The 288,358-nt window shown below is 40.1% G+C and overlaps 13 protein-coding genes across 25 annotated transcripts in view; 5 read left to right on the top strand and 8 right to left on the bottom strand.

Annotated features, from left to right (window-relative positions):
- Positions 1-1,379, top strand: part of ist1 (IST1 factor associated with ESCRT-III) — a 6,348-nt gene extending 4,969 nt beyond the window's left edge. For both annotated transcript variants that reach the window (XM_026320308.1, XM_026320307.1), the window contains exon 10: positions 1-1,379. This exon is cut by the window's left edge and continues 815 nt beyond it. The gene's annotated coding sequence lies outside the window, so the exon portion shown is untranslated.
- Positions 1,380-8,215: 6,836 nt separating this feature from the next.
- pkd1l3 (polycystic kidney disease 1-like 3) lies at positions 8,216-9,515 on the bottom strand. Its single transcript, XM_026320604.1, has 4 exons — positions 9,418-9,515; positions 9,092-9,322; positions 8,871-8,972; positions 8,216-8,428 (listed from the first exon to the last, which is right to left on the bottom strand). The coding sequence occupies exons 1-4, from the start codon at positions 9,475-9,477 to the stop codon at positions 8,216-8,218; spliced, it is 606 nt and encodes a 201-aa protein (XP_026176389.1). The 5' UTR covers positions 9,478-9,515.
- An 8,894-nt stretch (positions 9,516-18,409) lies between these two features.
- On the top strand, positions 18,410-26,178 carry dhodh (dihydroorotate dehydrogenase). Of its 2 annotated transcripts, none has more exons than XM_026320620.1 (9): positions 18,410-18,538; positions 19,495-19,707; positions 20,189-20,388; positions 21,314-21,396; positions 21,820-22,007; positions 23,646-23,759; positions 24,673-24,826; positions 24,920-25,079; positions 25,542-26,177. In XM_026320620.1, exons 1-9 carry the CDS (start codon positions 18,521-18,523, stop codon positions 25,600-25,602), a joined length of 1,191 nt encoding a protein of 396 aa, XP_026176405.1. In that variant the 5' UTR covers positions 18,410-18,520; the 3' UTR covers positions 25,603-26,177. The 2 variants fall into 2 exon arrangements, with proteins under 2 accessions (XP_026176405.1, XP_026176406.1); XM_026320621.1 differs by having other exon boundaries at positions 18,433-18,538; positions 19,498-19,707; positions 25,542-26,178.
- A 13,098-nt stretch (positions 26,179-39,276) lies between these two features.
- LOC113138045 (trace amine-associated receptor 13c) lies at positions 39,277-45,441 on the bottom strand. Its single transcript, XM_026320170.1, has 3 exons — positions 45,017-45,441; positions 40,895-41,239; positions 39,277-40,644 (listed from the first exon to the last, which is right to left on the bottom strand). Exons 2-3 carry the CDS (start codon positions 41,163-41,165, stop codon positions 39,752-39,754), a joined length of 1,164 nt encoding a protein of 387 aa, XP_026175955.1. The 5' UTR covers positions 41,166-41,239; positions 45,017-45,441; the 3' UTR covers positions 39,277-39,751.
- A 2,502-nt stretch (positions 45,442-47,943) lies between these two features.
- hp (haptoglobin) lies at positions 47,944-52,203 on the top strand. Its single transcript, XM_026319594.1, has 4 exons — positions 47,944-48,014; positions 48,328-48,404; positions 50,603-50,886; positions 51,061-52,203. The coding sequence occupies exons 1-4, from the start codon at positions 47,992-47,994 to the stop codon at positions 51,622-51,624; spliced, it is 948 nt and encodes a 315-aa protein (XP_026175379.1). The 5' UTR covers positions 47,944-47,991; the 3' UTR covers positions 51,625-52,203.
- Positions 52,204-61,298: 9,095 nt separating this feature from the next.
- On the bottom strand, positions 61,299-62,557 carry LOC113138286 (sulfotransferase 2B1-like). The gene is made up of 4 exons (XM_026320605.1): positions 62,413-62,557; positions 62,247-62,338; positions 61,722-61,902; positions 61,299-61,387 (listed from the first exon to the last, which is right to left on the bottom strand). Exons 1-4 carry the CDS (start codon positions 62,477-62,479, stop codon positions 61,299-61,301), a joined length of 429 nt encoding a protein of 142 aa, XP_026176390.1. The 5' UTR covers positions 62,480-62,557.
- Positions 62,558-70,123: 7,566 nt separating this feature from the next.
- sult5a1 (sulfotransferase family 5A, member 1) lies at positions 70,124-74,301 on the bottom strand. Its single transcript, XM_026320143.2, has 6 exons — positions 74,062-74,301; positions 73,654-73,865; positions 72,795-72,921; positions 72,629-72,720; positions 72,104-72,284; positions 70,124-71,711 (listed from the first exon to the last, which is right to left on the bottom strand). Exons 1-6 carry the CDS (start codon positions 74,198-74,200, stop codon positions 71,578-71,580), a joined length of 885 nt encoding a protein of 294 aa, XP_026175928.1. The 5' UTR covers positions 74,201-74,301; the 3' UTR covers positions 70,124-71,577.
- Positions 74,302-75,801: 1,500 nt separating this feature from the next.
- On the top strand, positions 75,802-82,000 carry dpep1 (dipeptidase 1). Its single transcript, XM_026320355.2, has 10 exons — positions 75,802-76,126; positions 76,273-76,399; positions 76,706-76,838; positions 76,940-77,090; positions 78,645-78,714; positions 79,063-79,239; positions 79,897-79,981; positions 80,078-80,153; positions 80,585-80,720; positions 80,893-82,000. The coding sequence occupies exons 1-10, from the start codon at positions 75,999-76,001 to the stop codon at positions 81,070-81,072; spliced, it is 1,263 nt and encodes a 420-aa protein (XP_026176140.1). The 5' UTR covers positions 75,802-75,998; the 3' UTR covers positions 81,073-82,000.
- slc22a31 (solute carrier family 22 member 31) lies at positions 81,966-91,980 on the bottom strand. Its single transcript, XM_026320353.2, has 9 exons — positions 91,389-91,980; positions 88,742-88,845; positions 87,877-88,031; positions 86,270-86,438; positions 85,872-86,017; positions 84,617-84,725; positions 84,213-84,427; positions 83,864-83,975; positions 81,966-83,350 (listed from the first exon to the last, which is right to left on the bottom strand). Exons 1-9 carry the CDS (start codon positions 91,941-91,943, stop codon positions 82,897-82,899), a joined length of 2,019 nt encoding a protein of 672 aa, XP_026176138.1. The 5' UTR covers positions 91,944-91,980; the 3' UTR covers positions 81,966-82,896.
- Positions 91,981-93,368: 1,388 nt separating this feature from the next.
- ankrd11 (ankyrin repeat domain 11) lies at positions 93,369-187,214 on the bottom strand. Of its 2 annotated transcripts, none has more exons than XM_026320287.2 (14): positions 186,801-187,214; positions 165,186-165,265; positions 117,762-117,907; positions 114,550-114,682; positions 108,145-108,318; positions 106,610-106,810; positions 106,360-106,502; positions 106,077-106,224; positions 101,522-105,968; positions 98,781-101,439; positions 98,499-98,597; positions 98,002-98,145; positions 97,795-97,887; positions 93,369-97,685 (listed from the first exon to the last, which is right to left on the bottom strand). In XM_026320287.2, exons 3-14 carry the CDS (start codon positions 117,846-117,848, stop codon positions 97,500-97,502), a joined length of 8,514 nt encoding a protein of 2,837 aa, XP_026176072.1. In that variant the 5' UTR covers positions 117,849-117,907; positions 165,186-165,265; positions 186,801-187,214; the 3' UTR covers positions 93,369-97,499. The 2 variants fall into 2 exon arrangements, with proteins under 2 accessions (XP_026176072.1, XP_026176073.1); XM_026320288.2 differs by having other exon boundaries at positions 98,781-101,436.
- Positions 187,215-189,006: 1,792 nt separating this feature from the next.
- Positions 189,007-196,118, top strand: spg7 (SPG7 matrix AAA peptidase subunit, paraplegin). The gene is made up of 17 exons (XM_026319993.2): positions 189,007-189,529; positions 190,053-190,155; positions 190,271-190,360; positions 190,483-190,724; positions 190,834-190,973; positions 191,336-191,438; positions 191,541-191,666; positions 191,854-192,016; positions 192,182-192,355; positions 192,446-192,570; positions 192,764-192,866; positions 193,594-193,704; positions 193,785-193,900; positions 194,528-194,684; positions 194,989-195,152; positions 195,358-195,435; positions 195,561-196,118. The coding sequence occupies exons 1-17, from the start codon at positions 189,332-189,334 to the stop codon at positions 195,762-195,764; spliced, it is 2,397 nt and encodes a 798-aa protein (XP_026175778.1). The 5' UTR covers positions 189,007-189,331; the 3' UTR covers positions 195,765-196,118.
- Positions 196,119-196,223: 105 nt separating this feature from the next.
- Positions 196,224-225,183, bottom strand: cdh15 (cadherin 15, type 1, M-cadherin (myotubule)). 3 transcript variants are annotated; one of them, XM_026319991.1, is made up of 15 exons: positions 225,070-225,183; positions 224,494-224,606; positions 204,475-204,642; positions 203,267-203,422; positions 202,615-202,759; positions 201,758-201,939; positions 201,532-201,660; positions 201,194-201,376; positions 199,780-200,024; positions 199,557-199,693; positions 199,120-199,350; positions 198,785-199,024; positions 198,379-198,527; positions 197,932-198,123; positions 196,224-197,621 (listed from the first exon to the last, which is right to left on the bottom strand). In XM_026319991.1, the coding sequence occupies exons 3-15, from the start codon at positions 204,640-204,642 to the stop codon at positions 197,421-197,423; spliced, it is 2,358 nt and encodes a 785-aa protein (XP_026175776.1). In that variant the 5' UTR covers positions 224,494-224,606; positions 225,070-225,183; the 3' UTR covers positions 196,224-197,420. The 3 variants fall into 3 exon arrangements, with proteins under 3 accessions (XP_026175776.1, XP_026175777.1, XP_026175775.1); XM_026319992.1 differs by lacking the exons at positions 224,494-224,606; positions 225,070-225,183 and adding an exon at positions 224,444-224,466; XM_026319990.2 differs by lacking the exons at positions 224,494-224,606; positions 225,070-225,183 and adding an exon at positions 210,774-211,010.
- Positions 225,184-226,757: 1,574 nt separating this feature from the next.
- acsf3 (acyl-CoA synthetase family member 3) lies at positions 226,758-256,479 on the bottom strand. 8 transcript variants are annotated; one of them, XM_026320358.1, is made up of 10 exons: positions 256,313-256,396; positions 253,869-254,668; positions 250,938-251,093; positions 247,727-247,881; positions 246,798-246,943; positions 243,235-243,332; positions 242,684-242,810; positions 230,516-230,650; positions 230,079-230,190; positions 226,760-227,525 (listed from the first exon to the last, which is right to left on the bottom strand). In XM_026320358.1, the coding sequence occupies exons 2-10, from the start codon at positions 254,586-254,588 to the stop codon at positions 227,411-227,413; spliced, it is 1,764 nt and encodes a 587-aa protein (XP_026176143.1). In that variant the 5' UTR covers positions 254,589-254,668; positions 256,313-256,396; the 3' UTR covers positions 226,760-227,410. The 8 variants fall into 8 exon arrangements, with proteins under 8 accessions (XP_026176149.1, XP_026176143.1, XP_026176142.1 ...); XM_026320357.1 differs by lacking the exon at positions 256,313-256,396 and adding an exon at positions 255,033-255,839; XM_026320356.2 differs by lacking the exon at positions 256,313-256,396 and adding an exon at positions 256,403-256,474 and having other exon boundaries at positions 226,761-227,525.
- Positions 256,480-288,358: the final 31,879 nt, after the last annotated feature.

Genomic DNA, 288,358 nt, shown 5'->3' with positions numbered 1-288,358 from the left:
TATTTCAGGTGTTTTGGGTAGTCATACATATTTTTTTTTTTTCACTGTGGACAGGACTTTTTGAAAAGCACCAAATTGGGTTCTTAGATGTCAAGCTTTATACTAAACAAAGAGAGTATTAGCACTCCAGGAAAAGCTCATGGTGACACATTCACTCAAACCTGTTTTGTTCATCTCTTACAGGGATGGGTGGGCACAGATGTGAAGTGATATAACACTGTATGGAAATCTGTATTATAATACATTTACAGTGCTATAGAGACTTATTTACAAGAATGATTTAACTGTACAGCAAAAAGAGTTAGAAGTTGGGAGCTTTTCAGTAATTGACAACTCTGTTTTTATGTAAAGTATGTCCAAATGAAGGTTGTTTTTTTTTTGTTTTTTGTTTTTTTTTTTGTTTTTGTCCTTTTCAATGTCAGTTTACCCAAATCCCTGCACTTTTTTAGTATTTAATTTACAAGCAAAATGTGTGCAGGCAGAAGCAGTCACACAACTACCTAATTTGATTGAGATGCAAATATCAGCCCTAGAGAGAATAGGTTGGTGTTGTCCTCTGTTACTGTGTTCATGCGTTTTATACTGTACGTGCACTGCTGCATTTGCCTTAGTTAACCATCTCTTCATCAGCGGCCTTGCCAGTCTGTACTAGGATTATGAATTTGTTATCCATCATGACTGGAGACATCTTTACTGTGTTGAGTCTGAGATGATTACATTACAATCTGCTATATTTGCTTTACCTGTAAACAGTTCTTTAAAACCTGTTGTGCTGAAGTTTAATTACTAGAAGACAAAAGTGTATTTTGTGGATATTGAGGTAAATCTATTTTCCATGTTGACATGGGAGTGGGAGTGTTTTGTTGTCGCGCAGACGTCATGGATTGCTGCAACCAAGCCACACCCAGCTCTGCTTGCATGACAAATGGACAGTGGCTTTCAATAAAATGAGTCAGCAATCTCTGGAAAGCATATTTAAAAAGCTTTCCAGCTCAGTTTGTTAATAGATTTTACATGTATTGAGAAAAAGTAGAGAGGTTATTAACACTACACTACTGTGATCTGCTCACTGTCTTTTCTATGTTGGACTGTTCTTTCATGCTAAACCTTGGGATGAAAAGTTGTCTCATTGCAAAAAAGATAGGATTTTTTTCCAATGTGTACTAAAATAACAATTTAATAAAAGATTATTTGGAACTGGAGATTATTAGGATTTTTATACAATTTGCTGTTGTTCACAATACTTTCTTTGCTTTATTCTGTAATAAATGGTAGCCAGCAGGGGTCCTCAGAGTGAAGGTAAGGAATTATTCCTAGAGAGAAATGTGCTTGAGCAGCTGAGACCTATGCACAGCATTATTTATAAATGTTGTACATTACATGAGGTTGAGGTTTTGTTTTTCTTACTTCAGATTAGAAATCTTCTCTCTTCGCTATCTTGAAATCCCTGCATCATGTTGAGGCAAATTTTCACCTGCTTGAAGATCAATTCTCTGATAGTGGACAAAGGAGGACAGCTAGGAAGGGTTTCAAGCGAGCAAACTGGTTGTATTTAGGTCATGTTTGTAGAGATCATCAGAAATCCATCAAGTATGGATGGATTATAGAACAGTGGGCCCCTGGGCACAGACATGCCATAGCCTCCTACCCCTTCCTGTTGTAACTTTTTATAGTAGATTTTTAGTCTTTTGATTGATTTTCTAGTGGAAATGTCAAAGCCCCTTCATGGTTCTCTGGGCCAGGGGCCCTCCCAACTCATCGGGCCCCTGGGCCTGTGGTTGGTAGGCCCATTCAGTGGCCTATTTAGTAATCCATCCATGGGAACAGATGCAGTTCAGTTCAGTGTATAGGGCTCATTGTGTAATGAAAATGAGGCATTTGAAAATGAAAATCTTAAATAACATCCACTAGATTAAAGTTCAGTAGATAAAATTGAGATTTGAAAAACCTGTGGGTATTTTTCTCTATAGCATTCAGGAACAAGGTGTGCATGTAATATGAAATGTTAAGTATTTGGATTGACAGTATTGTTATAGGCTCTGTTATAGTATGTCTCAAATCTGTTCTTGGCCATCATACCTGAATTTATGACCATAATAGACTCTGGTGTATGTTTTATTTTCAACAAAAAAAGGATGTTTTTACAGCTTTTCTTCACATTACATCAGTCTGTTTTACCCAGACTCTTAGACATCACAGAGCAATCGACAAACCTTTACTCAGGAATCTGTTGATTACTGGGACCTGAATGAGTGTGAAGCTACTCTCCTGTGGTGGCACTGTGAGGTGTGAGCTCTCTGTGACAGTAACTGTAAGTTTCTTTTTCACGTTTTCAACGCTTATTGCACTGAAATGACACATTCTGCAAAAGAAATAATCACATGCAGCATCACCTCAAATACTGCTTTTTCTGTACTGATTATAAATTTTAAAACACAATTTGTGTTATATATTACCTTAGCTCCCAAATTGCACTTAATACACATATTGTGCAGCTGCTGATGCAAAAGGCAGGTTTATCTGAAATAAAATAACATGTTTGTTGCCTCCGAAAAAAGAATAGTGTTTTTGAATATCCTCATATTTCCACCTTATAGTTCATGGAAGAGAAGCATGTAATGCATTTAGATTTTTATGATATAATGATAGTTACTAGACCATCATTGTGAATCAGAATAGGCCTTATATTTGAATTCATGTGATATTATATCAGAGGCTTCCAGCTACCGTACCCTTCAGTGCAGGTGTCACAGTGAAACAGTTCAAAATTCTGTTGGCAGCTGTCTGCACCTTCTTCCTTGAGATAAAGCCTATTTACTGATAAATCAGTATATGATGGAAATTTTAACATTTAGCTGCGACAAAATACACAAGACAGAGTCTGTGTTCAGCTCATATTGGTTTATTGAAGTCCACACATACATACAGTACCAATAAATGAAAATAAAATGAATACATAAATTCACGATTAAATAAAAGCATAAAAGGCCAAAGATAGGACATCAAAGGACATTCACAAACCAGAAGAACAGAGTTGAATGTAGATAGATTTGTTACATAAATCATTGAGAGGAAGGACAGACTGAATCCCCTAACAGTAAGCATGCATGATGAAAACTCACGACATGCACCTTCAGCATCTATCTCAGTGACAGAGGTAAAAATAAAAAAGTTATCAATTCATAATTAGTTTTCATATGTGAAACTGTAAAAATGCACCATCCAATGCTACAAAAAGTAAAGTTCATGTACAATCAGTGGTTGACCATGGAGAAGGACACACTTGTGTTCTCTGTATCATATAGAGAAATAATTTAAAAATGAAGTGCTTCACTAATATACATATTCTTTGCAGATTGTACAAACTTTCTATAAAGTGTACTATAGACATTGAGTAAGTCTATGAGGAATGAGGACAGAAAATAACTCAGAGCTAATGACAGATTTTATCTTGAAACTGTATCTAGATTCTGTCACTTTTGTATATGGAGATAAAATTAACAATGTAGTCATAGATGAACAAAATCTGTTTAAAGCAACCAGAGATGTTCTTTACATACATATACATCATTCCAGATAGTAAATGATTTGAAACAGCAACACTTTGACATGAAAGAGCAACATTTATCCACTATTTTAGAAAACATTCTGAGGAACTGGAAATTCTGTACATAAAACAGCAGAATGTGCTATGTAATTTTACATTCACAAAGTAAAACCTCCGATAAGTGCAAAAGAGTGTCGAAGAAGTGAGGGGGTGCGGGTTGCAGCTGTACCCATCGCAGAAGATCACTTAAAGGCAGCTTCTTCAGAGTGTGTACCTGCCAGAGTACTGTCTACACTTGTTTTGTTGCTCTGTTAAATGGAGAAAACACTGCAGTTAGACTAACTGAAGAAAGGATGCACTGATAAACTAAAAGGGGCCCTACAGTAGTTTAGAGCTGTGAAAGCAAAGAGTTAGACTGTTTGATATGCATCATTACACAAGAGCTCTCTGCAGTCAACTAAAAACAAAATGGAATAGATACATGCTGCTTTATCAAATATGAATAAGTAATTGGACTAAAGAATTCTGCAATCCAGTACATTCGCTTTGTTCAAAGCTATTCGGTTCTTTACTTAGGTGTTTGTGTTATTACTTTCAGTTCTGTAAGATATTATCATAGGTGAGTATGAATATGTTTTTTGAAGTGAAAAGCTTAAAAAAGATAAGATACACTTTATCTATGTCTGTATGCATGTATTATTATTATTACACCTATTATTATTATTATTCAGGATGTATTACATCAGCTCATATTTTGCCACAGCAGAAACAAAATGAAGTGCACCACTGAAGAAAAGACCTGCAGATTATTTACATCTATAATGCAGGAGACAGACTTTCCTTTGGATGCAGTGCTTACAATAACTGACCAAGAGCCTGTGTGCCTCCAGCTGGGTCTGGAAACATGTTGTTGTTGCTGTTGAAGCTTTTCTTACCTAAAAGCACTTGCTCAACCTCTTCTGTCTCCTCCACAGCTACAGGTTTCAGCAACAGGGCAAAAACCACGGCAACGCCTATGACCTGTGAACAAAATTAAGACACAGACAAATGTTTACATGGCTTGTACTCAAAAATCTTTTAAACATATTGTATTACTCTACAGGAAGAAAATGATCTTAAACATAATCATATTTAAACGCATTATAACAAATGTTTTTACACTAAGTGCTAGATTGACTGACTTTTTATAAGGGATGATTTGACACATCTTTACCCACCTTGAGAGGCTGCAGTATAAAGATGCTCTGGAAGAGGGAGAGGCCCAGGGACATGACCCATTTGATGGACTTCTCTTTCCCATACTGAAAGCCATACAACAGGGTGAAGAAAGTGGACACTCCACTGATGGACAGCAACAGGAACCACCCCAGGAATACACACCACCAGGGCAGCGAGCAACCTGCTGACTTCTTCTTCTTCTTCTTCTTCACAGGAGGTGGGCTGAATCAAGGAGAGAGAATAAATGAGAAGAAATGGAGACACATGAGATGTTCCAATTACATACAACCAGAGTTTGATTTGTGTTTTCATGTTTGCTGGCATGCTGACCAGTTGGCCAAGTGACAGCTGAAGACCATCTCAGCCTTGCGAACCAGCAAGTTGGTGATGTCGAGGGCCTGCTGGTAATCTTGTGGACTCGGAAAGTTTTTTTCATCCAATTTCTCCAGGCACATCAGAAGGTGACAGAGACCAGCTAGGAGGAATCTGCTGCTGTATACCCAGTGGTTGTCACTCTCAGTCTCTCCTGTGTGAAGATTACATACAGGCCAGCATGTAACAACATTTCTCTGCATAGCATGGCTGCTCCAGGGCTTGAGGTTTCTGTTTTGGACTGGAAAGGTGTATTTATTTTTTGCCCCTACTACACAAAACAGAGTGCTGCTTCTTACATTGGTCAGAGAGAGGGAAATGATCATATTCTATGTTTTTCTGTCAACATCACATTAATAAGCTATTATGTTGCACTGATGTGTTCCTTCATTACATGCCCACATTTTCTGTAATGGATTTTAAGTCAACCCCATATACATACTGTATATTTTGCTGTGAATAGAGCACCAAATCTGCAGTCTCTCAAAAAATGCACTTTTTTTTTTAAACTATAGTGCTTTTTTTGTTAGGTATAATACTCCACTGGTTATTTGTCTTGTTTTAAACTTTTACCATGATTGACAGGACAGAAAACCTTATTTTCTTTAACTTGTGCAACTAATAGAAGATAATCATTGTTGATATTTAAAAATAATCTAAATACATAAAAAACTACCTTGCATAAGTTGGACAAATTCATGCACCCTCTCCAAGGCAGGGTAGAGGTCATAGACAGACTCCAGCCTTTGCACTTCTAACATCTTGTTCCTCTGGCTTTTGCTCAACAGAGAAATGACCTCCTCTGTGTCCTGTAGCGGGATGCACAACAAAGACCAAATGCTACATGTGCAGTATACTAATTGATCAAAACATTAAAAGTAGCAGTACCAGTTTTACAATAAAATGTTAGTTGAAGTCAAAGGCATATGGGACACCTAGAGTAACTACGTATAAATTATCTAGGTAATACAAAAATCAAGTCACACATTCTGCAAAACACACCCTGAGAATAGTTGGTATGCTAATAGCGGGGGTTTTCTCCTGTGAGTTGTCTTTTTGGGATTTTTTAATGATGCGAGGTCGTATGCTTCGAAAGATGGTGATGATAAGAATATTGATTGGGAACATGAGGAGACCACTCTCCACCCCGACCATGAAATCCTGCCAGGTCATCTGCAGTGAACCTGGATGGATACAAAGAGACACAGTGCTGTTGAACTGGAGCAACTGAAAACGGGCCTAGTCAGTACTACTGAGCTATAACTATGGTCTGATAAGAAACAGTTACAAGCCATTGAATGGTAAGTACCAGTCAGGTGGAAAACAAGTGATTGGCACCTATTGTACAGTTTCAACCCACTCCACCTATTTTAAGTATATATATATATATATATTTCTATATTTTTGACATTCTGACACTTAAACAATGTGTAGGCAATAACTGTTATAGCTACAGTTTGGGTGTCTTTGTGTATGAGATTTTACATTTTACAAAGTGTTGCCATGTCATTAAGTATGACATATTTTGTTATTTTATTTTAGTATGTAGCATAAGTGTAAAGTGTAAAATTTCAAGTACACACAGATACACAAGGAAAACACCAATTGAACTGAAGGAGCTGTTGTGAACAATCTGCAATTTCCTAAATGTGACATAGTGAGTTTGTGAGACAAAACCGAGCCATATGTGGTGCTTTTCATCCACCAGCATCCACACAATTGTGAATAATTCTCTAAGCTGACACCTTAGAGTTAGAAGTTTCATACACCCACACATATACTGTACATGCACACGCACGCTGTAGGAAAAGCATTTGTGATGCTACTCGTATAGTTGTTCCAACACCTGTGTCCTCTGGAAAGGAACAAACAAGGTCACTAAGCAAAGGTGTTTCTATTTGCTCATCCCACACATGTTCTATTCATTTATAGCTGTGAGGCGATACTAATGCCTCCATAGTTCAAAACGTTTCAGTTGCATGTGTGGAAGCAGAAGTTCTGGAAATAACTAAATTGTTACACCCACTTTTCTACTTTTGACCCTTCTCAAGTTTTCCCTAACCTTTTGACCTTTATGCCCCACATTTTGGATAACATGACATAAAGCAAATCTCTCGTTATACACTATCACGCTTCAGATATAATAATAACTAACTTTGTTTCAAAACTGTGGGATTGTTGTTCAAATGACCTCATTTATATTTATATTATATTATTAATCAATAGCACTGATGACATTAACAGAAGGAGTAGTTACAACTAATGAAAGACTCCAAAGTTTACCAAATGAAAAAACTACTGCTGAGTCCTTATCTATGGGAATGTTCCAGAAGGCGATGTTGATGGCCATAGTGCAGAGGAGCAGGCTCATGCAGCAGGAGACCCTTTGGGCTCGTGTGAATGGACTTCGTGAGGGAGGATCCAGTACAGACACCCAGATGTGTTCATCCCTAAAGCCAGTTGATGTTCTGCTCTGGAAAATATTTCTGACAGACAAAAAGAGAAAGAGATAATGCAAATGACATGACCTTCTTGGAGTTGGTTTACCTCAGTACAATAAAGCGGCTCAATTCTGACCTGAAGCTGGCAATCTCATTGTTCTTTGCAGCATTGAAAGTCTTCTTGGTCAGACCATCTTCACGGTCAGCACTGAGCCAGCAGTCACAAAAGAAGTGCCACACCTGTCGTGTTTGGAGGTCTTGTATGGTCACCTTGTTTAAATACCTTCATAAAACAACACATATCAATTGTTACATGGATAATTTCACATGGTATCTTATATACGCTACAAAATTTGCCAACTGGGAGCAGCTCATGGCAGCAATAAGAGAGACTTTTATGCAAATATGAGGAATGTTGTGTATGTGAATTGTCGTTTATGATTCACAGAGGTTTCTTATCTGCTGGCAAAAAAAAAGTTATTAGAATATAAGCAAAATGAAACAACAATACAACCAAGCTGCAATTAAAATTTATTTATACTGGTTCGTAAACAACCTACGCTGTCTTCAGAGATCTGCCACAGACTTTGGGAAAATAGCAGTTCTGTATTTGGCATGCTACGTAATATATTAATTGCTATTGAAGTCTGCTTAGTCTCAGCCTCCAGTACCATGATGGATGACCTCCAGAGTTGTCGTGCTGTAGCCTGAGATTTTTCACTTCACCGAGTGGGAAAGGTGTGGCCAACAGGAACATATCGACAGCTCCTCTCTCAAACACAGGCTTGTCAGGATCTGTGAGGTTGTGTGTGTCGCTCTCTCCCTCTGAGCCAGTGAGCTTCAGTGTGACCTACAACAGAGCACAATGCATTGATGCAAAAGTGCTGGGTTCACGTCAGTAGTCTAGAATGTGTCTATGCATAAAGGACCAAACTAGTGTTTGTCCATAGTTCGGCGTATTTACCACAAATTGTATGTACCTAAGATAACTATCTTGAGACTAGATGTTATAGTTAATTCAGTAAATAGAGCTGATAATGCAGGGATTAAGACTATTCTGTAGTGGAGTTGCCCTCAATATTTTCATCAACATTGAAAATTTGTGAACATATTGCCCAGTGCTTTCTTGGTTAAATTCCCTGAGATAATGTAGCATGTGAATGTTCACTTATATTCATGGTGCAACATCAGCTGAATCTAGTGACTCTCTGAAAGGCAGGAAATCATGCAATAATCTGAGAATAAATTGTTTGCTGTGAAGAGGTTTACTCTAAAATAAATAGGACTGTTACATTTGCAGAAGTCCCAGCGTTTTTGCGGTGCCCTGTCTGGACACTGATCAGGTAGTTGTACTGAGCACCTGGGTGGTTGTCCTCCAGCAGAGTCATTTTCCTCTGCAAATTCAACATTGAATTCGGTGTATAAATATGAATGTGCTGGAATAAGTATGAAAACTTCAGTCTCAAAATAAACCAAAGAAAATGTAAGACATTATGACTTAATGGACACAGACCTTAGAGCGTGACCTGCGGTCAGCATAGCAGGCCCACATCAGGGTGATCAGATAGAGGGCAAAGAAAGCACACAACAGTGCCAGCACCACATAGTTCTGAGTCACAGTGGCAAATAACTCTGCTGTGTGAGATAAGTCCACGTAGTTTGGCATCACAAAGAAGGAGCTCCCAAACAGAGTGAGGTGGTTACACAGACACTGTGTACGCTCTGGAGTGCTTTTCTCTCCCACCTGAGACAAAGACAGCACATCACCGGCTGATACGCAGCGACCGGGCGACTACTACATTACTGTGAATGCAAAGCCAAGGCAATGTGGAAATTTACCTGGCAGCCCTCTGTGCTCCAGAACTCCCTCTCTATGTCCCAGTACATGCACTTGCTCATAAAAGAAGTGATCTTCAATGTCAGGCCTTGCACCCAAGTGGAATTGTAGAGTCTGGCGTCAACATACCAATCTCCTGGAGTCTGCTGTAGCATGTTTGGGGTTATTATCCAGCGATAGTTTCCTGCAGCAAAAAGCAACTAACGTGACATTTTGATCGAAGAAACAAATGAATTTTACATACATACATGTTTTACATACAACTCTAAATATTGTAATTTGTGTTTTTGTATATCATTGTATTCTGTGTATTTGATATATTAACACATGAGAGAACTGACCACATGACCACCAAAGTGTAAACAAAACTGAGACTGTCTTTTACTGTTTTGTGTTATTATTAGTGGCTACCTGAGTCAGTAGCAGCTAAACACTGCTGCTTATGGTGACAGGTACCTTTTGGGCTCAAGATGGTGGTGATGTTGGTATTTGAAGAATTGGGAGGTGATCCTGGAGACAAGGCAAGTAGCAGTGAGACTTTGGCACTGGGCTCCACGCTGAAGAAGATGGTCATATTAGTGTCTGAAATGTTAAGTTTGGTCAACGCTTTCGTGTTTTTCTCCAACACAACGGTAGTATTCATCGGTACTGAAGCATTTGGACGGGATAGAAAAATCTGCAGAAACCAGAGCAACAGTAAGTTATTATTAGTTTTAAAATCAAACATAAGGGCATAAATTGTATGTTACATCACACCAAAGCTCTTTAATTGCACAATGGAGAAGAGCTATTTTGCTCCTATCCAGGTGTTTGGACTGTATGTAATCCACACTCCTCTGTTCTCGAACAAATTTCACATCTGCTTTGCCTTGCCACCTACATTAAAAAAATCTGCACTATAGTTGTGATGGCACAAAACCCAGCGTTTATGTTGGCTTTACCTCTATCATCTCTGTCAGGTTTTTCAGCCTAATGTCTGAGGCTCGATTACTGAGTAAAATGCTGCAAACATTTCCTGAGATGTCTTGATATGGGTGGGGATTCACTGAAAATGTGGCTATCTGAAAAGAATAAAAGCTCTTTTATAAAGGACAGAAGACAACAAAGACACAAACATGGAAACACACTGTGATAATACACACAGACCTGAGTAAAGATTGGACTCAATTTTCCCAGCTGAGACTGTAGTGCTGAATTTGAGGGGAGTTTGGCAAAATTACCATCAGTCTCTGAACCCAGCACTGCATTTCCGATGGAATTCAAATTGAAACTGAGCGGCGGGAAACAAAATTTGAAGTGTATCAGTTTTTAATAGTTTAAGAACAAGTTACAGCAACAGCGGGATATATATGAGGTGCAGAAAGAAAACACCAACTTGTTCTGATATAGCGCCCCTGTTCGATACTTGATGACAACCTCCTGTGTGATTGTTGAACCCAACATCAAAGAGATCGTCCGAAAAATCTCAAATACCTGCTCAAACAAAGGCTGGAGGGGAGGGGGGAAATGCAACATCATGTCTTTAAGAGCTATAATACATTTATAGTATAATATAATGTGTAAAATTACTCCTGCACGCTCTTCTGAACTTACTGTAGGGTTTGGGTTAGTGCTGATGTCACATTTTTTCATTGAGAGTAGGAGGATACCCATGCTACAGTTGATGATGTGACTGATAGTAGCATTGTTTTGTGAAGCAAACTGTGTAGTCATGGCTTTAGTGCCTTCCAACAAGTACTTAACAAATTTGTCCTGTGAAAAAGAGAAATAGAAGGCATTTAAAGTGCCACAGCTTGTTCTCAGCATAAAAGAGGTGAAGATTGTGCTAACAATGCTGTATATGTTACAGAGGTTTGCCAGAATGAAGGCACCCACCCTGCTGTCATTTGTGGGCTCGCCTACTGTCGTTTCCATCCTCTCTAGTTCTGTATCCGCCTCCTGTCACAGAAAAACGAGACTTGTAAACTACCCTTAACGGTACTGTTCAGTATTTCATGATTCATTGGTCAAACAGGAGGTATATAATGCTAACAAGGCATCTCTCACCTGGAGAAGTATGGTAATGTTTTTAATAGATGCAGCCATGCCGGCTAAACTTCTTTTGAGACCTGAAATAAAAGTGTGTGTATGTGAATAAGAAGGAAATACACAAATTCAGGTGATTTCAGCTTGAGATGATAAAGTACAGTGTTTCAATCTAACTTACGGGATCTGGTTACTTGACTGGGCACTATTGTATCCTGCAAAGAGAACATGAACAAAACCAACATATGAAAATTCGGTCTCAATGTTTGTATTGTTAGATACTGACTGTGAAATGTTTCTTTTACCTTAGTGTTTGACACCGTCTGCAAATCTTTAAAACAAGAATCACACTGTTATCAAATAGCACGTTGAATATTACGTAAAATTTAATGTAATAAACTGTAATACTTCACTGCTGTTAAGAATGCAACAGTAGAAAGGATGACATGAAGGAAGGGATACACGGGAAGGGAGGATGGTGTTAGAGCGGTGATCAGGTAGCTGTGGTTACTCACTGTAGGTGCAGAGGAAGCCTCGTCTCTGGCTGCAGTCAGATGTCACGACGAGCTGAACAGGATTCAGCTTCATGTATGTGCAGTTGTCTTTTGAAATGACACCATCTTCTGTTTTGGAAAGACATGCACATAAACAGACGAAGCAATAAAATAAGCTTACGATTATGGATATTTCTATGATCAACAATTCTTTGAAACTAAACCCACGTGACAACAATAACCATTCAAGCTGCTTAATCTGCAAATTATTTTTCCCACTAATTAGTGAACAAAATGTCAAAACATGATTGAAAATACCCATCACAAATTCCCGGAGTCCTGTGTAATATCTCCAAATTCTTTGTTTTCAAAAACAAAACATATTTATTACAAATAAAGCAAATTCTCATATTTCAGAAGCTTAAAGCGAAGAATTTCTGCCTTTTTCATTTAAATATTGAATAACCTTTAGTCAAGGCCTCTGATAATTATTAAATCACACAACATGAAAAGAGAAAACTATTTTCATCACTGTCGACTATGCTGCCTGTGGCTATGGCAAGAAGTGGCAAATATCATAAGCCAAAAACTATTAAAGGCAAAATCCAACAATCTAGTGTATTTTACTCACTTATGTAGGGTTCCTCTCTGACCCCCTCTCCCAGCCACCATGAGAAACTGCTGTTGTTACACTCTCTTGTGATATTCTTCAGGAAATTTTTGATTGTGCTGTTCATCACCTTAAGGAGCTCCCCTCCTCGAACTTCACAGCTGCTCCTGGCCTGGGACCAGGTTTCTGATTCCCTAACAAAGTCAAAACAGACATTTCTGAAAACAAACTCACACACACTGTTGTTGCCTTGACAGGCCTCAGACGTTTCAGGTAAAGACAGAAATCCAACTGAAATCCATAAAAATATAGAAATTCTGAGTAACATGTCCATAGTTGCTATAATGGACAGAGTCAGAGCATTTAGTGCTGCAAGGACTATCCCTGGGACAGAAACTGAGCAAGGTGACTCCTGTCTGTCACATGAAAATTAGCTAGCTTTTTCCAGAAAAACTCTGCATATGGTCTCAGTACATTAGGTAAATCACTGAAGACACTCAAACTAGATGCAAAGTGAAGGATTCACTTGGTATTACCAAAGGTCACACAAGATCTGATCTCATCTGCTTCACTTTTTAATTGCTGTTACAATAAAAAAAAACATACAGTACATTATTGTTGAATATGCATTATAATGATCATTTCTTAAATTATAGCTTATTCTCAAATGACACCCCCCTAAATATTGACTGTCTTCGCACCTCTATAACAACTAGACGATGCAATTTCTGAAGAAATTGCGTTGGGATTGCCGATCGCCGCGAAAAGCTCGAGGCAGACCGCGTTGCCGAAGCACGTTTTGAATCGACCGATTGCGATAATCGAGAAATACCGACTGCAGTGAGGGTGCTTTCATTTTGAGAAAATGCTATAAACAGGCTTTTATTTTGAAAGGACAAAGAGCTGCAGGAGTCTCATGGGAACTCACAACAGAATCTGGACTTTATTTTGAATATTCCTCATACTTTACAAAAATGTGATATCTTCCAATAAATAACTGTAGACTTTTATTGTGAAAGTCTGACCATGTCAAAAACCATGGCTGACAAAGAAAATGGCTTCACTTGGTACCTGAAGCTGTATGCCAATAGGTAACGTCCATTTTAATATTGAGTTGCTGTTTCAGGGCTTTTTTATTGAGAAAATGCTATTTCGGGGCTTTTATTTTGAAAGGACAAAGTGCTGCAGGAGACTCTTGGGACCTTGTACAAGAATCTGGACTTTATTTTGAATATTCCTTACAATTTACAAAATTGTAATATCTTACTATAAATAACTGTAGACTTTTATTGTGAAAGTCTCACCATGTCAGAAACCATGGCTGACATGGAAAATGGCCTCACTTGGTACTGAAGCTGTATGCCAATAGGTAACGTGCATTTTAATACTGAGTTGCTGTTTCAGGGCTTTTCTATTGAGAAAATGCTATTTCGGGGCTTTTATTTTGAAAGGACAAGGTGCTGCAGGAGACTCTTGGGACCTTGTACAAGAATCTGGACTTTATTTTGAATATTCCTTACTATTTACAAAAATGTAATAACTTACTATAAATAACTGTAGACTTTTATTGTGAAAGTCTCACCATGTCAGAAGCCATGGCTGACATGGAAAATGGCCTCACTTGGTACCTGAAGCTGTATGCCAATAGGTAACGTCCATTTTAATATTGAGTTGCTGTTTCAGGGCTATTCTATTGAGAAAATGCTATTTCTGGGCTTTTATTTTGAAAGGACAAGGTGTTGCAGGAGACTCTTAGGACCTTGTACATGAATCTGGACTTTATTTTGAATATTCCTTAAAATTTACAAAAATGTAATATCTTCCTATAAATTAATGTAGACTTTTATTGTGAAAGTCTCACCATGTCAGAAACCATGGCTGACATGGAAAATGGCCTCACTTGGTACCTGAAGCTGTATGCCAATAGGTAACGTCCATTTTAATATTGAGTTGCTGTTTCAGGGCTATTCTGTTGAGAAAATGCTATTTCGGGGCTTTTATTTTGAAAGGACAAGGTGCTGGAGGAGACTCTTGGGACCTTGTACAAGAACCTAAAGTTTATTTTGAATATTCCTTACAATTTACAAAAATGTAATATCTACGTATTAATGACTAGACATGTATTGTAGACTTGAGCTGTTGCTATGGTGACCTAAACGCAGAGTGGGGGTGGGGGGTGGGTACTGGGTGGTCGCAAAGTGTAACAGCAGTGGACATTTGGCAGCCCGTCATTCTTAATTACCAACCACAGACATCTTGCTATGCTTCAATTGCTTTGTGTTGAGCTGTTGCTATGGTGACCTATGCCCAGAGTGGGGGTGAGGGTGAGGGTGAGGGTGGGGGGGGGGGGGGGGGGGGGGGTACTCAGTGGTCACCAAGTGTAACAGCAGTGGACATTTGGCAGCCTGTCATTCTTAATTACTAACCACAGACAGATGCTATGCTGCTAATACATTGTATGTATTTGCTATGGTCACCTATGCCCAGAGTGGGGGGGGGTGGGGTGGTATTGAGTTATACTATAATATTCAAGATATTCCAAAAAATGAAGGATTGGTGGCGAGTTAGAAACACCCTTCATTTATGTTTCTCTCCAAAAATTGTAGAGATCTTTAGAATGGGAGTGAATGAGAGATTGAGCAGTCACTCTCTGTCTGTTAGGCCACCTTGTGGAAAAACCATAGGTCCTATGAAAATGAGAACAGCATTGCCTGAAAGAAGACAAAAATCTCTACTACTTTTGAGAAAATGGTGTATGAAGAGTCAAAATTGTGGCCGTGACGGCGAGTTAGAGAGAAAAATTTTCCCTAAACTTAACAGCTTCTCCCACTCTAGCGATGACATCACGCACTCTAGCCCTCTCCCATACACACCAATGTAAAATTCAGAAATTTCCTAAAAAAAACATAAAACTTAAACTGCGATTGAAGAAAAACCGTAATAGATATCAAAAAGCTGTATACAAGACTTATAGATTAATGCCTTCTGACCCGTTTAAAGGTCGAATGGTGTTTCTAGCTGAAAGTATGCTGACACAGTTGAGGCTCAAAGAGGACAAAGTTGAAAGGGGATTTTAACGTCCCCTCCATTCATTCCTATGGGAAAAAATTCCGACAAAACCTGGAATATTTCGGAAATTATGAAAGATATCGCTGAGAAAAGTAGAAGCACCCATCTCCTCATCGAGCTGCACGCGACGGTGTTTGAATGACGTTTCTACGTCGAACGGTGTAGGACTAGATAGCGACCGAAAAACGGCGGAATAATAATAATAACTAGAAAATGCATTTCCTGCGGAAGATGCGTGTGAATGCTGAAAGCTGAATGAAGCTGCCCAACGATGCTGAAAATGGCTGAAACGCATTGCTGAACAAGCTGAAGGCTGAAATGCAATGTTGAAGAATCGTGGAAGCTGAAATGTAAAAGTGGAGTTCGAAGCTTAACCCGTTTAGCTAAAAAAAACTTTTGAACATTGCTGAAAATGGCTGAAATGTATTGCTGAATAAGCTGAAGGCTGAAATGCAATGCTGAATAAGCTGAAGGCTGAAATGCAATGCTGAAGAATCCTGGAAGCTGAAATGTGAAACCGGAGTTGGAAGCTTAACTTAACTAAAAAACTATTCAACATTGCTGAAAAGGCTGGAAAGAAAATCATATGATGTAGAAATTGCTAAAGAAAGAAGTTAAACTAACATGAAAGAAGACAAAGTGTAGTGAACGATGGAAGAACTAAAGGATTTGAATATATGAGTTAAAAAAGGGAAGAATGAAACAGCAAAAAAGTGAACTTGTAGAAAGACTGTATAGACAGAAACAATGTATAGTTTAAAAACTAATAAATATTGCTGAAAAAATGAAGAAGGTAAAGTCTGTGTAAGCGAAGCACAAATATTTGAAGGACGGTTTTCTTAGAGAATATGAAGCGGCGAAGGCCTGAAAAAACATACACACATACATCACATGTTGAGTAAAATACAGAAAATTGCCAAAAGAAAACTGGAGGGTCCTGGAAGTGTGCACTGGGGGGGGGGGGGGGGCAGGGGAGAGGGGCAGGCATCCAGGGGGAATGGTTCAGTTAACACTAGTTAACAGTGTGAGCATCCCTAGTTTGTGTGAAGATAACATACCAGAAGGGATTGGAATTATCATTTGTCATTAACAGATAAAAGAAAATTGAGTTTTATGTTTACATTAAAGATAGATTTTTTTTTTTTTCAAAGAAAACAACTAGGTTCAGGTGAGAAAGTGAGGTCAAAATGACACATGACAAATGATAATTCCAATCCCTTCTGGTATGTTATCTTCACACAAACCAAAATAATAAGGTGCATATAGTCTAAATTTGTCCCTGCAGCAATCGCCAGCTCTCTCGCTCTCGGGCAGGAAGCAAGTGCTGCAAGCTAGCGCTGGCAATACGGGATGAGATTAAATGAAATATAACGTTTCTTAATCGCCTAATGAAAATTCACAATACGCCAGTCAATGTGCTCCGATGTTCACGTCAAGTATCTGTGAACACACACACACACACACACACACGTAACGACCTGCCAATGAAGCAATAAAAAGGGCTGTTCCTTGCTAGCAGATCGTGAACTATAACTTAACTGAAAACTGAGCAAAGCTCCTCACTGAACGTTACCATGATTGTTACACACATTTTGGTTAGTATTAAGGAATATACGTAATTTCATAGCCATGTGTATTCCAACTAAAATCAATACGAGTAATGTACGTCCATAGGTACGAAGCACACACAGCCACTTTGTTTTGAGCTGTTACTATGGTGACCTAAGCCCAGAGTGGGAGGGGGACTGACGCAGCAGTTAACACGCTGAGTGAAGCAGAAGCTAACAAAACTTCACCTCACACAACGGAGGACTACAGAAGAACTATAAGACCTATCGTAATAATTCTTTCACTAACAGAACCAGGAGGCTTCAACGAAGAGACTCATCCGCTTTTTGTGAAGATATTCCAAAAAATGAAGGATTCGTAGCGAGTTAGAAACAGCCTTCATTTGTGTTTTCCCCCAAAACTCTAGACATGATTTACAATGGGAGTGAATGAGACATTGAGCCGTCACTCTCTGCCTGTTTGGCCACGTTGCGGAAAAACCGTAGGTCCTATGAAAATAAGAAAAGCATTGCCTGAAAGAGGACAAAAATCTCTACTACTTTTGAGAAAATGGTGTATGAAGATTCAAAATTGTGGCCGTGACGGCGAGTTAGAGAGAAGAATTTTCAATAAACTTAACAGCTTCTCCCGCTCTAGCCGTGACGTCACGCGCTCTAGCTCTCTCCCATACACACCAATGTAAAATTCAGAAATTTCCTAAAAAAACCATAAAACTTAAACTGCCATTAAAGAAAAACCATAACAGATATCAAAAAGCTGAATACAAGACTAATAGATTAATGCCTCCTGACCCGTTTAAAAGTCGAATGGTGTTTCTAGCTTAAAGTATGCTGAAGTAGTTAAAGCTGAAAGAGGACAAAGTTGAAGGGGATTTGAACATTCTCTCCATTCATTTCTATGGGCCAAAAAAATTGAAAAAAGCTGAATATCTTAAAAAAATATGAAAGATATCAAAAAGCTGAATACAAGCACCCATGTCGTTAAAAAGCTGAACGTTTTGATACCTGAACGGTCTTTCTAGCACAAAGTATGCGGAAGGAGTTAGCGACCGAAAAACATACGGAATAATAATAAAGATTAGGATAACAATAGTTAAAATAGTTAAAAAATAATAAAGAGAAAAAACGAAGAACATATCTTGGGATTGCTGCTTTGCACAGCAATCCCAACAATTATACTAATCTGTTTGAAAGGCCAACATCTCCACCTCCATTCAGTCGCAGGGTGGAAATATCGCGAGAGTAAGGGGCGGAAGTCGAGACAACGTGTGTTTGTGTGGTATGTTAGTGCACACATTCAACGTTAACTCCCCTTTGATGCAATGACAGAGCTGCGTCCATGGCGGGACGTCTGAAGGTAATTTCAGAGCCAGTCTTCTATCTTTTGTGTTGCAGCTTCAGGTCACTTCTCGCGTCGCTTCGGAAATCGACGCTGGTTCTGTTCCGCAGGTTCTTGCCTGCAGTGATGTTGCAGCAGGAAACTGTGACTTTGCTAACCACTGTCTTTGCATATTAATATTTCTCACCAGAGAAACACACGCAGACGCAAATGCTGTCTGAAAATAACTTTTTTGTTCTTTTGCCTCGCTTTGTGATCTTTTTGGGTCAATTCATGGTTGTTAGTCCAGGAGACTCACCTGTAAAATGACCTGATCAGTAAGTTAAACGCTTCACACCAAGGTGCTCGCTGAGACAGTAAAGAAGATGAACAGTGAAACTCGGCTCACATATGAAAACAAACATATCTGTCTGCTAATCAGTTGAATTCATGTTGCTTTATAAACTGCACCAGGTTGTAACAGTCAGTTAATGGAGCAGAGAATTTGTGTAGCAGTTAAAGAGCCAGATGTTGTGTTTTCAGCTGGTTCCTCTGCTGTCTGTTAATGCTGAATGTGTCCTAGAGTGAACTTCATATACATTGTAAAGGTATACTTTGATAACATCAGCATCTCATTAACCTGAAACAGGCACAGTCAGACTTGCTTTTTCCACAGCAGATATTTTACCTTGTCATAACAGGAAAAGCAACAGGTTTGATTAATATCTGCAATATGTGATGTGTCAGTTTCAGGGTCCTATTAACATTTCTGGTATTCAAGCATGCATAATGTGATGTGTGATGGTCGTGCAGTTTGTTTTTCCCTGTGCACTGCAACACATCCTTTCTGGATATTAACCTGATTACACAAACTGTGTACTGTGATCAGGTTATGGGGGAAACTGGATAAGTGCAAACAATATGAATGCTTTTATTTAACTATTACCATAGTAATCAATGATTTTATGTATTTCATTTTCATGTTCTGTCAACAGCAGCAGTTGAAAGATGCAGTGAAGGTCATCGGCTCAGGTGGTCTTCTGTTTGCTTCCTACCTCACTGTGGCTGGAGATGAGCGTTTCTATGCCAACCAACTCATGCCCTTGCTGCAAAGGCTTGTGGGAGCAGAGACGGCACATGTGTTGGCAGTGAAGATTATAGGTCTGGGTCTGGTTCCCCTGAACCGCTATCAGGACCCTGCATCGTTGGTAAGTTTGCCTTATGCTCACTGGTGTGGTTGTTTTACACAGCATGGAACAGGTGGTCAAAGGGTCACTTAAATACATTGGGCTAAAAAATACATGGTATTTGGTTTTTAGGGGTTTAGTGTTTAATTGGTGTAGTGTTTTAGGGTTTTAGAGGCCTGTAAATAACTGCCAACAATTTGTTTTAGTGCTGGTAAAGGCCTGAAGATAGAGGACACCTGAACAAACACGTGAGGTCTTTTCCAATATGAGTCCACCCTTTTTTTGTCAAGCTATCTAACCCTGAATTCTGGAAGAGTAAGACAGAATTCTGTAAGACTTCTCTCCGTGCGCACGTGATTAAACCTGAGATGATTCATCACACTTGTGTTTGTTCTTGAGAATAACCTAAGTGAAATTTCTACAACACTGGACTGGGAGCTTTTTCAGTGATCCTAGACACTGTGGCATTGTAAGCTTTGATTGCTGTTATATGTCTCCATAGGCAGTGAATGTCCTGGGATTAAAGTTCAAAAACCCTGTTGGAATTGCAGCTGGCTTCGATAAACATGTGGAGGCTGTAGACGGCTTGTACAAAATGGGTTTTGGCTTTGTTGAAGTGGGCACAATCACTCCCACGCCTCAGGAGGGGAACCCTAAACCACGTGTGTTTCGGCTCACTGCAGATCATGCAATTATTAACAGGTACATTTTGGTAAATTGTCATTTTCTTAGGTACGCTTACATAGAGTTGCAAAAGAAGTCATGGAACTATTTGCAATGACCTGGTAGTGTGCATAAATTGGTGATGAGATGTGATCTGGTCTTCACCAAAGTCACAAATATCCACAAACACAATATTTCCAAGCTGATAAAACAGAAACAGTCAAGATATTTCATGTCTTTATTTAACACACCCATTAAACATATAAAGTAATGGTGAAAAAAGTAATGGCAACCATGTTTCAATAACTGGTAGCAAGAGCCTCAAGCAAGCAGTATTTGTAGCTGTGAATAAAACCTGCACGGCATTCTACAGCATTTGTATTGGGTTTAATTCTGGCCTCTGACTGGGCCACTCTAAAAGGCAGATTTTGTGTCTCTGAATTCTGTATCAGAATGATTGTGAATTTTAGGGTCATTGCCTTGTTGCATTACATAAAAATGTAAAGAAAACAGCATTAAAACAAAAGAAATAAGAAATTGCATGGTGTCTCGAAAAAAGTCTTTTTTCTGTTTAGGAGGGTTTCAGAAAAACAGTTTGTATGTTTTAATGAGAAATCATTCATTATAGTGTTATGAAATCATTTTCTTATGAGGATTCAGCTTTACAAACATGTACTAATGGATGAAGATTAGGCATGTGAAGAAATGAATGTCAGCTTTGTTTGCTGATGTGTCTGATGGATTGAAACCTTTCTGCATTAGGCTCCTGATAGATAGATACATACAAGCTTACAACTCTCTGTTGCTATTGTGGGGGAGCTCTCAGTAACATTTGCAGTGTAGTATTTTGTTTTTTAACTCTTTTAAGCATGTTGTTTATGATACGCAGAGAATTATTTTTTCCTGATTAGTAAAAGTATAAATAAAATGCATTGTTTGTGTGTGTGTGCATGTGTGTGTACAGATATGGATTCAACAGCTGTGGTTTGGCAGAAGCAAAGCAGAGGCTGAAGGCCCGGGAAGAAACACAGCAACAGCAAAGCAAAGGTTAGCAGGCACTCCTTAAGTTTAACTAATCCAGCTTAAAATTCCCAGTGCACTGTGTTCATTTTTCAGCCTTACTTAAAAAAATATCTAAGTATCTTTCATTTCTTAACTACAAGAAGTAGTACATTTCTCCTGTTTTGTCTTTTGTGCATTATTTATGTGATAGGGAAGCCAAGTGGTAAATAGGTTATGTGGTTAAATGCATGGTTCAGTTGAGTTCTGCTTTGTGCTATTTTAGTGATCTTGACCTCTCCTTGTCTCATGTTGTATTGTGCTCGATCCATACCAGCTCATAGCCCATTTAGCGCATCAGCAGCCTTTGCCCCCACTGAGTCATGTGTGTGATGCAGCTGGTGTTTGTGTTTGACTGAACTTTCCAGTTTGTGTGTGTGTCTGTATGCATGCACGTGTCTGTGTTTATAGCTGGCCTTCCCCTGGGCATCAACCTGGGGAAGAACAAGCTGTCCCAGGATGCAAGGGCAGATTACTTGGAGGGGGTGAGAGTGCTGGGCCCACTGGCAGACTACCTGGTGGTCAATGTCAGCAGTCCTAATACTCCAGGTCTCCGGGATCTGCAGGGGAAGGCTGAACTCCGCCAACTTCTACATACGGTAGGGCTGTCTGCATGTTTCCAACAGCGACACGGAAATAAGCACAATTAAAATCCACCTGGCTTTATTGCTAAGCCTGTCCACCCAAAAAAGTAGTCAAACATGCATATTAATTATAAAGGAGTGGATGTCATTGTCGCATATGGAAAATCTTAAGTTCATAAACTTTCTTTGTAAAATATCAGAAAACGGTGAAAAATGTGTATTCAAGTTGCAGAAAAGTTGTCATTGTTGCTTGAAAGATCACCTACATGACACTGTAACAGAAAAAAATATTTTTTAAATAACTCCCACACCTGAACCCTGAACATTCTGATGTGCTCATTCATTAACCCTGTCCTTTCTCAGGTTTCCATTTGTTTTATTTACTTCTCACTGAGAAGCTGTGCTGTAGCTGCAGAGGTTGTAGAAGTAGAAACATTACACTTAAAGTAATTTAAATTCTACTTCAGCATTCACTGAATATTGTTTCCAAAGTCTTTACTTCATATAAATATTTAAACCAGGGATCTGGGTTTTTGCAGTTGTTTGACTTTGGAGCAGTTAAGCTGGTCCTCTCTCTTTGTTTACAACAATGTCTTTTTTTCCCAGCTTTATTGACGTGTAACACATAATACATAACATTTGTTTAAAACATTGTTGAATTGTATATTGCAGTCTTTTTTTCTTTGTCAGTGTCTGTGGGGCCAGAGAGGCCAAAAAGAATGCGAATGACAGATTCATAAATGGATTTGTTTGTTCTTGAAGCTTAAAGTAAATTGAAGCTATATCAAAAACATAACTGGATGCCTGAACCCATCCCTACTAGAGAGACAGGAGTCATTGTCACTGCTTTCCATGTCAACCACTGAAAAAATGTTTTGGGTCATATGAAACATGAGCTGTTAAGTGCCATGGATGGTTTTATATTTTTTTTCAATTCTGATGGCTGCCATCACTGAAAATGGATGAAACACATTGCTGTGGAAAGTCAGGGGCAAAGAGTGAGAGACACTTGCCTGTGAGAGGGATGGGAGTGTCTGTGGTCTTGGGTAACTGCAGAGGCACACAGATATGTTCAGAGAGCTGGCAGTTAAGCTGTGTGCAGTTAGTTGGTATTTGCTCAGGAATAAAGCTGCAGTCGCTCACAGCCCACCAGTGAGGAAAAACAGCAGCGACCTAAAATATGAGTGAGGACAGTGTTAATGAATTAATTACATGAATGAATGGGGACAAGTCAAGTCTTACACCCATTCAGCACAGTAGAGTCTCTGAGTTGGCTCTATACTGCTAAGTGAAGTGAAAACTGGGCATATGTTTTTGTCTAAATTAGCCACTAAAACTATTTAAAAGCATCCAGTAAAGGATTTGGATTAGATAACTGCATTCAGATTTGCTCAAATGCAATCAAACCTTAGTCTTAGATCCATGCCAGGATTTGAAAGCATTTTTGAGCCTGACCACAATGTTCAGTTAAGCTCAGCAGCTCTTTTGTGTTTTTGTTGTTGAGTCTTATCATCCATCAATGTGGAAACAGATTTTTTTTAACCATAAGGCTTTAGATTTTGCAGCACAGTACATGGTCTTTGTGTCTAGTTTCCAGTAGTGGTGGCTCCCTCTGCTCCCTGATGTACTCACATTCTCATCTAATCTGCTCAGGTGTTGAAGGAGCGCAATTCCCTGCAGGGAGAACGCAGACCTCCAGTCCTGGTGAAGATTGCTTCTGACCTCACTGCTCAGGACAAACAAGACATTGCTGATGTTATCACAGAGGTTGGAACTTACTTGTTGTCAAATTCCTTGTGCTTTTAATTTGATTTCCATGGTTGTTTTTTAATTAATCTTGTTGCCATGTTTTATTTCTGCTGTCTTTTATGCCAAATAGATGGGTATGTCCTGGTTTAAATCAAGATAACATTTTGCATGCGAGATGTTGAATTATTTCCTAGAAGGATAAATGTTTTTTTTTATTTTTTTTATTTCCCTCTAATCTGGCTAAAAAAAACACCAGGAAATATTATTTTTAATCTTGAAATATAGTTGTCATAGGTACAGTCTTGAACCTGTAGTCTTTTAATTGCTATTCTTTTACCTCTTCTCAGGAATACAGGAAAAAAAATATACAAAGCAGAAAGTTCAGGTCTGTGTCTCAAGTGATAGCACTCAAGGCACCAATGTCACATGCTCATATGCAAACAGTGCACGCCATTTGCAAGGCTGCAACCACCTTCTTGTTGAAATGACAGTTCTGGTCAGATAAATGCGCCTGTACAGCACTATTCAACTTTAAGATCACTACAAAAATTCCCCCTCTTAGAACTTTGTACAATATCTTTACAAGGTTCATCAAACTCCTCCTTGCTTCAGCAGGTTTGTACTTAAATTTAGCATAGAAGTTTTTAAATAAATAAAATAATCACATATTTTTTTTTTAGTGATATGACATGGAAAATTAGTGTTTTGGATTTGGCTTCATATTTGTCCTCCTTTGTGTTCTCATAACAACATCACTTCTTAAAGACAGTGTTTTTGTGCTCACTGGAGCGAGGAGAGGAGAAACCTTAATAGAAGAGATGTTAAGGAGGGAAAAGAAATATGTATGCTGTTAAACTAATTTGATTTTACTGTGTGTGTGTGTGACTTTGTGTCCTCACTCACCTCTGTTTGTGTGTCCTGTGTTTGCAAGCTGGGGGTGGATGGCTTAATGGTGTCTAACACTACGATATCCAGGCCAGAGAGCCTTAAGGATCCACATAAGTGTGAGGCTGGTGGGCTAAGTGGCCAGCCTCTCAAAGAACTCTCTACCAGTACAGTCAGAGAGATGTACAGCCTCACCAAAGGTACTTAACTCTTCTTCACGACTGACTGTTCATCCCTGACGACATCCGTGTCAGGACAGTGCATGTACTTACTTCATGTTAACTTCACTGTAGGTAAAGTGCCAATAATTGGAATTGGTGGAGTGGCCAGTGGGCAGGATGCTATGGATAAGATCCGTGCTGGTGCTTCATTGGTTCAGCTGTACACTGCACTGACCTACCAGGGTCCACCAATAGTGACAAAGATAAAACGAGAGCTGGAACAACTTCTTAAGTGAGTATGAAAATTTGGATCTTATTTGAAATAACATTTAATTGGCCAGTTTAATTGCTGAATTGAAAATCTTACAACCCAACTGCATTTTTAAAACATCTAACTGGGCTAGAAACACCAGCAGTCAGACAATTATTTAGAAGACAAATGAAGATGACTGGTAAAATTCTTACTAAAACTATAATCCTACCTTGTGTACAAAGCAGTTTCTAGTTCTCTTGTTGTTGTGTTTAACATCTTTATGGTAATATTGAAATGTACCCAGATCTCAGCAATTACTTTGATACATTATTCTTTAAACTGGTTAAAAAGATGGAAAGAAATATGTAAATAAGATTAAAATGCAACTTATCATGGTAAAAAGTTGTCACTTTTCATTTTTCTGGGCCAATTCAAGCAGTAATATATCTTCTTATTCTCAACCCTGATATTTCTGATATATTCCCTTGTCTATTTTCACAGGGAGCAAGGTTTCAGCAACATATCTGAGGCAGTTGGAGCAGATCACAAGGTCGACTCCTAAGTGGCTGAAACAGTACATGCCAACGCAGATGCTCAGGGCTTTGGTTGCCAACTCCTTCACTCTGGCAACATGGTTTTTATCTTTAAATTAAGGAAATGTTGAGTATTTATGATAGTGAGGTCTGAAACTTTGTTACAGTGTCAGATTAGTTCAGTGCATATTAACACCAAGATACTTTTTAGAAACTTGGTCCCTTGAAGTTTAAACCCTAAAGTACATTTTTACAAATGTCCCCGAACTATTTTCTCATGTTAAAACAAATAATCTGACATAATTTTCTATGGAAAAATTAGCAAAACAGTTTGGGATGAATTTTATGCACATTACATATGCATACATAGATATTGCCATTGCATTATTCGCTGCCCATCTAAAATTAGATCTTACTTTTAAATGAATGAACACTGAAGATCTTACTGCACAAAAGATTCTGCACAGAAATAAACATGAAATCTACTGTGCTTACTCATCGCCGAAGAATAATTTTTTTCTGTCTTATCCACTTTCTAATTCCTGAAAGATGTTGTGTAGATGATCCTGTGAGATAATGTTGTCAGGTTCTACATAATGTGTTTCATGTCTAAGAAAAAGAAAATAAAAGCAATAATGGAAAAAAACATGTCTTTGGAGACATTACATTCACACTGCTTATTTGTATGATCCGTATGGCTCTAATAATGTGCCTATTTTGAATCTGAATGTACATGTACAATGTACAGTTTCTTCATTTAAGCAGACTCAGCTTTGTGTGTGTAGAGAACAGCATGTATTCAGGAGAATGCTTCACACTGATTGGTAAATATAAAGGTACAAAATAAAAATGAGGTTATATAGTGCGAGGAGCTATATTTTTTATTTTTAGCAGTTCAATTTTCTACAGTCATCCTGAAGAGAACAGGAGCTAGTCATCTGTTCCTTTCCAATCATCTGTAGCAGCAACAAACACGGTGGAGAGATTTTTTTTAGATGTGAAAGAACTAAGATTTTCTGTGTTTCCTGGAGAAAAATCCTGAAGTCCTCTCCCTGTCAGCTGAAGCCCACTCACCTCTGTTCATATTAGCTGCAGGCATTGTGATGTCATGGCCCCTCCACTTGTTCAGCCTGCTGCTTGTGTTTTTAATACAGAGTTTTTTCTTCACTCATTGACACATTGAGATGCCTTTCTAGCCTATCACAACACCTCCTGCTTAATCCCAGAATAGATGGCAGTTATTAGAGAGTTTCAGTGAAGGCAGCAGCATGGTGAGGAGCAGCTGTGAGCTGCCAAGCATCTCCTTCTCCTGAGGCCAAGTCCGCACTGGCCTTTATCCCATGTGTGGTGGAGAGGCGAGGCCTGACTTGCAAACAAGTAAAACTTTAAAACTGGAGGCCACTTAAATCTTCAGTTTCCTCATATAGTAATGAGGACAGCTGCAAGGCAGCACATATCTGTCCTTCAGAAGGTATTTGTGCCATTCTTTGATTGAATTTGAAAGATGAGGAAAGTCAGGGCTGGTTCGAATGTCATCTTCAGTGACAAGTATTCAGATGTTTACAATTTCTTCTAGTGTTTTCACATTTATTATTCACAAGAACCATGATGAAAGCTTTGCAGTTCAGGCATAGTTTTCTATCATATGCAGTGGTGTGATTAACCAATGTACTAATAAACTGTTACCTTTCTAGAGGAGATGGTTTGGTAAAACACTTGAAGCCAATGAAAAGCAGGGGATTAATCCTTGACTGAGTGCAGGAGGAGAAAAACAAAGGAAAAAAAACAGCAGTGAATGAATATAATGCTTCCGCCTTTGTAAGCCCTGTATGCAAAGCCAACCAACATAATGCTGATGCAAAAGAACGGATAAGGAAAAGGAGACGTACTGCGATGATATGGCTCACATTACTTTTTTTTTTTTTTTTTGCTGTGGTTTAAATCTACTTTTATCATTTATGTCCAATTAGTTTTCAAAACTTATTTTAGTTCATAAAAACTGATATGTGGTAATAAAATTGTAATAATACACATAGCGAGTTCCATCCATTACCTATACCTGCTTATTCCTAATTAGGGTGCTAGGGATCTATCCCAGCTCTCTTTGGATGAAAGGCAGGGGTACACCCTGGACAGGTCACCAGTCCATCACAGGGCCACATAGAGACAGACAACCTTACACACTCACACTCACTCCTATGGGCAATTTAGAGTCACCAATCAACCTGACATACATGTTTTTGGACTGTGGGAGGAAACCAGAATACCTGGAAAAACCTACGCAAGCACAGGGAGAACATACAAACTCCACACAGAAAAGCAGTTGGTGGGTGAGATATAATTTTTCATATGCCAATGTAATAAAACACATTTTGCAAATATGTGTACACATGTGATTTAGAGATAGTTTCATTGCTTTTCTCATGATTTCTTTGCCATGAAAAGAACTTTTCTCAAGCTTTTCTACATTTTACTGTTGTATTGGTGATACATTTTTATTGTAGGCTGGTCTGAAAGATTATTCATTTATAACCTTTTTATCTTATTAGATTTAAATACTGAAAAGTAAATTTTTTTACATAACTCTACAGATATATTGAAATGGAAATTTTATCATGTCTTTATTTATATAAGAAAGCAAATGCAAAACTCAGGTCATTGTAGAGCTATGGCAGTGTATACAACACTTTCACTGTTGGGAGATCAGCAGACCTAATCATTTGCATATGAATAAATATGAGATTACCTGATCCTTTTATACTTATAAAGATGAAAACCCTACACAAAAACACTTAAAATAGTCTGACATTTCTTAAGAGGCATTTCATGAGGCAGGGACTGTGGAGCTTGATAAAAGCTAAGAACAACTCATTCCCATTTAACATAATTTCTCCTGTGAAGCTTATTGATGGCAGCATTATTTTATGGGGGAGACTTGTCTAACCCAATGTCACAGTAAGAACCCAGCAGAAGCAAGTGCTAAGGCTTTGACTTAAATCTTACTGAAAACCAGTTACCAGCTGTTACCTTTCTAGAGCAGATGGCTTGGTAAAACACTTACAACCAATAAAAAAGCAGGGGATTAATCCTTGACTGAGTGCAGGAGGAGGAAGACAAAGGAAAAAACAGCAGTGAATGAATATAATGATTCTGCCTTTGTAATCCCTGTATGCAAAGCCAACCAACACAACACTGACACAACTAAGTGTCTTATCAGAAAGTGAAGGTCAGAACAGACTGACCTTAGGAAGAGACAAGAGGTAACAGGCCCTACTCAACAGTGTTTTTGACTTACATTAAAGTAAAGTGGGTTAACAAACTTGAGGGTAACATTTTAATTTCTCTAACAACAGTTAAATGATATTGCAAAGGAGAAGTCAAGTTTGGCATTACCAAAGAATGTTTTGTTTTTTAATCTCAGTGGTTAAAACTATTTATTGTTCTCAACAACTGCTGAGAAATGTTTTGATTCTGACTGCTAAATACAGTTATTTCCCGATTATTTTGACGTAATATTTTAAATGTGCATTAACTAATTTCTTTTCAGCCGCTAGAGGGTGTATTGAGATTTACACCATGAGCCGCTCCTAACCACGCTTTGCATTTTCCACCTTTCTGTTAAAGTGAGCCACTCCTTCCAGCACCAACCCTAATTCTTAAGAGGGTAAATTTGTACTGATGTGATATGTCGATGCTTTCACACCTGACTTGGTTTGGTGTAAGGAAAGGGCAGCTAATTGTTGGTCCAGTTGCAAGGTCCTGGATGACCTGTTAGTGATTCTGTCTGTAGACCAGATCTTTATTGGTCTGGCTACTTCAGGCAACAATCACACACTCAACATTTTCAGGTTTTTACAGCTACGTACACTTTGCCCACTGAAGTTCAAAGTTTTCTGTTTGTATAGATCGATACTGTTTGTATGTAAGCATCCTTATTTCATAACTCAATGTGTTTGTGTCTGTCAGTACATGTGCTGCTTCTGACCATCTGTTTGTGTTTATGCATTCCAGGGTGATCAACCATGAAACTGAGGCTGGCTGTGGAAGCTCTTACTGCCTCAGTCTAATCCATCGGTAACATTGATCTCATTTGTGGCATCTTGCAGATGTGTGCCAAACTGAAAAACTTTTTTAGCGTAGTAATTTAATTGCATATTACATAACTACATATTGTGGTAAAATTTGGTTGGGTGTAGAAAATCTTCTCAGATTCATAGGTTCAAGAAGCCACAACCACATTGTCCACATTTTTAATCTCAGGCAAAACCATTTTAACAATCCTCACACAAATTTCATCAAATTTATTTTAATTATCCTCAAAATGTTTATTTATTGTTTTGGGGTTTTGTTTTTATATTTCATACCTTTTTTATGTGCTTTTCATATAATTGGTTGCCCAATTCTTAGAGGAAACATCCTGAGTGCTTTCTAGTTTATTTGTAAGTTGGTTATGCTCAAAAAGCTAACAAAACATAGGCTCTAATAGTGTTAAGACTTGGAAAAACACAGCATATTGACTTAACGGCTATGTGTGTTTCTCATTCAGGCTCTGGTGACAGTGTTTGTGATGTACTCTAAGGATGGAAGGATAAACATCATGTATGATGACTGGATTCAGTGGGTGTAGATGTGTATTTTTGCTGCCAGTATGCCTGACATAGGTTTTTACATTATTAAATAGCCAGTAATGGAAACATAGACAATGGCTACTTGATTTCAGGATGTTAAACTTCTCAAGTGTACAACCAACATTCCATAACAAATGGAATGTTGGTTTCATATGGTTGTGTCACATGTCAGAAAGTGCCCTGGCACCTGTTGTGATAGGCAGCATGTCACTCTCTCTGCCTGTGACCCCCCCACTGGTATGTCCTTTTCAATATTCCAACTTGGGTTCATACATCTCAGTTTTTATATACAGCCCATTGTAACAAATACACTTTGAAATACCTTTGGCATCTCATACAGACACACACCGTGCTAAAACATGTTAACACAAATTTAACTTTGTAGATTCTGTGCCTAAGCCTAACCATGTAGTTTTTGTTCCTTTAGCATTTCATACTGATGCCAAAGGATACTTCATTTGAGAATGTATTGCTATAACATATACCATCAGCATATTGCAGATACACTCATACTCTGTATATTGGCTGGTAATTTCATATGTCTCTTCAAACAAACTACTTGAGTCACCTTGCTGTAAAAGCCCCAAAGGTACTCGCTTTGCCTTCTTAAGACCAGTAATGTATCAAATTAGCCCTTTAAACTTTATTTCTTATGCACAAGAAAAGTAAAATGTCTGTCTTCCTTCACCTTATTATAGCCTGTAATCAAACATAACTTATGGATGCCTCTGTGATGCCCTTCCTTCTCTTGAGAATTAAATATCTCTGTTTGTTCTGCACATCAGGTATTGTAAAAGCCTTATGGTTAGTGAAACATGATGTTTGCATTTGTGTTTAGATGGAATCTAGTTGTTGTAATCTTCCTTTCCATCATGACAATCATTTTAGGCATCGTAAAAACAGCATACACAAACCCAGTTAATCCCAGCAACCTGAGAGTCAGACTAGCACACTGTAAATACACACACTTTTACAAATATTTTCATGCTTTGAGTAGCTGTGAGTGACAATTCTGTATATGTTTTCTTTGCACATTGCAAAATGTGTTTCTCTCTTCTGTGCTGAAGAGTGGAAAAAACAGTGAGAAGGTGAGCCCTGTGATACTTTACATCACAGGCAAGCAGATGTGTTTTTAACAGCTACTCAAATATGTGCATTGACGCCATTAAGAATTTCAAATACCCTGAGATTATGTGTACTGAACACTGTGACCATATATCAATGTAAAGCTTCATCAGCTCCTGCGGGCGACAGGCACTCATGGATGGAACAGCTGATACCACTTCTGCAAAGGATGAATTTACATAAAACCATGCAAGACTCCTCCTCATTAGTGGCACTCAATTAGTGGCACTCAATTAGTGGCACTCAATCTTCCACAACACCACTGACGAAATGAATTTTAAAATTGCATAATGATACAGTATAATTTAGGTACATCATCGTTGACTAATAGTGTTACTGTATTTGAAGGCAGGGCCTCAACAGATCATGTCAAAATCTGAAAAAAGACTGAAACATGTCAGTAAAAAGTAAGGCAGGTGTCGACCCCATGTGATTATGTAACTCCAAGTGCTACAGGTGCTGTCTGAGGTGTTTGTCTGTTGTAAGGAAGAGGAATGACAGCTGAGAACCTGTCAGGTCAGGCCAACCAAATAGGCATAAATGCTCTTTGTAAATCCAGATGGTGATATAATGTTATTTGAATGTTTCTGTGAAGTAATTCTGGCAAGAAATTAAGATGGTAGAAGTGAATAGATAATATAGGTGGAACAACTTTCTATATGTTTTTAATAACATGATTTTTAAGTTATTTTTTAATAATGCGGGAATAATGTCTAATGTTTAAATAAAATTATATCATTACTATTATTGCATTAATACTACAGCGATTTGCAGTTACTGCACTGAATGATGTGCCTGCAATATTATCTGAAATATTCACAATCATTTTGAAAAGAATCCTTAAGGATTTATGGTGTTTATATAAACATTAGTTCACATTTCCATACTTCCTACATCAGCATTGCATCTGCTTCAAATATTCGACTCTGAGTCCGTTTACTATACAAGGACACAATGTTTATGCATCCTCACATTGTTGGAAATCATTTGACAGCACGCTGTCATGTGGTGTACTGATCCTCTTACAGATGAAGTTTTTCACTGGATTGACCAAACCTTATTAGCAAATATACTGAAACTGAACACCCTCTTTGTCTTTCATACATCACTGCAAAAGCTGAGTGTCAGGAAGATTACCAGGTTCCCCTGCTTGGGGACTACAGTGCAGACATGTTGCAAGCACTGGAAAAAATGTTTTTTTATTCCATATTAAAGGTTTTCTTTTTTAATTTAGAGAGGTTTTAAGGATTTTTACTATGCATGGAACAGGAAACATTCCTATATGCCAATTTAAGGTCCAGTGTTGTGTGATTTGTTAGAAAACACTATATCTGACTGGTTGCATATGGAAAAAATGAAAATAGACACTGCAATCATTTAACTGTAGAGAAAGCCTCAGTGTATTTTGAGATGTAAACTAGCTTCAGTGCTGTATGTCTGTAGTGTGAGTGCAGAACACAGCCCTGCAGATGGCTGTTATAAAAGCTCCAGAAACCTCTGGCTATAGGAAGTCACAGGTGTGATTGAGGCAGACAGAGCCCTAAACGACATATCACGCTGCCAAAACTGATTAGCACTGATGGGAGAGTGTGTATACATACAAAACACAAAAGGCAGGCAATCAATCCATCAATATAAATATTGTTAGAGGATCTATTTTCCATAAATATTCTACATTTTAATATAGCTTATTTTTTGGACCTTTTATTTCACAGTACAAAAAAATAATATTTCTCAAAGTGACTTTTAAACTGTAACAGTGATTACATTTACATGACAGTAAACTATTTATTAAACATTTGTGTAATGTTTAAAAATGATAGTATGAGTGAGTGAAATAAAGTGTTGCCATCAATGTGTGTATCTGAATAATTAATAATAATTTAATCTTAATTAAAGATTAAATGACAAGAAACAACTGTAAGAAACTAAAACACTATGAAGTCCAGTAGGAAAGGTTGATGTATATGTGACACACTGCTCAAATTCACAGAAATATTATACCCCAAAAGCATCACAGGAAGTACAGTTTTTGTGCAAATTTGCAAAGCTCCCACTTCACATGTTGCCAACATATTATGACTTCACTGCTTTTACTCTTATTCGCTCTTACATTGAGGTTGTATATAATTTCAGATTCTTGTAAAGTAAGTGAACGCCCATCCTCAAACTTCAAAAGGGGACTTTAGCTGTCATTAGCACAAGAGAAATAACCATCATTCAGCCCTGAGAACATTTGCATGACAGGCCTATTAATTTTGCTTTACCATTCACTGAATACCTACACTCAGGGGACAGGTAGACTTAGCAAAAACTCATATGGCTATAACAATGAATTCTCCTTCATTATGGTCATGACATAATAAAAAAGTTGCTGAATGAATTCTGTCAAAGATATAAAAAACATTTGAAGGATTATTGAGACTTTACACTAAATCTGAATCTTAAAGATAGCTGCTCAGTATTTTTATGGCAGTGTTTGCATCCACCATCATCCATCATCTATGCCCACTTATTCCTATTTTGGTTCACAGGGATCTGCTGGAACCTATCCCAGCTCTCTTTGGGTGAAAGGCAGGGGTACACCCTGGACAGGTCACCAGTCCATCACAGGGCCACATAGAGACAAACAACCTCACACACTCACACTCACTCCTATGGGCAATTTAGAGTCACCAATCAACCTGACATCCATGTTTTTGGACTGTGGGAGGAAACCAGAGTACCTGGAGAAAACCTACGCAAGAGCAGGGAGAACATACAAACTCCACACAGAAAGGTCACTGCTGGGTTTCAAACCCACCAACCTTCTAGCAGTGAGGCAACAGATCTAACTACTCATCAACTGTACTGCCCATTTATTAGTTTTAACTTGACAGACTGACAACACATCTTAAAACTTTAAAAACATTCCTATTCCATTTCTTTCACTGGAACACTGATTATTCCCAGAGCAATATCTGTTGGTATAATACCAACTTCTTCCAACACATTAAAATCCAGTGATAAATATTGCAAAGCCTCCTCTCTGCTGCTACTCTGCTGAGGACCACTCGACTTAAGTGCAATAGTGAGTTTATTGTGGAGATGTTTGATGGACTATGCAGGTGTGTGTATTTATAGGTGCCAACATCAGTGGGGACTCTTGGTGAACCTGACAACAGACCAACAGTCTGTACTTGACTGAGTCTCAGTGTGCTGGGCAGGTGGATTCACTAGGGCCACACTGTGATTATGGCTGAATAATCTAGCTGACACGTCTGTGAGGTGTAGGACTAAACAACACGGACAGATGGGGATGGAGTGCTCTTTTCTGTGCTCTGTGCTCCTGCTCTTTTCTGGAAAGTTGAAACATCTTATGAAGGTAGTGAGAGATGCCCTCCATAGGCAGTCAATTTCAAACTTCAGTCGCATTTTCCAGTTATCACTACACTTCATGGACAGCACTTCAGCAATAAAATGAGCCAGAAATTTAAAGATGGCAATGACAACTCTTTTTTTTAACAGATTAAACAAATTTGATATGACATATTCATTTCTGAACTTTAGAGATGCTGGTAGGTTCATTTCTTTTTTTTTAAATTCTTATTTATTTATTTATGGACAGTGCCATACTTGCTATCCTAAGCCAAATCACTGACTGCTGAATGTATTGTTGTTTTGTAAGTGAATGAGTGAATTTTTCACAGTATCCCCAGACATTTAAATGATTCTGACTAACAAATAACCATCTACCCTGTTTTCCGTGTGCTGGCTAAATAGTCTTTAGTGGCTGTGTATAGCTCAGGTATAGACCAGGTTTGTTTCTACCAAGTGATACTCTGTTCAGTGATTCCACATTAATACAATAATAATCCCTTGTTTTCTTACACAGAAATGATCATACGGATGACAGAGATTGCAAACTTTCTCACAGTATTCAAACATTGCTTTAAATTCATTCATTTTCTAGTCGAGTCGAGTAGGGATGGCATGACGAAGATGAAAAGATGCTGCATTCCCAGATGTTCAGTGTCATTTTATTTAGATTTTTTTTTTGACTCTTGCAAACCCAGAGTGGACCTGACTTGTAGGGAAAATACAGCACTGTTTCCAAACAGACCACCCTGCCACCCCTCTTAGCCATCTCTGCCTTTGCCCTTTCCTCTGCTGAGCCAAAAACAGGCAGCAGCCACAGGTGGTTTCTGTGCTTTATTGGGTCTGACACACATCTCTTGCCTTAAGAGCTTAGAGAGACAATTAAAAATTCATTAGGGCAATGAAATGAGAGAGGATAGAAAAAGCAGGCCAGACAACAATTCATAACCTTGCTGAGCCTCCAAAGTACTCTGACCTATCATCTACGATGATTCTTGCCAACGGCATTACTGTGCTTTTGTGTCTCTGTGGTTGTTTTGTAGTGTAACTATAGACATACAGAATGTCCAATATAGAAAGCAAGGCAGCCCTGCTTTTATCCTTAAAATCACACTATTCTCTATACAAAAAGACTAAGGTTGAATGATGTGGTTCAAACACACTATCCCCAGGCATTTCAATGATCCTGACTAACAGAAAACCATCTACCCTGTTTTGTGTGTAGTGGCAAATTAGTCTTTAGTGTCTGTCTATAGCTCAGGTATAAGGGACTGAGTTTGTGTTTTCACAGCTGGATTCATCCTACTCTGCAAAACACCTTTGATCAGATTCCCACAGATGTTTTCAGTCATGCTCTTATAGGTTACAACCCAGTGTTCTCCACACAACAGGGCTTTGGCACTGAGAATGAAAAGTGTCTATAAAGTGGTTGTGTGAGTGGCTAATTGGTTTTCTGCTTTATACCTATGAAATAAAAAATACTATTATCACTTTTTCCCTGGGCCCCTGTGATAGAATGGTGACCTGTGCGGGGTGTAGCACTCCTCTTGCCCAGTATCAGCTGTGATTGGCTTCAACAGGGGAAAACAAAGAGTGAAGAAGAGAGAAAGCTTGCTTATAGCTTGTGAGGTAGTGTACTTTCATAAAAACCTTTCATGACAATGTTGATTTAAAACATAAATTAGCTAGCATTATGTAGTTGATCTGTTAATGCATATTTTCTTTTGCAAAATAATATTATATAAACATTTTATAGAATATATGGTTAACGCAAGGCCTAATATATATATATATATAATATTATAATATAATATATAGTATATTTTAACGCCAGCCTTTGTTTAAGCTAATTTAGCTTAAAGAAACACAGATCCAAGGGTCAGTGTAACAGGATATATCTTGCATATATCTATGACTCTGTAAACTACCACAGCAGTTACATATTAAAACCTTTTGGCAAGTGAACAATGCTGTGTGTCTTATTGCAAAGAGGAGGCAGCGCTGTCAGCCAATATGACTCATAGGACTGTTACATTATCAGTATAATTTCAGGCCGTTGAGAAATATGCAGAAATAAGTGGTAGATAAATCCATACAAAGATCCATGATTTATTCTCTATCTTTCATTGTCTCTCCTCTGCTCTCAGTCTTATTCAGCGGCTCTCTCACATCAGCAGACAATTGTCCGATCATTTATTTCATGGTGGGAATAGAGGTGGAGGACACTTACCACATCACAGCTGACAGTGGCTGTCAGCCTCTCACCCCTTCCCATCTTGCTTTTTAATGTTTTCTTGAGTAATTGTAAAATACAAGCTCTTTCCTTATTGCTGCAAATACACACTCCTCAATTTACAGTTTGGGTCACTAGGTTTCATAATCAACTCAGCTGTCTTCATGCTTAAACTGTACTATTTTAGATGAGACCTTTCTTACTTAAACAATATCAGGAAATCCCCTCATGCTGGATGTCCAGGTATCCTGTGGTTGTTACTGTAGCTTGTTCTCCAGATTACATAACGTGACAAATTTGATCCTGGTCATATTAAGATGATAATATTACTTAATAGAGAAATGCTCAAGTAGTTTTACATCCAAATGTTGATGGAGTTAAAAATTTTACATCTTACAAATTTTTACATTTTACCAAAAATTGAGTTTTAGAACCAATTACTTCCAGGATTTATTGCCTAGCAACTGCTCCTGGTTGTGAAGTGTAAAGTAATTTCTGCACTTCAGATTTTGTACAGATAAAAAAAAAAAAACAAGTTTCAGAGGTGAATTTTCATAGCTTTGCACAGAGCCTGGTTAACTGTTTCCCACCCATTTACCAGTCTTTACTGGCTGGTCTGGGCGAAAGAGCAGGATCACACCCGCCCAACCACCCTCACATACTCATTGACACAACATCACTGTCTCCCCTCTGTCCACCATCAAAAAGCTGTTCATTAATACGTTTAACTGGTAAAGAGACAAATTAATGTTTATAATGATTGTGCTCAAACAGAGGAACCCGATGTCCCCTTCCCAAGGTCATCATCATGTACTTAGAGTTCAACAGATGAGAAGAGTCAGATAAGAATTTGAACCTTAGGTTTTGAAACCCACTGGTAATGCCATAGCACAGAATAGACTCTATGGTAGCTCTGTAAAGCATTAACAGAGTACTCCTACCGACACTAAAAAGTCTCCAAAAAAAAAAAAATAAAGTCGCTGGTCTACCACATCTGGTCTAGGACCTATAACCATTTCTTCTGTTTTTTGTACATTGATACATGAATGATGTTCCTCACCCAAGGCTGCAAACGTTTCCACCTCAACCTTGTAACTGCTGATGCTGGAATATAGTTGAATTGTGTCATTTGTACCACATTTTGTTAAGCAAGCAAATTGATATTGAATTAGGGATCGTTCCATCTCCCACTGCAATCCACTTGTCATAATTCTCTCCAAATGTTTCAATAGGTTGGAAGTTAGAGCCACTGGTAAATAATTGTTATTAAACTGAGGGCAGGACTTTTTAGGAACTGGAATTATAATGGACTTTTTCCAAAGTTTTGGTACTGTAAGTGTGTTTATAGGAAGCTGAAAAAGTCGATGCCAGGCTGGTGTAAGCTCCTCTGCTAATGATCTTGTGAGACTTTGTTGATATTGATATTTATATAATGAGTTAAAAAATTCCTTCAATGGGCACTTCATCGTAAAATGAGCAAAAGCTTTTTGACTTTAACTTACATGACAATTAAACCATAGGAAAGTTTGATTTAGATCCACACAATAAATCTGGAAACAATTCAGAGCAACTAATAGTAAGGAAAACATCTTTATTATACTTCTTACTTTTATATTTTGTGGTGATATAGCTGCTGAATTGTTTCTATATTAAAAGGTTTGTCAGTTATGACATAATACTTAAAATACAACAGTTTATCAATAATGAAAATATAAAAACATTTTTAACATACATTTTAACGTACAGACACACACACATATATATACACACACCACACACACACACACACACACATAATTATGTGTGCATATATATATATATATATATATATACATATATATATATATATATGCCCATATAGATAGATATTATATAAGCATGTATTATGTATGTATTATGTTGACACAATTGTCACAATACAAAAATAAACAACATGTACAGCTGACACACCAACAAGATCATTTTAATTCATCAATACATTATACCCTGAAATAATAATCTAGCACAGCATAGTGGTCTTTCATTGTCATGCTTTTACATCTTTACATCAGATCTCTGTGGTTAGCATCTCATTTTTTTAGTCCATGCCAATTTGATAAATACACTCATTATTTTATTCACATTGGTTTAGACAATATAAATATAAAAATAAAACATGCAGAATGATCTCATGCACAATGCAAATGGCTCTTGTAGAAACTGATAAAGTGCATTTCTGATGCTTTGAAATTATCATCATAGACTGAACTTAAATGATCAAAAACAAATACGTAACACGTCAGAATCAGTGGTATAATTCAGTGATGTTTCCTTAACCAAAACATTTGTCATCTGCATTATTCCAAAGACAAGGCAAAAACACAAACAAGATCCTTTTTAAAATTAATGATTACAAACCTAGCAGTGATGTGTGGTTATTGTGGTTGTCAGTGCAACTGAAGATTATAGGTTTTGGTTACTGAAGTTCCTGAAAGACCTTTAAAAATCATTAAAGCTTCAGAAAAGGAGGTTTAATAGTAGAGACAAGCAGACCAGAGTGCAGGTTGTGGCAGTGGAGTGACTAGAAAGATTGGCAGTTTAAGATAATAGGTCTTTCCATACAGACCTACAGTATGTGTGTTTGATCCAATCCTAAAAGTGGTTCTATTATGCACAGCATAGAAAAGGTATTTTCCCCCAAATGTGGATGGAGTTGGAAACTTCCATTAGATCAATTTATCATTACACCATTTTTACCAAAACTGTAACAATTTGTCTTGGTCAGGATCAGTAACTTCTCTTGCAGCTCTTATTCCTGGAGCACAGCCACAAAACATAAGCTTGTTACTGAATGAATTAATGTATCCCACAGGTCTTCTCACCATGGGGAGGGTGGGGGAACTGGTCTCGCTGAAAGAGGAGGGTCACACCTTTCCTGAAGCGGTGGTCCCTTACACTGTAGATAATAACATTACAGCAACTGTTTGCTGTCAGGATCCAGAAGGCAAAAAAGGAAAAATTACACCAGGAATACCCCACCACATTCCCAAGCACAAAGACTGCAATAGGTGAGAAGGATGCTGTGAAGGCAAATGTAAGTATGCCAATTGTCTTGGCAGCTTTAATGTCTGAAAAAGATGGCCTGTGAAGGCACCCTCCTGCTCCATCACTCAGACTCCCTTCTGATAGCAGTTTGCGTTTTCGGGAGTACCGTCGGATGCTAGTGAAGGAAACAATGTTAATCGCTAATGTACCTCCAAGCAGTGTGAAGTCAAATGCTGGGAACAACAGCAAAATGTTGGCATCAGGTGGCAGTTGTCTCCCAAACAGCAATGGGGTGTAGTTACACATCCGACTGCATTCATTATACTCCAAAGTGAAGCTACTGCTGAAAATGAGGGGTGCGAGAGCCAGCAGGAAGCTTGCAGACCAAGAGAGCAGGATGAGGAGAAGAGTTCGTCTCCGGGTCACCAAAGCATCCTTGTGGAGTGGCCACAGGATGGCCACGCTTCGCTCCAAGGTCATGAGGAAGATGGTGTTGATGGAGACAAAAGTGCATCCAGCGAACACAGGGCCAATCAGCATGCAGGGTTGCCAAGGACTCACTAGGGGAGAGGAGGAGGCCGGGGAAGTAGAACTACCCCGGAACCAAATGGGTGGAGCGCTGTTAACCATCAGAGAGATTTCAGTGTAGACTGAGAAAGGGACAACAAGGACACCGACCATCATGTCTGCTATGGCCAGAGACACTGTCAGAGAGAGACAACAACAAGAAAATAGCTAAAGGGATGTATTCTTGTTTTCTTGTCAACACACTTCTAGTTCTTTTTAATAAAAATGGCACCACAGAAAAAGAAATGATTATAATAGCAATCTTTCAAAGCAGTAAACAACTACCACCATGGAAAACAGGAACATATCAACACCGATTCACACTTGGAAGGGTGAATTTTAATGATTTTCTCAAATGAAAACAAAATGAGTCTTCACAACATTCACCTTTCAAGTATCCCTGTGGTGTTCTTGACTGCCTTGTTTGCACAAAGACAGTAAGTGTGACAACATTTCCAACCACGATGGCAAATGCCAGGCTGACCATAAATGCCACTGCCAAGGTACGATTGAGAAACCCACAGCAACAGAGGGTACAGAGAGGAGCCAGTGATTGTCCTGACCCAGCTCCTGCAGTCAGGTTAAATGGACCATCTGTGGTTGCCAGTAGAACTGCTGTACTCCAAGGAACACTGATGTTGGGAAGCAGAGCAGTCATGGCTCTGGTTTAACCTTGTTAGGAATCAGTTGATTGGCTGCTCAGGAAACCATATCCTGGCCAGAGAAACTATCCTGTTGAAAAATGTGAATGCACATAGTTAAATCATACGTACAATCTAGAGAAATGTAGCAAACAGCACAGCATGCCATTCATTTTCTAATAGGTTCAGTCACAGTATTCTGGCACATTACCTCTCATAAAACACAAGTCAGTCTGTATCATCATACTAACTGTGTGAAGCACAAACAAAAATATATAGCCAGTCTCATGACCCAGTGATCTTTACACTGCATTGCCCATTTCAGTAAATATAGAGTATACAGTATACTGACTATACAGTAAATGTAATACTAGAGTCCTAAAGTTATAACTTTCACATGGACAAACTTGACATATAAAACCAAATCCATTATCACCAGATTTTAATTTTTCAGAAACAGAATGTCATTGCAATGTACATCATCAAACTTTACCTTTACACTATTTTAAGGTGTAAGGTGTAAGTAACTGTTTTTGAAGGTTAAACCTATAATAACAGATTTTTGGGGCATCCAAGATAAAGACTGGTCAACAGGAGAATGCCGCATGACTCAAGAGTATTGTTGCTATGGTTACACATATGGGAATTATTTAATAAACATTTAAATTTTTTGGTATGCTGTAAATAAGTGTAATCTTAGGGTTCACAGAATCATCCTCTATCATTCTGCTTGGTAGAAATCAAATTGTGAGAAAATCCATCTGCCTTTGTGCTTCCAGCTACATGTGGGTATTCACTTCATAACTGTGACAGTAACAGCCTGCTCAAATGCAGCTACAATGATGAAACTGTATGACTCAAGCTGATCAAGGCCAAGATTAACAATATGGTATTGTGAGTGTTAACACTATCAAAAAATATTATGAACACCAGAAATTCTGAGCGATCATGGGAGGGGAAGATGAGACATTTTGATGCCATAGTTTGTCCTTTCACCTTGCTTTTGTTTGTTTCAGAGTGGATTATATTATCTATGAATCATTCACCAGATAGAAAATAGAGTTAATTAAAATGTACAGTATAAATGGTGATTTCAAAAGATATCCTGAAAATAATGAAACAAATGTCTAATTGTGCGTGTTTAACACCACTCGGTGGTACCTGCTTTAAACAAATCTTTTCAAACTAATCCGTTATTATTCATCGTGGACAGAAATAATGTAATTCTCCCAAAGTGTAAGTCACACTGAATTTTAAAATATGTCCATAATAGGTTCAGAGTGAACTGAACTATAACTCTAAGGTGCATGAATTTTGATGCAAACTGCAGAAATCAGGTGCTGAAGCTTTCAACCATTGTTGCTTCATGTGATGCAACCAAAAACATTATGCACCCTCCGGGGGAAGCATGTCTCCCAATTTAAAAATATAGTCATTGTTTTATTTTCACTATATGAAAGCTTGAAGGTGCTTTTAATAAGATTTTCCACACTATCGGACAAATCAAGTTAAAATTAAAGAGACAGTGTTGCCAATTTGACCTGTTAGTCAGCTAACACTAGAGGCTGACTTTGTTTAGTTTGTCATAACCTGTCACCTCTAGTTCTCGATGAGGAGAGGAGAGGCAAAGAGTGATAATGAGCAGTTTAGGGTGTTAGCCTACTGTCGTGTTAGTGGCTATAGACGACAGGGATGAAAGTCGGAGGATCTTCGTCTTGTAATCACAGATGTTTGCGCCACATTAAGATTTACAAAAAACAAAAACTCACTGTGGTTCGGGAGGAGGAGTCAGTTATTAAAATGTGCAGTCTTGGAAGTATGAATATTTCTACATAATTTGTGCAAAGCATAGATGGCAAGCAGTGTAGGGAGGAACACAATACAAAAGTAACGCAAACATATTACTAATACATTTTTTGTATCTGTTACAATCTCAGTAATTTTAACCCAAAAGTAAGTAGTGACTTTACCGACACCACGAGACAGTCCAGCAGCCGTGAAGAAAATTACAATAGTATGTCTATTAGCTTTTCAATGGCTGAGATGAACTATAAATTTGAGATGTTTCTTGGAATCCATCTAATACTGTAGTTGTCAAGATATTTCACTGTAAACCACAAATGTGTCTATTGTCTGTGTTAGAATAAAACTCAGGATCCCCAAAATTATTGTGGTTGACACTGTAGATATCTGTACCAAATAGAACCATCCATCCTGCTGTTAAGCTAATCCAGTCTGAAATGGTGGATTGCAGTTTTTAGCCAGGAGCATATTTGATCACATGCGCACAAATCAACTTTATAGTCAACCCGGTCCTTTAATGATGCCGACAGTTTGTCACTCTCTAGCAACTGTTGTGCTGCAATGGCTGCGTTGTGGTTTATGTTGTTGTCCATGCATGAAGTGGCTTTTCTTTGACAGGGCTGTGTCCCTGAGTGACAGGTCAGCCATGTGTAGGAAGAGACTGTCAGGGCTCGGTCAGGGTCTCAGGCCGATGCACAGAAGGGTCATGTGCAGTAATGACAGGCAGGCTGGCTCAGAGCCACCTGAGGCCGACTGGCACAACACATGAGCGGAAAGACAACTGTCTCTTTGCATCTTGGCCTGTCATTCTGTCTGTGTTTGTATCCTTTATGTTTAACAAATAAATGCACTAGCAAAACATTCATGCACACAAACACTTAACCAATGTTACTTTTGTTATTTTTATCTTTCCCCGTGTTAGTGTGTCGCTTAACACCAGGGGAATAGTTTTGCTTTTGTTTATATTTAAGGGGCTTTTTTTTTCTAGCTATGCTTCTGCATCCAAACAATAACTCTCTAGCTTTTAAATTGATTGTACTTTTACTGACTAATTAATATCAATTTATTAGTAATACCTTTTAGTACAAATCTTTTACCCAACAACTTTAGATGTAGATTTTAAAAAAAAAAGATCTAACAAACATTTTAATGGGTAAGTATTTTATTGATACCATGAATGTAATAAATAATTCCACAGTAACTGCAGGCTGTGATGAAAACAGATCAATGAACTGGTCCCTGAAAATGTATTAGGTAGGCAAGTATCTATGTTTCTTCATTTGTGTGCTATGTGCATGTGGTCTCTTCATCTCATCAGTGGTGTCAGGCTAAATTACACACCCACTTCACTCGGTCAGCAGCTACAACCAGAAACCAATCAGGAATCCTGTTATCAGTTTCACTCTCACATTTGTAAATACTTTTTAATGGATTTCTGGCTTTGAAATTAGAATTTGAAAGATTGTTTAGAGGTTGAATTTTCTTTTAATAGATATTTTGTCATATTTTGTCATGGAGCCATTGTATTCAAGCTGTTCTTTAAAAACGTGGGTCAGTTACACAAACAAAAGACTAAAATCTTAAATAGTCTGATATTAATGACGTTGGTGCTGTTGCTTTACGAAAATTCTTGATAAGGTTAATTTCTTAAAAACGATGATTAAAACAATGATTGTCTGTGTGTCACATATGAGCTATCTAGTGTTCGTGTGCATAGAGAGGAAACATGAAAAAAAAATTACTAAATTCTAAATAATGTTTTCTCATTATCATTTGAAATATGGTGATGACATACGGTGCTGTATTTAGTCAGGTTTTCTCAGGACTACTGGAAAAAATAGTCAACATAAAGCAGTAATATTGAAACCATTCACTCTGATAATTAACATTATTTCTCCCTGTTTGGGATGTTACATATTGCAAATTAATATGTGAGCACAGTCACACATCCATTTGATCAAACTGAAGTTCAGATAAATGTAGAAATGTCTGCTTGTGTGGTATGTTTAGACCACACTTACACTCAGAAACACAGAGATAAATAAATCAGGTGGGCTGATCTTACCATCATTTCCACTGTTATGGGTCATCGAGCAGTTGTGCAGACAAAGGCTGTTAACAGAGAAGCACTCCAGGATTAGTAAAATCCAGTTAGAAAATCCTCCAGTGAAGAAGAAAGTGGATCTGTAGTCCTCTCATCATTCATTCTCCTGAGAACCACACATTAAGCGCAAAGCCCCTCACACACTCCAGCTCTCTGTCCCTGTGATTCAGCCTCTCACCGCTCCCTCCTCCTCCTCCTCCTCACTCTCTTTTCATGGAACGCTCAACCTCCAGTCCCCACTTCACTGCTCACCCTCCGCTTGCCTTCCTTCGCTGTCTACATAGATTGCAGTCCTTATCACATGCACACGTGCCTCCCCTAGAGCTTCAAGGTAAAGTCCACAGCGGAGTTGTCATTCTTTACTGCACATTCAAATTCTGATGTGCCTTCCTCATTTCCCCTCCCCTTTGGTCCTCACCACTCCAAGCATCTCTCATGCTTTGTATCTTACAGGTTAAATCTTACTCATGTATCTTACTGGTGAAATCTTGCTTTCAGTCCATGCTTCATTGTTTTAATTTAAATACACGTGGGATGTTTGACTTCAAGCTTATTTCAACATTTGAATCTTTTCTTTGCTGTGACCTATTGTCCTTATACCTCTCTTGCCCAAACTGCTGAGAGTGTGCTCATTTCTATGCCATGTATGATGTAAAAGAGATGCAAAAATGAATAGAGGAGATGGAAATAGAGTCAGAGTGAGATGCTAAACTGTACTAATGAGATGTCACCCTAATGCAGTTGAAGAGGGCATAAAATGGTTGCACTCTTGTGTGGGCCTTTGTTGAGCTTTGCGATGGACTGCCTCAGCCTGTGTGATGGCTTTGATTGAGGTCTGGCAATCAAAGCCATCACACATGGCTTTGTTCTCTTTGTTGCCTCAAAGGAAAAGGAGCAGAGACAACAATGCTCAAGTCAGACCCCTGCCCTCACATATGATTGGAAATACTGGACATGTTGCATGGCACACATTGGTAATCAGACAGGCTGAAGTCACTCAACAACAGTGAAACTAAAATGAAAATTGAAGCTGACATTGTGATATTTGTATAAATTCGATGAATGCTAATCATAAAATCAGAGAAATGTACCTGCTGCCAATAAGTAACTATAGGACATATTCTTTGTATAGTAAGATTCACATTCCTTGTCTGATTCTGCTTCTCTTTTTGGGATTTTACAGGCTTTCAGGTCAAACCAACTGAATAAAATATAAAATCATTTGAGTGGTAGAAAACTATGTGATTTAAGTAAATAGATACTTTTCTTCTACTCAGTCCACATATGCAAAATACAGAACACAGTGTATTCAAATGAACAATGCTGCAGACATACATAGTTACATCATTAGTGATGGTAAATTTGCTGCTAGATGTAAAAATTTACAGTGACAGTGATTTCCCCCAGCTTTAGTAAATATCCTAATGAAAGACTGTTTCTCCTTGCTCAGTGGCATCACACCTAGTGTACTGTGATGTGGAAAGTGCAGCAGTCAGGTACCACTACAAAACTGAAAAGCACTTTACAATGAGTAGTGAGTGATTTCACACACAGCAATAGATTTCGGCTTGTTCAGTTAATAATTTTGAGGGCTTTCATATCCAATTATAGGTTAAAACAAATTACCCTGAGGGAATCATTTTTAAGGCTCTCAGGAACACATTTTAGGTCCTCTTTCAAAAATAAATTAACTAAAGCCAAGATATTAATCTGAAATCTATCCAGTCATGCGAGTTACACACAGGACCATGTTTTGGTGTAAGTATGGAAGAGAAATGAAAGGTTTCTGTGTTAATATTTACATTCTGTTTGTATGTTACAATATAAATACAGACTTGTCACACATTTGTACACACTACATCTGAGAATTTATATGTTTATGTAAATCTTTGTTAAATTGCATTTGTCATGCTGAGGTTGATCATTTGAGTCACTGGGAACTGTTAAAATCAGTTTATGTGCAAATGCAAAATCAAATAATCATCAAATAATTTTATGAGTTTTAAGGACTTACTCTAAACACCATAACTTGTAAATATTACTTTATCTTACTGATTGTCCATGAGTATTTTATAATATTGCAAAATATTGTAAGATTCTAAATTAACCAAGGTAAGAACTCTGAAATTAAATATATCATCTCAATCACAAATGTCCATGACCTTTTGTAAATACTCGCCCCTACACACACACACACACACACACGCACACACACACACACACACGCCTCCCAAGCCAGTCTTACCTCTGTTAGTGGCGGCACAGATAATACTAGTATTCTTTGTACCCTGCTGGACAGGCTAATGCAGTAATATGTGGTAATATGTACCCTAATGTCTGTGACTAAAAAAATAAATAGCACAGTGTGTTGCAAAGAATCAGGATTAGTTAACATTATTTACTTTTAGTTAACTATGATGCAAAGAGCTTGTGAAATAGTTGTACTTTGAAAAGCCTCCAATACTTTTACAACCAACACAGGAGCTACAGCTGAACCAAACTGGTTAAAAAAATCAGAATCACACAGTACTCAACTCAAATTAATCAAAACATGAACAAGATTTTTTTCACCACATAATCAAAAGATCAAACTGAAATTACAATGATCATCAAATTGAAAATTGCATGAAATCTGAAAAGTATCTGACTGTGGTATTTTTGACATTATTGCTGCATTCTCCTACTTTTAATCACAGATAAATGTTCTTCCCTCAATTCAGACTGTGGTGAATCAACTTAATGATGGAAAGTGAGATTTCACAACTGCTGACTTCACATTCCAGTAACACACGCAGTTTTTGTGCAGAGCAAAAATTCCCAGGGCAGAGGTTCTCTCTCTCTCTCTCTCTCTCTATCTCTCAGCAGATATAAAGACCTCTGAGTCCAAAATAAACAACACACTCAAGGGAGAGTGATTGTAACCGACCTTGCAGAAGATGAATATTATCACCAAAATGTGGTAAGCTCAAATATTCTTTTGCTCATTATTTTAGTGAAGTTAATGAACACACCTGACTATAAATTACTATACAAAAAAATTCTTAGTTGCATTTCAGCATTACTTAAAACAGACATCTACCTTGATAAAATATTCTAATGATTATGGCATCATTATGTCTTCTGAGCTGTTGTAAATCAAATGCTTAAATATATCACCAATCATAAAAGTCTCAATACTTAAATTAGTTAAACTGTATTGTCTCCACTGTTTTGGGGGGAACAAGCCATTTCATTTGTTTGCCTTGTGGCTCTGATGGGGGGTTTTTTTGCAGGTTTTCTCTCACTGTGATCCTCCTGGCTGCGTGGGTTTGTCTGACAAATGCGTCTCACACCGAAGAAAGTGTGTCAGGTAACATATACAAACACTAGCATACTCACACTGCTAAACATGGTCTCTTAATTTGAAAACATGTTCTGATTTTTACATCAGTATAGCATTGTGTTCCTTCCCCTGGTACCTTAAAAGCATCCTTTAACAAATTATTGTGACATTTACAAAAGACTCTATAACATATTTAAGCTGGGAGCTCCAAATATAACCCCATATTTGTCCATGGTGGAGATCTAAATTTCAGCCTTTTACTGTCGGACATGAACAAGTGGAGCCAAGTGAAGACAGGCTAGAAACACCCCCTTGACATCTGCCATTCAGATAAATAACTCCTTCATAAAATAACATAATCGTTCCTGCAGTATCTGAGGGCCCAGCTATTACTGCTCATTTTAGATATTGTTGTTCATTTGGCTGTAGTTTCTGACAGGGAAATGTCCTGTCTCCGTGCTTTTCAAACAACAATAAAAATCAAGTAATCAGAGTCCAGTGAGAGATCTAACTAAAGTGACATGGAATCATTTTGTAAAGGAAATTGCTGATACTGTACGAGGAAGACATTTATTTTCAGTAAAAAGACAAACATAATAAAATGAGAAAGACATTAAATGTAACCAAACCATCCATCCATTATCTATACCTGCTTAGGGTCACAGGGATCTGCTGGAGCCTATCCCAGCTCTCTTTGGGTGAAAGGCAGGGGTACACCCTGGACAGGTCACCAGTCCATCACAGGGCCACACAGAGACAAACAACCTCACACACTCACACTCACTCCTATGGGCAATTTAGAGTCACCAATCAACCTGACATACATGTTTTTGGACTGTGGGAGGAAACTGGAGTACCTGGAGAAAACCCACGCAAGAGCAGGGAGAACATACAAACTACACATAGAAAGGTCCCTGACGGGTTGTGAACCCAGGCCCTTCTTGCTGTGAGGCAACAGTGCTAAGCACTTAACCACCGTGCTGCCAAACCAATGACTCCATTTTCTCTTCACAGTCTGTGACTTTTCAGTCAGTTGTTCATTAAATTAAGCTTGTAAACCATTGGTGTTCTATACATTATTGAACTAGATTATTGAAGCCATTTTTGGTAAATAAACAAGGATGAAGAATTACTATACAATAAATGATTAGTTTTTACAGTGCAAAAAATAAGATGGTATCATCAGCATTAAAATAGATTTTGAATCTCTGGAAAAGAATAATTCTTCATGTATAGAGTAAATAGATGGGGCGCAAATGTTGATCCTTGTGTTAATCTTGGTTTAATTTAAATTTCTTAGCACTGAATGAGAATAAAACAGAATATATAATCTTTGCTCCTTCTCTTAACTCAGCTGCCATGCTAGGGGACTTAACTGTGTCTTTGAAACTTTCTGTAAAAAACCTGGGAGAGATTCACGACTCAAATCTCAGGATGAGCAAACTATGGACTATGGACTATGGAATGTGCTATATGTTGGAATTAACTTGATACTGCAGCATGATTTTTGAACTGGTATGCACTTCTATCAACATATCCCTCCAGGTTTATGTTCTCTTCATTGCCTTTCTGTTAACTTCACATTTGAGTTCAAAATTTGAACCTTTGTTTTAAGGCTTTGCATAGATTGTCACCTTCTATTTGTCAGGTTTATTAGTCAGGCGTCAACATGTGAGGTCCTTACACACCTCGGCACATCTCACCCTAGAGGTTACTTTATGTCTCATATGGGGAGGCCATGCCTTTGAAGTCGTAGCACCCAAGCTATGGAGATTCACTCAATCTCAATTTTTCACTTTTCAGATCCAAGCTGAAAAACTTTTTAAACAAACATGGATTTGGTGAGCTCACTAGTGATAATGGGACATTAAATAGTAACCCTATGAAATATGATTATATATTGATTTCTCACATTTTTTATTCTTTATCCAACTAAAGTGAATAGCATTTTTTATCTTATTACAATGCAAGTAAATGTTCAGTTCTCAAAGTTGATGGAAGCAGGAAAAACACACAAACGCAAATTGTGATGGTTAGATGACTGACTCAGAGCCTCTCCCAAACTGCAGAGGTTAGTATCAACCAAAAGTTGTCTAACAGGTGGTGGTCTAACTAAGGCTGTTGCGAGTTGAATTTGTCTAAAGAATTATCTCTAACTATCTCTAACACGAGTGGCAGGTAGTCATAACGATATGGCTCATAATACGTCTACATTTATTTCTCAGCTTCCAAGTTAACACCACCACGTTCCAGGCGAATGGTTGGGGGAACACTGGCCCCTCATGTCCCCTGGCAGGCCATGGTTTACATCTCTGACAGTGTACTGGATGGAGGCTATGCCGGGGGTGCTCTCATCTCTGACCGTTGGGTTTTGACAGCTGGCAGAAATCTCTTTGTCTTGAAGAGTCGACAGCACATTCAGGGAACAGATCCCATCATCCCTAAAGTGTACCTGGGAATCTCAAAACGGGCAGAAGCTAAAGCCTCCAAAGAGGTTGCAGTACAGAAGGTGAGCAAAAATATGCTAAAGCTAAGGTTATAGACAAGTTTGATCATGGTGGTGCCATCAGCAGAGATGTGTCACTTAATATAATTACATGAAAAATATATATCTTTGAATGTAACATTAAGGAGGATGTTTTTACTCACACATACTTACACTTATGCACACTTCCTCCTTCAGGTTGTTCTCCATCCAGGCTTTCAGAACCGAACTGACTGGGACAACGATCTGGCTCTGATCCAGCTGAGGGAGCCTGTGGTTATGAGTGATAGGCTGAGCCCCATCCCACTGCCTGAAAGGGGCCAGGACCTGGGCAACATCATGGGCAGATCAGGGGTCATCACCGGCTGGGGCTGGGGGATCAACCTTACCCCAGCTCAATCACTCAAATACCTTGTACTGCCCCTGGCCAATCACAATGTCTGTAAGACAGAATATAAACATATCGTATTTACACCAGATGTGGATGACAACATGTTCTGCACCGGAAAGTCTAGGTATGACGAAAATGTTTGTTTTGGTGATGCGGGAAGCGCACTTGCTGTCATCGATGCTGGAACTAGAGACATTTATGCTGCTGGGATTCTTTCTTATGACAAATCCTGCAGCAGGTACGAGCACGGAGTCTATATGAAGATTTCCTCATATTTACCCTGGATCCACAGTGTCATGAGAGGAGATACAGAGAATTCGGCTGCTCTTCGGTCTGGTGCTATGTCTTCAATGTATCAATTGCTACCATAGTATTGCTGTTGTTTTGATTTTATAGAGACAACCATGATAGTACATTGACTCCATGAATGCTATTAATTGTTTGCACTGCATTGCTGTGGCCTGTTACTTAAATGTTTTAATTGACAAAAAGGGAAAGAAAAGTACATTTACTGGATGAATTCTACTGAATTAATTCTGAATTTGCATTTATTATTGTTTCCCTTATTTGAATACAGACAATTTGTCATCAGTTACTTCAGCAAATGACCAAAAACAACATAGCCTATATTGGCTGAATGAACTGCAACTCTGCAACTGTTTATCCTGAATAAAGGAAAAGTTTTGTGACCTTGCTTTAGCTCCACTAGTCCAGTTCTACATTTTATACAACATTTTCTGTCAATCAGTCAAACAGATTAAAAAAAACAGAGAACAGATTTAAAAATGTGCTTTGTTGTTTAATTTGGAGGACGCTTCACTGTTACACAGCTCAGTTGGAAAAAAAGGACTTCAGAGATTCAAAGGTTAAGACAACATTTGATCATGTGCAGTGATCAGTATGAAAGCAAAAACTTATGATGGCATTAAAGCAAATGACACAACTATGAATTTGTGGTTTTCAAGTGTCGAGGTTTCTTTTTATAGCAGCAGCACTTCTAAGGTACTTTGGTCTGGCAGGTGTGCCCACTCTGATGCTCCAAATCATGAACTATCTAAGCAGCCGATGCTTTTCACGACAACAGAACAGCAGGCTGATGACAGCTCCCTGTCTAGCCGATATAATATGAAATGGAAGGATAAGAGAGGAGCAAAAAATCAAAATGCAAAGTGCGAGACAGCTGGATGTTTTGTTCGGGGTAAACACAAGCTTAAGTTGATGAGATGGAAATAAGTAAGTCTGATTCATTTGATTAGTGTCATCTTACTTACAGTATGTGACTTAAACAAATAAGCCAGTTGCAATAAAGCAACCTCTTCTTAAACAGTTTACTCCTCCACTACTAAATCTTTCCAAGGAGAGTTTTACATGACCAACATCCATCCATCATCTATACCTGCTTATTCCTTAACCAGGGTCACAGGGATCTGCTGGAGCCTATCCCAGCTCTCTTTGGGTGAAAAGAGACCTGGTGACCAGTCCATCACAGGGCCACAGAGACACACAAAGACAAACAACCACACACACTCACTCCTATGGGCAATTTAGAGTTACCAATCAACCCACCCAAGCACATGCAAACTCCACACACAAAGGCCCGGGTTGCGAACCCAGGACCTTCTTGCTGTGAGTAAACGGTGCTAACCACTCAGCCGTGCTGCCTGTAATCAACATATGCAATAAATTATTGTAAAGTTATATAACTTTACTCCAAAGCCCTTTACAGTGATGGCATCTTCAACTAGTAATGAAATTAACAAGTTAAACATTTACTTATTTTAAAGCACATGAAAAAACCTGTCGTTTAACTTTTATACTCCAAGTCCTTGATACAGTCAGTTTAAAACGTTATGTGCACTGTGAGTAAACTTAGATTTATATGTTTTTATTATTACATCATTTTTATTTCTCTTGATTTTTTAAAACTTGGTTAAACTTGTACTTATTATCAACCTGTCAGCCATGTGGAAAGTGAATTACACTAACCTCTGCAAAAAGGGCTACACACATACAGTTTGAATGTTTTCTTGATTGATGTCTGGACAGTCAAGTCAGTTTTAATTATACAGCCAAAAGCCATAAGGCACAAATTGGCCTTTACAATCTATGCAACATAAAGAGCCCACTATCCTTAGACACTTGATTCAAATAGGAAAAACCACCAGCAGATTCTGCAACAGAGGTTGTAATGGTTTGACACCTCGCAACAGGACGTATGTGTTCTTATTGCTCTTTTTGTCTGTACTCTGGCTTGGGTCTCACAAACAGACTTTCCTGCAGTGTTCACCAGAGGTCAGTAAACCCCAAACATGCCTCAGGCCTGTAGGTTAAAGCATGCGACTGAGAGAGTTTGGGGATAGGAGGCAATTCAGATTCTTACTTTTGTGTCTCAGTTAACATTCAGGGATCTTTTCTTGGCAGCAGAAAGAGATTTTGAAGCAAACTCTCTCTTTAGGTCGCTTAGTGAAGTGCATCCAGAATCATTTAAAGTTTTGGCCTTTTTTATTTTAGATAAAATAAAAATGGAGCTGTTGTAGGAAGTAAGAAGTCATTTTAACAGGTCTGCAGCAGTGTGCGGGAGGTTCTCCGCTATGACTTCTAAAATATTAATGTCCCTGTCAAGGCATATTACTCTGTACAAGTATATGCTCTGGCTCCATTACTCCAGTGGAGTTGGTCTCAGCACCAACAGTCACTTTCTGCAGTTTAGAGCAGAATTAGGTTGGATGGATGATGACTACTGTGTTAACATGCTGTTTGTGAACTCAGGTGCATTACTGTATATAGTGTGCATATAGTATGCACCTCTACTGGTTCCAAAATGTGGATTTATGCTGCTTTTTTAGCCACAAAGTGAAAGAAAACAAGAAGTAAAACTAATTACAATAAAGTTTCAGCTAAAGTTCATTTATATTACACGTGTGCACCAGTTTCAAAGCAGATGATGAATTCATGTATTGTAAAGATTTGGAGATTTTCAGACTGTGTATTTATATGTGTGATGGACAATGAGACCTTAGGGAAGAAACGCTGCTGGTGAAACTCTGTTCTGCCTCAGCTTTAACAGATAATGGCACAGATGGTGTTTTATCAGTGTTGTACAGTAAGTGGTGCAGAATGTATTATCTCAGTAAATATACCTGTACTTAACAATGCGTGTGTGCAATTTATGAGTACTCCAAGTCATTTACTCCTGTGAAGTGTTAAAGAGGTGGTGTGTAGCATTGTTTTTGATTAACTCTATATATCCATTTTATAATGTAGAAATATTTTTATGATATAGAATATCATTATTGATACTTGAGTCTGTCTTCAAAGCCATTATTAAACATGCAGTGATCACAAGGAGCAAGTCTCCTCTGGTAAGAATTACTAAACGTGGCACTGTATGTTTGCTCATCCAGAGAGGTGCAGTTATTATTGATGGTGTCTCGTACTAAACAAAAGCTCAGCGTCACTGCTGACACTGGCCGCACATGTGTATGTTCAGTCATCAAACACTGCAGTGGAGGTTTGATGCGCAATGAGACAAGTCAGTCGTATTTTCTGAGCTGGTCTGTTGTTGGAAGCATGTTGTGTACTCAGCTGCCAGGTTATGTACTCTGTCCTCAGGTGTAACTGGGAAACTGAAGCTTTTTGAGCTTTATCACCCACCTTCATGTTTACTGTACTTACCACACAGACATACCAAGCTTTTCACAAGGCAATAATACTACAGATATGGTGAACACCATTTTCCACTGCCTGTAAAAACAGCATTTACTCTGTCTTTCATTTATTCTGGATAGGCTTTATACACAATAGATATGCTGGCCTGGTTATGAATGATACTTCCCTTCAAATAATTAGACAAATATTGTTCGGAAACAGAAGAATCAGGCATCAACACGGTCCTATGCTCAAAATATTAGGGCAAGCTGTTTGAGCTGATTGCTCGCTCCCCCAGGTGTTTAGTGACAAAGGTAAGGGATGGTCATGTGTTTAGCAATAGATGTTAACCAGGGCAGCACGGCAGTGCAGCCATTAGCACTGTTGCCTCACAGCAGGATTAATTAGCTTAGGTTAGGTTGATAGGTGACTCTAAAACTGTCCATAGGTCTAAATGTGAGCATGAGTGTTTGTCTATGTGTGTTAGCCCTGTGATAAACTGATGACAATCTGATGTTGCCGTCATTCAATAATGAGATTAACTAAGTACATTTACTCAAATATGACATAGCCCTCATACTGTTAAATGAAGCCAGTTCACAGAGAAGAGCAGTCAGTGTTTCAATTACACATTTTTTAGATGAAATGAAATCAATGGGCAATGAGGTGTCATAACTGTTCAGTGAGTCCATTGTTGAGTGACATACCTGAAAAATGCTTCATTTGAAATTTACTGATTGCATGAATTTTCCAATATTGTGATATAGAACAGTGTGATTTGCTAAATTGCTTCTCCAACTAAAAACAGCACCATATCTTTGGAATGAATTGGTTGGAGCAGCTGATACTTAAAGGCCAAGCATATAGTTTGTCTGAATTCCAGCATCAAAAACACAAACTCACAATGTCCATCTCAGAGTTCAGAAAGTTAATTTAACTTGCTCTAATTTCAGCCTTGGTGTGAATGTGTGCGTCACAGAAGCACAGGATGTTACAGCTGTAATGTCAGCACCAACAGCATAGTCTAGGAAAGGAAGGTTTTGTCGCCCAAGTACCAGTGAAATATATAAAAAAAACCCCATCTAGTTGTTTGAAGATTTTGATTCAAAAGATTGAAGCTCAAGGTCTTCTTTTCTTTCTCACACTTCAGCACACAGATGTACAGTGAGTCATTTCTGCAGTTTCCTGCAGTCCCTGCTAAATCAGGAGCATCGTGTTCTTTTTTAGGCCCGAGCAAGGACCGAGGTCCCAGCGCAGGGACTATTATAATCGCTCAATGGGCAAGGGATGAAGAAGCGTTTACAGCCTTATTTGACCCCCTGAACGTGTGTGAAAACTCACCAAAATTTGCACCCCCCTCAGAATCGCGTCACAATTTGATATTTTATGGGTTTCATAAACGACCTCAAAAGAATGGCTCTGCGGCGCCCCCGACAGAGGTCGAGATACATTGGGCCTATGGGAGGTCATGTGACACTTTTTTCATCGTACAGTCGCAAAACCTGGCACACATCTTCTTCATGTCAGGCCAGGCAAAAAAGCTTATTGTGTCCCGGTCGTGTGACCGACAGGAAGTCCACCAGCTGGGGGTTTATCTTGAGGTCATTGAGTTCGTTGATTTTGCTCACCTCATATTCTTTCGAACTCGTCCTTGGGCTTTTGACCGATCGAGCTCATTTTTGGCCGGCGTCACCTAGACCCATGGGGCTGCAAAAGTTATCCAAATTCTTTGAATAAGTATTACGGTTTTCCTTTGGCGGGCGCTGCAATTTGGCCTAGGTTTTTGGCTCGCCGCCGTTTCTTCGACCGAGGTCCCAGCGCAGGGACTATTATAATCGCTCAATGGACAAGGGATGAAGAAGCGTTTACAGCCTTATTTGACCCCCTGAACGTGTGTGAAAACTCACCAAAATTTGCACCCCCCTCAGAATCGCGTCACAATTTGATATTTTATGGGTTTCATAAACGACCTCAAAAGAATGGCTCTGCGGCGCCCCCGACAGAGGTCGAGATACATTGGGCCTATGGGAGGTCATGTGACACTTTTTTCATCGTACAGTCGCAAAACCTGGCACACATCTTCTTCATGTCAGGCCAGGCAAAAAAGCTTATTGTGTCCCGGTCGTGTGACCGACAGGAAGTCCACCAGCTGGGGGTTTATCTTGAGGTCATTGAGTTCGTTGATTTTGCTCACCTCATATTCTTTCGAACTCGTCCTTGGGCTTTTGACCGATCGAGCTCATTTTTGGCCGGCGTCACCTAGACCCATGGGGCTGCAAAAGTTATCCAAATTCTTTGAATAAGTATTACGGTTTTCCTTTGGCGGGCGCTGCAATTTGGCCTAGGTTTTTGGCTCGCCGCCGTTTCTTCGACCGAGGTCCCAGCGCAGGGACTATTATAATCGCTCAATGGACAAGGGATGAAGAAGCGTTTACAGCCTTATTTGACCCCCTGAACGTGTGTGAAAACTCACCAAAATTTGCACCCCCCTCAGAATCGCGTCACAATTTGATATTTTATGGGTTTCATAAACGACCTCAAAAGAATGGCTCTGCGGCGCCCCCGACAGAGGTCGAGATACATTGGGCCTATGGGAGGTCATGTGACACTTTTTTCATCGTACAGTCGCAAAACCTGGCACACATCTTCTTCATGTCAGGCCAGGCAAAAAAGCTTATTGTGTCCCGGTCGTGTGACCGACAGGAAGTCCACCAGCTGGGGGTTTATCTTGAGGTCATTGAGTTCGTTGATTTTGCTCACCTCATATTCTTTCGAACTCGTCCTTGGGCTTTTGACCGATCGAGCTCATTTTTGGCCGGCGTCACCTAGACCCATGGGGCTGCAAAAGTTATCCAAATTCTTTGAATAAGTATTACGGTTTTCCTTTGGCGGGCGCTGCAATTTGGCCTAGGTTTTTGGCTCGCCGCCGTTTCTTCGACCGAGGTCCCAGCGCAGGGACTATTATAATCGCTCAATGGACAAGGGATGAAGAAGCGTTTACAGCCTTATTTGACCCCCTGAACGTGTGTGAAAACTCACCAAAATTTGCACCCCCCTCAGAATCGCGTCACAATTTGATATTTTATGGGTTTCATAAACGACCTCAAAAGAATGGCTCTGCGGCGCCCCCGACAGAGGTCGAGATACATTGGGCCTATGGGAGGTCATGTGACACTTTTTTCATCGTACAGTCGCAAAACCTGGCACACATCTTCTTCATGTCAGGCCAGGCAAAAAAGCTTATTGTGTCCCGGTCGTGTGACCGACAGGAAGTCCACCAGCTGGGGGTTTATCTTGAGGTCATTGAGTTCGTTGATTTTGCTCACCTCATATTCTTTCGAACTCGTCCTTGGGCTTTTGACCGATCGAGCTCATTTTTGGCCGGCGTCACCTAGACCCATGGGGCTGCAAAAGTTATCCAAATTCTTTGAATAAGTATTACGGTTTTCCTTTGGCGGGCGCTGCAATTTGGCCTAGGTTTTTGGCTCGCCGCCGTTTCTTCAACTTGTAATAACTCTCACACGCATGGTCGGATTGGAATGGGACCAAATGATGAATTGTAGTCCCTGCCGCCCTGGACCCATCTGATTAAACTAAATCGAAATAGGCCCTATAGCGCCTCCTGTATAATGATTTGAAAATTGCCATTCAAACCAAACCATTTACTTTGTCAGATTTGTACCAGATTTGGCACACACATCCTTTAGGGCGTCCTGATTGTAAAAGCCGATCGGACCCATGCTCTATTTTGCATGTGGTTGCCTTGGCGGTGACCGGATCTCGCCATTCGTTTCCAATGGGAATTTTGCAAAATGTCCAGCTTTTGTCAGAACGGTACCAGATTTGGCACAGACCTCCGTGGGGGTCCAGTGAAGGGCATGGTCTACTTGGAGGGGGTGTGGGGGGGGCGGATAGCGCCCCCTATGCAGTTGCACTTACTTTGTCAGAACTGTATCAAATTTGGCACAGACCTCCGTGGGGCTCCAGGAGAGGACGTGGTCTACTTGGGGCGGTGTGGGGGGGGGGGCGGATGGCGCCCCCTATGTTCTTGCACTTACTTTGTCAGAACTGTACCGAATTTGGCACAGATCTCTTTGGGGGTCCGCTGAATGACGTGGTCTACTTGGGGAGGTGCGGTCTCCTCGGGGGAGGGGTTTTGGGGGGGCCGCCGGTTCTTGGGGGACGGTCGATTCGGAGGGCGGGGGCGGTTGGGGAGGCGTTTCGTTCGGGGAGGCCGTTCGCTGGGGGAGGCGGTTCGTTCGTGGACGCGGTTCGCTGGGGGACGCGGTTCGCTCGCGGGGGAGGCGCGCCGGGGGAGGCGGTCCGCTCGAGGCGAGGGCCGATCATCGCCGCTTGCGGCTATATTTTTTTTTTTTTTTGATACTCATGCATTTATCTTTGCATGACATGAACCAAACTACTTTGCATACTCTGCATCTGTTAGGTTCCTACTCAGGTTCTGACAAAATAAGGGAAAGCTGATGATGCTGACAGGATCAAATCACACCTCCTTCTTCCCAGCCACAACTGCCTGCCAGATGTTCTTATTACCAGTCTTATGCCAGGGAGGAACTATTGTGATTAGTGTTGATCAGAGTTGGTATGATGTGTTGATACTTATTAAATCCTTCCTTCCAAATCCTTGACTTGTTTCTTAATTGAGGGGTTGTGCTTTGTGTTCTTTTTTCACTGTGGAAAGCTCTTTGAAGATGCTGACAGTCAGTATATCATGTCTGTGCTGTCGAGCACTGTGGAGAAGTTTACACTGAGCACAACCCTCTTTAACAACATATTCTCATGGGTGGTTATGTTGCCGTACCACAAAAAGGAAAAAAAAAAAAGGTCAGTACCCTTTCAACAGCAGCCCCTTGCAAATATACACTTCTCCTCCTCCAGGAACTACAGCAACAAAAGCTGTTACACAGCTGGTGTTTTTTCCTCACATTAAATCACACGAGGAGGTCAACTTCACTCTGAATAACTGAGGTGTTTCAAAAATAAATCTGCTGCATGTGTCAGGTAGTTGTGTCTTTTACATTGGTGTATTTATTTGGAATTGTACTTGTTATTATTGCCTGCCATAAAGCTATGGGAATGTTTTGAAAAATTAGAATTGATGCAGCAGAAGTCAAACTCTTCTGATTCTGAGTACCTTTCTGTTTAAAAGCATTTTCTTAATCTCAGAATGAGCCTTTTAAATCTACATAGGAAGCAGGTCTCTTTTTAGGAACATCCTGTCTCAAAATGATGCAGAAAAACTAGTCCATGCGTTTGTTTCCTCAAGGCTAGATTACTGTAACTCATTACTATCTGGATGTCCTAATATCTTAATAAAAAGCCTCCAATTAATCCAGAATGCCGCAGCCAGAGTCCTGACAGGAACTAGCAAGAGAGATCATATTTCTCATATATTGGCTTCTCTTCATTGGCTCCCTGTAAAATATAGAATAGAATTTAAAATCCTTCTTCTCACATACAAATCCCTTCATAATCAAGCTCCTTCATACCTTAAAGACCTCATAGTACCATATTATCCCAATAGACCACTTCGCTCTCAGAGTGCAGGCCTACTTGTGGTTCCCAGAGTTCTCAAAAGCAGAATGGGTGGCAGAGCCTTTAGCTATCAAGCTCCTCTCCTGTGGAACCAGCTCTCAGCCTGGGTTCAGGAGGCAGACACTCTCTGTACTTTTAAGGCTAGACTTAAAACCTTCCTCTTTGACAAAGCATATAGTTAGGGCTGGCTTCAGGCAACCCTGAACCATCCCTTAGTTAGTTATGCTGCTATAGGCCTAGACTGCCCGAGGACCATTGGTGCACTGAGCTCCCCTACCCTACCCCCCCCCCCCCCCCCCTTCTCTCCCACCTCATGTATATTCCACCATTGAATGTTACTAACCTTGTGCTCTCTCTCTCCCCTAGTTTGTGCTCTCTCCCTCCCTCTCTCTCTCTCTCTCTCTGTACCTTCTGCAGGTGTCCCTGGTCCTGGAGCTGTTTATCGCTGATGTGCAGTTACTGGCCCCACCAACTTGCAGTGTCTATTTGTTGTTTATTGTTGCTGTTCTTTTCTCTCTGCTCTATCCACTCACCCCAACCGGTCGAGGCAGATGGCCGCCCAAACTGAGCCCGGTTCTGCTGGAGGTTTTTTTCTTCCGTTAAAGGGAGTTTTTTCCTCTCCACTATCGCCAAGTGCTTGCTCATAAGGGAATTGTTGGGTTTTTAGTTTTAGTTTTTGTAAAGTGCCTTGAGATGATTTGTATTGTGATTTGGCGCTATACAAATAAAATTGAATTGAATTGAATTGAATTTTCACAGGGGCAGCCATGTTGCACTGTCATGTTTCTACAGTAACCCAGAATGGACAAACCAGCAAATTAAACACTGAGAGAATTATATTTTGTTAAAAAGGTGATGGACACTGTAACTTCTCTTGTACCAGATATTGATCCTGCTCCTCTGTGAACATGTTTTTCCAGTCTCCAACTGTACCTGAATGTAGAAAGGAAACAGGGAAGGCAAAATGGATGATTTTTAATTAAAGGCCAGAAAAAAAGGATTTTAAAACCACATGAACTACAGCTACAAACTACATTGCTCTTATTTATTTCATCTAAACATGTTTTATGTTTCTTGGCTGGAGAATGCAGGAAGGCAGTGAAACGGTCCATAGCCCCACATGAAACCAACGTGACTGGTAGCTATGTCTCAGTTCCATATTGTTATGGTTTCGATGTAGATACAATCTGTGAGCAGTTCAACCAAATATTTGGTTCATATGTTGTTAGACAGGATCTAATAAGTCAGTTAACATGATATATCTCACCTTGTCTCATGAATGAGCCCTTGCTATGATCCATTATCTCTTCAGCAATGAGGGTGTAGTTAACCATCTTGTTGTCTTTCATGCTGTTGAAGCTGCCGTGTTTCACACAGTCATTGACCTTGCCCTCCTCCAAGGGACATTGTAAGAATGAGCTGATCCTCTTTATGGCACCATGTAGGTCCTGACACAAGAAAACAGAAGAAAATAATAATATTAAGATCATTTTAAAATAAATGAAATCAATCAGAAAATTCAAACTTTAGCAACACTTTAGTTAGCCGAAGTTTGGTGAATCTCCTGCAGAATATTTTTTATTTTTATGAACATTGACTTTTGTCCTGCAAATCTGCTCCAGCCCTTGGCATTGGAAAACACAATAAATTATGTTATGTTAGAAAAAAACTGCATTTCTCATTGTTGATTTCAAAATATTTGTTTAGGCTCCAGCAGATCCCTGTGACTCTAATCACGAATAAGCAGGTATAGACAATGAAAGAATGTTTACAGACATTCAGTTCTAATTACCATTGACATCTCTTCATAGGTGATGTGAAGCAGATTGTTCATAGTTGCTGTAGTCCAGCCTTTAACATGGTCGAACCAGGAGCCAAAGTGCACTGAAACAAACAGATAAAATCAGATTATTCTTTGGGCTGCACAGCGGCTAAAATAATGTCATGTGTCAACTCACGTGTGCCCTCCAGGAACTGATGTAAAAACTCTGGGAAAGAGCCAGGGTCTGGGAGAAAGTTGGCCATTTTGTGGAAGTGGTAAAAGGAAACCACCACATCTTTAGGGTTTCTGCTCACATAAATGATCTGTGAGAACACACAGGGCGACACTGTCAGACTGTGCTGCACTTAGTCTAGTCTGACCAGTTTTTGTGACTGATAGTTATGTTTATATCTGGGAGTTTTAAAAATCCAATAAAAGCAAGGGAGTTACTTTGTGAATTGCCTCAAATCAAATTTGGCATTTTTGTTTTAGAATTTCCAGTCACCCCAAATTAATAAACAGCTTTCCCAAGCAATCAATCATGCCCTTGCAGCAATGGGGTAGAGAACATTTCTGAAATGGTTTCATAATAGCTCTAACTATTGAAATTTAATATGTGACACATAACTTTGCACTGCATATTTTGTAACCATAAGTTAAAGCTTCACTCCAGGTACACTTCATAGTGTGTTGACAGGATTTAACTGCTCAAAAAGACAGGATATGTGCATGTGTGTCACTTTTTTTTATTTGAAAAATTATAAGCACTAAAATTTATAAGAAATGTGACACATTTTGAATAATCAGTCTGCCCCTCCATCACCTGTCACCTATTCCTGAACTGAAACTCTAAATGCATACTGACAAATAAATACTAATACTGAGCTAATTTGCAGATTTTTATCTTGTGAATGATGATGCTGACAGGATCAAATCACACCTCCTTCTTCCCAGCCACAACTGCCTGCCAGATGTTCTTATTACCAGTCTTATGCCAGGGAGGAACAATTGTGATTAGTGTTGATCAGAGTTGGTATGATGTGTTGATACTTATTAAATCCTTCCTTCCAAATCCTTGACTTGTTTCTTAATTGAGGGGTTGTGCTTTGTGTTCTTTTTTCACTGTGGAAAGCTCTTTGAAGATGCTGACAGTCAGTATATCATGTCTGTGCTGTCGAGCACTGTGGAGAAGTTTACACTGAGCACAACCCTCTTTAACAACATATTCTCATGGGTGGTTATGTTGCCGTACCACAAAAAGGAAAAAAAAAAAAGGTCAGTACCCTTTCAACAGCAGCCCCTTGCAAATATACACTTCTCCTCCTCCAGGAACTACAGCAACAAAAGCCGTTACACAGCTGGTGTTTTTTTCCTCACATTAAATCACACGAGGAGGTCAACTTCACTCTGAATAACTGAGGTGTTTCAAAAATAAATCTGCTGCATGTGTCAGGTAGTTGTGTCTTTTACATTGGTGTATTTATTAGGCCCGAGCAAGGACCGAGGTCCCAGCGCAGGGACTATTATAATCGCTCAATGGGCAAGGGATGAAGAAGCGTTTACAGCCTTATTTGACCCCCTGAACGTGTGTGAAAACTCACCAAAATTTGCACCCCCCTCAGAATCGCGTCACAATTTGATATTTTATGGGTTTCATAAACGACCTCAAAAGAATGGCTCTGCGGCGCCCCCGACAGAGGTCGAGATACATTGGGCCTATGGGAGGTCATGTGACACTTTTTTCATCGTACAGTCGCAAAACCTGGCACACATCTTCTTCATGTCAGGCCAGGCAAAAAAGCTTATTGTGTCCCGGTCGTGTGACCGACAGGAAGTCCACCAGCTGGGGGTTTATCTTGAGGTCATTGAGTTCGTTGATTTTGCTCACCTCATATTCTTTCGAACTCGTCCTTGGGCTTTTGACCGATCGAGCTCATTTTTGGCCGGCGTCACCTAGACCCATGGGGCTGCAAAAGTTATCCAAATTCTTTGAATAAGTATTACGGTTTTCCTTTGGCGGGCGCTGCAATTTGGCCTAGGTTTTTGGCTCGCCGCCGTTTCTTCGACCGAGGTCCCAGCGCAGGGACTATTATAATCGCTCAATGGACAAGGGATGAAGAAGCGTTTACAGCCTTATTTGACCCCCTGAACGTGTGTGAAAACTCACCAAAATTTGCACCCCCCTCAGAATCGCGTCACAATTTGATATTTTATGGGTTTCATAAACGACCTCAAAAGAATGGCTCTGCGGCGCCCCCGACAGAGGTCGAGATACATTGGGCCTATGGGAGGTCATGTGACACTTTTTTCATCGTACAGTCGCAAAACCTGGCACACATCTTCTTCATGTCAGGCCAGGCAAAAAAGCTTATTGTGTCCCGGTCGTGTGACCGACAGGAAGTCCACCAGCTGGGGGTTTATCTTGAGGTCATTGAGTTCGTTGATTTTGCTCACCTCATATTCTTTCGAACTCGTCCTTGGGCTTTTGACCGATCGAGCTCATTTTTGGCCGGCGTCACCTAGACCCATGGGGCTGCAAAAGTTATCCAAATTCTTTGAATAAGTATTACGGTTTTCCTTTGGCGGGCGCTGCAATTTGGCCTAGGTTTTTGGCTCGCCGCCGTTTCTTCGACCGAGGTCCCAGCGCAGGGACTATTATAATCGCTCAATGGACAAGGGATGAAGAAGCGTTTACAGCCTTATTTGACCCCCTGAACGTGTGTGAAAACTCACCAAAATTTGCACCCCCCTCAGAATCGCGTCACAATTTGATATTTTATGGGTTTCATAAACGACCTCAAAAGAATGGCTCTGCGGCGCCCCCGACAGAGGTCGAGATACATTGGGCCTATGGGAGGTCATGTGACACTTTTTTCATCGTACAGTCGCAAAACCTGGCACACATCTTCTTCATGTCAGGCCAGGCAAAAAAGCTTATTGTGTCCCGGTCGTGTGACCGACAGGAAGTCCACCAGCTGGGGGTTTATCTTGAGGTCATTGAGTTCGTTGATTTTGCTCACCTCATATTCTTTCGAACTCGTCCTTGGGCTTTTGACCGATCGAGCTCATTTTTGGCCGGCGTCACCTAGACCCATGGGGCTGCAAAAGTTATCCAAATTCTTTGAATAAGTATTACGGTTTTCCTTTGGCGGGCGCTGCAATTTGGCCTAGGTTTTTGGCTCGCCGCCGTTTCTTCGACCGAGGTCCCAGCGCAGGGACTATTATAATCGCTCAATGGACAAGGGATGAAGAAGCGTTTACAGCCTTATTTGACCCCCTGAACGTGTGTGAAAACTCACCAAAATTTGCACCCCCCTCAGAATCGCGTCACAATTTGATATTTTATGGGTTTCATAAACGACCTCAAAAGAATGGCTCTGCGGCGCCCCCGACAGAGGTCGAGATACATTGGGCCTATGGGAGGTCATGTGACACTTTTTTCATCGTACAGTCGCAAAACCTGGCACACATCTTCTTCATGTCAGGCCAGGCAAAAAAGCTTATTGTGTCCCGGTCGTGTGACCGACAGGAAGTCCACCAGCTGGGGGTTTATCTTGAGGTCATTGAGTTCGTTGATTTTGCTCACCTCATATTCTTTCGAACTCGTCCTTGGGCTTTTGACCGATCGAGCTCATTTTTGGCCGGCGTCACCTAGACCCATGGGGCTGCAAAAGTTATCCAAATTCTTTGAATAAGTATTACGGTTTTCCTTTGGCGGGCGCTGCAATTTGGCCTAGGTTTTTGGCTCGCCGCCGTTTCTCCCAGCGCAGGGACTATTATAATCGCTCAATGGACAAGGGATGAAGAAGCGTTTACAGCCTTATTTGACCCCCTGAACGTGTGTGAAAACTCACCAAAATTTGCACCCCCCTCAGAATCGCGTCACAATTTGATATTTTATGGGTTTCATAAACGACCTCAAAAGAATGGCTCTGCGGCGCCCCCGACAGAGGTCGAGATACATTGGGCCTATGGGAGGTCATGTGACACTTTTTTCATCGTACAGTCGCAAAACCTGGCACACATCTTCTTCATGTCAGGCCAGGCAAAAAAGCTTATTGTGTCCCGGTCGTGTGACCGACAGGAAGTCCACCAGCTGGGGGTTTATCTTGAGGTCATTGAGTTCGTTGATTTTGCTCACCTCATATTCTTTCGAACTCGTCCTTGGGCTTTTGACCGATCGAGCTCATTTTTGGCCGGCGTCACCTAGACCCATGGGGCTGCAAAAGGTATCCAAATTCTTTGAATAAGTATTACGGTTTTCCTTTGGCGGGCGCTGCAATTTGGCCTAGGTTTTTGGCTCGCCGCCGTTTCTTCAACTTGTAATAACTCTCACACGCATGGTCGGATTGGAATGGGACCAAATGATGAATTGTAGTCCCTGCCGCCCTGGACCCATCTGATTAAACTAAATCGAAATAGGCCCTATAGCGCCCCCTGTATAATGATTTGAAAATTGCCATTCAAACCAAACCATTTACTTTGTCAGATTTGTACCAGATTTGGCACACACATCCTTTAGGGCGTCCTGATTGTAAAAGCCGATCGGACCCATGCTCTATTTTGCATGTGGTTGCCTTGGCGGTGACCGGATCTCGCCATTCGTTTCCAATGGGAATTTTGCAAAATGTCCAGCTTTTGTCAGAACGGTACCAGATTTGGCACAGACCTCCGTGGGGGTCCAGTGAAGGGCATGGTCTACTTGGAGGGGGTGTGGGGGGGGCGGATAGCGCCCCCTATGCAGTTGCACTTACTTTGTCAGAACTGTATCAAATTTGGCACAGACCTCCGTGGGGCTCCAGGAGAGGACGTGGTCTACTTGGGGCGGTGTGGGGGGGGGGCGGATGGCGCCCCCTATGTTCTTGCACTTACTTTGTCAGAACTGTACCGAATTTGGCACAGATCTCTTTGGGGGTCCGCTGAATGACGTGGTCTACTTGGGGAGGTGCGGTCTCCTCGGGGGAGGGGTTTTGGGGGGGCCGCCGGTTCTTGGGGGACGGTCGATTCGGAGGGCGGGGGCGGTTGGGGAGGCGTTTCGTTCGGGGAGGCCGTTCGCTGGGGGAGGCGGTTCGTTCGTGGACGCGGTTCGCTGGGGGACGCGGTTCGCTCGCGGGGGAGGCGCGCCGGGGGAGGCGGTCCGCTCGAGGCGAGGGCCGATCATCGCTGCTTGCGGCTATATTTTGGAATTGTACTTGTTATTATTGCCTGCCATAAAGCTATGGGAATGTTTTGAAAAATTAGAATTGATGCAGCAGAAGTCAAACTCTTCTGATTCTGAGTACCTTTCTGTTTAAAAGCATTTTCTTAATCTCAGAATGAGCCTTTTAAATCTACATAGGAAGCAGGTCTCTTTTCACAGGGGCAGCCATGTTGCACTGTCATGTTTCTACAGTAACCCAGAATGGACAAACCAGCAAATTAAACACTGAGAGAATTATATTTTGTTAAAAAGGTGATGGACACTGTAACTTCTCTTGTACCAGGGTTGAAGGGGGGGGGGGGGGCACTAAATCTTACACATTGCACCTTTAACAAAACTCCCTCCAGAGCAACATACAGTAACCTGTTCACAAGCTGACTAGTACTACCCATGACAAGTTTGTAAGTCTGTAGGTGAGTCCACCTTTAAGAGCCATCTGAGTTTATGTAAAGGCTAATGCATATAGACTACCCTGTCAGAGATGCATCATGTTATGTAAACAAGGCCTTCAGGAGGCCACATCATGTCATTTCTGTAGCGTGTGCATTATTATGCCTCAGTCACTTTATAATCTCACATTCATGCCACTAATAATCAAAAACTCAGTGCTAAAAATGACTTGGTTGAAAGATTCAAATACGAAGGTTATGGCAACCTCTGTATGCAACTTTTCCCTGACTCCCATGAGAGATTTTGCAGCTGTCAGTGTGGGAGGACATCCATTACTATGATTCTGTTTCATGATGTTTGAAGGAAATACAGCACAGCTCTACTAAACAACTGCATCTATAACAGTCTTTCAACAGCTAGAATCTCCTGCCTACAAGAGACTAGCAAAACCAATAATTATCATCATCATCATCCCTCTGAACCCCTCCGATCTGAGCCAATTAACACTCACGCCAACTTGACCTCAACCTCCTTACCCCCAGCAGAGTCTGATAGGCTGATATATAGAGAGGTGTGAAGTGGTTTCACACATGGCTCAACTGTGTGGCTCTGTGTGCATAACAAATTGCATGAATGCTACAGGCACATGTATGACTGTGTGTGTGTCAGTGTGGGTGCGTGTGTGTCCATGTATGTGTGTCAATGTGGGTGCGTGTGTGTCCATGTGTGTGTCCCTGTGTGTGTTTTGTCTGTGTGTCCCTGTGGGTGTACTTGTACATCTATCTTTGTGAGAAGGCACTGAGGCCATTTTGGCTCTTCCTCGTGTCAGACTCAGGGTTAAGACTTGGTTTTAGATTTCGGTCAGAGTTAGGGTAAGAGTTGGATAAGAATTAAATGTGAGTGTAAGATAGTGAGGAAATCATTACATTAATGAGTCTCCTAACAAAGAGAAAGTACAAAAATGTATGCGTGTGTGTGTGTTACCATCGGAGCACACTGAAGCCTTTGTTAACTTGTTTACATGGCACGTATGTAACAGAAAAACAGATCTGAGAAGGTGACATGAATGAAGGAACAAAAACTTTGGACCTACATGTCACTGAAGGTAGAAAAAATATTGATTTGACTGACAAATTTAGCCCAGTTTTCACTGTTGGCTATTGAACGTTTCCTGCCATTGGCTTTCTTAACCATTGATTCCACTTTATGAATGTTCTAACAAAATCTACAGGCTGGAATATTCATTCATTAAAACAGCTTTCAGCCCATATTTTGAAAAGATAAGAGACAATAATCAAGGTTGCATGAGCCTGAGTTTGAATTTTCTTTCCTGCAAATTAGGCCAGATGACATCATTATTCAAATGTACACTCACTCGCTCACTCGCTCACTCGCTCACAGAAGTCAGTACACAAACACAAGAGCAAATGCACAAACTATCACACAGATTCTTGCATACAAACATAAATACACACAGGCATAAAATAGTAAAATCCCAAACAAGTGGCTGCTCATCTTATGTGTTTCCAGTAAGTTTGTACTGAGGTAATACTGGATAATGCTGCTTCTAAATTGTTTGCTTTTTGTTAGTAGTGTGTCAAATTTGACAACCAGACTGTCAGCACGTCAGCACAGGCTCATGGTTAAACTTTTATTACGGTATTTATGCCCAAGATTTTGGCTGAGCTGTCAGCTAAATAAATTAACCTTTGGTCAAACAGTATCACTGTAGTTTCTTTGATTTGATGCAACTCAACGTTAACTTGTGATCAAAGGTCAGCTAAATACATGATCTTAGTCACATCACTGGCAGCATTTCATCTTTTATTTTCTCTCTCTCTGTTGGTGTTAAATAGACAGTAAATGACACTTTATAAAGAGAAAGTGATTTTCTTTATATGTCCAATTAGTGAGTTTACCAATTTTACGTCTGCAGCTCTTGGAACAGAGATTACACAGCATAAATTTGCATTTATAGTAGGTATATCTGAGAGAACTTTATTGCAGGAGTGAAAAGCTCTTATGGTGTGCTCATAATGATTCCTCTTTTTACAAGTACACAAAGTAAAGTGAATGACTAAAGGTTATTTTCACTGCTGTGCTGGCTTTAAAACACTAGGCTAGTTTTTATTCGATTTGGAATGACAGACATGATCAAATAAATTTGATATAAAGATCATACACATCACATATAGCTTAATTTTGCCACAATATGTTCATATTTACAACTTGTGTTCACATTTTCAGCCTAAAATCCATCAATAAGAATATTGTTTTTTAAAATAATAATAATAAAAAAAAGATGTGTTTTGTGTGTTATTTAAAGTTCAAAATGTGGATGCAAGATGTTTAAGGGAAAACATAATTCATGTCAAAAGTCATGTGCTAAGAAGACACCAAAAACTAGGATTGTAATTATTGTGAAAAAGTTATTAAATCCCTCAGGTCAGGTGTATATATTATTATTGTTATTGTTATAGTAAAATACACCCAAAGCACCAGTGGGTTCATTTCATAAGAGTCTTTGATTACAAACCACTCACTTAGTTCAATACATTGTTTGGTGTTAGCTGACCTAAGCCTTAAAGAAAAAGTTGGACATTTTGGGAGACACACTTATTTGCTTTTACCATGGCAGTTGGATGAGAAGAAGACTTGAGCTTATGGTCGGGGGATCCTAGCTTAGCACACAGACTGGGGGAACACCTCATCTAACTCTGGGAAATAAAGAAAACTGGCCTACTTCTCAAAATCCTTCAAAATACCATTAAATCCAGATTATCAGCTCTAAAGATGAAGAATCTGGGTCCTTTCCTCAGGGCGTCAACTCCCAGGGAAAATAAATACAAATTTAGAATAACAGTCATAGAGTGTAATGAATTACAGCTTGTATTTATGTAGTACAAATGATGTTACATTTTATTGTAGTAAGAGCCAGTTAGGTTAGACCTCATGAGCTGAAAAAAATAAAAGTTGAGTCATACAAAATGGCTGTGTAATAAGGTGGAAGGAATGCATATTTCAGTAAATGCCACCCATCAATCAGACATCACTTTTACAAGTGTTGTTCCACCAGTAACAAGAGTTAATCCCTGCATTCAGACAGCACAGTGTGTTCTGTACATGTACTACATGTTCACACACGATGAATGGGATTTGATCAAAACAGGTAAACCGGAGCAGGGATAAACACATTCTATTGAAAGCAGCTCAGCCCCTCTGGACAAAGAGGTTTTCAATAAACCTTTGTTGTGTTGCTAGAACACACTCAAAACTCAAAGCGGGTGTTGCTAACTGAACAAGACAGATAGCGCAGACTGTATTAAATAAAATGATGTTTTTAGCACTGACATGCCTTCAGATCTTACAGAACACAAGAAATCCCAACATATTTAAGCTTGCAGGACACCTGGAACTGTCCAAGCAAAAAGTAAATAAAAATGTACAGCTTTCAACATACACCAGGTAAAAGAAAAACTGATTATATATCCTTCTGCCCCACATGTAAAGTAAATCTCTACTCTAAAATTATACTTTTTTCACTGATCTGATGATTTCTCTGCAGGAAATCTACCCTAGATTATCTACATTCTGCTATGCACATGTTAATAAAGCTTAACGCGAGTTTTCATTCACTGAATTTAATGCATTTCTACAGCTAACGCAGTGTGGTTTCAGCTAAGCCAAAAACAGCTACTTGGATTCTGTACATCACAGGATGCAACGTGATCGCTAACTTTTAAAACTTTTTTCTACTGTGAGCTTTGTCCTCTAGCATCTGTCTCCTCTATCCTGCTTCTCCCACACAAACTCCAAAGTGCAGTCCTGCATCTTGGACTTAAAGACACTTTCCAGATATTGATCCTGCTCCTCTGTGAACATGTTTTTCCAGTCTCCAACTGTACCTGAATGTAGAAAGGAAACAGGGAAGGCAAAATGGATGATTTTTAATTAAAGGCCAGAAAAAAAGGATTTTAAAACCACATGAACTACAGTTACAAACTACATTGCCTTAAAATGATGCTCGGGCCTGCGTAACATAACAGCATAAACAGGTGAACACAGCTGCTCTTATTTATTTCATCTAAACATGTTTTATGTTTCTTGGCTGGAGAATGCAGGAAGGCAGTGAAACGGTCCATAGCCCCACATGAAACCAACGTGACTGGTAGCTATGTCTCAGTTCCATATTGTTATGGTTTCGATGTAGATACAATCTGTGAGCAGTTCAACCAAATATTTGGTTCATATGTTGTTAGACAGGATCTAATAAGTCAGTTAACATGATATATCTCACCTTGTCTCATGAATGAGCCCTTGCTATGATCCATTATCTCTTCAGCAATGAGGGTGTAGTTAACCATCTTGTTGTCTTTCATGCTGTTGAAGCTGCCGTGTTTCACACAGTCATTGACCTTGCCCTCCTCCAAGGGACATTGTAAGAATGAGCTGATCCTCTTTATGGCACCATGTAGGTCCTGACACAAGAAAACAGAAGAAAATAATAATATTAAGATCATTTTAAAATAAATGAAATCAATCAGAAAATTCAAACTTTAGCAACACTTTAGTTAGCCGAAGTTTGGTGAATCTCCTGCAGAATATTTTTTATTTTTATGAACATTGACTTTTGTCCTGCAAATCTGCTCCAGCCCTTGGCATTGGAAAACACAATAAATTATGTTATGTTAGAAAAAAACTGCATTTCTCATTGTTGATTTCAAAATATTTGTTTAGGCTCCAGCAGATCCCTGTGACTCTAATCACGAATAAGCAGGTATAGACAATGAAAGAATGTTTACAGACATTCAGTTCTAATTACCATTGACATCTCTTCATAGGTGATGTGAAGCAGATTGTTCATAGTTGCTGTAGTCCAGCCTTTAACATGGTCGAACCAGGAGCCAAAGTGCACTGAAACAAACAGATAAAATCAGATTATTCTTTGGGCTGCACAGCGGCTAAAATAATGTCATGTGTCAACTCACGTGTGCCCTCCAGGAACTGATGTAAAAACTCTGGGAAAGAGCCAGGGTCTGGGAGAAAGTTGGCCATTTTGTGGAAGTGGTAAAAGGAAACCACCACATCTTTAGGGTTTCTGCTCACATAAATGATCTGTGAGAACACACAGGGCGACACTGTCAGACTGTGCTGCACTTAGTCTAGTCTGACCAGTTTTTGTGACTGATAGTTATGTTTATATCTGGGAGTTTTAAAAATCCAATAAAAGCAAGGGAGTTACTTTGTGAATTGCCTCAAATCAAATTTGGCATTTTTGTTTTAGAATTTCCAGTCACCCCAAATTAATAAACAGCTTTCCCAAGCAATCAATCATGCCCTTGCAGCAATGGGGTAGAGAACATTTCTGAAATGGTTTCATAATAGCTGTAACTATTGAAATTTAATATGTGACACATAACTTTGCACTGCATATTTTGTAACCATAAGTTAAAGCTTCACTCCAGGTACACTTCATAGTGTGTTGACAGGATTTAACTGCTCAAAAAGACAGGATATGTGCATGTGTGTCACTTTTTTTTATTTGAAAAATTATAAGCACTAAAATTTATAAGAAATGTGACACATTTTGAATAATCAGTCTGCCCCTCCATCACCTGTCACCTATTCCTGAACTGAAACTCTAAATGCATACTGACAAATAAATACTAATACTGAGCTAATTTGCAGATTTTTATCTTGTGAAAATGAACATTATTTTTGAGATTCATGATCACAAAATCTAAAAATATAAGATACCTACAACATAAACACATATTTAAAAACAGGGCTGATTTTTATCTATAGTATATAGAGGCACTCTGTAGTTCAGTAAAATGTAAATGTGACCTTGGCTTTGGAGTCTTGGAGGGCTGGGCCCAGTAGGTGATAAGGCAAGTGTGTGGTGATGACTCGAGGTTTGATGGATGAAGCCTCCAGTACCGCAGCACAATAGTGTTGCTCCAGCCACGGAGCCCGGGCCCAGTTAGGAACGGTTTGGGACACATGTGGGTCCCCTCTGTTGGTTATTAGAGTCACAATTTCCTGCATCCATGTGGTACCTGTTGAAAGAAGAGAAAAGCATCTGTGATCTGATGTTCAGTCATAAAAGCGGCAAAAAATATGTATTAGTCATAGTGTTACTGTGCACACTCAAATGGGTAACATCTGCGATGAGTTATCCAACATGCTCACAGTCAGCTGCATTACACTTAAAGGTGTTATGTATCCTGATCAGTTTGTCGTCTCTGCTCTTACCTGACTTTGGATAGGAGACTATGAGGATATCTGTGTCCTGAAACTCAAATTTGAGCGCAAGTTGCAAGGAATCCTGGGTGTGCAGGTGTCCAGGGAACAAAATACCATGAAACGTCTCTATAACATCCAACCTGGCCATATCCCTAGTGTGTATTTACTGGTCTCAGTCTTCCTTTTGGCTAGTTTTACCAGTCTGGCGTGTACTCTAAGCAGCTCCGCCTGCCTGTCTTTTTACTCTGCCTTTCTTTGCATTCCACTGTGAATGAACAGCAAGATTCCTGTTTACTAAAGGAAATGCTAATGGGACGATTGAGATGAGTGTCAGATAGCAAACATCTGTTACTGGTTAGTCTAAAATCCACTTTGTCAAAATATTACTGTATGTCTGTACTGCCCCGAACTCTTTCATGTGGGTCGCTTTAAGTAGTTATGTCTTTCAGTCATTCAGAACACATGACTACGAAGTTAATCTAGGACATTTAATAATAGTAAATAATTTTGTCATAATGGCGATCTGTGCAGAGTGTACCCTGCCTCTACCCCAGTGATCTTTTCTGAATGTTAACATTTCATGATGATAAACGTATGCAGGAATATGTTATGTTAAACTCATAACACTGTATTGATAGAAACAGTCTCTCTGGAGTGTGTATATATAGGCTCTATGTAGAAAAGTAATTGCTCATCTGGACTCAACTATTGGATCATAATCTTAATTAATAATTTAATTCAGTTTTATTTGTATAGCATCACAACAAACATCATCTCAGGGCACAGATAGAACACAACAAATCTCTGGAGTGGAAAAACTTCCGTAACAGGAGAAACCTCCAGCAGAACTGGACCATCTGCCTCAACTGGGGGGTGAGTGGATAGAGGAGAAAGAAAAGTAAGTATCAATAGGCAAAAAGTTCAGTCATTCATTATCTATACCTGCTTATTCCTAATTAGGGTCATAGAGATCTGCTGAAGCCTATTATGCAAAACATCCAGAGACTAAAACTATATTTTAAATATATTATTATTAGGGAAATTCTTAACAAAATAGACTCAGAGGACAAACCTCACAGTTTAAGTCAGTCTTACTTGTACAAGGAGTAACTGTCACAAAGCACATTGAGTAGGCTACAGAGTGAGAAGTCACTGGCAGACTAGACATTTTATAGCTTACTATGACTAGAATTGCATGCAAAGACACTCTTATTGAGGTGAGGGCAACCCTCTGTCAAATTAAGATAAAGAATGGGTTACATTCTGCGTTTTATCTTCTTAAAAAAACAATAAAAAAATTGAGTGCGATCCCCTTGACTGAAAGTTTCCTTTAATTTTCAATTCAGGTACATTGTGGTCTGGACAGTGTGTACCTGTGCCCCCAGCTGAAATTCCCTGTCTTGCTTCTTGGACCTTACCAAATAGTCAAGGTTAGAACACACTGTTCTCACTGAGAACAAAACACAAAAATTATATTTCCACAGTTTCAGTTACACTAAAGTAAGCTGGATTAGGTAAACATTTTTAATTTCTCTAACACCCTCTCTTTCACCCAAAGAGAGCTGGGATGGGCTCCAGCAGATCCCTGTGACCCTGGTTAGGAATAAGCAGGTATAGATAATGGATGGATTGATGAATGTTTAAGCTGCTGTGCTTACATTTATGGCTGTAATGAGAAACAGACTGAAGACAAAGGAGGAGCAATGAGCAGAGATGACTATCAAGGGGATGGCCAAACAGAAAATCTGCAAACTAAAACAATCAACAATCTGAAAGATTCTGCCAAAATACAAACCATAAACTGAAACACTGGACGCTGGAAGAACATTTTTCCAGCAGTGGAAACAGGATAGCACAGAAGTTAATAAAAGCTGAGCTACTCTAATCTTTTGATCGGGCTGACAGGGAAGAAAGTTTAGTACTTAGAATTTAGTAGTGTGTAAAAGATGCTGTCCAATGTAATTTCAACTGTAATTCTGGCACTGTGGGGTAGTTCTGGTGCCTTCACCTCAGCTGAAGACCTGCACTTTGCCAGAGCTCTGCAGCTGATGTCTGAGACGCCGCTCATCGATGGGTGAGTAAAAAAATCTGAAACAGAAATACACATGTTTCTGGAAACAATTTCTAGTGCTGATCTGGCCACACAAGCAGTTTTTCTTCCTGGTGATGAAAGTTTCGAGAACAGGCTCTGTATGTGATTTTTGCTCCCTGATCTTTCAGTCACAACGATCTGCCTTGGCAGCTTCGAATCCAATTCAACAATGAGCTCAACAAAGTGAATCTTACCACACTCGAAACAACACACACCAACATCCCTAAGATCAAGACGGGACGGCTGGGGGCACAGGTACACACTGTCCAGACCACAATGTACCTGAACTGAAAATTAAAGGAAACTTTCAGTCAAAGGGATTGGACTTAATTTTTTTAATTTTTTTTTTAAACTGTGATTGTTGCACATTGACTGATCTTAACTATTATGTGCAGCTATTGTGAGCTACACTCTTCACATTACAGTTTGTTTGAACAAAGCCTATATGTAATAAATAAGCAAAACTGGATGGAGCTCTATTAGCAAATAGAGCAGCTCTATAAACCTTCCCTGGGGACACAGTGGTCCAGATGATTCATATGTTATCTTGTCTTCTTTCAGTTCTGGTCGGCCTATGTTCCCTGTGGCGCTCAGTACAAAGACGCTGTCAGACAAACTCTGGAGCAGATAGATGTGATTCACAGGATGTGTCAAAAATACCCAGAAACCTTCATGTTTGCCACCAGTAGCCAAGGTGAGACTTCTGGTGGCACTGGTAAATTCAGAAAGATTTTAACCAAAGTGCCACCTTGACTCTACTTCCAGGCTGACTCACCTGTCATCTCTCGTGCACAGACATCATGGAGGCTTTCGGGATGAACAAGACAGCCAGTCTGATCGGGGTAGAGGGGGGTCACTCCATCGACAGTAGTCTGGGCACCCTGCGCACCATGTACCAGCTGGGGGTCCGCTACCTCACACTCACACACTCCTGCAACACACCCTGGTAAGGTTCTTCAGCACACAGACCCTTTTTTTTTTTCCTTGAACACACAACGAAAAATGATCAAGATCCTTAAATAAAACACCACACTGCATTAAAATGCAACCCAAGTAAAAGAAAACAAGTATAACCAGCAAAATGCAAGTTTTAAAAGTAAAAGTACTCCATGCAGAGAAATAGCCGACTATCATTCGATCATTTTATTCATACATTGTGTGAATACATATTATTTGTAGATTGTTCAGGTCAAGCCAACTTGACATTATTTTATACATGGCTGCAACTGATTATTTTCACCTTCAGGTCATCTGCTGACTATTTTCCTGATTGATTTTGCCATGATAATATGAAATATCTATCACAATCACCAGGGACATATGTGGCCCCATCAAATTGTTTGTTTTGTTGGACCAACAGTGAGCCCTTTCAATTCATTAGTCATCAAAGTAGTTTTTAATCAATTGATTATATTACTATTTATTTCAGCTCATTTAATCTATTATTAAAATATTCAAAGTGCATCAGAAATAAAGAGAGAATGAACAAATATGTTTGGTAAAGAGCTGCCTTACTACACATTAATTTCATTTTATATGAAGGCTCATTTTCACCCTGTTATTCATATTATCAATACATGACTATTTTGTTCTCACTGCCAAATTTTTTTAGTTGAGCAAAAACAAACAACAAAGGGGGTCGTTACAACACAGCAATATTTAGCTCTAATAGATAGATAGATACTTCATTCATTCCCCCATGGGGGAAATTCTGATTATCCAGCAGCTCTTATATTTACTTTAACATAGAAATGTCAGTATAAAATATAATAAAGAGATAAAGGCACCCAGTCAATAACATATAACACAAATAGCATAAATAACATATAAACAATTACTATTAAACGGTGTAATGGCTGTGGGGACAAAGGATCTCCTCAACCTCTCAGTTCTGCAGCGCAGAGAGATGAGCCTCCCACTGCAGCTGCTACTCTGTTTAGTCAGTATATTGTGTAGGGGATGTTTATTATTGTTATTATAATTTATTATTAATAACTAGACAGAATAAAAGCATAAGAAGAAAAACCTTAAAGATAATCTGTCACATTTGTTTTCAAGTGTCCTTTCAGTGGTTCTTCTTAGTATTAAAGATACAGCTTGGACAGAATAAAAGCTTTACTTTCAGTGTGTATTGCCCAAGCTTTCAGATGGGCTTGGGTGTTTCTCTGTGCTGTATTGCATTAGTCTTCAGAGTAAGATTAGTGCTGTGGAAAGTATGGGGAAATCCTGCTCTCCAGGGTATAGTATGTACATGTGTCCAACTACTTGAAGTGGCGGTTTCTCAATAAAACAGTTTGCCTCTACAGCTGCAGTGTATTTTTTTTCACCTGGCTTTTGTTTACCCATTTGGTCTTTATGAGAATGTGATCCCCAATTATTGTTTGATAAATTATATTGATTAGTTACATAATTATTTATACCATTTCTTTCAATTTGGCTTTTTCATGGTAACATGTATTTTTTGTTTCGTTTTGTTCCCCCCCCCCCCCCCGGTCATCAGGGCAGATAACTGGCTTGTCGACACTGGCTCGGAGCCATCTCAACATAATGGCCTGTCTCCATTTGGAAAGGTTGGTGTTCAAGAAGGGATGGGCAGGTTATTCTTGTGCAATAAGTTACAGATTAGTGTCTTAAAATTTTATTCTTCCAATGCATGATGCACCAAGGTTTCACGAAACATTAGCTCCAAGATGTGTAAAAAATATATCTGCTCTCTCACAATTTAAATGTAGATGGCTTAATAATGACAATGTACTATTTATACTGTTCATCCAAATATGAATGATGTTATGTTTTCTAACAACATTAATGGAGAAATGAAGTTGTTAGCAAATTTTTTGTATATTTCTTGTATTTTTAGTACCATACACTATTCAGATTGATCAGAGAAAGTAATCAATACTGTTCTCCTATAACAGCAACTCATTTCGGAAATGAACCGTCTGGGGATGCTCATCGACTTAGCTCATGTCACTGTAACTGTGATGAATCAGGTGCTGGACTTGTCTGAAGCTCCAGTCATCTTCAGCCACTCTTCTGCCTACAGCATCTGTCCAAACAAGAGGAACGTCCCAGACGATGTTCTCCAAAGAGTCGTGAGTATGTCTGTGGTTGGGGTTCAACTTTAACCCTAAATTAACCCTTAAACAAACTGTTAGAACTGGTTTCCCAGCTAAACTGTGTTTTTCTAGGGTTCACAAATTAGAAGGTTTAATTTATATCAATGTTTAGTATTTTTTTTTACACTTATCTGTTATATAGGTTTCATCTTAAACATTAACTACTAACAGCTGCAGTGGGATATAAAAACTAAAAAGTATCAGAAGACAGTGGAGCCTGACTGAAATAAAATGACCATCCTATTGAAGCATTTCAGGATGTAGAAAAAAACCTGCTGCTGGTTTGTTGCCCATTATCTCAGGCAACTCGTAAAGAGTGTTTATGGCACTGTTTTCTCAGTTAAAGGCAATAAAACCTGGGGGTTATCAAGTAGCATTGTAAAGTAAATAGATAAAAAGCAGCTCCATTATAACTAGGTGATACATGAGAAAGCAGAGGTCAATACCCACATGTACTTGGATTACTGTGATCTTAAAGTGCATGTCTTGTCCTAGGACATGTCCTTCCTGGTAATTTGAGTCCTTAAAGAGCCTCTTTTAACAAAGCAGAGCTTGCACAGTCTTGTTCCATCCTATAGATCAGAGTCACTAGATCAGTACTATAAAGGTTTGCTGTCATGTCTGTCTCTCCAGAAAAAAACTGGTGGAATTGTCATGGTGAACTTCTACAATGACTATGTGACCTGCAATAAGGCCGCTAAGCTCTCAGATGTTGCAGGTAATTTACTGTTAGGACCATGACAACTACTGTAAACCTGGTTAAATATTCATCTTTGTAAAGACCCCTGTATCATCCACTCTGCTTTCATCCTAGATCACTTTGACCATATAAAGAAAGTGGCTGGAGCAGACATAGTTGGTTTTGGTGGAGATTATGACGGAGTTACAAGGTGAGTAAAAACAACTGCTGCGCTGACTATAGATAAAGATATAGTCTTTAAGAGATAAAAAAAAAAGATAAAGAAAAGATTAAAAAAAAAAGTTTCTTACTACAAGGACGGGGATCCTACAGAAACACAATTTTTTTGTGCTTTGTTATTAGGGGAGTAGTCACACATTCCATTAATTGACATGATTTCATTTAATTCCATTGCGATGACAGTTGTGAAGGGTTTTAGCACCAGATGGACACAGACACAGCAGATTAATAACTCCTAGTAGACTAGTAGATTCTTCTTCTCCTAGAGATATACTATAATAATAAAGTCACAACACAAGAGTTGAGATGAAATAATTAGACAAAAAAAGAAACATAAATAAACTAAACCATAAGAGATTTTAAAGTCAGAAAGTAAAATGATCCTGGGTGTCATCCTCTCAGACTGCCTGAGGGTTTGGAGGATGTGTCCAAGGTGCCCAACCTAGTGGCTGAACTACTGAGGAGGGGATGGACTGATGAGGAAGTCAAAGATGCTCTGGGAAATAACCTGCTCCGGGTCCTGAGACAGGTTGAGAATGTGAGGAACGCACACACACACACACACACCACTCAGCCCCAGAAAACAGTTGGAAAACACTGTCCAGGTACAGATGCATGGCTCTGAATTTTGCTGCTTTGGTAGCAGGTAGACTCACCTGCTACGATGCTTTTCTGTCTGCTGCCTGACAGTCTTACCTTTGTGTGTTCAGGTCCGTGACAGTCTGAAAGCCAAAAGTCCAGATGACGTTCCTATTCCGTATGAGGAGGTGGAGAGCTCATGTAGGACGAGCTATGGTTACCTTAACAATGGAGCTGCCCATTCACTCAGCATGCTGGCTCCTCTGCTCACAGTGACTCTCCAGCTGTTGATCACATTATCAGATGCATAGGCCCTTGACTTAAGTACATGCCTTGAATTTACCTGTAAATATTACTATAATCTGAAAACCAATATTTTAAATGTCATTTTTCCCCACACATATCATCTTTGTTTTTGGGCAGTTTTACTAATTTCTACAGGTTAGCTTCAGTAAAAGCGAGCAAAGACTGTGACAACAATTTTAAGGACAAAGAAAGTACCACAATTATTACGTCGGACCAAGAATAGTTTATTTAAACCTGAGTCAAAATTTCAACTCATCTGTTTTAACCCACCATGAAACTTTTAGAAAAGACACAACGTCCCACACACACACAAAACTCTTCCTCTAGGTAAGTGTTTCCAGCGTGTCCATGTTTCTAAGAGAAGAGCTCCACCTAGTGTTCGGGGAGGGTAATATGTCTGACCAAGAGGTGCAACACATCACTAGCTTTTCAACATAATTTTGTTTTGAATCTCTGAATTACATTTAGAGATGTTTACATTACATTTAGAGATAGTTTGTTCCTCACTGGGGTGGGCAATTTCTGATAAATTTAGTTCTGTAAACTGATAGCTTAGATAAAAACATTAAAAAAAAAAAAAAAAAACAAATAATATGAGTTTCTATGTTTCTATGGCCATCTGGGAAATAACCTGCACTCTAGGGGCTTCAGTTAAAGCAAAAACACCTTTGTTTGCTCACTAAATGTAAAATTATAAATACTGATAGCCAGTGCACAAACCTTTATACAACAACATCCTCTGAAGGTCGATCAAGTATCACGTTTTAGAGTTTCAGTAACCGTTGAAAGGCATAATGTCCTCATTGTTTGACCCTAAATAATAAATAAACATAAAAGACTGGAGTTTATCACAAGTCTAAGGCAGCTACTGTGAAAATGTCAAATTCCCTTCAGTTAATGTTGATCCTATTAAATTCTGAACCAGTGAAATCAGCATTTGAATGTGTCTTTCTTCACTAATATTACTCTAAAAGCATCACATTTTGTTTGCCATATGGAGGAGATGGTACGTTTCTAAATCATCAGTGTTTGAAGAAGAAAAATAGCACCTTTTTAAGTAATAGTTGGTAACCTAACTAACAGTGGTTTAAGACTTGAGTCAAACATTTGGCTCAACAAAGCTTGTTGGTGGTTTAGGGGAGCATTAAAAATGATAAAGGTATTGGTACTTACAACATACCTAGATTTTGTCATCATATTCAGTGACCAGTGCCCTCTTGTGTGTTTCACAAGTATAACATAACATAACGACAGTGTGAACCCGTCGTGCTCCTGTCAGCAGAGACACTGTTGGTGAAATCAGATGAGCAAACATAATGAATAGTGCATGAGTTACTAATAAATGGACAAAGTCCTGCAGCTCACATGATCAGCAGCAGCTGCATGGTTCGTAGTGCTTCTCTAGTGAAACTAACATCTGACAGTTTGGTTTGAGCACCTCTGGGATCATTATCAATCTGCCACGCAACAACGGACATGCAGCGTCACACAAAGGGGACTTCATCACAAAAGTTTGGATGTCAAAAAACAAAACTACAGTTAAAGAAGGTCACTTATGGTGCATTATCTGAATCTGTATGAAAAATGACACCAATCAGTAACAGATTTAAGTGTAAAAAGAAAAAAAGAGGTCTATATATTGCTGAAAACTGACAGACTTGGAGCCATCACTCTAAAGTGCACTGCTTCCAAGCCAAGGCCAGTTCCTTATAGGAGTTATAACCAGCCAGTGACTCAGATGATAATTTAATGAAGGATGATGGTAGACTGTCAGAGGTATGTCTGGACAAAGGAGCCAAATCTGCACAGAGGAGGATGGGAAGGGTCTGTTAACAGAGTTGAGATATGACCTCTCTCTCTGTCTCATTCTCTTGCTCGAGCGTTTCACTGTCTGACAGCAGAGGGGAATGTGTTGGCACAGCGATCTTGTAAGGCAAAGTATCTTTAGCCAACATCCTCCTGGTGGCAGAGACCAAGCGGGAGTAGTTATCAGGATTGTACTCAGACGAAGAGGACCGTGTGCACAGTAAAGGCAGGTTGTCCCTGTCAGGTCGGGACAGGAAGAGAGGCGGTCGTCGCTGGCTCTCGCCCTCCTTCAGAGAGTCTGGGAGTGGCTTGCGCTTGCTTTCAGGCAGAAGCATGATGCAGAGAATGGAGAGGACAGCGAAGGATGCGAAGATGACGTGGTGGAGGAAGTAACCACCGTTATTCTGGAGCTCCATCACGGAGGAGGCGGCCATGCCAACACAACCTGCTGCCAGCACCAGGCCGAGGCAACCACCTCTGACAGGATGAGCAGGAAAAGGAGATCAAATATCACAAAAGGGAAGGCAACAACGTAGAGGGATCAAAAAATAGGTTTACCTCGTGCTGAAATCTTCTTTTGGTGTTTTTGCTTATCTCTGTACTTTTCATCTTCCCTGTCCTGTCTGTAGCACTAAACCTCAACTCAACTCATGATTAAAAAAGGCTAAATAAACTTCTTGTTACTGTTATAACTAATGACAAAGTGAAAATATGTTTTTAGAAGTTTTTTTTTGCCAGTTAATCAAAAGTCTAACTCTGAAATCTCTCAGTTACACAAGTATTCAAGAGCTTTGCTGTGGCACTCCTGGTATCTTTAATGTTCTATGTCTACACTCCAGGGTTAGATCTAACACTGATCTAGCTGATCCACATTTACAATGACTGATATGTAAAATAATTCATGGCATTATTCTTGAACACATCCTCACAGTACACAGTACAATATACACTGACAGCATCGTGGTTCCTGTCAGGAGGAGAGCCACTCACCGAACTACAGTTGGCATCACCTCACAGGCGAAGAACACACTGAGCATGGCGAGAGCCTGAGAGAAGAGCAGACCCACGACGGACAGCACCAACACCAGGCCCCCATGCAGGTCTGACACGGAGAAAGGACAACAGACTAAACTAAACCTACTGATTGCTTTCTCAACTGGTATATTGCTGTGAATACCGGTATTGCATTACATAATTTCACAGTTATGGTTCCATATAATAACACTAGTTTATATAGGTATATAAGCTACAAAAAAGTTTTCTGCGTCCAAATTGAAAAGTGATAATGTTTATGGATTTTGAGGCACTGAAGTCAATAAAAGTAGTTGATCTCACATACACTGAGTGAGGGCCAGCAGCAGCAGCGATGAAAGTCCAGTGATGATGGCCGAGAGCAGGAGCATACCACGCCTGCCAAAGCGGTTGACGGACAAACAGATGAAGATGCAGGCCAGTGCTCCGGTTACCACTCGGAGAAAGTAGCTGAAGTAGAAGTTGGTGGAGTAACTGTGCAGGTTTCTTGTAAAACAGTACTGGATGCCTGTTCCAATGAACCTGGAGGGACAGAGAAGAGATTTGGACCATATGAATCTCTGAAAACAAAGAAACAGGAGAATGTGCAGATGTTTGTGTGTAAGTCATTTATTATTCTGCTCACCTTCCTCTCCAGCTCACCTTTCATCAATTAATGGAAATTTTAGTGGAAAGATTTTATCTTGATTCACATAAAGAATAAAAACTCACAGAGTGAAGCTGAGTATCAGGCAGTTCTTCCAGATAACACGAGTCCGACGCAGCTCTAGAACTGAATAGTATCTCGGTTGACAGTCTTCTCCGTATGCTGAATCTATCTCTACAAACAGAGAAAAGCACCTTAAAGTCATTTAGATGCAATTCCAGCAGGTTTTAAGTGTTCAAATATTATCTCTACAAAAGATTATCATACATCCCATGTGGTAAATCGTGATACCAGTCTACTTTATTCCAGGTACAGCTGCATGCAGTGAAACCACTGCAGGGAAGGAAGTTTACACTTTTATGGACTAGGACTATTCAAGAAAATATTTGCCATTTTAATTGATAAAAGATAGATAAAAGGAAAGCTAAAGTTAGTTACTTAGAGTGTGTTAATGACAATATGTATGGTTCCTGCAAAAATCCAGCACCTGGTGCAACAGCAAACTCAAGGGAAGAGTCCATCTAAACAACACCTGCGATGCCACCAGCATGAGCATGAGCACCCTCACATTCCTAAGCCATAGGGACATGCACACAATTTCCTTTATTAAAAACAATTTCCTGCAAGGGATTAATAAAGTATTCTGATTCTGATTCAAACGCCCCTGGCCAGGAAGGGGTCACCACGCAGCTGCAGGAAGGATGGGCAAAATTGTTGGTTGCAATTTTAACAGAGGAACAATAAACTTAAAATCAATATTTATTTTGGCAAGATTTAGTCTGATAAAATGTGCTTTTGACTTTGATGTCAATGTAAAAGGAAAGTCTTCTTCTTTTCATGTCTATGTGTAAAGGGTTTGGGCAGTTGGGAAAATGTTCTTCTCTTTACAAGAGAAACATCTATTAAAGGATTAATGTGCAATATTTAGAGTGATGTATTAGCAGAAAATGAATATAGTATAAATGTGTTTTCATTAATGTGTAATCACCAGATAATACCAACGTAAACATACGTTTAAACATACATATGCATTAAATCTACATAGGGAGCAAGTCTCCTTTCACAGAGGCAGCCAGGTTGTGTCACCATGTTTCTACAGGAGCCCAGAATGAACAAACCAAACACTGGCTGTACCCTCCCTCACCACTAGATGCTGCTAAATCTTTCACATTTTACACCTTCAAAATAAAATAACTAATTCAAATTCTGTATATTAATCTTATCTCTAGATATAGCTAGTTGTAATGATTTGTTAAAATTGGTTAATGATGGTGAAATGGTTTTTGACTATTCCTAATGGAATAAAAGGTGTGTGCATACCTGACAGCAAGGTTTCATCAGGGTTGATTTCATCTCGTAGACAAACACCATTCCTGATGGAAAATTCCTGGAGGCTCCTTTTCACTTGGGGGATCTGAGCTGTGGCCAGCAGCCAGCGAGGAGACTCGGGAAACACTGAGGCACAGCTGAGGAAAACAACACTTATCATATCTCAGACACATGCAGAGGACAAACCTTCTCTGACGCCAAAAAAGAAACTGTTATTGCCATATTATTTGATATAACTTTGTCACTGTCATCTCAAAGGCATCAGCATACCTGCATTTTCATTTAAAAGACTTCGCTATCAAACTTTTCCACGTATTTCACATCCTTAGTTGAGATCAGAGCTAATGCCATGACACTAGCACACAGGATGTAAATGGCATCCTACTCACCACCAATAGGAAAGCAACAGGAGCAGAGGCAAAGTGGTCACAGCCTGGAGAACGGGCCAATCACGGCACAGAACAGCGACACCTGGCAACAGTAGTTCCGCCAACACGCTGAAGAAGCCACTGACCATGGCAACCATGAGACGATGGGGAGGGTCACACAGCTCCAGCCCTGAGAACGATGGGATAACATCAGTAACATCAGAAAACAGAGCTGTAGCAAAGCTAATACATCTGACATGGTCGCACGGTTACACGCACACGCACACACACGCACACGCACACGCACGCACACACACACACACACACACACACACACACACACACACACACACACACACACACACACACACACACACACACACACACACACACACACACACAGAGGCTGTTTTTATGTTGGACACTTAAAATCTCATGTCAGCTCTAGTTATGTGTGTTATAATTATGACGAAGGGATCCTACAGAAACTAACAATGACAAACAACAAAGCAAAATTCCACACACCACCTGAAAACAATGCAAATGCAAGGTTGAAAAAGAGCTCTGGGATAAAGGACTCACAGGTAGCACATTAAACTTGTGCGTTTGGGAGGCTGTCTGAGATGCTGTGAGTTAAACTTTAACCACGGCTGGGTGTGAGGGTGGAGAAGGAAAATGAAGGGCTCACTTCCTTGACTTCAGTTCTGTCCTGCCATTGTTTTCTCCTCCTCCCTGTAGAGGAGCAGCGCTGACAGGACATCACTGAGCAACATTTCTCTTGGGCCTTCACCACTCCCTTCCCAACATTAGTTAACAAATCTGGACTCATTCAAACCCTGACCTTGCAGGAATGTGGGAGTGATGTTCATACAGTATGTCAAAAACAGTTCAAGTGTATGAGTGAATTTTACTTTAACACTCCACTCCCTGGTATCACATCCTCCCATGCAGGAAACGTGTACTGCTGCTACAAACATAACTTGGCTTGTTTTAGACAGTTCCAGCAAGAAAACACACTGTGTTTGATACGCTCCCATATCCCTACCAAGCAGAGACATCTCGTGAGATGGAGTGTCACGCTGGAGACGGAGAGCTAAAGATTTGTAATCAGAGAGCCTCTAAAAGGAAATAGCTGAGAGACAGAAGTGCTACCAGCTGTCAGTCAGAGCTCAGAACTACACAAATGTGCCAAACAATCATTTAAGTTCATCTTTGTCAATCCAAACATGAAGGCAACAGCAATTTACCTAACTCATGAAAAACGACAGAACTAAACTGTGACTCAGATCCAGAGAAAACATATGTACTGTGATGATCTTTGGGCCAAGTACACAACGACTGCATCAAAACCCTAAAACTGTAGTTTTAAACTGATTTCAATTTAATTATAATAAATTAGAATGCCCTTAGACAATGATGACACCAAGAGATGGGATGTTATAGGACCTAACTCTAACAAGAGGAATGAAACGCCGGAATCCAAATGTGCTCTTTAAAATAAACAATGATGTGAATTCCTGAATGTGAAGAACCTTTCCAACCTCCTGGAGAAGTCGTTTACTCAATAAGGCAGCAGGAGGCTTAACCACAGGGTAAGTGGGATGTGTGTCTATGTGCAAAATACTCACTGGCAATGTACGAGGATACAAACACCCCAGCAAGCGTGGCGCCTTGAGAGAGTCGCAGCAGCAGAAACACCACGGGGCTGTTGGAGAAACACACGGCCACCCCTAACAGACTGGACACACTGATGGAAAGGAGGAAACCTTGCCGACGACCCAACCTGAAGGCACACAATGCCCAGTCAACTCGCTAGAATGTCTCAGTCACAAATCATATTGAAGTAAAATTATGGAACTTCAATGTGTTCAATACTAATTAAAAAAATAATAAATAAGGCAGGGCACACCCTGGACAGATCAGCAGTATATCTGAGGGCTGACACATAGAGACACTTATACTTCCAATCACACCTACAGACAATTTCGAGCGACCAGTTAACCTCAACCTGCCTGTCTTTGGACTGTCGGAGGAAACTGGACACAAAGATAATATGCATCATTTGAAAATATTTTTGAATATTTATATTTTTTAATTTACTAAACATGATGTCAATTATGGTCCAATTTGAGCTCTGAGGATTCATCAAAGATCACCTGAAACCACCAGATCACTGAGCACCTCTGGATCCCAGCTACAGCCATCTGTTGTTGAGTTTAATTAGCAAACTTAATATAGTGATTCAAACTTAACATGTGTACTTTCTTGAGAAAATGGCAGTACCATTGTGAAAGGCTTTACTGTGATAAATGCTGCTTGTGGCCAAGAAATAAACAACAGATTCTCATGCTGCAAGTTTAAATCTAACACAAGTCTGAAATACTTAAGAAATACATTGTTGATAATTACTGCTGCTAACTACTGTAAATGCTGTGCAGGTGGGTACAGTACTGAACACTTTGGGGTCTCATATAAAATATGATTATTACTTACCAGTCGCATAACATACCAAGGAAGATATATCCCAGAATCCATCCTGTCATGATGCAGATGTGCTGCACAGGGATTTTCCAGTAATCATTGCAAACCAAATTCCACTGCAAAGGAAGACAAAGAACAGTAACATGAGGACAGTGACTGTGCATTAAATGAAAATAAACTGTGCTGCTCATCTCCTTTGACTCCGTTATTCTTGATAACTTATGGTTTTCTCATGGTTCACCTCATTTTAATCAGGAGTTAACAAGGTTGAAACAAGTTGCTACCTGGAGTCCAGGAAAGCAAATCCTAGAAAAATGTTGTATGATTTAGGAAACAGCAAAGTACACTCCTTATTGGCCTGAACTGAAACGTATACATCATAAATATGTAGACAGCTCAATTTGTTTATATAATATGATTTGTATAATCAAAGTCTTAAAAAGGTACATGAACAAACTATCGTGGTGATGGTGCATTCATCGTAATTGAACTACATAACATGCAGAGAACAGCAGGCTACCAGTCCAGTCACCAAACAGAGGTTTCTGTGAGGAGACAGGAATGTAGATCATGTTGTGGCTAATTCAGTTAAGATGTCTCCTGACAACATTATTACATTAGAACAAAGTAGAGCTCAAAGTAGATCCTGCCAGCTGCTCTACCTCCGGTTAGCACCAGTCACCACATCTGCCTCCGTCTCCTCTGCTTTGCTCTGTGTGAAGTTGTTTCATTACAATGAGCATTTTAATGATGCACAGAGTTTGGGATCAGACAATTCAAATTATATGTAGTAGTCAAGAAAGGTTAGACCTTACTGAACATAAAAAATAAAATCTGAATATAAAATCTTTACTTACAGAAGTGGGCAAACACAGACACCTAACAGTACAACATCCCTGCAGAAAAAAACAAACTAGTATGGTTATACTCATACTGCTTTTTCTGTGACCGTCAGAGCTGGTGCCTCATTGCCAAGGTTCAGTCTGTAGCTGCTCTCAGTAAAATTTGCTTTGCAAGCTGGATGCACATCCACAAGCTGGGATTGAGGCTCTCCCATCAGGCCTCAGTAATTTTTTTATATTGGTCTAAATATGCATAAAAATGTCACAGGTACACATGGATATATGTCCATGTGTTTTCCCCACACCTATTATGACTTCTGCCACTTTCTCCTCAACACAAAACCCACAATACTTCCACAGTGTTTCCAATGCCAAAACACTGTAACAAAGCCAATTTTTAAAAGTGGGTTTTAAAGGCAACACAAGCCAAAACTATTGACATACCAAGAACAATTTGCATTGTCCTAACGAAAACATGAACTGTTGGACCCCTGCAGAGCAGAGAGGGGATTTCTGGGAAACCTTTAGCTACTTCATCTGCTGGAGAAATGTTTAAAAAAAGGTCCAAGCGCTCCATCGCTTGTTATATAAAGGACAAGTGTTTGCAGACCTAATAATCCCCCACTGCTTCTTCAGCACATCTGTGACCACTGTAACACAATATAAAGACAACATGCATGTGAAGGTGGGGACCACAGCTGTGCTCCACTCATATTGGTCTTCAGTAAACTTCAGGTTTGTCCCAGTGAATGACGTCATGACCAGAGGAAACTGCTGCTTGTGAAGGAGCTGTTCAGGGTCACAGGAAGGAACACGGCCTTCCCAGCGCCACAGTTTGACATGGAGGGAAAAGGGGGCAAAAAAAGTCTGTGCACTGCAGGTAGAGGATTCCTTGAAGCAGCAACACAAAGACAACAATCTGAGGGGAAAATTATCCATAATGACTTTGTCCTGTTTGCCAGCTCACACTCCCCTGTGAGGCTTCAGAGGGAGCACAGCCATGACCTGTATGCAACAGGCGTCTGGTACAGCCTGTTGTCTGGATTTGCTGAAAGTAGCATGAGACTAAGGGGAAAGGACTGACAGGATGGTGTCTATTAAAACATGTTTCACAACAAGACACAGTCACAGAGACGCTGCCTGTGCATGTAGAGTGGATGACCCAAGAGTAAAAAGACACCGCGTCTTTTTCTTCTTTTTACACACACACCTCAAGCCCAACACACACGCGCGGTGTGTGCGTGTGTGTAAACACTGAGGGGAAATGTTTGTCCACTGGCTGTGGCTCCTTAGCTGCGCTCATGGGAAATTCTGTGTCACAGCAGATAAGTGAGAATGAAAATGCCTCAGAAAGAACAAAGTGCCAACTGTTTAACCTGAACAAATATTGACGAGACGACGGGCGTCTTTTGTGAGCGCACATGCTCCCAGCAGAGATAAACTGTCTTTACTGGGCGGAAACTGGAGAGAATCCAGTTGGGCACCACCATCTTGGAGCGAGGCCAAAAGTTACATTTGCTGCGGCGCAACGAAGGAAACAGTTTGTCTGAGCTGTGGATTGTTAGGCCGCATTCACGAACCACCTCTAACAGTGTGGATTAAAAACAACTCTGTGGTTGATCTGGACGCAGAAAGCTGCTGTGAATGTGATGCTACATCCGGTTACGTCCTATAATCCGGTTTATTTCAGCTTAAAAATCCGGATCAACTAATTTGACCTCAATTCCATACCTGGGTTTGACTTAAAAGGCGCAACCTCAAACCAGGTACCCCAGGGCAGACCGGAAAGATGACCAACAGGTTAAATAGGATCTTACCTCAGTGACAAAATTGCTCCGGAGCCCCGTTGAACAGGAGTACTCCCACCCTTTGGTGCAGGGCACCCTCTCCCTGGGCACGTTATCGGTAAAGTCCGAGGTGTTTGGTGGGTACTTGAAGAGTTCACAGTGGCTGAGCCCGGTGCCGTTCACCCAGGGGATGGTGAGTCTGATGTATTCCTGTGTGGAGACGTTGCTGAGGAGGAAAGCGGAGGGTAGAAGCTGAGGGTCTGGTTTGCAGTGGTACGAGTCCGGTATCAAAGTGTAAAAAACGTCGCTAAATAGATTCAGCATGACCGCGAAGCTGGGGAACCAGCTGAACACGACCACAAGTCTGTTATAGCGGCCGTAGCCGCCGGTGTGAGGGAAAACCTTCGCCTCGTAATCCATTTGAAGACGAGTGTTTGCGGTAGCAGATGTTCCCGTGGCCACTGCGCAGTAAGTGCGCACACTCGGCGGCGCAGCAGCAGGTAAGACGCGCGGGGGGCGGAGGAGGGTGGAGGCTGGAGGATCGAGGATCAGTAAACACGGACTTTGGTGGCCGACCTGACTCATTTTTCTGGATATGCCCTGGCCGCAGTTACCGTGCGCAGCACACTAAGTGCCAAAGTTCCAGACCCCTGTCGAGAACCATCATATCATCACATCCCATGTGTCCTTATGACTCAGCGGCCCACAGCTGGACCTGAAAAGTAGACTGAGTTGACTTATGGTTCAGAGGTAGGCTGATAATAACCACAAATACACTTTTCACTTATAAATGCATCTAAAATCCCAGTTATTGTTCTAGTGAGCTGGTTTACGCACTTCCACGAAGTTGGAGGCTTTGTGACAGATTAAAAAAAAGAAGAACTGAAAATTATTGTTCATAGTGTGGGTTGAGGTCCAAAGGCGTTGGAGACTACATTTCCCATAATTCAACAGCATATTAAATAAGAATGTCCCTGCTGACCAATATGCCACCTCCCAGTTTCCCACTGGGCCAGAGAAGATAAACGTGTCACAGGTTCATCGCGACTAAACTGAAAGTCAGGTGTAAATATTTTCTCGCCATTTTTTAAATAACAAATTATATAACTGACTTCATTCGTGATAGAAATATTTAGAGTTTTGATATAAATGATCATTCGGGGGCTGCCTATTTGATTTGTGATGCTGTAATAAAAAAAAAAAAAATCTAAGTAAATTTATAGAAAATAGAAAAACTTGGAACTATCTGTGCACTAACATCCTGCGACCAGGATGACCAGAGCCATTTCTAGTTAATTTAGCCATTCATAGATTTGGATAAAATCCTGTCACGTGTTAGGGGACTCCACTGCGCATGACCTAGAGAAGAATTATATTAAGGCTCATTCTTCTGTTTTATCTGTTTTCCATAATTCCAGCGTGTTCCTTATAACAAACATGATTGGTAATTATGATCTAATCTGAAAGATTGTGTCCAGAGATATTCAGGCTGAGTGACTGAACTCTACCAGGGTATAGGATTACCACATGTACCAAATCTGGCTGCCATGTCAGAGGAGGCACTTGAAACATTCAAATTGTGAAACATCTTTTGCTTGGCCTCACATTTCTGATGGCACACATGGTTATCTCACCCTGCTATCAATAGAAACATGTCCCATGAACCAAACGACATCATCCTGGAAATTAGGTTGGACACTGTAAATGTGACATATATTAAATAAGTGCATTAGAAATGATCAGTGGTGATTATATGATGCGTTTGTGTACAACACCACTGTTACATCGCAACACAGACAACACAAACACAAAACCAAAAAGCTAGTAATATTTCAAAATTTTATTAACGAACATAATCTCTGAGGAACAACAGCAGTTCTCGCGCTCTCTGTACATGCAACTGTAGAAAATAACAATTTAGAATTTTTACTTTTCTGTTTTAGTCTTTTTTTCCCCCATCCATCGTCATTTTCAGTTTCTCTCATTTTTACTTTTTTATGTCTTTTTTTAAAATTTTTTTGCAGGAAATCAACAACAGCTAGAGGTGAAAGTACTGGATTTCTGTTACAGCACTGACGATAGCATCAACAATCCCCTCATATATCCCCCCCCATAGCTGCTCCAACAATATGTACACAAATAAACTACATTGTACAAATAAAAAAATGTTCCATTGTTACATCATAATCACCTGCAGCGAGCGCACACAGCTCGTTGCTGTTAGAACCCCACATTCTACGCAATTTTTCAGACTAGTACAAAGAGGAGGGTGCAAAACGTCCTGGGAGGTTTTATTTACAGAGCTATGTACAGTATGTCTCTTTCACGCATTACAAGGAGGAAAATTTACACAGCGGAGACCAACTTCAACTCAAAACATACCACAGGTGTCAGAAAAAAAAAGATAATAAATAGGTTATTTCTCACCATTTAAAGAGTAGTTCTCCATGCTTTTTATTAGTCATTTTCCATTCTAAAAAAGGAACAATGAAACAGCTACAGTCTGGGTTTTAATTAAAAAAACAAAAAAAAACAACAACAAAAGAAAACCAAAAAAAGGCTTGAAATCGTGATTCTATATAATGCACAAAAAAAAAAAAAATCAGTTATGTATATTTATGTCCAGTAAGAAAAAAACACAAATAACATATCTACAATAAACATTAAGTGAATGTGAGGAGAGTAGAGGTAATATGTTGCTGACTGAGGTGGTGGCAAGATAGCATCTGTATCACCACGGCCAAGTGCTCTACTGTGCATCTGAGGAGTAATGTGTGTTTGTCTGTATTCAACTTATCCAGAAACCATTCTTTTTGTAAGTTATAGATTCATGCTGCAAAATCAATGCAAATGGATGTGTTTACTCTATTGCTCTGTGCAGCGGTGTACCACGGACCAGGGGAGAAATCGCCTGTCAGTTGTGTCAACCATCACCATTTCAAGCCTTTGTGGTTCACATAAATGTCTGATTACAGAAGTAAAAACAAAGGCAGGGCTTAAACCATCCACAAAAAAAAAAAAGGTGACACATGAAACGGAAACACACTTGATGACTTGTAAACAATAGTAAAAGAGGGTGTTGTCGGTCAGGGCATAGTAACGGTATACATTCTGCTTGATAAGCAAAGTGATTGACATGCCACTGTTTATGCTGTATACAGAAACAAAAACCTCTACGATGAACACAACAACATTCAGAACTACATACACTGAGCTAAAAACACACAAGGGTTCTGTGAACAAAAGACAACTTAAACCCTCTTCCCAAACGTCTGTAAGAAACCAACAGCTAAATAAAAACCAAATCAAGACAAAGAGGGGTTTAAAAACCAATTTTCTGTATTTCTGTCCAAATGTGTGTGTATACCAACCAGGTTGTGTGTATCTTGTATACATGTAGCCACCTTGTCTGCACAGTGTAATAGCAACAACCATTGCACTTGACCAGACATACCATACACAGCTATGCTGACTGACAGTGTGTAAATAACTTAAAAAGTTTCAGATAATATTGCCATCAGGATACATGAGCAGCTCTCACACACAGACAGGCAGCCTATGTGGTCGGTCAGGAAAGCTTTTCAAAACCAAGACCCACTAAAAATAGAGAATCAATATCACAGTCACCACAAATCAACATTTCAATGGGAATTTGAACTGATGACAAAACAAAACAAAAAAAAAAGGGTCTATTCAGCAATAAGCTTCTGCTTTCCTCCTCCACTGTTTGTGTAAATGTCTGTTCACTTTTTTTTGTTTATTTTAAGAACTGTGTTTCTTGGGCCTGACACCAGGACATAATGATGGCAAATGCCACCACACAAGGAAGCAGAAAGGGCGGAAGTAACCTAACATTTAAAAGTCTTGACAAGACAAGCCAAACACCGATTAAACACTGATAAAAAATTAGAAGACAAACGACTGGAGCTAAACATTATTCAGCCTATTCTAATATCACTGACTACTAAATGGGTTGAGGTGTGCACTGGAGTCCCATAATGGAACTTAACACCCCATGGATTGTAATAAAATAGAAATATATTTTAAAAAACACCCATTCACGTGAAAGGTCACAGGTCTCATGCAAAGCCAAGAAAGGTTCTTGAATTTTCTACAGAGTTGTGGTGCCATCCAGTGAATAAAGCTGGAGCAACAGCAAGAAAAAAAGCTGCGCTACAATGTTGAACAAGGGGCCAAGCGACTGAAGTGAACAGCAGACAGGCTGGGAGAACAGACAGTTAATCAAGTGCTGAAAGACCCATGTTTTGGTGGTTTTAGACAATGATGTTTTGTGATGATTAGAAATGATTTCCGCCCAATTTTTGTAAATGAAAAAGAAAATGAATTTGAAACCACTCTATATTAACATGATGGTTTTGCTTGCGAATGACATCTCTCTTTTATCCCACCCATATATATATCTATGACTTTGCCCAACAATGAGTACATTTTTTTTTTTCACTGAAAAAGGCATTTTCTTGGTTTGAAAATTTTCAGATATAATTGTGTAGTAAAGCAATGAATAATAATCCTCTGTCTATTCTTTAAATAAATCCTCAACAACTATTCTGCTACATCTGAGGGGACTATATGGTGGGTGACCTGTTGGAGGCCGGGGTAATCCAGAAGTGTCCTCTGTCAGCTATTTGTATGTTGTGGTGATCCATGTCCAGGTGAGTTGCCTTACCTAACCCTGGATTGAATCTAGAGGTGGGATCTTCCAACTGTGCACGTTCAAATACTGACAGAATCGTTTACACATTTTGGCCCATGGATATGAGGGGGGGAAAGTGCTGCCCAAAAGTGAACTGTACATAAAAAGATAATTTTTATTTTATTTACTTTTATGTTTTATCTTTACACCTAACTGAGTGATATTACAGTACATAGGTTATTTACAACTGTGCAGCAATGTGTGGCAAAATAAATTATCTAGAAGGCAGCAAGAATACATTGGTTAACGAATATAAAAACTGTACATAATTTACGGAATACAACTTTTTTTCAGTTTTCTTTTGTTTTTTTTCCATTAAACTAATATTGGCTCTGTAGTGTTTCAAGTCACTTCCTCAGAAACAATGAAATGCCCAAGTAAAGAAATAGACAAAAACAATATTTCTCTCCTCCTGCCAAACCACAATTTCTCAATAGTCTCTTTGAATCTTAACATTCGTTATGTTTGTTTCTTCTGTTTTGTCCTGTGGTGTTTTTTGCAGTCCATGGCGGCCTGATGTGTTTGTGTTAGAACAAGTAGGGTGGGCTGAGGAACACTCCGGTCTGTCCTCAGAGATCCATGCCTGTCCTCTTCTGCTTAGCCAGGCTGAGAGGTTGCAGGCTCAGTCTCTTCCTCTCAGACACTGGGCCCTGACGTGCACAAACATCGCACACCCTCTGCTGTATTCCAACTTGCTGCAGTCTCTGTTGCACTGCTGTTTAGCTAGGCCTGATGCAGTGTAAACAGAGAGGGCATCCCCTGGGTGTATAATCTTATAGCCCGCAAACCATCAGTGGCTGATTTTAGCTTCCGGTCCTGTCCATCCCAACTGTCTTTGTTATTGATACACACTGAAGATCCACCACGACTGTTGACTTCCTCTGGGTCAGCACTGGACTCTGTTTAGTTCACCTGGCCCACCAGGAGCCCAGGATCAACAGGGGAGGCTTCTCCTCAGTCCTCCCTTAGGACAGATGTCATGCTGTTGGGAAAGCTCTTTTCTGATTCCTCCCCCCAGTGGTGGTGATGGGTCTACTGAAGCAGGGACCAAAAACGAATGCAGAAAATATATCTCTGTCCCCTGTCTCACTCTTAACTGAGCACTGAGGCGTTATGTCCCGCTGTCATCAAAGCAAAAACTGTTTCTGCTTTTCACACTCTGATCAAACAAAAGTGTAAAAACTTTGAGGATGAAAGTGCAAGTTGTGAATTTTCTTTTTCCCCAATAAAAACAGGTTTCCTTCTTCACGGAAGGGAATCAAGAGCAAGTTTTTCATCTTTACTCTTTTTCTTTAGAATATAATTTTTTCCTGTCTAAAGTCCTCTTTTAAACTTGCTAGCCCTTTCCATTCGTTCTGTTCAACGAAGTATGTTTAAGAAGAAGTGATTCGGACAAAGTTTGCTCTCTATCTGTGAGCACAGATGTGTCATGCAGGCAGGAGGACAAAGTCATCGTTGACGTCAACCATTGGCACATAGAAGGACGGCACTTCGTTGACACAGAGGGACTTGTGCCCTGCTGGGTCCAGCTCCTGGACCTTCAACTGCCACTCCATCCTCTGCACTGCGTTGAGGGCGGCTGCCTCATGCTGTTGTCGCATCAACAAACACGTCTAGGGGAAGAAAAGCCGAGCATAAATGTATGACTTTCGTGGATTTTGGTATCAACCCATTCAAACGAAGGTATCAAAGCACGAACCAGAACAGCATTTTGATGCTTACCTTCATGCGATCATATTTATCATCCACATCCTGAATCCAGGAAATGAACTGACGAGCGTTGAAGCGATCTCTCACAGATTTGTTCTCATCACCCTGAACACAAACCAAGTTACAATCTAAGTAATGGACCATCTGATAACTGGTTGCCTCCAATAAAATCAGTTACACATGACCTGACATTTCAGTGTATAGTTACATATTTCCTACCTGGCTCTCTGATGGCATATTGTATACTTCAGAGTCCAGCAGCATGGTGCAGGCGCTGAATGGCACAGCCTGATTGGCTATTGTCCTGGCTGCCCTGCAATGGACCCTTAAAACCTCCTGCTCACATGAAACAATCAGCTTCTCCTGTAAGCATTAAGCAAAGTTGGAATAGGTCTTGATCAGTAAAACTGCTAAATATGTGTCACAGACACAGTGGTCATTTAATGAGAGAAAGATGAAACCGATTTGTATTTGCAGTTCACTTCCGCTCAGCCTAGGATATGCCAATTCCACTTGCATTTTTATTAAAACAGGCTTTGATCGCTCATCAAAGTGCTCATAGTATTTAGAGCTAGTAGATGTATGCATGAAAGCAGGGACAAGGAGTGAGTAACGAGTGAAATAAGAACAGAGAATAAAGCTAGAAAATTATCCTTTTCAAAAAAAAAAAGAAAAAAAGAAAAAAGAAAAAGAGCCATCCACAAACTAATCTTTACCCGCTCTATGCTGTGCTGCAGTCTGAGCTTTCCTCTTACTGCCTCCTGTTGTCTGAAGAGCTCCTTCAGAGGTTCTGACAATGATGGCGGTGGGGCAATCTGATAAAAAAACAGATTTTTATATAACTTTATACCTTCTGACCCCTATTAAAACAGAACACACAACTTTGTTTACTTTTCTACATTTAGGTACAGTATTTGTGTCTTCAAACAGAGACGATTTTAAGCCTACTCACTACTTCGACTATCATTAGTCAAAAAGGTAAAGATGCCGTATTTTACCACAGGGATGTGAAGCTTGCTGAGGGGCTTGCCATCCAGCAGGTATGAGCCAGTGTACGTCACATATTCAGCATAACACTGTGGGGCCTGTGGGGTGATGTAGCACAGAATCTTCCTCTTTTCCTCAATCTTCTTCCTTATCTGCAGATACTCAAAATAAGGGTTTGAACGGTCACTGTGGTAGGGCTCAATATCATCCAGCTTGATGGCATTGACTACTACAGCCAAAGTCTGTTGAATCATTTCTCTGGTTTGCTGCATGGCTGTATTTACCAGCTGCACCTGCACCTGCTGCCCAGCAGAACGTGGAAATTTCCTCTTGCGTGGGTGCTGAGTCTGAGATTCCTCTTCATCCACCGGGAGAGGGCGACCTTTTGTCGTCTTACTGAGAACTGCTGACGCCGAAGTTGTCACAGAAGAAGGTGCAGACACTGCTGGCGTGGAATTGGATGCAGCAGTGGAGACACCAAGTACAGATTCTTTGTCTTTCTTCAAAGCTGAGAAAGAAGAGGCTGAGGTGGGTGTCGGGGTCCGGGTCGGAACTGGGTTAATGCTCACTACTGCACTGGTTGTTACAGGAGTGGCAGTGGCAGGTGAGGTTATTATGCTGGAGGTAGAAGGGACAGCAGCAGCAGAGGGGTTATTCTTGGCGCGATTGCGGGTCATCCTTTGAGGGATTTCCTCCACTTTCTTGGGGACATCTACAGAGGTGGACACATTGGGCAGGGTTACTGGTGTTGGCTTTGCCGTGTTCTCCTGAGCATCTGGTACCTCCACTGTGCTGGAGAGGGTTACTGCCACTGGGAGTTGAGGAAGAGGACTGCATGACATAGATTCTGCTACAGGTTCAGACATCTCCTCCTGTCTCACATCTGACTTGACAGAAGACACTGAATCCAGGGGCAATTGCAATGACTCAGTGTGGGAGTGGATCTGTATGTGATGTTGACTGGCATCTGATTTCACAGATGAATACAACATAGTAGACTCCGACTCGTCAGGTCCACCATAAGGTCCTTTCCTTTCTAACAGGTTGGCCTGATGTTGTGTAAGAGACAGAGTGCTGTTGACTGGGACATTTTGAGGCTCAGGGTCCATCTCTTGCTGGAAGTTGGCAAGTGGTGATGGTGCAACTAAGTCTTGTCTGGTAGCTTCTCCTAAACCTAGGTCTCCAGATGGGCATGAAGTCTTAGCCATCCTTGATAGGTTCACCTCCATTACATCTGGATCATCTCCCTCTGTATGTCTGATGTGAGTCGGTGTAGTTTTGTTGTGGTCGGCTAACTCAGGATCTCGAGACTCAGCCTCCTCTGACTTGTCTGGTAGTGGTAGGTCAGGCAAGGAGAACAGTCCTAGTTCATCTGCATCAGCTGAGAATGGGTCTGCCCAGGGCACCACAGGCTCAGAACCCACAGCTGTAGTCATGTGGCCATCGGTGGTAGAACTAAAGTTGTGTGTGGTCTGTCTACTGTCTGCTTCTACACATGTTGACTCTGTGTCCATCTGGTGACTATCCTCTATGCTAGATTTGTTGCAGTCCTGAAAGAAAGACTCCAGTCTATTGGAGGATGATGAGGTGTTCAAATAGTTGGGTTCCCCATCCACAGTTGTATCAGGCCGCTCTGGAGAGGGGATGTCAGCCACAGCCTCCTTCTGCTCATTGAAGTCTTCTGGGTCCTCTTTGGACCACCTATTCCAGTTAGCATAAGGAGAAGTGATAGACGGGTGTCCAGACAAGTGCTGCATGTCGCTGTCTGAATGGGAGTATGGACTGGTTATCTTGGAGACAGCAGTCTCTATTTCCCCATATGTCCTGTGGGGAGATTTTATGTCCATTTCGGGATTCCAAACCATGTTGTGATCAAAACAGTTCTCTCCATGGTTAGGTGCAGAATGTGCAGGGGAAAGCTGGTGGACCTCAGGATCCTGCTGGTCTGGAGACTCTGCAGGCCAGCTTTTCCTTAAAGGGTCCTCAACTTGAGGGGAAAAGGAACATGGATCTCTAATTTGAGCTGGCTCCTCTGCTGCACAGTGCTCACCATCAGCTCTCTCGTCCATTTCACCTTCTTCCTCGTCATCCTCCTCCTCTTCATCCTCCTCTTCCTGTTCCTCTGTAACAGAGGGAAGATCTGAGAGGACCAGGTTAGGTTCACTGTGGTGGGGCTCAGAGATATCATCAATGTCAAGGGGAGGCAAAGCAGCTGGAGCTGGGGTGGGTGGTGCAGCAATGTCAAAGCAGGGCTCCTGGGGGTCTGGCCGGTGGACTGGTGTAGAGGGTTTGGGCAAGAAACTGTATACATTTTCAGGAAGGTGTTCATTACCCTCATTGCCAGAAAGATTTGGTGCTGCCACATCTGGAGTCGGATGGGCTGGCTCCCGCCGAGGGGACAAGATTGGCGAGAAATAGGGAGAGGATAGACACTCCCCCCTATCTACAGCTCCCGATTTGTCCTCTAATGTTTGTGAGGAAGGTAATGGATCAAAGTCAGCTGCTGGATCACTCTGCTGTCGAAGGAACTTGTCAGCCTCAGCCTTGAACTCATCCTCCAGAGGCCTACGGACATCTGAGGATGCAGAACGGCTGACAAGCGGCAACTGGAGATTCTTCGCAGGGGTAGGACAGGTGCCCTCCTGGAAACTCTGGGAGTTAGAGTACCTGCTGGTTTGACAAGAGAAAAACATTAGAACTTCTGTCATGGATGACAGACTACAAAATACAGTATGTTTGCACATGTAAATACCTTTCAAAGAAGGAGGGAGAGCAGGCATTCATCGACATTGTCATAGCTGAAGAGTTCTGGCAGTCCAAGCCATCCAACATAATGTCTGGGTAATCCTCGGCACTACAAGATGGGGTACGTGGTGTTTGCATTACTTCCTCAAAGCTGGGGCAGGAGATCACAGATGTTGGAGTGGGGACACCAGTTGGCCTGTTTTGGTCCGGCCTGGGAGAAGCGGGGAGGTTCTCTTTCATTTGGTGGCCAGCCAGCCAGTCTTTTGAGTTTTGACTGTCTGAAGGCTGGAACTTCCTGCCTGGTGACATCATTTGGGCCGGTACACTCACATCCTTTAACTTCTTCTCTTTAAGACCAGACTCTAGACTGTTGGATTTCTTTGACGATAGCTCACTGCGGTTTTTCCGTACTTCCTCTGTGGACTTAGCTTTGTCCTTGAGTTTAGGATCGCCTGACTTAGGTCTTAGTTTCTCCATCTGTTTCATTCTTTCTTTGTGCCTCTTGTGGCGCTCTTCAATTTCCTGGTCCTTAAGACTCAACATCTGACCAAAACTTGTCATTTGATAATCACCATCCACCAACAGTTTTTCACGGGGGCGATTATCTTTCCGCACTGTGTCTTTGGACTGAGTGACCTTTTCATTTTCATCCTTAGCCTTAGATTTACTGTGGTCCATTCTGTTGTCTTTGTCCAGTGTATCCCGATTTCTGTCTTTTTTCATATCAAATTTAGGACTTTCTTCTTTTGACCTGTCTTTCAGAACAGTGACCTGTGGGCTATCTTTCAACCCCGACTTCACATCCTCTTTGGAGTGTTTAAATGACCCAAAGCCATCAATGTACTTATTCTTCTCCTCCTTCAGCTTTTCCTTATGTTTTTCTTTTTTCTTTTTGTCCTTCATCCTGTCACTGAGGACTCCAGATGTTTTGTCTTTATCCTTTTTAGACATCTCTTTTTCAAATTCTAATGTTTTCTCAAAGTCGTCTTCGCCGTCACCCTTACCTCCATATGGAAATGTGTAAGGGTCTGCCTCTAGAGGCATCGGCTCTTTCTCAAAAGGTAAGCTCTCTCTGCGGCTGTAGGACTCTCTGATCTCCTCTGTCTTGTCACGTTTGTCTCCTTTATCCTTCTTGACCTTTTCTTTCTCCTTATCATGGCTTTTCTTGGACGAAGATGAAGAGGAATGTCGATGCCTCTCTTTCTCTCTAAATTTGTCCTGGGGTGTAGATATGGACATAGAGTCTCTCCTGTCCTCAGATACATCAGCCAGGCTTATGGAGTCGTAATAACCTGTAAGGACTGCCTCGTGGCCTCTATCAGTGAAACTATCAGAAGAGATTTCACTGTTCTTGTCATTAGAGTCATCCTTATAGTCATTCATAGCCTCTTCCTCCAATTTTTCTAACAAGGACTTCTCATTTTCACCACTGCCTTTTGAGAGTTTTCTTTCTTTTGAATGGTCCATCTTGTCTTTATATTTGTTCTTTGTCTTTTCCTCACTGGTGTCCCTTTTGTCCAAAAGCTTCTGCTTATTTTTCTTGTCTTGGTTTGAATCCACTGACATTCTGTCTTTTCTTTCCTTATGTTTGACATCTACAGAATCTTTCTTGTCTTTGTGTTTATCTAGGGAACCTTTTCTCTCTTTACCTGTTTCAAATGGGGCCTTTTCCTTTTTCTTTTCTTTGTGTTCTTTGTCTTTTACCTTTTCTGTGTTGTGTTTAGCCTCTGCAGAAGATTTTCTCATTCTTTCTGAAGAAAAGTGATCCAGCTCATCCTGTTCAGGCGTTGAGTCTTTTCTGACAGAGTCAGACACGAGAACCCCACCATTGTAGCTGTCCTCATCATCATCACTTTCATCAGTGAAAATATCAGCTATTTTGTACCATGTTTTCTCTCGGATTTTCTCAGTTTTTCTTTCCTCTTTCTTTAGCTCCAAGAAATCCTTCTCCCTATCAGCATGTTTGTCTTGAGAGGCCTTTTCTTTTTTGTCCTTGGTTTGTTCTGAGGACATCTTTCGATCTTTGTCTTTGCTATGACACTCTTTGTGTTTGTCTTTGGCTCCCTCCTTCTTGTCTTTGGTGCCTCGGTCTGCATCCTTTTCCTTGACAGTTTTTTCTGTGGAGCTTTTTTCACTCTTTTCCTTTTCCTGATCTGCTCCTCTATCTTTTGTTTTCTCTTTGTGCTTGTCAGCTTTTGTCTTTTCTCGCTTTTCCATCCCCTCACCCTTCTTTTCTTTCTCCTTTCCAGAGTGGTTCCTTTCTCTGATATCAGACAATTTACTGGCATCCATGTCTTTGAAGAAAGCATCATTGCCATATTCATCTCTTATTGAGTCCTGCTTGATCTTCATGTCCTTTCTTTCTTTCACAAAGTCATATGAATCTTTACGGTCCCGACTGTTGTCTAAAGAATCCTTGTCTTTTTTGTCTTTGACTGTGTCTGTAGACTCCTTCCGCTTCTTGTCTTTTTCACCTGAGTGACTGGAATTTAATTTTTGCTTTTCTGACCAATCTTTTTTCTTTTCAGTTGTCTTTTCTGAAGAGTCTTTGTCTTTCTTTTTGGAACTGGCTTCTTTCTCTGATCGTTTCTCATTGTGATCTGATTTCTTGACTTTGTTTTCTTTCCTCCTTGTCTCTTCCTTAACAGTCTCAACAATTAGTTTAACAGTGTTGTTAGCTTTGTATTCCTTGTACTCTTTGACAGGTGCATCCCAGCTGTCATCTCCATAGATAGAAGAATCCGAGGACATTTCAGAGCCCCATCTGTCGTGATGGTCATCTGAGGCACTGAGCTTTGTGTCCTCCAAGTTGAGGAAACGATTATTAACATCATAGGCTTCATACTCTGATTCTTCCTTCAGTGCTTTGTCTTTTTTACATTTATCTTTCTCCTCCTTGGTGTTTTTCTCCTTGTCCACCTTTAGATGCTTTTCCTCTTTCTGTTCACTTTTCCTGTCTGTCTTTGAGGAGGACTTCTCCTTGAATTTTTTCTTTTTCTCTTCTTTGTGAGCCTTTTGTTTGTCCTCCTTGGGCTTCTCCTTCTCTTTGACATTTTTATCCTTGTCAGATTTTACAGGTCTCTCCCTCTCCTCTTTATTTGTCTTGTCCTTGGTGGAGTCCTTTGTTTTCCTATTTTTCTCCTCTTTCGTTGTTCTGTGCATGTCTTTTCCAGATGGCCAATCTTTATCCTCAGACTTGCTTTTTGAAAGCCTATCCTCCTTTTTTGAATGATCTTTTTCATGTTTGGATAATTTGACCTTACCCTCAGCCGGGGATTCTGACTCAACAATTAGGGACTTCTGCCTTGAATCATCAAAATCAAAAGAATAGCTCTTTACAAATTTCTCATTCATGTCTTGATTAAGCACTAGACTAGGAGCTTTGTCCTTTTCCTTAGTTTTGTGCTTGTGCTTCACTTTATGCTTTTTCAGCACTTTGCCATCTACATCAGTTTTGGAGACAGCACTATCTGCACTGGAATTTTTGAAGAGCTCTGAATTTTTCTTGTCCACTGTGTTACTGTGCACACTATTGTTTTTCTTTTTGTTTTCCTGCGCTTTTCTTTTAACTTGTTTTAGCGACTCCACACTGGAATCAGCAGAGGAGTAGTCAGACTCACTGGACAATCTTGTTCTGACTGAATCTGAAAGTGAACTGACATCTGACCATGTAGGAGACGACACAGTCTTCCATCCATCTGTCCTCCACTGTTTTGGATGTTGTTCTGCTAATGATGGTGCTTGTTTCTGAGAGTTCAAGTTTCCATGGGAAGAGGAGGAAGATGCATTAAAGCCAGGGGATTCTTTTAAGCTTGTTGCAGAAGAGTCCTTTATACTATTTGAGCCCTTATCATCCTCGCTCTCCATATCTCCACAATCAGAGTCAGATGTACAGAATTTGTCATTGACTTTTCCGAACCTGACTTCTTTGTTGACGTTGTTTTTGCTCTCCTTCTTCCGTTTCTTTTTAACCTTATTTTTGTCTTTCTGCTGTTTAGAGCTCATGCTGCCAGAGTCTCTTGTCTTGCTATTAGTTTGCTGGGCTTGTTGCCGTGGTGTAGGCGCTGGCGTGAAACACAATGTCCTATCATCCTCGTCTGAACTGTTACTGTCAGAGATGATCCGCCTGATGGTTTTCTTTGGTGTGAGCGAGTTGCTTTTGGAATAGGTTTTGACCTCCATCTTGGGTATGGAGATGAAGCTGTTGGCCTTGTTGATCGAGTCCTTACGGAAGTCTTTTTTCAAGAGGTGTTTATCGTCCACAGGAGGGACACGTTCCTCCTCATCATCCTCGTCAAATTCGTATTCATCTTTCACAGGTGTAACAGCGGATTTAGGAGGGTCTACTGTTTTGCCTTTCAGCTTCAAACCCTTCTCAAACTCTGAATCTGTGTTATTGCCATCAACAGAGCTGGATGGGGCAAATGAAGGGGCATCCTCCTCCTCTGAAGACTCTGTGGAGAGTAAGACAATTAATGTACAGAGTGAGACAGCCTTATCCATGCTAACAATCATTGTAAAAGTCATGTAATTAGGTGACTCAAAGATTTAGTATTACATACCTGAGGAACTTTCTTCACTTGAAGTGTAAGTGCCTTTCCCCAGCAATAAATTCAGCATTGTTGCAGAGTTGGCAACCTTCAATGGTGTTTCACCTCTCCTGTTGCTTTGACGTGGGTCCCCTCCATACCGTAAAAGAAGTTTAACCACCTGAAACAAAATAAATTCTTTGTTTAACATAAACTGCAGATAAAAATGTGACATTATCATATAGGTTTCTTTTGTTTGGTAAAAGTGCATTCAGACATAAGCGGCATGCGTTGACTGTGCGTTTTTCTTTTTTACCTTGAAATGTCCGTTGTTGGATGCATCATGCAGGGGCGTGTCATCATCCAAACCCTTGGTGTTGACTTCTGCTCCGGCTGCCAGCAGCTGCTTGGCCACATCATAGTACCCTCTGTTGCACGCTTCATGCAATGCAGTCCAGCCTAAACATAGTAAGGGTAAATGAATGAGTGTTGTACGCTACATATGAATAAATATATACATTGCTCCATGCATAAAATATACAAATGTCTTTAGAAGAGCCTCTCACCTGCAAAGTCTTTTACATTCACATCAGCTCCCTCACTGATGAGCTCCTTGATGCGGCGTACCTCTCCACGGATTGCTGCTCTGTGCAGCCGAGTCTCTCCTCTCTCATTCCGTTTATTCACTTTGTCTTTGGTTTTAGATGCAGAGTTTGGTGTTCCCTTCTGCCCCAGACTGGACTGTGACTGATGCTTTGGTGTTGTGTCTGTAAATAAAAGACATGTTTTTTTAAATTTCCTTATAAAGTTTCAATTTTGTCTATTACTATGAATAACAATGTGTTCAAACTGCTAACAGCCAGAAGGGGGCAATCTTACTCTAACAATGAGCAACAGAGTGGCAGAACCTACTTCACTTGAGCTCATTTCATCACATTTACAATATTAAATCCAAGCCTTAATTACATTTACGTTATTGACTTTGCACAGCTATTGGTCTAAATGCTAATTGAAAGACACTCACTTAATCTATGTCAATGCCATCAGGCATGCAACAAAGGAATTCACATATACACACACCAATCAGCCATAACATTATGACCACTGACAGGTGAAGTGAATAGCATTGATTATCTTGTTACAATGGCACCTGTCAGTGTGTGGGGTATACATCATGTGAACCTTCAGCTGTCAAAGTTGATGTGTTGGAAGTAGGAGAAACAGACAAGCCTAAGGATCTTAGTGACACACCAATTAAAAGATGGTGAATTTGTCTAAAACAGCATCTTGAACTTGTCGTCATGACTCCAGTTTTCATATATTTTTACTGAATGGTAGAGAAATGCGTGTTGCTCTTTCTGACACTAAAACTATAAAAGCAAATAAACTCACAGAAGATGCGCAGTGAACTGCAGAGTAACACAAGTGCCAACAAAATACCACATTGACTCCTGTGTACACAGTGTTCGGCAGGTGGTCATAATGTTACAGTGCAAGCACACAAACACTCCCACCCCCACAGTAAGAAAAAAGTACGACATTGGAACAATAAAGCAAGTTAAGGTATCCAATTTATTTACAAATAACTGCGCAAAGAATAAATATATCATTTGAGAGGCCATGGAAAATGGACAATCATCTGACACCAGAAAGAACATAAGATAATCAAACAAACAAAACTTAATGTTTACCATCCTTTTGCATTTGCGTCTCACATGCTGAGATTGCACTATTATTTTGAGACTAAGATTATTAACTGGAGAGTTAGTTTCATTTCCATGACACTCTCATGCAATGTTTTAGAAGAATAATTCCACTATTCTAGATGAACCAGTACATGTCCATTACGCCTGCTAAGACTAAAATCACTCACAGCATAGGTTTACTCTCATGAGAATTAATATGGATTAGCTTGTAATCCAGAAAATTAATTTGTTTAGAAAATAAACAAAAACAATTAACTCCAAGTCTCTATTTAAGTCCACCTTCACTGCTCTTCCACACACACAAACCCTGTCTGCACATAAAAGCACCCTCCCATCTCCTTTTCCTTGTCCACCACCCATCCACAGGAGACGTGGCCTCCATGATAAGTACGCACCTGGACTGTTGATGGACTCCTCAGCTGTCATTTGCATGAGCAAGGCCACCTGCTGCCGCTCAGAGAGGGGGTACCCGGCCCGGATCCCTGGCATCCCCATTCCAAACGGCAAACCCGCCTTCCGGGTGTTGGTGGGCTCTTTTTTAATGCGCTTCCTCTCTGGACCTGGTTTCTCTGTAGTAAAAGTGAGAGGAGAGAGGCAAAGTTAATTTAATGGTTTGCATATACACAACTACACATTAATTCACATACAGATTAACATGTACTTATGGAAGGGGACAGTAATAGGTGTGTTAATATCTTTATACCAATAAAAGACATTCAGCATTACTGTGAAATTAACTGGGTAAATGTATCATGTTGCTCTCTTATTATGGCTAAAAATCTATTAATACTAATTATCTAAAGTAAGACCTTCACATACTTTCATAAACCTAATATTTTTTTCAATATTATGATTTTCAAAAGCACAGACTATATTACAACTATAGGTTAAAATAATAATAATAGTGGCTTTATTAATACACACTTTGTCCTCCATTGCAAAAAGTAGTTACTTTACATGCCTATCATCTAAAAATACCACAGGAAAAAGCAAAACATAATTAGTCATAGTACATACATTGTGTAGCTCTACTGAGCTGTTTGCATTGTCGGTAGCAGGGGGCTACTTTTGTTTTATTACCAGCTGCCCCTGAGGAAGGGAGGGGCTAACAGGCAGCGTGTTTGTGTCTGTAAGCCAATCAGCCCAAATCGAGACGAGAGGAAAGAGGGTGTGACTTGGCAGGACTGCAGTTATTATGAAATAGTTGGTGTACATTTCAATTCAACATTGCCTTGCCAAGGTCACCACTTGCCTGCCTGCCAGGCTTACTGGAGACACGGTGCTACTGGACAAAAGCAGCTGCTCCACACAGACACACCCAGCAATTATTTTCAGTGGCAACATACCATCTGATGACCCTTACAGAGGGTGAAGCCACACGACTGTAACGCTAAGAGGAACATTTCCCATAACTCACAACAAGAAAATCCTATCAACAATACAGGTGTTTACCACAAAGAAAGTAATAGACAGAGTTCAAATGTGTATGTACAGAGGCACCAGTAGGGCAGTGAATGTGTCTGAGCCTGATTTCTGTTCAAATTTTCCCGTTCACAAGACTGGCTGCATTGCTCAAGGCCACATACGCACAAGTAAATAAGTCAAGAAGGAAGCATGGCGGCTCAGGCTTCCGGTGGCAAAAGGCTCTCCAGGAAAATATTTTTCCAGTCACAAGTACAGAGCTGATGAACTTTCACTAACATCTGTGAACACTTACGTCTAATGTGCCCCCACCCCTCTCTGATACTCTCACGTTCTCCAAAGCATTTGCCATTTAGACACATTCCTTCTGCTAAGACTTTAACAACGGGAACCACAGAAGCAGTCCAAACATGTTTTTTTTTTTTTTGAGCAGCAGAACAGAAAAAGTGCTTTGCTAGCCTTTCCATACTATGTTTATAAGAAAGGGAACATCTAAAGCTGTTATTACCCTAATGCACACATACCAATGTAGGACTGCTACTAATCAGCATAATAAGCCCAAATCTCTAATACAATATTCATTATCAGTAGCAACAAGTAACCCTTCCCTGACATGAAACATACTCTGAGTAGCAAAATCTAAATGCAGATAGGTCAGCTGGTTTATAATTTGAAGACTCCACATGTAGGTATGATCAAACTTAAACTACTTAAAGATGCCCCTCCAGAAATGTTTTTCCACAATGGAAAAGTTCAATTAATCTCTGAAAACGCCCTGAAACACATCTGGTCTTTGTCTTTAAAGAGAATTCCAAGATTCGTGAATATTAGTCAAAACACTGCACTGCCCACCGCTGCAAAAACCTCATATTAGGCCAGTTAAATCACTAAGCGTATTAGCATACAGTGGCAGGAATGGATATCGGAGAGATTTAGCTGTATATTCTTGAGCCACATGGAGACTCTGAAGAGTATGTTAGTGTAGTTAGCATCTGGATGTATAGCATTAGCTGTTTGTAAAAGGTGTTTCAGTCAAAGAGGTTTTATAACATTAGCACTACTACATGTTTTCATATTGTCACTCTGTTACTAAGCAACATAAGAGTTGGCTAAGAGCTGGACCTTATGTTAATATATTTATTTTACAGCTGATCCAAAACACAATCTAGTAACACAGAACCCACATTAGCAATAGGCCAACCTTTATCACTCACGATACTGAACAATGGTAATGGAACAATGTCTCAGGTATACTTACATGAAAAAGTAAAAAATATTTCATGAAAAGAAGCTGCCTGGTCTGGTTTACATCCAGAAAACTGTGTATATATTATATGCATATTTGCCCTCAATGGAAATCTTCCTATTCCGGGTCATGGATTGGTTGCTACTCCTGGCTCTAGCTACTCTGAGATCAGAGGCTTCAGCTTTAGCACCACATTCCTGAAATGTGTATATATTTGTATGGTGAACACTGATTTGCTTTCAGATTTCTGTTGTCATACATTTCATTTTCCTGTGCATGTTTAAACCTCACATGTCAGGGGAGCAAACAGGCATTAGCCCCATTCAGCAGAGGAAGGTGGAAACAGCCTATTAGCAATAAACTAAGCAATAGCCCAATCTGTATAGTAGGAAGGCAGATATTTATGGGGTATAAAACTCACAGAACAAATGTTTTTGAGTGGAGGGGGTCATTAAATTTGACAACTTTTAAGGTGTACCAGAGGCAGAAAGGACAACATTTTAACCCAGAAACTACTGCCAAATGTATGTGCTTTTAACTGGACACGTTCATGTGGGAAAAATGGGACACACAGCTACAAACAAAATCTGTTCCAAATGTTTATGAGTAAAGGGCTATAATTTTGTTTTCAGTAGTATGTGTTTGGTTAATCACCCTGAGAATTTAATGAAGGACATGGTTCAAAATGGTAAACATGATTGTGCCAAACGTATGCCTACAATATTCATCATCATGTGAATCAAAAATGTGGTCACATCTGGTATACTGAATAACACAAATGAAGAGATAATTACACAAGACAGTGCGCCTGCTCCCACTGTATGCTTATCTGTTAGATGTCTATTTAGGGTGCACTGCTAGGAAAATGACTCCTCTTACAGACAGGGTTGAAAGCTCACTCGCCTTTCTCCAAACCTGACAAACAAGATGAGAGGAAACAATAATAAAAGAAGCTAGCAAGCTAACTCGCGACAGTCAACAGTCTACCTGAGCCAGGGGAGGAGACCACATCAAATATAAATGACAGGTTAAAAATTACATACATTTAGGTATGGCAGGCAGTCAATGCTACAGTATTAGTCAACACCAAAACAAAGATAGTGTCTGGTTCAGTTAACCAGCAGACTCTATGAGAAGAAAAACTGTCCTAACCGGATTAACCAGGTACATCTGAACATAGTATGATGAAACAATGTTCTGCTTAGAATTCACAAAAAAAAAAAAAAGCACAAACAGGAAGTTAAGGGAGAAGGGCAGGAAGTAGCCAACAGGATGTTTTGCCAATGCTTTGTATTGAGCAAGAGAGTCTCATAATAGATGTTATGAACATTGCGGGGCGTGTTCATTCTGCCCCCTCTTTCCATCTGGCACATTAGTTACAAATTGCTTTAAGTTAACATGCTAAGAACAGAGTGACTCAGTTTGAGCGCATTAAAGTCAGTTGCAAAAAAACAGCAACTGAGTTGGGCAACAACAACAGCAATCTGCCTAAATTTGTTTTATCCCTTCATAAATGGCGATTTTCGCACCTATAGGCTATTCTTTCCATAATGATTTTAAGATTGGGAAGTATTACACAGCCTGCTCAGACATAGTATGGGGCTGTGTGGCAGTGAGGTTGAGTGACCGCATGCGCTCTCCTTTTAGCCACAATCAGGCACACAGATCTTACTAATATTAGCTAAACAACTACTAACTATTTTGATTACCATGCGAAAATGCAAAAACAATACAAAAAACCCCAAAAAAACAAAAATGCAAACAGCACAAAAAATGCTGAGATGCTAGATGTTTTCACATATAAACAGCATTTTCAGAACTATCCTCCTTATTGTGGGCGTAGTCCTAATCTGACAAGGTTGTTGTACCATCTGTCCCTGAAGTTTGATTAATGCTGCTGTGTTAGGAGTCTGCTGACTGGTGGTGGTGGTGGTGAGAAGGAAGAGGAGAGAAAAAAGCGGAAGGATGATGACTTCAGGAAGGAGGAATGCTGCTGTCTACCACTGCTCAGGAGGAGGTCAAGGGAAGGTTGGCAATTCTGCAAAGGGCAGGATGAGAACTAAAGTTTTCAGGGCTTTGATTAACTTTAATCTGAATGACATACATATCACAGTGCATACATACTTGTGTCCTCCACAAACTCACTTATAGGCACTTGCAATATTTGTAAACAAAAAAACAGGAAGCTTGGATGTGAACGCCAATTAGAAGTGGAGTTAATGTCAGCCCAGGCTGTGGCTACAGCTTTCAAATAAATTTAGCATTCAACAGAAGACAATTTAAGACTGGATTTGAACACATATCCAAAGAGCATAGCTGAGACTTTTCACATGGAAACAAATAAAGCCAAAAATGAAGGAAACAGTTTGGATATGATTTAAGAGTCTATGCTGTCTTAAAATGTCAGAGAAACACTTGATTTAATATTTTCCCCTTCTTTTCTGGTTGTTACTATAGATCAATCTGAAACATTAGCAGATTAAACACAAAACAAGCTGATTCCATAAACCATTGTTATTCTTTGGTTTAAATGAACATGCGGTAAGTCAGCAGACAAAATATCTTCAGTAGCTATAAATAACACTAGACAAATTAAGAGTTTCCTTTGTTGGAGCCAAGGACAAAGCTGCAGAATATTTTGGTGTACAATACTATACACCAAAGCCATAGTTAATCTCCATCAGCATTAAGTCACAAAGGAACAGAGAGTTGGTAGTAGGGGTAGAGTAGGGTGGGGTGTGGGCGCTGTTATATATCAGAGGTATAACACATTTTGCAGAGGGGCAACTCACTGACCCAGTGAGCAAGCAAAGTCAGCTTATACTGTAAAACACAGATATGTACAAACAACTCATACAGCTGAGAAAAGTACGTATGCAACTGACAACATCCACAGGCAGAAAACAGAAAACACGCTTCCCCGACCCTGTTGAAACGATTAGGCTTACTACTGAGACAAAATATTTCTGCCTATTTAATGCAAAACATCGAGATAAACCTTATTTACCACAATGACAGACAAATGTTCGCAACTTGGTTGCAGAAACTATGGGAACTGGTCTTACGTGCAACAGCATAAGACCAGAACACTTCAAGACTTCAGAATATGAGGCAGAGTTGAGAGTAAAGGGCTGCAAGACGAAACAGCCCAACCCAATAACAGAGCAAGTTATTTGCATAATAAAGCCTGTCCAGCTGTTGTTCCTGAGAAGAATGTTCACACCTCCCGTACTGAGGGGGGTGGGGTTGATCTCTTCCTTGGTGAAGGTATGAAAAGCAGCCTAAGAAAGCCAAAAGGTAAATCATATGAAACCAGCTGATTAGAATAAAGTAATAATATGCAACAAGCACATATTATTCCACCAGAAACAGCATGCCAAATAATATTGCAAAATAAGTGAAACCATGCAAAAGGCAATGATATGTATTCCAATATTGCAGGGATTCAAGAGTGACAATAGTAATGTAATGAGGAAACAAATTAGAGCTTTTCAATCAAACATGCCACTTCAAAATTCCCTTGAGCTGTACAGTAATTATATACAACCCCATGTGTCTACAAAAAATGTCCAATCTTACTAAACATGACCCCAAACCATAACTTGCAACACAGACTTTTAGCTTTTCACCCCTGTATGGAGCAGAAGGCCTTTTTTAAGTGTAATCACTGAACTTAAACCAACATACTGACTCATTCCATACAGATGAAGGCTGTTACCAAAGCCTCTGAGTTGGACAATTATCAACAAACTAAATCCTGAACACTTAAAGCCCAAAGTCAAACAAGCACAAGCAGTAGCCCTTCTTTCCCTAATTAAAGAAAACACAAAGCTGGAGCCTTACCAAAGCCACCCCAGGTCAGGTCCACAAGTGATCAAAATCCCAACTTAATTGGATCATGCTTTAAGGTTTGTTTTCCTCTCCTTCTGCACTGTGAATGTAGGGACAAACGCCTTGGTTCTACCACAAACACAATCAACTTGAAGCTGGTGGTGAGAACCCTTCCATGTTACAAAGCCCAACCCCCTTTTACAGACCACTGGGGGTGGGTGGGCACACTACTTCCTGCTTTCTTCCTAATGTGATGTAGTAACTTCCCTTCCTGTAGACGTTTATCCCAGTATTCTCTTACCTGAGTCAGAATCTTTCTGGTCTCCATTAGCTCCAGCAGTGAAGGGCAGTTTCCTTTTAGGGGCCTTTTCTTTCATCTCTTTAACCCCATCACTGCGATCCAATTTGGGAGTCTTGTTTGACAACACTTTATCCTGTGAAAGAGACAATTTAGAACATGAAGGACACTTATAAACAACACAATTAAGAGGTGAAAGAGCTCTGATTAGAATAAAGAAAAAGCACTGCAATTTCCACAACACACACTGTTTTACTGAACGGACCAAAGCCAAAGCACTGGCCAGCAAACAGATACAGTATGAGCTAGCTGTGGATCCTGCAGCCTCCTCATGTATTCAGTGCCGTCTCTGCCCGGACTCTTCTAGCTTTGCAAAGCAAAACTTTTTCCTACTAGATTCCTGGCTCCCTGATCATAGCACAATTAGCCAGGCCCAGGGAGAGGAGGCTAAGTTGACTCGGCTCTGTGGTCTGCAGCTGCTGGAAACAATCACAAGCCCTAGTCTATCTGCTATCAACAGATGTAAATACTTATGTGCTTGTTCAATGTGTTTCTTTGTTGTATTGTGGTCTGATGATAGTGATTTGTATATTCTGACTAGTAACTTTATAACAGTTACAAAAAACTGAAAACACTAACTAAAGGTATTAGTTTGTAGTGTTTATTAGTTAATAGGCAGTGCACTATAATGCACTACACTGTTATAAAAAAACATTCAAAGCTAGTCTCACAAAACCCGCTTTAGTAAGTTTAATGTAAACATTTATGCTAATTACACTGTGTACAACTGCAGTAAAAGGCACCAGCAACATTTTTTGTAACAACACCAGAACACCTCTGTCTTGACATTCAATATAGATGAGTTTATCAAGGTAAAGCATCACACAAATAGTTTCATGCAAACTGGCAGGATTTGGTAGAAATACCTGTAAGTGTACACAAGTGTATTTATGAGTAAGGGAAAAGATGTATGGTACAAATTGAAGTAGCCGTAAAAGGTTAGCTGACTTCACAACAATGTCAGTGATCCAGAGGTGCACGCATTTAAAAAGTCTTAATCATTAGAATATGGCTTTGTATTTTTTCAAATCAACACAAAGACGAGGTGAAAGTGATCAGCAACGATAAGAAGTTACATAAAAGAACCGTGCCTTTAACAATTACATGTGTTATGTGCAAAATAAATGCCACCCTCTTAATTTCAGTAACATGATAATGGAATATTTTAGGTAATGACTGTGCTTATATAGCACAGTTGACACCATATGTGGTAAACTGTATAGGAAATATAGACATTACAGGATTAAGCACTGAAAATCTCCACCAGCAAGGATTTTCCAAATTGCTCAATCATGTAGTTAGTATAACAAAATGTTCAAAAGCAATAAGCAAAGAAACAATGTCTGTATTTTAGTTTAAGGTCAAAATGTTTTTATTCAATATGCTTCATGTATAGCTTTAAGGTCTTGTAATAGAGATACAGGAGCAAGTCAGATATGATGTACGCATTGTTGCTGTAATATACTTAATTTCTCAGTCCTATCCTCTGTCCCCTACTCATCTCTTTCTAGCCTCAGGGCAGGTTTTCCATTATGTGTCGACTGTTTGAACTCCTCCTCCTGCCCTGCCCCAGTCATAAGACTATGATGTCATGGTACAGTAGAGACAAACAGTGTCAGCTACAGTTAGCTGATCTCTTTCTTTTCCTTCCTCTCTGTCTGTGGCTCCAATCAACCTTCTCTGCACAACACATTTATATTTAAAGGTATGTTATGTTATGTTTTGTCTTCTGTTTTTCTTATTTAAATTCATATATTTTCTTGTTGCCTGTAAAGCACATTTAGAGCTTCTGTACCAAAGTCAAATTCTTTGTGTGTCCAACATACATTGTCAATAAAATGTCAACAAGACAGAACACAATATGCACAAAAACATGCTGGGCATGTGCAAAAGCGTGGGCACATCTTAGCGATCCAACTTAGATGCAAGGAAGGGGTTTCCTTATGTGAAGAAAAAAACAAACAAACAAAAAAAAAAAACATGTAACACTAAATGTAAAGCTAAATTCCATTGACTGAAAATGGTCAAATCACCAGAAAGCCCAGATTGGTCTGTTTTTTGCTGAAATAAATTTAAAGAAAGATTTGACAACTACACACTTTCCTCAAAGCTGCCTGAATAAGACGCCCTGTTTGGTGGTCTCCTAGCAATGCCTGCTCTTTTCGTCTCACTCCCTTTTCCACCCACCCTGTGCGCTTCATTCCCTCCCTCCCTCCCTCCCTCCCTCCATGCCAGAGTCTGATGCAATCCTTTGCAGAGGGCTGTAAATCCATGCCCGCATAAGCTGTAGCTCTCCTCTCTTCGCCTCTTGGTGCTGCTACCAGTAGTTTATCAATTGGCACACACCATGACATCATCAAACTGCGCCCAACACTTTTTCCAACTGCAAACAAATTAAGGGGATATTTGCACTTCAAGCCTGAATGTCTTAACAGGCTAAAAAGGCAATTGCATTCATATCTTCTCAATATTGCTGAGAACTGCAGCCTTCGTTTGCATGTTTGGACACACTAGGGGGAAGGACACGCTGTTCATCAGTACCCAAATATCCACTATGAAACGATACATTATTTAATTGAGCACTGAGATGGTCCTGGAGATGCTGAGAAATACAGCACAACATTATTTTACTAAGTAATTATGTTCAAGTGGTCATCAATCATTGGTTACCACATCATGTGAATCAGACTGAAGTGTAAATTACAGAAGAAACCCAACATCTGTAGTTTGTTGTTGGTACCCAGGTATGTTTGATGCCTTTCCATCTGGTGGGTATATCACAGAGGTTTTAGGTCTTATCTGGGCAACTGCACAAGCCACAACTTGCAGTGAATCAATAGCAAGCACAGCCTCACTAAAACTGGTGGGCAATCCAGTGTCATGTTGAAGAACATTTAAGGAGGCCTGTCGAAGATCAAGTATCCAGGCCTTCTTGAATGATGGTCTTCACTCCATTCAAAAATTAAAATTGCTGTGTAATTTAGCATTTGTCGCTTTACTCTCTATAGGATCTTCCAAAATTTTGTATTTGTTGATCAGATGCAGTGGTTAAGTGTTAGGTTTCATGAACACATAGAAATTGAAAGTGGAAATAAACACTGTACACAAACATTTGGTTATTGGGCACTCTGTGGGTGTAGGTTATTCTGTCTTACCTTCTTCCCACCCTGTTTTTCCACCATGTCAGTGTTGAGTGGGAAGTGGTCCAGCTGTGGGGTTTTAGAACCCCCACCTTTGGGCATCGTTCAGCTCTCCCCACGCCAAGCTTCATTCACGCTGCCATTGCATCGTCATCAACGGTCTGTAGCAGAAAGAACCAAACAAAAAAAACAAAAAAAAAAAAAGAGATGGTGTGAGAAGTTAGCACCTGGCCACTACATTTCTTTGAAAGCACATTTTCACACTGTCTGACAATGCAGCTATTAGCGGTAGATCAAGCGCTCTGTTTTCAACCATTACACCCCTGCTCAGGAAGAAGAGCAGTAGAGACGGGGGATAGCAGGTTGGCTTTAGCTTTGCAAAATGCTTTACTCTTCCTCAGGCTGAAACGATACAAAACATGGTGGGTGCTTTTAAAGCAAGAGACATTACAATTTCTCAAAATAACAGAATCACTTTGATCAGCTATTCTCTAGCGAAAGCACTGATATGCTGGAATTTAGGAATGACAACAGGACAGATATATACTGTGTAACCCCAATGTTGAGGGACACTGGGCAAACAGGGAACAGCTGAGAAACAAACAAAAACCCAAACAGCCTCCCCCTTGTAATTGTAGGGCTTGCCCTGGCTGTCCTAATTCATTGCATCCGTACCACATATTTGTTAAGAAGAAGGACTAGAGCCTTACAAGAACAACAACAACAGTACTTGATGGGAGTGACTGGTTTTAACATTAACTTCAAGAACATAGTTCTGTACAGTTTTATGTGTAAAGTCTTTGTTGTTTTGTCTACTTCATCCTCTTTGCAATTACAAAACAACATGTGCATTAGTATTTGATGCTCCCCTTTATGTAGAGAGACCATGAACTAATCACACATTCCCTACATAAATTCTCTCCTCCATAATGGACTTTGTCTTCTGAGTGTGTCCAAGTATGATGATGCTTGTGACTGACTGGGTGAGTGAACAGATGAGACCATGTCTGCATTATTTTTCCCTGCTCTGAGACACTGGCACTCCTATCTTCCCTGGCGCCACTTCCATCTCCCTTCCCCTCCCCCTTCCCTCCTCCCTTCCCTCTGCAGTTATCCTATTCCAAGACTGCTATTTATATCCCTCCAATCAAGTCAGTCAAGTCAAGACAGCCAGCCAGCCAACCAGAGAGGCACACAACTACAGAGGATGTACTGCTCCCCTTTTAACTGGTATATGGAGTGAGACATGAGACACACAGCAAACCACAGCCCCCTTCCTCTCTCCTATGGCTTATTGTTACTCCCTATTTGCTACTGGTAGGTACTCACTTCAAGCTCCCCTAAACTCCCACCTCTCACCACACCAAACAAAGTGGCAGGAAGGTCAACTACTCTCAGAAATCAACACACACACACACACACACACACACACACACACAGACACACACACACACAACCTCAAACTGGCAAACTGGGTCAGCTGGGCTTCTAGAACAATAATGTCTGAACTATTTTGGGACTACTATGATGGGCGGTTATAGCAACAGAGCACTTCGCTGATGTGTGAAATAAAGGAAAGTGATATTTGCAAGCTAATAGTCACAAAAAGACACACTCAAAGAGGAAGCCTTGCTCAAAACCACAGGCCTCACTTTCTTAATAATTCCATCCTAATCAAAAGATAGATAACATCTACTGAAAGTGAGTGATTGTGCACTTGATTACTCCTATATGTAAATTTGTGCATATGGAGTATGTGTTTTCACCAGTTTGTAGAGGGGAAAAAAAAAATCTCCTCTACAGAAAAGAAACTCATATTTTATCACGGTATTACATATGACCATGAGTTCTTCAGAGCTTGACTGTAACAGCTGCTTAGGTGTTGCAGGCATTTAATTTTAAACCACTGTAAACAAGTTTGTGTCATGTTGGAATAAAATCAGTAGTAGGTGGCTAAAATGTAGCAAAATATTATATTGAGGATACAAAAGTTGCATGGACACCACGCTGGTATAATTTATTTTGCTACTGCCAACTGCGTGAAAATGGTTGCCAATCTTGATTGGAGTGATGCTTTGAAGCACAGTTTAACCTTTTTATTATGGTGTGCTCGATATAGCTTACATGATACTAACATTACTTTTCTCTTTCACCTTAACATACATTTAGAAGAAGGTTAGCCTACTAAATGTAATTTATGCCTTTAGGAGGTGTGTAACTTAGGTAATGAACACTAAACATTTCCACCTTGGCCACCAATTGTCAGATGTACTTGCTATACTGCCCCTGATAGGCACAAAGTATATATAACAAACACATACAAACATATATATTTATAGACCATTACATATCTAGAACATTATTGTTCTAGAAAAATGTTTCATGCACTTCATTTTAAATAATTGACCGATAAAAGCATTTTTAGACTAACAGATATGATCTGTACATATAAAACATCAATCAAAATATTTATTTCATAGAAAGAAATTGAATATTATTTAATTTAATTTAGAAAGAAAACCAAAAAAAACACTTGAGCTTGAATGTTTTAAGCATGACGTCAACCAACTTAGACTTGGCCATGGAGACGACTGTAGAAAGGAGACATGAGAGGTGAGCCGGTGAAGCAATCTCTTCTAAATGAAGGACAGGATCTGCCAGTGCAACTCTTTCTCTTGCATAAACACACACACACCTTTCTTTATATGTCCCACATTCCTTTCCCTCTTCATCTCTCCTGTAGCATCCTCTGTATTGTCTGAGCCACTCCCTCTGCGGTCAGATAGAGGCCAATGCTTCAGCATATTGCAGCACACTCACAGATGAACCAACACATCACAAGCAGTCTTCGGCATCATGACCTTATAGTAACAGCTTACTTGCTTTGGGAAACCCATGGCATGATTTGGACACTTAAAATCTAAACTTAAAATCTGAATCACTTCTCGTTGGTGTCTATCAAGTACAGAACTGGCGAAACACTCATGCAATATAAATGTACTAACCAACTGAGTAACAACAAATGTTTCTCCAGTTAAATAGTTTTGGTACAATGTGCAATATGTCCAGCCACCGATGCAGCTAGTAGTTAGGCTAACTAGTAGTGGTCCATGTCATCTCAGTCCTTACAAATTCTATGAATAGGGGTGAAAGCAGTCATATTTAATGGCACAAGTGGCTGTGGATTTGCTCCTTTTACAGCATAAGGAGGTATATTATTGAACTCTGGCCACAGATAAACATCTAAGTCATTTTAAAAAATAATTCAATTGTGTCGTGTAACAGCCTAGGAAGCTTACATACATAGTGCATTTACTACAATGTGATGGTCCACAATATAAAATAAGAACAGAAATGCCAACATAGTATCTGGACACATTTCTACTACACCAACTTTTAGCACTGTAAGCAATTCTACTACAACATTCACTGTTGATGATATACAAGGAAACCAAATACAGGAAAGAGAAAACATAAACACCCAGTGTTGAGAAGAAGTAAAGATGCAGGTGCAGAGATAAAAAGCAGTTGGTTTGTTCCAACCCCACGCCACTCCCAACTCATGACTGTCATAGTACACACAAAAACACACCTCAAATTTTCCACACTGACAGCTGAACAACACAGCAGCTGTGTGCAGGGATGGGCATGTTGCTCTTTGTCTGTTCGTCTGCTTGTGTGTGTAGTGTGGTGTGCACACAAAATTCACTTCTTCCCTTTTTCATTCACTGTCTATTGCACAATCACACAAAGCACCAGCATATTCGCTCATTTGCGGTCATTCACCAAGCTATCAGCTATCTTGGTGTTGATTAACAGATATGCTATGACTTATACATAATAACATAAATGGGAAAGTAAATGTTATACTGGTCATAGGGTCCTCAGTGAAAGTGTTTGAAACATGAAATGAAAATGTATGCTTTTCTGAGGGAAAATATTACTGCCTTGCTACAGCAAGACACATATACACATAAACATTTAAAATTAGGCATGAAACATGCAACCTTCCCAAGTGTACAAATTTTTAATACCATGTTTTTCTGGACTATAGTCCCACCGGAATATTAGTCTCTTAACAAAAACGTCTTTGTGGAACAGAAAAAAACATGTAAGTCGATTCGGTGTATAAGTTGCATTTCTAATTATACTAATTATAGTCTAAATTAGCTTATGAAGAATACAGGCTAGGCATAACAACAAGCAGAAGTGCATTACAAAATTCATTAATTCGTGTCAAATAACGTAAACTCCCCCAATGTTGGGGAGAAGGTGAAGCGGCGTGTCTGCCTGCTCTCTCGGGTTGCCTGAATGCAGACACTCAATCCAAACTTAGGAGAAAACAGCAAAACTTATAGTACAGAAAATACGCTACATTTTCTGAAACTGTGACAAACTAATTTAGTTAATGAGCATCCACATATCCACAGTATTTTCTGTAGCACTGGTATATGGCTAATGCCAACAGTTGAAAACTTCTAAATGTGTTTTCAGGGGTATTCAGAGCCAAATGTTGTATGCACACAAGTATTCTTTTTAGGCCGAGGTCTTCCAAGTTCCTTAAACCAAAGGCTACAAACATACAGTGACAACCACAAACACACTACTTGTTTTGATTTTGCATCATTCATCACTGCATGCTATCAGTTAAAATATTAGGGAAGCTCGTACAAAATATAACCTTGTTCATCTAAGTCACAGCACTTTATGACATTTGAAGAAGACTTGTTTTTCTGCAATTATTTACAAATTCAAATCATGACTGAAGTTAGCAGAGATGAGTTGCAAGTCAAGATGGACAGTCAGGCTTTATACATGAGAAATAATTTTGAACCTATATAGAAGCATGTCTTTTTTACATGTGTAACTGCCCGCACTGTCAATTTTAAAAATCTTTATTTCACGTTTAACAAATACAAGAATGCCATTTGAAAAAAAGCAGTTTGACTTTTTTTTGAAGGTGTTAGAAGTGCATGGTCATTTTGGATGCTGTAGTTTAAGCTGATGTGGAACTGTACTGAATTATACAGAGGTGGTTCTATTTTTTAGCCTACTGTCATGGGATGGACATACAGTATAATGCAATGCAATTCAACAGCATGTTGTTTTTTTTTTTTACTGGTTATTGAAATGTACTTTATCAGCCAGCCCTAGTTTGTGAATGTGTGTACCCTGCAGCACAGTGTATTGGTGGTCTATTGACATGCCAGGCAGCAGAGCGGTATATAGAAAGATGACAGCAGCAGCAGCTAGCCTGTTTAGTGTGCAAATAAAGCCAGCCGAGCTCAGCTGCTGTATCCTGGCAACCGGAGCCCAGCTTGGCTGCTCAGTCCCTGACCTGGGCCTATTCACTTCATTATAAACCTGTGTAGATAAAGAAGAGACTGACATTGGGTGCATACACACAAATGTGCCAACACGCATACAAGCGCTCAGAGGAAAGATGCATTATGGTAGAACTGAAATGTGTCTTCACAAAAGGGGCTAAGAAAGGAGCGGAATTACTGAGCTCATAGTCTTTTATCAAAGCATTATCTATACTTCTACTAGTGACCAGGATTATATGTTAGTTTGCTTTTGGAAAACATTGGTTTCAACCACTAGCCTACATATTTGATTATACTTCTCCAACTTGTTTTTATGTTTAGCAAAAAAAGTTTTTGGGTTAAAATCTCTTTTGATTCTTTTCCTACTTTCTAAATGATCTTCATGTTTAAATGTAAATATGACCAATAGATGAAACATAAGGGTATTTGGAAATGGGAAAATATATGTGAGTGGGAGTGGTCCTTTTATCCATAAAAGTCTAGAAGTAAAGAGCCACAGAGCAAGTGGGGAGTGAAATGTAGGGAGGAATCCAATCACGTTGTCTGATGTTGTACGATTTCCTATTCTGAGCACGTTCATTCTCTCTTACACCTCTCTGTTCCATCCAATAACAGCTCAGTGCTTGCTGCCTGCCTGCCAGTCTGGTAAATCATGCTGTCTTTGCCAGTGACCTCGCTAAGATAGTGGCAGGCCTGTATATATGCTGCTAGGCTGCAGGAAAGGCCAGAGACAATCTAGTGCTTTTTGGCTCTCTCCACTCCAATCCCTCAGCTTCAGTGCTCTGACTCATTCTCTTTTCTTTCCCCTCTCCTCACTGAGTACTTCTCTCTCATCTGCCTTTCTCTCTATTCTCAATATCTCTCTCTCTCTCCTCTCTTACAGGCAAAGGCTTGACATTGCCACAGCAACGTGGGAGCATGCACACACACACACACACACGCACACACACGCGCGCACACACACGCACACGCAAACCCTGTTGCCTAGCAACTCAAGGATGAGACAGATGCAGGCCTATCAGAGAAGCTAGTGAAAGAGCTGTGAACAGAGAGAGGGAACCTATTGATAGAAGAGTGAATCTGCATATCAACCTGAAGCAATGAGGATTCAATCACTTTCTGACCTTTAGATCACTGCCTGACTAAACAGTGCTGTTTCACTCATTCACAGACGGCTGTGTGGTGGCCAACATTACTTCAGCAATGCTGTGTGTAATAACAGGATTCTATTCCTGAAAATATAAAATTAGTTTATTGTGAACACACTAGGCAGTAAAAGTTTCCGGAACTATCACAACTATGATAAACAACAAGAAAACGGTTTCAAATATAAGCGGAAAACACATTATCTGCTCCAGTTCTCTGGATAGCTTGGCCTTATTTTCACATACCTCCCCCCCGCCCCGCCCCGCCCCGCCCCGCCCCGCCCCTGATGACTGAGTGGTTGTCAAGCAGGACTGACTGGTCACCCAGGAAAGAAAAACTGCATGTTTGGTAGATCCATCTTTGCCATACAGGGAAATTCACCCAAGCTCTTTAGGATCATAATCATGCTGTTAAAGGTGCCCTTTTTTACCAGAGTAAAAGGGGAGATTTAACGGATTCCAGGTAGACTTTCTTTGGCAAAAAAGTTTATCTGTGTGTTAGCTAGTGGCTAGCCATTATCCACTTCCAGCCTTACACTTACGCTACACCTATGCTGAACAGCTCAGTGAAATTAGATCTCAAGCCAGAAACAGCGATTTCTGTAATTTACAGTAATTCAGGCTGCCTGGCCTTTATTACTTAAGATGAACAGAACAATGTTTATCTGTTGAGCATATTTACTGGTCAGAAATGCACAAAGACAGTATCAAGTAAGATTTTTTGAAGTTTTCTTAAACTTGTTTAGAGAACATTTTAAAAATGTAAACACTTCTATCAAGCTAAGCAGGGCTCCAGAGGAGACTAACTTGGTTGCAAATGTGACCTTGAGTGCAGCTACATTTTTGTATTGGTTGCACTAGTAGACCTGGCTACTCCTCATCAATGACAGAGCAGCAGTAACTTAGCTCAGGATGAAGTGAGCTAGGCCTATATAAAGTTCTTTTATGAAGAAAGATGCTGTGCTTAATACCAGTATATTTATCCTTGACCCAACAAGTGTCTGTTGAATTTGAGTCTAAATGATTTTTTAAATAATTTTGTTATTTTTCAATTTAATGTTTATGCTGGTGTTCAAAAAAAACATTTATCTGCACCACTATTCCCGTTTACAGTGAGTTAGGCGATTATATGTGTGTGTGTGTTTGTGTGCTTATGTGTGAGTAAGCCATTCAATGTACAGTGGGTACGGAAAGTATTCAGACCCCTTTAAATTTTTCACTCTTTGTGTCATTGCAGCCATTTGCCAAAATCAAAAAAGTTCATTTTATTTCTCATTAATGTACACTCAGCACCCCATCTTGACAGAAAAAAACAGAAATGTAGAAATTTTTGCAAATTTATTAAAAAAGAAAAACTGAAATATCACATGGTCATAAGTATTCAGACCCTGTGCTCAGTATTGAGTAGAAGCACCTTTTGAGCTAGTACAGCCATGAGTCTTCTTGGGAATGATGCAACAAGTTTTTCACACCTGGATTTGGGGATCCTCTGCCATTCTTCCTTGCAGATCCTCTCCAGTTCTGTCAGGCTGGATGGTGAACGTTGGTGGACAGCCATTTTCAGGTCTCTCCAGAGATGCTCAATTGGGTTTAGGTCAGGGCTCTGGCTGGGCCAGTCAAGAACGGTCACAGAGTTGTTCCGAAGCCACTCCTTTGTTATTTTAGCTGTGTGCTTAGGGTCATTGTCCTGTTGAAAGGTGAACCTTCGGCCCAGTCTGAGGTCCTGAGCACTCTGGAAGAGGTTTTCTTCCAGGATATCTCTGTACTTGGCTGCATTCATCTTTCCTTCAATTGCAACCAGTCGTCCTGTCCCTGCAGTTGAAAAACACCCCCACAACATGATGCTCCCACCACCATGTTTCACTGTAGGGATTGTATTGGGCAGGTGATGAGCAGTGCCTGGTTTTCTCCACACATACCGCTTAGAATTAACGCCAAAAAGTTCAATCTTGGTCTCATTAGACCAGAGAATCTTATTTCTCATAGTCTGGGAGTCCTTCACGTGTTTTTTGGCAAACTCTATGCAGGCTTTCATGTGTCTTGCACTGAGGAGAGGCTTCCGTCGGGCCACTCTGCCATAAAGCCCCGACTGGTGGAGGGCTGCAGTGATAGTTGACTTTGTGGAACTTTCTCCCATCTCCCTACTGCATCTCTGGAGCTCAGCCACAGTGATCTTTGGGTTCTTCTTTACCTCTCTCACCAAGGCTCTTCTCCCACGATTGCTCAGTTTGGCTGGATGGCCAGGTCTAGGAAGAGTTCTGGTCATCCCAAAGTTTTTCCATTTGAGGATTATGGAGGCCACTGTGCTCTTAGGAACCTTGAGTGCTGCAGAAATTCTTTTGTAACCTTGGCCAGATCTGTGCCTTGCCACAGTTCTGTCTCTGAGCTCCTTGGGCAGTTCCTTCGACCTCATGATTCTCATTTGCTCTGACATGCACTGTGAGCTGTAAGGTCTTATATAGACAGGTGTGTGCCTTTCCTAATCAAGTCCAATCAGTTTAATTAAACACAGCTGGACTCCAATGAAGGAGCAGAACCATCTCAAGGAGGATCAGAAGAAATGGACAGCATGTGAGTTAAATATGAGTGTCACTGCAAAGGGTCTGAATACTTATGACCATGTGATATTTCAGTTTTTCTTTTTTAATAAATTTGCAAAAATTTCTACATTTCTGTTTTTTTCTGTCAAGATGGGGTGCTGAGTGTACATTAATGAGAAATAAAATGAACTTTTTTGATTTTGGCAAATGGCTGCAATGACACAAAGAGTGAAAAATTTAAAGGGGTCTGAATACTTTCCGTACCCACTGTATAACTGTGTCACAAACTGCTAAAGATGTGCAAATCCACAGTTCAACCAATGCAAAAAGTTAGGCTGGAACTCTGCTAAGGTGCTAATCTATGAAAACAAAAAGTCAAACTTCCTCAACTAACTTTCAGACCTAGTTCAAAATGGTATTAACACAATTTGAGGAAAAACATACTAATCAATATACCTTCGTCTTTCTAAGTTATTGAAAACATGTCAAGCTGAGAGACAAGAGCCACTTCACAGAGGAACCCAATTGTTGTTACTGAAAAGTATCAGTGGCAAGTTTTGCTATGTTTAGTAAGAATTAGTCACGTAATACTAGAAGTAAGAAAAACTACTATCTATGACAAAACATGCCCAACAAGATGAGACATTTTTCTTCAGCATAGCAGAGATGTATACCAATAAAGCATCTGATGTGTTGCAGACACATATGACCAGTGGTAGAGCTTCACATAAAGTTGCAGACAAACCACAACAGTCAACTCTCAGTCTGCAGGTTAATGAAACACACAAAAATTTGTAAAAGGTTCATATTATGGCCACTACTTCAAATATAAATGTGGCTGTTTCAGATTTCACAATATACAACTAAGGTGTGTAGCATATTACCTGGAGTTTACCTACCAACTCCACAGTAGTGTGTGTGTGTGTGTGTGTGTGTGTGTGTGTGTGTGTGTGTGTGTGTGTGTGTGTAAGTCAAAGTGAGCCCAGGTTGTGTGTGAACACACAAAGTTATTTTCTGGAGAACTGACACAAAACTAGTGGGCATATTGATAGTGTTTATATCATGTGACTAGCCCGAAACCAGAAGAATATCAATATCCGACAGTGAAGAAATGTCATTTACACCCAGGCACAATTAAAAATATCTTAATGGAGAGCCAGTGGGATTTCTGAGATTTCTTCTGATGTTAAATGACGATAAGGAACAGCAAGAAACTGAACGTTTCGAAACTGAACTTATCCAGATTCTGAAACTTATCCAGATGCCTTGCATAAACCAAGCCGGGTATTTCCATTAAGTGAGAACACGTCTGACACAATCAGTCTCCTGTTGTGCGTTACATGTGTGAAAGGGCAAAAGACTCAAGGAAGGTGAAATATATTTTCCAATAACAAATGCTTGAAATCTTTGATGCCCAACAACAACAACAACAACAACAACAACAACAACAAAAAACATGCCAGATCCTGAAGTTGCAAAATAGATAAACAGTGTGTCGCTTTTACATATGCTTTGGATAAAGATCAAATCATTCTCTTATTCCTTAATGCAGGTTACCACTATTTCAAAAGGTGAGCATTAGACGGAAGACTCTAAACATCTTCAGATAATTAAGCAGAACTGTGCAACAAAATAAAATTAAAAAAAAAAAAAAAAAAAAAAAAAATTTCTGAACACAGCTGATTAAAAAGTAAGAGTTGTGGAAATGTGTTGTGTAACGTATTACATACACACAGAAACACAGTGTGCTTAATAGATCTAAAGTAGCATGGATATCCACTATAGACAACACAGGAGATTCAAATGAAACATGAAAAAGGCAACCATGCAGCTCTCAAATCATATTCATACAATGAAACCAACATGGGGGTAACTAGGGCCAGATCTCATGTAAACCATCTGAGTCAGGACCAGGAGTTAACACCACAGCCTCATGTGCTATCCCAGTCCTCTTACACTGATCATCCTAGTGATATCAAAGACAATGAGTACATGGCTCAGAGTTTCATAGGAAGAGAAGCTCAGGTTTAAAACACCACCATGCTGTAGGCTGGGAATGTTTATGGCATGCAGTGTTGGGCAAAACCATAGCATTTACTGTGAAATACAAAGCTCAGCTCTCTATTGCCAGCTAGCACAACCTTTCCAAGAAACACTTGACATAAGTGATCGCATTCAGTATGTAAAAGTGCCCATAAGACAAACCGCGCTGTAGGTGTGTTATAGTGAAAGGGGTAAACAGCAGTTGTTTTATTTAGCCAGATTTGTTTTCATCAATCCCCTGTGGCTGAAAGTTGGTGTGTGACTCGATGACTGAACGATGATAGAATCATACAGGGTGGACTGTAAGGACCAACATTTAATCTAACATAATTTTAGTGACAGTGACAAGCATCTACACATATTCTGAAAAGGCTATATTTACTCTGTTTTCTCTTAAAAGATTTAGTCTGTAATGTAAAACATAAGTAATTTGTAAGTAAAGCCAAAAATATATCCAGTGATAATTATTTCTTTTTTTTTTTAAAGAGTATTTAGAACAGCTGTAAAATTAAGGAAATTACTTGAGGCAGGGGTCCCAGTCAAGATTTGACACTGTTTTCTGATATGTGCTTTAGCCCACTGAACAATGAGGTCACTCCATCAGCCTATTATTGTAAAGTACGGAACATTTTCTGATGTGTGTGTGATCTAGATCATTATGACTGTGGGAAAGATTGACAGTGAAGATAAATGACTGAATGTACAGTGGGTACGGAAAGTATTCAGACCCCTTTAAATTTTTCACTCTTTGTGTCATTGCAGCCATTTGCCAAAATCAAAAAAGTTCATTTTATTTCTCATTAATGTACACTCAGCACCCCATCTTGACAGAAAAAAACAGAAATGTAGAAATTTTTGCAAATTTATTAAAAAAGAAAAACTGAAATATCACATGGTCATAAGTATTCAGACCCTGTGCTCAGTATTGAGTAGAAGCACCCTTTTGAGCTAGTATAGCCATGAGTCTTCTTGGGAATGATGCAACAAGTTTTTCACACCTGGATTTGGGGATCCTCTGCCATTCTTCCTTGCAGATCCTCTCCAGTTCTGTCAAGTTGGATGGTGAACGTTGGTGGACAGCCATTTTCAGGTCTTTCCAGAGATGCTCAATAGGGTTTAGGTCAGGGCTCTGGCTGGGCCAGTCAAGAACGGTCACAGAGTTGTTCTGAAGCCACTGCTTTGTTATTTTAGCTGTGTGCTTAGGGTCATTGTCCTGTTGAAAGGTGAACCTTCGGCCCAGTCTGAGGTCCTGAGCACTCTGGAAGAGGTTTTCTTCCAGGATATCTCTGTACTTGGCTGCATTCATCTTTCCTTCAATTGCAACCAGTCGTCCTGTCCCTGCAGCTGAAAAACACCCCCACAACATGATGCTCCCACCACCATGTTTCACTGTAGGGATTGTATTGGGCAGGTGATGAGCAGTGCCTGGTTTTCTCCACACATGCCGCTTAGAATTAAGGCCAAAAAGTTCAATCTTGGTCTCATCAGACCAGAGAATCTTATTTCTCATAGTCTGGGAGTCCTTCGTGTGGTTTTTGGCAAACTCTATGCGGGCTTTCATGTGTCTTGCACTGAGGAGAGGCTTCCGTCGGGCCACTCTGCCATAAAGCCCCGACTGGTGGAGGGCTGCAGTGATAGTTGACTTTGTGGAACTTTCTCCCATCTCCCTACTGCATCTCTGGAGCTCAGCCACAGTGATCTTTGGGTTCTTCTTTACCTCTCTCACCAAGGCTCTTCTCCCACGATTGCTCAGTTTGGCTGGAGGGCCAGGTCTAGGAAGAGTTCTGGTCGTCCCAAACTTTTTCCATTTGAGGATTATGGAGGCCACTGTGCTCTTAGGAACCTTGAGTGCTGCAGAAATTCTTTTGTAACCTTGGCCAGATCTGTGCCTTGCCACAATTCTGTCTCTGAGCTCCTTGGGCAGTTCCTTCGACCTCATGATTCTCATTTGCTCTCACATGCACTGTGAACTGTAAGGTCTTATATAGACAGGTGTGTGCCTTTCCTAATCAAGTCCAATCAGTTTAATTAAACACAGCTGGACTCCAATGAAGGAGCAGAACCATCTCAAGGAGGATCAGAAGAAATGGACAGCATGTGAGTTAAATATGAGTGTCACTGCAAAGGGTCTGAATACTTATGACCGTGTGATATTTCAGTTTTTCTTTTTTAATAAATTTGCAAAAATTTCTACATTTCTGTTTTTTTCTGTCAAGATGGGGTGCTGAGTGTACATTAATGAGAAATAAAATGAACTTTTTTGATTTTGGCAAATGGCTGCAATGACACAAAGAGTGAAAAATTTAAAGGGGTCTGAATACTTTCCGTACCCACTGTATATGTGCAATGTGCCTGCTTGAGAGAACATGAATGAGTGAGTGTGTATGTGTTCAAGTAAGTGTGTAGTAGTAGGATATGAGGCATGGTGACTGGATCTACATTAATTAAGGACTACGTGAGGAAGTAAAAATAAATGCAGAGCAGAGGGAGAAAGCCTGGATGGATAATGAACAGAGAGAAGCAAAGAAGGTGAGGCACAGAGGGTGGATATGACCTTTCCACAGATGAGCATCATAATGTCTCACACACACACACGCACACACACGCGCGCGCACACACACACACAGACAGAGACAGAGACAGACACACAATATCCAGATACATCCAAATATCCAGTCTTGGTTCAAATCTGCACGTTTTCCTACGAATGGAAAGATTCCTCAGACATGCACCACTGTTTTTGGCTGCTGTTTTATCTATTTGTTGTAGGCCAGGAGTCATTTCTTTATCTGTTGCAGCACGCATTGCTTGTTCTTGTACATTATGGTTCAAGAAGATCTGTTCAAATGAATAATGTTTAGGCTCTCAGCAAGTGACAGCCAGTTATGCATGAGAACTTTTATTTCTTTGTCCACTGAAAGGCATCTTCACAGAGTCCCTCCTCTACATACCGACTTGAGCCTACTTTATTACAACCCTTGTCTTATCCACTTTCTTGCTCTTCTTAGTTTACTTTGGTTTCTTCTGCTTTTTACTGATTTCACGACATGACTTGCACAGTACTTTAATTTTGCAGGTCAAATGGTACAGTAAGCACATTCAACCACCATATAAATTCATCCCTTTGGAATCAAAAACACAACCAAGAACAGCTTTGAAATAGTCTATCATAAGAAAATCCGTCAAATCTGTTCTTTATGAACTGCATATATTATATTCTGAGGTGAGACATATATTTTTTTATTTTACAGGGGCCCTGTTAACGATTTAAATAGAGACTGCTGTAGTGCTACTTAAATGATATTGTTTCAGAGCAGGCGTTATCTCTTAGCCACAAACTGCTAAATTAAGAGATCAATGCAACATTATTCAGACCAACAGTTTGGCTTATTAAGATGCATGTTTGCAATCGGCTGGCTAAACAGTTAACATTAGTTACTTTCATTTTCAGCCTCTGCCCATTTCAGTCCATCTCCATCTGTCCTTGTGTGACAACACGACCAGCAAAGCTTGTTCACATCGGTAGACAACAGTGACATTGCCCAGCAAAAGGTCAAATGCTAAGACGGCTACCACCAGAGTAATAGTCTGAGAAACCATAGAGGTTTTGTGTACATTAGTGTAAATTAGATCCAGTATGTATTGCAGTCCAATATTTGTACTTTCTTTATCTGTAGGTTTGAGTGTATGAACATACCAATGAACTAGAAAATAACATTCACATTTAGTAAATGTCTAAGGCCTTTTCGCAAAACTGTTTTTAAAAGCTAGAAAGATCTTCAAAGTAAGAGCAATATATATTTAGCTTTTACTTTAAGCTATTTCTAAATTATCCCAAAAGTTTCTATGTGAAAACAAACTGTAGAAAAGGACTAAAATGAGGAGTTACACAAAAAGCTTAAAACATTACTTCAGTTTGATGACCAACAAAGTGCTTCTAGTGGCATATATTAATCTGGAGTACTGGACAAATTTGGTAAACGCTGTCCCTGAAATTCATAATTGCTTGTTTCTGCTTATCCTACTGGGAAAAGGTGTCATATGTAATGAAGAAACTTGAAGTACTGAAAACCCCTCAGAGACAGAATAGCCAATACACCACAGCTTCTCTTAAACATTCTGCTACACTGCTTTTTGTTATTACACCGGGACCAGAAGGTGGGACAGGCAGCTGACTCTGCACATATGAAGAGGGGAAGTAGAGCCAACAACAAAGACCAGCAGCAGACAGACAGCTAGACAAGCAACCCAATCCCCACAATGACACAGGAATGCGTGCAGAGCCGGAACAGAACGAACACATACAGCTACAACAACAACTACTCCAAATGGAGCCTCACTGGAGCCTAATTCCTCAGACACACACAACACACACACACACAGACTAGTACAGAGTAGCTGGGGACCAAACAGAATGTTAATGCTGTCCTGGTGCAGAGAGGTAGAGGGAGGGAAGGATCCCAGATGAATTATAAATCACTGGGCAGGGCTGGACGGAGGGATGTAAGGACGGAGCGATGAAAGACCTGCTGCTGCAGAGCACAGGCAGCTGAGGGCTGGGGCGGTGCCTGCTTAAAGAGGGGGCAGGGAACTGATGCCTGACTGAGGCAGTGGTGAGGGCAGTGCATATTCTTAAGAATAGGGATATGCTCCTAAGCACAAGCACATTTTGTTACACACACAGCAATTTTTGAGGGTGTGTTTGTGCATGTCAGTAGAGCTGCAACAAATCTTCGAGTAAATTGAGGAATTCAATTACAAAAAATCCTTGAAGCAAATTCTTTTCCTCGAGGATCTGTTTAATTACTATCACTTGCATTATCGGACCTGCTCTGCCTAGGGATCATTGTTCCACACGGACTGTAATCACTGTCGCACAATGCATTTCAGTATCAAAAGTTAGCGCTATGGCAGAGAGCGAAACCATCCGTAAAAGGCAGAAAATGTTGAAAGTTTAGGATCATTTCAAACTTAAAAAAAGAAGACAACACAATGCAATGCGTGTATTGTAGAGTAGAACTGGCGAACCACAACAGAACTTCGTCAATGCTTCAACATCTGAACAGAAAACATCCGGTTGTGAACCAGACCAGCTTACCCAGCAGGGCCGACACAAGGTAACGCCAAAGCCCGTCTTCTACTCGACATTCTCTGGTAATGTCAACATTGATATTAGTGATTGGTGATTAAGATAAACACAGCGGCGCTAGTTAGAACGTACCCGTCATTTCTGTCATGCATTACACAATAGAATTATTGTTTAAAAATGCAAGTCTATTTTATTACTGGAGTAATTGCTGAAATAGTCGGTAGAATACTCCACTCCAAAAATAATCGATAGCTGCAGCCCTACATGTCAGTAAAGAAACCTGAAGTATGCGGATGTCACTTAAAAGTCTTGGACAAACTCAAGAATGATTGCCTTTGATATCATGTGTCAATATCTCCTAGATGACAAACCCCAGTTAACTTTCAGATCAGATTATTTATGAATTCACAGCATAAAAAGAGAGTCCTTTCACATGACATTGCATAAAGTCAGCACCTCAGTTACATTACACACTCCCATTGCTGCCATGTGCATGTATTCAATTCAATTCAATTCAATCTCGTTAGCTAAAATATGATTGCCATAATCCTAACAACAGTAAGGTGAATAATGGTGCAGAACAAACACAACAAACAGCTAGGTAAACAACCAACCAACCATGCAGAGTCTGTGGCAGGCAACGCTCATTTGTAATGGAACAATCAATAAACCCATCAGATTGGACAGAAAGGCTCAAATTAGTGGTTAGACCAAGTGCTGTTCAGGACACCTTGAACTGTCACTAGTGAGGCCAGAAAACACCACACCTCTACATTCCTTCCATCACCACACCAGAGATTAAAGTACCGACTGAAAATGTGAACTATAAACTGAAGTCAGCTGACAACAAATATCCTTTGCCCCAGTCCATAAGAAGACCAAGTGTCAATTCTTCTGACCCCAGACCAGCAACTTGATATGATTTTAACCTAATGCCTAGATTTGCTTCATCTCAAAATTTAAGTCTTTGTGTCTAAGAGTTATGTGTACTGTCTAGAATGAAAACTGCAGTAACTGAAAGAGCTAATGCCCTGAGGGAATTGTTCTTCCGGTGTTCACAAGGTATCACTTCTTAGCATCTCAGCCTGTACACAGATGTGTACAGACACACACACACACACACACACACACACACACACACACACACAAAGTCATCAACATATGTATGCAATTTAGCCAATTAAAGCTTTAACCCGTAACCCAGTGCAGCCCTACCGCAGAGGTAATGCAACTGTTTTCATGTGAGAGGGAAAAGACAGAGGATAAAAAATATTTATTACAATGAGAAAATATAAAAAGGGGTGAATCATACAATATTAAAAAACAGCTGAGGTTTTCATTCCTGGGGCCATTTTCCTTTCATAAGGGTGATACAAAACTGATATGCATTTAAGCACCAATGCAGTGCTTTTATAATAATGTACAACATAGTCGGCATCAACTTGGTGGCATGCTCTGCTATGACCATATTATACTGAGTTTGAAGCAAATGTGTACTATGCAATATTTGGAACATGCATAGATTCTAACACTACATATTAGTTAGAACAGCACAGATTCAGGATGTCAGTGATTAATCAATGCCATATTATTTTGTTTTAAAAATAAACTACCCAGTGATGTAGGAAATAAGATGCAGAATAACAACCTGAAAACATGTTTTTGTTGCAGTACCAGGCAATGAAAGTAGAGAGTTGAGAAGGCGTTTTATGTGTGTGTGCTGCCTTACTCTGTAGGATTATCTTTATTTTACCACTTGTGTATGACTAGAATAGTGCACTCAAGACCTGGCACTATGTAGCTGATGAGTCCTGCACAACAAAGTAATACTTTGAAAATCCCAGATGAGTTACATTCTGTCAGCTCTCCAACTTAGCTAGTTGTACTAAGACTCATTTAAAAAAAAAAAACAAAAACAAAAAACTAAGACTAATGCTATATTACCAGCTCCAATGTTTCATAGCCGCTCCCAAGTACAGTCAGGAAAAGCAGTGGAGCATGTTAGTTATGCTGCTGCAGCTATGATACTTACACTGGTCTTTAGGGAAAAGCAGTGCATTACACAAGCCTCAAACACTATGGAAGTTGAAGTTAAGGACCTTCTAAGCAACATCCAATCTAGAGGTGGAATGAAAATGTCATTGACTCCTGTGGCTGGCAAAGTTGTCACAGCAGTATTTGTGTATCTCAGGCACATTAATTCCTCCGGAGCAGCTGCATTTGCCAAGTGAACTAGCGACAGCTTTAAAACTATATGCATTTTCTAAGACATATCTAGTGATACTGAAGTGTGATCAGTGTTTCCTCTTGATAGATCTGGTCTTGTCAACAGCACCTTTCACTGTTAAAAACAAGAATGCTGAATTGCTGTGTCTGCCATGTTAACAGCTTCTACTTTATGTTCACCACTAATGCCTGTAAAAATGTAATTGTTAACTGTATTTGTTGAGTAGCAATTTTTATAGCATTAAATTGTTGTGTTACGATTCAAAAAAATGCACAAAAATCTCAATTTAGGGTCTTTATCAAAGAAAATACAAATCAGATTTTGTATCATATAAATTAATCCTTAATAAAGATCAAAATTGTAAACAATGTCTAAGAAATCTAGAGCAGGGGTGGGGAGAGCAGTATAGCCATCTTAGATACAATGATAAAGTTGAACAAAGAACCTGAAGACAAAAAAAACACAAGCAAGTTCTGTGGAAAACAAAGAGAGGAATATAAATTAAACACAATTGAGGGGTAACTACTGCCAAAAAAAATCACCACCATAGCCAAAGTTAAGAAGAGAGCTGAAGTTAAAATAGTAAAACAACAACATGCAAAATAAGGTTAGGGAAAGCCAAAATAATACTGAAGATATTGTTTTTTTGTTTCCCATTCAATTGTCCAGAGGGAGTTCTCATGCAAACCAATGATAGACCTTTGGGTGCTCTCATAAAGCTGCCAAACAAACCCCTGATCTTCTTCACTTCTTACAGCCATCCCCTACCCCCACACTCCAAGGCTGGAATTTCCTGTTGATGGCCCAGTGCAAACGCCCACTCTCTTATGGAAAACTTACTTTGAAGATGTGCACAAGAGACAGAAGGAGAAAGCTAGAGAATAGAAATGCATGCCATGATGGTGCCTTCTGGCATAATTTGAAACTTTACACTGCTGGCACACTCTGCTATTTACAAATGCCACAGAGACATACTACTAAAATTACACCAGTGGAAAATACACAAATGTGACAAGAGGGAACAGAAGTTGTTGACTGGGCTATAAAATAGGGGTTGATTGTAATGACAGAATATTGGACAGGAAAGCAAATTTCAGCTAGAGGCATTCACAGTCTAATTCACAGACAGAGGTTGTTGAAGGAGTCCCTGATCAAGGCCCATTTTCTGTTCTTAATAGTAGTAAAGTGGCTGTAAGCAGGTCCAGCGTGGTGGGGATTCAATTCAGAAGACAAGAGGTGCATTGAGGCTAGGGAAAAGGGATAGATGATACTGGTGTGTGAATGTACAGCCCCAAAACCCAGCCTACTCAGGTTTCTTCCACAAAGCTTCCATTTTACCATGGCGGAGCCCCCCACCTCCTCCTCCTCCTCATCATCATCTTGCAGACAGATGCACATCCCTCCTCAGCTTCTCGCCCTATTGTGATTGTCTGGCAATTTGAATTTGCTCTCAGCATGTCCTTTTATGTTATGGCATAATGCAGTATGTAACGGTTGAACACCATAAGGAATAACAGATACACTCTTAACTGTCAGTCCTCTGTGTAAATGATGTAATGTCACATGATTTTCAGGGAGCACTGGAGGAGGGACAGAGTTGCAAGGCATTGTATTTTTTCCTTCACCCCTCCTTCTGTTTTTGTTCGGTTGAGTGACTCATCAAAAAAAGCCCCTGTGCACTCTTTTGTATGGATCCCAGGTCTGACCAATATGAATGCAACCCTGGAGAGAAGAGGACAAAAGGACACACATGTGACACGCTAAGGACTTTTGAGATCTGGGTCAGGACAGTGAACTGGTCCTCAAAAGGTGGCTTTCACTAGTAAACACCTCTGACAGGCCGCAGCCTCTGGCAGTTTCACCATACCCTTTAAACTGACACATTCTCATCAGCAGCCAACTTCACCTTGTCTGCTAACATGAAATATCAAAAGCAGACTACAGAAAAGTCACACTTCTTTTCCTTCTCTGGCTTGTAGTGTGACTTATATAGTGAAGCGACTTAGATGTGTATATTTACAGTAATTTTATCGAGAAGTCACAGCGTTAGATGGCTCTCGACTCAATTGAAGATACTGTACTGCTGAAAAAAACAGTTATGTTCACGCTAAACTCTAACTCCTAGAGCAACACAAGTGAAAATGCCGCCCAAAAGAAAGCGCTATACTGCAGACCTCAAATTGCAGGTAATAAAGTATGCAGCTGAAATAAAGTTTGGAGAGAGTAACAGCATTCAAACAACCAGAGAGAGGAGGAGGAGGGGGACATGCCCCGCCAGTGGTGCAGTTGTTTAATGTTACTTGATAGAGATAAATGAATTACTGTTTGTTTTTATGCCTCGCCAAAGTTCAACAAGGTTGTTTTTGCTAAAAGCAACTAATATTCGAGTGCAACTTATAGCCTGGAAAATACGGTAGTTAGTGTACGAGGTGAGAAGCAGAAGGATGCATTCATGTTCGGGGGGAGTACAAAAGAAAGTGCTTTCCTCCACACTAGAACATGTCTAAACAATCCCTCACAGGGATGAGACATAAGTAAGCAGTAAGCTAACCAGACAACAGGTAGCAGAGTAAAGGACTAGTAAAAGCAGTCACCAACAGATGTCTAGATGCACTGGCCTGGATTTGACCCTACTGGATTGTTAACATGGTCACGCAATGGCTCTGAGCTTAAAAACACTGAGCATATGTGAAATAAATTGAAAAAGTTTATGACCTGAAAGTGCATAGATGAAATTATAGCTGCAACAAACTATTTTAATAACTGATAAATCGGTGGATTATGCTTCCAAATAACTGATTAACCACAATCATTAATTGCTTCTACAAAAATAATATAAAGAAAAAATTTGAAGTCAACATTTATAGTCAAAATATGAACTTTAAACTATGGGTTTGCTACACATGCAATAAAAAAACTATTTATGTGCAATGACTTTTAAACACATCTTAAATTTTATTACATTAAAAAGACACTTGTTTACTAGAATTTCACACTGAAAGCAAGTTTTGTGGCCCATTAACCCTAATGAAACGACATGCTTTCAGACATGCACTTAAAGACTGCTAGACATTATCCTAGTAAAATGCATGTAAGAACGCAATTGTCCAAGGAACATGAGCAGGACTTTTAGTGTCGGGGTGTGAGCTCCACTGTCTCTCCCCTATACTAACGCAAAATTCTCCTATATGGACTATAGCTTTCTTTAGAAATTTATTAAATGCACCAGGGGATATATAGACATGAAGCCTAAAAAATATGGAGCTTAACGGTGACATGGGTTTCATGCTACATCTTAAGAGTCCGTGTGAACCGACATTAGACAAAACGCAAGTCTGTCTGCTCAGTGAGATGCACAAGATACTGTGTCAACTGGCCTGAGAACTGTAAACATTTTACTAGATGACTAATTATCTGACTACAAAACAAAAAAACTAGAACAAAAAGGCACCACCACAATCCACATAACAATGTAGAAATTGTTTAATTATGAAAAACATGATTTTTCCTCTTCTCCGCTCCTTCCATTTTTGTCTCTGCAACTTCTCACTGTCACTGTGTGCTGTGGCAAACAGCTGCATCCCTAGACCTAAATATGTTTGTTGCCAGCTATTTTAATTATTGAGTTTATCGATTACTTTTATACCCCTAAACAAAATTTTAGCCACAGATCTGGAAATAGGCCTAAGCATTTTATTTCTGATGCAATACCAAATCTCCTTGCCACAGCTGATGGATTCAGCATCTAGGTCAGAGTGAATGCAGTATACAGAAATAAAAGAAAAGCCAGCAGGATTGCTTTTAACAATATATATTTATATAGCTTTATATAGTTTTTTTCTTTTAAAAGATGGTTTAGAGCAGGTGAAATCTATGTCCACCACCATAGAAAAAGGGACAAGGAAAGAATTAACACTCATTACATTCTGGGGTACAAACTGAGGAGAAAACCAATTTCAAACTTAAAATTGTAAGTAGCTCTCTTGCCTGCAGAGTTGATCAAACACACTTACACAATGCTGAACGTGAGAGGGCTCAAGATAGAGCAACTGAGCAGGGATCAGGCTTTTGAAGCATAAAGGAGTGAGTCATGATGACCTACATAGGCTGTGAGGAGAGAGTGAGAGAGAAAGAAGGGGGTGGGAGAGATTCCTTCCGCATATCAAAGTGTTTACTTGGCTCTGCATGCGCCTTCTCTCTAGGAGGGAGGAAAGGGAAAAAAGGAACGCAAGAGGGGGTAGATAACATTAGGATGGAAAAGAAAATGAGAGGACAGGGAAAAGGGAGTTAAATAATAGAGAGGCTGTCGCTGTTGTTGCCTCCCTTGATCTCTGTACTTCATGACATACAGAAAACACACGCCAACAAATTTAGCAAAATCTGCTCTCAAAGCACCATGCACAGAAAACAGCCAATATCATTACAAATCTCCTGCATGCTTTTCTACAGGTTATGCTGTACAAGACATTGTGATTTAAGAGTACGCAGGGGCAGAGCAGAGTATCCATGATTGCTCTAGCTAGATTTAACTCCAATACCAAGGAGACCAGCAACACTCCTGGCTGATCAATAAGCACTGCAGAGAGATCCAGTTCCCTTTGAAGCCAAGTCTTGGATCTGGTTTCCTAATCACCTCCACCATTGTACCCTGTTCGTTCCCCACTTTTGTCTGTCGCACAGATTTTCCAATACAGTGGAGCAGTTTTCACACTACATATGGGCCTGAGCAGGGGCTGCCTGTTATGGAGACGAGAGGGGGGGGAGTAATAACTTCAGTGAAAAGCATTGAGGGGAAGCAAAGGAGAACAAGGAAAAATGGTAACACAGCAGGGAAAGCTATCATTCGGTAAACGTGACAGCAGGCGCATTAAAACTACAGCATTTACAATTGAAACAGTTTTCAGAGTATGGGGTGTTAACACTTTTACCAGTCCTGTAATCTGTGGATAATAGATATGTTTATATTCCAAAATATTTTGTAATAATTGGCTGTAATGTGTTAATGCACAGGGGGGGAGGGAAGGGGGTTATTGAAGTAACTAGCTTTCAAGAAATTCATACAACTAAATGCAAAGAAACAAATTTATTGAAAAACAATTTTCTAAACGAAAAGAGGCAGAACTCCTCCCCCCTCTACTGTCTCCTTCCTTTCTCTTTCTATTTTGTGCTGCATCACCATTAAATGTGGCCATGGGAGCTCTGCCAAGCTGTAAGACTGCCATCCACAAAAGGATGGCTGCAACCAAAACAACCAACTACGTCACCTCTCTGAATGCATTTCCGTCTACTAGTTCTCTATCACACACAAACAGGGATTATCTTGGCATCCCGGGTCATAAACCTGATAATATAAACCACAGAAATGTATGGGGGGTGGGCTGTACAGGCTGGAGACAATGTAGTACAGCATTGAAGTACTACAGTATAAAGAAAAATGATGTGTGTGATGTGTGTGTTTTTGTGTGGTGTTTAGTCAAAGGGGAGATAAGGTTAGGGGAAAGAGGGAGGACAGAGGAGGCAGTGGGGGAGGGAATGTAAGGAGGAGGGGAGACGCACTAAAAGGACTGGTGAATTATTGATGAGAGCCAGCAGGCTGGCCCTTAGTGCTAATGCACACACATACACAATAAAGGTGCACACATGCATTTGCACAGAGCATGGATATTGTTACACATTACATCAGCTGTGCCTCTTTCTCTTCTTCCAGCCACCACCCACAATTTGAGCCTCAATTTAGCCTATCTGTCCTCTTGTCTCTTTACCTCAACTTGTCTTCTGTCCTCTGTTACACCATCCCCCTTACATCTTTTACCCCCTCCATCCAGCAGCCCGAGCACTATTATGTTATGGACATGTCACAAATCACACACCAAGCAAAATGCTTCTAATAATTGTACCTGTAAAAAAAAAAAAACATTTGCATAGTGAGATGTGAGAGAGACGTAAGGTGCAAACTGTGGACTGCTAACCACAGAATCTGAGTTCATGTAGAGGCTAGGCGCCATGCAGAGTCCTCCCTCCAACAACAGTGTGTGCAGGCCAAGCACGGCACAATGCTGGTGGACAAATCCATTCCACACAAACGCAAAGGGGGGGGGGGGGACTGAACCATTCTGACCACCCCTGCTTTGAGCTGTGTGTGTGTGTATGTTTCTGTGTAGTAAAGTGTAGAGTGTTGTATGTGTGATAACATAAAGAGCGAGAGGGGGAAAGAGTGTGTGTCATTAGGCCTGCAGGAAATGTTGTGTCTAAGAGTGGAAAGCAAGGGAAGTCTGGAGCCAGATGAAGAGGTAAAGAAAAACAAGGGGAATGTGGGAAAAGGTATTAAAAAAAAAAAAAAAAAGATAACTGGGAAGAACAGTTCAGTCTGCTATGCTTTACAGTATCCACTGCTAAAAATCTAGCCACAGCTTTTTTTTCCCCATTAGCATCAGTGCAACCATCCACATGAACCCTCTATCCCAGCTAATGACAAATACAAACACGTTGATCCATGTTTATACATTCAACATCCTGTTCTACAACAGTTCCCCAGACATGAACCATTTTTCTTAGCATGGAAGGAAGGAAAAAAGAATAGCATGCTGTGGTGACCACCTCCTAGGCAGCAAAATGGTCTGAAATTAATGGTATTTTTACACTGAAAAATAAATTGGAAATTTGTATATAGTGAAAAACTTCGTCATTAAAATTGATGTTTTACCCAAATTAAAGAGAGGTGTAGAGACATTTATTATCACTACAAGTTCATGTATTTCAATGTGAGGATAAGCCAGTGGAACTGAAACATCTGTTGCTTTGTGAGAACATACTCTATAAACACTTGCAGGTGATACTGGTGCACAGGCATATATTTTGGGTTTCCGTATGTGCGTATGCAAGAAGAGCACTGCATGGTGAACCGAGCAGAGCAAAGCTGAGCTGCATATTGAGCTGCCGAGATCTGCCTCAACATTGTTGTTGCCTCTAGAGCTCTGGTCTGCCCTTCCCCCCATTCCTCTCTCTCTCTTTCTCTCTCCCCTCCCCCTGACTGCGGCAGGCAGGCAAGCAGGGCAGATGGTATCCTAGCAAGCAGAATGACCCTGGTGTTCCTGCCCCTTGTTTTGATCCTGCAGTCCTGATTGTCCAAGCCTAATCCGACATTAGCCAGAGCTGCTGGACTGTTGCCAGCACTCTTATTAAGCACACAAAAGCTTTTCATTCCAGCTAGGGTGCTAGCTAGCTCATCAGCCTACACACACTACCTCCGTGCTGTCACTCAGCTGCTTTCCTCCATCCTTGTTCTCTTCGATGTGTCCCTTCTATCATCAACCTGCACTTTACTTAGAAATATTCAGTTTCAACTACAAGGCTGTGTCCTCCTCTACCCCTCTACTGCGAGGTTCAGACTGCTTCAAAACACCCCTCCATATTTCACTCCTTGCTTCTCTAGTTTGTTTTCTACTCATTTCAGTAAGCCTGTGAAAACACCATTCAACTGTAGATATTTGAGTGTGACAGTGTTAGTATAGTACTAACATTAACTACGAAAGCTTATGTATTTAAAACCTGGAAAAGTGGATTTGAACAGCATTAGGTATTGAATGCGGTCTGACCATAATGACTTAAGCATATGGAGTGGAGAAATGAAAACACTGTAAACAAGGCAGAATAATACCACAATCATAAGGACAGAGTAGACACGCTTCATGGAATATCAAAACCAATGAAAATACGTGACTGGGTCCAACTTGATATGTGATGGAGGAAGCGATTTTCACCGTTCTGCATGACTGCATTTATGCTTAGCAGGGATCACTACATGATAGATCAAATTACCACACTATCTATTAGGCACAAATAAAATTCCCCTCTTTTCTAAAATTTACCTTCATTTCATATACATCTAAACTAAAAGGTAAAAACAGATCAAAAATATAATTCAATCTGCATGTTTCATTATGGGTATGTTTAATACACACAGATGAAGGTTGCAATTACTGACTTGAAAGCATTCCACTTCCTACTTCTGATCCCACTAACTAAATGACCTGTTTTCTGGATATACATAAAAGCAGCTGCTTGAAATTCACTACTTTTGGACTCCTCTGTACATTTCAGATCCAACACAAAAATAAGCACAGTTCCAAGATGATGTCGGGATTCAAAACCATTGTTTCAGCACAGAAATAAATGATACGCTGAAAATTCTAAGAGCAACCATTAACGTACTGTGAGCACAGCGGCTTGTTAAGGCACTGAATGTGTTTTTCAGAGGGCTTAGCCATGCACTCTGAAACACTCGCTCATTCTTGCATCCTCCTCCACTCTGTCTCTCTGAGCTAAAATCAAAGAATATGACTGAGAATTCAGCATGTTGCCTAGCAACCTACACAAGAAAGCCACACTACATCAGATCACACGGGGGACATGTGCAGGCCCATGCACACCCACACACAATAATATGGGGGTTATGCTTCTCTGAAGCCAAACCCAGAATGACTGAGAAATAGAAACACCTCATATGTCTTCTACTTTCATAACAGTAAAAATGAGGAATCCATAATACTGAGGTCCAGGGTAAGAACAATATATTTGCAAGTATTTCGATTGTGTATTTTTACAATTAGTGACAACCACCATTTTTAGGGCCATGCAAATCCTTGTAAGTCCTTACCGTTTCTTGGATGTTGTACTAGAGCATGCTGTTAGGTTATAAGACACTAATATAATGTAGTGAAAAATGAGCACCAGACAGAACGTGAGGACAAAATACAGATAGGCATTGTGAAGCAGACACACAAATGCTCCAGTGCATAGTTCAGTTCTGCTCACTTTATCCACATGCAATTAATTTTGAGATCTGTTCAACCTCCAAAGTTCAGCTTAAAGGCTTTACCTTTTGGATTCCAGGACATTTCTGTCACATGCTGCCAGTAGACCTGCTATAGTCATACTCTGAAGGTAGTCATTTTATCAGTGTTAGCAGGTTGAGTCAACACAGATGATGTAAGACAGCTCCAACCAGACTAGCCAACTTCCTGTACTTAAGAATCCATCAGGCTTAGCGATCAATAGGAATGGGCCATCGCTTTGTGCTGCAGCTGCCGCATTGCAATAAAAGCCTAGCTGGGCCTGACCTGGGAAAAAGCTAATACTGATAAAAAAAGCTGTGCTGGATTAACAGCAAACCCTGCCGTCTAGTCTTTCCACTGTAACCCACACCTTAACTGTAAATTTCAGTCACGCACTATGTTATACACCTCTCAGTAGCAGCCATTATCTGTATTGTGTTATGCTATAGTCCTGAGAGAAGAAGACAGAATAGAGGCTTGTATGTGTGTGTATGCATGTAGAGCTTGCAGCTACACACAATCTCTCCTCTTCCTGCAACCCATTACATATTCTTTCACCTCTTGCTCATGAACTGAGAGGATTATATGTTAGTGATGTGCAACAAAGTCTTCTTGGTATGGTGGGTATGGTGGATGTGGGTAGAACTGTCTATACTATATACTATATACTATATACGAGTCAACACACTAGGACTGAGACATTGCTAAACAGTTTGTTAATTTGTGTTCCAAAAAAGTACATCTGCACTTCAGAAATGAAATGTTAAATGTAGCTACTGCAAGTCAAAGTCAAGATGATTAAACTGTGCACACACATCTTGGCTTATACAAGGTGCCTATCATATCACAATAAAAATCTCAAAAAGAAAGGCTGCTGCATTTTCTGTTGCTTTAGTAGTATCTAAAATAGGTAGAGAGCCAGTACATGACTAACTATCGACCTGTAAAAGTGACTGCTGCCTCGAAGCCTTGCAGTTCTTTTTCCTGTTTGCTTCTCCTCTTTCCTGGCCTGTGACATCACCACTCTAAAGAGGCACACTATATTTAGCTGCTCACACCCCTGCTGGGTCTCACTACTCTGTCAATGCCTCGGCTGAGCTCAATCTCCCTCCCTCCATGCCTCAGATGGCTCATCTCCCCATTAGCTGGGGAAGTTGGTCTGGCTTTAAAACCACAAATGGGTGGTGGTGGATGAGGGGAAAGGAACAGAATTGAAGAGAAAGGACTAGAAAGGGAATCAAAGGAGATAAAGAGGAAGATGCTCATTGAGAAAGACAGAGGGGAGGGTTTGGAGGAACAAACAGGATGGTGTGAATAGCTGTGCTGTAAATCAGCCTCTCCATAAAGTCTCCCTGTGAGAACAGCTCACGTGTTGCCTCGTTACGCCACAGTGTCACAATGTGTGCCAGCATGCTCACACTTCAAAAAAAAAAAAACAAAAAAAAAAACAAAAAATAAGCCCTGCAGAGCTCTGCAATACTACACTGCACTTCTCCACTGCTGCTCAATGGTACATTATAAAAGACTGTGTGTGTGGGAGAGAGGATGGGGGAGGGTGCAGTGCGTCTGTGACTGGCATTTCAAACATCCTCCCTGCACAAAATAACATCCTGGGAAGATAATCTGTGAGCGTGTGACAATTTATTCAGGCTCACGTTTCTGCAGAGTGTGAAAGCCTCTGAGCTTTCTAGAGGGGAAGTGCAGGAGACCGATGAGTGTGAGCTGGTTACTTGTGCCTAGAGACAGCTAATGGCTTCGGTACCCACACAGAACGAGAACACAGTTTTATCTCATTTGCTCTTCCACATTCACCATCTCATGTCAATAGCTTCAGCCCTTCTACATTTTTCTATCCTGTGCCTTGTTGTTGTGCAAATCAATGCCTACCTCTCAATCTATCTATCCCTCTCGCTGCTGTTGGAGCTCCTCAGTAAAACATAAGGTGTGGTGCTGTTTTAGAATGAGTTAAAGTGTGATGCAGATGTAGGGTTTATGGTGTTTTGAATGAGTGAGCAAAATGAATCAAAGATGTTTGATGGCCCTATTTAAACAGTTTTTTTCCCCCTGCAGTAGGCTTCAGGGAAGAGGCATGAGTCATCAGGATCACTTGGGTCACCGTCAAATCTCTTCACCTGGCCTAAGTGCTAAGATATACAAGCTGGTGTCAGCAAGTCTCTGAGTTCATTTTGCAACATATTTTATTTTTGAAAACTGCAGATATTCCTGCATTGTTTTTGTGTTTGTTAATTTTGTAGAGTAATAAATAATAATAATAAACAAGTAGTATCCCTGTGTATGTCCTTTCCAGAGCTCAGCTGTGGCAAAGGGCTCAGTCAAAAAGTTCTCCTGAACACAAAACTCAAGTACTCACACTGGCAACAAGGGAAAGCAGCTGGTCAACAACCAACTTCTATACTTAACAGCTGTCACCTATCCTTATCAGCTGATGATTAATTTATAAAAATGCTGCATGCCAATGGAATAAGATCTGCTGGTTGTCGTTTTGAAATAAAAACAATGGCTGGTTGAGTAGTGATCCTGAAACCCTGGAACGTTTTCTGGTCTTCCCGAACCTCCTTGACCCGTACAGTGCGTTTCAGAAGAATGCTGTTCATTCCCTGCATGAAGAATCAGTGCCAATGAGCACTGAAGCTGTTCTGGTCACACTTGTTTTTTTCCTTTAATTTGTCACTTGTCAGTAGATCTAGATGTGAGGTTCTAGCAGAAAAAGCCCATGAATGGCAAATGTTTGGAGCCAAACAACAAATCTCCAAACTTATGAGGTTTAATGAGCAATTTACACACATGACTTCATATTGTCCTAAATCCATCCCAATGCAACCAGTCATCTTTTTAGCAGTTACCTGCCTTTACATTCCTAGAGCCACACTTGGCTCTCTTGCACACATATACACACACTATTACCGCCCTCAGCAATGTGGTAGTGATTGAAGTGGGAACTAGGGGCTGTACTAACAGGTGGGCACACATGCTGCTAGGGAGATTCATCAGATTATCCTGCCAGCACTGAGGGCAGGCTTGCCTTGATACACGGTGTGTGTGTGTGTGTGTGTGTGTGTGTGTGTGTGTGTGTGTGTGTGTGTGCGCGCGCATTACCCCTCTCTACAGGACAGGTGAGAAGCAGATCTGCCTCAACTTATTCCTAGTCACGTACAGATCCAGCTCCATTAAGACACGCTATCCCTAGCTCCCCATCCACCCTGTAACGTATGTTCACACACACACTTACACACACATACACACGCCTCCACTACTGAAACTATGTAATCGGACTGAACACACACAGCAATTGCTAGTCACCTTATGTTACCCAACAGCAATGAAGCACTCTAATCCACTAGACTTTTATCTTGCTGTCTGAGAAGTGAGAATATACCTTGATGAGCTGACACCTGATGTGATCACCTCTTAACTGCACGTTAAGAAATATGAGTTCATTCTTTTAGTAATATTACATTTAATTTTGTATGTTACTGTCATATGAGTGTTAAATTATGTTGTATATAACAATACACAATCTCGCTAGAATTAGTATGCAAAATAAACATGAACAATATTTCTCTATTTTGTTAAAATGTAGGATGCTGCAAAAACCTGAGAGAACTATGTTTAAAATGATACCAAGACTGAATTATGCTGAATATAAATATACATTCCTGAGAGCTCAATGCTGCCATTGGTATTTCAAAGTAAAAGAATACCATTTGACTGAAGAAAGTATGAAGAAAGTATCTGCTTTAATTATATGTTATGCACTTTCAAATCCTTCCTTAAATCTGATGTTACCAATTATTGGGTAACCAGATATATTTAGGCTTATACTGAGTCCCTGCTCCCACTACATGAATCTGCATCTGGATAAGTTTTGTTGTTTTCCTAGAAGTCTACAGCATGTAGACAGCCAGTCACACAAAAACATACTTCTCTAAACTTCCCAGTGAACACTAGGTAAGGGGATTATGTCATGATCAATTTGCAAATAAACATACATAAATATGGTCATATTTTTAAGCACTCAGCTATAAATTCTGTCCCTGCTGTCACTAAAAAAAAAAAAAAAAAAAAGAGTCACAAAATGGGACTAAATGGACAAAGTTTTGGGGGCCTATAAAAGTTATTCATCATCTGGTGCAGAGCATTTTGACAAACTACAAGATAGGAATGCACAGTAGTACAGCTCCAACACTGTATGGAGTCTAACTCTAAAGATATAGAGGAACCATAAAGAGAAAGCATTCCTGGTACAACACAGTCCTCTCTGTCCCCCTCAGGTCTCTGTGACAAATCCTGCACTTTTTCCACTGCTAAGCAGGACCTCATTTCACTGCAACTCACCCCAGTTGGCTATGTGAGCCACATCACTGGAAAGCTGGAGAATGGAATGCCAACTGGGGCACAGGTAAACTGAGCATGAGGTCACCAGCATTTCCACAGGAAAAAAAAATGTGCAGCTTCATGAAGAAAATGGAGCTTAACTGGTCAGAAAGAAAAACAATGAGCTGGTGTAACTGTCTGATATCTACACCTTGGCTGAACTCAATGAACTCAACTGTGTGGGAGGAAACACACAAACACACAGAAGAAATTGAATTGCAGCTTTGCCACTTTAATTCATGAGTGTGTGTGTGTGTGGTTGCTCTGGGCTAAACAGGACTATGACACGTAACGGAAAGAAAGGGAAGACATTTAAGTTGCTATTGTTTATTTCAGATTATCAGATTATCTACTGTGCAGTACTATTTATAACATCAAAGAGAAACAGGTGGCCAAACAGGCCATCATGAACAGGAACTACTGGGAAAGAAAAAGAATACAGTAATACTGTTTCTTGCAAATGGAGCACAGATCTATCCATTTCCATGTTTGTCATGTCACTTCTTTATTTACATGCAGGCAAAAATTCTATCCCCTGCTTTTTACTGTGTGTGACAGGCATAATCAGGATAATTTACTGTTGCAATTCTTGTATTCAACCTTATCAGAGTGGCAGCTTTAGCAGCATCCAAAGAAACATCTTCTGCATTCCCTCTTCACTCAATGACAGATCTCCATACTCCAAACTTTCCATATGAAAGGAAATTTGCCTGAGATGGGATTTCTCATGATAGACTGCCCTGGACAGAGAACAATCTTGTTGGGTTGAAAATAAGAGAGAAAATCTCTAATCTCTCTTATTGGTCAATCTGTTGTATAGATTTGCCTTTAACAGAATGTAAATGTAAAACAGAGGCTGAAAAATAGCTACAATACCCCAATACCAACATTTCTAGAAGGAAATGCAATATCTTCAAACAGTTTGTTTTGTTCAAAAAGTCAGAAACCAAGAAAGTGGAGTGTAAATTTTATTCTATAAAACATAAAGAACATTCTAACTAATAAAACCATGGAAGTAGTGAATGTTGCTAAGCAAATAAGTGACAAATAAAATTCACTACAGACCAGTAGATTAACTGACTAATAATTTCAGCACTGTAGTTATAAATGAAGACATATAGTCACAAAGCCTATGCAATTTTTTGCAAATATAAAACTGCATTGTTGCCTTTTCATGACACTAAGACATGTGATTTACTAGGGATTAGTAACGTCAGGCTGATACATTTAGTAAGTGCCGACTCCAATGCAGTGCATCACTCTTTCACAAAAGCTCTCTGCAAAAAAAAAACAACAAAAAAACAAAGCTGCTCGTGTGCTGTTACAAAATGGTTTTATAGTCTTTACTAAATGAGTTTTGAGGGAAAATAAATGCACTAGTCTTGTTCAGTGGTGTGGGATGGAGAGTGCTAACAAACATTAGATATTTATCTCATGGAACATAAGCAGACGCTCAGGAGAGTCAGGTGAAATGTTAGACTTTTTCTAGGTTGGGTAAAAGCCCTGCTAAATAGGACCTTGCAAATAGATTTTGAGTATTTTGCTTGAACAACACTTCTGACAGATGAAAAACAATACTTCAGCCCCATGAACCAAAGACTGAAGACACAGTATAAACAAAAACTGTACTTTATCAGTTTTGGAATGCTGGCACTTTGGGCAAACTGCCATTTTTAGTTTTCTGTGCCAACACAAACACAAAGTAGTACATGAGTGCAAAATATGAACTATGGAGCTTTCCATTCTTTAGGATTACATACATTATATGCAAACATCTAAATAACCTCTAGACTGGATTAACAGACACAAGTCTGTTAGGTAACTCAACTGAAAACTGGTACCTACAGAAATTCAAGAAAACTAACTGAACTACATTATTTTAGTAAATCTGCCCCACCTCCCACCAAGCAAATGTTGTAAGAAGCGTTTTTCAAAGCACATGTAGTCATTCTGAGCATCCAGTCATGGAGGACCTCTCAGCAGCCAGATCCAGGGGCTAGAAGGGCCCTTTGCGGGACTCACTCAACTCTAGCAGCTAAAGAGAAATATAGTTTCAACTCAAACACTGGTGCTTTTGGAGTGTATGCAACAGGTTATTGCTGACTGACACAACTCAACGCAACATGGACGGTGAGTTTCCAGCTCTGATGTGGCCAGGAGTAGCAGGTAGACATGAAGGCCAGAAAATAGTCACCACACTTCTGATGTCTTATCAGAACACATCACTGTCGCACAAGCAAGCCTCTCACTCCTCACAAGCACACAAACATTCCGAATGTGAGGGCGGATGACAGTGAGTCACTCTCCCTTCTGGCCATGAAAAAGAAGAAAAAAAAAATGCAATCTGTGGCAGACTGAGCTTTAACAAAATTGTTTTAAATACAATTTATTGGAAGTCATATTTGGTTATAAGGATGAATTAAAGCATGTAATCTACAAACAGGTATAAAGGTTGCAGTAATATTAGAAGTTCGCTAGATAATACTAGAACCAGTTGTCATCACATCTGTCCAAGCAAGTACTGCTATCGATGACAATCAAGGCATTCTGCTGGAAAAAATGCTTTATACAGCTCAGTCTAGACCCAAACCCTCCATTCCACCACAAAGTAAGGGCACAGCAAAGCAAAAACAGATGCAATGAGAGAACGAGAGAGAGGGAAAAGAGAGACCAGCTCTAAATCTGGCAGAACATCATATCATATAGGGATGATGCCTAGGACTGCCAGTTAAGGCTATGTCCACACCATCTTTTTGTTTTTGCCCTCCATCTTCACAAACACAATGTTTTCACACCCATCATCTAACCTCAAGAGTGAATAGATGTTGAAATACCATTCTTGCATTGTGGTGTGGACGGGAAAACAAAGCTCTTCAAAAATGATGACTGTGTGAGAGTAACATGAAGAAAACAACTTTCTGTTGCTTCCTGTTCTTTGTGATCTCTTCTTCTGCATGCTGGGAAAGCCAGTCAAACCCACAACACAGATGTTCTCATTAATCTTCACTTATGTTTTTGGAGTAAACTTTGGAAAAAATAAAACAGTGATTTGTACAACCGGCAAAGTGTAAGATTTGTTAATAAACAAATCTCCAGGAGAGACCACAACTAATAACATGTTAACACTGCTAACATGCATCACCTTTGGACCTGCAGACTGATCTAATCTGTCTCTAGCCACTGACCTCCACTAGTGGGTAAAAATTCTAAAACCAGAACGTCTGTTTTGTTGTACTGTCTGAAATGTTCTTTAATTACAACATAAATAGGTAGTGGTTTTATTCTGATACACCTGAGACTCCAGTTTCAATAGCTATGTGTCAGGAACACCTCAGTGTACATGGTCCAGGATACAGTTTTTGTTTACAATGATCTGCCAATTTCACAACCTGAGAAAAATAAACTAGACCTGCTCAAGATATACTTAGAATATCATTTGCATCCATGTTACAATGGCAACTGACCACTACTAAATATAACAATCCACAACAGGAGCAAATGTTGAATAATGAAGCACTGGAGGTTCTGGAAAAGACATCAGCAGGAAAATTTAGCCCTCAAATTTAAACGGAATAATCCCCAGTTTTTTCTACAAGGCTCACAGCCAAACAAACGGGAACACTAAATATGCCATGCTAAATATGCCATATTTTTAAATCTTCTTATCAAATCTCAGCTAGCAGAAAGACAGTCAACATACTGTATGTCTATAACACCTAAAGTTCAATAAAATAAGAGAAAATATTGTATACAAGCCTGACTGAAACCAACCACAGCAGAGAAAAAATGTTGGAGGTTTTGTAAACAATATGAACACACACACACACACACACACACACACACACACACACACACACACACACACACACACACACACACAAATACATATACAGAGAGACAGACAGACACACACACACATCACATCAAATCACATCACGACATCAACTCACTCTAGTGTATGTATAATCTCCTGTGATGTGGTGTCATGGTCATGAGCCCTGATTTCAAATAAGGACATTAAATATTTTAGCAGTTTCGATAGCAACACCTTAGGTGAAGACAGGTATGCTGGCACCTTCTAGATGCCAGTGATTATCAGCAAATCTTTTGCTTCAGGTCATGGTGGTGAGGACGATAGCTATATTATGTAATGAATCATGTGGCACTCGGACAGACCACAGTATGTGATTTAAGGAAAAAGGCACCAGAATTACTATACTGAAAATCTCCATTAATCCAATGTAAACCACATCACTGATGTATCACTGTATATTTTTTATGTTTTCAAGCTGTGTTGGTACAAGAAACCAATTTACCTTTTTAGTTAAGTAAGATGTTCAACCTAAGTTTTACATGGCAACCCACTAGCCAACCATATTTACAGTGCTGAACTGTATCTGTCCATTGAGGTCATGAATTGGGCTGGGTGATTTGACATCTTGTAAAATCAGCACATTTTGACCTTTGGGATATAAAAATCAGCCTTAAATTAAACTGGTCTACAGGTCAGTAAAACTAGACTGTAGTCTGTTGAAGGCCTACATTGTGGGCAACACAAGATGGTGTCATCACTATAAACAATTGAACATTACAGTGCTGAGTTGGAAAATCAATATTACGTGCAGTGTGCAGCAAAGGGACTTAAACTGATCTTTAAAGAACATTTTTTACCAAACCATGCAAAGTTTTTGTTCTTCATATAATAATTGAGGGCAATTAACTATTGAGTTTTGAGATATGCACTGAGAAGGACATTGGGTGAAAATAGTGCCAAATTCTCTCTCAAAGTTTCCGAACCAGCTTTGACTGTCATTTATTTGTCTAAGTGTGGAAGTTTATTTCTAATATTATTCTGCTAGGCTAATAATCCCTCTGACACTAAAAGTTTAAGCCAGCTGTTCTGACATGGCTAGACATGAGCTCAAGGGTGTTAGTGAAATACTTGCATATTATTTTAAAGAAAAACAGATGTGCTTCCAATGCATATTATCTAAATTCTTCCTGGTTCATTTCTGCAGTAAAGATGTTGGAATACACTATGAACTTATGAAACAATGTTCTCTGGCATCTGCTTTCAGAAACTATAGACTACAAGTTGCAATTTCTTTACTCCTCTGGCTTGTCCTGCAACTTAAAAGAAAAAACATTTATCTTCACACTAAACTATAACTCCTGGTGTAACAAGTGAAAACGCTGCCCAAAAGAAAGAGCAATACTGCAGACCTCAAAGTTCAGGTGAAGTATGCAGCTGAAAAAAAGTCTGGAGTGAGTGTCGGCACTCTGGCAACTTGAGATGAGGAGACGCTGTTTAATCTCCCCCACCCCAATGTTTGCAAAGTTGTTTAAAGTTACTTGACACGGATGAATGAATACTGTAATGTACTTCTGCTTGTTGTTATGCCTAGCCTACATTCTTGAAAGGCTAATTTAGGCTATAATTGGTTTAATTAGAAAGCGACATATAGACCAAAGTAACTTGTATATGTTTTTTTCTGTTCAACAAGGCTGCTTTTGCTAAAAGTGACTTATACTTCAGTGCAATTTATAGACTGGAAAATATGGTATTGTAGATTAAACTAATGAAACAAAAGAATATCTCCAAAAGACTTGCTATAAAACATAATTAACTAACCACTATTAAGGCTAAAAACAATCCAAAATGCAACACTGTCTTGCCGATTGTTTCCCAAACTATGCATAAAATCAGCTTTGTTACTGAGAGAGAGTGAACTTCACTGCTAAACTAAAATCCTGAAAATACCATGAAGTCCTTGTTTTCCCACCCCCCAACCACCCACTATCACATAAAACACCCAGACTACAGACCTGACACTTTTTCTAAACAAAAGGTGCCCCTTAATGCTCCTCCCTTTTGCCCCTATCTTTGCTTGACTGTGCCTCTCCTGCTCTCCTTCTGTTATGGTTACGTACATCTCAGAGAACAATAAGGTCAAAGCAGTGAAGCCCAAAGAGGACCAGAGAGGGCCACAAATGTCTGCCCTGCCACATTCAGCTCTCATGTCTGTTGGCAGACACCATAAAAGGTGGTGGGGGTGGGGGCACAGTGTAGTGGGTAAGCGTTTGTTGTGGTGGTAATGGAGGGGTGGTGAGAAGCAATGGAAAGGCGAACTAAAGCTATTGTTACCATATAGCAACAGATGACTTAATTTCATTGGCCAGCTGCTCTCTTCCAAGTATTCTGGAGAAACAGAATACAAATTTGTATATTTGTGCCATCGTCAATAACCTAAAGGATATCTTAGCAGATTAAAAGTAAACCAACTTGTCCAGCTACTCTAACAGAAAAAACAAAACAAAAAAAAAAAACAAAAAACAGAATTTTTTTTGGGAAAATCTCTACTCTGTAAACATGCTGTGTACCTCTTTCACACAGTGAGCTTCCTTCCTCCTTAACAGGCAGAGTTGGTATTGATCTTCCCTCTGGGTTTTCTATTTACAGTCTACTGGTTAGCAGAGAGCAGCGAGGTTGTCTTCAGAAACTTTACTCAGCGACCACTGATTTGCAATTAAACCAGGACCTACATTACTCCACCGAATCTGTGACTGTTAGGCATCTCAAACAGGGAGCAGTGGTACTGCATTCACTAAAGTTTAGCAAGTAATTCATTTCACTGTGTACAGTGACACAAGATGCAAAACGATTTTACCTTAGAGCTAACTGCAATAATATGTTTGCAGGTAAAATTGTACCACAGAATGACAGACATAATAATAAGGCAAGAGATTTAGTGGCTAAATCAGTCGGCAGACAGCCAGTGAATCTTACAGGGTGTGGTGACTCTATATCCCAGAAATGGAAAGACATTCCTCAGACAAACTAGCAAAGCACTGGTTTGGCTGAGAGAGCAGACAGCAGAGTGTACCATAGGGGAGGGAAAAAAATGCTGAGGAGAGACAGCAGAGAACCAGAGCAGTTTCTACATGGAGGCAGGAGCCATATGTCAGCACAGTTCATCACGCACTGGGTCTGTGAGGAAAGGTCTCCAAAGGCACTCTCTCTTGCTCTCTCTGGTTTGTGTCAGTCTTCCTGCTTTCTTGGCCTTGTACTAGAAGCATTAGGCCATGTTCAGACACACTTTGATTTAAAAGGGGGGGGGGGCTTTCTCACTCATTTGGCTAGGGGAAGTGTGTAAATGTGGGGGGCAGTGTCAGCCTTTCCTGCAGTGCAAAGTAAGGCATTGTGTGTCAATCAATCACATATATGTAAACAAGCATTCCCGGTGGATTACATAATGCTACCACTACATTTGACTCAAAATCCTCATGACACAAAATAAAACTATTGATGCCATAATAACAATCCAGAGTTGTAAAAATTCTATCTGTGAATATTACAAACCCCTTTGCTATGTTTTCACAACTAATAAGCTCTTAAATACTTAAATCTGTTCCTCCAACTGGCGTTCCTGGACTGCAATTTTGTTGTCTTGCCAATACACAGAACAACACGCCCCACCAGTGCAGCCCTTTATGGTGTTGTTTTAATGCAATGCAAATGTTTGTGTGAATATAGCCTTATATGTACCTCCCATCCATCAAGCCCCCACGACACACACACACACACACACAAACACAAGCACTGCCTTAGCTACCTTCTTTTTAATCTGCACAAAAAAAGCAGAGAAGCATGCAAGTTGGTATAGGAGCACTAGGAAGATGAAGTGGCATGGGAAGGGTTAAGTCCAAACAGTTCCATCTGCTTCCTCGTCTGTCCTCCTGGCTGGCTATTGGCCTGAGCCCAACTTTTACACAGCCTACAGCCTGATGCAAGGCATAAACATAGACACACAACCGAACAGCACACATCACAACCACAATGCTGACAGAGTTGACTGTTTTTACAAAACAGTTTTTTGATATAAAGAAAGAAATGTTTTGCAGACGGCCTTCAACAATATATTCATGCCCTGGTCCAAAGGCATGGCTAACACATTTCAGAACACATTTCAGAATGTCTTTAGCACCACTGTTTTCCTATGGCATTTTTCACAAGTGCAAGACAAAACTGTACACATGCATACAGCAACAAAAAAGTATATTAGCCATGCAATGAAAAGTTTGATTTAACCACACACATGTTCTGATGTAGCCAACAGCTGGAGCTTACATAAACTGGTTCATACATATTCATCAATCATCAATACCTAAAAGGCCAAATTTATATTTTGAAGTATTTAGTATAATAATGATGTCTGTTGCCCTTGAACAGTCATTGGCATGATGAGAACACTGACCGTGACAAAGCAGCCTACAGACTGGGCACAGTCTATAAACTATTAGTACTAATAAACTACTAGCAAACATTTCTTTCTTTATATCTATAAGCATGAACACATTATCTTGTGTTTCCCTTTGGTTTGCTGAACAAGTTAGCCAACAAACATCCCCTAACAAAAGTACATCCACTATCTCCTTCTTTCAGGATGCCAGCAGCTAGTTTCCTAGTGAGCTGTACTGATCAGCTGAATTTACCTACATTTCCTCTACATTCATCTAAAATGTAAAATTGTGTGGGGGTGTTTTACTATCTGTCCTGTGAACAAGTACAGATAGTTGAAAATTAAAGTAAAAACCTGTGGGATGTGGTAGCTCTGTTATGCTATTGGGGGGCATTTTGCTGGCATGGTTTGAGCACAAAGGGTCTTTGAATGGTTTGATGAGTACGAAAATGACACACATTGTGCTGTGTCCTTCACAGTCACCAGATCTCAACCTAATTCAACATCTGCATATGAACACATTGCATATGAACCCTTTTCAGTTATGGTCCTTTGATAAAATAGATATACATGTCTGGACCCACCCATGCACTGCATACAGATGGACAGCTGCAGGGAATAAAAGGAAAGAGTATAAAGGGAAAGGACAATGGTGTGCACTGCTGCACACACCCTCATAAAAGTGTACATGTATGTTGTCACTGAGAGAAGTTGTCTGATGGAGGAACACCTGGTAAGGGAGAAGCCCAAACCTGCTGAAACCTCAGTTATTCTGGCTTTGTATTTAAACAACACAAGGGGACCTGACTGCTACACATTATACTGTTCCAGATTTACAATGATGAAGTTGACACAAGAGGACTTGTTTAGACCACTGATGTTGAGATGTGTGTGAGCAGATAATATAGAGACAGAAAGGGGCGTGCAGACTTACAGTGTGTCAGACAACAAGGTCAGCCCATCCCGGGAGAGGTGTTGGCTTTCTAACAGAGTACAGCTACTTGAAACCAAGGTCACTGCACTGTGGCGCTGAGAGGGACGAGAGAACAGGGGCAGATAGGGACAGCTTTACCACAAGGCCTGTGTAAGTTTTCATGTGTTGTGCCTTGTGAATGAATGTGAAACTGTGTTTTGTAGGTGTGTTTGTATGTGTTTGTGCATGCCTTCAAACTGGTGGAATTCAGATCACTGACAGAAAATAAATAAACAAATGAACTAATAACATCTCCACACCCATTCAAGGCTGAATTTCCTGAAACCAGATGCCTTTCTGACATAAACAAATCAGAACAGAGTCCATTATCGCAGCCATTATAGCCTCAAACTGCAGAGTAGAGAGCTGCTCTATGTTCTCATCAACCTTTAACAGCCCATTGCATACTTCTGGCTGCCTTTCTAGAAAAAAAAGGCCTACTGGCTTGCATTGCATACAGCAAATGATTACAGGAGAGTTTTCCATAGAAACTTGATACAGCCAACTATATAGTTGGTTTAATAATGCAAGCCAGCTACTAAGCAGTAGATGTGTCTTTGTTGCCTGTGTCCAATACCTAAAGCTCAGGTCACTGTCTTCAGTTATATTGAATCATATTATGAATCAGTCTCATGAGAAAAGCTATTGTGCTATTTGGTGGTATTCTGTGCAGCACAAGCTGATCCCTCAGATCAAGGTACAAGGTTGCTCCCTATGTTGCTTTTCGAATGAAAGACGGCTCAGTGGAAGAAATGCCCTACTTTTGAAAGTGCAACAAAAAATGAGCTGAATCGATTTTGTTAAATACAGGGTGACCAGACACAAAATGGTTTAAGGAAAATGTCTTTTGGACAGATAAACACCATTAGTTTTTGGTCCCATTAGTTCTATATTCACAGAAGAAAAATGAAGCATAAACTGAAGATTTTTAAGGCATTTTGAAGTTCAACATAATGTGTCTTGGTGTCAGACAGCTCAGTCACTGACTCCTCCAACAGGATAGTAACCCAAAACAAACAGCACTAATGGATGATAAGAAAACAATAATAATCCTAAAGCAACTACAACAAAAAGCTGGATCAAGGCACCACACAACCCTGAGAGAACTGGAGCATTTGCTCAAGACTGGACAAAAATACCAGTCAAAGTGTAGAATATGAATTATGGGCTAGGAAACACATGATTGCTTCAAAAGACTATGCTACAATATATGAGATTAATGGCGCAATTATTTTGCCTCAAGCCATTTTTATTTGTTATAACATTTAAAATACTATGTAACATTGATAAGCAAAAGCAATGTGACTGATATTTGTCAGCTTCATGTTATTTCTGCAAAAGTCTGGAAGAGTACCAACATTTTTAGCCATGTTCCTGTCTGATTCTCATAGAAATAAGATCAACCAAAAGGTAGAATGCATGAATAAGATTTGTATTTCTACACATTGAGAACACGAACACCAAACAGTATTTGTGCAAAACATCAACACAGGCTGGATGAGGACTGTTGGATGTAGCTGGGTGAGAGTTATCAGATAGACAAACAAAACCAACCTGTTTAAGGAGAGAGGGTTGCTTCAGTGTTATCTTATCCTCCCCCACCTTGGACAAGGGCCTAGCAGCTCTAAAATTAGCCATCACAGCTAAACACAGTCTTTGGTGAAGCAGCTTTGATGGGAACTTGGCTCATGGCTGACGCATTGAAAGCATGCTCAAACCAATCATCTCCAAGCATTTCCAAATGCAGAGATAAAGCCAAATGCTAACTAGAGACACACAGTTCTCAAGTGTCGTGATTTTTACACCAGACACATTTTGGTGAAGCTCTTATAAAGTACCCCACTATAACAGCACAATACATTTTAATTTCATGATCAACTGTATTATGTGTAGGATTGGGAAATAACATACTTATCAGCTTAAGCACAATGGTGTCACAATATCATTATGGTGGTAAGTAACAAAAAAACTACAATACCATGACTAGATTTTTGTGAAAATAAATAATTTACACGGGTAAGACATACTGCCAAAAAATAAATAAAGAGCAATTATAAATATGTATACAAATGAAATAAAATGACCAGAAGTAAGAAAGGAGAGTATATGACTCAATACGGAGATGGTAACATGAAACCAGCTACTATTTTAAAATACAGGGCTCAATTCAATGATGGCCTAAGTAGATAAAATACATGGCAATTCAAAGACCACCAACATTATAAAGAAGCAGAGAGTCTAAACTGGTCTAACCATCAGGTACAGATCCTGTTGGTGTGCATGTGTATTAACATGTCCTTAAGCTTGTGGAAAAGACTATGACCTCCCAGCAAGAACAGAAAAAAAGCCCTGGTGAAAGCAAACCTGCATCCTGTGCCGATGGATGTGCAGAGATACTACTATTTGTATCTGCATTTGTTTACACACAATTTTTATTTACAAAACTTTTTCAGTATCATATGGTTGTCCATTCCTTAACACTGACAACAGGTTTTGAAAATGGTAGATGGCTTTTATGATCCTTTTCGCCAATCCTTTCCTCACAGATATAAATGATCATTATAGGATATAAACAATATGCTCAGGCTAATTGTGTGCAAAATAAACTATATTACAGGTGCATTTATTAACGTTTGACACAGTCTGATGAAGCATGTTAAAACCGAACAGGATGTGGTGTTTCTCAGCTATATCAGCCCTTGTCCATGACTGTCTGCTACTTAAAGCCCTTCTGTTGTTATTCCAGCTTCTTTATCCAGTGTTGCCAAATTTGTCTGAATGCCACCTACCAAAGGTGATTAGAAGCATTTTTCAAATCACAGGCAATCATTTGGAAAAACCAGCCACAGAGGAGCTGTCAGCAGCTTAATGTCTGCAGCACTAAGAGCATGACGGAGAAAAGAGAAAGAGCAGAAACAGCATTAACTTCTGTTGGGCTTTTTGAAATCAGCCTCAAACGATGCCAAAGGACTCAAATTTGTTTTAGATGTGGTGTTTGTCCTTCTGATGTGTTAATATTTAAAGCTAATGTTTCAATTTTCTTTTTATTGAAGCAATTTGACTTAAATATTTAGTTAATTTTTAATTTGTATTTTGTGTAACTTTATTGCTTTGTGTCACATTAGTGGTAACCAGCACATTCTACTGGACTGCCAAAGTTACTTTGAGCTATGTTAGCTGTGGACAGAGGCTGCCGTTTGTACAGTTTGTTGTAGTTCACATCCAAGCTGAGAGACAGGAAGTGGAGGGGGGAAAGAACAGCTTGGAGTGTAAATTTATTTAGAGTTTCACTAGATCCATTAGCAGAAGAAAGAAATTACGTTCCGTACCTTTAACTATTACCTGCACCATGGTTATTTGTGCCAGGTAAACTAAGACACAAAAGCCAAACAACTTGAGTTCTTGAATGTGGCTACATGCACACAGCACACTTAACATACCTCACAAATATGGATTAAACTCAGAAGAAACAAATATGTGTTGTGGACACATTATTTGCTGAATGTGCTAAATGGAAACACTGCTACTACTTGTCATCTCTCAGCAGCAAAATTGCCAACACCACAGAAGAAAAAAATTACAGAAATAAAGGCCAAGCCTAGGACTCAGTGGTGCAAGATGTTGTACATAAATCTGCCACCATGCACTGCTATTTATCCTTTTCACTCTCACGCCTACGAGTTACATCTACTCACTCAGAGTGCTAACTGGTCTGAACCTCCATTACACAGAGCACACTGGCCTCCCACTCCCACCCTACTAACACTGGCAGACTGCCAGGTAGGGAAGAGTGAGTGAGTGAGTGAGCGAGTGAGTGAGAGAGAGAGTGAGAGTGAGAGTGAGTGTGTGAGTGTGTGTGTGGTCTAACTGCACAGGACAATAGCACAAAAACACAAATTTAGGGAATAAAATAACTTACAACCTGTCAAGCTAGAGCAATTTGACACAGATTCCTAACACTCAAACCAAATCTAACCTCCTGTGGCAGTAAAGCACTGCATTTGCTGAAACTGTACAACCTACGGCAGACCTCACATTCCTCTGCATAAGATGTGAGCTCCCTGTCATTCAGCTTGCTGTTAGCGTACTTCTCTGCACTCCATATCACAGTGCCTTGCCTGTTCCCTGCAAACAGACTCCTTCTATACAGCATCAGTATGCAAGTTGCCTGGGGAGGGGGGCAGGGAAGCAGCAGAGGAGAGGAAGAAGGGAAGGTTGAGAAAACAAAGCCTCTATAGTCGTCTCTTCAGCCGGGCCAGGCCGAGCCGCTCTAGCGGGGGCGAGTTATGTAATGTGACTGGCAGGGCCCACTTCCTTGTTCAGAGCTGCTGCACACACTAATCCCCACTGAGGAACAAGCCCTGCTTTAATAGAAGAGGAGGAGATAGAAGGAGAGCTGTGAGGGAACCATTGGAAGAGGTTTGATTACAGGAATTTTAAGCTTTCATCTGTAGCACACTGAACACACAGGGCTAATCTGCTGAAAGATAGTCAGAATGATAGCAGCACTGCTGATGGTTGACACCACTTTCGCACAAAAAGCTTGTGTATGACATGCAATGATGAGACACATTCAACACACTTTGGTTACTCATACTAGACTATTTGAAACAGGTAAAGGTGGTAGTTTTTACAAAGCCTGGGTCCATAGCTGTAGTTCCACTCCACATTTAGACCAGATATTTATGACAATGTTTCCAGAGGAGCAGATGCTTTTTTCTAGTCTAGTGTGACTCATTTATGTCATAAAAACTTCATGAATATTATATAACAACTTCTGCCCTATGATTTTGCTCAAACATTTCTGCAATACATCATGAAAGAACATATACAGTACACATACACCAAAGTCTAATCTATTAATACATTACAGTGGCTCAGTCATTACAGTCATTGTTTCATACTAGACCAAACACTAGCATATAAAACCCAGATAGGGAGCAGGTAGACAGATATGGCATGAGCATTATGAAGCTTAGAAGAAGCTGCACCAAAACAGACACAGAGTGAAAGAGAAACAGGGAGAGAGAAAAAAAAGATGAATGATCACCAGACACTTCAATCAGTTCTGCTAACCATAAGACCAGGTGGGGGACTTACAGCAGTTAAAAATAAAAGACTGACTCTGATTTACTGAGCTGCTTGCCTGGAAACCATGTGACCAGCATCACATGAAGAGACAGAGGAGAAGAGTGGCAGAGGTTGTGTGTGTGTGTGTGTGTGTGCGTGCCCAGCCTCTATAGGCGTGCACACAGACAGCATGTATTCCACTCCTGGCACAATAATAAGCTTTGTGATCAGTTCCCTTGGTTTCCACTGACAGTAAGCAGATATAAGAAGCTCAACGAGGTAAACAGTAGCAGCTCTTGCTGGTGCACAGCCACAGGCACAGACGCAAGGGGGGGGGGGGGGGATGGTGGAGGAGTGAGAGAGCCAGAAACAGAGAGATGAAATTTGTGCGGCGGAAGAGGGGGATGAGCCAGTGATGCAGCTGTTCAGGGTCATAAGCAGTCCACACACTGATCACTAGGCTGCTGATTTTTCATAACACATTCATTGTTTTGTGATTTCCAGATGGAACACCAGGTTTGTTTCCTTCTCCCCTTAAAAATCTTTTCTCTCAATATGATTTGGCATATTTTTAATAAGACCCAGTCTGTGATAAGATTTTTTACACCCCTTTAAGAGAGACATGCATTTGCAATGAATGCATCATCATAACCCTCAAGTTAAAAGCTTTCATTCTATAAGTCCCATTATTATTATAAGCCCATTTCATTCTCTGCTATTACACAGTGTTTGCTGACAGAAATTTGAAAATAATTTACCCTTCACCATTGCATTTGATGCCAATAACATGATCAGTGAGGAACTTTGTTTGTGTCATAGTAAACAATGATTTTTGGTGACAAAGATGTACAGCGTGAGTGGTTCTGCAGTCACGTAGAATTTTACATTATCAGGTCTTTCAGCTGCAGTCACATTAACCAACAGGAAGATGTTTTGTGAAATGCATGTGAGCAAGACAAAGAGAGGGTAATGGTTTTGTTGGACACATACTCGCTCTGCACTACAGAAACTGTGACCTACTTTTCACACACACAGACACTCTGACAAAGGGACAGGAAAAGCAGAAGTTAGGCATGCACTAAGCCCCGTTCTTAATACATGCATTCCAGTGGATAGAGCTCAATGGTGTTTTCAGCCTGCCTGTTGGTACAAGCAACTCCTGCACACAGTCTCCTGCATGACTGGCAACAAAGGGTAGAGTTGTAGAGATGCTGGCAGTATGCATGTGTACACAAGTACACGTATGCATAGTCTCTTTTAAGTGGTTACAAATATTTCTATATTGTTACTGTCTCCATTGTTGTTATTCACTCATCTAAATAACTTATAAATATGTGAGATAATAAACATCTATATGCATCACATGGTTGACACTAAATTGAACACCATTTCAGAAAAATGTGTACATACACATCATAATGTAGCACATAACATGTATTATGATGGCACTCATTTGGATAAAGAAAATACAACCAAAGCCATCTTTGAGAAACATTTACGAATAGTGGTTCAGCCTCATGATTTTATTTCTAAAATGATGCTTTTTGTCAACATACCGATTCCATGGCTGTGGGAGAATGTCAGAGGGTTAAAATCCAACTAGAAATACACCTGCTGCTGTGGAGTCCACAGAATCCTGAAAAACAAGATAAAAGAAAACCAAGCATTAATTACAAGGACAGCACATTAAGTTTCGCATTCCTCACAACAGAAGGGGATTGGAGTGGATACAGTGGGTCATATTTCTCCTCTCAGGACCGGATCACCGACAGTTCTCTGCCAAGCTAAGAAAAGCCTATGGAGGAATAGACCAGCAGCCAGAGAACACTGCCATGTAAACAGACATGTGGTCCCATTTTAATTCCTTCATAAACTTGCCTTTGTGTTTCAAAAAAAAAAAAAAAAAAAAAAAAACCTCTGCACCCATTGCCCGATGCTGTTATGCATGTCTAGTCCTGAATGTACTGAGCCCACACCTTTACCTTTCCTACCCTAGCAAATTCGATGAAAATGTAGACAATTACAAAAGTGTTGTTGTGAGAAAGTCTTATAGTTCTGCGTGAACATAAACGTTTTTACTTCTTCAGTGGTACAATGTTATCTTTAATCGAGTCTCGAGTGCCATCTAACCCTGGTGACTACTTGACAAAATTACTGTAAATATACGCATATAAGTCACTTTGCTGTATAAATCGCAGTACCAGCCTAGAGGAGTAAAAAAAAAAAAGTGCAACTTATAGTTCGCAAAATACAGTAGATTCAACAACACTTGATTCTATTATAATAAACTGGCCCATCTGTTGGCATGTTGAGAGACTCACATTCAATCAGAGAAACCAACAAACAATTCAGCATGTAAAAACTAATGAAAGCCAGTGAAAGATATGAGGTACTACTTCTATTAATACCCTACTTTTAAAGTCTAGCAAACTACAGGAAAAATGGAAACTAGCTGTTCCAAACAACACACAACCTTTTTTGGAACTGGCTTAGTAACAACAGATACAATCTTACTCAAGTAAGTAAGACTGTAACAGCCAAACACCTAGTGTTTGGAGCATGGTTACCATCAGAAACATTCTTATCTGGTCCACAACAGCCAAACAGAGAACATAATGCAGTGTAACCAGCTCAAGTACAGTACCACAAACCTGCTAATGTTCCTAACCTGCCTGTCTTTTTGCCTTTTCCCCCAGTCCGCACTGAGCGACAAGAATTTATCAGGATTTAGAAGGCGAGACAAGGGAGAATATTTAAGAGAGGCCCAGTGTTGGGCTAAACTGGTCACATTCTGGCAATTATTGAATACTCCCCTACCCCAAATTGAACAAACATTTGTTCCACTGATCTGGTTTTAAGGCATTACAAGGGGACTGAGGACCAACAGTGAGTAGTAAGTAGTAATCACGTACTTGTGAGTAACTGGGACCTGAATTTTAACAATCTATACATGTAAGATCTTATTTATTGTTTATAGGTATTCTCATCTCTGCTACATAGACCAAACAGGACCTGTGGGGAGGGTTTTTTGGGACAGAATACAAAGGCTAATGCTACAGACAGGGCGGCAGGTGGGTACACAGCACAGGATTAAGGCCAGGCTTCACTGGGACGGCCTAAGTGGCAAGGAGGATGATGTTAGATGCGTATTTGTGTTTGTTCTGAAGCAGAAACTGTGGGGCTTTCCCAGCAGGAAGAACAGGATTGGAGGATTGCAATAATCCATCCAGGAAACAGAACACTACCCTCTCATCAGATACAGCATACAGACAATTCCCCCTGATGATTACACACAAAACTGATGACAGTTTTAACTGTGTGCTAAAAGCATGACTACACCAACTAGCATAAGACAAAGGAAATCCAGAAATTGGTACTAAACCAAGATAAGTTTACAGATAACAGCTTAACCAGGAGGCAAAAGCTTTAAGTTTACGACAAAAATCTGAACCTGATTTAATGATACACCAATTTCTAACACATGCTGACAGAAAAAAAAAAGAAATTACAGCACAATGAAAATGTATACACTAACAACTGTAGGAAAGTGAATAAGTGGAAGCATTTCAGTGACAATTTTACAGGTGTGTCAAGTCTTTTAAGTGCTGCTAATAGCTAAAAAGTGAATATTTTGTTATTTAAAGAAAGAAAGAAATGTGCTTATCCTCTGTTGTTTTCCTGAAGCTCAACCAGGCTGAAGATTTTCCATTTTACTTTACCAAACCTTACAGGACAATGTATATAACAATTCATGGGAAGAAAAAAAAACAAAAAGACTGGACGCAATTGCTAAAACACATAATGTCAGCAGCCAAGGCCCGTTACTATCGTTAAGGTAACACTTTGTTATGCTGTAAGCGTTTACTAAGATCTATATGTCAGAATTGAAAGGACTATGTCCAACCATTTCTGTAACTTTATGAAACCAACATCTGCTCATATGTATCTATGTGTACCTACAAAGCAAAGGAGTTTATGGGTAAGCGTAGGTCGCTGATGGTTGAATACAGTTTGATGCCGACACCTCCCGAATCTGAAATACGCGTTGTGCGGAGCTGCACGTCCTACATGCTGACTGGTTGATCCACCTTCCTGTTGCTATGTGGAAGAAGGAGGAAGGAGCATTCAAATGACAAAAAGGGGTAGCTAGAGGAGACCTGCCAAGGAAAGTGAAGAAATACAAATATTCATTCTTCCTCGATTGTGCTGCTTGTTTTGCCACTAGTTTCACAAAAATATTTGTCTTTTTCACTCATTTGTTTCCTACCTTCTTCCATGTATTCTCTACTTTGTTGGTTGAGTGGCCAAGTATAAAAGTAACAGCTTTGCAACCGTCTCCAAATGACAGGAGCATATGTTATCGCACTCAGCGATATGGAAACAAATCTTATCATGATAATTCTTTCAATGTCAATATCATACATATTATGATATAAACCAAAGTGCTATTTCAATCAAACTTAAAGGTTCCTTTTTGACATGTAAATCTATTGGGTTCATTTTGATTTAAACATTTATTTTCTTCCAAAATTTCAATAATGCAACATGCAGTACATTATACAACTGTATTTCAAATAAATAAATAAGTTGTAATAACTAAATCTTTATTCTGAACTGTCAAAAGCCTTAGTGTGGCCACCTTATATCTTCAATCTGCGACTAAAATATTAAAGCTTTTACACAAGAACTAGGTCTGTTGTTGTGCAGCAAGTGTCACTCTTGTTTTAAGAGACCACCAACACTTCCTTGCGTCTGGGACTGTAAAGTCTTGCGTTTTATGTGCTGTAGAGCACGGCAGCGCTTTAGGTGGTGCTTAAAGGTTGGTGGTATTGACTTTTTTTTTTTTTTTTTTGTCAGTGGGACATTTGTATATTCATAGACTTATAAAGTATAAGTCTATGTTTTGCAGTGCATGCTACTCTGCTGCTTGTCAGACTTTAAACACCCGAAATATTGCCTCATACCCTTGCTCTCACCAATGCTCTTGCCTTTTAAGCCCTGGTCTGCGACTGTTTGGGTGTTTTCAACAGTGGTGCTGACACTTGAGTTGTTGTCAACATTTTCTGTTTTGTTGATCTCTTTAATCAGGCCCCAATCCTGACGTACTGGCTTACACAGCGACAGCAGCCCAAACATTAGCATGTGAGCTGCTGCTGGCTGCTCCTCCATGCTCTGTGCTGCGTGGGTCAACCTAACTGACGTGCTCTAACTCTCTTCCAGCCACATGACAGGTTCAACCCGGCACTAATTTCATTATCACTGGCTGTTTGTGCTGTCTGTCAAAACAATAACGGAATGAGTTGTAGGAGAAAAGTTATATCACAAGTACGGTTATTCAGAAAACCTACACACATTACCATAACCTGCGTTACAGGCTCACCCAAGAACATGGTTTTTGTATGGTATTGAAAAGGTGAAAACAGAAGCTAAATTTACACAAAATCCACCATTAACTCGACATCACCATCAATTATAACCTCAATCTGATTAGTAATTAGAAAGATCCACAATATATTCTATATAGGCTATGTAACATTTGCATTTAAGATTAAATTATAAAAAAGTCAGAGGTCAAAGACCAAACCCTGCTTAGGTTTGGGCTCCATGTACCCCAGCAGTATAAGCCTGCCTCCACATTGTGGAAGTGACATCAAACATTGTGCATCATCATGCATAATTACAGTGTATTTCTAGTCCTGCATCACCATGACAACATTTCTGCATATTTATTACATTTGCATGTTCATTGCAGACATCCCTATTATTGAACAGAGTGTTTTAGTGGGCTTAATTAAGCTCATCAGAGCACTGTCATATATTGGTGAGGAACAGAACAGTTTGTGAGCCACAGGGCAGCAAGCTAGGACAACATGTAGTCAAAACAGCTGCCTTATAACCTCTTCAAAACACTGCTGTAAGTGAGAGAGCTAGTGAGACCAAACCTAGTTTTAACAGTGACCTTCAAAAAGAATCAGAGGCTGTCTTTGATGTTGGCAGAGTATGACTGCAGATAAGGATAAATCTCTTCAGTGGCGCTCACAGTATGGCCTTGCACTAAAGTGACTGAACCATTTGGTTGCAGCAAATCATTAAGACTGGACCTGAATATCCAACTATTTGTATTCTCGTTTTTGGATAGGCATTTGGTGTTTCTGTATTTACATATTCCTTTATTTCTATATGTACAATATCAAGACAGCCAAACAGTAAAACACATTTCTGTTAGATAAATGCTTCTTTTCAACAGTAACAACACGAAGATACCCATGCCAATAGATATCCTAATATTTTAACCTACCCTGACTTTAAGCACTAAACAGTATACATTACAAATTCTGGCACACAATCTTAGTAAGACAAAACTAAGACGCAGTGCTCTAGAGTCCAGCATGCATGGTTATGGTATCAGGCTTATAGGGTGAGGTGACACCCATGAGATGATTGGGAAAGGGAAAAGTTAAATATTAAAGAAATGTATAGCTGGTGTAATAGATACCAAACCTTGCAGAAAACTTAATGAGTAGACTGCTCGCTCCATGTGCATGACCAGTGGTGACAACAGATGTTTTCGTGTGTGCAAAAGAGGTAGAACTCCTCTGGGTACTGTGGGATCAATGTGTAGACAGGGCCTCTAATGCTGGCTTCAGGACACAGGCATCTTTTGTCCTGCTTCCCTGTCATTTGGCATCTGATTACAAGAACAGCTTCCATTTCCACAAACCGCTACAAATGCCGTTTCTTTTTTGGAAACCTGGACAGTATGACACAGACACACTGGTGTGCCCCCCAGAAATACAAGGCACCTCACCAGTCAGTCCTGTGCCTATCAGAGAACAGATCAGAGCTAGCTCTAAGGCGACCTGGTACACAACAGTACTACCCTCTTTCTGATTTCATAAAACATGTCACAGGCCTCATACGCATCATGCAGCGACATCCATTCACACTAACACTGCAGTCTTTGCAGCACAGTAAATCATCCCTAACAAAATTCACAGGCTCCCTGAAATCCAGAGACTATATGCAGGAAACAGTACACCAGATTACAAATTCTGGCACACAATCTTAGTAAGACAAAACTAAGACGCAGTGCTGATAGGTGTGATGAATTAAAGCACATTTACGCAAAGCAGGCTGGTAATAGACTTTCATAATATTATATAGCCCAAAGTTGTGTTTTTTTCTGTCCTGCCAAAGGCAATTTGACAAAATAAAAAAAGGAAGGTTATGTCAATCAAAATGAGTAAAATTGTGTGTGGTCGACAGATTTTTTTCCATGTATGTGTGGTCCAACATTAAACATGGATAATTTTATTTGCTGCACTGGCCAATCAGATATGTGCACGCATACAATGCTGAGATATTACCTTAGAATTACAGCTCTGTGGGGCTCCCTGACAGCCAAGTGGTTTTGGTGGACCACCATATACATTAGGGCTGTGCAGTAAATCAATATTTAGATATATGCCAATATTTCTTAAAACAATACAATATCGATATTCCAGTCCCTAATATCGATACTCCCTCAGGCCATAAGCCTGCGGTAGATGGGAGGGGCCATCATTCTTGTACGCGTGCGCATCTTTGTCTTTTCATTCAGCAGCACCTTCGTCTTTAAAAGCAGATCTTTGGCTGTATTTTGGCTTTAAAGCTAAAAATGGGAGTAATGACATGGACAAAACAAAAAGCTGTGGCAATGCCTGTTCCAATACAGCATTCCGGCAGCACAACCAACTTTCAAGTTCACCTACAAAGATACCACATGCAAAAGTTAGCAGTCTCCATACAATCTATAGAGCTTAGGCAAATGCCACCAAGAAGCTCATGCACAGAACATTACAGATTTCAGGCTGCATTCTTTATCTCCCAAGATCTGCGCCCATATAGTGTTATTGAAAACGCAAGCTCCAGGCTAATTGGGAACATGACGGAATTGGAAGCTCGCACAAACCACAGCCGTCTGACAGCCTACTCATCCGCCACAAGGTGGGCTTGGAGAGACCGTGTTAGCTATCCCCACACAACTAGCACTGCTACACACAATAACAGCGTTAGCTATACTCCACAGCCACGTAGCCAAGTAGCCCAATCGCAAGCCACTATGCTAGGTCCACATGATGAACCATAGGTACTCAACCCCATAAAAAAAAAAAAAAAAAAAAACGCATTTTGCAAAACGCACATGAACATATGTTAACACAGTGGGAAATTGTGTTTTTATCCTGAGCTGCTATGGTTCAATTTACTGAATTTGCCAACTTGTAAGATGCGAGTTAGTGTGAGTCCAGCAAAGGAAACTGGACACTGTTTTTGTTTTCGTTGTATAGAGGTACACATTACATCGTGACCCGCATATCAGGCTATGTATCATATTGTGACATCCTTAATGATACCCAGGTTAATATACACATGCACGGTTGTCATAGGCCCACCCCCTTCCCTGCTGCCTTTGCTGTTTCCTGTACATACATCACATCATAATAAAGGCATAAAAAATGCGTTATCCTGAAAGAGAGTACATTGCTTATAGTATATGAAGGATTGGTGGTCACTGAACAGTTGTTATGGTTGGAGTGTTGTGAATGATGAGCCAACCCCTACATTAGGTCGGACCACTAAACTTCATGAATAGGAAGCAACAGCAGCTCAATATAACAGCCAGAGTTTGGCCTGCAGTATGTCAAAGCATCAGGTATCAGAGCTTATTGTAATATCTTCACTAATTAGATTCAGTCATCTGCTCTTCAATGCGCAAACACTGGAAGGGAAACCGGACGCTTGAGGGTGTGGGGAGACAGCTGGGGGGAAGGGGGAGATGGGCCAGGGGGAGGAGAGAGAAAAAGAGATGCACACCACACCTCTCCTCTTCAAAAACATCTACATTATTGATAAAGCCTGGCCTCTGCAGGGAGGGACCATAGCACACAGATCCTCCATATCTCCAGCATGAGCAACCAACAGCACGGTGGCAGCTAATTTTGAATCAGTATATATATGCATCATCACAGAACATGTTTCTAAGAGGTAAGAAAAAATGAAATTCAGAAGAGTAGATGAGAAGAGGTAAAAGATGCAGGTAGTTAGAAAAAAGTGGAGGCAACAAAGATAAAAAGATGAGCCTTCCCGAAGGCTGGATGGCAAACCAGACAAATAAAACCCTGATATTAAATAAAGGCAGAGGAGTGAAGGGAGGGGATAAGGCCTGCAATGAGAAGGCAGCAGCACCAGTACTCGTGACACAGTTAGCGACAGTGCTTGTTTGTTCAGCACAGCCATGCCGCGGAAAGCTCAGCTCACACGCTCACTCCCTCAGCTCCCATTGCTACAAATCTTCTGCTGTTGTCAAGGTAACAAGCTCTCTGGACTAGGAAAAAAAAAAAATCCTCACATTCAAAAGATGTCTTTTCAAATGCTGGCCTCAACCTGAAACTTGCATGTGTTCTCATTATACAGCCTGTGCACCTGAACTTCAGCTTGGCGGTGCAACAAAGAGGAAAACGTTTCCACTTTCCATAGAATCAAACACTTTCAGTACATACTGAGATGTAACTGGAATAAAAATGGAGGAAGTGGTTGGAATATTTATATTAATGCTGCTCGAATGTGTTTTATTGAAATGAATCAATTAAATTAGTCCTAGGCCTCATTACCACAAACGTTAAATCAACAAGTGTGGTCTGGTTAATTCAATCTGTCTGACTAGGTGAAACATCCAGAGTACTGCACCTCGTTCTTATATTTATATGAACATTAAATCTATGAGCCAAAAAGTATATTATGACCAATCACAGCTTGGGCTGGGATAACAACAGTCCAAACTCTATTTGCGTGTGCTTCACACCATACAACAAATCTAGTGTTGCGCTTGTATAAAATGGATATTAGCATGCAGCATTAGCACACAGTATCATACTTTCAACTGATATCACCACCAAACCACAAATTCCAGTGAAGAAGCCTGCTCTATCATCATACACAGTACCCAAATTTAACTTAGAAGTGGCAGAATCATTACTGCTTTAATTCCTTCTATCCTACTGTTGATTGAGACAATGTGTTTCAGCAAGTACAGCATGCTGTCTTCTTACAGACTTGTCTTTTGGGGATCACTGATTATGGTAATTTGATCATTTAACCTTCTATTGCTGTGGGACAACGCTTTTCTAAAAAATGTTTGAGATCACTTGATTTGAATGTACAGGTTCTTTTCTGATCTTTCAGACATTATTATATATGATTACACACATTGCACGAAAACAAGCAGACCTAGAAGCAGTGTTAGTAGAGCAGCGAGGGCCAGAACTGCAGAGGTAGCCGAGTAAGGAGCACAGCTTTAGGTGTATTATACAATTAATGTCTTCAACTGATGTTAAGTTCAACAGGTGGACTAGCGTCTATCATATATTACGTGTCAAATGTGAAAAAGACTTGTGCTGCCCAGCACAAGTCACCAGAGCTCAAGATAGTGCTGTCGATCTTTTTGCATCAGCCAGACAACCAAAACCCAGGCTATTCACTAATATACAATTACATGAAAATGAGAGAAGCAACCGAATACTCAATTTAGAATTTGCAAATGTATACAGAAATGTCAGAAAGGTTATCAGATAATTTCTGTACTTGTATTCTAAAAATAGAAATAAAAACTATACAACCAAATACTGTATAATAATGTAAGCCAGAGGTATCTCATACGTAACATATTCTGATTTCACAAACTGAACCTGCAACATTGCTACCTTCAAATATATGTGTAAAATCTATGTCATGTTCGTCTCAGAGAGAAATGTCAAGACAGCCTCTCCTATAATTTTCCATATAAACCTACACAAAGCTGTCCACAAAGTGTGGGTCGGTGCGGGTGGAGTTGCAGCTCTGCAACAGAATATGCCACTGCCCTATTTCAAAGCCGACACTTGCTGATGCTCCTGAAAAGCAGTAGCTCTTTTCAGAATATGCTGTCACAACTGGCACTGGAAAATAATATAGCAGGGTAGAAGAGTGTGCTAATTTTCCACACAGATGGCCCAAATGATAAATTTTAATACCCATGGGTTGTGTCAAAGCAATCCTTTCCATAGCTTTGGTCCATGCCTATTAAATATCAGGTAAGCATACACTCTCAGAGCATCTTTCCGTAACAAACACACACTTCTTTCTTACAGTAGCAAAGCAAGACAAAGTGGATCCAGTACTATAAAAACTAGCAAAGATACAATTTCTTAATTGTTCTGAACTGTGTTTCTTGATTTAAAATGGGTTTTCATTTCTTGTACAGTTGTTGCATTCCACCTCCTGACACAAATAATACTGTCCCTTGTCATGATACTGGGATGTGGCACTCTGGCCCCCATTTTTTATTTGGCAAATATGGGCAAAAAGTAAAGAGTGCACAATATTGTATCTTAAATTTCAGTGCAAAAGTTCCTTTCAATCATCTTTTGATAAATTATTCATTTTATTTCTTTACCAACAGAATCATTCAGTAAGCGAAGGCCAGCCAGCTTATTCAAACACTGATTTGATATTTCTATGAAGAAAGCTTGCTCTGCCATTCAGCCTCACACACTACCTGAGCAGTTCCACAGTTCTGCCATTTGTCATTTTCAGTTGCCATGGTTGCAGTGAAAGACAGAGCTCTATGAATATTGGAAATGGAGGAGTAGCAGCACATGGTACATTATTGACGGAAACACCCGCACATGCACTGACACCTCAGAACAACTGTGTTGGTTCTGAATGCCTGCGGCCATCCGTTCACCCCCACAGCTCTCAGCAAGTTAAAAAGTAGGCATTTAATAAATAACTCCAACCGACACACATTGTCTCCCCACATACAGGAACTCATGTATCCAGCTGCGATGCCAGTTCCACACTAGGCGTCTATCAATGCACATTCTTCATATTACAAACTAGATGTTTATATCATGCAGCTACCGTGACAGGGTGGCAATGATGCTTATTGTTTTCCACTAAAATTGCTTGACATACCAAACCCAGCCTGTTGCATGTACAAATGTACATGGATCATGCATGCTGCCACTGTCACACTGACAAGGAACCATTTCACTCCTCATATTCTGATGGGCACGACTGTCAAGAGTCCCTGATCTCCCTTTAGATATGGGTAAGCCACATATAAACTGAGCTCCTCTGAGATTTCTCATTTCATCCTCATTGGAAAGCAGTGTAAATGTCAGTGCACGGTGTGCATGAATTAAAGCACTGTGAAACTACTGCAATGCACACAAAGCAAGGAAGAGCACTACAGCAGTTTGTGGTTATGCAGTTAGAGTTCATGGTAAGACAATACAACTCTAAACATGCTAACACAACAACAGTATCAAAAGTTTACTTGAGCTACACAGATTGCCTATGAAGGCTGCACATTATGAACACACACATGGTAGAATGTGGTTTAAGCTATTTTTTTCCCTCACACTCCCAACAAGGAAAAGAAATCACATAAGGGCCTGCTGCAGAGGGCTTTGATCTTGCAGATGAAAAGCAACAACTCTTTCCACTCTTTTCGGTGGAGGTATGACTGTAGCCATGACACTAATGCACAACTCCAGATGGTATACATTTAATGCAAACACCTATTATACATTTTTTGTCTCAATATCTACAATCCACACAGAAAATTTCTGTAACGTGACATAGGCACTATAATTATGTGATAAGTAGTCGGCCTCTTGTTGTACCTGATATGCAGAAGAATGGTAACACTACCAGTAATTCATTTATAGAGATAATTTTAAAAAGAGCTATGATATCATATTGCGTAATGTCTACTTCCTGCTGTTTGCACTATGTTTAAGTAGTTGTGCTGTCTTTGTATGGTTTTTCCTACCTACTGGTTTTGGACTTTATATGTATTCTAGGACTAGTCTTGTGTTGTCTGTGTTCTTTTATGTGGTACCTGGTGTCCTGGGTGAACGTTGTTTTATTTCTTGTGTACTGTACCAACTGTACATGGCAGAAATGACAATGAAATTCACTTGCCTTGACTTGACATGGGTACTCCATGTTAGGCAAGTTGGAAAAAACGTATACCAACTATAAATTTAGATATCTGCATTTGCAACTACAGAGCAAGCATGGAAAGTAAATTATCCAGCACAAATTCACACAAAAATGCAACTATTAAAGAAAGTAACTGCAGCAAAACCCCAAGAGTGCCATTGTGTGTGCATAATTTACTATAATTTTTGTCAAAGGAGGAAACAAGGCGAACAGTTAGGTCCAACGCCCTTAGCTTCCTGCAAGCGGCGCTTCCTGAGGAACCAGGGCTACTGCAGAGAGGTGGAGATGGGGGAGGAGACTGTCAGAAAGTGAGGGGGGGAGAGAGGAGACGAGCATGTGAGGATGCAGTATACAAGCTTGGTTCTGATATGTGAAGATGAGAAGAAGAAGGTGGCAGAGACATAGTGGAAGCATCAGCGGAGACAGAAAAGAGGCTCTGGGCATGGAAAGAGAGAGGACAGGGGAGAGTTGAGCCAAGTGTGCGAGAGAGCAGCATAACAATGCACCACAGGGCTGAGTTCAGCAGACAATGTAATCTATCCAAGAATCACAGAGGGTGATACGATGAAACTGAACAGACTCGTGCACCATGTGTGTATGACAGTGCAGAACAGGTTTGTGGGGTGTGCGTGTAATTCTGTAACCATACAAACATACATCCACATAGACATGTAGAAAAAGCATGCACGGCCCATTTGAAATGACTTCTATTTATGTTGATGGACCCCAAACCCCATAGTTCAATCAACCAAGCAATCCAAATTTGTCCTTTTTACTATACAATAGGAAAAATATTCAGCTGAAGAACAGCTAAAGCTTTTATTAGATTTTAATACTTAAGCCTTCTGCAAAGGAAGGGTTATTTGTAAAATAGTGCCAATATGGCCCACAAAAGCAGACATTACTTGTCTGGATCATAAGCATGGGGAAATAATGAGGTATCAACCAAATTATAACATCTGACAGATGTGGTGTGAAATGAAATCCTAGGGTAAAATATGCCCACGTTTAAAGCTTACAGGATTTGTGGTTTTCTATTATTTGTGTCAATTAATGGTGGGGCTCACATATCCAAGACTTGGAGGGCTGGCTACAAAAAGAAGGCCATTTTAAATCAGGAAGCCATCCAATTTAATGATGCTGTTTTTATGAAGCGAGTGTTCACTACCTGACTTCCCAGGTGTGATTTTCTGACACCACATAGAAGACAGCTGACTCGACATTTCAGCTGTCAAAGTTTCAATTGGGATGCAAATTTTAGGCAGTGCCCTTAATTGATAGTCAGCAACATTAACGATTTATGAAATACATAGATAGACAACTGCAGCAAAGTCTTACCCATTTTCTGTTACTGAAAGGGTTGAGGCCTTCAACAGTAAATAATCTGTAACATTATCAGACAGACACAGGTCGCTTGATGTTCACTTTTGAGATTATTATATTTTAAGCATGTTTAATTAGAGTTCAGCATGTCCAAACGTTACAGGTGCTCTCTGCTGTCCGACTGCTTCTGATGAGCACCAGAGTTTTGCTTTAGCACGAATCATGGATTGCTAGCTAAACAGCAAACTACATTCTTAGTATTAAAAGGAAAATGAAAACACCAAAATATCTATGCTTCACAGAATGGACCAGCTGTAATATAAAGTTAATACAATTGTAAAATGTGGAAAATATTGCTATGATCATTACTGTTCACCTTTTTTTCTAAAATCTCTGCATTCAAACAGGCTGCGCAGTGATTGTGTGTGAGAACTGGCTTTGCATAAGTAATGAGGAGAAATAAAAGGCTGTCCTATATCCACGCCAGAGATTACACTTCTGGCTGCTGTTTCTATAAAAAGATTCACTGCAGGGAGTATGAGTGACACAGACCGACATGCAACCACACACACACACAAAAGCAAGGCAGTGTATTTATAGAGAAGAAGGTTCTCGTATCAAAATAACTTTAAAAGATCAGCGTCTGGTTGGCTGCAGTCACCCAATCACAGATCTGAGTATTTTCCAAGCCTTGGCAGACAAAAACAGCAAAATGCTGGAGAGATTATTGGTTGCGCTATGCCACCATAAAATGTCTTCTATATTTCCGGTTCTCCTACTTTCCACTTCTCATTTAGACTGCTTCCTTCCTAAGCAAAATAAACACAAATAGCTTTGCAATGTGTGACACAAGGATACAAGATAGTTGTACAAGCCTTGATACAAGGGCCAAACACATAATGGCCTGTAGCTTTAAGAAGAGCTTTGTGCTGCCACATGTCCAGGAGGGAAAGTCCCTGTACAAGCCGACTGAAGATGATGTGATTTTCCACTCTGCACTGTCTGCTCTGCTTAAATACACTAGCTAATTCCTACTCTTGCCCTCAAAAAAAAAAAAAAAAAAAAAAAACAAATAATTCAGAGATACAATTTATTTACAGTAATATTTATTGCATTTGCTATTTTTTTATATTTATATTATATTTTTATTTTTAGAAGAAATGGATCAATTCTTGAAATGTCACCAAATATCCAGATTTTCCAGTTTCCTGCAGCAGCATATTCAAATTGCTAGCTAATCCTGGATAAAGTATGCTGGTCATATTTAGTTTTTATTTACGCCATTTCTACCTAGCATCATGTATTTCACCATGGCATATGAAATTACAATCCAGGGCTTGCAAAATCATTAGGTTGACATCCAGGGGATATCGTGTCTTCCACTCAGGCTACCAAGATATATGCTCACCCTTCTTCAAACTATCTACTTCAACAACCACAAAACTCACTTGAAAAAATTCACATTTGCATGAAATTTCAACTTTGTTTACATTATGATGCTGAAGTCTTTGTTGATCGCTACATAAACAAAACATGACAAAAAAAAAAAAAAAAAAAAACAGACAAAACTGTGGTACTTCATACACAGTAGAAGTTTAGCCATGTTTGTTTGTTACCGGCTTCTTTTGTTACGCACTTGGTTCAACTTCCGGGTCAAAGTCCAAAGCGCGGACTGTGGAGCATGTGCAGATTAAGGTGTGTACATACAGTACTAGCTCAACTCCCAAGAGCATTATCTGGGCATATTGTTACAGGTCCCAGTGAAAAGTTAAAACATAAGCCAGTAAATCCAAATGATAAAATAAACGGTTTAAATAACTATCAGAAACTGTGTATAATACTATGAGGCAATACTGAAAAGGAATTAATCACAAGAATAGATCAATGCCATTTACTTCACATCTTCTTGGAAATATGGGATTCCTTGGGCTTCAGTGTACTTGACTGGTCAACATAGTAGTTTTGCTAGATGATGTTGAATGTAGTGTTGCACAGTACACTGACAGTAGAAAGATATAACAATACCCTGTCTACCCCTCTAAAAACTGTAGTTTACGTCGTATCAGTACTTGAACAACAATTTAATAAGAAGCCAGCCTTCCGACGTTCGCTGTGCAACAGTGGTCAGCGCTGTGTGTGTGCCATGCTCTGCTTTCACCCAAGGCACAGTGGGTGTGTAAGCTGCTATTCATTCTCATGCTCCTCTCTATAAGAAGTTTCAAACCTACGCAAACCAATGGAGCCAATATGTCCAAATTGGCAAGGCAGCTCACCAACACATGTGCCGACTTGTAGAGATCATTTAAACAGCGACAGGTTAGCAATTAGCGAATGTGACAGATATCGTATGCCAAGTCTAAGGAGTGTGTTTATTTTGTGACAAGCAAACTTTTTTTGCACCATGGGATTTTGATGAGGAAATTACAGGCAACTGACTAATTTAACTGTATCTTTCTGGCTGTCAACATAATTCACTCCTGTTGTCTTGTGGCCGCTTTTCACATTCTGCACAGAACTGACATCGTCACAATATTTCTTTTATTTGTTCTGTGTTTATTATGGTTCATGTTTTGTCATCCATAATTCCATTACTTTTCGTTTTTTTCCATCATATAGTTTCTGTATCGGTATTGAGATATTTAGGCAGGTACTGAAGTCAGAATGTTGGTATTGTGACAACACTAGTTGAATGGCATTGGGGTAAAAGTTCAACCAAGTTCCAGTTTTCTGTCTGTTTTGCTGCAGCCCTCTGGCACAGATGGAACAGTGGTCTCACTGAATATGAATGAGAATAATGTGGTTTGTAAGGTGGTGCTGGTCTGAACATGCCTTTAACACAGGCCCAAAAATGCTTTTCATTCACCATCACATACACACCTCTGAAGACATCCAAGCTATCCTAGAAAGCTGGATGAACTCAGGAAAAGTGACACACTGGCCTCATTTGTCTGAACTACAGTTTGCATCTGAAGCCTCTAATGAGTTACAGAACAGGCTTCTTTTACCAGCCAGCAGCACAGTATGACCTCCATTATAGGGAGCCAGGAACAAGAACTTGAAACTCCACAGGCTATACGTGCTTGATAAAGAACCCACACAAGTAAATCATCTGTCTGAAGGCAATTACCCACAAAATATGGAAATGGAAAAGTACAAAAAGTATCAACAACAGGTGTAACATGGGAGTGCTGTAGAAACAGCCAGTGGGATAAATCACAACCTCTTTACAGCCACCAGCCTGGCTGTAAAGACAGAAAAGAGCTGAGTGGTGAAAATGCATGTAGTGGTCAAAAAGGGTGCTTAGATCCTTTGTGTTAAGTATCCTGCCCCACAGCATGCCGAGGGGGGGGGGGGCAAAGTATAACTGCACGTATTGGTGAACAGGGGTGTGGGCCCCGACTGACGGAGCTCCTCTCTTTGGTATTTAGGTATGCCTTTGCTTTCCATTCACATCCCACTCACACAAGCACAGAGGCCCATCTCCCTACAGCCCTCCCATCCCCCCTTCCTGTTGTTGCATTTCAATGTAAATGGGTGGATGAATGGCTGCAGCTGGCCCATCAAAAGGCCAGGCCTGCTGAAGGGCCTTGGTGATTGAGATTCAGCCAGGCCACACCATCCCTACCCTCCCCCACCCAACACATTGTCCTAACACCCTTACCCCCTGTCTCAGCTTATAGCTTCTGGACAACATAAAGAAGCCTGTGGGGGACAGGAGTTCAAAAAAAAACAAAACAAAAAAAAACAAACAAACATAAAAACTGGTATAGCTATTTCTCTCTGACCACAACAGTAGTCAGAATGGAGCAATTTCTCAAAGTGGCTATGAATCCTAGACATGTTTTATTGATTATGGACAAGACAAAAATTTTCTGTACAGAGAACAGAAGGACAAAGCTGCCTTCATGTATATTGCATTTACCATCATTTCCACATTATTCTTCTGTTAAAGACAATGCTGGAAGAGATGGGCTAACGCAGCAATGCTCAAGAGGTTACAGCAATATGAATGCTCTAGAAGACCAACACTGTTTGAGATCTGTAACTGCAATACTGCTTGAACAAAAGCAAGCTTGGTTCAAAGCTTCTGATTTCTAGTAAAACTATTTTAATATTGGTAGAGCTGTGCAGCACCATCAGTACCATGTGCTGTAGAAAATCATCACCCGACCCGCAATGAATGCCTGCATGTATAAACAGGTTTGTTTTTTAAAATTGAGGAGGAGAAATGGAGGAGGTAAGTGAGCCCAGCCAAGCAAGCCTGTCCTGTCTTCTTTCCTGTGTCGATGACAGGATGAACAGACCAGGACAGCCCAAAGCCCACAGGCCGACTACCATCAGCTCCCAGACCCGAGTGCAGCAACTCAAGCAGCACATCCCAAACAAAAAAAAAAAAAACCCACACAGACATTTACATAACAGTATTGCATACTCAGATTCTGTGTTAGGAAAACAAGCACATATGCCAAGACTTTAACCTATTATTATTCTTCCCTGAAAGAGAGAAACCCTTGAGGCACCTCTCTCATTTCAGCAGCAGGTCTCTCACAAATATGTTGACTAGTAAAACTACCAGGCAGATGTGTTGGTATAAAGAAACAAATTAAATCAGCAATGAATAAATTCACTTGTTGACTTCACAGTGAGAGACAAATGTGACTCAAACTTGTAATGGCTGAGTCTCTTTGGAGTAATTCAGAATGAAAGTAAAACTGTAATAAAATGGTGCCCTACAGGCCTACACAGATATCTCTGTCAGATTGCAAGTTCTAGCCAAACACTGCAAATCCAAATACTTTTTACAGCAAACAAACAACTCCTGTGTTTAGTGGTTCCTTCTATAATACTCAAAACATGTGTATTCCCCTTACTGAATGGAACATTCTTTTTATATCTTGGGATTTAGAATATTTCAAATTAATATGTCAAAGTAGCCAAGCTGCTGATCAGCCTGTGCTATAATGAATTTTGGCGAGAATGGAAAGTCAATAACAAGATATAATATTTTTGCATTCCTAGAGTGAAGATTAGGTATATTAGTAAATTTTACCCAATAGAAGCATAAAATATTCCTTTTCCAACATTCAATCTGTGACCAAAGGTCTGTAAAAAGCAAATTTCTGGGAAATAGCCACAATAGAAAATATTTCCCTTTGATCTGAAAGAGACTCGTAGGGGAGAAAATTTTTTCAAGAGTGGTGTGGCAGAAGGTTAGCAGCTAAGTACAACCTAACAGGAGTTTAAAACCAATCGACCATCAGGATCTCCTAAACTACAAAATGAGACTCTACAGTCCCTGAGGGAAACAGCAGGATTGGGGCCCGCCATTTTGTTCCATTTCGCTTCGAAGACAGAGGAGGGGGCAAAGGACTAGACTGAATTTCAAAGGGCTTCAGATGCCATTTAAGTAGCCGCTGAGATTGCACGGGTAGAACAGCAGCAATTAAAAGATTTACAGAATTCAAACGGAGAGGAAGAGCAGGATGTAAAAGAGAGAAACTGAGTCACAGACAGAAATACAGGCAGAGACAGACAGAGAGAAAGAGACAAGAAACAGGAGTAGCCATGCTTGTTTACCTAAAAGGCCCACACTCTCAGCACGAGAGGGGGAGGGGAGAGTCTGGATCGACAGAAGGCAGAGTGGGTGCTGGAGTTGCAGCAAGCTTCTTTTCTCTCTTACAACGAGCACAATTAACTGTTTTGTTCTCCCATGTGAACATCAAGAAGCTATAGTCCAGGACAAAACTGGACCTACCCATCTTTATAAGTCTTATACAAGAGAATGCATGCAGAAAAAGTGGCATACGTTATTTTCCAATTACCCTTTTTTTAAAAATTTTTTTTCCACATATTCCACATTTCTCACAAGCACACAGTATTTGGGCCACGATTTTAAAAATGATACCAGATAATAAAGACATGCAGTTTTATGCATATTAACAACTATGCCCAAACACATAAGATGAACAGAGAAATCCAATTATAACCTTGGCGGGTGAGACGGTGGTACTACTGGAACATCGTTTATACATATCTTGGGTAATATTATTTTAGTTATCGTCACCACTTTTAAGAAAAATATTATGGAAATGTATTCTTCATCATTTTTTGCAGAATTACATGCCTGTGAATTGACAGCTGGTATGTTGACGTGCAATGCCTGGCAGCAAAATCTGATAGGGGTAGCGTGGACTTTTTTTGGTCATCATTTACCCTGTCAATTACCTTTTAATTGAACTGATAAACCACTTAGATCATTAGTTGCCACAAATAAACAGAAATGCTTATAACATGACTCTGTATAAAATTAAAGGATGTCCTTACATTGCCTATTTAGTTTGACAATCAAAAAACCCAAATGTATATCATTTATATTGTTATGAAAAAGATAAAGTAAGAATGTTCTCATATTTAAGAACATAAAAGAAGCATAACCACAATTTTAATGATTAACATCGTGAATGATTATCAGACGTGTTAGATTACCTTTCTGCTGGCTAACTGATAATATGTTTCAGTCCTAGAGCAAATGTCTGATGAAGCCAGTATGGACAAATTGTAACATAAACCATGTAACAATGCAAATATTAAACCCAAACATCTTTATTTAACACAGCTTCTTTCCCTGATAAATGTTAAAAGGCAATAAAATGCTAGGTATGCATTATTGTGGCCATGTCGAACATGCGGCTCAAATTCACTACAAGACACCTAGGACATTCATGAGAAAATAGTAAATTGTGCTGTGCAATCATTATTATGCAGTCATGTTCTGGAGCACAACTTTTAATGTGCAACTATGTCAATGTTCCCTACAGCTTTAAAAAAAAATAATCACATGTGACTCTGGACATGCCTTTCATGTTATGACGACATTCTGCTTTAATTTGTGAAACAGTGATACAGTCAGGTACAATGGAGTTCGTCATAACAATCATCTGGCTGTCTTTTGCGACTGTTACTGTCGAGACACTCAAATACAGCAATCGAGAGCATTTTGTTCTCTCACTTTCACTCATGTTTTTGCCTTGATTCACAAGATATTGTGCTCCTCTTTAACAGCCTTTTAATCAGTGGGAAAAAAACAAAACACCAATCTGGCCAGTCATTTAGCAATAAAAATCTCTAAAAGAGCCTTGAGATTAAGGACAAGAAAGAAGGCCATCAGGCATGTTTTTGACAACACTTGCCTACAGCACTGTAACAATGAGCTGACATACAAGCAACCCAGCAAGCAGACAACTGTGATGCACAGCAGTCTACAAATGCCCTGCATCTGGGCATTAATGGAATATGAAGACAGACACACAAGAGCCACAGCTAGAAAGCAGGAAGGCATTTACATAAATGCCTGCATTTACTTTAAATATCAGCACTGCACTTTCATCACTCCTGACTTAAATGTCCTCACTACTGCCTTGGTTTGGCCATTCATAAGACCATAGCAATAACCTAAAAGGCATACCAGTGTCTGTGACATAACAGGCTTCTCGAAAATGAGTGTCCAGCATATAACGTCGAAAATAAAAAAAATCAAAGTGAATAACACATCACATATATAAACACATATGCTAATCAACTAGAAATTAAAACAGTTATGAATTCTGCAAAATCACCTAGCTTATATTTAAACCCCACCTACAGTAATCATTACCTATAACAAAACAAAGCATGTGATTGATTTTAGGCTTTACCTATAGCACCTAGACAAGGAGACAGAGACATGCATCACTGCCTCTGCAGTGTAGTCAACATGACCGCCCCAACAAGCTAAAACACTCTCAGTACCTTGGTGGAAAACACCACCAGCGGCACTGCAGTGTTTTCCTCAACACTGGTACTGCACCAAAGTGGAGAGCTTCTCCTCCACATCCAGTTTCCTCCACAGATCATCTCCCACCATGATGTGCTCCCTCTTTTATGTTATTTACATCAGAAAACACAAGCACTACACTGAATCAACATAAGCAGCTGTAACAAGAACACATCCACAAAACCCACTCTTTTACTACTAACTATACACAAACACTTCCCGGTAAATCCAGACAGCCTGTGGGCATTTCAAAGCACCATTCTTTAAATGGTCCTAGAAAGCACACCAATTTTCTTCACAGCTTCTACGACCTAATTCACCGCTTTCCTTACAGACAGGCGTGTAGCACATCCATTTCCATTCAGTGCTGGAACAGAGGAGCAAATGGACAAGATATAATGATCCATAACAGGGATGTGGAAAAATAATCAACGCCTAGCATTACTCCGAAACTTACTGCACATAGCCATAACAAAACCGTCAAAACACACGCACAGCATAGATCTGGTTAACTGGTATTACACATGTGCGACATCAAGATACGCAGCACTAGTTGCTTACTCAAAACATTTAAATTTAGTCTTAAAATATCAACACACTGTCGGCTGCCAGTCCCGTGAAACATGGGCACTGAGACAAAGCAGTAAAAATAGATTTACTAAAAGAAGCTAAGATGGTGAAACGCTACCCCAGCATGTCACATACACGATGAACGATTTCTTTGATTAAATGATCAGCATTCAAAAGCAGAGCTGAGCCTAAAACAGAGGACAGCCGCCTTACAAAGCACAGCAGCGTGCCAGCACATCTAGGTGTTCATTTAAGGTGCAAACAAAGTGAATTACTTGAACACAGTACATGCCTGAGGAAAAAAATAATGAGTAAATAACCGTAACTACAAGATGACCTTTGTCGCAACTCACAACACGAGTTACCCACGGGGGCAGCTATTAGCCAGTTTGTTGTTGTAAACGCGTTAGCTGTATGTGACCCGAAAAATGCGACTCACCTCTGCCTAAAAGATATCTGTATCTTTTATATTCAATCTATGCCGCGATGTTTTCGGCCAATGCTGGATGGTCCCATTTGTTGCCGTCGGTTCAGCACAGACTGGCCCGGAGACATCCGCATACACTAGCTGCGACCATCGCAGCTGGGAAGCAGCTCAGCAGAGTCGAGGCTAGCGCTAGCTTGTTAAAACCGAGCAGACCAATAAACGGGCGTCCGAAAAAGGCTAAACATCCACGAAGAGTCATTCACGGCGCAGCTATTTCGTCTCCACCACCAACTACGAAGCCTTAACAGTCCATTTTTACAACGGCGGAGTTGCTTGAGTGGACGTATAGCATTAGAATATCACAATTTGTTTCGCTTTAATCCTCCTCGCCAGCCCATTCGAGCTGTTTCAGCGGCCTCTGACTTCGGTGTGTGCGGACGCTCTGCACGGAAACGTTTCGGGAATGAAACGAGCGTCCTGATTGGCGCAGGTCATGTGGGCGGATACCGCGCCCGCGTATGATGACACTGACGCCATTTTGGATCCACACAGCATCCTGTTCCCCCTTTGGAACAAGCAAACAGAGCCCCAGTATGGCTGACGGTGGGTCACAGTTTCAGAAGCAGGAGACCACTCTCCATTATGTAGTTGGAAGACCAAGGAAAGGAAATGGAGTACAGATTTAGGGCGCACTCGTTTTTACATCTCCTTAAACCCTAACCTTTGTTTACTCAGTTTCCTTATTTATATATTGAAAATTGGCATGTTATTTAAAAGGCTAGGATTAATGTTTATTAGAACGTTTTCCTGAATGTTAATAAGCCCTCTGTAAAGCTGTTACAAAGGCATTCACAGAGACCGTGTTTTAAATTCAGTAATGGATAATATGCTGGTCATATGTACCTAAACACTGGTATTTATATTCACCATGTATTGTGGTGCTTAAGACGCTTTAGGGTATATTTTTGACGTACAGCTGAAACCACAAATATAAGATACAGCTCTGGGAAGAAAAACAGAGCAAGAAAGCGGGACGTGTCGGTGAACAAATTTGACGCACCCATGGTGAAACTGGCCGAATGTAATGCAGGTTGCTATTGGCTGAATGAAAAGTCCTCTCCTCTTATTGGCTTATTGGGTATGTCACTCATACTGACATATACACGTCGCCTTTCACGACCTTATTACTCGGATTATTTACAGCAGTGATGGTGAGGTGAGGGCCAGCAGGCTGTATGTTTTTAATCCTTAACGGTAACTACAAACTCCACCACCTCAGCTGACTGTTGCTCCGTCAAGAAAAGAAGAGGAAATCCTTATTGCTGATCTGATTATTTTGGAAGGAATATCTACATACTGCTGGCCGCACAGGACACGTGTCTTCACGACCCTCCACCTGAAAACGTGACAAGATTTATTAAGATGCATTAATTTACGAAACCTAATTCGACTAATATGCACCTAAGTCAAAGGTCCACTCAATCATCTTAACTAATAGCGCCCTCTGATGGACTGCTGCCACAATGTAACGTAGAAAAATTGTTTACACTTTACTCAGATGATTGAGCTAAGTCTAAAACTGATCACAAAATCGTTTGACTGGATGAAATCACTGTCCCATCACTATCACTATTATATAGATTTAAAAAAAACATTTAAAGTGGTTTACTTGTTCGATTATTTTTCTTTTTTTTCTTATTGTATTATTTAATTGGTGTCTTATATTTAATTTTCAACCCTGGCCTGTTTTTATTTTGAATATTCAGACTGTATGATTATCTTTGAACCTAAATGCATAATGAATAAATAAATGTATCTTTTTGCTTCTCCTTTAGACAAAGGAAACATTACTGGTCACAGATCTTTGTGCGTTTAAATAGCCTTAATAAATAACCTAAGAAACGGGAAACAAAATGCCGTAAAACGCCCATTAATGACAATTACTGACTAAACCAATATTTATGTACTGAGAGTGTGCAGCTGCAGGGTGTAGACTAAACATATGTCATACAACAGGAGTGGCCTCGCCAGGAGATAAATAAATAAACATTACAGTTTTTTTAAATAAGTTATTTATGTTAGTGTAAATTACAATTGATTACATAATTGACTGTAATATTATGTAAGATTGGGGTTGACCACAAGAGATTATAAAGTGTAACATAAATCCTGCGCAAACGTTTGCGCAGCTAGTAGGTCCTTGAAGACCAACGCTAAAGGTTGAAGTTCAAAGTTCGAGGTAAACGTTTTCAAAAGCTTTGGGATGTGTGGAGCTGTTCTGGCCGATATTCAGCACAAATAAAACACAAGCCCAACAACGACAATGATGATAAAACGGAATTTATAGCAACTGAATAATGACAGTATTTTTTCCATGTGCAGGAAGTAGTTGCAGCTGACGTCTGTGCGGTAGAATAACAGAACAAGCTAGTAGACGGAGGTGGAGGTAAACAGACTTTGAAAAAAAGCAGTTTTAGCTTCATAGGAAACCGATAGCTATGACACTGCAGCTGTTTAGTTAATAAAATACGATATTTGACACCATGTCAGCTCTGTTGATGCAGCACCGCGCCGCCCTGTGTAGGAAATACAGCAGTAGAGGTTTGTTATGGACGCCGTCCAGGCGAAACTCTCACTTACTGGTAAAAAGTCCGACATCCAGCGCTAGTGTTAGTGCTAAACATTTGCTGCCCAGGTTGGCCACGTCAGAGCGGACACTTTCAAGTCAGAAACTCATTCAGGTAAGCGCAAATTTACACCAGGGTCACACAATCTGGAAAAACTATAAGGACTAAGACTGTGGTCACGGCAGACACATGGCGGTCAGTGTGACAGGAGTGATCCTAACACCAGTAACCCTGCTCAGGACTATTTAGCAGAATTTGAAATTGCAATCTCATTTATTTTCATCAGTAATATTTTGTTTACAAATAGCCCATAAATAGTATCTTTCTGTCTATCTAATCTCTGATTGTGATGGTTGTGTGTATAACCTTTACTTGTTATTGTCATTATTATATCATTATTGTGAGGACATTTTGGCCGGTCCTCACATCTTCAAATGGTTTTCTGAGGGTCAAGACTTGGTTTTAGGGTTAGGGTTAGGCATTTAGATGGGTGTGTTTAGATGGTTAGGGTATAGGGAATGCATTATATCTATGAGTGTCCTCACAACTATAGTGAGACATGACTTTAGTTTGTTTTCATTCACGTTTCTAATATTTTGTCACAACAAAATATATTGTCCCAATATTTTCATTGTAGAGTCTTCTCTACAGACCGTTGACCCCTGGCATGGTCGGAATTAACAAGGAGTTAATCAGGAGCAACTTACTGAGGAACCCTGTTGCTTTGCTAAATCTATTAGGTAAACACTGAGTTTTATCAGCCTTATTGTGATTATACACTTACATACGTTTATGATATAAATATATTTTATTCACTTACCTCCAGCTAACTATGTTGAAAAAAACACATTTCAGGGACAAAAAACTTCTTCAGTACATCTCAGTCAAAACAAGAGAAAAGTAGAAGTAATGGGCCAAAGGGAAAAACACCAGAGGAAGAGGAAGGTAAGGATAAATTACTTTAGCTGCTTAGCATGTGGCTTTTCCATATCTGCACCACACCTGGATGTGATCATTCTTTTCTTTGCTGCTTTTTTTTTTCTTTCATAATATATCTCACCTTTCAGAGGAGAAGAAACGTCGTGAGCAAGAGGACCAGATGTACCGGGAGCGCCTGCGAACCCTCTTCATCATCGCACTCATCATGAGCCTCCTGAACTCCATCAATACCAGTGGTGGTAACATCTCCTGGAACGACTTTGTCAATGAGATGTTGGCCAAAGGAGAGGTGTCACGTGTTCAAGTTGTTCCTGAGAGTGACATTGTTGAAATTTACCTTCATCCTGGAGCAGTAATCTTTGGAAGACCAGTATGTTGTACAGGATTTAATGCAAACAGACAACACATAATTATCATTAAAACTGTAACTATGTGTTCATGCTTTTCTCATATTTCCTGCAATGTTTCTTGCTTTGCAGAGGCTTGCACTCATGTACAGAATGCAGGTTGCTAACATTGACAAATTTGAGGAGAAACTGAGAGCTGCTGAGGAAGAGCTGAATATTGACAGCAAGGACAGGATACCGGTGTCATACAAACGCACTGGATTCTTTGGGAAGTAAGAAGATGACCTTCCTCAGAACAATTTAAATAATCAAAAAACAAAAAAAGGATTCAGCCATTTACGAGAGACCTGCAAAGGTTTAATAAGCAACTTGAAGGAATGCTATCACCATAGATGTTAAAAAAAAAAAAAAAAAAAAAGATCCCCTATGTTGTCATTGTGTTATTTTTATTAGTAATTTTATAAATAGGCAGTAGGTCAAATAATTATGTGTAGTTATCATAGTTCCCTAAAAGTTTTTTTGGCTGTGTTTGGTTATGTTTGTGACTGGTGTGTCAATGTATTAAACCCTGATTTTCCCAAAAGCATTGTAGAACCTTTTAAAGATCCAGTGTTTTTTCTTCTATTTACTGCAGTGCAATCTATGCCCTGGGCATGGCTGCTATCGGCGTGGCTATTCTCTGGTACATCTTTCGACTGGCGGGCATGGGAGGCAGAGATGGCGGCTTCAGTGCTTTTGTGAGTGACACCTTATAAGCACATCAGTCTGTAAATTTAGGCTTTTTATTGCAGTCCACTAATGTAAAAATCATATTAACGTCTTACAAACATACTTAACAGAATCAACTGAAGATGGCCAAGTTCACCATCGTGGACGGCAAGTCGGGTAAAGGTGTGAGTTTCAAAGACGTAGCAGGAATGCATGAGGCTAAGATTGAAGTAAAGGAATTTGTTGACTACCTCAAGGTAAGAAACCAAAGTCAAAGTAATATGTGATAGTCTTGTATAGTACAGTACTCTTGTTTTTTATTTCAATAAGGCACGCCTGATATCTTTGTGAGAAACAAGTCTTTTTAGCTGTCATCCAAGCCTTAAACTTGAATTTCCTAATAACACCACCATTGATTATCACATTGATATTATCTGTTGTCAGAATCCAGAACGATATATCCAGCTGGGAGCCAAGGTTCCCAGAGGTTCACTGCTGCTCGGGCCTCCAGGCTGTGGGAAGACCCTGCTGGCTAAGGCTGTAGCCACTGAGGCCCAGGTGCCTTTTCTGGCTATGGCTGGTTCTGAGTTTGTGGAGGTTATTGGAGGTATGTAAAGAGAACATTAGCAATTAGTATGGGATGTAGCCAGTCAATGCACATCAAAACAATGCTAGCTAGATATTATTGATTATTTTAAATTATCATGTTAATTTGTATAGCAACAAGTATATACTCAGACATAAACCAAGACCTGCATTGTTTTGAGTGCAGGCCTCGGTGCTGCTAGGGTCAGGAGTCTGTTCAAAGAGGCTCGTGCCCGAGCACCCTGCATTGTCTACATCGATGAGATTGATGCTGTGGGGAAGAAGCGTTCCACCAACATGTCAGGTTTCTCCAATACTGAAGAGGAGCAGACCCTCAACCAGCTGCTGGTAGAAATGGATGGTGAGTAAAACCTGGGATTTCAATTTGTTGTCATCAGACACAGAACTTTCAGATAGAATAATGGGACCTTGAAATCTTGTTCTTCTGCAGGAATGGGAACGACAGACCACGTCATTGTCCTTGCTTCCACTAACAGAGCAGATATCTTGGACAATGCTCTCATGAGACCAGGCAGGCTGGACAGGCACATCTTCATAGATCTGCCCACACTGCAGGTACCACTCATGTGACCTTACTGTAACTTGCTGTAAGTTTGTTGTATGTCGTTACGCCCCTCTTTTCCTGCAAAATGGTATCCTGTTATGCTATTTCATTACACATTCTGCAACAAACATAATATTAAGAGAGAACATCTTAACTGTGCAGCGGGTTTAGACAGATTTTTAATTGTTAATTGTTGTATCTCAGGAGAGGAAAGAGATCTTTGAGCAGCATCTGAAGATCTTGAAGCTGATGCAACCAGCCAATTTCTACTCCCTGCGTTTGGCTGAGCTCACTCCAGGATTCAGTGGTACAACATTTATATATTCTGTATTTAATGTTTTGTTAGTGACAGGTGCAAGAAGCCTCATGAAACTTTGGAGCTTTCAATTTGTGCTGAAAAAATATTTAAAGCTTTGGGGGTTCAGTCAAAACAAGTACAGTGACATCTGCTGGGTGGTAAAATAAACAACACCTGAAGCATTACCTCGCCGACTGTAACCATTTTAGTCTCATGGGTAGAATAAAACCCTGTGTGTTATTATTAAATCATTTCATAACAGTCATACTGTGATGTGATTCATTAAATTATGGTATTACTCTTATACTGTTTTTAATAATTATTTCTTACATACAAAGTCAAAATGTTCTCATATGATTGTTATTCATATAGATTAACCACAAAGTTATAAAATGTGACTATAAAGTTTTGTTTTGTCCATCTGACACAAGTTCACCTGAACATTGTGTCAAAAATTATAAATATGCAAATATTGCACCTTACAGGAGCAAAACAGTCTTTGTGGCTTAAGTATCATTCGCCCATATGTCTTTATATCTTGTCCTCATGTAAATCTGTGAACATCTGCAGCCATAACAAATTATTGGCCTTCCTCCATGAATAAACATAAACTCTTGATCAGGAAATTTAAAACATCTTTGGATAACACAAACACACTGTTGTTGGCGCTTACTGAATTATCATTCCCATATGGCGATCATGAAATCTCTGCTGACGTCTCACTTTGCCTCTGCAGGTGCGGACATTGCTAACATTTGTAATGAAGCTGCGCTGCATGCTGCCAGAGAGGGGCACAAGTCCATCCATACTTTCAACTTTGAGTATGCAGTGGAGAGAGTATTAGCAGGTACAGTGATGGTGATCACAGAAAGTCTACATTGCTTATGTCTCAGTTGCAAAGACAAATTTCTGTGTGTGTGACTTCAGGAAGTGTAAAGAAGAGTAAGATCCTGTCTAAGGAGGAGCAGAGGGTAGTGGCCTTCCATGAGTCTGGACATGCCTTGGTAGGATGGTTACTTGAGCACACAGAGGCAGTCATGAAGGTAACACACTCCTGCATGTCTGATTCATGCTGTAATCTTGGATTTCATTTGAAATGTAGGTCAGGTCCTGTTTACATTCATCCTTTAACACACAGTTTTATGTCTGGCAGTTATATTCTACACTATTTATAATGACATAATTTAGGAGGACCACTCAGGACTAGTCTTCTATCTGAAAATTTGTCCAAATATTTTGTTAGTCATCAATCATTTCTCTGTTTTATTGATAAGATCTGTTCTTGTTTTTTCCCCAATTCAAATAGATGTAATGTATTATTACAAGGCTGAGCCAATAACCCAACGTTCTCTTTTCTGCTGCTCTGCATGTCTGCTCAATCTAATATTTGATGCCTTGAAATGTCACACATGTATCTGTGTCAAATCCAAACTGACCAGGACAACAAACCAATTGTTTGTGCAGTAATTGTAAGAATTATAAATACGAGCCATTGTGGTCAAAGGTGTATAGTGTGTTAATAACACACTAAAAAAAACATTCGACATGCAGTTTGATAGTCAATTAAAAATGTCTACAAGCCTTTTTCTTTGCTCAGGTGTATTGAATTCATTTTTGTTAAACAATTCAATAATTGCAATTACCAGTAGATTACGTGGTGTGTTTTTCAGGTGTCGATTGCCCCACGGACTAATGCAGCACTAGGATTTGCCCAGATCTTACCACGTGATCAATACCTGTTCACCAAGGAACAGCTGTTTGAGCGGATGTGTATGGCTCTGGGGGGAAGAGCTGCTGAGGCTATCACCTTTAACAAAGTTACAACAGGTGCACTTCATCTGTTGTATATGCTGTAATCACAGCATTATGTACACTACCTTATTCCAAAAAACAGTTTTAACTAACCCTGCTGAATTCTTTCACAAATTTTATCACAACTTTCTAGCATTTCTTAATTTTAATCTTACAAGTTTATTCATTTGTATTATTCTTTGTATATGAAGTGAGAAAAGTCACATTTTTGCTTAAATAGACATAATATGCTGTATTGTATGGTATAAATTGACACCCAGTGTGGTTTTTACCTAAAGTTACAAACAGAGATTGAATTGCACTCGCCCTCTGTCCTCAGGGGCTCAAGATGACTTGCGTAAGGTGACACGTGTGGCATACTCTATGGTAAAGCAGTATGGCATGTGTGACAGTGTTGGCCAGGTCTCATTCCCAGAAACAGAAGAGCAAGGTGCCATAGGACGCCGTCCTTTCAGCCAGGGTCTGCAGCAGCAGATGGACCACGTGGGTTATATAACTGGATTAGTTCTCAAATTACAAGTTTTGGTCATCATGTTAAAGCACTGATTTTTAGCTTTTGCTTTCAGTTGTTAATAGCTGTTCTGAGGCAGTAGTATTTACTGTATCATCTAACTATTAAATGTACACAGTGAATGTCGCTTCATGCCACCATAAAGTGAAGGTCTGACAGCATGATTTGTTCTTACAGGAGGCTAAGATGTTGATAGCCCGGGCTTACAGGCACACAGAGAAGCTGCTGCTGGACAACAGAGACAAACTGACATTGGTCAGTTGTTCTTTTCTATAAGCAGAAACTTTGTGCATTTAAGCCTTTTGAGGACAGTACTTCTGTTTTATCTTTGGTTCAATAAGTCATCATCAATCACAACTAGTTGTGGTCTGTTTTTCCAGTTGGCCAATGCACTGTTAGAGCGTGAAGTGGTGAACTATGACGACATTGAGGCCTTGCTGGGTCCACCACCCCATGGACCCAAGAAGATGATTGTGCCACAGAGCTGGGTGGAGGCTGAAAGGGACAAACAAGACACAGGAGAGGAAGAACCACCACCACCCCGCAAACACAGACAAGAGGAAATGAACCCACAGCTGGTCTGATCTTAAAATGATCAGACCAGCTTCTTTTCTAGCTGCTGCATTTTGTGGGGGTCATCAGGGCCTGGATATAGAATCTTACAACCAGGTATTGACTCTTCATTTTGAAAGGTTCTATGCTTGAATGTAAAAAATTTTCTTATCACACAAATCCATTCAGATAATCTGCAACAGGCCTAAACTAGCCAGTGCGACTTTGATAGGGATTGTTTTTCTCACACCTGAGACTTTACACTGGATGTGTCCCACTAGCACAAAGTGCAGTAATACCTGAAATCAGTGTGAAATATTTATATGCAGAAGACATATACCTAGTGTACGCAGGGTGGGATTCAAGATTTACTCTTGAGAATTTCTTTTATTCCACAGTTGCAAATGGTATTGCAAAAAATATCTAGTAATTTAAGTCATTCTGTACTGGAAAATTTGACTTTAGTGGGGATTTTTTTTTTTTCAGAAATGTCTTGTGCAGCAAAGATATTTGTACTCATTCAGGTGAAATATTTCCCTGTGGTGTATGGTATTAAAGTGAGATGCAGTTAGCGATTCTACCAGACTCTCTAACCAGATGAAAGAGAAACTGCCCCCCATCAATGAGGAAAGTACTACATTTTATATTTTAATATTGACCTTTAAAGCTGAAATATCAAAGCGCCTATCACGTTGGTAATTAAGCAGCAGGTATTACTCCACACACCCTGGTTCTTTTCTCTCCTAGACATACAGAGTTATTAGATGGAAAAGGTTGAGGTAGTGTTTGTTTTGAGAATTTGATCTTTGTATTATATACTGTGCATTTGTGTGATTGTGACAAGCGAAGCCCCAAAGTATATTGCTGTTAAATATTTAAATAAAAACATATTTAAATATTAAATGTTGCTTTTTATGTAGTATTTCTATGTAGGTCTATGTATGAATAATTAAACCTAGTACAGCCTGTGAAGAAGAGCATTTTTCATAGAGAATAATACATACACTAAAAGATCTACATTTATTCTATAGACACCAGTAAAATCCAGATTCAATGAACATATTAAAAATTCATCAGTCTTCATACAATGTCTTTACCTCCTAACACAGTCCATTGTGTGGTACAGTATGTTTTGTTGAGTAATATCTATGGAGAGGACTTGAAAAAGGATGATGATGGAATGGAGGATTTGTGATCAAAAAAGAAACAAAATCAATATCAAAACAAATTCCTCTTATAAAATAATCACTTATATAAAAAAGAAACATTTAAAAGATTTTTTTTTTCTCAGGCTTATTGTATGCAACATTACTGACCAATTTAAGTCTGAGGATAAACTGAATTGGACATGGACACACTTTTAACACACATTCTATTTGCCTTTTAGTGTGCACAGCTCCTTTCCTTGGAGCTGATCATGACAACACGTGATATAATTTCTCATTTACTTTTCCTCAGCCGGTCACAGTAGCCATTTTGTCAGTTGTGTCCAAATGATTCCCAATGAAACCTAATTCCGTAGATATGTTTGTTTTTTTTTTGTTTGTTTGATTTTTTTTTAATTTTACTTAGCACACTTTAAAATCTGTCCTGCTCTAAAAGTGTCCAGAAAGTCACCAGAGGCATGATCTGTGTCCCTAGCTGGTTCTGAGTCACACAGGTTTTCTTTCTGTGGCATACTGTCCACCTTAACGTCCGCCATACATGTTGGCGAGTTTCTGAAAGCGTGGTCCCCAGTCATTGAGATAGTCATAGTCCTGGTCTCCATCAGAGCTGCTTGTAGCGATGGAGCTGAGGCTGCCTGCCAGTGAGCCCTCTCCCTCATAGTCGTAGATCAAGGCTGTGTCATATGGAGGCACATTAGGGTCATTGTCTGCAGCCTCTAGTCCCTGAGGAAAGCAAAATCACAAGGTTTTTAAGTTGACTATAAAACTGCCAGCTCCTTAAGAGCTAACTAAATTTGCCTGAACCATTCCTGCGTTATGTCTGTTCTCCAAGTAACATATTGTTAAAAGAGCAAGAGACCGCTCATAAATATATGATTTACTTGATTTACATACATTTTTAAATGCAGAAAAGGACATTCACATATTTACTGGATTCTGTTGCTGTTAAAGAACCTCTGACTTCGTGATAAATTTAGACTATGCTATGGGCATTTAACTATTTTTTTTTAGTATATCAGTGTCATGGTCTCACATCATTGATGTAGTCCTGAATGTCAGAGGGATCTGTAGGAGGCTTCCTTGGGTAGATGGGGGAAGGCAGGTTATGTGGGGCATCCTTTCTGAGAGGCTGCTTGCCTCGAGGAACACCATAACCTGGGTAGTAGGACCCCGGGGTTGAAGGAGCATCAAGGGGATTCCACAGCAGGTCGATGTTAAAAGCATTCTGCAAAGTGAGAATAATAATAATCCACTGATTAAAGAGGAAAAAAAATGTGACTGTCAGTATCTCTGATGACACACAGACTATTATTATTATGTACCGATGCATTCCTAAATTTCAAACTATTCACAAATATCGAGATCCACAGTTCTTCCACCCACAATGTAGCAGCACCCATTTTATCATGACTATAGGACCACCCAGATCTGCACTCTTGGCTTTGGCAGTAAATTCACCATGTGACCTGTGTAGCCTTACCTCATCCTCCTCACCCCCTCCTTGCTCATCATAGTTCAGAACATTGTCACGAATGTCGTCTTCTGATTCGCCAACAAGCAAACCAGTGCCCTTCTTGATATGGTGGCGTCTCCCACAGGCTGTCACAGCCACAGCCACGAGGAGCAGCACTGTAGTCAAAGAGAAGGAAATTAAAGAATTGATTGGTTTGTTCAGTCTCAAGCCAAGGTCGCATCTTTATGTCTTGTTCAATCAAAAGTCAAGAATCCCAAAATATTAAATAGATAATAATGTTAAATAAAGCACAAAATCATATTTTCCAGGCTGAAATGATGCTTGATAAGGGTCATTTTTCTATATTCATGTTGTAAAGACAAAACAAAACAAAATCAGCTGTTTATAACTGAATATGTTCAAGATGACTTACACAGTAAGAGTGCAATGCTGACCATGATGATAATGAGAGCGATGAAGCTGATTCCCACACTGGAACCTAAGACAGCCCCCATCTCAGACTTACAATTGCTATAGGTATCACAGAGACACACAGTGACATTGACCTGAGCATAAGCACTCAGTGGCGGGCTGCCGGAGTCTGACACCAGCACTGTGACTGCATACTCTCCTGCCTCCAGCTCTACAAGGGGCTGAATCACACCATGAGTGTCTGAAGTGGGAAGATGGAAAAGGGGAGGAAATGAAGATGATGTGACGTTAGGAAAACCACTGGAGCATCCTTTACGCAAATCCATGTTGACTTACCGTTCACCTGAGTTACAGTCCAGTTGGTTGACAGATCGTCCAGTATTGCAAAGATGAAGGGTGCGGCGTGTGGAGGAAGGTCTTCATCCACAGCAGTCACAACCAGGCCAGAACTCATTCGGGCTGCATCCCTGCATACATAGCCGCTCAGAGGGAAGAGCTGAGGGGGGAAGTCATTGGTCTCCTTCAACGTGATGACAACTGTGGCAGTGGTGGACACACCACCAGCATCTACATGAGTGAACATAAATAATAAGTAGTTAATAATAAGTTACATTACATTTTGTACTAACCCAAATGCAGCAATTTCATTTCAAATTTTTAAAACAACTCAGCTTAGAAACATTTTTTGAATCAGAGAAATAGTGTAGGGACCTGTCTATACTGGCAATTTTTTTGAATGAAATAAGAGAATAAGAGCTAAGAAGATAACTGACCTGTAACCTTGACAACAGCATTGTAGATGTTGTTTTTAACATATGAAGATCGCATGTTAAAGGTTCTCTTGGCTGTAATGTCTCCTGTATCTCTGTTGATGTCAAGCCACCTCTCAGGATCTCTGCTAATCTCGTACCTACCACACAGAGAGCAGAAGAAAACACTTTACTAACATTTTTAGAAGCAGGAAAATACTCCTCTTACTTTGCTGCTGCATCATACCTCAGGTCAGAATGATCAGGGTCAAATGCGATATTGCTTTTTAGCAGTGTCCCAGGAACCACGGACTCAGGGACCACAATCTGTATAGGGTCCTCTCTGAAATGTGGAGCTTCGTTCTCATTCACAACAGTGATCCACACTGTAGCGGTGCTCACTGGCAGGTTGCGGGCCTTGTTGCTCAGAGGATTGAGATTTTTCACAGTCACAGTCAGGACGTACTGACTCTGTGCCTCATAATCCAGGGGCTGCAATCCAGGGCAGAACAGACCATTTATGGAAGGAAAGCTTTTGTTGCATAGAATTGCACTGTGTGTGCATAACAAAGAATGGATCATAAATCAATATGCATCTGTTCAAGTAATGTGAAACTTCATTAACATGCTACATAAAATTTACAAAAAGCATCCATCTAAAACACATTTATTTGACTCGGTGTAAAGTAACTAAAAACATTTACTCAAGTACTGTACTTAAATACAGTTTTAAGGTATCTGTACTTTACTTGAGTATTTCCATTTTCTGCTACTTCATTCTTTTGACTCCAGTGCATTTGTCTTATACCTTTAGTTATGTCTAGGAATAAGACATATAAAATAAAATACAGTGTAATCCTAAAACTTTCTTTATCCTTAGTAGGAAATTGACAAACTACCCAACAGTATGTGAAGTAACACAAATAACAAGCATATATAGTTAACATTAGCTCCAGCTTTACCAGCTGATTAGACTGATGAACACAATAATACTTTGGGTACTTCAAGTATATTTGGCTGCTAAAACTTCAGTACTTCTCAGTACTTCCACCACTGATCTGAGTAATTTGTACTTTTAAATTCAACCACTAGATGGTGGTGTTGAGCCGTGTCAGAGTCTTACTGCACATTTTGAAAACTCTTATGCCTCCAGAGCAGATCGGTCAGTATTTACAAACTTAAGTTTTTTTTTGTTGTTTTTTTTTACTTAAGACAGAGTCTAGAAAAATAAAACATTTGTGTAGACCAGAAACTGTTTCTAAATTCAACAGAATTAACTAAACTCTGTCTTGCCACTCAGTTTCACTGGAATTTTGTACAAACTGCAGAATGCTGTTCTTTCTTGTTCAGAAATTTGGAATTATTTGGAAATATAAATGAACAGGATAAAAGAATTGCTCCAAATGTTAAGAAGGAAATTGCAAAACACATTGAAGATTTTCTGACAATACATGAATATTTGATTAATTTCATCTGAATTTCTCTCATGAGTGGGAAAATTTGGAAAAAACAGATGAATGTGGAGATAAAATAGGAAATCATAAAGATGTTTTTCCTTCATATCCACTTAAATTTATCACTGTGACTTTGGTTGAAACCACTGTCAATCCAGCCAAAATGTGCGCTGGGCCCCTCCCTTAGACTCCTCCATCCAACTGTACCTTCACCACTGTCAGGATGCCCTGGTTAGTGGCAGGATGTGTAGTGATGGCAAAGTTTCCATTAGGATCATTGGAAATGAAGTATTTGGCCTCCCAGTTCCCTGTTCCACGGTCATCTCTGTCTGTCACATTTATCCGGCCAATCTCGTAGTCCCTCCTGTTTTCCACTGCTGTCATACTGTACTACATGCACCACACACAAAACACACAGACCAAATCAAATCACTGTGACAAAATGAAGGGCATTACTCTGAGCTGTGTTTTGAGTGTTTTAAATAACAATTGCAATACAGCAATATTGCAATATATTGATTCTTGTAGTGCTGTCTGAGACTCACAGAGACAGGGCTGAACTGTGGGGGGTGGTTGTTGATATCAGATACATGTATGATTGCCACACCTTCACTTGTTAGTCCCATGCCTCCCATATCAGCGACCTGCAGTTTTAATCGGAAACCCTTCACCACCTAGGACACAGCACAGCACATTTTAATGAAACGAACCACACAGTGATGGGTGAAGATCTGCCAAAGGCTGTTTCTTAACCTTAACTGGCATGTTTACCTCTCGGTCCAGGCCTACATCTCTTGTGTAGATGGCTCCTGTCTCATTGTTGATACCAAACATAGTCTTGGTAATGGCATTGGCAGGAAAGCTCTCCTGGCCAATGATCGAATAGCTCAGAATGGCGTTGTCTGTCATTGGGTCATCTGCATCCATGGCAGACACTGACATCACTGAAGTGCCTGTCAAAAAAAAAAAAAAAAAAAAAAAAATCTTCAGGTAGCTCATTGAGATGATATTAGTCAGTATGAATCACTGATATCTGACGTATGTGCTTACTTGGTCCATGTACATATCAGTTTATTTTAAGACATCAACTGGTTTTGTAAGAACAGGATACCTGCATCAAATTGCAACTGGAACAGTGTAGCTGATAAATCTATGATCTGAGTGTTTTACTTACTTGACTGTTATGGACACTTGGAGGCAGTGAAAAGACTTACAACACTGACATATATAATGGCTGTCTATTTGGTAGCAAACGGTAGCTTATTTACACATATAACATTCATTTTTCTCTTTTGCTCTGGTTGGGGCTCCACCAACCCTGGAGGGAAATATCTTACTCTTCAGCAGCTAAAATCTCCTCTAAAGTCTGCAGCTAGTTGTCAATCTACTGTCTCATAGCTGGACTGGCTGTGTAGAATCAGATTTTAGAGCTTTCTTTTAGAAGACAAAGCTGATGGAAGTGAACAAAATTTTTGGATTGTTAAACCACAACGATGAGCTTGGAAGACTCTGAAACACTCTCTAAGAAGGACATTTAATTAAGTGGGCTTTTGGGAACACTGTGCAAAAGATAAGAAAGCTACAAGGTCATTTTATAGTATGTAATACATGCATGTATTATGATTTACCTGGGACTGAGAACTCAGCAACAGCGCCAACAAACTGGCTCTGAGTGAAGGCTGGTCTGTTGTCGTTCTGATCCAACACCACAATCTCTATGGTGGTAGGGTTTTCTAGTCTCTCTCCACTGGGTGACAGCGCAAAGGCTTTCAGCTATACATACATACACACACGCACGCACACGCACACACACACACACACACACACACACACACAGCAGGAAAGTGTTTCTTCATAAACTGAATTGCTGAGATTGAGGTTTCTTACTTTTAGGTACAACAAAACCAGAAAGGAAACATCCAACGGGCCACTCAACATGACTATGGGTATTTGTATCTCTATATAACATATGCTGGAAATGACAGGAAGAAATGTGCAGGATGTTCCACATAAGGAGTTACATCACAGGTCATCTGGTCTGAAAGATTTAGAAGTCTCTCCCAAGACAGCCATAAAGGCTCTTGGAAACTGAGGGCTGTTTGCACTAGTGTCCGAGACACTGATGAAAACATGGTTCTGTACTTCGAAACACTTCAGAAGAGATCTCGTTGAATGCATCATGGCTTGTGGTAATTACCCCAGTTTGGTTGTGCTTCAAAACTCAAGTGGGGGGGGGGGGGGGGGGGGGTTAAAATGTTACTCCAATAAATGCTCTCTTACTGTGAAACTGTTGTATTTCTCTCTGTCCAGCGGCCGTTTGCACCTGATTACTCCTGTTTGATCATCGATCTCGAACAGATTCTTCGGCTCCTGGTCCACTCCTGGTCCCTCTAACTTGTAGATCACCTTACTTGTAAAGATTTTGTCCGATTTAATCTAGACAGAGAAAGGGTATAAAGTTGATATTCATCACATCCACATGGGAAGATGGGAGGAGGATTATACACCATATACTGTAACACCAGATGTGAATATGTTGATAGTTAGGGACCTTGAGACAAGTGTTCAGAGAGGCCTTTGACTTATGTCAGGAAACAAGATTCTCTACTAATAATAGCAAGGAGCCTATATTTTCTGCATTCTTCTATTCACTTTACTTGACATATTGCTTCCACAGAACAGTTGCCTGTGGCTCAGTCTTTCTCCTTGTACAGTAGGATTTATACTGGTCATCTGTGACACAGTGTTTACATTTTTACTCAAATTCAACTCGTTTTTACTTTTGGTCTTACCCTCTGATGCACCCAATCACATTTTTGTGTCGAAGGGACATTAATGTTCCCATTGACTTTTTTGAAGGTGCATGAGAGGGATTAAACACTGCTCTGTTTTGTAATTGTATTGTAATCAATAGTGCATGGTTGCATAGCATTGTGCTTAACTGGAGTCAGCAGTTAGGACATATATAAGTACACTGCAGTCTTTCACAGTATTTTAAGCATTATTACTTTTATTATATCGTCTTATTTGTTAATCCAAAACAATACATTACATAAATGATTACCTATCAAAGCTTAGATTTAGGCTGATGATTTGCCTGGGACATGTAGCTTTAGCCTCAGTTATCTGAGCATTAAATCGACCCCTGTCTTCAGTGTAAATTGTATCTGAGCCATGTGAGAACAGAACAGCAAAGGGGTCCGTGTTTCCCTCTGGAGCTGCAGCGGAGGATTTTTGTATTAAAAGAAAAAGCTGTCAAACTTAAATCACTTACATAGAAAGCAAATTTGAAACAGACTTTTTACTGCCTGTTATAAATATTAGGAATGATTACGGCAAACGTGTTTATGCTATCTATGGCCACCTTACAGATGAAAAAACCTATGCAAACCTATGCTTTAAGCAGCATACAGTATATACCAGAAATAACACAGCAGTTATCCTCTGATAAAACTATCACATGAAACAATGTAAATTGACATTTCTACCTGGACAAGGTCTTCAGGGACCTGCTTGCTGTTCTCCAGCACTCTGATTGGAGGGATGATCCAGTCCCTCTTCACCCTGACCACTCCTTTGCCTTGATTTCTCCAAGGGTACAGGGTCTGTGGATGCAGCTCTTCCTCACTGGGATGACATTCTGCAGAGCTCCACATCTGAAGGAAACAATCACAGTGTCAAACTCACAAATTAGTCACAGGGAAATGCAGTTAATTAGATATAAACAGACATCTCATTCCTCTGTGTCAGTAGGTCAGATTCCCTGAAGTGTAGTTTTTGGATTCCAGTAATTTTCCTTCATGGAAAATTCAAATTATGTCATTATTGATATGTGCAGCTGTTTAAAACACTGAAAACCATCTCCCTAGTGCTATAACATTCTCAATGGACTGATGAAATGGCTCTGTGCTAGCTTTAGCACTGATGCTGTCTGTAATGTGGAATCCATGGGATTGTACAGGTCAGATGTGATGCCGAGCCAGAGCTTCAGGTTTCACTCACTCGTGTCTTTGTCAGTTCCCTTTGATCTTGGTGCAAATTCATCTCAGGATGAGGAAACACAAACACTCATGCTCATTTCTCAAGCCCTCTCTCACCACATCATGTTCACCTAAATACACCAACACCCACACACAACATACATGTGAAGAACACGCTCCCACAGCAGCTGTTGACTATGGATTTAGATCCTGAGCTTTCCCACCCACATTCCCACTCGCACTCACAAATTCCCCTTTATGCTCAGCTCTGCACCTGACTGGGAGTTTGAGGTCACCTTACGGATCTGCTCTGCTGTAGCAATTCCACAGACACACTCATATACATGCTTTCTCACGCATGCACACACAGAGTGACATACATGCATCTGCATCAACAAAACATGCACATGCACAAGCATGTACACATTTCCATAAGTAACTTCCTTCTCTGTGGGAATTCGCTGGACTCAGCATTACTTTCCCATGTGTTTAACAGCTCAAAGGCACATTCCCGTGGCTAAATAATGGACTGGTGGATAAATCTGTCAATATTTTGTGAATGGCCTGTGATCTGGCCTGCTCTGTTTCTGGGGTGGGTGAGCTGATATACTGATCCTTTGGCACCCTGCTGGACTGCCTAGGAAGGAATGGCAACCATGGCTGGCATCTGCAGGCCGAGTCAGAGTGCAGGCTAATCTTGGACTTATATATTTTCAACCCCCACCCTTTTATCTTTTCGCAGCCATCGTCATCTACACACTCACAGGGATGTTTACATTCACATTCCACCAACACAAATTGATCCTGATAGCTATCTACTCCCTTATTTAAGACTTCTGCATACATGAGCCCTCAAACATAATGGCATAGCACATGCTCTGTGTTGTTACTTAGCCTTAAAATCAATGACAGCTGCCTCACAGTTGTATTTCCAAATATAGCACTTTCTAAGTTTTCTGGTGAAACAGCTCATGATTTCCACCTTGTATTTAGTAAGATATTTAACAGGTTTGCTCCCACAAGAAAAGCCAGTAGATCACCAAATTTGTAGGACACATTTTTTTTTACTAAAATTCATGACAATACAAATCATTAAAAACCAAAAATGTCATCCTGCTGGTGGCACATGAAAAAAGTCAGAGATTCATTATCATTTATTCTCTGGATTATAAATGTCTGTACAAAAGTTTATCTCAATCCATCCACCGAGTCTAAACTGTCAAGGCTGTGGAGTGACTGACCAGCTGATGCTTCATGATTGCATTGGTTAATAAATAAATAAATAAATAATCATAAATAATTTGAAAGGTTGGTTAATACTGAATGATTTGCATTAATGTCAAATTGTATTTAATTAAAAATTATTTTAATAAAATAAAAAAGTGAAAAAAAAAAGTGATATTGTGTATTTAGTATCAATGGGGATCTATAAGACCATACAACTGATCAATATACAAATTACACAGAAACAATCCAAAAAAACATTTGGTCAATTAAACACTGCTTACTATTTCCACATAACAAACATTTCGTGCTTTTCACTCTTGTCCTTTCCTGTGTTTTGGAGAGTGGCTTCGCCAAGTATCTGCCACCGTTATAATGGTTTTACCAGACTAAGATGTAGGAAAACTGAAGTGTCATGTTACCAATTAGTCCAATGAATGCCTTTTCTGACAGGCTGAGTGATGACACCACACCCGGACTAACTGTTTTAGACGCTTTTCCCAGATACTTTTACAGCTTGGCCTTTTCACCTTGGGTCCTCACAGAAGTATGGACAGCTTGTTTGGGGGATGCTATGCACTCACAGAAAGAAACATTAAGCACTCTGTTGCAAGAGGAGTGTTAGAATTCAAAAAAATTTAAACTGACTTCCCTGATGCTGACTTCCAGTAAACAAAAGTGTATGGCCACATTGCTATTAGCATTTTTTTAAATTAATTTCAAACACTTAAAATAAAATAAGTATTTCTCACTGTACTTAGATTTTCAATCTACAGTATCCTATCTTTATGAGACGATATGACGACAAATCTCATGATCAGTAAGTTTTCAGTTGATGATTTACTAATAACTTGAAATAATAAGAACCTATAAAAGCATGCATGCAATATTGTGTAAAACTGTGTAAAACAAACACACAATGGGCCTACAGAACAACCAACATCATCTTCATGGTTCTCTGGTCTAAGAGTTCCCCGGACCCTTTGGGCTCCTGAACCTCTGCCCACCAGGCCTATTCAGTAATCCATGCATGACACAGTCACACACACTCATGCTCACCATGTGTTGAAAACTGTAAAATTATAAAATTTTGCACAAGCATTAAATTTTGGACATTTATTCACAAAGCTATTGAAACTAACCATTTTCCAATTATTGCTACTGAAAAAATGCATTACCTCTTATCAATGAGCCCTTATAGTTGTTGTTCCCAGCATGCCTAGATATAGTTCATTTTAATACAGCAACGCAAAAGCCCAAACCATTAATATTAAGTGATACTTGGATTGTTCTTACAAGCTTAAAGTAATTACACCAGTTTGTCAGTTTAATGGAGACATTTTCAGTAAGTGGTACATTTTAAAATGCCATCTTGCAAATAACACCACTTACATTAGAATTTATTTGTCAAAGCAGGCTCCTGAGAGAGTTCACTGTCCTGTATCTGTCTGTTCATGTCTGTACTAAAGTTCTGTCAGCTTCTGTGAATGCAACAATTGTGCAAATAACTCAAGAAAAGACTAGGCAGCCAAGGAGTGATGTCTGCAGCATGGCTGACAGTCCCTGCAACCACAGGGCTAGAGGTCACACAGGTGTCCCCCTGGTCACTTATGTTACCATTTCTCAAACATAGGTATTCAACTAGTCAGATCCCACGCCCCTACACTTTGCTAAGTCATGACTGCCGGGCATGGGCATGGGCACTATTTATGTTGCCACTACAAGTGTGTGTGTGTCCCCTGAGAACAGATGCCTGATCTTCAGGAATGCTGAGCAAGGTTAGAACATTAAACTAAGCCTAAATATGGAATTACTGAATGTTATCTGACAGCTGAAGAAGTAGTTTACATTAAAGTTAATAAATAATATAAATTTTTTAATAGTGCCAAATCTTCATGATACAATGACCCAACAAGCTGTCCCTGTTGTTGTTTTTCCAGTAAAGAAGCCAACTGGTCTCTTAGACCTACTGGTGTAGACAGAATAATCAAATTTTTCAACAAAAGGAAGAAGCTTTCCGGAGGACTTGAGTTTAAGATGGTAATTGAAACAAGTAAAAATGCAAATGCAAATGCAATTTCCCTCCTTGTCAGCTCTACCTTTTTTTGGTAATTAACTTATTCACTGGGGATATAGAATATGGCACAAATTATATCATAAAATTACTTATTCTTTTGCGTGACCCATTAAAACAGCAACTTTCACCATTTTACCTTTATATCTGAGTAAAAAATAATGAGGTCAAAAAAGGGAAAGGAAGGAAACTGGCTTGAATGTTCAGTTGGCTAGTTTTGATGATCTGGAAGCTCTCTCTCTCTCTACCTCTTGCTGGCTCTGAAACTCTAGTCACTGTAAAACAATCCACACCCAGCAGGACCTGTGATTCAGGCCTTAAACCCTTTGACTGATTGTTTCCGATGAGTGAGACCTCAGCACCAGCTGGCTGCTGCTACACACTCTTGATTTGTGCCCGATTTCATGGTCCAGAAACTGCCCACTCCTCCTTCCGCAAGGGGGATTAAAGAGCAGGACAAATGGCATTGCATATGCATCTGGGAACAGCTGGGGCAACTGACACCCACAGGCCTGAACATTGTCCAGTTCAAAACAACACAAGCATACTGAAAATGAAAAGAACACAACTGAAGCACAACTTAAAAGCTACAAGGTGGCAGAGAAAAAAGCCTATCAATTCAATTCTGTGATACCTTTAGGACAATTCATGACAATTTTCTATTTGTGTTACTGAAGAATGTAACAGAATAGAAGCTGTGCCCAAACTATTTGTGAACTTGTTCAAAATGGCAATGGTGTGTTTCCAGACAATAAGCAGCAGATAAACACTGGAGCGTCAGCCACTATAGTCTTTAAAAGTGAAACGTTTTCTTGTTTCTTAGTGGAGAATGGAAGCAAATGACAAACCTTAATTAAAATGTCTCAAACTATATAAAATAAATACATAAAATAAACTTTATAAAATCCACTTCTTCCGTGGTGATCAGTATTACGAAGCTTAACACACTATTTCATTATTCGCTGGAGAGTGTATTTAATGATTAACTGGTAAAGTGCCAATGTGCAGAATGATGTGGCCTGTTGTATTTGTTGTTGTGATGTTGTATTGCTATTGGACTCCACTAAAGCTGCTCATCAATGTGAAGCAGACACTTTAATCTTTTCAGAGGCACCTTTGAAGCCTCCAGTGGGTTAGTATTTCATATGTCTCCATTTAAATTAAAATTACAACAGTAAACAGACAGAAATAGACACTTTTAGTTATTGGGTTCTCACCCCTCTTGGGCTTGTAATCCCTCTGGCATTTGAAGGTGCACGGTAACCTTGTATCAGGCTCACTACACAGAACTTAAGTACTCTCCGATATCTGCAGTAACGCTGGGTACAAGGCTCAAAGGTCATGCTTTAGGGTTCACAGCTCTTTCAAATCCTTCATAGGATTATTTATTTATATTTATATTGAAGGTAACAAAAAAAAAAGATCATTGAGGTCATAGAATTTCACGGAAAGGTCATTTGTGTGTGGGGCTTAGCTCTCAAACTGGGTTTCTCCACAATCCATTGAGCCATGGATTCTGAAAATGAACCGTAAAGAGTTTAAACCACACTCAAAATTTACAGAAACATTAAAATAATTGGCATGGTCAGAGGCACTTCACTGATTGGGAAAATCATAATAATTAATTTCCGCAGCCACTTCTGGCAACATTTACAATAAATCATGCAGCACAGCACAGAAAGACCTCCCTCAGAAATGGGACAACCTGGGCTGCATTACTACTCCAAACAGAGAGAAAGACAGATGGCGGCTGGAAGTGCTCTTGGTAATATGTCAGTTTACATTGTTATCCATTTTAGATCTCATAATGGCATCTGATGACAGGGGCTACTAATGATGCCCTGAGTCCTCCGTATACATCTGGAGCCTCGTCCTCCTTAAAACATTTCATCATCCTCTTTCCAACTAGGATGAAATGTTTAGATCAGCCGCTGACTGCAGAGCCAGTCCAATGCAGTATTGATGAAAACGAGCTGATGTTTGGTTGACTGATTTGATCACTCAGGTGAAAAGAGAAACTGTATATTCGAGGAGCAGGGCACCTAAAGGTCATTCTCAAACTAAGACCACTGGGGTCAGGAAGTGGAAAGCGATGAGCTAAACACTGAGCATATGCTGAATCTAGAGCCATAGAGAAGGATCAGAAAGGAGAACAGTGTCAGACTGTACACCTCAGTGCTGTACCTTTACAGGAGCCTATGCAATTCATACAGGTTCAGTTGCTAGTGACATTTTCAGAGCATGGAGACAGATGTGACAACCCACTAGCTCAACTGCTCAGGCACCTATACTCCAAGTGCAGTAATAAGGTCATTAGGTAAACTTAATCATGAACTGGAGATAATATCCACAAAACTACCCTCACACACTGCAGACAACTTTCATCCACTGAGTTTGCTCGTTAGAATGTACGCAGAAAAAAACAAAAGTACTTCAGGGCTAAAATACATAAATCTAATGTTTTCAGTTTAGTCACCATCAGCTATGAAGAGACAAGGGCTTTTCCTACCTGACAAAGCAGAGCACCCAGCACCCAAACCATAAGGATCTGTGCCGCCATCCTCAGAAACTATGTCAGACAGACTGATGACTGAAAGGTCTGAGGCTCCTCCACTAAGAGGTGGGCTCCTGGGTGGCTCTACTGGGTGAAAAGGCCAAACTCTCCAACCTGAAAGCTGCTTCTTTCTTTCTTTCTTTCTTTCTGTCTGTCTGTCCTCTTTCTCTCAGAGTCCCTCTCTCTCTCCCTCCTTTCCTCCCCCAGCTCCACCCTGTCCATAGCAGGAGTATGTCTCACAGTAGTGGGCGAAGAGGTTAGAATTACAGCAACAGCCCTCCCATGTACCCCAACACATGTGCTGTCACTCAGGGACTGATGGGAGAGCGAGAGATGAAAAGAAAAGCAGGGCAGCTGTTAATGGTGTAGACAGAAACAGTGTCTCCAACCAGCTGAAAGTCAGTAAGTCCTCTGAACTTTTCCAAACAATAGACACACTAAGGAAGGGGAGATTTAAAAACTGGAACATGGACTTATAAAAAAAGGAAATACCGAATTACTTCTGGAAAATCAAGTTGCTTTTAAAAAGCCTTTATGAAAAATTGCACTAATTTGGCTTCTTGAAGTGTAATGGAAGGAGTGTCAAACTGAAGGAGCTATGATGATACTGGGAATGGTGTGCAGTGTTAATTCAGATGCAACTCCAGTAATTTGTTCATAGGAGGCACTCTACTAAAATAACATTACTACAACTACTAAAGATTATTTATATTATCACTATGTTGATTATCTCAGGATCAGTGTGATATCTTTAAATGTCTTGTTTTGTCTGAAATACAACCCAAATCCTTTAGATTTTCAAAAGACAATTACATAAAATAAAACAAGAAAAAAACAAAAACAACAACCAGAAGCTAAAAACAGAGAAAATGCAAAAAAAAAAAAAAAGATTTTTCTTCCAGACATAGAAATGACTGAATCACCTAATTGACTAATTGCTTCAGCCTTACAGAAAAATACTCCACAAATGTGTCCAAACTGCACATCACTTCAGATGGAAATTTAATTGCCTTCTCGACAAAGACTTTTCAACAATTACGGACTATTTTTAGTTTATGTAAAAAAAATGCTAATGATGTCAATCTCAGGCCTAATCTAGGACAGAAAAAAAAAAACAGTTCCCTGAGCACGCTCGACAGTGTGTCAGTCAGTTTATGTATATAGTGTTTTTGACATTTGTTGCTGCCACACTATAAGAGAATAATAGAAATAAAAATATTTGTATTATTATACAGGCTCCTCTCTGCAGTACAATGTTTCTGTCTTAAGGGGATTTAGAGCTCGCTTCTTCTTCTGTCGTGGAGAAGGTTAGTTTCATTTGTTGGTTAGGTGTTCTCAGGGGAGAAACAACCAACAGGAAAGATGTGTTTGCCATTATGGGCATTAAGGGACGGTTAGACGAAGAGAGAATTGACTCCAGATTTCCTCCATCTTACTTTTAACACTCATCAACACCCTCTCACCAAGTCTGCTCACAGGTCAGAGGTTGAAATGGATCTTTAGAAAGTAAACAACTTTGAACCACATTAGCTTCTCTCCAGTCAAGAGTGACTGTCTGCAAACCAGGCACCTAACTTCTTCCAAGCCTAAAGACTAACTTAGACATTGAATACCACTGTTATAAATAAATTTACACAGATGATACTTTGTGAGTGTTAAACATACAGTTACACCTGAGATGGAGATACTGTTGAGAAACTCTCATGCTAGAAAGTGGAGCAGTCAAATAATTGAATGTGTTGGCAGGCTGGCTGGGCATGCTGAGTGGGTGCCTACATGCTTCCATGTGTCAGTGTGTTCGTGAATGTGTGTGTGTGGGTGTGTGTCTGTGTGTGAGTTCTGGTATAAAAGGGTGACTTTACAGCACCTGTCTCTGTCATTTCAGGCAGAGGCAGTTGGCAGGAACCACCCTGATGTTCCTCTTCCATCACCACCACCCCCCCCGCACACACACACACACACACACACACTTCCTCAACAACAGGCTGTCATACCAGATGCATGCAGACATTTCATGTGGTGCTGCAAGGATACTGTCAAGCAAGTAATCTACATCAGTGTTTTGTGTAAAAGGGGTTCTGGTGTGTTTCTTATAAACATGACCAACTTCAAAACGCTGATGCCAGACTATAAAACTTCAACTGATTCAAAGTTTGCTAAAATAAATTCCTAGAGATTCAAAGACAGTGCTGTGCTGCCCACTGTTGGCAGAAATCACAGCTCACACCACATAGACAGTTCAGGTGATTACAATCACAAGCAAAATTTTTATCTTTTGTTAAGCTATATAAGTATATAAATACATACAAATAAATATAAGTTCTACACAACATAACTTAACTTAATAAAAATGTGTACATTTAATGGAAACTATATTTTTAAATCCCCAACTTGGGAGTGACTTACTGTATTTAAAAATAAAATGCATACATTACATTCTAAAAAATATTTCTTCTGCAATTAAATTCTCTAAAAATACTGATGAGCATAGTTTTAAAAACATCCTTTAGAAAGCTCAGGTGATTGTTTTTAGCGTTTTGTATCCTTTCTGATTGCTACAGTGTTCTCTGCCACTAGCTGTTTTGGTTGATATGCCTGATAGGTTTACGGATCATCTAGAAAGAAAGCCCATTAACCTATTACAAATTAAGCTAGTGCCAGACATTTGCCATGTCAGCTCACAGTTCAAAGAAACTGACACATCTAGAGGATCCAATAATTTTCTCCTTGGCAGAATAAGTTCAGTAAGTTTGGGGGATATAATTGCATTTTAACACAAAAAACAAGTCTGGTTCCTGGAGCGGGGAAGATTCAGGATATTACAAGCAACACATGAACATCAGAAATATACAAGATAATTTATACAGAAACTAAGATGACATCCAGAAGCAGCACTTGAGCACTGCAACATCCTGTCAACTTTGATCTACTGAACAAAATCAGAGGCAGCGTGATGCAATGAAATGAGATCATGGACTTCAGAAGCGTGTACGTGCAGGGCCCCACTGAGGCGATAATAGCGAAGAAGCCTTGTGGTGCTCTTTAAGTTGTAGTCAGGACACTACACAATATTCTTCTGAACACAAAAGTGCCTTGGAGCCCCACTGATCAGGAAATAGGGAATCGAAACTGCTGGTGGTCTGGCTCACCAGGCAGACAGTAACACTATTAATAATGAATATTGGAGGGAGGTACAGGAAACCTATACTATTTTTCCACTATATCACTGATGCCAATGACAATTCAGTGGAGAACCATTGGAGAATCTGTCATTGATTATTATTTTTATCAGCTGTCAAATACACTATTATAAATATTAATATTGTTTCACTTTGTGAAACATAAAATAAGGTTTTGTTGCCCTCCGAGAAAAAATTCTCCTCTAACAGACAGTCTTTTAATTTGGTTCAGTATAACCTTGAAACCCCCCCCCCCCCCCACTGCTTTTTTAAGACAGCTAATACAACATGCTTATTACATTAAGCTAATGTTATCTTAAGCTAATGTTATCTTAAGCTAATGTTAATCATTTATGTGAAATTTAACTAATCAATTAAACAAAATAAGGAATGAAAAAGGTCATATCTATCCCATTATATGAGATGAGAGACTGAATAAGACATTTTAAATGAGATACTACATTTCTTTAAATGAGTTTGTCATTTAGACTGTTTGACTTCAATATGCACATGTTTTTGTGTCTTTTTAATACTCCTACTGATAAAACTAAAGATTACTCTGGCTCATTAAAGCCATGCCATATTTTGTTTTGATGGAAGTATTTACAGGCTCCAGCAGATCCCCGTGACCCTGGTTAAGGAATAAGCGAGTATAGAAAATGGATGGATGGATGGATAGAAGTATTTATATTTAATATTTTTATTAATTGCAGCAAAGGTTGCTGATGATCTGTCCCTGCAGGGGGCAGTGTTAGACCACGTAAGCAACCAGCTGAAGCGGAGGGGAGAGGCAGAGAAAAAACTTGAGACTTGAGGGTTTGTCTAATAAGAGATCTGTCTGAAGAATAGAACAAATAATGACCCTGAGGATGAAGAGAAAAATACTGAAGAGAAAAACACAATGACACACAATACAACCTTCAGACAGTAAAGTGTAGTCTGCTAATTAAAGTAACACTATCACAGACACAAAGCCAGGCAACATTTACCACTATACCCAGTACACATAGGAAAACACAACATACTATGACAGTTTCTATTGAGGTCAGCTCATCACTTTGTTTGCTGTCTCTGACTTGTATGCTGTTTCATTTGCAAATCTAGAATTTTTTTTCAGTGTTGAAAAAAACAACAATGATGCAAAAGCCCCGCCGACGGCACGATGTAACATTTCCAAAGGCAACAGTGAAGGGAGGTGATTGTGGGAGAGCGGGAGGTGGTTGGGTTACTGCAGCTCTGCCTTCGCCCCAGTCAGCCTCCACTGAGGTGGGTTGCCAATTAGAGCCAACACATATGACACACTTGACTCCCTCGCTTGAACCATGGCTGGAGATAATAGGCCTCTTCCTGCAGCACAATCGATGACATACTGTCCCAGGGTGGATGTCTGCCTCACTGAACACACACGCAGGCAACACACATACACAGCCTGCTTTGTCTCCTCTCTACCTCTTATCTGTCAGAGAGTAAAATGTCAGCTTTCTCTTTCTTACACAGAAATAAGCAAACAGCACATGCACTCACTTGTCTCTTTTTCCCTGTTTTTCAAAAAGTAAGCAACCAGAAAAATGTAATCTATTATTTGCAAAAAATTTCTTAAAAAGTCCGTGCAAAGTGAACTTATGTGTACATATATGGATAATGCATCAGTTAAGTGTGCTCATAGGTCACACTAACCCTACAGGAGGCATCTGGGCTATGTGAGGGCACCTGAGTCACAGGGATTACAGACATTATGGTAATGGATATCTGTGTACAGTAACAGGCAGACGGCCAGCGTGAACTTGCTCTCAGTTACAGGTCTGGGCATTGTTGTTTCTGACTTGCACGTTGATTGTTCGCGAGACCTTGGCTATCAATACAGCTGGGTCATTGCTGGCTATGCAAAACCATAAACACTGCATCAGTGCAAATTCACAAAGCTCTGTGTAATGCAAACCCACCCATTCAGCATCATCCCCTCAGCGCTGAGCCTGTAACACTTGCTTTCTCTGGAACAATGTGTGTTGCTGTCTGTGTATTTTTTTTGTATACATACACTAAGAGGCACAAAGGGAGGAATTTGGGAGTTGGTGCTGCTCTTTGCATGACCAGGAGGAGAATCAAATGGATGGCTGGAGAGAAGATGAGCAATTGAGGAGTGGAAAAGAGTGGAGGAAGGCATATGCATGGCTTTTTTGAGTGGGGGAGGGAGGCAGAATAGAAGAGAGGGGTAGGGATGAGTATAGGGTGCGAGGTGGTTGACAGTTGTGTATATCTATGAGCCTAATCTGCCTCCATCAGCTGTCAGAGTCGGGGATGTCAGGACTACCGGGGCTCCTGGTCCTCCCTCCCTCCTTTCTCTCTCTCTCTCTCTGTCCCTCCCTGTCTTCACTGGCAATGTCATGTTGTCAGCCCACATATGCTTGTCTGCAGTGGAGGGAGGTTGGGGATGTGGAGGGGGGTCGGGTGGAGGAGACATAGGCACATGGGCAGCCTCCGTCTTTTTTCTGTCGCAGTTGACACTTGTCTTCTTGCCTGTGTGCCACTGATGTTGTTCACAATAACCCCTTCAGCTCCCCCTGTCCTATCTGCCGCTCTCCTCTCTCTGTCCCTGTGTATGGGCAACATCAGAGGCGGTGCTAAGATGAGCTGAGAGTTACACTCACCGGGCTTTTACTTCTAGCATGATTTTGTCTCCTTGCCTCTTTCTCTTCGCAGTAGTCTTGTTAATTTGGACTAGAGTGTGGTGTAGAGACTGTCCTTCAGAGGATCTGTATCCGGCAGTGATGCTGTTCTACATCTGACCCTGAGCGCCGACCTCCTTGTGCTGGAAGGAGGAGCATTTCACTGTCTGGTGGTCACCAAAATTAAATGTTTATGGTTTAAAAATTTCATCTGAAGTATGTCTTTCCCCTAACAGCATCCATGTTAATTCACAAATGTTGTTTAGCCTAGTTTAAACCTCAGTTTTATGATGTATATCTTCATTCAAGTCACAAAGCTAAAGCATCTGATTTTCAATCTTTGGAAAACCCATATGGCTGGTAATCAACATTTACCTCTGTTATATATATAAAAAAATCCTCAGACTCTTCCAACCATCTGGATGAAAAACTATCCCATCTGCTCAATGAAAAAAGTTTTGCCTCTCTTTCCAAATCCAAATAAAGATGGCAGCCAGAAATGATATGTCTCCTTGCTCTATTTGTAGAACTGCCAAGCTCCGTAACTCAAATGTGGTTTTCAATATTTTAAACACCATAAAGATTCCACTTAACTCCACCTTACACTACATTTATTTGTACTCTGCATTTTATTTATAGCTGTTTTTTCATCTTACTGTGACAGCAACCAATGTTGTTTCTATGAAGTCTTTAAACATGTGAACAGGGACAAAAGGTGAAAAACACATTTCTCTGTTCATCAATGTAAACTGTCCATTAAAAACAAAAGAATACGCCAGAAACACTGAATCACCTCTTCTCTGTGTAATTATCTCATCTTTTTATTTTTACTCCAGGTAAGAAACCACTGGGTTCATGTGTCCTGAGCGACAAGAGGCTCATATGCCAAAGATAGCAGTCAGGTGTTTATATATCTGTATGGGTAACAGAGCTCCTGCACCAGTGAATTGCCCCAGCACTCGCCACAGGGGGCTTTCAGACCACCTGTCAATCAAACTTTGACAACCCCTCCCCTCATCCAGCACTCACAACATAAGTCTAGGACTAATTCATTACATCCCACCATTCCCCATCTCTGACTCCATGTTTGCACACAAAGATGATATCTCTATATGTGCCCACCAGAGCGCACCGACTGTGTCTCAGCATGCATGTTCCATGTTAACTACAAATCCCATGTAATGTACATGTGTGCCTGTGTGAATAGATTATTGTTCTGTAGCACATTCAGCTACAGGTTTCGGCTTTGGTTCCTTATTGAGCTGAGTTAAAACCTGTTTGAAGATTTTTGGTCTGCAGGATATTAATGCAGAACAGCTTTAACTGGGAGCAGGTCAAGTCTCACATTAAAGCCTCTGCAGGCTGCTTGTGGAAAGAGTGATTTGTGTTAAAGAATTAAAGTGCTGTGCTGCCCTCAGTGCTTCAAAATATCTGGATCAGGCTAAGAGGGTTTTCTAATTAATGTTAATATAATATATAATAATGTACATGATCATAGAGAATTTATGTGTGTCATTCAAAATGTAATCAATGCCATAAAGCTTTCAGGAGAAAATCCAGTGCACCTATGTTAAATTTTCACACCCACAATCGCAGACAAGCACAGAAAACACAAATGTGAGCAATGAAAACTTGCTCAGTCCCACAATGACACAAACACACACAACTGCACACACTCTCACACACCCCTCCTGGCTATGAGTACCCTTGCCCCGAGTGCTCCCTTGCTGCAGTCTCCACAGCAGGCAGGGAGACTGTCTGAGTGCTTTATGTTTGCTGTAACACAGAGTCATCACTGTCAGAGCCATTGATTTGTCAACAACATAGTGATACAGTGTAGATGGATAATGGCCCATCTTGTGCACAGTTACTGCATTTTCTTGGACAGCCAAGGAGCATCTGTTTCCCCATCCCCCCCCTTTCTTTCTGTCTTTCCTTCCTCCTCCTCTTAAACCTCTCTCTTCCCCACCCACACACATCCTTGCAGTTTGAAAACAATAAAAGAAAAGCAATGTGTCTTGTTCAGCTACTAAATAGCTGTCTGGTTTGTGTCTCCTGAGGTGGTTGCACATCAGTGGCTAGCCCATCTATCAGACCAATGCACGGCACTCAAACCTCCAGGTATAAAGATGATAAATACCCCACCTCCTGAAAAGGCCATGGAAAAAGATGGATGGATATGGAAAAGAAGGAGTTACAGATGTCAAAATGAAGTGACTGAGAGAGAATAGCAGGAGAATTAAAGATGGAAAATGAAGAGAAATCTAAGATGAAAGAAACTGAAGAACAAGAAAGGAGACGGAGAAAGTAGAACTAGAATATTCTGCCTGTTTACTAAGTGGAGATGAATGCATCAATGAATTAAAATAGGCTGCAAACACACTTTAGCTTGCTAATATCTGACGTGTTCAGGATGAAAATTAAAAAAGAACTGATATGAAATATACTTAAAAAACTCCATAGTATATATAAAATCTTAAACACATATACCTATTGATGCGTGCATACAGGACATATACAGTAAATAAAACAAAGCCATAAGTACATTTATAAAGGACTGGCAGTTAATTTCAATATATCTCTTGGGACTCTCTAAAAACATTATATTTAGCACTCATGGTACAGTTCATGATGCTGTAGTCGCTTCCTGTTTACATAGCCAATTGATTCTGACTGAAAGGTGCTACTGATTTTTCAAGGCAGATGATTTATATCTAAGACATCCCTTAACATTTAAAGGTAGAATCCAGTTCTTAATAAGAGACACTTTAATCTCAAACTCAGTGGAGGATTTAGGAATAGCTGATGAAACCCAGCCCAGGCTCCCTGTGCTCTTCCCCCATTCCCTCCGATGTTTGATTAAACAGTACTTTCCCTCCTTATCTGGGCTGTCGCTGCGTGAAGGAGCTATCTGCTGTGTGACTGGCAGACTAGTGCCTGCTGCCTCTGATAGCATTCCACTTTTTTTTTTAGGTAAATAGGAACTTAACTGAACTGAGACAATTTAAACAGTCTAAATGTAAGGAGATTAAAACTGCCCAAACAGTGGCTGAGCACAGGGATGAGTAAATGCTAGTTATGCACTGTTGTGAGAACGAGAAACACACTGCACCCACGCGCATTTCACAAAGTCAAACAGAAAGACACAGGCATCAGAAACGCTCAGGAAAAAGACACACAGAATAAGAGGACACACATAAGCAGCCTGTAGTTGTTTTTGATGCTTTGGTGCCCTATGACCTACAAAATCACTGTCTATGCTTGCAAAATCTCACAAACACAAACACACAAAGATACAAATGGCATGAGGCAGGCAAATCAGGAAGGACCTGGGGACAACTTTCCGCCTGGATGCCTTCATATCCAAGCCAGTCCTGCCCTGCTCTGCCCACAGGCCTTTCCAGACTGGGCAGTCGGGTGAGCGACCTACCCTGACTCTAATACTGTGTGGCAGGGGGACCTAGAGACAGATGTTGCCTGCCACTGGCATGGTGCTGATGAGGAGATGGTATCACTGTGCTCACAGTGTAAGTGTCTACAAAGACAAAGAGAGAAACTAAGTGTTTGAATGGTGATGATAGGAGGAAGATGGGGGAACAGCAATGGGGGGGAAGAGGGGGCGCTGGTGGTGGTGATGGGGTGGGATGGGGGTTGTTGTAAAAGGAGAAATAAATCAAGTCGAACCAATTTGTTGCAATAGCTGCTGCAGTGTCATTAGGAATCCAATCACGCAGCAGCTCCTCTGAGCAGTCAGCAGACGCAGGTTGACAGCAGGCCAAAGAGGAATTTTAATTTTTCTTTCTGTCTCACACCTCTCACCTCAGATACATTTCCTAACTACATGCCCACCATGCCACAGTAGCTTTCAAACTCATCTCAAACATTAGAAACAAATCTCTCTTTACTTTATTTAAGGTTCATTTCTAGGCTGAATATCTCCTACTGGATATTGACTAACATCAGCATTTTTGCAGTAAATTGTCTGTATATAGACATGCAACTCTACCTGCTAGAAAAATCTGTAGCACATAAATGTAATTTCTCTGAAATGTAATGTCAGCCTACATCATCTACCTCTACATCAGTGTGCAAATTACCTAACTTTTCCCAAAATGGATTCTAACATTGGAAACGTGGGAAGTTGCCCTTTTCAGATGAGAAATGTGAAAGATAACACGCGGTACAAAACAGCCATTTCACATAGATGATGTGGTAGAGGAAAACCAATGGAAGAGAAAAAACCAAAGATGAAACTATTGTGGATGTCAGAAACGTTATTACAATCACAATGCGCAGAAAGGAATAAATTGTAACTTTAACCAAAAGAAATCTCACACAAATAGCCAAAAGTAATGGGACAGCATCACACAGATGCGTTTGACTTTTTTTTTTTTTTTAATGTTACTGACATATACACACTAGTGATAACATCGCTTACAGAGGCAGCATGCCAGACAGAGTAAAATGGGTACATTATGGATCTGAAAACCCACAGATTCAAGTCAGTCTTATGAGAAGCTAAGCAGCACAAACACATGTAGACGTGTTGTGAAAGAGGAAAATGTGCTAATAACACTGCCTGAGCAGAGCAGGGCAGAGTAATGCTGCACATTTCTCCTTTCAGCTGCCACTTTAATGAGCAGACAAAATGGCCACTGTTGAATAATTAATATGCGGGTCCATTAACAAGGCATTAGAATGCATTCTATCTCTTATTGATTTTTTCCTGTCTTTTTTTTTTTTTTTTTTTTAAGTTGAAAACTTTTACTCCATCCGTAGACCACTCTGCGTCCAGTGCTGGAGAGAATGAAATATGGCTGCTGCTGTTTAAATGTCAGCTTTGTAATTACACATGGAGCCACGAGCTGGGCAATCCCACGGCCTGAGGGCCTCTGATTTATCGTCAGGCACTGATGGCAACCACACAGACACATAGAGACAAAATGCATTCACATATCAAACATCCTTTCCACCCACGCTTACACACACCAGACTGAAGCTCAGACTACACACCTTTTTGTTTACTGTATAGAGTTTTTCCATTAAGTTTATGCTTTTGATAGTAAACAAAACAACGAGTACAGTTAAGTCTAGTACTTATTTTTAGAGGACAAAATGCATCATACATATCGAAAATAAGATTTTATTTCTATCTGTAAGTTTTGAAAAGGCTCATTTGTATTAAAACATGTTTTTGGGGATTTATTATTAACACTATCTACAGAAAGGTTTTATAGCATTGTTACAGCAGTTTATAACAAAATGTGTTTCATTAGTTTCATGTGTCTAAAGACCTCATATTATATACCAACAGTATATAATGAAGGTAAAACAATAATGAATCATTTAACTGATAAAAACATAAACAAGTGAAAACACCTTAAAAAACGTTTACTGTTTAAATCATTTATCAAGCCCAAGTGTCAAACCTTTTCAGCTACTTTTCTGCATCTTATAACACTGTTAAACTAACATCTTACAAATGTGTTTGGACAAAAGCAATGGGAAGAAGTCAGACTGGGAAACTGTGATGGGAATTTAACATTATTTTCTGACACTTTATAGACTAAAAAGGAAATTGTGAATCTAAATATAATCAACAGTGAAAATAATTATTGCAGCCTTACACGAGGATTCAGAAATGGACTAGAGTGTCACTCTTCCAGCCAGTGTCAACTACACTCTTTTAAAGTGTAACCTTGGCCCCCTTTCCTCCTCCCAGTGCTTTTTGCTCAGCGGTCTAACACACTGTAGTGGCATGTGGGACACCCTGGTTCAATACAACCTCCCTTACGCACTCTGCCCATCAGTCAGATTCTAGGCGCAGATACCTGCTGGGAAAACCAATCTATATCTGGACGAATGGAGGAGGAGAGGCGAGGCCAGATCAATGTACAGATATTGATACACGCAGCCATGCAAGGAGACTACACTCCTTCTGAACCCATTCTCTCTCTCGCTGAAAAGATTAGCAATCGAGATGAACTGCTGAGTAAGGTGTGTGTGTGTGTGTACAGATGACAAAGAGACACTGTAACACGCCGACAGATTCTACAGATAGTCCTGGGAGTGAGAAGTGAGAAAAAGGAGGGAGTGGAGGTATGAAGTAGAGACACAGATTACCACCACAGAGCTCAATAATGGTGTGAGGGGAGCGCGTCAATAATAAATACCTCCCATTACACCACGGTGGACTACTGCAGCGGCCCGTACAGCACAACACCTGCTGACTCCCTGATCTACCTCAAATTACACTGATGCTCTCACACTGGGCTTCTGTGGACTACAATACACACCGACTGCATCAAACACGCAGACAGATTTACAGCACGGCTGTGCATAGATATAGGCATAAAATCACACATCTGGCTGCAGCACTGAATTCATTTTCCAGCATTGTACAGAGGTTGAATGTCAGGTTTTGATCCCCTCTGATGATGCCCCATTGGGGTTTGGATTTTTTTAAGGCTCCCAACCTTCCCTTCAAATAGATATGGCTTGACATCCAGGTGTTTTATAGTATTTGTGACTCTGATCATCCATCAAGCCAATCGATCATTCTCCCAGCAGTTTTTATTAATGATCTTGTCAGCCAGCCCGCTCTTGGGTGCAGCCGCTTGTCCAGAATGATAGATCATTAGCTAGTCTGCCTGCTATTTATTCTCTCATGACCTTGTCTCTCTCCATTGTTGAGTGGGCCGAGTTATGAGAGCTAGAACATGATAATTCACTATTGATCCTATGTTTTTCTTTTTTCAAGAAAGTTTTTTTTTTTTTTTAGTTGTATTCAACTGTAAAAACACAGACAGTGGTAAAATTAATATTAAGTAAAAGCACATAAACTCTAATAACAATATTTACTTAAACCATCAAAACTAAAAGAGCTCATTATGCAGTATGGTCCCAATTTATTGTCACATTAAATACTGTACTTAAATTCGTCACTTAAATACTGGTTTCATCTGTAAGTGGTACACTGATGTTGTAGATGGTCAAAATGGAGCCTTTTAAACATCTTCATATACTGTTGAATAGTATGTTATAAACTATGAATGTTTCTATGTAAAATCTTAATCTGAAAAGCAATTATACTATATAAAGTAGAAAAAAGTAGGATACCTTAATATGTATAAATTGAAAATACTCAAATACAAGTATCTTAATGTTGTACTTAATCCAGTAATTCCAACCACTGCACACAGAAGTGGAACTGCATTCAGTCCTTTTAGAAAACATGTGGAACATCACAAACAACAAGAAAAGTACAAAGAACTGATGATAATGTGAGAAATAAGAAAGGAAAAATGAGAGTGACAGATAGAAAGATGGAAAAAGGTCAACAGAGAAAAAGGCCAAGAGAAAACAGGGAGCAAGTCAGCAGGAATTTCACACATATGAAGCCCCAGGCTGAGCCAGTGAGGTGTAGCAGCTTTAGAATAAACATCAGCTCCATGTAAACAACAACCTGCATCTACAAGCATTGGTTATGCACCCCCACAGACCTAATGGGGTTCTGGATTCACTGATGTGTGTTTGTATGAGTGTGTACTATATACACAGTGTCCTGGGGGCTGAAGAGCCTTGCCTGTCATCCTCCTATCACTCCTCTCTCTACACACTTACATGCACAAAGTCTGTCATGTTGATCAAGTAGCTGCAGGCCCGAAGCTTTTTCTGATTGTCAAAAGTGTGCACATGAATGTATGACTGCATAATTGTAGCCCGACTTTCTGTTTGTGTCTGCAGTCGGCAACAAAGCAGCAGTGTCTCCGTGCCCTACCTTGAATTGAGACGGTATTGTGTTTCTGTGGCTTATTACTTCAGTCTGACCCGTTTATTATGCAGTGAGCATCAGAAGGAAGAGGGAGGAACTTCCTCCTCCAGAATCAGTCATGATGGACAGCTCTCACGCTGGCAGCAGAATGACGGGCTGACTGAGACTTCTGTGGGGACAGAACGACAGAGGATACGTTTTAAAATAACAGACTGTATGCACAAATCCAAATGCAAATGTTTTAAGCGCAGGGAGCACGTTATTACAGTGCCGATCTCTTTGCATTGCAAAGTCTAAATATTAAATGCTATTTCATATCAGGCACTCAAGGATGAAGCTCATGGTCACATTTCTGAAGTGCTGTGTCCATATAGCAACCTAAAATTCTCAGTTGGCTATCTAGCTATCTAATCTTTTCAAAGCTCAAAATGAATGGGCACAGTACATTTGCTACCTTTGCCCACAAACCTTTGGAATAGTTTACTACTTACCATGTGATCACTCTATTCAAATGACATTAAAAAAGAAAGAAACATGAAGATTCACTTATATTCATTTATGTTTCTTAAAGCAATGGTTCTCCATTGGGAAATATGCTTAATTTCAAATTGTTTTAGTATTATTGTTCATACCTGCGCATGTGTCCTTTGCTCTGTAGGACCTAATTGTCTGTCCATGTGTCACCCTTTGCCCTGTGATGAAGCTGCAAACTGTTAAGCATTTCTCTGTCTTCAACCAGGTTTATGCTGAGATAAGATTCAGAGAAACGCATAGAGAAAATGAATCAATGATTGAAAGAACTGGCATTCAATCAGTGTGCTTGATGTAATAAGAAAACTATTTTTGAAATGTAATACTGTTTCAATTCGTTGTTAGCTTGTGATGCCACCTGGTTCCAGTTATAACTGTCCATGGTTTGAAAAGGAAGCTAAATTAGTTTAGAAAAATAAACATTGTCTTGAAGGCAGGCTACACAAAAAAGTGAAACAGTGACAAAGCAAAAAGACACCAAAAACAAAAAGGCAATATAAACCCTGTCTACACTCTTTATAACATCACCTGCTTTTTAAACCTCTGTCACTCTGCACAAACTCTATGCCCTCACATAAACAACCTCACCGGTGTCCCCCATAACCCACCATTCAGGACCCTGGGGCCCAATAAGCAGCCATCTGCAGACAACCTCTTCCACCACGCTCCAGCAAACACATGCAGGGAGAGTCTGAATGTGTGTGTGTTTGAGAGAGAAACAGGAGGTGAAAGCAGTTCAAGGACATGAATACTCCATCAAGATCAGGTCCAGGGAATATCCACCAGCTTCCCTTCCTGCTTGTATGCACCAGGCGAACACAGGAACCTGTCCTGACTGCCCTCCTCCTTCCTCCAAATACACACACCTACAGTACAGTTTGTGTATTACTGAAAACCAGGTCTACTCTTTATTTTGACCCACTGCTGCTGGCTGCAGCCTCCGTGTGGCAGCCCCAGCCTTCCTGCCCGTGACCCTGGCTGACTCCCAGCTCTGGCGTGGGTGGTTGGGTGGGGCGGCAGGGGGATTTGGGGGGCACTGAAGCTGTCCTCTGTTGCTCTTGTAGCCCTGCCTGCTCATCCATCCTAGCCTGCCAGCCCACAGATCGATAGCTCTGCTCTCTTAATCAGGTCTCTGGTGACTGTGGGCGGACGAGTGTGTGTATGTTTGTGTGTGTCTGGACAGGAGGTTGTATCGGCTGGACATTGCACTTGTATTTCTTTCCATCTTCAGTTCTTAGGCTCTTCATCACGACTGTTTATCTCACCCACATTTTAGTGCTTCCTTCTCTCTGTCCTCTTCTTCTCCAAATCCTTTATATATCACTTGTTCAAAACTCAAAGCCATCCTCTAGCCAGTTCTAGTTAAGGCACCAGTCTGACAGTGCTGTTTTATATTTTTTCCCCTCTCTGTGCCTTTTCTTTCATCTCTTTGCAGACTATCTGCCTATTCTGGCAGCATGCCAGGACTCAGTCAAAACGAGTCCACAGTCAAGTTGGCCCTGGTGCCACTGCAATCTGTTTTGACTTGTGATGAAGACAGAAGAGGCGAAGTGTTGGAGAAATGGAGATGAAAAAGGATGAGAGGTTTGAAGAGCGAGCCGAGCGAGAGGGTTAGTCAGATGTAGTGCGGGGCATCCAGCTGTGGTGTTGTGCCTTGCTAGAGAACCCGCCTTCAGGCTCTCATCACACCTGTGTAACCACAGCTGCACAGATGCACACACAAGCACAGAGGAAACAAGTGTAACAAGACTCTGCTTCGCGAAAAAGCAGCAAACAAAAATAACTCCAAAACACTTTTTCACTTAAATCTGATAAAACATTTTAATTTTCAAATAAACATTTTTATTTCAAGTGCATCAGTGTGTGTATAATTATTAACAATTGAATCTTTAACAGTGTTCTCTCACTGATAAGATTTCAAATTCATTGTTTCTCCTATTCTACCACCACATTGTCTGGTATATTGCTCGGTGAGGGTGTTATTAACCAAAATTCCTGATTTCAGTCACGCCCCTCTATCAATAAAAATGGAATTCTGTATTCACTGATCACACAGTTTTCACCAATAATCTACCAAAATATAGTGTACCAAAACACTCACAAAATCACTCTTTACTAACAGGTACATCTGGGTTTAAGTCTTTTTAGTGGAAGAGTAACCTGTTCATGACACGGGAAATTATTCATTAGGCGTCAAATTGGACTACACGGGCTTTCCTGTCACATTAAGGCAAACTGAACAGTGTCCGTCCTGTATGGGAGTCTCTCTGTATTACACTACATTCCATAGACAGTATTGATGAGTATTGAGTCAGTATTAATGTTCTGCAGTGAAATGAGCTTCAGTAAAGAGAGAGAGAGAAAAGTATTTTCCCATGTACAGTACACCTGCAGTTCTTAAAGAAGGAACCTGTATGCTGCCATACATATCCAGTGGGCCAGTCATGGGGAAAAGTGTCGTAGAAGGTCCTTCTTGTTGACCTTACCCATCTGATTCCTTGGAATCTCTTCCACCAGCACCAGGCCTGTGGGGATGGTGTACGGCACCATGTGTTCCCTGCAATGAACGCAGATGTTAATACACCACTAACTGTTCACTGTCGAACGGAGATACAACTGAAACAAGCATGCACAAGGACACACAACAGTGATGTGTGCACAGACATTGATGGGAACATGTAAACACGCACATATGCAACAACAAAAAACAAAAACAAAAACAGAAAACAATTGCAAAACAAAGGCTAGCCCTGTGGCAGAGTACTCAAGATAAGGAGAGAAATGTCCTTCATATACTCTCCTCTCTAATATTCACAATTCGCCTTCGAGATACAGACAGTTGCCTTCATACAAAACAATATAATCACTGAGATGAAAAAAATAATAATAATGATAATAATAAAAGGAAAAGCAGAAGGCTAGGATAATTAAAACCGTTTTATTTTTTTCCCCGTTTTGAGTGCGCGGTTGTTACGTGAAGTCTTAAAGCCTGGAGGTTTTTTATTTTCTTCTAACCTAGTTTGTTTGTTTGTTTGTATGTGAGTGTGTGTTCCTGTGTGCATGCTCATGGTGCGAGTGAGCATAATGACTCATACTGCTGCCATCAAACACTCCTTTCAGCAGATGTCTCTGTCTCTCTGACTCACTTAGTAAAGTGTGAGTGAGTATTTGTCCGTGCATACACATCTCTGCAATGAGCCTTGCACGTGTCATCAATTTCTTCGGGGCAGTTTCTTTGTGCATGCGTGAGTGTTCGAGGCAGTGTGGGATGCAGAAGGTGTGACAGAGATTCAGACTGACAGCTGAAGCCAGGGCACTGAAGAGTGAGCATCCATCTACTTGTTTATGTCTCATTTTATCTCTTTCCTACACTCCGGCCACAGCAGTGGGCTTTGTGCTGGGAATGGCTGTCTGCTGGCAGCACCCGTGGTGTGTGTGTGTGTGTGTGTTTGTAAGCGTGTGTGTGTTTCTGTGTGTTAACCTGGGCGGCATTAGTAATCCACCATGCTGGACCAGCAGGCCACAGCAGTAGGATCTAACGCCCCCACACCATATGGAGCCTACAGCTTTGTCTCACATACACACAGACACACACACACACACACACACACACACACACACACACACACACACACACACACACACACACACACACACACACACACACACACACACACACACACACACACACACACACACACACACACACACACAAATATAGAACTCAGAGATATGAATAAATGATAGTGACGAGCAGCAGAAAGGATTGTGCAAAGGACAAAAGGAAGAAAAGTGTATAAAAAGGGATTTTTATGATAAGGAGTAGAGTAAAACAAGAGGAAAAAAAATAAGAAAGAAGATTGTTTGAGCCTAAAAGCTTCCTAAAGTGGAGAGCTGTATGTCACCAGCAGCTGTCTGCGATAGACAAAATAACCTCCACTGACATTTAGAACGGGTGGAAAAAAACCTTAGCTCAGAAGACAAAGCCCTTCGTAACAACCACTTGTTCACTTCCTCTATATCTGCCTCTTTTTCATCTCCTGTCTTTCCGTCAGCTCCCCTCATTAGTCCATCTCTGGCCTCTCTTTCTTTCACATCCTTTCCTATTGATCAGAGGACTTCAGGGCCAGTCACTGGGGATACAGTATGTGTGCTGAACTGCTTGGAGAGCTACAGAGTCTGCATTAGGAGTCTTCATTTGTTTACCACAGGATTGACAAAAAGCTGAGGAAACTGTCTTCTTGAATCAGAGTAATAAGATTTAACCGAGACAGGGTCAACACGGCTTTGCAATAACGGGATATGGTGGTCTTTTGTTTTGTGAATTCAGGATGGATTGGTTGTAATCAACACGGTTATTCAGGTCATATTCTCCACTGGTGGTGTGGGAGTGGAGGTCACCTGATGCAGCCAAAACACTTTAAAAGTGGGCAGGTGACCCAGAGGTTAGTCATTTCATCCTTTCAGGTCATTCAGACATAAAAACAACACTGTGTTAAAAAAATGAAAAATGCTGGTTTAGAGTGGGCATGAGGTTACAGTAAGACAAAATATGATGCAGGAAGATGAGTTTGGAATAATAGATCTGTGAGTCTGTGCCCTGTTAGATGCACAGTGGATTACAATACTATTGCAAAGAATTTTACAACCCAGCAACCATTATTTTGTCCTTCACCTGAGCAACAGCAAAGTAAACAGTGCAATTACACTGTTAACACTGCAAAGTCAAAGCAATAATAACTCTACTTGCACCATGAATGTGATCTTGCATGTGTTTAATTAGCTAAACATACTGCATTGCTGTGTGGCAAATGTAGAGGCAGGTTTTACTTTTTTGTAAGACAACCCTGCATCTTTATGCCAGAAATGAATGAAGGGGCTGCATTTTATTTATGCAGTGCTGAGTATATGTCAGGATGCAGGTATATTTCCCTGTGTTTGAATGTAGTGCCTGTGAGCAAAAATGAGGAGATCTATCAGCAATAATATGCTGCTAACACTGTAGCCCAGTGTCTTAATAATCAGACTGTTTCATGAGTTGAGCATCATTATTTCATTAGGGAGCTAACCAATAGGCAGGGTCTACAGAGGAAAGATTGCCCAGCATTACCTTGCCCAGATCTTCAACTCTGGCAGGGTCATACTCTGGCCCTTCTTCAGCTGCACCACTGCAGTGACTTTCTGACCCCAAATGGCATCTGGGGTCCCGATTACAGCCACATCTGTGAAGTTAAAAATCACATTAAGCAGACAGGCTGTTGTCAAGGTTAAAAAGCTGACTCTTATCTTTAATTAGAGGATGTTTACATGCACATTAGAGTGTAGGAATTGTTGCCCTTTTCCTAAACAGCCCATTAATTTTAGGGGCCAGTTAAGACCATTTCATTGTTTAGTCATAAAAAACTCCTCATTCATACAGTTAAGATAACTCATTGACACTTTAACTTCATCATCATTTCATCTGACATGTTGTCTTCTGTAAAACCCAGCCAAAACAATGTGCCTGATTCTTACTACTTACAGACAAAACCTGCATATCATTTTTACCTATGATGTCTGGGTGAGCCAATAGGTGGCGCTCTACCTCGAGTGCACTGATCTTGTAGCCACCACTCTTAATGATGTCAACACTGCTGCGGCCCATGATCCAATAAACTCCGTCTTTATAGACCGCCGTGTCTCCTAAAAGACATACGTATCCATACAATGAGACAGGGTGGTTACTTTTTTTAATCTAAAAACATAACCCTTTGCAGCATGAAGGCTCTATAGTTTTACAATTCATTGCTTTTAAATTATACGGATGGAACGAAATCACCTGCTTACTAACTTTTTCTCCAAATATAATTATTCTAAGATGCACTTGCCAAAAAACAACCTCATTTACTGTAAATTACTATGAATGGCTCCTTTAAGCATAAGGAACATTTAGGAAAAGAAACATTTATACTAATCTTGGTGAAAATGAATTAAACTGAAGAAAAAAAAGCAGCATATATAGTATAAATATAATCACACTTATACTAACACTTTTGTCACCTTTATTTCTAAATAGAAGTAGGGCAAGTAAATTGGTTGAATGTAAGGTGTGTTTGTGTGCATGAATGCATGTGCTTGGGACAGAGAAAAATCAGTGTGCAAGGGAAAGATAAGTGTTTAATAGCCAGCACACGCACACCCACTTATATGTGTTCTAAATTCTGATTTAGAAAGATGCTATATAGATAAATAAATAAATGAATACCTAGGTGTCTGGGGGACAGGTGTGGGGGAGGATGAATACAGTATGGGGGATGTGGGGCTCAGCTGGGCCTGGGGATGACGAGCAGAGGAAATGGGTCAGTATGGATCAGTGGAGAGAAACACAGGGATAGAAAAATGGACAAAGAAGGGAAGGAGTGCAGAGACAAAAAAGGGACAGGAAGGTGTACCATTGGATTATTACAGGTAGTGTGTCTACATTTGGGACCTAGAGGGAAAGTGTGTGTGTGTGTGTGTGTGACACTGTGATGCTGTAGTTGGTTGGAGGGTTGAACAAAGGTGGAGGAAAAGAAAGGTCAGTAAAGGGGCATGGATCAGGGTCATTTTGTAGCTCCACCAAGGACATGGAGGACAATTTGGCAGCACTGTCGCTGGAATTGAGGGGGTTTAATGAGCTGATGAGGAGTTCACATTCCACAATGACACACAAGTATACTGTACACAGTGAGTTTTTAAAGGGACAGAACAGCTGCTGCCCACTTTCTTGTTTTCAATTTTTACAGTGGCTTCAGAAAGTATTGAGCCTATTACCCTATCACTTTTTGCACGCTTTTAAAAGAGTAAAATTGACCATATGTTAACACTCTATAACACATAATGACAGTGAAATAATTTTTACACATTTGGCAAGTTCATGAAACAAACCCAAAACTAAAATCTCTCTTTTATAAAAGTATTCAGACACTTTGCTGTGGTACTCCAAACTGTGGTGAGGTATATCCATTTTCCTTGAGATGTGCCAGGACCTTCACTAGAGTGCATCCTTGGCCAATCACATTGATTGAACATAGTTTGGAAGTACACACTATAATACCCACATTCCAAAGACCCCTGCTCTACTCCGGACCTAGAAATTTTGGATGTTCCCAAGGGGACGAGAATGAAGCGGCTTTGGTCGAGATCTAAATGTGAACAGGAACGGGGCATCTTCGACTGGGAGTGTCTGCGTTGTATAAAACAGGCAGCTGACCACTACCGCTCATTCCAATTTTTAGTGCAGACCAAACAACACCTCCAAGTTCCCATCAATCAACATCTGTTGTCACAAGATGCCTCCCCATGCAAAGGCCACGAGAGGCATAGGCAAGTGTAAGAGAGAGGTGGTGCAGGCACATCCGATGTTGCACATGCTGTTGATGTCAAAGAGCCAGAGGGATAGCTGTATAAAAAAGTGATAGCAGTGTGCTGTTGGAGAAGGACTTGTTTTTTCAAAAGCACAATATTTAGCAACACACCTCAAGCTTGATCTATGGTGTGCAAGAGACGATGATGAGCAAATAACTGTTGAACAGCAGAGAGCGACTGCTTTATTGAGAAAAGAGAGCATCTTAGTCTGGATAGGCGTAAGTACAGCAGAATGTCCCATGAGTTGGTCATCAGCAGCGTATCTACAGCATAAGTAGGATGGTAATTGTTGGGAACAGAGCATTGTCATTGATTGGGTAAAAACAGGACCTAAGTGTGAAATGAATCGGGAGAGAGTGGAAACAGCGTGAACAGGTCCTAAGTCTGTGGAATGTGGGTATAAGGTTTTGCAGTTCACACTGCACACAAGGCAAGCCATGAAGTCCAATAAGCTCTCTGTAGACCATCATCATAAAAATGTGGCAAGGCATAGATCAGGACAAGAGATCTAAATCCACTTCTAAAGCTAAAGTGGCCTCAGCAATTGTGAACTAGAAGTTGGATGAAAACACCATGACTCTTCGTAGAGTTGACTGATCGACCAAGTGGTCAGGGAGGTGATTGAGAACCCAATGGGCAGTCTAACAGAGTGTCAGAAGTCCTCTGCAGAGATGTGAAAATTTACCAGAGGTAGGACCATGGCAGCAGGGCTCCAACCATCAGGCTTTTATGGTAGAATGGACAGACTGAAGTCACTCTGAGTAAAAGGCATTTGACAGTTGAGAGTTCAGCAAATAGTATTTAAAGGACTATGATGAAAAAAATACTTTCTCATAGCTCCAAACACTATGTCTGGCTATCAAACTTTAAAAGTGTACTGTATATGTTAGGGGAATGAACTATTTTGGTGGTCTTACACAAGGAGACCTGGGATTCATTATCACAGCATCTCTAAAATCTGTGGTACAGCCCTGCTCAAAACATTTCCACCAGGTTAAGCTGTGTATGTTTGCAGACACTACAGCAGAAAAACCTGATATATGGACTCAATAAAGGAAAACAACTGGCCCCCCTTACCTGGAATAAACACGATTATATTTTGATGGTGGTCTGTTTTTACTGCCATCTTCCGTCTGTCCTCTACTGTGTCATTTAATCTTATTTATTCACTGCTCTAACCCTGTATCCCAATATACGTCTGGCATTTTTGTCTACTTATTCAGCTTCTCTTGATCTAGTATGAGCCAAACACGCACAACTATGTTTTTTTTATTTGATTTTATTTTAGTCCCATCCTTACCCTCCATTTTTCTCTCTCGCTCTAGAGTAGCTCTCATCACATCTCCTGTTTCCTCCTCTCCACCTATCTTCCCTTCTCCTCTTCCCTGACTTGCCTGTGTGCTTCAGCATCAATAGAGGGCCCATCTGTTCCCATACATCACGCACTTCATTTCAGTTTATTAGCTGGGATAAATCATAAATATTTCATTATACATCACGGGCGGCTGTCGCCTGCACACCGACAATTTATCACTGCTGCCCTCTCTGCCGGCTTGCCACGGCGGCTATAAGCTTTCCAGTCTATTAAACAAGATTGATACAGTGTGTAAATTTAGATATTGGGAATTTCTTCACAGACCACTGCTCTGCACTGATAGGCCAGGGTAACAGGGGGGGAGAGGGAGGATGGAAGAAGAGGGGGAGAGAACAGAATGGGAGTAGAGGAGCTTGGCTGGGTGTTAACACCAGTAATGTAGTTACAGGGTAGTTACATTTTCCCCTTTTCTCCTCCTCTTTTTGATAAGGGGAAAAAGAAAAGAAAAAGTGTCTGAATAATTTGGTTACAGCCATGTAACTCTCTCGTCTTATGCAAATAGATAGGTGAACAGAGCAGTTTATATGCACGTGGATAAGCTGTGTGTCCTGTGTGTGTATGCATGAGCTGAAACAAATAAAAAATACCATAAAATTTGTCCATTTGGCTGTAAACGTTTAAGCCTAGAGGAGGGAAATGGAATTAATGAAGTAATGTTTAACAAAAGCATTTACAAGAAACACTCAAGACAACATACTTGACTTGAGTTTGAAGTACTTATCCAGGACTCTTTGACCTTGTCTCTTTGAAGAGAATAAAATAACGAGGGATAGAACAGCATGTTTGGATAGAGGCACGAGTGGGAATAGTGATTGGAGAACACAGACTGATAAAAGAGGAAAGGAGGGCGGGAGAGAGATTGTTGGGAACTGTGTTAGTAGGACGCACACACATACACGCATATATACTGTATGTACACACACCTAACACATAGACACACACACACACACACACACACACACACACACACACACACGCACACAAACACTACTTCAGGCATCAGAGACTCTCTGCCATTATGTGTTATGGCGTCGGAGGCAGATATGGCCGAATGGCTTTCTTAATTAAAACGATAAGAAGCCTAATTGCACTGGGCTTTCATCTCATTCTGAGGCATTAAAGAAAGTGAAGGCACACAGTGTAGGGAAAAAAAGAAATAAAAACAGATCAAGACTTTAACTGAGGATGGAGGGCAGAGAAAACTTCCATAAAGTCTTTCAGAAAGCAGGAAAATTACATTAGTTTTATGCACACAACTTCATTCTGTAATGAAGTAATTGAAACAGGACAAAATCAACACTCGATTATTTTAAGCCACTAATTATCGTTTTGTTAACTGGAAAAAACATTATGAAGAGTAGTGTGTTATCAACAGTTTTAGTTATTATAACAACAGCTATTTTTCAGAGTACTGTCAAAAAAAAAAAAAAAAAGCCTTTAGGGAATTAGATTTTATAACAAACAAATGACTGAACTTCACCTCTGCTATCATTAGTGGTGGAAATTTTTTACATTATTGAACAAGCAGAGAGAAAAGATTTGATTTCGTGGTGATGACAGGGGCTAATGTAAACACAACTCAGAAAACATAAAAGCAACATTTATAATGAAACATTTCATCTTTACACAGACATATAATATTTTTAATAAAACCAGCAGGTGAAATGTAACCAAATACCTAATTGTTTCTTAACACATGGTAATGTATGCTAATATATTTAACTAAATGTTGATCATGCCTAATCTATTTAATATTTAATAGACTGAATGTGATGCACTCAGGTTGGAGCCTAAATTTAGTCCAGACAAGGCAGGTAAGATCTGCCTGGCTGCACCAGGCTTTTGGCTCTTTACCCATCAAACAAACTATTTGCCTCTCTCCCTGAGTACCCACTCAACAAACACTAAGAGCTGGCAGGGAAGCAGCATGGAAGCTCTACAGTGATAGTACCATTCACGTCACCTCAGAAAATGTGAACAATAATTTGACAAGGTTCAAAAACAGCTTTGGCTTGTTGACAGTGCTTTCCCCAAATCTTTAATTTCTGTCGATGCTGCGCTCTCTGCCTCTGTCGGCAAAGACGTAACTATAGATGCCTTATATCCACACAACTGTTCAAAATTACACAGGCACACAGACAGCTTTGTTTTTTTGGGGTTTTTTTAGACAAAAAAGAAAGGCATGAAAGAAAAGGGCAGTGTGACATATGACAAAGGCCAACTATAACAAAAAACACTTCAGCCTGCTGCCAGTGGCATTGCTGCTAGAAGTGTCAGGAAAGGAGAGAGGGAAAGAAAGCAGAGACACAGTTTCTGTAGAGGTGACAGAAGTCATCTATTAGTTTGTCAGAACCCTCCTGCCGCATATCATATTTTACTGTTACTGAAATAGATAAAAATAAGTATTAAATGAGTGCGAGAATAGAATTTCAGCCTGACCTTAATAAGGACCATGTGTGGTACTTAGAACATGTACTTTTGTGTGCACACCCCACACAAACCTGAAGATGTGTTCCCATTAATAGCAGATGTGTCCTTTGTGTATCCTCAACATCATTTGCACAGTTGTCTTGGGGATGGAAGACATTCATCTTGTCTTATCTACTGTTGTTCCATGAAAATCTCATTAATTCCTGTCTTTTCACTGCATTTGATAGTTTACAGAATTTCTTATTGACTGGAAAAAAATTCTGATCCGAGCCATCAGTACACTTCTGTGTCAAGGTGCTGTCAGTGCTTCAATGGAGACATCAAGATTTAATATATTAAGAGTTTTATTGGCCCAGTTAGCAACATTTCCACACCCAGCCAAAGTTTTAAGAATAAACAACATCAACAAATCACTTTGAAAACATAACCCTACATTGTAGTGAGTGATTTATACTACTTTCGGCTCTGTCAGCTAACACACACAGCACTTAATCCAGAAAGACACAAAAGCGCTTTGTGAGCTAAACAGTTACAGATCTTGTGAACGCCGGATAAACTGTGGAGACAATAACTGTATTTTAATTTTTGAATAAATGCAGTCAGCTGCAGTCTCCACAAATATCTAAGCATAGCAATAAAAACTTTACTAATAGTTTCTATCGTCAACAATAACTCAACAGTGTTTTAGTTGAAAAGAAATACTATTTGACAGCCATGTTGTGTTTATACATGCCTCTGCATGAGTGTTTAAAGTGAGCCCCATGAGGAGATGCTTCTCGGCAAAAAGGTACAAGTGGAGTCACAATCTTTCATCACATTCAGCACAACCTAAACTCTCACACTGCAGGTTAAAGCTGAGTGTCCTCCATCACTGCGGAGAGGAGAAACCTATCTGCACAAGAGATGTGAGAGGTCTAATTGTGAGTCATGCCTCTTCTTAGAGTGACTGTAAACACTTAGCATATATGAATATTAATGTTCCACATTAAAGCCCCGATGGCTAGATGGAAGAGTTAATGAGGATAAATAACAGACAGCCAAGCAGTGAAATCTCAGCTCTGACATTATTTATCATCCTTAACTTTTGTCACAGCTCCTTTTTTAGTAATTAATATCGTACAAGAAAGCACTTTGCACTTGGATGAGTGATCTAATTTGTTTAATATAATGCAATTAAAGGAGCTTGAATTGCTTTATGTTAATGTTACTGATTATATTCCTTGCTGGGTTGCCTCTCCACCAGCAGATAACAAGCTGAGCTTGAGGATTGATGTCTGTCTCAGATCTGCCATGTTCATCAAGCAAACTACTTAACTGCCATTTACATGCTCCTACTCTGAATCACACATATCTGATATATTGACTCCAGAAAACAGCCATCAATTATAAAGCCTCTCTACTGAGCAAACCAGATTTCAAAACTCAGATGAGTTTTACTTCTGGTACATTTGAAATCATAATACTTCTTCTGTCAGAAAATGGATCACAGTGCCAGATACCTTAACTAGTCTGCAAAGTTCTGATAAAGTTTAGTGGTTAATGTGAAAGTGTTTAGATTAACTTGGTTTAAAAAAAACAAAAACGGCAGTACCATGTGTTGAAACCCTGGCTGTAAATGTTACAGGCTGGTTTGAACAAAGTGCTGGAAGGCTGGGGTGCTGGTGAATCCCACTGGGACCTCTGACACTGGAGTTAGAGGACACAGTGTGACTTGGGGTGAAACATGACATTGGGAACGCAGAGCCGGATGGAGGTGGAAAAGACGAGAGCACAGCTGGGAGCAAAAGTGCACAAATGACTGGTGATGGCTCTGCAGGATATGAGCCACATGTCAGTGTGTGTGCGGAGAATTTACCCTGCAGACCTGGTGCTCACCTTTACAGCTGCAGCTACACGTCTCTCCGACACACAAACAGATAAACACACGCACATTTACTCACACAAGTCCTCAATAGCCCTCAGTAAAGCTATGGGGATAACATCTTTTTGAAATGTTTAACAATCATATTATAATATATATATATATATATATATATATATATATATATATATACACACATACACATATAATATATACATATTATAAGACCATAAGACTTAAATCATAAAAATGCTTTTGGTTAGGAATCAAAATTTCAACCTGAAACAAAAAATATTTGCCACTCTGTGGATTGTGGCTCTTACAGGGTTCATTTGACTCTCATTTGTAGGTTCTGTGGGAATAAGCCATTAGGAATGTGAAACTGAGCTGAAACGACAAGGATTTAACCCCTTCATTAAGTTTTTTGCCCCTGGTCGTAGGTCTCACCAAGCTAATTAAATAAAAAATGAATCATAAAATCAGGCAGGGCTACAACCAGCCCCCAAACACAGCTTCTTTTTCATTTACTCCAGCAGCCGAGCCTTCATTATTTATCAGTGAAATGCAAATTTTGGAAACTGCTACTGCTTTCCCACGAGTCCTTACTTATTTATGATTGATTTCAGAGTATCATAATCCATTCTGGACTATCTTAGTTGGTAGAGACTGAAGAAAAACTAATCCTACTCACACTTTCAGTTTTTGCCACAATATACTCTCACATCTGTTTGCCCCCAACTTTGTCTTTTTGTGTTTAGACTTTAACTAAAACCCTTGTTGTCTTGTCAACGTGAGCTGATCTGTCATTGCAGCTCTGGAAAGTAGACAAATGTAAAGCAGAAAAAGAGGAAAAAAAGTGGGAGGGGATCAATGTGCTGAGAGACGCTTGTGAAGAGGAGAGGAAAGAGAGAGCACTCAGGAGAAGGTGACAGCTTCCCTATAGAGCTACCAGTCAAGCTGCAGCACCCGCTTGCAGCAGAGAAGACACCTCTGGCCAGCTGAGAACCTATTGATCTAAACTCGCACACTCCTATGTGCTGGCTAGCTCCCCTTTGCCTTCTCCTCCTACTGGTCTGTCAGTCTCCCCTATTAGCTTTATTTTCTTCTCAGACTTCATCTGTGTTAGTTGCACAGTGCAAACAGAACATCCATCCATCTTCTACCACTAGTCTATCTCAGGGCTGACAGACAATCACACGCACTGTCACACCTACAGGTGCCAATTAGCCTAACCCCAAACTGCATGTGTATGAACTGTGTGAGGAAACCAGAGAACCCATCACATACAAAGAACATATGAACTCTGAACAGAAAGACCACAGATTTGAAAAGGATTCAAACCCAAAACTGTCTTGCTGAGAGGGAACAATGTTAATCACTGCACCATGCCACTCACGAACAGAAGAGTCTTTTTGAATGTAATAGCCTAGTGCTTTATTTAATATACCTTTTTATAACAGGGAGGAGCATGAGTCTCTGCAGGACTGAGGGCTTTTTACCTATCTGGTTTTCTGTGCATGTATAAGGTCGGTTGAAGTAGAAAAAATTGTATTAATAAAAAGCAAATGTGATAAAGTACAGCGGAAAGGTGTTACTGGAAATTAGTTCGACTGTTTACCTTGGTGTGCCCAACTCGTAACATTCACATAAAACTAGTGGAGACTCATTTATTTGCATTTTCTTCATTGTAGGTGTGAAAGATTTCTGCATACATATACAGTATATTATTAGTTTATGCTTGAGTGTTGATTAATTAAAAATTGTAGAATGTTTTAAAATTTACTGATTTTGAATTTTCTTTCGACAATGAAAGATATTTAACCTAAAAGTGATGTATCTCGCAAACACTGTACATTACTTCTGTTCTACATTAACTCTTCTGATCTTAGATGTTGTATGTCTAAAGAGACATCAGATTTAAACCAGAAGGACTAATTTTTTAATTCTCTTTGCCTCAGCTAAAATTCTGGTGCAATCACAATAGAAGCTAGTTTGATAATGACAACTATTATTTTTTACCCTGAGTTGAGTCTGTCAGGCAGCATACAGATCCTGCCTCCTTCACCTCAACTGGCAAGACTGAAGGAGAGTCGCAGCCCTAGTTTAAAAGCAGTACATTTAAGTCAAACCTCTAAAAAAGCATTCTGGTGTTGAACACCTTTCATTTTCTATCCGTGACCCAAAGGTCAAATCCTGAAGAATGTAGAAAACCTGACACACAAAAAGCTCCAGGGAAAGGTGACAAAGGATCAGCCAGGAGTTAGCAACTCAGAAATGGAGTGCAAGGAGAAGACAGATTGCTAGAGAGAAAGGTGCAGTGTGAAACAGGGAGCAGGTGTGAGGGTAAAAAGGGTAAGAGTGTGAGAGGGAAAGCACTAGCTAAAGACAGGGTTAAGTGCAAGAAACAAGCATCTAAAACAACCTATACACTGACTGCACATGGCAGGCTTTGGTGTGTGTATGTGTGGACAAGACTAACTTGTGTTGTGTTGTACCACCCACATCAGTATGTGCCACATAAAGCAAAATGTAAAAACTACAACTCTGATTTTACGGGGTGTCTAAACATTTTTATGGACATGATGCATCCTCTAGTCCGTTGGTTGCCAGACACTGATGCCAAGATTCCCCAACAATTTGAAAAATGATTTTAAAGATTAGCAAAACCTTCAGGTTTTGGAGACAAGTTAGTATGGAACAAAAGGACATTTGCAACCTGTAAATGACTATACTTCTACAACACTGACAGACAGAAAAAATGTTGCAACAGAACCAAAGATACAGTCTTCTTTTATTCCATGCATTCTTCTCCCTTGTTAAAAGTTGAAGCCTACATAACACAAAATGCAATTTGACCACAGACAGCATGGTCAAAGATTCATATAATGCCAGAAGAGATGTAATGTAATGTAACCTTGAACTTCTAACCTAAACCAGACAAGAAGAGTGGGCTACTGAGGTATGGAAAGCTCATTTCTCATTTCTTACTTCAAATCTTCTTACTTTTTTTTCTCCCATTTTCAAACACTTGTCAGTCGAGGCAGTTCATCAGAGTTTGTACAGTCCCCTCTGGAGCCTCAAAAGATTCTAGGTTCTAACTTTTTGCACATATAGTACTCCAAAAGACCTTTAAACAGACTTTGATTTTTCTAAACATGTGACATTATAACGTACATAAACTTGTACTTCTGTTCAATCAAAGAACCAGATATTTTCTAACTTGGTTGCTCATCTTCTGAACAGATGATACATAGAACATAGGAGTTTTGAAAGTGCCTCAACTGCCACCTAGCACTGTCTGAGCAAAAAATAAACAGGACTTTTACGTCTGGAAGCCTGGATGAAAACACTCCTTCAGCTTCACAACTATATATACGTGTGTGTGTGCGTTTAAGTTGGCATCAGGGAACACAGGCAGGTGGGTGGGCAAGGAACATGTTTGATAGCTTCCTATAGAGTAGTCCACAGTGTGTGTGTGTGTGTGTGTGTGTGCGCGCGCGCGCGTGTGTGTGTGTGTGTGTGCGCGTGCGTGTGGCTTGAGGGACCAGTCTGTGGGGAGCTGATTGCACAGGCTCTCATTATGTGGCCAGTGGCTGTAATGGAGTGTGACAGCAGCATGCTGTGCTCTGGATCTCTGTCCTTCCAGCCTGCAAAGCCAATTAAACACACTCTGCCCTGCTCTCCCACTGCCTCACTTTCCATCACTCCTTCATTGCTGCTTTACCCCTCCCCTTCCCCCCATGACCACTAGCTCGCCATCCTTACCTTGCCCGTCTCTACTCTCTCGCCTTACATACCACCCCCTGTAGCTGACTCCTACCTGCTTTCACCACGACATCTCCAAATTCAATACTTCCAGCTCTTTCCTCACTCTTTTGCTTCTGGCTCTTATTTCATGTCATCTACATGACAATTCAAAGCCCCAGATGCTTCTGACCTCCCTTCTACACTCCTCAGCCAAACTAACACCTGTCTCCCAGTGGCTTTACAGAAAAGCAAGGCTCTTTTTTTGGGGGGGGGGGGGGGGAGTGCTGGTCTGCAGGGAGAGAGAGCCTCTGATGACAGTTTCCCTCTGTGCTACTACACACACACACTAAAAGAGGGGGAGAGAGGAAGAACGAGAGAGCAATACTTGGTTCCTCAAGACCCAGAGCAGTCACAACCACTTAGGAGGAAAAATGCCCTGCAGCACCAAAAACACACATAGTCCATTTATCACTCCCTCATAGTCCCTCGCAATGAATGTGTGTGTGTGTGTGTGTGTGTGTGTGTGTGTGTGTGTGTGTGTGCGTGCGTGCGTACACATACACATACACACACACACACACACACACACACACCAGAGGCAGAAATATACACTCACTTTGTAACTGTGGGTGGGTGTGTATGTGTGTGTGTGCTGCCTGGACTAGACCCTTGGTTTTTAAGTGTTTAAAATCAAGCCCTGAAAGTGCAATCTACAGCCCAGATGAAAAAATCTTTTGACATCTTTCCTCCTCCTGTGAATCCCCCTGACAGTACCACTCATGTAGATGTAGCAATTAGTGGCAGAATTCACTCCCTCCAAGGGAATGTGTGTGAATATGTGTGTGTGTTTGTGCTGTACAGGGGGTGAGTTTCAGTGAGTTAAGAAACAAACGAGGAGGAGCGAAGAGTCTGGTACCTGTTTTGAACCAGCCATCAGCAGTGAAACACTCTGTGGTCTCCAGAGGTTTATTCCAGTACTCTTTAAAGACAGATGGACCCCGAACCAGGAGCTCTCCCTCTTTCCCCTCCAGACCCGGACGGACCTGTGGCATATTCACAGAGAGAAATAAAGAGACCAAGATGAATGGAAAAGCCAGTTTAAAGGAGCTGAGTGCATTTTAAATTAGACAGAATCCTGTTTTAAATCACTATCTAATTGATTGCCAGGTGATGTACTAGAGAACAACAGCAAGACAACAATTGTTAAACTGAATCTAATCTGTAACTAGATTTATAAAGGCAAAATACTGCCTTGCCATGGGCATTAAAAAGAGACAAATAAGAACATCCCACATTTTACATTTATTTCTGGAAAATATGCAGTCTCTATTGACACCGTGGCTTGTAGACTTTGCATTTGGAGTTTTAAATTTAAAATCAGCTACATTCCTTCTTGACATAAGTCTGTTTTTGTTTACCCACTTTTTATAGATAGGATGACTTGTAACTTATTCACTTATTGATTACCCAAGTCTCTCTGTGATTGCCTTCCACAATTGTGGTGCTGGTTGTGTTATTCATGACAATCCGAACTTCCACACCAGGAAGCGGCGAACCTACAGCCCCTGCCGACAAATCAAGCAGAAACACATAAAAAAAACACGAGTATGAAATCAAGTCAAAAATACAAGGGAAAAATTGTCCATTGAAAGAAAGATGGAGTGTTTTTTCTCCCTTTTTCAGAAAACACTTATATGGGCAACTACCACAGTGGGAGTGTACTCTTCCAACATGGCATTAACCTATGTCTGCAGGGCATAACTGGCTCCCTAATGGTTTGTTGAACTTGTAAAACACTGAAAACCGAAAATCATTCTCAGTCACCCAAAGTCAGCTTAGGTAGTCAGCAAAGGGGATTTCTGGATCTGGGATTTCATCAAAATTATGTAAACATTCAAAACCAAAAACATTTTTTGGACGTTCATCTTGCTTTTATGCTTAAAAAACGATTGCAGTCCCAGAACACACTCCTGGGCATTATAATATATCAAGAGCATTGACAGAGCTTTCTCAAAATCACACTGAACTGCTGCATCTGTGGCAACAAGCCAACCCAAACCTGACTTCAATATCACCTTCCTCTGTCTCTGTTTTTGCAGCCATTTCATTCTGGTTCTCAAAAAAAGCAAAGTACTGACTGTACAGTAGAACTCACCACTTTATTCCTAACTACCGCTGAGTGCTTGACAAGGCTTTTTATTGAAGCACAGTTGCATAAAAATGTTATAACTGAGCTGACAAATTATGGAGCAGAATAAGAACTGAGGGAACAACTGTTCACAACTGTGAGCTGCTCTAATGTTTAAGTGAAACTATTAATTAATAAGGATGTGTAAAAATGTGTTACAAATCTTAGAATTCCCTCATGTGCTGAAATCACCTCCATCTTTGTGTGTGCATGTTACCTACATTAGTAATCATAGCAATGAGTGAGTGCACAGGGGATCATAGAGAAGGTTCCAGTGGTCTTTCCTGTGTCTGTGTCTGTGTGTGTGTCTCTGTGTGTGTGTGTGTGTGTGTGTGTGTGCGCGCGCGCGTGCGCGCGTGTGCGTGTGCGTGTGTGCGTGTGTACGTGTATGCCTGCCTTAAAGCTATTATCATAGATCACTGCTCTCCTGATAAAGAGCAGGTCAGGTCCAGATTAAAGAGTGATTCTCTCACTTCATATTGATCGAATCCACTCCAGTCCTGATTGGCAATGTCCATCACACACCCTCATTCACTTGCACTCAGCACAGAAGGGTAAGCCTGACCACAACTCACCACAAAAGTTAACTAGATTATTTCACAGTGGACAAGCAGGATAAGAAAAATCCTGTATGGTTATAAAAAAAAAAACAAACATCAGACACAAACAATTCTCAAGGTCTGAAACAAAACTGAACTGTCCTTAAGAACAAACCTGGTAAATAAGAGATTACAAAATCCAAACAAAAAGAGGTCAGCCTCTCAACCTCTTGTCCTCCTTTCCACTGACTGAGGTGAAGAGTAATCTTCCTTACTTGATTCAACAAAAAACTGCCGTCTACAAAAAGACAAAAACAGAAACCTCACCCTCAATAGCAACATCTCCAAAATCCATTTACGGTTCAACTCTCCCTTTCTATACCCTCCTCTGTCTTCATTTTTGTGTCTCTTGTGTCAGGAGTTTGAGACATTTTGAAGACTTGTACCATTTTGGTCTTGATAATTCAACAAGATTGAGTGCCATTTTGAAGAGTACAGGCAGGTTAAATTGCTACATGCTGGATAGAAAAAGGTCTGTGTGGAGTGGAGAAGGTTTGACAAAGGTCGAGATAAGATTCTTGTACATTTATTCCTTTAAGAAGTTGACGAAAGACTGCTTGATTGGGGGTTTTAAATTTAAAAGTTTTGGCTGGATGACTTCAGATGCAGTTAGACTTGGGGAAGGGGTGGCGTTGTCTCTGCCCTCTTTGTTATTAAAAGACAAAACAATAAAAACAAAACAGAAGCTGAAAAGCAAGAAAAAAAAAAATCAAAAAGATAATAGGGGCAGCAGAGGGAAATAATGAGATTTAACGCACATCTCAACAAGGGCAGTATGACCTAGAAAAAGATGCTGCTGTTCATCTGGAATGCTCCAAAACTGTAAGCTACACAACAAAATCAGCCGAGTTAGATGCCCTAAATACATAAGAAAATTATTAATAAAATTGTTGTCAATAAGGCATATTAAGAGCTGAGTTGCCTTGCTCCTTTGTTTGTAAGAGAAAGAGGGAGAGGGTGACTCCTCTCCACTCCTCTTCCGAGAGTGTTTCCTGCAGTCACTATTGATCCAATTTAACCTACTTAAAGACAAGACAGGAACACATTGACTCAAACAGGCACAAACACACACAGAGACATACATGCACACACACACACACACACGCGTGTCTTCCAAGTCTCTGTGATACAGTGGAAACATCAATAGAACCACAAACCTCTAAAATCCATTCTTAAAAATCACCTGAGAGGAATCAAATACAGTCTTCACAGTTTATATCAAACATTACCTAACAAACAAATAAAACAATACCCCAACAAAACAGTAGACAGACGATTACTCAAACCTTTCCTCTTGAAAGCTAATTAGCTATACCTGTAAGAGGCAGAGTTGGCTGGGGAAGAGGAAAGGAAAGGAAAAGGTGGAAAGGAGGAAGGAAGTGGGAAAGACGAGAAGACAGGAGAAGAAAGCAACCACCAGTCTGACCTTGTTTCCTTGTCTTGTTTTTCGTGCATGTGTGAAGGGGGCCTAGTTGGGATCATGGGGTTTTACCTGACAAAACTGCAAATGATCAAAACAAACATGTGATGCTGAAGCACTTGATCAAACTAGTGAGTGAAGTTAAAGTGAGTGTCAGAGATTTTTTGACAGAGATATGCAATAGAGAAATGTGTGGTCAGACCTACAGTTTAGTTTTGTACGTCAGAAATGCAGAACAATATGGGAAAACTGAATTATGAAGACTGTCATTACAGCGTTGGCATTTCATTCATTTCATTTGTAAACCTTGATTTGGCCCTGTTTGAATTCACACCAGATCTCACCAACAATTCAGCAAAGGAACACTTCATGGGATGTGCTATTATCACTTGCTCCACAATAAACTTTGTGTAAAAAAGAATGGAAAGCCAAACCTTGGTCCACTGCTCCATTACTTTTCATTTTAATTCCATCTCCAGATCACACAATAATGACAAAATCACTGGAGAGCACAACACCTAAACCTGATGGTGCTGATGGTGCTGCATTTTTATAGCCTTAGCATTTGCTGACGAAAGAGAGACACATATGTGGGCTGTTTTCAGGCTGTGGCATGGCTTAAAGTAACTGAGCATCAGATGTCAAACCCGTGTGTGTTGTTCTGGCTTCATTTCCTGCTGTTGATACTGCAGTTGGCATGAAACCATTTTCAACTGTCTTGGTTAGTGTTCTGACACCTGAGGTTGCAACTGCAGTTAGTCTGAGTTTGACCTTAGTTTACTTTTTTACTTAGTAAAGTAACCGTGCAGGTCTGTGTGTGTACCTGGGATGCGTGGACCCTTCAGAGGGTTGGAGAGCGCCATCCCAAACTCAGTCATGCCATAGCGTTCCAGCAGTGTGTGTCCTGTAATCTCCTCCCAGCGCTGCAGAGTTGGAAGAGGAAGAGCAGCCGAACCTGAAACCATCAACCTGGAGAGCAGAAGGCGGGATATGAAGGAAACACTCCAGGCTCCAAGTAACACATTTCTAAGTTATATTGGGCCATAAAAACTTTATGAAACATGTCAATTTAAGCTCTCCCAGATGCAAAATCAACAGGGGATGAGGAGAACAGTGGCCACAAAAGTTAATGAAAAAACTTAAGCATGTTGCATGTAATTAGGACACATTTTGCTCATGCACAATTCACATTATTTCTTGCATTGTTCAACATTCACATGTGGCGTGAGTGTTCTCTGGAAGTCAATGAGCAGAGGACATTTGTGCACATTGGCATCACACAGCCAACAATTTAGAAAACAGCAGAAACTACACAAACTGATGATACATAAAATCTATAGATATCAAAGGGCAATAAAACAACCTCTGAAACCAATATCCTATCCCTATACTGATATATATGCATACAGTACATATAAACAAGAAGCAAGGTGTTGAGCAAAAATAAGTATGTGGACCTGCTTCACTGCTCTTTTCTCTTCACTACCAAAAGATATTCAATCCAGTCTTTTGATGATGGTGTTGGTGAGCCAACCTCACTCAGTGATGCACAGTCTCATTCACACTAAGCAATACTTTGTTCCCTGTAAGGAAGCAACTTCAGTGCTTGCTTATTATATCAGTTTCCCACTTAATCAGTCACCAGTCTATATATATATATATATATATATATATATACACACACATATACATGTGTCTAAATATACATCTACCTGTAAGAAAGCTGTCAATCATTAATCACACAGCCTGTACCTGATCCTCTCTTTGCAGACCGCTTTGACAAAGTCCTTGACATGAGGCTGTGTGAAGTGTTGATCATAGTACTGGATCAGCTTAGAGTAGATAGTTGGCACGGCCATAAACACATTAACCAGGGGAGCCTTAGAGCTCAACAGCACCTCCCAAACCTGGGAAAAACAGACATACAGAAAGAGAGAGGAGAAAGAGAGATAAGCACAACATATCTAAAAGAGGAGGAATGAAGGGAGCGATAAAGACAGGCATAAAATAAAGTGTATCTAATGGATGGGAATGGAGGCAAACTAAATTAGTATATCCAGGTACACCCCATTAGTGTATGTGAAAGAAAAAGTGACTTTTTTTTTCTTTCATTTGATGTAAATGGCAGAGTAAAGCCCATACAGCTTCCTCATATTACACCTGTCAACACACACGCACGCACGCACGCACGCACGCGCACACACACACACAAACAAGAAAAGAAGTTAAGATTTGTAAAGGTCAGGGGAAAGGAAACAGCAGGATGCTGTAGGGCAGAGCTGGCATGTAGGCCAGTTTAAAGGCCTTCTCTATGGCTACTTTGGACCAATGAGGTTTTATGAATATTCCAGAAAGAGTCACATACTGCATTAAACATTTAAATGGACATAAACATACATCGTAGAGTGTGTGCACATATACACTTCAAGGACAAATCCATTTTACATACTCTGCCCCAACCACTCCACCTCATCGCGCACACATGCACAGTCTGGGTACATCACAGAATGGAGGATGGGACGACAGCATGAATTAAGTGAAGGTGAACAACATCTTTCCTAAGTCCCGTCTCCCCCCACTACCCGGGATACAAGTGCTCCTCCCCAGCTGTCTTCCCTCCCCTCCTCTCTCAGACTACTTATCCACACTTTTTCTTCTTTCATTCTACCTTAATTTCCCCAGTGCTTCGTTTTCATTCTATACTTTCATCTCTGACCCCACATCTTCCCTTCTCCCCTTCACTTCCTATCTCACATTCACTTACCTTCTCTCTCCATTTCATAATTTCCTGCTTGGCTGCCTCTGCAGTCCTTCTCTATCTTACGCTCTCTTTCTCACACACACACATACATATCTATACGCATACACACAGAAAACTGCATTCTCTACCATCATCCCTCTCACTTACAGTACCACCACATCCTTCTTAATATGCCAGCAATTTCTAAATTCCTTTCACTTCTCCTTTGAGCCATCTCATCCTAGACTCACCTTATCTATTATCTACTAACTACTCCATCTTTCACCTTTTTAGCCTCTAATAAACAAAGATAACTGAAATATACAGACAAATAGAGAAGAAAGCTGAAATGATTGGGGCTGATCAGATAACTATCCCATTTCTGACAATATTATTACAAGTTGGGTGTTCATAGCTCACCTGTACACAAACAGGGTGCAGAAAGAAGGATTACTAACTGAGTGTGCCCTGACCGTCCTGGGTGGTGTCTATCAAGTGCACTGGAGCGCTTCAACCAAGTCCAGTGTGAAGGGAAGAGGAAAGCAATTTATGTCCTTCAAAGAGCTGGCCTGCAGCTAGGGGACAGGATGTCATGAGAACCCAGAGCCACGGCCTGCATCATAATGTATCATAAATGAGGTATTATATAGAAACCTCATTTTCCATCACAGAATGACACAGTGCATATATATATATATATATATATTCCTGAACATTCACTAAATAACATTAAAAATAAAGCACAACAGCAGCTGATGGGAATGTCAGGTTTGCAGAAATTTAAATCAAAGTACTGAGCAATTTGAAATGTTGGCCTGATGATAGCTCTAGGTGATGAGAGTTATTCCTGACATAATGTCTGAGCACCAGTACTTTCAACAATTCCTATATTTCATGAGACATTTTATTCAAAACCACAAAGAGTTCATCTAGTGCTAGTGCTTGAAGCTAAGATAGTGTATTTAAAAAAAACATAAAAACTATGACATGCTGATGGTTTGTATAACAGATTGGTCTACAGTAGAGCACCAGTGTCATCCCTAGAATCAATTTGGTATTAAAAAAAAAAACTGCATTTCCACAGGTCTTGTACAATCTAAGCCAATATCACTAGTGGCTTATTGAACTGGTCAAACTGCTGTACGATATTTAATAAAACACCTCTACCTGTTAGAGCACAATAAATTAATGTGGTTTTTTTCTCTTGATAAATATCTCAACATCTCTGCTATTACATGAGTTTAATTCATGTTAAATGTCTTAATGAGTAATTTCTTGGAAGTTTATTTGAGCAGTCAGCGGGTGCTCAAATAAACAAAATCTGGTCAGTGGTGTACAAAGTCCATCAAGACTATCTGCCCCTGTCAAAATGAAATAATTGTATGTGCGATTTACTGGATCACTTTCCTGCACTGAAAATTTCTGTCACTATCTCCGGGAGAAATCAGCAAAAATCAATGCCAGCCTCTGCTGCCTGGGCTTCTCTTCAGAGATCTTATGGGATAGAAGAGGCAGATTATCAATCACTTCATCAATGTACTGTAACTTGAAGAGGAGGGGAATAAAGGCTTTTTTTCTGACGGTGAGAAAAGGGGTTTTGTGCTTTGGTGTGCAAGGTCAGGATGACAGCTGAATACTGATAACCATGTGAGTGTAGCAATACCCATGTTGACAGATGTCCTTTAAAGATCTATTCTTTATTGTAGAGGTCCTGACATACAAACAAAAACACACACACATTTGAAAATGTGTAACTGCGCTCCTATACAAACACTTAGCACCCCATCTTCCCCTCCTTCCTCAGGGCCAAACAAGCACTATCATCCTTCAATGTCAGTTCATCGATTGATCTGCTGCTTAAGCCCCGGCCGTGAGTCGGCATTGGTCAGACACAAAGCCACACAGGGCAATTCATCACTGAGCCCCAAACACTTAGTTTGACAGTCAGAGAGAGAAGTGGAGAAAGAGGAGGAGGAGAGACTGATAGAATGAAAAAGGGAGAGGAGATGAAGTGAGGAGAAGAGAAGGATGGAAGAAAAGTGGAAGGGGTAAAGGAAACACAAGAAGGGTTAATGTTCTAAATATAAAATACCTCTTAGTCTCAGTGTTGGCGATAGCTTGGCTCTTACGGTAGCCCGCTGAGGCTTATGGCTGCCTATTTTGTTAAGAGGTGGTAATGAAAGGTTTTCTGAGATTTAACAAAAAAGACAGTGGATTCTAGACCTTCTCAGGCTGGAATTCAGGCAGCATGACACAGGTGGAGCCCACCGAGAGAGGGCACAACAGCTTGTTAACGATGCCATGGACGTGGTGGAGCGGCAAGGTGTGGAGGATGACGTCATCTTTGGACCAAGCCCATTCTGAAACCAGACACTGGGTCTAGGGAAGAGGAAGGAGAGCAAAGAAAGGAGGGGTTCAGCGTGTCATATTTTTTAAAAAATAAATCGCCTCAAGCAGCTTCCACTGGTGCAGACATTTGCTACAATAATCTCCTTCATGGTGTCATTTGTCACTTTCAGATTGCACAATTGATTTTGTGCGACTTCTTTGAATTCTTCACCATTGTAAAAAGTGAAAGTAAAAGAGAAGAGAGCATTTTTAAAAAAAGCTTTTATGTAGTATCTGTTGGGTCTTTCTGTAGTACTGTTTGTAAAATGAACTTGAACCTTGACTTTTCTGGGTGAATATAAGAAAAATATGTCCTGAGATTATTTGATTTTTGTGTCATTGTTAATGCAGTTTACGTGTGAACCTTTCGAGCATAATTCATACTGGTCAGCTTCTTTTATGCAAGGAAAGTAAAATCAGCTGAAATTATATTTTGTAGCTCGGAATCTCAAATTCCATCCAATGAATAACTCCACAAACTTTCTGCAAAGTTTTGTTTAGGTGCCATTTAGAGCTGATCATTTTAGTGGCCTTACAACAGCAATAGACATCATGCTTGCACTTATGATATTGGTTAGCAGCAAACTGGGGGACTGTCTCTGTATAGGTTTTACATGTTTATCTCTGAATGTGACATTATAAGGCAACATGTGGAGAAAAAAAAATGTTGCTTCTGTAAATAAAAGGTGGTTTTCACCTTGGTGCTGCATTAAAACTTATTCTAGTGCACAGGTGTTCTGGAAATAGAAATAGCTGGTGCACCTGCAGAAACACGCATGCATGCAGAGATCAGACTTCATGTTAATGTTTGCCTTAAGAGTCAGTATTTGAATTCTCATGTAGGTCAGTGTGGAGTGGTCTTTTGTTACAGACATTATTGCAATTTCTGATCCCACAGATGGCTTTGAGTAGTTGTGTTAGATTGTTCATGATGTTGGCATCTTTAACAATCATGCACAAAGCACAGCACAGCCACACTGCACCTCGGTAATCAGGTTAGAGGATATTCACGTAGGCTTTTAATTTTTCTGTTCACTAGGGAAAAGGCCCACATTACTGTCTGCATAAGCAGGCAATTCAATACATGCACAACACACGATGCAATGAACATTCAGTGCATATAGTACACACATTGCCAAAAATGGGGAAAGCGTAAGATTGGGATGAGATGGTCATCTGAAATGCAAGCTTAAACTCAAAAGTGATTTGGCAAGCTTAAATTCCTTAGTTTGTCCTAAGAATTCACTGACGTTAAACCTGACAGCAGAGCTTTCTAAAAACTGACAACCTCATGTTGTTGCCATCCAGGAAAAAAAAAAAGACAGACTCACTTAATCATTCACTCGATTCCGTGGGCCAACCGGAGACAAATGAAGCTCTGTCGTCTTCCAGAATGATTTAATTTTCCACACTATTGAACATCTAGGTCAATTTTTCTTACAAATATACAGGAAAATCTTCAGGAGAGCCTTAATGTCATAAAATGAGTGCTTATTTTGAAAACCCAACTGGAACAAAAGAGAAATGATAATGAGGAAATCAGATATGAAAGTTGTGGGTGTCTAAAAGACTTCTGGCTGCATGAAAACATAATGTACTCAAAAACATTACTATATTGTTTTGTGAGAATGCAGTACAACATGACATAGGGTCATTTAACTTGTCAATATATAATAAGTTAGAGTAAAAAACATGGACTTGGTTATTTAAAAAAAATCCTCACAAAAACACTGGAAGCTATTTAAACACTATACTAGCAGTTTGTTTTTATAGTACTGTGTTTATCAAGAGGGAAATTGTGCAAAATCACAGACAACAGACCAACACACACTACTGCCTGTATGTGTCTGTTCTTTATTACTGTGGTCCTTTACCACACATATCAAACAAGCTGCAATACTATCTAAATGAATGATTTACTCTTCTCTATTCATGCCCAAATGTTCAAAAAACACTCAAATCAAAAGACAAACAGCATAGAGTCACAAACACTAATATATAGAATTAGTTCCAGTCCGACAATGTCTTTGAACCCAATGCTGATATGATATTAGAATTTAAAATATCTGAGCGCAACCAGTATTTATCTCTTTACATAAACATACACCATAGTCTTGCCATGGATCTCTTAGTTTCAGTTTCTCTGTAAAACATACATATTTTGACAGGGACATTTCACATTTGAGAAATCAATATAATACAATCAATATACACTCATATATCTGCTATAAGCAGTATATATCATTCTGGCCGGTTTATTAGTCTGGCTGTAACATTAATACCCTAACTCACTGTATAAAGTATGTTATATTTGTGATAATAAACATAAAAAGGACAAACTTTCCTAAGGTTGCTTTGTGTAAATTTAATATTAACCTGAAACATCACAAATCTTGAGAGAAATATTAAATAAATTTGTTAAATTATATAAAACAGAATTAAATAAAGGGTATGGTGGAAAAGTCATTTTTTGTTTTGCTTACAGTGAAGTAGTGTTTTGTTTAGCTGTCTTAAAAGTTTAGGACAACCTAATAGTTTTAAAGGCCTTATAGCTGCTCCACAGACAACCCGCACTGCTTGTTATTTAAATTATTCACAGTCTTTTAGTCCATTAGCATGCACTGTACCATCCTCTGCTAAATCAAAGTTGCGAACTAACATTTGCTGCTGTGAATAAAAATCTACCATCATCAAACTAAAAGCAAAAAGCAAGTGAAATATAATTTGCTTTGGCACCAATGTAATGATTTAAAAGACAACATTTACCATGGCTTGGATGTTGCTGTGTGTATGCAGTACACCTTTGGGTCTCCCTGTGGTACCACTAGTGTAGACGATCATAGCTGGTCGATCAGCCCAGTCTGTTATGGCTGCCTCGTTCACTTGGGTGTCTGCGTCAGCTAAAGTGCCCAGGTTAGAGGTAGTGGGTAGTTGCAGGCACGGCAGCCCCAACCTCTTAGCCAGCGGCTCGAGTGTTTCAGCATAGGGATGCCCTGCCACCAGGAGCGAACTCTGTGAGTCAGAGATTATGTACTCTAGTTCCGACAGAGGGTGTTTTCGATACAGTGGCACTGCCGTCCCGCCACTCATCCAAGCTGCCCACTGTGCCACTGTATAGGAAGCATCATTCGCACACAGGAAGGAGATTCGTTTCCCTTCCACACCTCCACTGTCAGAGTTGAGTGCTGTACTGATTCTAACTGCAAGACCTAAGCTGCTGCAATATAGCTGCTTGTAGCTATGACTGCCAAAGCTGTCTATGATAGCAACCTTATCTCCAAATGCTGGAGCTTTGGCAAACACTGGCATCTGGTTTGTCCTTGATGAACGGGCTGCAGTCCATCCATGAGCCCTTCTTTGAACCACAGTTCCCAGTAGCCATTGCTCTGGCTCTGATGGGCAGTAGGTTCTGTAAAGAATGGTTTTCCAACTCGGCAAAGTCCACCTCATTGAGTGGTAAGGAGCAGAAACAAATTTTGACAGCATGTTTGAGACTGAGCTGTTCCTGACCCTCCTGACTTTGAACCTCAAGACGACATCTGCTCATATCGAATGATGCCTGTAAGCTGACAAGAAAAAAAAAAATAACAATGTGAGCTTAGCTTCATCAAACGGCACACAAAGACTCATCTCCTCAAAATGCAGATATGCATATCAGGTGTGACTGTAGAGTCCGGGGGGCTCAGCCCCTAAGGACAATGTGGCATTTATACAGGGCTTTTCTTTCTGTTGACTAAATCCTGCTCTGTCTCCTTGTCTCCATCGCTGTCCTCCTCTCTCCTTCACTGTGCTCTCAACCAAATAGCAAACTTAACATCCAATCATAAAATCTACAATCTTGTAAAGGGCATAAATTGGTGATTCTAATTGAATACATGGTTGTTGTGTGCAATGCAGTCAGGTAGTGTCATTTTGACCTCACTTTCTCACCTGAACCTGGTTGTATATCCATCTACAGAAGAACAGATTTCCATTTCTGTAACTGCATAGCCAATGTGTCTAATTCCATCATAAAAACTGATGCAACTTTGCAATTGCTTGTTAATTTGCCATGTGAAGCAGTTCCGCTTATGTCTGTTGTAAACATACAACTGAGTTTTCTTTCATTTGTTACTGAAGAAGAATAACTCCAGTGCATTATAATACTACACTTTATTGCTATTTCTTAGCACTTACACTGAAATACTAAAGGGCATGAGTTACATGGCAAGTGTGCAGCTAAGTCAGCTAATGTTTTTTGACCATGTTTACACCATGGAGCTGTGACACACACTTTCTAAGTCACAGTAACAATGACCCAATGTTTACAGTCAGAACAGGGAGCAACTGTATTTGTTTTTCAACTTGTGGATTTAATCTCCACCATGAAATCCACTGCTACCTTCTTCTTCTCCTACATTGCTTGTGTGTTGTTGAACAATGTGTTTGTGAAATCTGACATTAGTTAACAATTATCTTCATTTTTAGGGGTGCTTAGATGAAATTTAAGTGAGCTTGAGCAGCCCTAAAAAGGATCTAAACTCACCTGTGATGCATATAATTATGCTCTTGACCTACTTCAATTTGACAAACAGGCATCAAGCATTACATGCACTATTTCAAACAAAGTCACTGCCTGAAGCTTACATCTATTCTTTTTCTATACTTTTGAAACACAGTAAGCAGAAAAAGTGGCAGATTGAACATGAAATTGGTTGATTGACATTGAGGACTGTCCAGTGATTCAGTATTGCACGTTTAAAGCTGGGTGATTTAGGAGAAATAAATGAGACATCCTGACTCCTAGTCTCACGTATGGGCTCAGCACACGCTATAACAGCAGTTTGTAATGCAGCCTTTCTGCTAAAAACTCAATCCAAAGCTAAAATGCCATTTTCCACAGTAATTTGTCAGACTCTGGACAGTTCCCTGCAGAGTAACAGCAGACATTGTGCACCTTTCACACAGACAGAGCAGTGCCCTGCAAATGCAACTGATGTGCAATTTCTGGAGTATCAGCAATTTCCAGTTGTTGAACTGCTGGCCATGAAAAACAAAAACAAGTTTGCTACCAACCTGATAACAAAGTCAGTTTATTTAAAAAACAAACTGCAGTTTCGTGATTTCCAACACTTCTTTTCATTGTCTAAACTACCTTAAAGCCGCGTTTTATTGACCGACACGGGCGTCGCTCATTTTAAAACAAAGAGTAAATGCACCTCGATACTGACCGACCAGAACACCGACAATAAGAGTCCCTTTTCTAAGGAGAATAATATATGAGCTACACTACACACATGCCTCTGTCAATTCACACTCACCTTAGCTGAAAGACGAGCCGGGACACTTTCTAGTGAAGGACGGCGCACGATATTAATCTTCCGGCATGAAACATGTAGCCTACAAGTTCCTTCCTCGTCAGCACAAACAACATTTCCGGCTGTTATGGAGCTACTGAGACTGTAATAAATACTGTTAGTGTAATAACATATTTCTAATGTAAAATGTGTTTCATCTTTATTTAAACAGGCTCATATGGTCAGGGAGATCATGAGCTGTTCTTAAAGACAGGAATGAAGTACTGTAAGTACAAGTGTATATAGTTTCACAATAAACAGAAAATTCACACACAAGTAGTTTCACATTTAAAAAATGTGGTTATATGTTACATAGGCTGTACTTAAATATTTAAAATTAAGTGAAAGTATTTTGCACCATAATACCGGACATCAGTTTTTTCTGTCTTTTTTATGTCACTTTGAGCATGTAGTATAACAAGTGCTGAAATATTCTTTGACCTGAATTTGAAAGCACTGTGGTACTGTGTTTATATGTGACAGGATATTAGGGCTTTATAGATAGGCTCCAATATACAATATACAATATTATTCCCTCCTACTGGTTAAAGAGAGCATTAAAAGGTTTTAAGGTGTAGTAGGACAGGTGCATATAGGCTACACCAAATCACCATAATCAAGAGCAAAAGAGTAGTATGATTTATTTTTATACAGAAATTCAATGTTGACCTTCACTTTGCTTGTCAGACTCTAAATTGCCCGTAGGTGTGAATGTGAGTGGTTGTCTGTCTCTGTGGCAGTTCTGTGACAGACTGCTGATCCGCCCAACCCTCTCTCCCTCTATGGATTGGCTCCAGTGCTCCCATGATCCTCTGCAGGATACACAGTAGATAATGAAAAAGGGGATGGAGTTTGCTTGTCAGGTGTTTCATATTAGTTTTGAAAGTGAGCGCAACCATGATCTCATCTCTGCATTAAATTATTAAAATGTATCGCTTTCATGGTGAATTAATTGTTTATTTTAGATCAATTTTGATATATCTACCCTTATTTTACATGTTACACATGATCTGATGTGTCTTGAATTTCCCTTCAGAGACTAATAAAGTTCATCTGATTGATCTTGATTATGGAGCTACTGTCATGTATTGTGTTGCCATGCTGCAGTTTTTAACTGAGATTGGTGTTTGCTGTCAAGACCTCCCCCCATTTTTTAAGACCTGCTCACCAATGGTGAGCCGCTGTCCCAAGAGAAGGACAGGGAAGGAGAGTGCAGCTTATATACAGCTACCCTACACAGAGCTGTATTTGGCTTTAGATCACATGTCAGTCCTACCACTCAGTGTGCCAACTAGCTTGGCTGGCTTCATCATCACACTGCAAGTGGGCACATTCAGCCGCCAGCTGGCAGTCGAGGGCCTCAGATAAGAGAATGGTAAAGACATGGCACACGTTCAAAAAGTTTTCACTTCCCTCCCCAAACCCCCTACACTGCAAACGAGGATGGCATGTTCCTAACGAAATTGGAGCCTTTGTTTCAGAGAACTCCCCTCTACACCCAGGAATAGTATCGTCAAAGACCACTCGGTCCCATTCGTGGGGAAAACGTTATTCAAGGGGATGTTATGCTACCCCAGGAGCTATGTAAATTCTAGAGAATTCTTTAATTGTAGGACATACGCACAGTCTTGAGTCTTTTTTGATGCAGATGGCACTACCGTATTTTCTAAGGATTCACCAAAAAAAATGACCAAATGTTGTCTCTGGTGAAACGAAACAAGGTAAAGACGACCCATGTTTTTGGATTTGTATCCTGGAAGTTGGCCATATTTTTGACATGCATGATATGGGGACTGGAATCTGAGCTATTGAGACAGTTATTTACAGCTGGAGACATGCAGGGATGGATGAAGAGTGGAAGATAAAGGTAATCCTGTATATGTCTGTTCGTCTTTTCGGCAGGTGTGAGAGGACAAGACATGGCTACCACAAGGAATTATGATTATGGTAATAGCGAAAACATGATTAGACTGAATATCTGGTAAGAAAAAGAGGGCATTCTGCTTCAGTGGCCTGTGGCCAACACGCCATTCTGCGAAGACCACCTGAAAGGATCTTGTCACAGATAGGCAAGACCACCGCAAGCAGGCGCCAACTCCCATCTTGGCAAAAGACTTCATCTGAGGAAAAGGGAAAGAGGGGACCCCCCACAGATCTGTGAGAGAGGCTGAGATGGTAACACAAACCGTGGGGAGTACCCAAGCATGTGTCAGGTTGGCATCAATGTGAGAAAGTCTTGGCAAGCACTCAGTTCTCTCCCCTCCCATCCCAGCTCCCACACAAACACACTGTTGCCCTGCTTGGAGCACATGGTACATCAGCAGCGGCATCTGGCCGCGCTGACTCCTGGCAGCTGTGCTTCGTCTTCGCCAGTTGGGAGTCTTGGCACTGCCACTTCATCAACTACCTGTGGCTCCTCCCGGGTAAAAAGGCGGGCGATGAATTATTCTGAGGCTGCAGCTGCAAACTTGACTTTCATCCAAGAGATTCACTGTAAACATATGACTGCCTCAGAGAGCGCATGCCACCCACATACTAATGCATGGTTCACAACATGGCTTGTATTTGCAAATGGAATTGTATGTCCTTCTGTGCCAGCATGGTTTATTTGAGGTCAAAGATGAAGGATGCTCTGTGATGACTGTTTATGACTCTACCTCAGAAATAAGTGCTTTCAGGAGGCCCAGTGAAAAACCCACAAACTACATGAAGCTCATAGTTTACAAACATAGATTTTTTAAAAACCTCTAATCAACAAGCACAGTGAGCAAAACATAATCACAGATGACAGTAACATAATGTTCAATAAGGCAATGTGTTCTGAGCTCAATGTTCTTCATCGGACAGCATTGACCTTTGTATTGGGAAATGGTGTTGAATGATCAAAGCAAAACGCAACCAAGGATTACATTTAAAGGAATTTCCTCCTATTTTTATATTGAACGAACGGGCGGGAAACCTTCCACCTTTACAATTATTGCTTCACATTCCAGTTCTAATGGAGGTTTTGACAACCAAGGACATTTGCCTGATGTACTTGCAATACATTTTCACTGGATAGCTGAATCAGAGCAGGACCACTGTGGCTGAAGATTATCTCCCCTCTTGAAGGAGAATTTCCAATGGCATCTTTCTAGTTTTGCTGACAAAGATTGATTTTTTTTATCCATCTTGTTTTGCAAACTATAAGATCATATACACAGAACTGTGTAATGCTGTTTTGTTTAAAGCACAATCTTTTTTTTTTTTAACCTTTTGTCATGGAATATACCATCTGCTACTCTGGGTGTTTCCATTTCATTGCTGAGGTGCATTTAATGTCAACTCCTCTCCATCTGCCCAGAAAATCTCCATTGATTTTTCTTGTAGAAGCCCTCACATGGAACGTTCCCAGGGCAAAAACCCAAAGCTACCATTTATCTCAGATGTAAACTGTTAAGTTAGCCACTTTGTAAAAAAATGAAAGTGTGCTTACAGTTACCGTATTAAATGACAATATGAACAGTGACTCAAGTTATTGATCATACGTTTTTGACTCATGTTTATACATGGAGTAAAGGGAAGCAGCAGAGGGAAGAGAAGATGAAAAAGTAAAGAACTGAATTTAATATAAGGAATTCTTGACATCCACCAGCTTTCTTTAGAGTTCATGATTTGCTCTCGGCTACTCGAGAACTGCATGACCCAATTAGAATTCAGAACTTGTTTTGTTTGCCTTGTTTCCAGAGAAATGTTGTTGGCAAGCTGTTAAACCCTGTCAAAATTCGACTACATCTCTCCTTTAAACATGTACACACACACACACACACACACGCACGCACGCACGCACGCACGCACGCACGCACACACACACACACACACACACACACACAAACACATTCTCTCACTTTTTTTCTGTGGGTGTTAGTCATCTGACAGTGACCCAGTGGGATTTTTTTTTCTCCATCTGTGTCGGTCTGACCCATTTTAGCCCTTGGCCACGTCCAACTGTTCCATGTCCCAAACATATGTGCAGTGGCAGGGGGATAAGCGAACCCACGCCGCACGGGACCTGCAGACACACACTACAGATATGACACTGGACCCTGCTTTCCTGTCTGTCTGCTTCCCACAGCATATGTCATCATCAATACTGGCCCTGAGGATTCGCACCTTAGTGATCTGACAAAACACCACTTCTACCACTGCTTCTACTCCGACTTCTCTGATTCAAGGATGCCTGTCTATCTTATTTGAATTGTCAAACTTTTTTAAAAAAGATTTTTGCTTTATTTGTTCCTGTGTGTTTACTATTGGACAGTATAGTCTTGCCCTCATTTGGCCTCATCTGATTTTCACTTGTCATCATGACTCTGCATGTCAGTCAGAGGTTAAACTCTCTTATTCAGTATGTGCCTGTATTGTTTTGGTTTTTTTTGGCCGGCTCTTGATTGGGCACTTGACTCATTGGACAGATTGGCCACACTTTATGCGCAGATCATAACACTAGTCAGTTAGGGTAGATTAGGCCAACCAGAAGAGAGACTGGGGGTGTTTCCAAGTGGTCCATATTGGCAGATGAGACGGTATCATTGCACAGAGACAGGACCCACAGGAGACTATGGGGTGTGAGGCACATATGGGCAAACAGGCTGCCGATGAGCTGCTTATATGAGCCTATCATCATGGCCTTAGACAGATAGATCTACCAGAGGATTTGAAGTGGCTGTACACTGTGGATCTGCATTGTTTGAGTTGGCACAGGAACTTGGATTCAACATGCACAGACAGCAAATATGTTTGGCTGCAGTGTATTCTCCCTTTAGATTTTAGATTTTTATAAAAAGTTACAGGGGATAAACCCAGTAAATCAATAAATGTTACTGCAATGTCTGCAACTTTGTTATTGTAATTTACACCTTCTCTGAATAACTTAGGCAGGCAGCGTGGTCAAATGGACGGAATAAAGTTTATTTAACTGTAGTCTTAAGGTAACTCACACTAAATAAAAGATATCCAACTTCCTGACCTAGTGGCTGTAATAAGCTTTAGATTGCTCTGGAATTTTTTGATGGCTTTCCACTAATGCCTTATTGATTCTCTTCTTTCCCTTTTAACTCTCACATATGGAAATGGAAACTATTCTGCCAGACAGATGATCAAGACTTCCACCCCCTCCTGTCTTATTCAGCTCACTAACTCTCTTCTGCATCCTCAACAATATGCTGCCTCTGACCGTTGAAAGGATTATAGTGTCCCATTCAAACAAGCATACACACAAAGTTATGGGTTTGAGATGTAAATATCTAATACTTCTTCCATTTTCCATTCCTTTTAAAAACATTTTCAAGATACAGCTTGAATAAAAATAGATAATCTGAGTGAGTTTACATCAGGAGATGGCTTGTTATAATGGTGACAAAAGCTTTAAAACCATTTGTCATGTTTGCTGTCTGTTTAGCTTCTCTAGGTGTGGGAGAAAAACATTACTGTACTCATACATCTTCTTTGCACAATTTCCTTGATTTATTTCATTGTTTTATTTTACTACCCATGCAAAGAAACCTGGCTGCCTTCTTTCTTGCTCCATCTCCTGCAAACATACAGGAAAACAGTTTCACATTCTCCTTGTACACACAAACACACACACATACGGACACTCACAAACATGCACACGCTCACTGAGGCTGGCAGGCTGCTTGGGTGGTGTGTTGTTCACTGGGAGACAGTGCCATATGTTGTCTAGCCTCCCAGGGAGGACAGAACCTATTGCTGTACTGCTGTCCTGACTCTGAGGGAAGCCCACTGCAGTACCCACCTCTTCAGCAGTAAACCTATTGCTGACATCCAGATTTTACACTGTCCTTGGAGTACACATGATCAATGAGATAGTGAATGAATGCTTATCTTGATAACTAAAATAAAAAATGTTTAAAGATATAAACAATCCAGTGTTTGCACAATGTGTCAAGTTTTGATATAATTTATCTGCTATTCCTGCTATTCCTTTAGATTTATATTGATATGTAATCTTTCATTAATGCAGATATACATATGAAACTACTGTACATGTATGTGGACATCCCTGTCTTGCTGAACAATAGAAACGCCACCAGTAGTGCAGTGTAAACTCTCATGGATAAGTGGCAAACTCTTAAGATAGATTCTAGACAGTGACTACCTCTGCAATGAGAGGAGCTGTCAATGCCTCTGCACACCTGCAGATGAGAAGTGTTGAAAAATTCATTATATCTAGCCAAAATGGAAAAAAACACTTTTGTTCACTAGAGCCATCTTGGACGTTTTAGAGAATTTGGATTTGTGGAGAGGAGAAGAGAGAGAAGTAGACAGTAAAATCACAGCGATGAGAAGTATGTGCTTTGATACCTTTGGTCAGGAGTGCAGGGAGGTGATGGGTGTGTTTGTTGAGAAAAGGATGAAGGAAAGAGGGTGTAAAAGTGTGTTTGTGCATTGACTTGAAGGGTACAGGATGCGTGTTCAGAATTTATCTTATCTGCGTGTTCATTACTACTTTGCATTTCAGTCAGAGAGCTTGGGTGCCCCACTAAATCGCAGGAAGGATTGTTAGACACGCGTGTTATTAATTTTTTCAGGGTCCCTGTGGCGTCTGTATGAATCTTAATGCTGCTGACTGGGCTGCAGCTCTATCGACTTTCTTTAAAATATGAAGAAGCTTTGCTGGAAGCGCCTGGGGTCATTAGCTGAAGAGTAGGCGCAAATCCCTCACCGAGCCTGCTCTGGCTTCGCCATGTTAAATGTGCTCTTAAAATATTCATAATCATACTCTAGCATGCACACACGAACATACACACATGCCCTCTCTCTCTCTCTTTCTCTCTCTCTCTCTTTCACACACACACACACACACACACATAGGCACACAGACTATACACCAGGGACATAAGGGGATCAATATTAAAATGTATTCCTGTTTTGGGTGTGTGGTTAATTAGCTGCGGTTCTTTTAAACCATGAACTTTGAGAACAGATTAACAGTATCTTTTTGGTCACAAAATAATATTTACTTATGCTTCATCTGCATCTGGACATTGACAAAATACACATCAGAGCATGTTGACGTATGAAAACCAAAGACAACAATGATTCAATTTTGTAGTGTTGCTTCTTTAATATTTTACAAAAGCATGTTTAGATCATATTATGTGCAGTAGTAGCTTCTGTTTCACAGACACAAAACACACTTGATGTCTTACATATTGCTATAATTTTCATTTTTATTACAGCTCTATATTTTAGTGTGCATTTGCACTAAATATTTACCAGTATTTAAGCCAATGAAATGAAATTATGTTTCCAGTTATCTTGCTACAGTGTCTACCTCTTAAATAAAGTAGTTTTTATTACCTATATATTTTAATATCAAAATCAAAATAAAGATGAAATTACTTCAGCGATTTAGATATAAATATCCAATTATAGTTGTCATATGGAAATTAGTACAGTTTGATTCTGTATTTTTTATGAAAGGATGCATTGGTCCTTTTAACAGAGCAGGTGTAATTTCAGGCCATTGGGCACTGGTTATGCACTTGTTAGTGTTACTGATTGATAGCAGCTAAGTATCAATAATGACACTGCAGGACAGAGACTAGTATGGATATTATCACGAGACGTTTCTGATCCCATTCATACATAAAGTACATGCTGAAGGACTGACTGGTTCCTGTTTGGTAATGCTGGGATCTTATAACACTGCTCTGGCTGTCATTATCCAGTCACTCCACTTCCTGAAATATGAGGCGGGAGAGTCTATTATGTCTAATGTATCTTACTGATCCTGATTGAGCTGAATCCAAATATCAGTCAAATTACTCTCATCTGCATTAGGGCATTTCTACAGCATTTTAACCATGATTGCCCTATCACTTTATTGTCGCTCTCTAACATCAGAGTACCATAAACCAATCTTTTTTTGTGCCAAATGCCAACACAAACCTTTACTGTAACATTGTCACATTATGAAAGGACCAGTTATTTATTTATAGCAGTTGATTTAAGGCCTCTAGTTCAGGAAACACTATGGGTCAAACCAGAGGGTAGGGAAAATCAACCTATGTTGTCACTGAGGCTGCATTTATGGATATTTATAGAGGACGGCTTATTTAACTGTTGTAGTTTCATGAGGAAAGCAAGAAGTGCAATTCATAGATTTGACTGATTTTTGTTTTGGGCCTTTGTGCTAATTTTCAGCTGCCTAAAATTTGAGCTTTTCCTGGTTAACAAAAACAAATAAAGATACCAACATCACACTAATATCAGCAACACTGTGCCTATTTCTGGCAGGGTCAATGATTTATGCTTTGCACTTGGCGCTGGTCAAGCCCAATCATGTCCTCCCTCAGGAGGGTCGGGCCTGTTTGGTCCTTGGGTAGGAGAGTGCCTTGGAATAGCAGGTGCTGCTGAGTTGTCCTGCTAGCAAACCTCTTTCCTGTAAAACCGCCATCACAGAAATGATGAGCATTTCTTCTGGAGAGACCTCATCACCTGATGTGCTCACCAGCACCAGAGGAACTCAAAAGATTTAAGAAAGAGCATTCAGACAGTGGTGAATTATACTTCTCATGTTATGTTCTGCAGTGGGTGGGACACTACTGTGCAAAATCCTACTCAAGTAAAAGTACTGTTACTAGTAATATTTGACCTTATTACAAGCCAATACACCAAACATTACATACTTTAAACTAAGCTCTGGGCTGCTCGTGGGTTTGAGTCTATTTAGGAACTTTTGTTGAATGTTGTTCTCAATCTTTCTTTCCCATCAACCCTCTAATGTTGATCCTCTAATATAATTTTAGAAAAAAAAGGTTTTTAGTCATCCATTTTAGAGAAAAAAAAGGTTTTTAGTCATCCATTTTAGAGAAAAAAAAGGTTTTTAGTCATCCATACATAATGATTGAGATGTCAGAGTTCAAGCCAGATTGTTTAAACACATTTGACTTAAATAAATCAAACTTCTTCTTTGCTGTCTTTGGATGTTCTTTGAATGTTACCTAGTTCTTAGATGGGCTGAGGTTAAAACATACAGACAAACATGCATTAAGCAGCAGCACATAAAGCAGTATAGTAGTTTTGTATAGCAATTTTGTTTAGAAGTTGTGGCTACTGACTGGTTTATAATATATCTGATATTATCCCGGGACCGTAGCAAACAGAATATAAGAGTGACCTTAATATATTGCCTTGTATTCAGCATTATAGCCAACTGATCTCTACATTGTCAGACCGGTATGACTACCTCAGGCCAATGAATTATAAAGAAAATTGTACCGTTATATCTTTTATATAGTTTTATAGTCTTTTAGTGGTTAGCACTGTTACCTCACAGCAAGACGATCATTGTTCGAAACCCAGCTTTCTGTGTGGAGTTTGCATGTTCTTCCTGTGCTTGTGTGAGTTTTCTCCAGGTACTCTGGTTTCCTCCCACAGTCCAAAAACATGTATGTCAGGTTGATTGGTGACTCTAAATTGCCCATAGGAGTGAGTGTGAGTGTGTGAGGTTGTTTGTCTCTATGTGGCCCTGTGATGGACTGGTGACCTGTCCAGGGTGTACCCCTGCCTTTCACCCAAAGGAGAGCTGGGATAGGCTCCAGCAGATCCCTGGGACCCTAAACACGAATAAGTGGGTATAGATAATGGATGGACCTTTTATATGTATAAATACCCTTGATGATAATAAATTCCACGTGTTTTATACTCACAATGCCAGTAATAATTGGTACTGTAAAAACAGCTGAACTACACTAATCATTAGATGAACATGACCTGTGCAGCACATGCTATTTTTACCCCTGGGTAATTGAACTGGGGTTAAGTTACAGCCCATCAAAGGACTCCAACATGTCTGAGACAGGTGCTATGATGAGACCAGGCCAAAACAATCACGTTGCTACAGAAAGGGACAGGCTGCCTAATTGATGCCTGTTTGTATTGCACGCTGCTGGACAATGGATCCTGGCTGGCAGATGTATCAGGGGGCCGAATGATACACACAAAGCCAGTGTGAACAATGAGGCAACAAGGGAAGAAAGGAAGTGTGGGTTTCTCTTTCTTTGTCTGTATGTGTGGGCTCAGAAAGAGGCAAAAAAAAAAGTCCTTAAGTTATTCACACTGATAATAACTGTGGCAGCAGAGAAGATATGCTATCACAGCAAGCCAAGCTAAAATCACTGCTTCAGTCCTAATGTGAGAATCTGTAAGATTCTTATGACCTGAATGCATCACAGTTTAGGTAAAGTATTCATAAAGGGCAGAACAAGGAAAAAGGAAAAGGAAAAAAGAAGGAAATGTACATTCATCTGAAGTATACAAAGACTGTGCACTATCATAACCTGGTCCCATTAATTTTCATACAATATGACAGCAACAGCATAAGATGTCTATACAGTAGTTCAATCTAGCACCACTGGGGCCAGCTTCACTATTACAGTGCTCCTTACACATTAGAACATTAATATTTAACAACTTGCAAGGAACCAGTCTTTTGAATGAGTCATTTAATACATTAAATTTCCTGTTACTTTTTCTTAATAGCTGAATGATGTGACTACTTTTTCCCACTCCTCCTTACCTGTTGATTAAGACTTTTGATCACATAAGCTAAAAAAGGTTTCAAGTTAAAAATGATATCTCCTTCTGCTATGGTGAAATTGTAATGTTTTTTAAAGGCCTGCAGTTAAACATTATAAAATAGTAAGACTTACAGCAGTCTGCATTTTTTTTGTTGTCTTATTTCCTATTTTGTTAATTATTGTGAACATTTGGGGCAGGGCTTGCCACTGCTGTAGTTAACCAGTAGATAGAAGGGAAGCATAGTTACTGTAAAACAACATAAATACAATTCACACAAGAGGAAAATACGTTAAATGATTTTTATATAGGAAGAACATTTAACTTTCACTAAGGAAAGGCTTCATCATGGGCCTGCTCAGAATACCCCCTCCCTTCCAGTGGTACATATTGATCTGTGTGTAGCTTAATGTTGGTCTTTATGGCTACGCTGTGGTTAGACAAGCCAGTAGGAAAACTACTTACTCCAGCTCACTGTTATAACTGAATCAATCCATTAGGTGAGTATTGAAACTGTGGTCACTCTCCACAATGTGTGGTGATTATATATGGCTACAAATTGAATTATTCAATATGCAATTCAGTTATGAGCAGCATGTAAAACCCCAGACAGAGATGGATGTTTTCTTCGGACCACAATGCATTACATCTATATATTAAATTGAAAATGGAAGCCATGACATTAGGCTGTGGGATGTAATTACAGGCCGCTCAAAAACAGTAGGGCACGAAAATAACAGTATGCGTGTTTGAGAGCGAGAGAGAGAGCAAGAGAGAGGCAGAGTGGAGTGTGTGCATCCCAGGGAAAATGACTGCTGTTTGGCTTGGCCCCCTGTCCCCTCTTCCAAAAGACTGTGAAATCAGAAATTAAACGCTTCAGCATCATGAAGCAATTCAGTCTGATACATCTTCCTCTCTTGTAATTGTTTGTTTATTGGACCTTGTTCAAAAGCAATATTGTGAAGGTCTCTGCAGGCTTTGGGAGCCAGCTTGTATACTGGAGGAAGGTCACACCATGTCAGTTAGTAGGAAGAAAAAGCTCCAAAGACATGAAGAAAGTTATGCAGATGAAACAAAACAAAACACATAATTCTCTAAAATTAATCTACATTTATCTATTCATTTATTTATTTGTATATTGTACGCATATTCTTCTAATTTGTAACCCTGCTCTGTTTGGCTAAAGGAGAGGGCAGATACAGATGACCTGACCAGCAACAACAAGCTGCTGAGGTGGTGGCAGCACAGACCACATTGACAACTTCTGAAAACAAAGGTCATGACTGAAGTGACCTTTTAACCTCTGACTACCATGATCCATTGTCCACGTTCATTCTAGTCCATTTGCTCTTCTTTTGTTCAGAGTTTTGCACAATATGGGGAAGGGAGGAAACATGGTAGGGCATAACATTTTAGTTAATGAGATGACAGTTAGAGGATATATTAAAGACCTGAGTGAAGAAATATAGCAATTTAACGGCTCAAGACAAAGAGGAGAAAGGGCAGCTAAGGGCAGAAGCATCAGGAATGTGAGGTGGGGGAGAGCTGCTTAAAGGCGCAAAGGAAATTTGCTTATTCTTAGTACTTTAAAACATGATGCTGGTTCCCCAATGATGTAGAACTGTATGTGATGAATGGCTAACAATGTAATGTATATCTGGAATGAAACATAAAAGTTTTTGCATCAATTTTCAACATTATTCATCATCATTATTGGAATATAAAGAAGAAATGACTATAGGTAGACTGATGATTTTTAATGATGTTAATGTTACCCACATATTTTCCTCACACTATAATATTTTACTCTGAAATGTAATGGAATAAAAATATGAAGGGGCAGAAAATAAAATTCTTCAGCGAAGTGTCTCTCAATTTTGTTTAAGTGTACAGAACTTGAGTAAATGTACTTGGAGGTAGTAATATATAAATATTGTGCACAGTGGGAGCAGTAGATGCAGCAGTTTGTTGATAGTACCAGTGTCAGCTTTTTTTTTTTTTTTTAGCAATTATTGAATTCAAATTTTTCCATCCTGATGATTTTTGAATCAATTATTTTCTAAGTACAACAATGCACTAAATTGGCATAATTTATTACTGATGCATCAGTGAGAGGAAAGAAATGCAAATTCCCCCCTCCCCTCTCTTTCTTTGTCTTAGGTTAATGACAGCTGCCTCCTTGATTTGACAGATTTAGCCATACACTTGTGGTGCTACATGACCTCTACTATTTGTATATGGGCACACATTTATTTTCATTACATTTCATTACTTTTCCTTAGCTATATTTCCTAGAGCCCTATTCTAACCTTAACCCTAACCCTCACCTTAATCCTAACCTATGGCTAACCTCATTTTAACCTTAATCTAAATCATTGCCCTAAAATTCAACAATTTATATAATGAAGGGCAAATCTCCACAATGTGAGTGTGTAAAGAGGTTTCAGTCCACACACACACACACACACACACACACACACACACACAACATATACTAATCATCTGGTCTCAACGCCCAGCACCTCCCACCTTCCTGGTTGCACGCGTGTTAGTGTATGCCATATGGACTCACAGACACCTGTCAGCTGAAGGTGGAAAAAAAATGGCAATGACATCTGATGAATAATTCAACTTTAGCAGCAAGTTCTCCTGAACCTTCACTCTGCATCCTTCATCTTCTGTCACTCTATTCTTTGACAACACAGCACATTTTTCAGATTACAGACAATCTTTCTGCAGACCTGGTGTCATTAACAGTTGCTAGTTTCCTTTCTGACAACCATCAGTTTTCTTTTTGTCCCAGGTTTTTAACATTAACAAGATCTCTACTACAAAAAGAATTTGGGTGATCCCACTAATCCCATTGTTGGCCAATGCCTTTAAATATCATAGTGCTTTGTTGTTGTTTCCAGTAATGCTGCCAAAACCAGATGTTATGCTTGACTTTTTTTTTTTTAGTTGCAAAGCTCACAGTTTTTTATGTGAAATGTAATATACTTATTTTTTCAGCATGTTACAATGCATTAGCTAATCTAGAAATAGTATCTGTAAACCAGAGGATTATTTCTTTTATTCATGTGATGATACACTAGCATATTACCAATTATGAAACATGTTTGCAAAACACAAAGCTATTCTACCAGACTGCTGTCAACATGCCAGTAATTATCCACATGCTTTTTCTGTTGTTTTTCTCTCTTTGAGCCAAACAACAACCAAATCTGTCCCCTAATGACATGTGTTTAGAGAAGCCAGCGAAGTAAGTCATTTTATTTTCCATTCTGCTTTCAGAAAGAAAGAAAGAAATCTTCCTCTGTACAAGCTGTAAAACTTCCCGTAGTGATTCAGGTTATGCCAGTCATGACTGCTGGGAAGCATCACTTCTATATAAGCAATTAAACAAATATCAGTAAAAATTGCAAGGCTGCATACAATCTCTGTGGTAGAGCATCAACAGCTACAACAAACTCGGATTATGAGCAAATGAAAACAAAATAAAACAAAAGACTTGTGCATGGATTCCATATTCATTCTTTGCCAGTGTTCACAAAAATCCAAGGCCATACAACGCATGCTAATGAGTTGTCATTGTTTAAAGCCTGACCCATGGAAATCAGCACACCAAGCTGCGATCTGTGAAAGCTGATACTGGAAACAGACAGACAGTAGGAGACTGATCCCCAGGGCACCTAGATCTTTCTATAGCACATATGTAAAATAGAGTAGAAAAGGTGTTGCTACAAACTACTTTATGCTATTGAGTGCTATGTGTGTGTGTGTGTGTGTGTGTGTGTGTGTGTGTGTGAGTGTGAGTGGTTAGCCGTGGGTAGCAGATGTCAGATCTCTCAGCCCCCACTATGGGACCACCTGTTGGACCAAGGCCATCTGGAGGGTGGGCCATCTCTCCGGACGGATACTGCAAGGGTCTGACCCAGCATGTTGACCAGTAATACATGATCACACCACCATGACAGGAGACATCCTGCGCCTAGTGCTTGTCCTTTGCCTGTCTCGTTCTAGCCATTTATATCTTCATCATTCACTATTTTAGTTTCTCTCCCCCTGACTGCCTTTGTCAACTAAATGTCTTGTATATACATCAGGAAAACCTTAATTAGTACTAACAAAAATAATAGGAAATGGAAAAAATGCATCTTAACCCAAGTTCATGTTTGTGTTGTACACCAGAACCTTAGCCTAACACACATGCAACCATACATATGTGCATGAAACTTAAAAACTCAGCTGGAGACATTGTTTTCAAGAGAATCCTGGGGCTAATGTTTAAACAGTATCTTAACACCCCCTTGAAAATCTTGCTTTTGCTGACCCACAGTAGTTAACTGTTAGCTGATGAAATCTGCTAATGACAATTGTCAATAGGAAAATAAAAAGTCACCAACTAGAAACAAGAACTCTTCTGTGTAAAATGAGGCATCTGAATTTTCACAAAGAGAGTTTTACTGGTAAAATACAATACTCTATATTCAGTTAGCAGAAGTTACACCTAACTATAACAACTGTAATCTAATGTAGCCGACCTACAAGAAATCCATTAATGAGTATACTAATGTTTAGTTTTTGTTGAAGTGTTGATTCAACTGCATGGCCATTTTGGAGGTGGTACCTGAAATGTCCTGCATTATACAGAGACGTGTTTATGTTCTTGAGTCTAACCTCATGGGGTGGACAATGTTTCTGTTAAAAAAAAGGCTTAACTGCTGTATGCTCAGTGGTTTGTGCACTTGAAAAGTTATCCCCTAGTTTTGCTTTAGAAATATTTACTTTTTTCAAGCACAGTCAACGTCAGCCTTAATTAACATCCAAATCCTTAGTGGGTTGTTAATGAAACGTGTCTTCACACAATTTCTATCCAAACATTATTTGTGTTCCAGGGTTTGGGTTAGTTCATACCCACATTAAAAATAGCATGACAATGTGGAATATTTGTTTTTCTTTTAAGACTGACATAAAAATGAGGTTTCAGCTGTTATGTTGGATATTATTCATATTATTCCCTTTTGTGGGCTGGCATTAACCTTCACACTCCATATTGGTGGGAGGGAATATTAACAGGTTGCAGAGATTACAGAGATATCTTTGAAACAGACAGATCATTCTGCGACATTCTGCCATAACTGGTAGAAGAGTTTTATTAAAATGTTTAAAAAGTAGGTGTGCTAGTGCTCAATAGGTGCTCAGGTGGAAAGCTTTGGGTGTGTGTAAATGACTGCATCAACTTTGAAAACTCCACCTGTTAATGTTGAATCTCTGTGGCAACGTACTTTGCTGTAATTAAGAAAAACACAGAAGAAAGCTATAGATTTATGCACCGAATCAGCACCACGACTCTTGGTATTTACAACAGAGAACAGCTGTCTTCATCTGTCTCCTTTTACTTTTACCTAATGGCCTTTTGAATGAGACTAGTCTCTGCTTTACTTTTGCAGAGGTCTTTGAGCGAGAAGTTGATTGGTTTTTAATTGCAAGGTAGGTGTTTCTCTTCAAAGTCATCAAGACTTTGAGCCCTAAATTTGTCCTAGTGTTCTGTATGTCTGTGTGTAAGAAAGAGAATGTAGTGTAAAACTATACTGTCATTCTAGGTGTCATTTGCAAAGAATACTGCACAAAAAAATCTAGTTTTCAGTACTTTATGCACATTGAGAGCAACTGTTTTTGATAAAGCAATAGTTATAAATACATAGTATATAAATGTATAAAGCATATTTTTCTAACCTTTGTATTGGGGAGTCAGTTTACTGCTTTGCTTGATTTCAAATAAAGAGCACTGTCTTCATTTTCTTCAGTCACTGTTCCCCAATTAAAACAACAATCAGCAGGCAGAAATAAAGCTGACAAACGTACAAGCCATCTCATTTCAACTTAATAGCATAACAAGCATACACTGAAGGAAAAAAAAAAACTAATTAAAACACAATACACATCTTGAAAATAAAACATGCATGAAGTTCCTACCAAAAATATAATAACCACTTGCCCCATGACAAATACAGAGACTGGACACAAAGGCAATCAACTACTGTAATTTGACTTTGTCTAAAAGTTTCAGAACCTGCATACCAAAGCGAACTAATTGAAATGTAATTTCTTGTTTGCTTAACCCATACAAAAAAGTAAGTGAACAACGCAGTGGTTTTACATGGGTTTAACTTGCAAAACAACTTTTGACTGGTAAAACTCCTGCTTTTACCCATTTTTTTAGTCTTTATGGTAAGCTAAATTCTGCTGGATGCAGAATCACATTTCACAGACAGGTGAGCGTAAGTCTTGTCATCAAAAAATCAAAAAAGAAAATAAACATATTTTTCAAAAAGCAATAATGTAATTATTATTATATAATGTTTGTATCTGTTCACCCAAAAAGGTTTCACATTTCCTTTCCAATATAATAACCCTGGATTTCTGAAACTGAATACCATATATAACAAATAAGATATATAACATATATTCAAACTTCTGATTTTTTCGTTCTTTTTTCCTTATGTGTAATTTTGTCCTGCCATTCTATTTTTATCTTTACTGAATCATCTGATTGATATATTTACTTTTAAATTTTATTTTAAACAGGTGTCAAGCTGTACATATACAGCAAAATGGCTTTTTAAACATGTTTTTGTTTTTAACATTTAAGAGATCACTAAAAATTTAACCTGTCACTTACTGTAATATTGTTACAGACTGTTAGGGACTGAGTTGAGTTAAAATTTCTTTTGGTCAAGAGAGTTTTTAATTTGGCATCCCTGCCGAGTAAGTTTGAATAACATTCACATCACTGTCAAAAATAAAACCATGTTAGACTACGTGAATACCTTGTGAACAATGGCAAGTCATTTGAATGAATATTCCAGCAAATTACTATGGCTCTTTTTTTTAAATAACAAATGTTCCATAATGTACGTTTAAGTTAAGTGATGCTAAAAAGTGGACACATCACAGATCAGACCAGGGGCAATATTAATATATTGTATAACATAATTCATACAATGTAATGCTGAGGTTTGCTTTAATCCAAGGTTTATTACAGCACTAGGGAACTTCCATCCAAATGTGGAAATTTTAATCAAATATTGAGAAAATCAGCACATAGTAAATAAATAAATAAATACAATAAAATAAAATCTGTAGAAAACATGAGGGAAATATACTGTTTCTGGTTTCTTTTGTAGTCATTTACAGTTCCCAAAACAAAGATCAGTTTTGGTCTGCTGTTATTTTTCACATATTCCGTTGATGTTTATGTCATATCCTTATTAAAAAGATTTGCAATATTTGGTGATGATAAAAACCCACCTGACAACTTATGAACCATCCATATGTAATAATATTTGCCTAAGTCAGTGTGTGCAAGTGTGTGTGTCAGGCCTACACACACACTTGTATATGTGTGTGTATATGTAGTATACTCTACATATGTGTGTGTGTGTGTGTGTGTGTGTGTGCATATGTCCAATTCTGCCTGTGTGTGTATATTATCGCTTGCCTATTTTGGGGTCATGTTTGAGAAGCCCTTGAGTGATGTGGCAAGATGAAGTGACAGTTTGTCAGAAAACGGGTCATGGGGCAGTCACTGTGTAGGCAGCCCTCTGCGCCCATGTACCGGGTATAATTAGGCACTCATTACCATATCAGTCAATTACCAACAACCATTCTGGCTGCTTTCTCTCAGGAATCTGCCCTTCTGGACACCAGCTCTGAAGAAGGACAGATTTTCCTAGCTGCAGAAGTAATTATTTTCCCTGTCTTTCTCCCTTCTTCCGTTATTATGATTGCTATTGGTAAAACAATGGCTTAGGTTTTGTTGTGTTGTATTGCTGTGGGCACCATCTGTGGTGGTGAGGGGGAGGCACAACAATACCCGTCCATATGGTCAGGGCATCAGCAGTGGGTTATATCTGCTCATCAAGTCCTGTCATTGTCATCAGCCACTCTGCTCATACACTATTCCATGTTCATCTGTCCCACACATGCACACACTCACACACACACACACACACACGCACACGTGCGCGCACACACACGTGCGCACACACACACACATACACTCACACGCGCACACACACACACACACACACATACACACACACACACAGGACTGACACAGCAAGACACACAGGCCTACTTATTGATGAGGGAAGAATGAGGTTGGATGAGCAGCTGCTGTGTTGAAGCATATAGAGATGTGTTTAAGGGACACTTATTTCTCAAAACATTTTTGAGAGGTCAGATAAGCTCTTTTTTTACTTGTCTGAAACTGACACTACTGTGCTGTGATTTTAATATCTTGTAGGCATAATCAGTTTTCATCTGCACTAATGAAATAATTTGCCACCTCAACATCAGTCCCAACCCACAATTGCTGATTGGTGTTGGGACCTTGGGGCTTTTTTAGACATACCCATCTGCTGTCTCGCACCTCCTAATCTGCAACAGAGTGCACAGTGCACACACACACACTCACACACTAAGTCATTACTGGTGTCACCATTCTGTCTTATACATACATTTATTTACTCCAGCAATACTCTTTTTACCTTTAACCTTTCATATGAATATAAAATGTATATATACATTCAGTTTATTAGGTACATCAGCTGAAATATATGTCAGTCCTGCAAAAAAGAATTCATTCATGAAGTTGATACTGTTCAAATTTGGTTAAAACAGTTTTAGAGAGCTGTTGATTCAACATATATATTACTATATTAATTTTGGAAGATGTATTTTGTTATACTGTCGAAATGTATTGGCATTTTAATGACAGGTGTTTTGTCCATTGCAACAGAAATATCTCTTTCCATATATATAGAAAATAGTTTTAACACAATTAGATTGAATTACTTTGACATAGGTGTACCTAATAAACTGTATATTTACATAAATGCATGACGAGGGTTGGTAGGCAGTGAAGATTAATATAAATTGCATGAAATCTGTTAGACATTTTTTTACGACTTTACTGTAATGTACCATATGCTTGTAATTCTTCCAGGTGAGAGGCAGGCTGTGCTCAGATAACAAGATGATGAAGAGAAAAACAATAGGACAGGAAGAAAAGAAAGCTACATTATACATATAGAGCATAGAAAGTGTGAGGAGATGGTTAGATATGGGTATTAGATGCAACACACAAAAATAACCAAGTTGTAATGCAAGAGGACATGAGGACATGGGCTTGAGGAAAACCAGATTGCTTGTGAGAGATCTAAAAGTGATAAAAAGAGATAGAGACAGCGGAAAGGAGGGTAAGGGAAGGACAAAGCTAAAGGCATGTGAAAGCTGAGATAACTGGTTATCCCTCCGTCATCTCATTCTGTCTTTATCTTTGTCTGCCTCTTGCTGTATCTTTCCCCATCTCTCAGTCTCACCAAATAATAGGAACCTTGAAACAGTGCCCAGAGTGACTGTGGTTTTTAATTGGTCTTCTGAATTCATTAACACAGCGCTCTAACATGCATACGACACACGTTCAGACTGCTGTGGCATTTTTACATATAAAACCTCATGTCAAGGAAAGTTCTATACATTGCATTTGTTTTTGCACGCTTGACCAGAGTTAAGCGTGATTTATTTTCTGCATTGCATGATAAGACGTCTATGTTAGAATCCATTTTCTACAGCTAAAGCTAATAGCTAGCTCTAATGGATGGTGGGAAAACAAAAGGTCCGTAAGGTGAATATTAATAAAAGGTTTTTTTTTTTTGTTTTTTTTTTAAATAAATCTTTACCTGTGTACTTTGGTTGGTTTGTCTTAAGCAGAGAGCCTCATATGGACAGACTAATACTCAACAGATCACAGGGATTGGGATATTGTTTATAGGATCAGCTGAACAATAGGCAGGGGAGCTCTCCTCTCTGCTCTTTATCTCTGTTTTGCCTCAGGCTGTGAAGAAGACTGCCCTACCCACTTCTCTCCCTTTACTCATTCAAACCTGCACTTCTCCTTATCAAGGCTGCTCCCTTCCCATCTTGCACCTTTTGTTCCTGTCCCCTCATTTCGCCTCCATCTTGTCCCTCCTACTCTGTACTCAGGGACAATTTCAGGGTTTGCTTGCCCTGATTGTTGTTGTAGACCAATCATCCTCCAGTTCTGTTTGCCCTCTGGTCACCTGGCCCCACACCATAGTAGAGGAGATTTTGGGCTGACAGTTGCCCCTGGCGTAGCAAAAACAGACTGAGGGACAAAGTGGGTGATGGGAAAGGAGAGGGGAGGTGGAAGGGTGAGAGGGCTACATGGCCGCCGGGCTGACCGTCAATTCCAGCCATAAGAGACAGCTGGACTCCCTCTCACCTCCTGGCTTGTGGGGGTCAGCCCTGTTACTACAGCCATACGGACCAAATCCTTGACCTACATGACCAGCGTCTATGAGATCTGGCCAAAAAAGAGACCTATCACCACAGCCCAATTAATGTAGATCAGAAAACAGGCTGGGACCTCAGCCCTATTGGTCACTTGTTAGTAATGATTAATATCTACTGTAAGAAATGCATCTAGTTAAAGTGTTAAATAGCCATAGAGATCACAGAAAGAAGAGAAACACAAACCACACTATCAATACCCCGTGAAACTTCTCTCTCTGATACAATACTATCTAACTTTTTAAGAGTGGAGCACAAGCTTGGCAGCTGTGTTTTGCATCTCCAATTGTCTTACACATATTTCCTTTTTATCAAATTTCCTGAAAGGTGTAATTATGTCAGCCCCCTTGAAATATCCCCGGCGTGTTCACTCGTGTTCGTGGGGTGCTCAGCACATATAATTTAATTTGAATTCATTACTCCCCCTCCTGTCAGTTAATATATTCATGACTTCCAATTCCCTCAGAGCTGTCCCACCACCTGGAGTGTCCTCCCTCATCTGTGTCAGTCCTCCCCCCTCCACATCACCCGTCCTTCCTCCTCCTCACCCCTCCTGGCCCTGCAGTATCCCTGGGGGCCCATGAAGGGGTGTTAGGGCCAGGGTCACAGAAGCTGGGGGGCCCGCTGTCATTAGGGTGCAGTGGAATGTGTTAGCAGGCACCAGCTGGGACCAGCCAGCTCTGTCCTGGCCCTTTCTCTGCTGGTGCTGCTGGTGTTTTGTAAATGCATGTGTGTGTGTGTGTGTGTGTGTGTGTGTCTGCTGTATGTGTGTGATGGTGGTACTAGGGGAGACAGCGACATGTAGAGATAACAGTGATGAGATGGCAAAGCTGGATTGCCATACTGAACCCAACATTGTTCTGCAGCATGTTCTGGTTTTCCAAAGGTTCAATAGAGAATATAGTAGAGATTTGTCAGCAGATGTTAAATTGTTGATATGTACATTTCTCATTCACAGATTTGATGGATCTATGGTTGAAGTCTCCATATTTAGATTCATATCAATGATTTACTTTAGTGTTTGACCAAATAACACTCACAGTATTATTGGCAGTATATTGTTGAAGTGAGTAAATATTGTAGCATTACACAGTGTTTCACTTTGTAAGGTGGAATTAAAAGTCAATCTGTCTTATTTAGATGAAAGTGAGACAGTTCCATGTTTCAAGAGCTCCTCCTGTTTAGCAACAAAATGCATTATTTATCCTCTGCCAAAATATTACATCATTCAATGAAATGCTAAGTAGTCATGTTCCTGTGCAGTTTCATGGCAGAAAGGACTGAGTTTCAGCTTCAAAATGCTCGTCTTCTCTTTTCATATGCTCTCTATCTTTCATGTTGCACCTTTATACCTCTCAACCGACACTGACTGAATATGTCCCTTCTGTGTGTGGTAAATATTTCATGGCAAGGAGCAGCTCGAAGTTTGATCGTTGCAGGGTGCCGGTGTAGGAGTTCAAAGGAGACTGTGGGTCCTCTGACAGCCAGCCAGAACAGAGAGGAGGAGGAGGAGCAAGTGGGGGTACGGGAGGAGGTGGAGGAATTGAAGGGAGAGGGGGAGTGTGCTCACTGGCAGTGCTGGGTGCGGAGTTTAAATTCAGCACCACTTTCCTGGACAGCTCCCCAAGTCTTCAGCACAGTGAAAACAAGAAGCTATGCCATGTTTTTTGTTTTGTTGTTTTAAGACATGTATTTTTTATTCATACATAGGAATAATTATCTCATTGAAAGAGTAAAAGAAATATATTCTTTACGGCAAATATTAAAATTAGATAAGCATATAGCGTATATGTGTGTGTTATCCATATATGTGCCTTCTCATCCTACAGTGTGTGTATTAGAATGAGGAGAGGGGGGCTTCATTATTAATCAGGACCCTTCCCTTAGTGTGAGAGCTGCTCACACTCCATGGCTTAATGACTGAAAATGAGTCATAATTATGGGCTGTCAGTCCAGCCCCTGGCACCCCTTCTGCTCCTCCATCTCATGGGTTCATGTCCTCCCCTCTGCTGCACCACACCCAGGCTGCCATCGCTTACCACCATCACTTATCATATATACTGACATTTATACAGTATCAGGGTGACCTACCTTTACATGATTCCTATTCCACATTCCAATCTAAAATCTTAGAAAAGATTAAGAAATAAAGGCAGATATCTGATATAATCCATATATTATTATCGTCCTATACACACATTTCCACAGTTTAAAGTTAAGATTACTTCACTCAGAAACCAAATTTGTACACGACAACATGCTTGGACACTTTTTCAACATCTGGGCAGAATGATACCAACAAAAGATGGATGAATGATAATTACCACTGCTCAGTATATGTCTTGTGTTTGCCTGTTATCTGTCCCTTGTCGCTCTCTCTCCCTCAACCCCCCTTCCTCTTGCTCTGTGCACTTAAGCTCATCGTTATGCGGCGTGTGGTTTGTCAGAGCTGATGATGAATTTGTTTATGAGTGGAGAGAGCTGATTTCCCCTGAGTGGTCTTTCTCCCTCTTACTCTCTTACTCTTTTTCTTTCTCTCCTTTTCTCTGCATCAGTCCATCCAATCAAAGATAACACTCCTCCCTCACTCCCTCCTTCAGCCCTTTCCACACTGCAGGGTGCTTCACCCAAATGACATTCAGATTAAATTGCAGCCAATCTTGAGCTAGAGGGGTCACTGACCATTAAACTACACAAAGGGACATGCAGATACAAGTGGGATTATGATTTCCTTATAACAATGTTTAGAGTGTGAGGAAGTGTTTGCATAACCCTGCCAGCTGAATCCCTTTAATCATGCTCAGTAGTTGTGTTAATGTGATCTTTCCCTCCTGCAGCAGCAACTGTGAAAGAAGGCACCAGGTTGAACAATGAGCAGATTTCAGGCTACGCACAGACATAAACACGGACAGGCACAGTCAAAGAAACCCACATTCAACAACACAATCACACTGTTCCCTGAAAGCTCTCATACATGAATAATGTGTTGCTTGTTTAAGTCCTCAGCATCTCTTACATGTTGGCAAGTTTAAAAATCTAGGCATGTTGATGTTACAGACAATACAAACCATCTTGTCTGACAGGTCCCCCTCCTGGGCTTTTCAATATAAGCATGCTGTTTGAAATCTGCTTGCATACACACATGTAGCGAATACATATACACAGGCACCTTCATACACATGCACACACACACACTAATATCCCTGTTGGAGGTTGTGGAAGTGCCAGCTATTATCAATTAATCTTTGCTGTGTTTTTCCCTTGCAGAGAGTGGTACCATATGGTTCTCTGTCAGCCACTGCTTTTAATTTACTCCTTGTGTCTGCTGTGAAAACAGACCAACATCCTATCTGCGGAAATTGCTGATTTGATAGAGAGGGAGTATAAGGAGATGTGAAGGGGAGCTCTGTGCCATACACACATATTGTTGGGCATGTAGTAAGTGATATAAAATATTACATTACACACAAATTTGTAGTACCACTCCTACAGTACACTGCACACCAATGTGCAGATGCTCATACAAACTAGAGGATAGAAAATCATTTTTCACTGCATAATCATTTGGAAATAAAACAAATTTACCATTAAGGAACAGAGATTTGGTCACAGTTATTTGTGTCTTTGTGTGTATGTGTGTGAGTTGGGGTTCAGTTGAAATATTCATTTGTTTTTCAAGAAAAGCATGTGGGATCATCCAACTTATCATGAAGCCTATACATAATTTTAAAACAGAAACAACAAAGTAATGAAATACACTATGTTCCACAATGCTTTGCACAAAAGAAAACTGATACATTTTTCACAGATGGAAAACATTTTGGACTGTGAGATGCAGGCACAGAAAGAAAAAAAAAATTTATAAAATGCTCAGAAAATCTCTTTTTCATGGTTTCTTTTTGTGAGATTTATTTTGATGTGGCATTCCAAATTTGCACACTTAGGCTACATTTTTAAAGGTAATTGTCTAACATACAGCCATTACAGAAACCCTTAGTGAAGAAACTACTCTCTTTCTGTTACCAAGTTTTTTTTTGTTTTATCAGTAAGTTAGCAGTTAGATGTATTAGTCTATCATTACCCAACAACCCCATTTCTAGGGCACCAAATTGAGTGTGTTGGTATTATTTGATGGAATGATTCTATCTGGCTTAGCCCGGCAGCTGTTGCTGGGCTACCTCTGACGAAACAACACAGCTACTTGCACAGCTACTATGAACTGAACAGAAATAAACTGAGACAAGACAAAAAAGCATTATCAAATCTCCAGGCTAACGATTTTACCGTATATAGCCAAGACCGTAATGTATGTGATTGGTAGCTAAATGCGGCAATGTTAAATCCCTATAAGGCCCAAAGTAGTTTCACTGGATGTGGGGAGGGCATCACTGGATGAATGACTGAATAAATACTCCTTAATCATACACATCTAATTGACTGCAAGCTTTTATAAACTAACACTCAACATTAACATCCACAATAAAAGCAATTGACAATTTCTTACAATTTTTTCCTACCTAATTAAATTTAGCTTGGTGACCTTTCCCTTCAAATTCAGCTCTTCTCTCTACTGAGCTTGTAAAATTTATAGCTAAACCTGAATAGCTCAAGGTTACATACTTCTAACTGCGCTGAAGTGCCATACACTGCTTAGACTTTTTATGAAGCACTGGCAAAGTCATGGGGGGCAGGGAGCAGAGCTATTTTCCCTGCCCTGCTGTGTGTGGGTGTAAAAGAGGTAGAGGTGAAGATGGAGGGGTTATTTCTATTGTGGAGGAGGGGTTAAGGACAGATGTATGTGTGTTTTTTTCTGGATGTAAAGGTCTCAGGTGGAAAAGGATAAATATGTGGGTTGGAGTGAAGGTAAGATGAATTTGTGTGTGAGTGTGAGTGTGTGTGAGAGAGAGAGAGAGAGAGAGAGGGAGGTGTGGTGTGCCTGCGTGTGATGGATGAGGTGTGCTCATGTGGTCTCTCACCACAGATATTATGGTCAAACAGACAATCCATCAGTGCATATTGGACCAGAGGATTCCTCCACTCCCTGTCCTGTGCTTTGAAAGCAAGACGTGTAGTGTGCTTTATATACATGCTGTAAGTGTGATTCAAAAAACTGCTATTTGTGTCAAATGCACATCATATACACAATCTGCTTTAAATGCACAGACATTTAGCCAATGTTATAATGTTCAAACTCATATTAAAGCTACATTGTAAAACATAATTTAGGCATTTATTGAAAACAGCTGTCTTTTCTTGTTAACTTAATGTGATTCAATAATTTGACTTAGAATGTCCACTTTAAAGCTTCCACAGATGAGTTTTTTCTGACCTGACTTGTAATCACAAATAAAATGCTGAATTAATTCAACTGATTAAATTTAAGTCTAATAATGTTTTTAAAGAAGGTCAACTACCACACCTCTTTGGCTGATTGTTCTTTTGTCTTTCCTTTTTAATGTTTTGCTCTGTCAAACACACTAAAAGCAGCAAAAGACCTTATATCAGTGTATTGTAATGATAAATTCACCAACAAAGACAGGTTCCCATATCAGTCAATCACTATGGACTCCTTCACGACAATTGCGGTACATCAAACGTGTTCTACGCACAAAAAATTATTTGGAAGGATGAGTACTATACCGTATATACATGCCATTTCGATTTACAGCAATATATTCTAAGTACCTTACAACTGCTATTATAATGAAGTCTTCTGAGAGAAAGCATGGCAGGCAGCAGCAGTGTTTTTAGGAGCAAACCTGGCCTGTGAGCAGTGCTCAGGTGTTCGGTGGTGAGGGCCAATCATCACAAGGTCGGCTCTGCCAAATGAGGAGATCTCCATGATCCAGTGTCCAGTGCAGGGTACCCTGACCTTCATTCACTGAGCCTCCCAGCTCTGGGCACCAGCTGTTACTACGCCCCACTGGTATAGGATAAAAACTATGCAGGACACACACAACTTTTCATCACATTGATCTTACCTCATATAATGAAGAGCCAGTGATTTTAAGAATACCAATTTTACTTCAAAGTATTCAGCATTTTGAGGCCTCATCTCTGGAAAAAACAGTTGTTGCTAATTTCACTAATAACAACTTCATCATCATCACCATGCATCACAGGGAACATATTGTATTCTAATTAGATTTTCTGACAGTTTCTGTTTCAATGTTTTTGGTCCAAAGGGAGTGTTTTCCTATCGATATGTACTGTAAATCGATTAACACATGTAATGATTGAGGAAATATGATCGAACTGTAGCTACAAATCGTCGACATGCAGCAGCCTATACTGTAACTTCAATTAACAGCCTTCAGCTGGTTAAATGAGTATAGTTTAAGTGTGTACGTTTTCTGTTCTTTCCTTTACAATAAGTTCTGTATACTAAACTAAGGTAATAAAAGAACAAACACAAAATAAGAAAACATTCACCTAAATAAACTTTGCAGCCCTGAGAAAAAACAAAAGTATTGTGGTACTTTCACTGAATGTCACAGGAAGAATCACAATGAGTCAGACACATTAATTAATTTCAGTGTGCTGTGTTATGCTTCTTGACAGCTGCTTTCAGCACGGAGACATTCTATGCAAGGTTGTATAACTAACCTTGCAACTACTGTATTGATTGGTATTTTCTTTCGTTTGTATTTCACTTAAATAGGAATGTCAGATGCTTTGTACGGCAGAAATCCTTGAGGTGTTTCAGTGTAGGGAACTTCATTATACCATTTTGAGCAATGGCTTACACCATTCACTCTATTCTTTAATTAAAAAAAAGGACTGCATTCAGTGTATGCATACAGAAAACAACTGTGTGAATCTTGTGTGACAGATCTCAGTTATTCATATTCCAATAAAACTCCAGACAAATGGCAAAATAAATTGTAAAACAACATACTTGCATATCCCTGCCCATCTCACATCAATCTCTTATTTATATACTGTTGACTCTTTAATAATAAAAAGTATAATAAAATAATAAAAAGATCTAAAATGTCCTAAAAATAATTAAAATAGTTAAGTTACATGACTGATGGTCCTTTTTTGTCAGGTGAAGATAAATATGGGGAGTTTATGACATTATCTTTTCAGATCAGTATCATTAGGAATTATGTCTGAAGTTGATGATTTTTTTCATTATCTTAAACATACCCTACACTTTAATGAAACAGTTTAGTTGCTCAACCTTAGCAATACCGTACTGTAACTTGGAAATACCTTTTTATATTGTACCACATATTGTGCCACATAGGGCAAAATTGAAAAAAAAAAAAGGATCGACACTGAATGCGTTACATGGTTTGGCAAAACGCTTTGTTTTTCCAGTAAGAGGGTTCAGGTTTCTGTTGAGGACATCTAATCAGTTTTCCGACTTCCTCATAATACAGCTGCAGGAACAAGGCCACTGTCTCTTTTTACCACAGTCTGCCAAAGGTTATATGCTCATGACAGCCCCTCTTTATCTCACTCAGCTCTTCACCAGCTCCACATTTCCATCCCAACAGCTTTCTTTACATTGAACACTACTGAATAACTGCTTTGCAAGTTCAACTCCTAGCTCCCCCTTCACGTATGTATAGAATGTGAAGGTGGACAAGCCACTGAGTATCAGTATAATCACTCATTTAATACACTCATTCAGAGTGACTCCTGAATTAAAGCAGCACAAAGCTCAACATCTCTTTCTCAAAGGACATTTGAGGTATATGCAACCTTGCCAGTTTGAATACTAATTCATCAGTATGCAAACAAGTGCCTCGTATACAAATGCAGTGTGAAATACATATTTGATCACACACAAAGTTGAAACTGAGAAAAGGAGGACTGATGTGATGCAGGATTTATTTTGTCGACTGAATTCATTCATTGAGTTTGTTTTGTACTGGCTGGGGCTGCTGGTCTTAAAATCAAATTAGCAAAACAAATCAACCATATGATGTGCAGGCTTGCTGATTGCTGCTGTTTTTTCCTTCTTTTTATTGGCATTTTTTTCCCCTCCTTCCATCCTTCCCTCCTTTCCTCCTGAAGTTGCAGCTTTCTCGCCACGAGGGTCCCTGTGGACCGGACCAGATGTTCCAGGCAGCACACTTCCCCACTCTCTGCCTCATGGAATATTCATGGGCAACCAGGCACCGCAGCACAGCACAGCACCGCGCCGCACAGACCAGAGACCACTTATTTATTTATTTATTTATTTCATCACCCTGCTGCCCGGCTGTCTAATGCACAACAACAGTTCAAAACACAAGAGCAAATTCTCACTGTCCTGTATCCTGTCCCGAGTCACTCAACACATCCTTTATCCTTATAGTGTTTCTTTTCCTTGGCATAGTTCCCCCAGATACATAAACATCCCTTACTCCATATCTATGGGCATTTTGATGGACCCTTCCCTGCCTTGCCCCTCCTTTCTACCTTTCTTTTACACTGCTCTTGATTTCTCTCTCTCTTTCTCTTGCACACTTTCTCCCTACCCCTCGCTTTTATTAGGCAGATGGATGGGGAGTGAATGGAGTGTTGAATAACTGATGTTTGTCTGTGAAGCCTAATGGTAGTGCTTAAATACAATGCCATTATTTACAACCCTGCCTAATGCATTGGGACACTTAAATTCTTTGTTTGGTGGTGATAATTGGGCTAAATGCTCTACAGTAATGCATCCTGTTGGGCTGTTAGTGGCATGTTTTCCATGATGGATCGGCTTGTTGTTTGGACAAAGGTTTGGAGGCCATTATTTATCAGCAGACACCAAAGTAACATTTATGATTTGCCTCACAGGCCAAGTAATGGCAGGGGGAAGCGGGAGATCCATGGAGATGCTGTGCTGCTAACCTTCACTGACCTTAATGCAGTGGATCAAACCCAAAACATCTGTATTTAAGGAAGCCAGGGTCAAAACAGAAAGTGAGAGGAGGGAAGACAGAAGAAATAACAGGCCATTTTCAAAGCACCAGAAAGACAAACACACTTTCTGGGTGCAAAAGAAGGCAAGAAGCCAGTCGGTACCTCTGCTCCACTTGACTGCGGTCCAAAATGACAGCTGACGGCTGCCGCGCAAACATCATGGACGAGCAGATGTGGTGGCAGCTTTCCAAGTACAGCAACACTTCATCCCTCCTCTCTTACTCGCTATTCCCCTCTTCTTGTTCTTCTTTTGCCCTGCCTTGAAGTAGATGCTCTGCCTGCCCGTCTGTCCATTTGTCCCTCTCTCTGCTTGCATCTGTCTCAGCCGTCTGTCTCTTGCTCAACAGTTTCTTGTTGACTTAATTGCACACCTTTATCCCTCTGACTTTTTCTTTCGACCCTATATAGTGGAAATTGTGAAAAATAAGAAGTGGAGGTTTTGTGTTGCTGCCAAACAGTTGTTTAGTTTGAGAGACTGATACCCCAGCAGTCTCCCAGCATGCACCTGTAGTAAAGAGGTTATTCAGCTCTTTCCCAGCTGAGGCACAGCTGACTACTCCCTGGCCCACATCCGGCACTATTTCCACTCCAGCTAATCAAATTGCCTCTACATTATAGCAGCTAATATAATTCTTCAATTATTAGCTAATCTAAACACTAAGTTTTTAAAATTTGGCTAAATATTTCACTGAATGTCTATTGGCTTCCCACATTTCTTGCTTTCATTTTTTCACTGTCTCTGCAAGTGTGTTTATCCACCATCTCTTTCCAGGTGGACCTTATTCCATTCACTTCTTGTTTATGATCTCCTCTGGTCTGGAAGATAGTAATCCCCATACAGCAGCAGGGTAGGAAAAGCGGGGATCCTCAGCGGGATGAGTTTATCAGGAGTGTAGGTCAACTAGGCCAGTTAATAATGCTGTTATCTTGGAGGCAAGGTGGAGAGGGAGGGGGAAGGTGGGAGGGAGGCAAGGAGAGTGGGGTAAGAGAAAGAAGGAGGTTAGGGTGCAAAGAGAAAATAAAAGTAAATAAAAGAAGAAGGAGAATGACTGGAAGGGAGGGAGGTACATTAGAGGGAGGACAAGAAGTGCAAGGGGGAATTAGCCCATGGTTCAAAAGGAGTTGTGCCCACAGAGAGAGAGAGCCCTGCTGGGTTTATGCAGGGGGGGGCAGGTGGCAGTCTGAGGGGCTGTGTGTTTGTGTTCTCTGTGTGTGTATCTGTGTACGTGGCTCTTTGTGTGCTGTATGCAAAGGCAGGTCTGCCATATTCAATATTCCTGTCAGCCCAGACTTAGAATACCAAAACAACCTGTCTGGGAGTATGCAGATGTTCCTCTCCACACCTTTTGTACCCCCCTACCTCTCCCCCTCCACCTCCTCTGCTCTGTTTTCTCCCTTTGCTCCCTTCACATATATGGTCTGCCGTTTCAACTGTTATTGCTCTGACAAAACTGACATTTGTTTCTAATGGGTGTTTAAGTTTGAATTAAACATTTGTTCAAAAGATCATTGACATATGCCAAAGGATAAACTGTGCCACTGCATTTTGTCTAAGGTGACATAGATCTCAGCAGTTGCACAGATGTTGGCTGCTGTAATAGAGACAATTTGCACATTTTGATCTCTGTCAGTGCTGGTGAATAGAGAAAAAAGACTGTTGCTGAAGGCACAACTTTGTGGAGATAAGACTGTAACATGGTTTGAAATCTCTTGTGTAAAAACTGAAAAAAAAAATCACTCTGAGATGTGTTTTGGGCTTGTATCTGGTGTGGATTTGAATAGGGAAAAAAAACAACATTGTAACATTTTTGTGGATTTCTCTTTTCTGCTCCCTCTCACATTTAGACAAACCTCATAAGATATGCTTGTAGTGTTGAGAAGAAGGCATGCTCTGCAGAACAAATGGTGTTAATTTGCTGCGCCTCTCTGAAGCTGCACATTAGAGAGAAGCCTTCAGGGAGACAGGGAGGGGGTGGGGTTGAGGGGGTGGCTGGGGATGGCAGAGGGAGGTGGAGAGAGGATGGAGGGAGGAGGAGGCAGCAGCTGTGCTGG

The sequence above is a fragment of the Mastacembelus armatus genome, chromosome 3, assembly GCF_900324485.2.
Source record: "Mastacembelus armatus chromosome 3, fMasArm1.2, whole genome shotgun sequence".
NCBI lineage: Eukaryota > Metazoa > Chordata > Actinopteri > Synbranchiformes > Mastacembelidae > Mastacembelus > Mastacembelus armatus.
This window is presented reverse-complemented; position numbering and strand designations above follow the sequence as displayed.

What these genes read in the sequence shown, in the direction of transcription:
- pkd1l3 (XM_026320604.1), bottom strand. Translation starts at nt 9,477, where the DNA reads ATGAGCAAGTGCATGTACTGGGACATAGAGAGGGAGTTCTGGAGCACA. An exon ending in ACCGCAGGTCACGCTCTAAG is followed by an intron (nt 8,973 to 9,091) that starts GTCTGTGTCCAT and finishes TTGAATTTGCAG; the next exon opens with AGGAAAATGACTCTGCTGGA. An exon ending in ACGCTGGGACTTCTGCAAAT is followed by an intron (nt 8,429 to 8,870) that starts GTAACAGTCCTA and finishes GCTCTGTTGTAG; the next exon opens with GTCACACTGAAGCTCACTGG.
- dhodh (XM_026320620.1), top strand. An exon ending in GATCATGCAATTATTAACAG is followed by an intron (nt 20,389 to 21,313) that starts GTACATTTTGGT and finishes GTGTGTGTACAG; the next exon opens with ATATGGATTCAACAGCTGTG. An exon ending in TCCGCCAACTTCTACATACG is followed by an intron (nt 22,008 to 23,645) that starts GTAGGGCTGTCT and finishes TAATCTGCTCAG; the next exon opens with GTGTTGAAGGAGCGCAATTC.
- LOC113138045 (XM_026320170.1), bottom strand. Translation starts at nt 41,165, where the DNA reads ATGACTGCTCTGCTTCCCAACATCAGTGTTCCTTGGAGTACAGCAGTT. An exon ending in ACCACAGGGATACTTGAAAG is followed by an intron (nt 40,645 to 40,894) that starts GTGAATGTTGTG and finishes TCTCTCTGACAG; the next exon opens with TGTCTCTGGCCATAGCAGAC.
- hp (XM_026319594.1), top strand. Translation starts at nt 47,992, where the DNA reads ATGAATATTATCACCAAAATGTG. An exon ending in AATATTATCACCAAAATGTG is followed by an intron (nt 48,015 to 48,327) that starts GTAAGCTCAAAT and finishes GTTTTTTTGCAG; the next exon opens with GTTTTCTCTCACTGTGATCC. An exon ending in AAGAGGTTGCAGTACAGAAG is followed by an intron (nt 50,887 to 51,060) that starts GTGAGCAAAAAT and finishes TTCCTCCTTCAG; the next exon opens with GTTGTTCTCCATCCAGGCTT.
- LOC113138286 (XM_026320605.1), bottom strand. Translation starts at nt 62,479, where the DNA reads ATGGCCAACTTTCTCCCAGACCCTGGCTCTTTCCCAGAGTTTTTACAT. An exon ending in TCAGTTCCTGGAGGGCACAC is followed by an intron (nt 62,339 to 62,412) that starts GTGAGTTGACAC and finishes TGTTTGTTTCAG; the next exon opens with TGCACTTTGGCTCCTGGTTC. An exon ending in CCTATGAAGAGATGTCAATG is followed by an intron (nt 61,903 to 62,246) that starts GTAATTAGAACT and finishes TTCTTGTGTCAG; the next exon opens with GACCTACATGGTGCCATAAA.
- sult5a1 (XM_026320143.2), bottom strand. Translation starts at nt 74,200, where the DNA reads ATGGCCAGGTTGGATGTTATAGAGACGTTTCATGGTATTTTGTTCCCT. An exon ending in AGTCTCCTATCCAAAGTCAG is followed by an intron (nt 73,866 to 74,061) that starts GTAAGAGCAGAG and finishes TTCTTTCAACAG; the next exon opens with GTACCACATGGATGCAGGAA. An exon ending in TCCAAGACTCCAAAGCCAAG is followed by an intron (nt 72,922 to 73,653) that starts GTCACATTTACA and finishes GTGTTCTCACAG; the next exon opens with ATCATTTATGTGAGCAGAAA.
- dpep1 (XM_026320355.2), top strand. Translation starts at nt 75,999, where the DNA reads ATGCTGTCCAATGTAATTTCAACTGTAATTCTGGCACTGTGGGGTAGT. An exon ending in GAGACGCCGCTCATCGATGG is followed by an intron (nt 76,127 to 76,272) that starts GTGAGTAAAAAA and finishes CTGATCTTTCAG; the next exon opens with TCACAACGATCTGCCTTGGC. An exon ending in ACGATGTTCTCCAAAGAGTC is followed by an intron (nt 79,240 to 79,896) that starts GTGAGTATGTCT and finishes CTGTCTCTCCAG; the next exon opens with AAAAAAACTGGTGGAATTGT.
- slc22a31 (XM_026320353.2), bottom strand. Translation starts at nt 91,943, where the DNA reads ATGAGTCAGGTCGGCCACCAAAGTCCGTGTTTACTGATCCTCGATCCT. An exon ending in CTGATACTCAGCTTCACTCT is followed by an intron (nt 84,428 to 84,616) that starts GTGAGTTTTTAT and finishes CTGTCCCTCCAG; the next exon opens with GTTCATTGGAACAGGCATCC. An exon ending in GTGATGCCAACTGTAGTTCG is followed by an intron (nt 83,351 to 83,863) that starts GTGAGTGGCTCT and finishes TCATCCTGTCAG; the next exon opens with AGGTGGTTGCCTCGGCCTGG.
- ankrd11 (XM_026320287.2), bottom strand. Translation starts at nt 117,848, where the DNA reads ATGCCCAAAGGTGGGGGTTCTAAAACCCCACAGCTGGACCACTTCCCA. An exon ending in GAATGTAAAAGACTTTGCAG is followed by an intron (nt 106,503 to 106,609) that starts GTGAGAGGCTCT and finishes TACTATGTTTAG; the next exon opens with GCTGGACTGCATTGCATGAA. An exon ending in TCTCCCTCCTTCTTTGAAAG is followed by an intron (nt 101,440 to 101,521) that starts GTATTTACATGT and finishes TTGTCAAACCAG; the next exon opens with CAGGTACTCTAACTCCCAGA.
- spg7 (XM_026319993.2), top strand. Translation starts at nt 189,332, where the DNA reads ATGTCAGCTCTGTTGATGCAGCACCGCGCCGCCCTGTGTAGGAAATAC. An exon ending in CGCACTGGATTCTTTGGGAA is followed by an intron (nt 190,974 to 191,335) that starts GTAAGAAGATGA and finishes TATTTACTGCAG; the next exon opens with TGCAATCTATGCCCTGGGCA. An exon ending in GCTCACTCCAGGATTCAGTG is followed by an intron (nt 192,867 to 193,593) that starts GTACAACATTTA and finishes TTGCCTCTGCAG; the next exon opens with GTGCGGACATTGCTAACATT.
- cdh15 (XM_026319990.2), bottom strand. Translation starts at nt 210,824, where the DNA reads ATGGCGGCACAGATCCTTATGGTTTGGGTGCTGGGTGCTCTGCTTTGT. An exon ending in CCTGATCATTCTGACCTGAG is followed by an intron (nt 199,694 to 199,779) that starts GTATGATGCAGC and finishes TCTGTGTGGTAG; the next exon opens with GTACGAGATTAGCAGAGATC. An exon ending in CAGCATTGCACTCTTACTGT is followed by an intron (nt 198,528 to 198,784) that starts GTAAGTCATCTT and finishes CTTTGACTACAG; the next exon opens with TGCTGCTCCTCGTGGCTGTG.
- acsf3 (XM_026320356.2), bottom strand. Translation starts at nt 254,588, where the DNA reads ATGCTGTCAAAATTTGTTTCTGCTCCTTACCACTCAATGAGGTGGACT. An exon ending in CTGAATTCCAGCCTGAGAAG is followed by an intron (nt 247,882 to 250,937) that starts GTCTAGAATCCA and finishes TGTTTTTCCCAG; the next exon opens with GTTTGGGAGGTGCTGTTGAG. An exon ending in GAGTTGAAGATCTGGGCAAG is followed by an intron (nt 227,526 to 230,078) that starts GTAATGCTGGGC and finishes CGTTCATTGCAG; the next exon opens with GGAACACATGGTGCCGTACA.